General features: G+C 36.3%; 2 protein-coding genes, 4 long non-coding RNA genes and 2 pseudogenes across 16 annotated transcripts; 3 read left to right on the top strand and 5 right to left on the bottom strand.

Annotated features, from left to right (window-relative positions):
• Positions 1 to 6751: 6751 nt before the first annotated feature.
• Positions 6752 to 123025, bottom strand: CNOT2 (CCR4-NOT transcription complex subunit 2). 7 transcript variants are annotated; one of them, XM_072843260.1, is made up of 17 exons: positions 122888 to 122970; positions 78769 to 78841; positions 55105 to 55227; positions 41424 to 41490; positions 30904 to 31051; positions 29987 to 30169; positions 27623 to 27702; positions 24628 to 24753; positions 22758 to 22882; positions 21712 to 21832; positions 21464 to 21620; positions 18863 to 18924; positions 18724 to 18773; positions 16741 to 16841; positions 14773 to 14917; positions 14013 to 14066; positions 6752 to 7920 (listed from the first exon to the last, which is right to left on the bottom strand). In XM_072843260.1, exons 1-16 carry the CDS (start codon positions 122890 to 122892, stop codon positions 14040 to 14042), a joined length of 1593 nt encoding a protein of 530 aa, XP_072699361.1. In that variant the 5' UTR covers positions 122893 to 122970; the 3' UTR covers positions 6752 to 7920; positions 14013 to 14039. The 7 variants fall into 7 exon arrangements, with proteins under 7 accessions (XP_072699361.1, XP_072699358.1, XP_072699360.1 ...); XM_072843257.1 differs by lacking the exon at positions 14013 to 14066 and adding an exon at positions 65314 to 65371 and having other exon boundaries at positions 78769 to 78911; positions 122888 to 122935; XM_072843259.1 differs by lacking the exon at positions 14013 to 14066 and adding an exon at positions 65314 to 65371 and having other exon boundaries at positions 122888 to 122930.
• On the bottom strand, positions 86134 to 87031 carry LOC140642536 (large ribosomal subunit protein eL38 pseudogene; annotated as a pseudogene).
• On the top strand, positions 122891 to 124557 carry LOC140600503 (uncharacterized). The gene is made up of 3 exons (XM_072768771.1): positions 122891 to 122951; positions 123023 to 124014; positions 124172 to 124557. The coding sequence occupies exons 1-2, from the start codon at positions 122891 to 122893 to the stop codon at positions 123787 to 123789; spliced, it is 828 nt and encodes a 275-aa protein (XP_072624872.1). The 3' UTR covers positions 123790 to 124014; positions 124172 to 124557.
• A 1278-nt stretch (positions 124558 to 125835) lies between these two features.
• On the bottom strand, positions 125836 to 135918 carry LOC140642537 (uncharacterized). Its single transcript, XR_012038972.1, has 2 exons — positions 135663 to 135918; positions 125836 to 126474 (listed from the first exon to the last, which is right to left on the bottom strand). It is a non-coding gene; the product is annotated as an uncharacterized lncRNA (long non-coding RNA).
• A 7486-nt stretch (positions 135919 to 143404) lies between these two features.
• On the top strand, positions 143405 to 153672 carry LOC140642146 (uncharacterized). The gene is made up of 5 exons (XR_012038691.1): positions 143405 to 143497; positions 144275 to 144376; positions 145860 to 145969; positions 147881 to 147967; positions 153550 to 153672. It is a non-coding gene; the product is annotated as an uncharacterized lncRNA (long non-coding RNA).
• Positions 153673 to 160718: 7046 nt separating this feature from the next.
• Positions 160719 to 198429, top strand: LOC140642534 (uncharacterized). Of its 5 annotated transcripts, none has more exons than XR_012038970.1 (5): positions 160719 to 160940; positions 173704 to 173809; positions 192501 to 192689; positions 193189 to 193263; positions 197922 to 198429. It is a non-coding gene; the product is annotated as an uncharacterized lncRNA (long non-coding RNA). The 5 variants fall into 5 exon arrangements; XR_012038971.1 differs by lacking the exon at positions 173704 to 173809 and adding an exon at positions 176725 to 176808 and having other exon boundaries at positions 192498 to 192689; positions 197922 to 198428; XR_012038968.1 differs by having other exon boundaries at positions 192498 to 192689; positions 197922 to 198427.
• A 27203-nt stretch (positions 198430 to 225632) lies between these two features.
• LOC140642145 (uncharacterized) lies at positions 225633 to 242492 on the bottom strand. Its single transcript, XR_012038690.1, has 4 exons — positions 242191 to 242492; positions 241719 to 241801; positions 234732 to 234831; positions 225633 to 225840 (listed from the first exon to the last, which is right to left on the bottom strand). It is a non-coding gene; the product is annotated as an uncharacterized lncRNA (long non-coding RNA).
• LOC140600472 (large ribosomal subunit protein uL1 pseudogene) lies at positions 231934 to 232592 on the bottom strand (annotated as a pseudogene).
• Positions 242493 to 249470: the final 6978 nt, after the last annotated feature.

Genomic DNA, 249470 nt, shown 5'->3' with positions numbered 1-249470 from the left:
CCTTGCCATCCTGTCCATGTAAAGGTTTTTAATTTGCCCTGTGGTGTTACGTAGGATAAGGATAATCTGCTTTACAAAAAATTCCACTTCAGGGGCACCTGGCTGGCTCCTTCCGCCGAGCAGACAACTCTTGAGCTCAGTCCTGAATTCAGGCCCCACGTGGGGTAGAGCTTACTTAAAAGAACGAGGACAAAACAAGTGATTCCTCTTCAGCTGTGGAAGAGGACTCTCCTGTACCTTCATATGCTAATCTTCAATTTCTTCAGTATTCCCCTTTTGATAATGGCTTAGAAAGCTAAGGTCATATTCTTACCCCAAAATGTTAAAAAAAAAAAAAAATAATTCAAAGTTGGAAAGGATACCCAGTTTCAATATTTTCTAAAACAAGAGGCTACACCTTTTCCACGCTATCCAACCGACAAACACTTCTAGGATGATGGATCGTTATTCATTAATTAACAATGTCATTGCCAATGCCAGAGAGAAGCCAGAAAAATGATTTTGGCTCAACTAGAATTTGGATTCCAAATAGTGATGTGCAAGTCAACTAATACTCAAATATTAAATCATTTGGAGTGAAATGAAAAAAAAATTATATGGGACTTTAGATTAAAAAAGGAAATCTAGAAATAACTTTTTGAGCATAGTAACATATGGCTTGCATTTTAAAAACAGGTGTATTTTCATTCAACTTGTTTTATATTTGAAAGATATTAACCATTTGAATAAATTAAAACATTTAAAATAAAAAAATATGTCTGACTCTCTTAAGAGAGGAAATATTTAACAGCTCACATTTTAAGGCAGCCCAGTTTTGGGGTGCCTGACTGGCTCCGTCAGTAGAGCATGTAGCCCTTGATCTTGGGGTTGTGAGTTTGAGTCCCACATTGGGTGTAGGGATTACTTAAAAATAAAATTTTTAAAAATGAGACAGCCCAGTTTTCATGCAACTGCTACATATGATAATTAAAACTACATCTTAAAATAAATGTTCAGTATGTAACAGATTTAAAGGTAGCTTCCAAACATTCTGGCTGCCCCAAATCTTTATTTTTATACAAAAGATGAAACTATTTATGGCATTCCCACATGTAATTTCTTCTCATTGAGCTGTATCTTTTTGAAGAATAATCAGTGTTTACTCTTTAAAATATTTTTTTCCCATTATAAATGAGTATCAATAGGCCTGGCCCCAAGAAGAATCAAGCAGAATCAGCCATTTGCTGACATCATAGCACCCTTGAAATTTCGTACATTTCTTCCAAAATGTTTGGAGGAACCTCATGTATCACAACTAAAATTACTTTCAGTATATACTGGAAAATAGATTTGGCTTGGAAGAAAAACATCACTTCTTCAAAGTTTCAAAAATTATGTGGCCAAAATATTACTTAGGCAAATACAAACACAAATAACTGGAATATTACTTTTCAGGACAGGCTGATGAAAATTAGAGCTAATTCAGTGAAAAATTCTGGCTTCCTTACCGGATATTCTCTACTGTTGTTTGAAGGAACTACCACTTCTGGCATAAATAGGGCCGGTTTTATTTCACCTTCTCTAACAAAATGTCCTAACATATTTATAGTGTAGTAGATGCCTTGGAAATGAAAACTTCAATCACATGATGAATGAAAAATTAGTTTTGCTATATAGAAGTAGTCTTAGGGGCACCTCTCTGACTCGGTCTGTAGAGCATGTGATTCTTGGTCTTGGAGTTGTGAGTTCAAGCCCCATGTTGGGGGTAAAGATTATTTATACACAAATTTTTTTTTAAAGGTGGTCTTATTAGCTAAACTCTTTTAGCACATGTCATTTGGCGAGCATAAGATATGAGACTATGCAATTTGGGTCTTCAGCAGCAATAGGAAATTATTACAATGAAGAAGACTGAATTTTATGACCTTTTCAAGTCATTTAAGTGACTGGGGGAAAACTGTACGGCAAACACCTGGAAATGACAAGGTTTTAAACTGGATACTGAATTCTTACAATAAAGAAATAGATGATCAAATTTTTGTCAGGTCCTAGTATTTATACAACAGGATGACTGGACTAAAGAAAAAACTTTCAGTTGATGGACATAGAATTGATAATGCACAAAGCTGCCCTTGGCAGTTTTTATGCGCACAAACTGAAGTGGAAACCTAAGGTCTGGCAAAATGTCCCCAGGAAATAGCAGAGGCTTAAAACTTGCTTTTTTCATACTCAGGAAATGGATTTACTTTCCTTGTATTCTGCTTAAGTACTAACTGTAGTACTGTGGTCTCTGCACCGGGACATTGGACGATACGGGAAAAGGTAAATGAGTGCCCCCTGACACACAGGAGTGCATTATCCCAGTGTTAACTTAGTTGGATTTCACCTGAACTTTAAGATTTTATTCTAGTTAGTACTTGCACAGTAGGCAAAGTATAGGTTAAGTGTAAATTGTAGTTCACTAACTTCAGAAATGACCTGTATTTACTAGAGTACAATGTATTCCTGGCCTCTCTCTAGACAGGTCAGAAAATATGAGGCCTAAAATTGTTATTTTTTAACATGGTCCTCAGGTGATTCTTATGCACATTAAGAATTACCTAACTATAGGATTACCTTGGACTCTGGTGAGCTCCTGCAGCTGTCTCCATCCAAACTGAGATTTTTATACATCAAATTTAATGATGTTACACAAGGAATTCAATTACTCCTTAATCTATTTTTTGTGAGGACTACTGTAGCAGAAAACAGGAGATTGAACACTAATGCAATGTATAATTTCAGGCTAAACATTTACCTTGAAACTTAATAAAAACTGGTCTCTTCCCTCCTTTTAATGTCGCACTAGAATACATAAATCTGAATATACACAATTTACTATTTGTTGTGCTTTACTAAGTTTCATATTCTTACTCCTACTAAAGTAAAAAAACAAAGTTGAATAAAGTTGCCTTCTGTCATTCTTATTTAAACCTCTCCAAAGACACAGAGTAATTATAAGTAAGCCTTATCCATGACTCACAGAAGACCATATTCTAGGCTAGGTCAGCGCTTCTAAGTATTTAGGATTTAAGTACTCTAAGCATTTAATTTTTCAGCCCTGAGAACATCATCCTATTCCTTAACTTCAAACCAAAAAGGGTATCTACATCTTAAAGAGTTGAAGAGGCCTAGAAGGTATCAAATCCAACTTTCTACTCAAAAAGGCAGTCCTTTCAATAGCAATTGATAGTCATCCAGTTTCTGCTGGAACGTTTTTGTTGATGGAACCCTCACTCATGTAACAGCACTGTGGGACTGACTGCACCTTGATATACAGAACCAAAATGTGTCTCATCCAACTTCCACCTGCTGGCTTGATACTTGCCGGCCTTCCTATATTTGAAGACCGTGGTCATGTCTCCCTTTATTGGTCCATTAATCTTCTCTTCTCCGAGGTCTAGATCTCATCAACTATAAGATGTACATTCTTTCCATGCATGACATCTTTCAAACTGGTATGCATTTTCGTAATTCATGGTTTATCAGTTTAATCGAGCTGTTTTCTTCCTCAGTGGTACATGTAGGTTGTACCTAATGGCTGGCAGTTAGGTTTGCTAAAATACTCATTATCCCACTTGAACATTGTCAATTAACAGGAACATTCGAGGTAATCCAGTTCAACTCCTTACCTTATGCACTGTCCGGGTCCGTCTCTCCTTAGTTATGTTCTGAGGTTGAATCTAATGCATTAGAAAGCAACTCCTTTCAAATCTTAATTACCTCAGTTTTAAAACAGCACTGAAATCTTTTTCTGTTTGGTACTAGTTGTTCTTCAGACCCGCAAATGAATCTTTCACAACTCTCGATTTTGATACCCTAGACAGATACCGTATTTCTAGTTTATTCTCTTTTAATGCTAATCTTTCTGACTTCCGGGTTTGGGACGGCAGGGGTGGGGTGGGGTGGGGTGTGTATTTTAAATGTAATGTAAGATGAGGATACTAAAACCTACCTTATAATGCTATGCTAAAGACAGGACACAATGATGCATGTAAAACACTTGGTATAGCTTGGCAGCTAGCAGGCACGCTAAACCCTTTTCTTCTGCCTTCCCCAGTCAGGGCAGCTCTTGAAATACAGGAGACTTCCTACCTTGTTCTGAGCACTATACTTTTAATGTAGCAGAAAATTTTATCAGTATTTTGGGCAATAGTTACAATTTGCATTGATCTACATTATGAGCCACTCTTAAGACATGTTACATTCCACCATCCTTTATTCTTTTAGTAACCAAAGTGGTAAAGCAATGATCTGGACTCGGTGTATCCTATTTGATGCAACTCAACACACAAAATTACTGGGTTAGATTTACATCCCAATTTTGACGTGCCCCGTTTATTCGCTTCATCTCCTAGATCTGTCATGTATTCACGATATGATCCAATTCACTGCCCATGCTAATGGCAAATAAAGAGCTTTCTGATGTGCCGTTAGGACCTAGCTTTTAAAAAGACATTGAGATAAGAGTCTGGCTTTATCCACAGACTGTCTTAATGGAATCAATTAGCAGGTATTCCTAGGTCTTCTTTTTAGCTACACAAACTATGGTTAAGGGAACATTAAATATGGACATCCCTTTTCTGCCCGGGCACATTTAGGTTTTTAATAATCTGCAAAATTGATGCTCGTAAGCAAATTTGAAGTTAAATGTGCCCTTCTTTGCAGGTGCGCTCAGATGCTCTGTATTTTACAAGCACTGGGTGTAACAGAATGGAAGATCTGTTTTTTGAATGACGGATTCAGAGGAAGGATCAACTAGGGAAAGGGTAGAGTGGGAAAAAATTTGACAGTTTTGAAAGTTAATTGAAAATGCTTTAAAAAGAATTTTGAAAATGAAATTACAGCAAAAAAATTGTAAATTATTTCAAAGCCCAATGCTTTAATTTGTACATTTTATTTTCAAATTGAAATGTCAATTTATACCATTCAGTCAACATGTATTTATTAAGCACCTACGGTGTACCAAGTTCAGTGGCAAAAAGGAAAAGACCAGTTAAGTGGTTGGCTTTATATTATACTGTAAGAATTCAAATAAACTTCTCAGTTCTTAAAATTTTTTATATCTAAGGAAAACTTTGTGCAGTGAAAAAAAATCCCTGAAGATGGAGATTTATCATATAAATTATAGTATCACCACAAGAAGCATAGAATATATATTTGAAACTGGGTGAAAGGACTTTCTTTTGTAACTAAATAACTTTTTACTCCCAGAGCCAATTATAGTATAATCACAAAAATTACTTAACAACGTACACATCTATGTCACTAGTTATATAGGGAAAATTTAACAGAATTAAACTTAAGAGAGAAAATGTGAAATATTAGTTCAGGTCAACTTCTGTACATGTATAACCACAAGTTATAAAACCAAAGAATATAACAGTGTGTTATATTAAAGAGTTTAATATAGTACTTTAAAGATTTCAAATAGACTTTTAAAACTTGGATTTGAAGTCAAGAGCATGGTAATTTCGGATATTAACAAGTTATAAAAAACTGGTTTACATGCAAGAGTTTTCTCATTTTGATGATTCAGGGTAAAAAGAACTTAGAAACTGCAAGAGTGTGCACTTAAAACTTTCTAAGTGGCCATTAAACAAACAACTAGAGTCAAGACAACAAACCACCTCATAGGAACGCTCTTGGGTTTTTTTGAGTCATTCACAAAAGTACCAATCATGATCATGGTGACACTTTATACTGTTATGTTTGTATTCATAAAAATAAAGATCTCTTCCCTTTTCTTTTTAACTGTTTGATGGTTTTGTAGGAAAAGTTACACTTTACAAAGTCAATTATTGTGAAAAACTGTAATGCTTTTTTTTTTTTTTTTTTAAAGAAATCAATGTCTAGGATTTGATTCTGGTTTGTGTCAAATATGTGAGAAGGTTTTGTGCACAACAGTTATTAAAACTACAATTATATAAGTGCCATCTTTCTTATAGAGGAGATGCTTTGGTTTAAATCTGAAAGGTTAAAAAAATCCTGATATTTTTATGTCAGTTTCTCCATTATCTCAAAATACATAGAAAAAGGTAAATCTTAAAGTTATTTCATATTCCTGATACACAAACACAGCAATGTCATACATGTTTCATTTTCAAACATGATTTGGTAAATGTCAACAAACTTTCACTCTCCATAGAAAAATAGGTTAAAAATGAAAATTTAGAAAATCAAAACTCACTGCCTTTTTTACTATCTCTAGTGTTTGTAGCTTCAGTCTTTAGACATTTTTAAATACAGTATTTGCCATTAGATGAAAAAGTATCCATCAACTTGTAAATGTGAAATATCCAGGCCAGCAAACCGGAGGTAAAGTCTACCCTCATCCCTGTTTTTGGCTTACCTTAACTTGCGTATTACTTCTTAAAGATAAATCCCAAAGGTTTATCAAGTTTTGTCTCATAAATTTCTCACAAACGTATTTTGACTGGGTTCCATGAGTGTTCAGGAAGTTTTATTTCTAATGCAGCCATAATTATTAAAAATTAATTTCTCTTTTGACTCAGTTAATAACTAAAAATACATCTCCATTTTTAATCTACAAGTAAAATGATGTATGGTTCCATCAAACTACTTGTCAAAAGCTGAAAAAAAAGACTAAGTTTTAAATTGTATAATCACACCATTTCATTTAGATGCTTTGTAAAACTTGAAGGTCTTAGGGGGTCTATTTTTCATGTTGCAGAAATAATTTCACAATTTCAAATCAAAGTCAACACTGCAGTGAGGAGAGCTTTTCTACTTTATTACAAAGAGAAGAAGCCTTTATGTGGTCAGAAAATACAAGATTGATCTTTTTTTTTTCTCTTCCTATGAAACGCTGCTGTTCAAACAGCCAGAGTGAATTGTCTCAGTTCACTTCTTTAAGTCCCATCACATTCACTTGGGTATGGATGTCCTTGGCTGCTGAAAATCTGGCCCTTTAGTGCACAGGGCGACAAAGTCCCCTGACCAGCAGTTCCAGAATGTCCCATTTTCATATATTGCATCCATGCACACCTCCTAAAAATGAGGTACAGCAGGGCAAACATTTTCCAAAATAGATGTCATATATATAATATATACACATTCGTACATACATACCTTTATTCATGTGATGTCCAAAAATTTAAAAAAAATGTACACATTTATTACAAAATCGTAACAAAGACTGGACAGTGTTTTGCTCATTCTGGAAAGATGAAGCTCAGTAATAACACAACCCTGGAAACCATCCAGAGATTGTGGCAATATCTTTCTTCTAAACAGTCAGATATTCTTGCGTTAAGCTTGGCGAAACTGCCTTTCAAAAACAGAAGGGGAAGTAAAATGAAGGAAGCAGACCTTGCTCATCTTTCCAAATGAAATACGAGAAGGATCTTCACATAAAAATGCACAAACATTTGTTATTTTATTACCAATAGTGCTACAATGAACAATGCAAATTTTGCGGTCTAATTCTGTTGAGTCTTTTGTGGGTTTTCTTTTTTACATTTTAGAAACTAAATGGTAAACTTCTGTCAGTGTACTTGCTTGTCTTTACAGACCCAAGTCTGTCTGCTGGCAAAAAAAAGAAAATAAATGAAAAAAATTCAGACCCTGCTTGAACTAGAGAAAAACAAATTACAAATTTAGTTGTTGGGCAGCACATAATTAGTAAGGCAGGACCTCAAATGGTGACCCTTTGCATAAGCCAATTGCCAGATCCTCAAGGAATTAAAACCAGGGTGCCTGAGCCACATCAGTTCTGCAGTTATGTTGAGTATTGTGCTGAGACAGCCATACCCCAAGAAAAGGGAAGTCTTTTTTTTTTTTTTTTTTTTTTTTTTAGAAGGCTTGCTGAGCAGGGTTGTAGTTGAAGGTGGATGGCAGGTGAGGCCGTTCTTCTAATTTGTCGTATTCCAGATGAAACTCCTATAAAACCAAATTTAAGAATTTAGATGATTTCCTCTCCCTCTGATCTCAAATTTTTGTCAAAACATATTTTACTAGATGAACAAAATACCTACATGTAGGAGAATGAACACAAACACAGATGCACCAACTTCTTTCCCTCTAACTAAAATACAGCTTGAAGAAAAGTTATGTGCTGTAGCTTCTAGCTAATAAATGCAAAAATACAGATTTTCTGTGTAAAAGACTACTCATGAACATCTACTTTATAACCATTGAAACTAGGCACTTTTTTGCTCAAAAGTTAAAGTCTGAGCAGCAATTACTATATTGTTAATAAAAAGCACTGTAATAAAAATTACAGGATACTTAAAAGCCAACCTTCAATGACATAAAAAAATAAATTCCTTTTCCCCAAAATAGTTTTTCCAATTTGTAATTATTACACCTACTTTTTAAAAATAAAGCAAACATATAAGACTATGCTAACCTTATTAAATCTGGAGAATACAATGAACTCCCATATCTCCAGACTTCCCAATCTACAACACTGAAAAGATATAACTGCCACTCAAAATAGACAGATGTGCTGTTAAGCACATCTGAACACTATACAACTCATTTTAATTAAACTTTCAAAATACATGAACTTCATAAGAGTTTTAAAACTTAAGAACGGTGAAGTAATTTCTTCATGATGAAACTTAAGATCATGAGAGATGCAGAAGATAATTCTGCATTTTAAAGAAACAAAAAACTGGGACGCCTGGGGTGGCTCAGTGGTTGAGCGTCTGCCTTTGGCTCAGGGCATGACTCCGGGGGTCCCGGGATTGAGTCCCACATCAGGCTCCCTGCATGGAGCCTGCTTCTCCCTCTGCCTGGGTCTCTGCCTCTGTGTCTCTCATGCAGAAATAAATAAAATCTTAAAAAAAAAAAAAAAGGAAACAAAGAACATACCTTTGCAAATCCAAAAAGCAAGAGGTTCTAAAATCACTAATTCTATAATTTGAATTCAATTATAGTACAAACTAAATCAATCCCGTTTAAAAATTTATGAACCTCAATATATACTATGTATTTTAAAAAGCCAACCAGTAGTTAGCACTATGGGCTAACATACTTTGCCATGTCTATCTTGTTTCAAATGGATTCTAAAATGGATAGTCGTCACCCCCCACCCCCCAAAAATTAAAATGGATAGTCCCAGTATTAAAGTAAAATGAAAACTTAAGAAAAAAAAAAAAAAAACTTAGGTCATAATGATTAAATTTTAAGATCTAAAACCAAGTCTTTAAAATTTAAGAATATTACAACTGAAAACCTAGTTAAGAGGTGCCCAAACTAGAGACACAGCTAATTTTATTCTAATCTTTCCGATGACTCTGTAAAATAAGTATCAATATCTTCATTTTGCACCTGAAGAAGTGAGGCTCCTAGGTAACCTGCTCAAATCATTCCGTAAATGGAAGATCAAGGATTAGGATGATCCTGACCTTTGTGGCACCAAAGCCCATGACTTTCTGGTGTTAACACATTATTTTTAATAGTTCTAGTGCAAGATCCAAATAAATTTACTTCATTACATCCCTTATGCAGAAATGTTCAAAAAATTTAGTTCTGACAAATGTTCTTAAATAAGGGACACTATAATGACCTTAATCTAAAAAGGTTTACTTTATAGGACAGAGTTAACTAAGGCACATGGGTTACGTGCTCATCATTAAAACTAACAAACTCTAGAATCACCATCACCCAGCTAATGCACTGTGTAGGCACCACTCTCTCTCTTCCTACCCCTAAGTTTTAAAAACAATTTATTGTCTGGCTTAAGAATATCAAAATGAAAAAAAAAAAAAGTATCAAAATGAGTGAAGAAAATATTGTTATATATTACTCTTTAGAAATTAAAATTGGCAATTTAGAAATCAAATATGTGTAGTTGCAGGGGGGAAATGTCTATTTGTAACTGTAACAAATCATAGGCCCCACTAGGTTACATAAATCCTGTTCAGTTATCCTGTCTGTATTATACATTGGTGAACTACACAGTATTATAGGAATTTAAACTAGAGTAATTTGACCAATGCACATATTTTTCACCCCTAGGAAGGTCAGTTTAAACCTAGGGAGCATAATAAATGTCTTAGTATAATTTAAAAGCTCATATATCACATTCAGAAATTAAGTTAAATTTTGTCTTCCTTTTTTTTTTCATCTTTGTTTTGGTTTTCTATGTGTTTTTATTCTTTTTAAAATATATGAATCTTAACAGTATATACTGGTATCTCTTTGTTCTCTAGCTTTTTGATTATTGGTAACACCTCTTGTACACTTTCGTTATATGTACACACACAACCTCTGTATCATCAGTAGGGACAAAAAGAGGTTTTGTAGACCATTACATACTGCCTAGAATAGTGCCATGCCCCTAGCAAGTGTGTAATTAATGGCTGATGAATTAATAAACACAAGCTTTTATCATTTGTTTTAGGAACAAAATATTACAGTTTAATGATTTAAAAAGGTGAAAAAGAGCTTTAGATACTTCTTTAAAACCACTCTTAAATCTGAGTTTTTCTATTAATCATATTAGGCTACACATTTTCAAAAGGTCACTATACGCAGAACTGAAATACATGTACTGGATTCAGATGATCAAATGAAATTTTTACAAAAACATTAATGTCATCACTGACTGAATGACAGAGAAATATACACTGGAGGAATATTTTCTCAAATTCTCAAAAATGCTGGCTTTCTCTTTAAGATTAATCCTCCAGGGATCCCTGGGTGGCGCAGTGGTTTAGCGCCTGCCTTTGGCCCAGGGCGCGATCCTGGAGACCCGGGATCGAATCCCACGTCAGGCTCCCGGTGCATGGAGCCTGCTTCTCCCTCTGCCTGTGTCTCTGCCTCTCTCTCTCTCTCTCTCTGTGACTATCATAAATAAATAAAAATTAAAAAAAAAAAAAAAAGATTAATCCTCCAAATTTTAGGAAGTTGCCAACTATCTTATACTTACTAGAAATAATTTTTACTGCTTTGAAGAAAAGTACATATTATTGATTAAAGTATAAACACTAATGTGTATCTAATGGGGAAAAAAAATCACATTTCCATCCACCTGTGATATTATAAAAAATTCTGCTGAGTGAAGTAAGTCAGTCGGAGAAGGACAAACATTATATGTTCTCATTCATTTGGGGAATATAAATAATATTGAAAGGGAATATAAGGGAAGGGAGAAAAAATGTGTGGGAAATATCAGAAAGGGAGACAGAACGTAAAGACTGCTAACTCTGGGAAACGAACTAGGGGTGGTAGAAGGGGAGGAGGGCGGGGGGTGGGAGTGAATGGGTGACGGGCACTGGGGGTTATTCTGTATGTTAGTAAATTGAACACCAATAAAAAATAAATTAAAAAAAAATTCTAAGCATTAATAGAAATCCTATTCACTGCTGGATCCACAAGGTAAAGTCAGGCTGAAAGAATTCTTCAATTTTTAAGTCTTTAGTATGAGAAAGTTACTGATCATAGAGTAGCTTCCATCACCTGAAGATTCTGTGGATGAAATTATTTTAAAAATTCTACACTTAATTAAGAATACATGTACAACCTGAATGACCACTATTTTTAAATTAATGAGATACTGAGTAATTCTAGTTAAATTACATAGAGTAGACCACATAGCCTGCTGACAAGACTAAAAGGGAAGAATAAACAATGTCAAAACTTTTATGTACACATTACTGACATAAAAAGCACTTTAAATGAGGGCAGCCTGGGTGGCTCAGTGGTTTAGTGTGGCCTTCGGCCCAGAGCCTGCTTCTCCCTCTGCCTGTGTCTCCGCCTCTCTGTCTCTCATGAATAAATAAAATCTTAAAAAAAAAAAAAAAAAAAAACCACTATAAATGAATAATAGGGTAGATCCTAATTTTTAGGGGTAAAAAATACTTCCAATTTAAATCATTGAATTTCTAACAATTCTTAAATTCTCTGAAAATATTAAGTATTTGCAATACAGAAAAAACTCCTATAAGACACTGTGAAATGGAGACCTAATTACATTCTAGATCAGGTCAATACTTTTCAAAGACAAAATGATAACATCAAGCTATTACTTATAATACTAATTCAGACTGCACACTTCTTACAGTAAGTTGAAGTTACTTAATAATTCATGTTCTTTACCTGTGAGTAGTAAACCACACCCACTTTACAGGTAGAAACTCTGAGGTTAACTTGGGATATGGCCTTTTAAGGGATTATCTGTAGTTTGATAAACTCTGTTAATACATTATAAATTGAACTTAACTCCTAAACAATTTCTGAGAAAACACTGAAAACATCTTTAAAACAAACAAAAAAACCAGAAGCCATTGGGAAAAGTTTATTCTGTGAATACAACTTAAAAGTTTTAAGTTCATGAATCTGTATTTTAATATAACAAAGAAGTGAGCTCCGTATAATACTTAAACCAATAATCTTGTATGCTTTCATTGTTAGGAAATTATTTTGATGAAAAGTGTCAGTACCAGTGGCCAGCAATTACTTCAAGAGAGATTTCTTAAAGAAACAGTTTTATGGTATTTCTCAAATTTTATTTTCCAACTTCAGAGCTAAAAATTATAAAGGTAAAAGGTTAAGAAGACAAAAGTTCAACTGTACAGATCATCAGATAAATCTGGGTAAAATTACTTTATATACGCACACTACATATTTACACACATGTGCGCATACACACATGCTTTTCTTTAAAATGACATTTACTTGACTGGGGAATTCTTTTTGATGGAAAAGTAAAACAGGCCTATTAATGTTTAAGTTGCTTCTGAATATTTAATTTTGTGGGAAAACTTTTTTTCACATAGGAAGATCTGTCATATATATTGAACTAAAAGTTAACTAAAGTGATACATCAATCTACTCCAAACATCCATTCATTTTTGCATATAGAAGTATGGAATAACTTAAAGTGATATTGATCAAAAAGCTTCACAGAGAATGGAGAAAACGTCAGTTATTTACTAACGGACTCTTTTCCCCTCCAAAGATACATTTTTCTTTCCTGTATACTCAAATGACTGAGAAGTTCTCCAAGTATGGCTCTAAAGACGAGCTAAATCATTGGCATCACTTAGGAACTTGTAAGAAATGGAAATCCTCAGGTCCCATCATAGACTTATTAAATCATAAACAATAGAGGTATGACTCAGCAACCTATTTTTTTAATAAAGCTGACAGGTAATTCTGATGGAAGCTAAAGTTTGAGAACCACTGACCTGACCTAACAACAGTTATAATTTTTCCATCTTTGAAGAGTAATTAGCTGTAATAACAACAATAAAAACAGCAACAAACTACCACAACTACTCCCATGTATAAAATACCCGATATGTACAAAGCACTGTGCTCAGTGTGTGTGCACACGTGCAAATGTGTGTGTGGGTGTATAAAATCTCATTTAATCTTCATGACAATCTAGAAGCAAATATGATTTCAATTGAAAAGAGAAGGAAACAGGCATGGAAAAGAAACTTGCATATGGTCAAAACATAAACAGCCAAAACAGGAGTTAAATTCAAATCTATGATACAAGTTATTGCTTTCTACTACACTATACATCTTAACAGGTAACACACAATGTGTCTTGTGCTATTTGTAATGGAAGTAATTATTTCTACTTAAAAGGTGAGATCGTGGATCTACCTTTTGAAATCAAGATATGTGTATTAATTGTTAAAATAACTTGAATACAGTATTGTGGTATATGGACTTGGTTTCAGATGGACAGACATTTACCATTGACACCCAAAAATAGTAATAAAAAAAGATTTAACCTTTTGTATGTGCCTGGTCTGGTGTTTTTAGTTGGGCTCATGTTTTTCTATCTTTTTTCAAGTTTTCCATGAAATCTTGTGATATAAAACATCTTTGCGATAAAGATCTGGTAACCATTTCAGACTGTCTTGTTAAAAATTTTCCCATATTAATTTATTGAAGTTAATTCAAAAGATAAAAAAAAGAAGCCCAAGCCGACAGCTAAAGAATCATCCAATGAACTACGAAGAAATAGTTTTCTTCTATTTAAATTTATTGAGAACAAATAAAACTACCTCTTTAGTTTTTAATCCTAAGGATCCTCAATGGAAAAGGCATTCAGAGAAATCCTGGAGTAATGAAATGACAACACTTGTTACATTCTCTACTAGGTAGACTAAATGTATACATAAAATACTACATACAAATGTGAAATCTGTTACGACACTGATGAAAATTTCGCAGATGGGTCTTTGTTAGGTGTTTTTGTAAGGAAAAGTTGCAAACCAAAACATAAACAGCAACTTTTCCACAGCCCGCCTCCCTCCAATATTCAGCTTAGTAGTCATAGGAACAATCATGGTTACTACTTAGAATTTTCTTTCTTTATATCACTTGCAAATAAAAAGCATTTTTCTTGCAATGAGGCAAGTATTATAAAAAGCCTATTTATTATGTTTATATACCAGTTTTAGAAAAATCTCCTACTTGCTTAAAATAATATAAGAATACATGACGGGGATGGCAAGAGGGTGATCTTTATTTTACAACTGAACTGACATAAAAATATTTCAAATGTTACCAAAGCTTGTGAAAAATTACAGAATTTCTTACCAAGTTCAATCATTTTCCTAACTATGGGTGAATTGAGTTGTTTCCGTATACTCTCCTAGAGTTTAAATCAAGCCAAGGAAGTGAAGACAAAAAACTTATTAGCAGGTATCTGGCACATTATTGGGATGGATGTATTAGTAAATATAAACAGATAAAAGAGGATACTTCTTTTTAAAATCTAGATTTACACATTTACACATTTGCACATGGAAAAAAATATACCTTAGCTACTTTCCTCCAGTTAAGACAGTCAAAGAAGTAATATGTTCCCCTCTCATACGTATTGGTTTTCATTGTCGGCTCCATGCCTGGTGCCCTGGTAATCCATACTCGTTCTTCTTTGTGGTATCTCCAATCACGGTTAAAACTTCAATTTTTAAGAGAAAAAGACAATTAATTTTTCCTGTGGCTCACACCAAACATTTTCTACATTTTAAAAAAATTTTCTCAGAAAATAATTATACATAAAACATAAATATAGGTGCTTTTTACCCTGACTTTTATTGTTATTAAATACAATTCTAGTGAAATACAGGAAAATACTTTCTTAATTTGTCCAGAAATCACACTTGTTACTTAATACATACATCTTCATTTAACTGAAGAGACTTTTTTATGCAAACATAACGAGATATTAAAAGCTCTATAAGCAATGTGATAAAAACCTAGGCAGACCAAATAAAGATACATTGTGTTCCAGAAATTTCACTCCTTTCTCATTCTTAACATTCAATAGAAATTGAGATAATCTATTAAAACAAACAAAAACACCAACTATTTCTATTATTTTATAAGAACAAAATCAGTCTTTTTATCTATTTAAATTCATATAATTTTGTAACTATGTTGAAAATACAATATCCATTTTAAAAATTCTTAATGAATGTATTACTTTTAAGTTTTATTCAAATCTCATTGATCCTAAATTCTCAAAAGCCAAAGGATATCCATTAGAATTCATGCAAGAATCAACGAGGATTTATATCACTTGTAAATTGGGGAAATAACATCCAAAGGAAGTAAATGCACCAGAAAAAACATCTCTGGGAGCACAAACCTCCATGTAAACAAATACCTTCCTACTAACACAGTGAGGTAATTTTTAGGCATAAATAAGATATGAGACAGAACTGCCGGTATGGGATCGATGAATGACTAAATGAATTTATTTACTTATAAATAAATTAAAAAGAACAGGTAACAATTGCTATGTTACAAAAAAATGTAAGGGAAAACATGGGAGAAAACAAATTCTCAATAGAGAAATAAAAAACAGCTTATCATCAACACAGTGAATTTTACATAAAAGCATCTGATCCAAGTCCATCTATAGAAATGTTATTAGGAATATCATAAAATACTTAAATCTATAAAAAGTAGGTCTCTCATTCATAACATCATAAGTTTTCTTTTTGTAAGCTCTATGTCCACCCTGGGGCTTGCACTCATGACTCCAAGATCAAGAGTCACATGCTCTACCGACTAAGCTAGTCAGGTGCCCCATAACATCATAAATTTTTAAGAACAATTTACTTTACTATAAGCATGATTAATAAAATAGTCTATGGCAACAAAATATATTACCAATGGGACAAATGAGCAATGACAAAAATTTATTCTTAGAGCATCAGGTAAAAGCAGAAATGCTCAGGAATAAAACATATCCAATGGACCAACTTCTTAATGCTAATATTTAAGTTGGCCAAAAGGCTTCTGATAAGGGATGTGGACTTCATCAACACTTAAAAATACATAAGATGTATGCAGTGCCTTGCCCATATAATACTCTAAACAGATGTTCAATAAATGATGAAATTCACCATCATTAACATGTAATTCCACAAGAAGATGAGCCACAGTTATGAACCATATCTTATACTTAACATATTTATAAAAATTAGACTCACCAAATTCATGAGTCAATTCTGTCTTCTTACAAATTTAGGATTATTAAATCTGAAGTAATTCTTTTTATGTATACAGTGACCATTAACCATAATAGTATCAACTTTCAATCTAAATTAACTTTATTTTTCTGTTGTAAAAACAAACAACAAACTATTCCTTGATGGAAATATTTCTGCTTTAAGAATGAAAGATAAAAACTATCACCATCATTTAAAAGAAAAGCTTTCAGAATAAACAAGATCCACTGTAATACAAAAGTGTTTAAAAATACTTTGAACATACAGCTCTACTGCAGCTAAAAGTTGTAATACGTCTCCTCCATTCATGTAATAGAGATAGAAGAGCAGGTCTTCTCCATATCGGCCAAGTTTTATTGCAGCCAGCTGGAAAAGAGAAATCAATTATTCTGAAGTGTAAAATAAGTTTGACAATCCCAACACATTGCTACCACTGAAGTACAAGTAAAAAGATAAACAGAAACTCTTTTCTTTGTAGCAGGTAACTGTCATTACATGATTCTGCAGGTAGTTATGCTTTTAAGGAAGGGTTTTATCATTTAAATAACTGAGGTCATTTAACAATTATTTCTGGTACATCTATTTTATGTACTAATAGGATAAAAAGGTATATAAAAACTTCCAACCAAGACCAAATGTTGGTTTACTCGAGGTCTTACTAACACCCAACATGGTAGTAATAGTGGAACCAGTGCTCAGAGATGCAGGACTTATATTCAAGTTCCGGTTCCATTACTTACAAATATGACCATGTCCAAGTTATTTAAGGTCTCTGAACTTCCATATAAAATGCAGAAATGAGACCTGTAAGGTTGCTAAGAACGTAAATGAAATTGATAACATCTGTAGAGGAATGTACCTTACCTGATACATAGAAAACTTGTAAGAAATGTTATTGAATTTATAGCTGACAGGGATTCACAAACCAGTTGGTTATGTATTTTAGCAAATCAGAGACGGTAAGTACAAAAATCATAAAGAGCTAGCTCTTTATTTTGTTTAAATGGATGACTACAAGATGACTGCCTTACGTCCTTCCAAAAAGCAGAATCATTAACTGCCAACCAAACTACAGCACATTGAGTTTAACAGTCTTGAAGTCTTGTATTAGGATAAACCTTCATTTAAAAGCTCACCAAAATGAAAACACTTTTTTCTCTTTGCCTGATTCTGTATCTAAATGTTTATTTAACCATTTTACAATCTCAGAATATACTTTTTCTCTCCAGTCATATGATCCCCTTTTAAGCAGCAGTTCTGAGGGTGACAAATTCTCCTAAATCGGTTTTTCTTAAATTGCCCTAAGTAAGAAAAGGTTCTGGGACCTTCAGGTAATTGGAGCAAAAAAGCCCTACGGGGGAGATGGCAGAAAAATCACACAGTCCACAAAAGAAAAAATTAGTTCTATCTCATACTTCTTGTCTTCCATCTACTCAAGTATTAAAAGACATTGAGAAATAGCTCTTTACTTGCCTGTCCACAAAATCAACAACCATTTGACCACACAACTGGATGGTACAGACACAGAACACCATCACTTTAATATATATTTTATATGTAAAATACATTTCAGATTTATTCATAAACATATAATACATATTGTTACACATATTAATATACATATGTATAACATGTAATTTTAAATAAATTCTATCCTTCCACAAGGCCAAAATCTAGCGATACAATTTCTAACAGAAATGAACACTGAGTTCTTCCCTATAAACAAAAGTATTTAACATTTTCTTTTATAGAGTAAAAAATTTTTTAAATTGCAATTTGATAATAGTTACTTTAGAACTAGAATTTTAGGTAAGAAGCCAAATGTCATAGTTTTTAAATATATAGATCTCTTGAAAACGCTGTAATATTTGTAAAAAAAATTATTTTATTGATAAGGGTATGAAAGAAAATATCAGAAGGAAATTTACCAAATTTTCCAAAACTGTTTATTCCCATCAACCATGGTTATACCATTATTAATAATAACTCTAAGAAATATTTTACCAGTCCTACCATTGTTTTGTTTTTAAACCGTGTTTTTTAAATATAAACCAGGATCTTATCAAAATATTTAAGATAAACAAAAATAGAAATAAAATTGTTTTATACAATTGAATGGACACATGAAAGCCACCCCTGAGACCACTGCTAATTATTCCAAAAAATTTTATGCCATCTGAACTGAAAAACAGTGCCTGAAAAATAGATACATTCATGCTGACTGAGGAGAATAATAAACTACACTCACCTTATCCCTAATGTGAATGTTCGTTAAGTACTCTGATGGAACATGGAAGTCTGGATAATAAAATGAAAAAAGCCTTATTAACTGATTCTCAGTTAAAAACATATTTTTAAAAGGTCTGAACACAAAGAAATTTTCCTACCTATGTCTTGAGGTCGACAAGGTGAAGATGCCCAGGGTGATGCAAATTTGGGGTAGAGATTTCTGAATAAGAGAGAAAACAAAACAAAACAAAACAAAACAAAACAAAAACTCAAGTCTGAGTATAGAGAAAAAAAATTCCTATTTTTATTTCAGGAAATCAGGAAAAACAATGACTTTAGAAGTAAAATGAGCATCTTTTTCTAATTTCTTTTCACGTGTCTACTATGACTTACACAGGAAAAATGAAGCAAGGTTAACTAGGTGTATATATACACATATATTGTATATATCCTGTTATAAACTATATATATAAATGTATATATATTTACATATATATTTAACTTCAATGCAGAATGCTTTAAGTTCATTAATAACATGGCCCTAAGTAAAATTACTTTCCCATTTATATGGCCAGGAAAAAAAAGTCAGTAATTATTAAAAGCAAAAGTTCAAATTCACCAAATATTTACTAAGTGCCTATTATATGCCTGACACTGTTCTAGGTGCTTGGGATGCATCAGTGAACAAAACGAAGGTAACTGACAACATGTACCTTATTTTCTGATTGAAGATGATAGGTAAGAGAGAGGTAGATGAAATAATTTGCATAATAAATAACATTCTATGTTGGTGGAGGGGCAGGGACAGGAGATTAGCTGCATTAAATAAGGTAGTCAGGTTAGGTCTCATTTAGAAGATGAGATCTGAACAAAGATTTGAAAGATATGAGGGAGTTAGCCATACTAATTATCTGGCAAAAGACTATTGTAGGCAGGGGCAACTGTTAAGTAAGGCAGAGACAGGACGGACATGTCTGAAGTATAGCAGGAAGGCCAGAAGCTGGAACACAGTGAACTGAACAAAGGGAGAAGCTGTTGAGGTGGGGGTAGGAGATCATGCCTGTAGAGATGAACAGGCCCATAAAGATTTTAGGTTTTTTATCATAATGAAACCACAAACCCTCACTGAGCATTGAGCAGAGGATCAACCTATTCAAAAAGGACTGTCCTGACTCATAAATAAAGAAGAGACTGTGAGGGACACAGAGAGAACCAGGCACATCTGGTGATTGGCTAATGGAGTAACCCAGACAAGAGAGGACAGCAATTCAAACCAGCGTGGCAACCGTTAAAAGCAGTGAGACGTATGGAGCAATGCATTCACTATGTCAACCTGCTGACAGGTCAAGGAGGATAAGTTTCTACAAGTGACTACTGAATTTAATAACATTAAAACAGAGAAATTTTAGTGAAGTGGTGAGGCAAAATCCAACTGAAATGGATTTAACAGAGAATGGGAGAAGACAAATGGGAGATTCAAAGATGGCTTTTTTGTAGAGTTTTGCTCTTCAAGAAATAAGAATAAAGAAATAAGGGCAGTAACTCACAGAAGAAGTTAGATAAAGAGAAGGCATTCTTAACATAAAGGAAGTAATAGCACCATTTGTGTGTTGATGGAAATGATCCAACAAAAATATAAAAAACTGTTTGAGCCGTGCCCTTGAGTTTTCAAGAGACGTTTTATGTAGAAAGCATGGATCAACTATAAAGACAAGCTAAGGTGGGTGCAGATAGTGGTAGACAGATGTGGTGGCAGGACTAAGTTGACATTCTCTTCTGATTATTTTCATCCTTCTTAGTCAAGTAGAAATAAAAATGCAAGGTCTTAATTCTACACCTGAAACTAATATTACACTGTTATCTAACTGGAATTTAAATAAAAACTTTGGGGGTAGGAGGGAAAAAAAAGCAAGGTCTTCATTTGAGAGTAAGGAGGGGTGGTGGTGGAATTAGATGTTTGAAGAGATTCAGTGTGAGAGTTGCATAGGAGAACAAAAGAATGCCAGTACGAGTGGCGGAATTAAGGGCCACTTTTGAGGTTCCTGGCCATGAATGTAAAGTGAGACCAGGCAGTGAAGCTGGGTTTTTTTTTCTGTAGCCATGCTCAGTAGCCGAGGTAAAAAATGGAAGTCAGAGTATAACTTCGGTTGTAGTTTCTGCCATGCAATCATGACAAAGAGCAAGAGAGGGGCAAAGTAGCCAAGGGTATATATAACTAAGCAATTATGAGTGACCACAGAATTTAACTGGGTACAAAGGAAGTGAGTTCTGAGGGAAAGAGAAGGTTGTTGAGGAATAGTGAAAAGGCAGAAGAATCAAGGGACTGAAGATCCCAAGGAGTCAAATGATTATAGGAGCCAGAACAAGAGAAGGATGGAAAACAGGAAGTGGCAAGGGAGCATAGACAAAATTACAGTGAAACTGAAGTTACTGATTATGGCAAAGTCAAATGATGACTAAATCGGTGAGTAGCTAAGATATGGTGGAGGGTAAGATTTTTGGAGGTAAGAAACTCAAGGAGTTATGATTTCAGGATTTTGGAAGGATCATACATATATGAAACTGCCAAAAAGAAATGATATTGTCAAGTGATAGTGATCCAGAAGCTAACGTGAGAGGGAATGACCGAAAGAGTCAAAATATAACAGCAATAATGAGTGACTGCAGGTGATACAATCTGACCACATGAAATTAAAAACTAGAAATCTGCAAGTAATTATTATATACAAATGTGGAAGAAAAGGGAAAAAGAAACTTACTCAGGAGAGTTCAGATTGAGGCCTAATGTTGTCAAGTCACTTCCTAACGCAAGATGTACCATTCCTGGGTCCGTCTCTGCTGCCCTGATAAACGTTAACAGGCCAATCATTCCAAATTGGTCCGTCACCATCCCTTGAGGAATGTTAGTAACCCGACCTGGATAAAAAGAGCACAGGAATTTTATCTTTAAGGAAAAAGCAAAGAAATGAATTCTATAATATCTTTGACATATTTTATAGAGTCCCACCATCAGGTAACACCTGGATCCCTTTTTTCTGCTGGTTATTATTTTGTGTTGTTGAACTTTTATCTCCAGGAAATTTGGGTCCATCTGTACTTGAAGTTGTCTTGCCAGATGTATTCAAATTCTAATATGAAAAAAATTAAATGTGACATTAAAATTTGTTAAGTGTAAAAAATTTCAAGTTCACATTAGTTACCTTTCTATTCATTCTTTATATTTAAATTGGTAGTAAATTATTACCTGTTTTTCAAGTTCTACATGAAATTTTATGTTTCCACAACTGTCCCATCGTTTATGAATAAATCCTGTATTTAAAATTTTTGAGTATTTAAAGGACAAGAAATATATGGAAAATATTCTTATTTATCTCTGATCTTCAGTCACAGAAAAAAAATCTCAGAACTTTCTGGCTCAAGTTTCACTCTTCAGTACTTTAATTTAGAAGAGAAAATAATATAGCATGTTGCCTATAATATCACCATAAAAACCTCCAGGATAAGTCAGAATATATAAACTTTTTAAATTCATATTTAATTCTTACCCAATAATCTTCTTTATCAATTATTTTAATATATACAAACTCCCATCACACAAAAAAAGCTATTTTCAGTGAAATGTGGAAGAAATAAACACATTTGTTAAGTCAGAAAGAAGAAGCTGAGTTGGCTGAATCAACACAGGAATAAAAATGTGTATAAAGATTCTTCAAGGAGAAAACTTACTCAAGAAAAACACAGCTCCTTAGAAGGCTATAATATCAAACTTCATGGGATCCAGCTGACAGGGACTACAATAAAAGTCTAAATTAACTCTGAGAAGTTCAACAGAAATTTGCAAACCTATATGAAATAGGAAAAAAATAGGCTATCTTCTAAGTTATAAAGGTTTTCCACATTCTTCAGAAGTTAGATTATTACAGATATTCAAGATAAACAATTTTGTAATAGTATTTAGTAAGTCCTTAATATGGTCTATAAAACTGTTAATACAAGAGAAATCTGAAGGGAAAAAAACTACATCACTCACATATGTAATTCTCAGTTACTTACAGATTTACTGTCATCATTACTTGATGTTGGATCTTTATAGCTGGAACCAGGTAATGCTGGAAAATCTTCATTGTGTATTGAGAAGTCCTGGGATTGCTCATTTGCTGGTTTTGTTACCATTCCAACTATGTAATGAAAATAATCCAGAGAATTGCAATTCATATTTATGATATTTTGCTACAAATTATAAAAGCTTAACTTTCCTTATGATAATGTACCAAAAGGATTTTTTTTATATTACACTATAAAAGCACACTTCAAAAAATTAGTATTCAGGACAACAATGAAGAACTAAACTTTTATATACTGATTAATAACTCAATATACAAAATAATACAAGGGAAGTAAGTGGTAATCCTAGAATTCTAAATCTAATGTCATATAGAGATGCTTAAAAACATAATTTGATATTGGTAATAGTTATTAAAATTTTTTTAAAGCTTGATTTAAATATTTGACTAGCTATTATAAACACCAGTTAATTGTCAAATACAAATGAACAAATAAATTTTAAAAGAACATGTCAGTATTCTACTTGAAAGTGACTTACAGAGTGAGCAAATTGCAATCAATTATAAAACAACTCCATATTATTTCAGATTTTCTTGGACTCCATGTAATAGATGTAAAACATGCAAGAACTGGGAAGTAATCCTCCCACTATACTTGGCATTAGTCAGGCCCTTATTGGAGAACAATATCCAGTTTGGGGCTCCACAATTCAAGAACGATATGGAGAAACTAGAGTTGGTCCAAGGAGAGCAACGGGAATGATTAAAGGGATGAAAAAATGGACCTATGAGGAAAGGTTAAAAACATTAGAGTCTGAACTGAGAATCAAGTAGCTAGGTACTCAACTTCCAGGGCAGTTCATTTTTTTGTTATTTTTGGAAGACTAATTTGGAAACCTTAGAATACTAACAATATAAAATTTCCCTTTTTCACATATTATTTGTATTCATATTCTGAAAGGCACAGAAATCCTTCTTGGATGAAAACAGGAAAAACAATACTCTTAGAAAAGTTATGAACTGATCCCTTTAAGTTCATTGTTTCTGCTACTGGTCTCTAGCAGATTCTTCCAAAAGGAAACAACTAAGGATATAAGAATATGGCTGCATTGTTGTTATGTTATTTTCATGTCTAAACCGTTACCACACATATTTCATGCCCCCTCTTTTCACTTAGTCAAATCTCTTATTAGAGACAGTGAGGAAGGGTTTTAATTGTGACCAAGAGTCTATATAAACTATCCATGAACAGCAGCAGTCTTCAACAGAAGGCACTTCCCCCCCATGGGACATTGGTCACTGTGTGGAGACACTTATAGTTGTCACAGTGATGGGGGGGGGGGGATATTATCGGTATCAAGTAGGCAGAAGCCAAGGATATTGCTAAACATTCTATAATGCACAGAACAGTCCTTTATTTACAAGGAATTATCTGACCCAAATGTCAGTAGTGTGGAGGTTGAGAAATTGGCTTAAAAAAAACTTCAATGTGTGGTCAGTCAGTATTAATCACTAAGAATGTAGAAGTGTATTATTTAAAACTCTGATGAATTAAGAAAAGGCAGACCACAAATGATCATGAGGGTGTACTAAGGCAGAAATGCCAGAAGAAAATAACCTCTGAATACCAATGAGGATTTCTTTTGGGGTTTCTGTACAAACTGTTTTTCCCATTTAACTTTGCTATCATGGCATTCTGGGAGGAAAACACACATTGCATATATCAGCTTTGACAAAACTATACTACTCTGATTAGAAAACATATATATGTGTGTGTGTTTGTGTGTGTGTGTGTGTGTGTGTGTGTGTGCGCGCGCAATGGAAAGTTTCCATTAGCCATCGTTAAAAAGCTTAATTACCATAAGGAGCTCTTCCAGCCAAGGGGTTTATTAATGGAGTTGGGTTACCACTTCCTTCCCTTCGGTTTCGGTCTGCTAATGCTGGAAAATCTGAAAGATCCAATCCTGTCACGTTTTCACTTCCATCTAAATAATGAGAAAGAACATTAGTTATTGATTCTACAAATATTTTATTTAAAATAATCTCTATGCCCAATATGGGGCTTGAACTCATGACCCAGAGATTAAGACTATAAATTGATCTCTACTGACTTGAGCCAGCCAGGGACCCAGATTCTACAAACATTAAAGAGATTATTAAAGACCAACCATAATATAATTTGAAATGACAGTACCTTCTTCCTAAATAATGCACAGCACTGTACTAGGTATGTGTAGGTGTACAACGAACACTTGTGGACTAATTTCATGCAAAAGAATTTCATGAATAATGCAGCAAAGTAATATGTAGCTAGCATAATAAAAATCTCAAATCCTAGAGACTTAAGACAGACAAGGAGTAAGGTGGTACATTATTTCTCCTGTGAAGGATGGCACTCTGAAGTTACAGCTTGTTAGCTAACGAGAGAGTGTTGTGGCATAACTGCTCTTTTCATTATATCCAAAAGTAGAGGTAGAATCTGGATGCTTGAAGCTTTAGTTATACACAGGATGGTAACATTTGCCTCCTGCATATGACCAGAAGCATATCTGAAACAGGGCAGTGGAAGCAGAAACTCTAAGAACTTCTAATCTTGTGGCCTGTCTCATACACAAATGTGTGTGTGTGTGTGTGTGTGTGTGTGTGTGTGTGTGTGTGTGTCGGTGGTGGTGGTGGTGGTGGTGGTGGTTAGGGAGTATAAGTAGGGTGGTGTAGATAGGGTTCCCATGTCTGGCAAGTTGGGAAGCATGGGAGTATGATGCAAAGCCCAGTTTATGTTACCTATTACATAGTAGGCGCTCAATAAATATACACTGAATGAATAAAGTTAATTACTGTTCATTTATAAATGAGAAAAATCAGCTCGCTTCCATTTAAAAATTAAAATTTAATCCAACAGTTCTACTTTGCCTATTTTATTTTTTTAAAGATTTTATTTTTTATTAATAGCTACACCCAATGTAGGGCTCAAACCCACAACCCTAAGATCGAAGAGTCACATGCTCTACCAACTGAGCCAGCCAGGTGCCCCTCTACTTTGCCTATTTTAATCATCCCCTGGATTTCTTCTCAATTCTTATTATTCTATTATTCTTACAATCTTATATTCTTAATTTTTGAAGAATTTAATTTTCTATCTTAGTTTTGGCCTGCATTATAGCTTTTCTTTAATCTTTGTTTTATATAATGTGTTAATGTTTTACACCATTTCCAATTTATTTGGCCTTTTAGTTAATTTTTTATTTTTCTCCCAGTTCCATAATTCAAAGAATCTCAGAAACTATCTCAAGATTACTTTGGTGATAGTAAAACAATACACTCTTAACATTCAAAGTCAGATTACAATTTAAAATTATGAAGAGTGAAAGATAAAATTATGTCCACCATTTCTAAACCAACTATAATTTATGAATTTTTAATTTAAAGAAGATACTACTAATAAAAAGACAGCAGAAATTTATACGGCGTCTCAAGTTACGAAAGTAATCTTTCCTGAATTATTTACAGTTATAAATAAACTATAAACTCTGAATATATATCAACTTTTAATACACATCTTCAGGTCCTCTAAGATGGGATTTAAAATTGTCTTATCGGAGAATAGTTTTAACCTAAAAATTAGTTAATAACCTCCCAAATTATATTTTTAGGTAAAGACTTGGAAACAATTTTCCTAAAAATAGTTAAAATTTAGTTAAAACTCAATTTTAAAAATAATTTAAACATTTATGGAAGTGTATGAAAGCATAATTCAGAATATAAGATGGCACTGTCAGACACATTGTTACTTAATGGTCCATTTAACCAAAAAAAAAAAAAAATTAACTTGCCAATTAAAAACTATGATACATAATTTGATTTCAGAGATAATATGAAAAAAGTGCATTTCAGACAATGGGAATATGGTACTTTATAGCATTTTAACATCTTGAACACAAAACTATAATTTTTAAATGCTAAAATTTGGAATTTTAAAGTCTAATTTGATTAATCTATGCTGCTAAACATGTAACACTTAAAAATTACAAGCTCATAGTCACAAATGACATTTCATTACTAAATCCTGTCTCCTGCTTCCACATATGCTCCATTTCACTGATCATTCTTTCCCTTCCATTTTCTTTAAAAAAAAAAAGTTCTCTCTGAACGATCACATTAATTTTTGCTCCCATGACCATACAACATCCTTTATTTTTTTTCTCTGGAAAGGGTCTGGAGGCAAAAGTGGAAGAGGGTGAAACCTGAAGCTGAAAAGAAACAAAGCTTCTTGTTCTCTTCTCTCTGAAGCAGTTGATAAAAGAAATAAGCCAACAGACTATAGGATTCAAAATCAGAATTTTATGTAATTAAAATTTACACATAAAACTGGATTAAAAAAATCCAAGGGTTAAATGCCACAATTAGTATTATTAAAATTATTAAGAAAAACTGTTAAATGCTCCAATATAATCATAAAAGTTTCTTCAATCTGGGTCTCTATAGCCAGAATGCTGTCCCGCTCAGCCTAATTTAGACTGTAGTAACAGGACTGAGGATAGGAAAAGCTCCTGAAGCAAAAGAGATTCTGAGGCATAAACACAGACTAAGTTAATGTTTAGGCCTTCTCCGGGTGTTAAGGAAACAGTCCTAAAGTTGTAACACTATCCTATTACCATGTCCAGTGAAAAAGTGTATTTAAATCTGTCAACTGTTCACTCACTGATTTAAACCCTATTCCTGTCAAATTCTCACTAAATTAAATTCTACCAGTTTAACAGAAAAATCTTATAATATTTTAAGACCAGTATGTTGAATTGCTTTATATTTCAAAGATCTATCATATTTTTATAGGGTACTACCTCCGAATAAGCTTACCTGTTCCATTAAAAATGTTACTTGATAAGGAGTTATTCATTCCAAATGCCTGATTCCTGTTCATTCCAAATCCAGACATACTGGGTACATAGAAAATAATTTTAGATATACAGTAAGAACACTAACTTTCAGGTGAAGAAAAACAAAAGTGTATACTTTTGATCTCCTCATATAACAACAGTATGTTTAAAAACAAATACTAATTTTATTTTTCTGAGTTTAACCTTTATTTAAAAACTCTCCTGAAGTCCTTCCATGAACTGAGAACCAAAATGTCTTAAACAGATGATTTTAAAAAACAAAAAGCAAAGAATTTACCCACAAGCCTTAAGGAAAACAGAGATTAAGGGTACTATTTTAGGTACTTGGAAAACCAACTTACTGGATACACTGGTGGAAGTAACTAATCTTAAAAACATGCAGTTTATGGCATAAATATTATTCCTGAATACCTGTTTTCCTTCCATTACTGATAAAGTATGCCATTAACACTTTCCATAAAAGATCTTATTTCATACAGTCTTCCTCATCTAGAATCTAAACTCCTCATGGACAGGGTCTGCATCATGGTCATTTCTGTATCCTCTGCCTTTAGTGTTCAGGAGGATACACAACAGGCACTCAATAAATGTTTTGTTTACCTGAATTACGTGGTGAATTTAGTGTTCTAAAAAACACGTCATTCTAATATAGTTTATCTTTCAGCTACTTAAAAGAAAAAGCAAATCTCTCCATAATACCCTCAATTCCAAATTAATGCAGCACAACTGGTACTTGGTAAATAATTACAAATGCCTCCCTTTTCTGCACAAGGCTAAACATGAGAGAACAGAAACAAGTTTGAACTTAAAGCAAGGCCAGAAGTAATTAAGAATGTCAAAAGAGCTGTTAATGCAAATTCTACAATGAAAGTATGCATCTTTAACATCAAATAATCTGATAAAAGACAGTGTATCAGTGTTATGAGTAGGGTTAAACTGTTTGAAGATGATGGGTTTTTTTTTTTTTTCTTTTTTTGGTCTAACTGTAAAATTAACCATGGCCAAACAATACTTTCACAAAATATGGAGCTGGTGAAACAATACTCTAGAGAAGAGTAGGAAAGCCATTAAAAATACTTGTTTAATAGCATGTTAGAATTGTTGGTATAAGTACCTTCATATATTGAAAAAACTGAGGGATGAAAACACTCTAACAAATACAATTTATCAATGGTAATAAACAAGAAAAAAATAGTAATAAACAGGGTTTTAGAGACCCATGTTTCATTGACAATTTACAGGCACTGTATTTTTAAAAAAAAAACAATTAAAATGTGAAAAAATATGGAAAGGCAAAAATTTAAATATACATCAATGAACAATACTTTAAGAAAAGATGTGATAAAGCCCAAGAAGTACATGATTAGGAAGAGCTATCAAGTACTATGAATTCTGATAACCTTTTACAAATAATATTTATTTTTAAAATTAAGAGCAGTAAAATTATTAAGAGAAATATGCATAAATCTAAATAAAAGAACTAGAGCTTATAGGATGGAGATCAAACAGGAAATGTGCTAATAATCTATTTTTAATCCAGATTTTACAAGTAGTAGATAAAAGAAAGTGAATTAAATGGGTAAGATGATAGCAAATAGATCAAGATCCTTTTTCCTCATACAATTCCCCATTTAAAAAAAAAATTGGCGAACTTTAAACACTGTTTTTGTAAGATACAAAGCCTTTTAGTCACCACTCTCATTAAATTATATGAGCAGCTTAAAAATCCTAATAAAATGGACAAGTGGTCTTCATATTGTCATTATCACTTGCATAGTGAACAAATGGACAGTGCAAAAAGGAATGAAAAAGCACAAGAGCTCATCTTCTGATTTTAAATCCCAGATGTGATACTATTTTCAAGTATTGTAGATGTGGTCTTAAAAATTCTTTGGTCAGTAAGTCTCCAAAGCACAAAACTGAGTTTCAGTTGAAATGGTACTAAACCAAAGAGTGAAGCAAGGCAGTAATAGTCAAACATATTCCAAGTACTGTTCATTAGTCTGGCCAGCCTCTTTTAACAGAGGAAGGACCTTATCAACAAAAATTTGCCTAGTGGCAACTTAAGAACAATTTTCTGACAACAACAAAAACCGTTTATGTGCTTTCCAAAATCAAACTGGTTTTCAAAAGAACATGTCAAAATTTTAAGTTTGGGGAGGTTAAAGTTATAGAATTTAACAGAAAGAGAATCTTTGGTCATAAAAATATGATGAAACAAACTTATGAGACAGAAGACTCAAGAACAGAACGTTGCATATGAAAAGGCACATTTGAAAATACCCAGAAAGACAATTATACACAGTATCAATAAACATCTTACCTGTTCACAGTAAAAGGCTGTCGAGAAGGCTGCTGCTTTGGCATACATATTATGCTTGGCGAGCTTCTGTTGGGGCTACCTAACCCTGAACTGCTCATGCTATTTGTCCTGCTAGGAATTCCAATGCCCTGACCAACCTGGGAGTGGTTCATCATATTCCTAGGATTCATAGGCAAAATACCCCTGAAAAAGAAGTCCATTATACTAAATAAGCTCTCTACAATCACTCATTAAAATTCTCTGTAAATAATCAATTGGCCTAACCCCAGCACCTCAAATATACTTTCAAATTACACTGCTAATTTTCATTAATTTAATTCTTTTGTCTAGTCATTCTAGCTCTTTGAAAAATCAAACAAACCAACAAGAAATTGAGTACATTACAGCAGAACGAAGATAAGGTGGTATTTAAGATGAGAAAACCAATGGTGTGACCAGGATATAAAATAATCAAATGTGTTTCACACATTTATTTAAAGTAAGTTCATTCCAAATGTATGTCATTCTACCTTCTTCATACTAATATGCATCACCTATGTAATTTTGTTTTATTTTACTCACTAGAGCAATGGATGTGTGTTGAGGGAGCAATAATCATAATCACCTGAGGAATGATTTTAAATTGCACAACCTCTTTTGAGGAAGAGCTGGCTTCTGAAAAAGCTCCCCAGGTGGTGATTAATCCCTGATATCCACCCAGCTGACAACCAGTATGCTAGATGCACGATAAAAACATCTTACACTATTCTTATCAGTTTGCAATGAAATAAAATGAGCATAGGGTATTAACTTTCTTTTCCTCAGTGAAAGGCACTGAACCAGAAAAATGAAATAATTAGTTACCTTTTAAAAACTAATACGTTTGCTTACTCTACAAAGATACATTTTGAGAAATATTCTGGTCCATCAATAAATACCTGCTTGGAGATGGAGGCGTGTGAAGTGACATTGTTGGTACCCCTGTTGTTGGCGTGACGTGGCTCGGTAACTGAGTGCCTTGTGATAAGCTGCGATTTAACTGAGGGGTATTGTTGCTCATCCCCCTCATTGGAAGGCCTAGTGCACCTATTAAAAAAATTCAGAAGAAGGAAATTCATTGCCATCAGGAATGAAATTGTTATCCATCTTCTGGAGTGGCAATTTAAAACATTTTAAAATGACCTAACATAATATAATATGCAAATTTTTAATGGATATATTCAATTCACTTCAAATGGACAAATTTAACAAAAATGTTCTAATCTGAAATTTAGTATTATGAATGGATTTTTGCCTTCATATTTCTAACTTCTGTTCATATTTCTATTCTACGATAAACTATGTCTGCCAATGGTTTTAACAAATCAGATGATTTATGTTTCAATGAAAACACTTTATACAAATATGGCTTTAAGAAATTTGCAATCTTGTGTTTTTATGTTTTAAATCATAACTGAGGTACACATTTAACCCCACTTTGAAGTAGCTTTTTTATATGATCCTTTTAAATGCATTTAGAAATCTCTATTTATACACACATACTTCTAAACATTACAATTTTTACAAACCCAACATAAAGTGTAACTGTTAAAAAAAAAACTCAAGCTGATAAAACTGTAAGAGGCAAGAATTTAAAACATTTAAGTTTTCAAAGTACAATGACCTTCTATTTATCTAGTACTCCTAGGGCCAGATGCAAGAGGATGAATGTGTTCCAAAACAGGTATATTTTACAGACTACTGAAGTTTCACCATTCAGAAACAAGACATTTTAAAAAATTGGGATAAACTTATTTCAAAAATGTATGACATATTTCCTAACTTTTATTAATATGAAATATCCCCCTTCCATCCCTCAGAGTAAGGATGTCCAGTTGTCACCAGTTATCGTATCTGCCTATGGATGCCTCCATTTCCTGACCCACACTTTTTGGTGCTGTTTCTAGTCAGCTGTGAAATGGCCTACCAGACAACTAAAGCTATTCTGAACTGGAAGTTAAATAAAAGTGGTAAGACGGAGAGCTAATGAATACATAGATTACTTTAGTGCTAGGGATTTAAAGTGACTCTTTTCTTCCCTTTTTGTTCTAATTTCAGGAGCAAGAATTTCAAGGACCTGAGTATTTTGAAACTATGACCTCCAAAAACCTGGAGTGTATATATGTTCTGAATGTTTTACTTCAAGTACCTTTGGCATAACAATGTAATAACTAACCTAATGATAACAGTGGATCACAAAGATTCCACTGGAATCTGCCAGCCACAGAACTCAGCTATAGCCTAACTTTGCTTCTCAACTGAATGAAGCCAATAAATCCAACTCAATATAGTTACACTATTCTGTGTACTAGGTGTACTCTTTTCAGTCAGATTCCATGAGGACCAGAGGTTACTTCTACATTTCTTTACGTAACATGGAGGGAACTAAAGGGCCTACATTATATGTTGGTTTAGTTCACCATATTTATGTTTGATCCCTCCAAGTTTTATGACCGTATTATCACTGGCAGCAGATATTTTTTCTGAATCGGGACAAAATAAGGAAAAAGATGATTAAAAATTAGCCGTATAAAATTTCTTCAGAAGAAATCAGTCTTTTACTTCTCTTAAGCCACTAGTTTTCTTGTAAGATGCTCCCACAGTGAACCATCAAAGTGATACTTTTCATATCTTGCATTCAACAAACATTTATTGAGTGCCTACTATGTGCCAAGTACTGCGCTAGCTGCTGGGGATACAGCAGTGAACAAGGTAGAAAAGGCTCCTACCCTCAGGGAGTTTACATCCTTCTCCCCAAATAATGCTGTCCTAAAGTCAGAGACAGCTGCAAATTAACCACAGGAATGTGTTTCACACAATTATTGACCACCAAGAAATACAGAATTTTAGAGCCAAAAGGGACCCTAAAGATCACCTAGTCCAATGTTCGCATTTTACAGATGAGGAATCTGAACCTCAGATGAGTTAACGGACTTCTCCAAGGTGATACAAAGAACCAAGACTAGAATTTAGATCTCTTAACTCCTAGTATTCTTCATAGCAGCCCTATGGGAGAAGCCCAATATAACACTAAGTGAACACCCCATGTGAGTGTTTACCAATTTGTAACACCTCTTATCTATTTTATGTTTTCTCGTGGTTTCTTTTTAAAAATATTTACTTCTCAAATATTTTCTAAACCTCCCTCTCAGTTTTTTCCCTGCATTTTCTTTTTCCCTCTTTCCTCTATACCTATGCAAGTTTTTTTTTTAATTTTACTTTTTCACTCTCTTATACCTTTATCACTATAAATAAACATACACTTAAAAAAATCTAGTACCTTTTGGCTGTTTTCTAATAATATGCCTTACAAAAGACTGAGATTCGTTTACTTCAATCCTTCATATACATAATATTCTATGCTGTATTATGAAAATTTATAACTTCAGAAATATCTTCAAGATTATCTGAACATTAGCAAAAAACTTGGAGATGGAAACAAGAATGTGTATGGTTTATTTAGACAATTAGGAATTGGCACATGAGTTAATTTGTAGGGCTGAGAATGGAGGAAGACAGTATGAAAAAAACTGAAAGATTAGTGTTTACTTTTATTTTTCCTTCAACACTCTTGATTTCACAAAACAGCTAATTCAAACAGTCTGAGTTGCATTTTGTTGAACTAGGTAGATATGAAAAAAAAGAAGAGAGGAATGTATTAATTGCAAATAGGATCATCAGGTTTTGAATACCTTAATAATCAACCTATTTCAAATTCAATTAAAAATTGAATTCTTTTAAAACATAAAGAATATTAAAAAATTAAAAAATAAAGAATATCACTGAATAGAAACATGAAGATTTTATTTTTAGGAAATAAAATACAATAATCATTAAATTTGAGTTACTTGAGTTAAATAATTGTAACTGGATATAATCAAAAAGAGAGAGAACTTTACTCTTTTAGTAATATATTTAGAAACAATCACAGAAAATCTTCAAAATACGATACCAAGAAGATGTGCAGGCCAAAAGAAAAAAATTCACTAAAAATTTTGGCATAAAATAACTACAACAGGTAAAAAGTATTATAAATGAGGAATAAATTTTAAAAAGTTAAGAAGCAGCTTAAAAAGTTATAGCTCTGAATCAAATTTTTCTTCCAATTTGACAAACTAGTTATATGAACATACTCCAAGTAGATTCCTACCTGGCAGGGCACCAAACAGAGAATGAACTGACCAATTTTCAGAAATTCAAAGGAATATGATCTAACAAATGTTTCCATGAATTATTCCCACTGCACAAACTGATTAATAGCACCACACCTCCCTTACATATCTTATGGCAAGATATGCCATCCTTTATTCAATCTTTTGCTAAAAACAAAATAACAATACAAATTATAGAGGAAAAAACTCCAATCACAGCAACCAAATCCTTGAATACTCACACTTAAATGAGTCTTTTGAAATCTTTCTTAAGGAAAAGGTGGAAAATCCCTAATTGATGCAAAAGAGCTTCAAGCGTCCTCCCTTCCAAAGCAACTAGCTTCTCCTAGGAACTAACTCACTGTTCTGCCCACACTGATGAAGAATAACCACCTTCGAACCTCCAACTTGTCCTCACATCTTCTTACCTCCAATCTGCCCTGCACTTAGCTGCTCAATCTTTTGTGTAATATTATTTTGTTAAGTATTTTCCTTCCTTAAAAATCAAAGGATCTGGGCAGCCCTGGTGGCTCAGCAGTTTAGCGCCACCTTCGGCCCAGGGCCTGATCCTGGAGACCCGGGATCGAGTCCCACGTAGGGTTCCCTGCATGGAGCCTGCTTCTCCCTCTGCCTGTGTCTCTGTCTCTGCCTCTCTCTCTCCCTCTCTCTCTCTCTCTCATGAATCAATAAATAAAATAAATCAAAGGATTTTAGAGAGAAGAGTCTCCAGAGATCATCCAACTAAGTTACAGATAAAGAACATTAGGAATTAAGTTACTTACCAAAAATCACAATGAAGAATAAAAATAATATAATTTCTTAACTCTTACACTCATCCTTTTTCAACCAATCACTTTCCACTTCTTACAGTAGTTGCAAACTTGTATCACCTATGGAACGTTAATGTCTACATTCCATGCCCAGAAATTGTCACTTGGTCTGAATCGAGGCAACGCATGGCCAGTGGGATTTGAAAGCTCCCTGGCTGTTTTTAGGAGTACAGTCAAGAGTACAGAACCACTGTCCTATGAAATCCAATCACCATTTAGTCTTTTAAAAATCTGTCAGGATTGTGCTTCTAATCTTTGTTTTTTTTAGCCCCCAACTTTATTGAGATAAAACTGACATGTAACTCTTCTATTCTTAATTAATATTCTACTCACTCCATTATAAACTCTTTTTACATACCACATATTTTACTTACAATCTTCCTTCTTTCCCTGGTCCTCTAAATCTGTCCCTGTTCTTTTATTCATATCCCCCTCTCCACCTAGAATACTTTTCCTTTCCTTCATCCTATAGAAATACAGAAGAGCATCTTTTTTTTCTTTTAAAGTCACGATCCAGGTGTTTACATGCAGTACATGTATAGTGTGCTTTGATGTATATGGGAGGGACTGCTAACTCAGACGTGAAAGCAAAATGGATTTGGAATCAGAAAATGTTTCCTGGAGAACAGTACATGAATTAAATAATGAAAGAGACCTAGTTCAGGTATTTGATGGTGGTGATGAGTTAGGAAGGTAAAAATATTCTAACAGTTTACGATGAGAAAACACCAAGATGTATGAAAATGACGACAAGTGATCTGCCTAGAGGAGGAGTGGGTTTGCTTTGGGGTATTAAGGATGTAGACAAGAAAGAAACACGGATGGATGGAGTTATTGGGCTGGAGTTAATGGGCTTCAACATCCTCAACTATGAAAAGCTGCTATTATGTTAGCACCAGCGGAGAGACAATGTTTGGCTGGATCTTTACAGCAACTGGCACTCTACCTATGGAACATCCATGTGAAGCTCCGAAGTGTACTTTGTACTCCTCTTCAACCTAAGTTTCCATTATAGATTCGTGGCACCCATTCCCCAAGTAATGCAGGTCTCAAACCTTAGAAATCCTGGGTCTCTCTCTTTCACATCCTATATCACCAAATCATATTAGTTCTGTCTCCAAAATATCCTAATCTGACCACTTCTAAACACCTCTACTCCTACTCCAAGTCATCCTATTTTTTTTTTTGCCTGGGCTACTGTAGCCATAGCCTTGTCTTTCATATCATTTGTCCCTCCCCACCCAGTCCATTTACTACAGAGCAAAGTGATCTTTTAAAAATAAAACTGTATCTTAAAATCCTTCCAATTAAACTTAGAATAAGTTGAAATTCTTTACCAAATCTTTACAAGACTCCATGATTTGACATCTGGTACTCCATCAACCTTCTACCTTTGTTCATTATACTAGCCCTCTCACTCATCCTTCAACACTAGGTTCTTTCTTACATTCTCATGAGTAAGCACTTGTGCATTTGCTGTTGTCTGTACCTAAAAAGCTCTCCCTCAGATCCTTCCAAAGATCTCCCTTTCTCAACCTCAGGTTTCCATTCAAATAGAACTTCCTCAGAGATAGCCTGTCTATTCCATGTAAAGTAGTAATCCCATCTACTCATTCTTTAATCTGACTTAATTTTTATGGTACTTACTAGAATTATATGATTTACTTAGTTAGCTGCATGATTATTCTTTCTCCTTGAAAATGTAAGCTCCATGAAAACAAGATCTCTGTTATCTGCCATTCTCTTAGCTCTTGGAATAATACTTCATTCATGGTAGAGGTAGCTAACTAAATACTACCAAAATGCTCTGGTCAGTAGACCCTTGAAATCTGTAGCTTTAACATTTGTTGTTTCTACTATGTGCTAATGGTCCTCTAGGGTCATGACATTCAGTAAGTAATAATGTAGCATTCAGGATTCAAAGAAACTTCTGTTCTCAACTCTTGTTATCATAACTACACTTACTAAGTAATGTAATCCTGGCTCTATTACTTAATCCCTTAAAACCTTGGCCATTAAGATAGGCACACTTCTCTCTCTTGGGGTAGATGTGACGATTCAATGAGTTGATTTATATAAAGTACTTAAAATAGCACCTGACACACAGTAAATACATAATAATTATCAGCTTCTCAGGGCTGGGTAGGGTGAATGTGAAACATGCTTATGCAGAAAGGATTAAAAAAAAAAAAAAAAAGTCCAGATGGTCCTAAAGGTGATGGTGAAGACTATAGTCTAACACAGTAATAGTTTTCACCAGAGAAATCATTGTTTCCTGTGGGAAAACTGTATGCTATAGTTGTTCTTGGCCTTGGAAAGTGCTAAAGATCTTGAGATATATCCCACAGAATTATAAAGACTGTACTTCTTGCATGAAACCAATATAACAGCCTAATAAAAGGTTTCCCTTGCCTTCATAAACTAGACCACTTTCAAATGTACCCTATGCTGATGCTGAGTGCACTGTTCCCACTACTAGAACAACTTTACCCATAGTTTCTTCAAGGCCAATGACAAACATGACTTCATTTCTAAATCCCTTCTTGATCATTCTCCAAGATATGTGCTGATTCCCACCTCTGAAACATCCAGAAAACTCTGTACTTTTTCCTCTGCTCTGCAGTAAAATAACTTGTGTCCTTATCTACTACATTATACCTAAGGACCATATCTTGCACATCATGCATTCAATAAACATTTACTGAGTGCCTATCATGTACAAAATACTGAGGCTACAAAAGCAAATGAGGACATGCAAGAAATAAGCATGGCAAGGTCACAGAAGTATGTACACTGTAAGGTATGGCATAAAAGAGCCTCTTCTAACACACATCTGAGCTATGCAGCATAATGCCATTATGTGGTAGGTACTTAGTAGCTATTAAACTCAATGCCTAAAAAAAAAAAATCAAATAAACAAAACCCCAAAAAACAAAAACAACAAAACAAAACAAAACCTCAATTCCTCTCCTTTTGGAAACTTTTCTTTTCACTGTAGCTTACTGGGCTTTTCTCTCTAAACCCTAAGCTTGTCCATACCACTCAATATGATACCTTTTAATCCATGTATCAGCATTATAGGCTGTTATTTAACATTTTATATATAAATATCTTGACATGTGTTTCTTGAGAGCAAGAACTCCCATAGCATTCAGTATTAATTCAACTGTTAAATGTTCCTATAATTTCTTGAAACTATTAAAATATGTCATTCACCTAACCATAGTGATGCATGTCAGTAGCATCATTTCTGAATCACTCCACCTGTGCTCTGGTTCTCCACAAAACAAGTAGCCTTCACCTCTGTATTCTTAAAACAGGAGGCCAAAGGAATGTTGTTGAAAGCATGAGAAAATGCCACTGCTCTCAAGCCAGGAGTCCAGATCCCAGAAAGACAAGTTTCTTTCCCCAGCTAGATGCCCAGGTCCTCTGAGAATTCAGATACAAGAATGTACCATGGATTCATCCTGATAGCTTGTTAACCTATGTGCCTATAAGACAATAAATAGTAGAAGCACTCAGTAAATAGCAGTTTCCCTTTTCTCCAGTTCTCCAAGGTTCTAAACTGTGTTGGTAAGAAAGAAAAAGTCACTACAACTTTATTGCCACTAATTACAATGTACTGAATATCAAGGAGAGATTAATACCTGGTTCCCTGTTAATTCCAATCTAATAGATAGTTTCAGGGAGTTGAGGGGGTCTTTAAGCCTATAAAGTATACCTAAAATCTTATGCACACTTGCAAAGAAAACAAGTAGAGAACATCAAGCAACCTGAGTACAAGATTCCATTCAATGGCTTCTATAGTTATCATTTGGTACACCGCATTCACATGAATTCTTAGATGCAAAGTTAGATGTATCCTATCATATACTTGGATACATTCAGACTATATAGGAACCTGTGATCATACAAGTCCCCAGTCCAGCATCTTCTAGGTACCTTATGTACTACACAATTACTTCCACCCAAATCTGGCAAAACATAAGTTTCAGCAGCCCTATATCCATTCAAAGATGAAGGTCCTCCCTTGTTTAATCTCAGTGAGATTACCCTCAGTTTTGGAGAGCACTCTTCCTTCTCAACCTCTAACTTCTGTAATCATCAAGAACATAAAACAGATGGTAGACCTCCATTTTAATGGTGCAAATTCCTGCTGAACTTTGCCAATCTGAATACAGAGATAATGGCACTATTCAATCCACTTGGGAAGCAAAAGAACAGCTGTAACAAGCCTACTGCACAATTACAATTTGTTGCCATAAGAATAACATCAACGAATCTATCCCACCTACCACTCCTATCTCTCCATTCTTTACTAAAATTAGCTCCTCAAATTTTATCATTCTGACTAATTTATACTACTAAAACCTGGACCTTCAAATCCCACAGGGCAGTTGGTGTTCTTTTGTCTGACAAGGTGTGTGTTCAGATTACTTATCACCTAACTGAGCGATCTGACCCTAAGGCTTATCCAACAGACTGGGTGGGAATCCAGCCTCTGTCTTTTTTACTAGCTTTAGCTTTTTAGACTGTACCCTAGAAAGGAATAACAGTACCCTGACTTAAGACATTTCCCAGTTCACACAAGGTTCAATTTTTTTGTAGACTAATACCTACAATGCCAATTAAAAGACTGAACCATGCATTGAAAACGCTGATTGACAATTGCTACAGGAATACAGCCATTTAATATACCAAATTCCAACAAGAAATATCTGTCGCATATGATTTCTTCTTAAACGGAATACCTTAAAATACTTTTTCTAATGAAAATAACTTTGCTCATTTATTAATCTTTGTAAATCCCTAATCATGAGCAAAATCATTTTATACAAATTAAGAAGCTAATAAATATCTGATACCAATAAAGTAAGTATATTTCAAACTTAACCCATTCCATATCTTAGCCCAATTACAATTTCATGTTTGCAGGTTAAAAAGTGACATCAGATTTTAGAAGTCCATAGAGCTGATTATATTGTAAAAACAACTGCCATTCTCCTTCGTAAAGTAACCTTACCTTCTCAAATATAATTTTTTCCTATTCTATATCTACTTTCTGCTGTGACAAGTTATGGGCTTTAAAAAGACAACAAAGTTCTTTGCAGTTACTCTACAGAAATAAGGGGTGGCTTAAAATAACTAGATATTTTCATGATAAGGGTTGCCAGAAAGGTGAAAGTAGTAGGTTTTATACTAAAACACAGGATAAATGAAGCAAACTAGTTAATAATATCCTCTCAACAATTAGAATGAACATTTGTAGATAAATAAGCAACACCTCTTTTATGCAATATAAAGCTTTTTAAAAATGTTTTCCACTTAACTAGAGGAAAACTGCTACTATGTACAAGCAATTAATAGTTTTATTTACTAATTCTATACTAACAAAATTGCATGCCACAGCAAAAATGGAAGGAAGAAAAAAGTATATTGAAACTACGTTTAACAAAATTAAGTTCCTTCCCCCAAAATAAATTTGAATAAAGTGGTCTGACAAACTATTCTGATACCTACCAAAACTCTGCTTTTTTATTATACTAATAGGAAAGGATTCTAAATCAAATAACTGATTTTTATTTGAAGCTGGTTAAGATACTCTATTGTCAGATTGTTTCATCCAGTGACTCTATTTCCTGTAATCTCTGATGGGAATTTATATCCCTTTTAACACCCTCCTCCCATTAACAGAGATGAGAGATCAGCAATCTCTGACATTAACAGAGATAATAAATAATAAAATCTTATTAATATTTAACAGTTTGAAAAAGTAACTGAAAAAATAGGAAGATTTTATAACTTAGTTTTATAAAAATTTTATGTGATAATAGCTGTTTATTGAGCGCTTACTATGTGCCAGGCACTGTGCTAAGCGCTATAAAAGCATTACCGTACTTAAAAGAAATAAAATCTTGTATGTAGAAAAAGCATTGAACTGTGAGTCAGAAACATATATTCTATATCCAGACTGAGCTACAGTAAAAGAAATATTTGCTAAACAAAGAGAACATTTCAGATTTTTAACTAATGGTCTTTCATTATAAAAAAGCTGAAAACCAAACAAAACAAGCCACTCAACTGACCAAACAAAAAAAGTTTTTTTTAACTTCCTCTAATTGAAAACATAGAGGATGTCTATTTTTTTTTAATTTGTTTAGCAAATTCTTCTTCAAAAACACTGTACTGCAAAGGAACATACAAAGGATGTAAAAAAATTTTCAATCTACCCTATATCCAAATAATAGTAAGCTCTGAATTAGAAAAGTTCTGAAACAATGAGGTTTTCCTATGTACGTGAAATAAGGAAAACCGAAAATTAAAAATCTTTCCTTTAATCCTAGAATTGACCCAGGAAGGCAGCAATTGGTTGTTCTTTATTTCAAAGTTATTTTTTTTCTTAAATAAAGGATCCCAGAATAAATACAAAACTCTTACTTTGTTGCCCGTATAAACTTGCCCCAAACTGAGACAGCTGACCTGATGTAGATGGTGATGCCAGCATCTAGAAACAAATTAATTATATTAGAGCATAAAGAAAGTACACAAAGCAATGCATTTACACTTTATGAATCTGTACAATATACAATATGTGACAATCAATCCACATTTCTCATTCTTCAAAAAAAACATAAAGCAAACATTTAATAATAAATTCCATGTTTAAGAAAATATCATAATTGGATAAAATAAAAATGTACAAATAAAACTAATTTCTGATTACAAGTATTTTTTTAAGTTACTCTAAATGAAACATAGCAGCATCACTTCACTTTAAAAGAGCAAATAATCTAGGTTAACAAGAACATGAAGACAGTATCTCAAAAAGTCAGCCTCTATAAATTTATAAGTGAAATTATTTGATTCTTAGATATTATATTAAGCTAAATTCTAAACTCAGTTTATTAAAAGTTGAAAATAAAATTACTGAAATAGAGAAGATTTATATTTTATAAGAATACTTCCTAACATTTATACATGCAAATAGTTTAATGCATAAAACGGGTAGAAAAATCTAACAAATATACAATCATAGAATAAATGGAGAGATGACATAATACCAAAAGACAAGTCAAAATTACTTACAAAATTATACAGACATGGTATATAATGTATACTGTTAGTGATGGGACTTTCATGGCACTTTAACAGTGCCTTTCAATTTATTGTATCAGCATCTTTTTTTCCTATTAGAATATAAATTTTTGAAGGCATGTTACATTCATGGAACATGTTACTTATATTCATTTTTTATTTCCTCATAGAAACTGGCACTGAATACAGAAAGTAGATACTTAAACTGAGTAAATAAAAACGTGTACATGCAAGTGTATGTTCAGGTACTATCTTATATTAAGCAACCACCAAAACAATTTAACTAAATAATATTTGGGCAATGTCAACAAAAGGATTATAATCAAGTAGACGAAGAAAATGAATTATGCACCTAGTTATACCTTAGCGCAAAATGTGATAAATGGTCTGAAGTATCACAAGAGGAAAAAAATTCTGAACAAGGGTAACAGGAATATTTTATAGAGCAATAACATATGATGAGAGATCTTCCAGGCTAAGAATATGCAGCAAGTGTTAAGTGTGACAAAAGTTAGTGACACAATTAGAATACAAACAAAATAAAAAACATTCGTGATTTCATTACAGGTATGAGTGAAAGAAGTTTAAGGCGTACACCCCTATGCACATGTGGACATACACAGAATGAGAAATTTAAGAGTGTGCTGGGGCCATTTGTAAATGGCAAATGACTATCAACTATGGCAATAATGAGAAAAAAAAATATTAAGCAAAAGAAGTGACCTGATCAAACTGTGTTAGGGAGATAATTCCAACAGCAAAAATGGATGGAAATGGTAAGATACTAAACCAGAACAGCAGAGGTGGGACTACAAAAGAGAGACCTTATGGAGGTAGAAGCAACTGTATTTCATGACCTGCTGAAATGGTTGAGGTTTAGAGAAAAGGAGGAAGAGTAAAGAATCACCAGACAGGGAACTATCAGAGGCCACTCTGATAGTGAAGAATGGTGCTGACATTGACTACATTAGGACAACCAGAAGGAGAAATATTTAAACAAGAAAGGTTTTATGATATACATTTCATGCTATATTTTCATGTCGAAATTCTGACTTGTTCTAATTATTCAAACATTCACAAGAATTTTTATACAAGAGTAGTTTTAAACTAATGATATAGATCACTCTTCTGAGGCAGGGCTGAGTAATACACTACTCTAAAACTATTAGTATTCAAATAGTAAAAAAAAAAAAAAAAACTTTTAAATATCCCTTCTCAAATCCAGAGGGTACACAATCTAAACAATTAAATTGATAGAATACACATTTTATGCCTGATCAAGTTCTTCTGTTAGGTAAAACCATCATTACTATTACCATGTACCCAGAAATATTTTAAGAACTCAAAGGCTCATTTCCAAATTGCAAAGACAAGGTCAAAGAAAATGTGTAATACATTTGGTGACAGAAGGTAAAAGGCTTATAAACTTAAAATCATGATTTTCTGTTATCACTGTAAGTTACAAACGAAAGTAAAAGAGTAGTTTCCAAAAGCTTCAACTGTATGAGATTGGCAAATATGAATGCATGTCTTAGAGTGATCCACAATGTGAACATTTTAGAATGGACCACTTAAAATTTTACCTTTCCCAGAAATTTATGCTTACTGAATATGTAACTCCAAAGAACATTTTTAGTCCACTTTCTCACAAAGGTTGTACATGCACAAGGAGTTACAGTGTGCCAAGATATCAACCCTCTCAGCACTAGGAAGCTAAGAGAAGGAGGCACAACATGCAGCCATCCAGGGCATGGCTCCCTGGGCCAATTACTGGTGATCAAGAGCAGTATGGTGACCCATTTACCAGTGTGATATATTAAACACTCCATTTTCTCTGAATGTGAGAGTACGTGAAGAAGGTTAGTAAACAATACAGGAATATGAAAGTGATTTATTAAACTTGAGTTTATAGCCTTCAAAGCATCCATGTAAAATAAGCATTAATCAGCTATGCAAACAGATGTTAAAACAACTGCCTCAAAACATGTCAAAAATGCAAATATATAATTTTTTTTCAAATACATAATTTCTTATAAAAGCAGTCCTTAATAGTATGTATTTTTAAACTTTGATAGTATGCTTTATGAAATATGTCAGTGCTAAAAATGTTACTTAACACACAATGAAGGAATGTGAATGGGATATAAATGCTATTTATGAAGGCAAAGAAAATGCACAAGAAATGCACCATGGCACAGCAATAACTCCAATTAACCAGACAACAGAAAACTTACATATTTTTTAAATGCTGAAAGTAATAATATAAAGATAAATTTCTTAAAGAAATATAAAGCTTTAGATCAAGAGCGACATTATGGTAGGGCATACAACATAAGCCCAGCTTTGGAGTCAGGAAAAAAAACAACAAAAAAACAAAAAACTCTAGGTTTGAATCCTGGTTCTGCCACTTACCTATGGGGAGGGCCAGGCCTCTGTTTCTTTCCTGTAAGATGGAAATAACACTACCTACCTCACAGAGTTGAAGTGAAGATTAAATAAGATTAAGATATGGCACACAGTATGTGCTCTCTAAATGGTAGCAGCTGCTGCTTAATAATCTAATTTTCCTCCCAATGCAGGACTCCCTTTAACAGCAGTCTCAGAGGGTCCTTCAGTCTTAGGGGAACTTATTGAATAGTGCTCTACATTTATATTAATTTTTGTCTGAGAAGCTAAAGAAAGAGGTTCATCATCACAAACTCCAGGTAAACTAAGTAGAACTTGTGTTTGTAGATGGGGGAAATGGCAAAAAAGAATTAAATGTTACACAAGTGGTAAAACACTGAAACCAACAAGGTTACCATGTTCCCAGTCCCAAACCATCATTTCAATTAAACTCTTCCTCATTTCTCAGTCTAACAAACTGCAGACAAACAACAAAAATCAGGAAGCAACTAGAAGAAATAGTAATAGGATTCAAGTTATTTCAGTGACCCAACAACAAGCCCATTTATCTTTGGTTTATTATATAGAATGTTAAAAAAAAAATCAGTAAGTTAGAAACTGTATTTTTAAAAATTATTTCCACTGTTGCTAGATACAATTCTGAAATTCATAACCAAAAATAAAAAAAAAGTTTAAAAATTTGTTTCAAAAATATATATATTTGGGGCAGCCCCAGTAGCTTAGCAGTTTAGCGCTGCCATCAGCCCGGGTTGTGATCCTGGAGTCCCGGGATCGAGTCCCACATCAGGCTCCCTGCATGGAACCTGCTTCTCCCTCTGCCTGTGTCTCTGCCTCTCTGTGTGTACCTCTCATGAATAAATAAAATCTTAAAAAATATATATATATATTTGAAAACTTAACCAAATTCAGTTCCTGTCCTCAATCCATAACAACACAAAGGTGTTATTCTATGCTTCCTAATAGTGATCATTTCTCAATTATTCCCTCCAATTAATGTACCTTCAATCACAAAACATATTTTGGAAACATTAAAATCAGTTTAGTCAAGAAAATATTTTCTTGGGCAGCCCGGTGGCTCAGCGGTTTAGTGCCGCCTTCAGCCCAGGGCGTGATCCTGGAGACCCAGGATCGATTCCCACGTCAGGCTCCCTGTATGGAGCCTGCTTCTCTCTCTGCCTGTGTGTGTCTCTGTCTCTCTCTCCTCTCTGTGTATTCTCATGAATAAATAAATAAAATATTTTAAAATATATATATTTTCTTAATAACAAAGGACTTCAAAATGCAAGAAAGTTTGGTTAAATACAAATTCCCTGACCACAAAAGCAATTAAAAATTTGAACTAGTTTAAGTATCCTCTAAAAATCACAAGTTATAACTTTGACTATATCATATCTACCAACGGGAGGTGGGGGTAGAAAGCCACCCACAAAGGAAAACAAGTTCTAAACCTAGGACAGAATCTGAAAAACACTTTAAAATTAAACAGTATGGTTTATTTTTTTTAAAGATTTTATTTATTTATTCATTAAAGACACAGAGAGACAGAGACAGAGAAACAGAGAGAGGCAGAGACACAGGCAGAAGGAGAAGCAGGCTCCATGCAGGGAGCCCAACGTGGGACTTGATCCCGGGTCTCCAGGATCACACCCTGGGCTGAAGGTGGCGCTATACCACTGAGCCACTCGGGCTGCCCAACAGTATAGTTTAAAAAATTAAACCATGGAGTCACAATGAAACCTTAACAGACACAAAGAAAGACTACAAGACAATACTTTAAAAAAATCAAAAGAAGAAAGGAGAAAGAAGGGAGGGAACAGTCAGAAAAACAAAACAGTAAGTCATAGGACCTTGTAACTTATGCTTTAAAATGAGCAGTTTTTAAAAAGTTTAATACATGCTGGAATAGCCAAGTAATTAATTCCTTTCGGGCATTTAACATTCGAACTCAAAATGTATCAATGACCATCTTTATATTATACTGTCTAAATCTTAGGTTAGAGACAAATAGGAAGGCATATTACTGATTCAAGAAATGTTCACATTTTTAAATTTATTTAAATTTTATTTTTTTTTATTTTTAAAAAGATTTTATTTATTTATTCATGAGAGACCCAGAGAGAGAAGTAGAGACACAGGCAGAGGGAGAAGCAGGCTCCATGCAGGGAGCCTGACATGGGACTCGATCCTGGGACTCCAGGATCACGCATGCCCTGGGCCGAAGGCAGACGCTCAACCGCTGAGCCACCCAGGTGTCCCTAAAAGCCTTTTAATATTCATTTCTAAACTGTTTTTGAAAGTCTACATTAATTATAGTTCTCCAGCAATTATTTCAATGCTCCCTCAGACAGTGACTATTCTTCCATTTAAAAAGCACCACCTTACTATTACTAGTATGAGAGAAATAAAGTATCATTTTCTAACTATGAATTTTTATTGTCATTATTGAGATTAAACATTTTGTGATTCTTTTTGTACATATCACGATTTATCTTCTAAGTGTATCATTTTAACTCCCCTTTAGAAGTAGGCTTTTATCTTTAAAATACGGAGTTTGAATATTATGTGAATGTCAATGAATTTCAGAGGTCTTAGAACATTTCCTTCAAATGATTTGACATTTAATTCCAGTTTCTTTAGATACAGTCTGATTTACATTTAACTCTATCAGGTTATCACTGCCATAAGAATTTCCACATTTATACACATCCATATTTTCTATTTTTAAAGCTGATTTTTTTAGTTTTTCAGGTAAATAATCATATCATTTGCAAATAATTTTTTTTTTTCAGTATCAACTCCTTTCCCTCCCTTTAACAGACTCCCTGATAGCCTACTATCTTCTGTGATTATATACAGGTTCAAGAACATAGCAGTAAACTAGATTGGCAAAGTCCTTGCCCTTGTTAAGCCTAAATTCTGGTGGAGTAGAGAGAATAATAAACAATTGATGAATATATAACTTTTAGGTAAAGAGGTGCTATGATTGTGAAAATGCAAGAAAGAATTTAAAAGGATACAGTAGTATAGTATATACAAGGCTACTTAGGAAAAGAGAGAAGCCTTCTGGGGGAAGGTATTTTAGCATATACCTGGATAGAGAGAGAGAGAGAGAGAGAGAGAGAGAGAGAGAGAGGTATGAAGATCTGAAATACAAAACAAACAAACCGTGTCAAGGTCTTCAGGTAGAAAGGAATGTGAATGCAAGGAGCTGGAGACTCCGCCAAGTATGACTCCAAAATGTAGGTAATACTAATCACAACAATGACAACAATAATGGTAATAGAAGGTATCCTTATTTATAACATATTTTCATGAAATACTGGTTATTAATTGGCCTGAAAGAAATCGTAGCAGCCACAATTGTTGTAGGATAACAAAAGTACAGAAACTAGGCAAGAGTTCAGAATGGTTGTTGTCTCTCAAAATAAGGAAGTGGTCTACTCTTAACCAGTTTTAAGAGTTTTTTTAAAAGTAAGGAATAGGAAAAAACAAAAAAAGTAAGGAATAGGTGTCATACTTCATGTTTTTACAGCATATATTAAAACAAGGGGAAAAGATTTCCCACAAGTTTGTGCTTTTAAAATAATTATGCTTAAGAATCATGGAGTAGTGCACAGATATGACTAGAAAAATGTTAGCAATTAAAATACAAATATATTTAAAGACAGCAAAAACTCTAAGCTGAGTAAATTATATAATCCTCAAAGAGCTGTCTATTAATACCTTATATGAATGCTTTTAATTGTCTATAATGTCCCCCCAAAAGAATAATGATAAAAATGAAATCAAATCCACATCTGCCTGATTTAAGCTTATGAAAACACTGAAATAACATCTGTAGAATTTATTAAGCTAGTTTTATACTTCAAAATAGCAAATTCAGCATTTTTTAGGAAAATACATACATATATAGGAATCTCTTGAAATAAAATGCCTTGGAAAATAAGTAGTCCTAAAGAACTACTTAACAATTTAATTAGTACAGTCACATGAAAAACAGCTTCCCAAATACTTCTACAACCATGCATGTGATAGAGTTACATTTTATACTTTATGGATAGGGTAAATCAGGATGTTTTTTAATAAATGGCTTATGATTGACTCAATCACTGGCCAGTTTTTTTTTTTGAAAATTTTTTTTTAATTTTTTTATTTATTTATGATAGTCAGAGAGAGAGAGAGAGAGGCAGAGACACAGGCAAAGGGAGAAGCAAGCTCCATGTACCGGGAGCCCAATGTGGATTTCAATCCCGGGTCTCCAGGATCATGCCCTGGGCCAAAGGCAGGCGCCAAACCGCTGCGCCACCCAGGGATCCCTTACTGGCCAGTTTTTATCATAAATTATAATTTGAAATTATTTTGTTTCCAGAGAAAAAATTTACAAAATTATACCAGCCATTTGTTATGTTTAAAAGCTTTCTTGTCAATAGTTTTTATAATAAAATTGTTATTTGCAGATGATATACATTAACTATTAAAAAAAAACCCAAGACAATCAAATGGAATAATATTACTATTGTTCATATTAGTAGTAAAATTTACTTAATATTTACTTTCTGGTCTTCTAAAAGTTTTGCATACAGTTATTTATTCAATCCTTATACCTACCCATGAGTCATGTACTATTTTTATTTTATAGATGAAAAAGCTGAAACACACAGGGACTTAGTAACTTGCCCAAGGACAACTAGCTAGTAAGTCATGTGAGTGAGATATAAAATCAAATAGCAGAACCTACAGAACCTATGTTCCTGTTCCCAATTCAACAAAAACTAGTAAGTGTTTTCTTAGGTAGTTGGTTATAAAACAAACACAAACTATTCATTACATCAACAAAAAACAATCAGATAAATGTAACAAAAGTGGCAGCCATAAAACTCTACTTATTAAAAAAAGCATAAATAACAAAAGACAGACTTCTGATAATCAGCATAAATGTGCAATAGTCAAAAATATTTTTATAAAGAAGGATGTGAAAGACCTTACCTAAGATGTGAAAATTGTCTATAAAGCTACAGCAATGCAACTATGTTGTAGTTCTGCCATAGAATCAGTGTGAGAAACAGAACAAGAGTTTAGAAACAGGCCCAAGAATACATCAGACATTATATATATATATTAAGAAAAGATTTCAAATAGCCTTAAATGGGGCAGTCTGGGTGGCTCAGCGGTTTAGCGCCACCTTCAGCCCAGGGCGTGATCCTGGAGACCCGGGATCGAGTCCCACGTCGGGCTCCTTGCATGGAGCCTGCTTCTCCCTCTGCCTGCCTGCCTGTCTGTCTCTCATGAATAAATAAATAAAATCTTAAAAAAAAAAAATAGCCTTAAATGAATGGTGCAACTCAAGGGTGAACAAATTCCTCCCTATGTGAGAAATCTAGCACACTACTTGTATTTGTAGGGCACATGAACTAAGAATATTTACTTTAAAAAAAAAGTTTACTTTTTAAATGGTTATATAAATACTTACATAATTATCCTTTATTTAGCCTCTTGGCCCATAAAGCCTAAAATATTTATTACCTGGTCCTTTTTGGAAAAGTTTTCTAACCTGTGATCTAAAATATAACTGTTGTTGGGACAACTGGATATTAGACAACCTCACTAAGAGGGTAGGAGGAGTACAGGGGTAGAGATCCAGGCACTAATATTCACACCTTAGACCAAAATACATTTGGGGGGGGGGGGGGGAGTTTGAGTGAGGCGTGAAGAGAGAGAATCTTAAGCATGCTCCACACTCAACGCACGGCCCCAGGCAGGGCTCAATCTCACCACCCTGAGATCATGACCTAGGCCAAAATCAAGAGTCAGATGCTTAACTAACTGACTCAGCCACCCAAGTGCCTCAACCAAAATACATTTCTAAGGGACCTAAGTTATATCTGAAGAATGAAGCACAAAACGCTAAAAGAAAGTAGTTGGAAAAAGTCTAAAGTATGGTCTCAAAAACGGAAACCACAAAAATAAAAAGACTGATGAGTCAAATTCAATAAGAATGATAAATATTTTTATATTAAAAAAATCACTCATTAAACTGCAAGCAAAAACACTCGAAAAATATTTGTAACAAAGCACAAGAGACTATTTTTTGTTGTTATTGTTGTTGTAGAGTCCCTAGTGTATTATGAAAGGATTCTTCCAGTATTTACACAAGAGACTATTAATTTATGGGAAACGCTGACAAATAAACAAGATTTACCATCTCAATAGAAAAATAGAAAATGGCACCATGTGATCTCAGGACTCTGCATCAGGCTTCCTGCATGGAGCCTGCTTCTTCCTCTGCCTGTGTCTCTACCTCTCTCTCTCTCTCTGTGTCTCTCATGAATAAATAAGTGAAATGAAAGAAAAGAAAGAAGAAAAGAAAAGAAAGAAGAAAAGAAAAGAAAAGAAAAGAAAAGAAAAGAAAGAAAAGAAAAGAAAAAAGAAAAAAGAAAAAAAAAGAAAAGAGAGAGAAAGAGAGAAAGAGAGAAAAGAGAAGAGAGAAAAAAAGAAAGAAAGAAAGAAAGAAAGAAAGAAAGAAAGAAAGAAAGAAAGAAAGAAAGAAAGAAAGAAAGAAAGAAGAAAAGGAGTCAATCCCATTTACAATTGCACCCAAAAGCATAAGATACCTAGGAATAAACCTCACCAAAGAGGTAAAGGATCTATACCCTAAAAACTATAGAACAGTTCTGAAAGAAATTGAGGAAGACACAAAGAGATGGAAAAATATTCCATGCTCATGGATTGGCAGAATTAATATTGTGAAAATGTCAATGTTACCCAGGGCAATATACACGTTTAATGCAATCCCTTTCAAAATACCATGGACTTTCTTCAGAGAGTTAGAACAAATTATTTTAAGATTTGTGTGGAATCAGAAAAGACCCCGAATAGCCAGGGGAATTTTAAAAAAGAATACCATATCTGGAGGCATCACAATGCCAGATTTCAGGTTGTACTACAAAGCTGTGGTCATCAAGACAGTGTGGTACTGGCACAAAAACAGACACATAGATCAATGGAAGAGAATAGAGAACCCAGAAGTGGACCCTGAACTTTATGGTCAACTAATATTCGATAAAGGAGGAAAGACTATCCATTGGAAGAAAGTCTCTTCAGTAAATGGTGCTGGGAAAATTGGACAGCCACATGCAGAAGAATGAAACTAGACCACTCTCTTTCACCATACACAAAAATAAACTCAAAATGGATGAAAGATCTAAATGTGAGACAAGATTCCATCAAAATCCTAGAGGAGAACACAGAACACCCTTTTTGAACTTGGCCACAGTAACTTCTCGCAAAATACATCCACGAAGGCAAAAGAAACAAAAGCAAAAATGAACTATTGGGACTTCATCAAGATAAGAAGCTTTTGCACAGCAAAGGATACAGTCAACAAAACTAAAAGACAACCTACAGAATGGGAGAAGATATTTGCAAATGACATATCAGATAAAGGGCTAGTTTCCAAGATCTATAAAGAACTTCTTAAACTCAACACCAAAGAAACAAACAATCCAATCATGAAATGGGCAAAAGACATGAACAGAAATCTCACAGAGGAAGACATAGACATGGCCAACATGCACAACATGCAATTCACTTGCCATCAGGGAAATACAAATCAAAACCACAATGAGATACCACCTCACACCAGTGAGAATGGGGCAAATTAACAAGGCAGAAAACAACAAATGTTGGAGAGGATGCGGAGAAAAGGGAACCCTCTTACACTGTTGGTGGGAATGGGAACTGGTGCAGCCACTCTGGAAAACTGTGTGGAGGTTCCTCAAAGAGTTAAAAATAGACCTGCCCTATGACCCAGCAATTGCACTGTTGGGGATTTACCCCAAAGATACAGATGCAATGAAACGCCGGGACACCTGCACCCCGATGTTTACAGCAGCAATGGCCACAATAGCCAAACTGTGGAAGGAGCCTCGGTGTCCATCGAAAGATGAGTGGATAAAGAAGATGTGGTTTATGTATACAATGGAATATTACTCAGCTATTAGAAATGAGAAATACCCACCATTTGCTTCAACGTGGATGGAACTGGAGGGTATTATGCTGAGTGAAGTAAGTCAGTCGGAGAAGGACAAACATTATATGTTCTCATTCATGTGGGGAATATAAATAATAGTGAAAGGGAATAGAAGGGAAGGGAGAAGAAATGTGTGGGAAATACAGAAAGGGAGACAGAACGAAAAGACTGCTAACTCTGGGAAACGAACTAGGGGTGGTAGAAGGGGAGGAGGGCGGGGGGTGGGAGTGATTGGGTGACAGGCACTGGGGGTTATTCTGTATGTTGGTAAATTGAACACCAATAAAAAAAATATCAAAAAAAAATAAATAAACATTAAAATTATTAAAAAGAAAGAAAAAGAAAAAGAAAAAGAGAAAGAAAGAAAGAAAAGAAAGATAGAAAGAAAGAAAGAAAGAAAGAAAGAAAGAAAGAAAGAAAGAAAGAAAGAAAAGAAAAGAAAAGAAAAGAAAGAAAGAAAGAGAGGCACAAAAATAGGTAATCCACAAAAGAAGAAAAACAAATGACCAGCAACTGTATGGAAAAGATATGTAACTACATGACTGCATGTGTGTAAATTTAACAATGTCTTAAAGTATTTTTAAGGGGGGGTGGGGTACAAGGAAAAAGAATCTCAAGCAGGTTCCAGGTCCAGCACAGAGCCCCAAGCAGGGCTAGATCTCATGACCCCCAGATCATGATCTGAGCCAGAATCAAGAGTCGGGCACTTAACTCACTGACCACCCAGGAACCCCTGTTTTAGTGTATTTTAAAACAGTAAGTTTCTTTTGTATACTGCAAAGACTTAAAGGTAACAACTGATGAAAGTAAAAACGGGTATATTTTTACTTTCTAGTAAAAAATATGTCGGGCAGCCCGGATGGCTCAGCAGTTTAGCGCCTGCCTTTGGCCCTAGGAGTGATCTTGGAGACCCAAGATCAAGTCCCGCGTCGGGCTCCCTGCATGGAGCCTGCTTCTCCCTCTGCCTGTGTCTCTGCCCCTCTCTCTCTCTCTCTATCATAAATAAATAAAAATAAACCTTAAAAAAGGGGGGGGGGGGTTGTAAAGCAAATCACTGTTATTTTTGTGACAAAGCTAAACAGGAATGGTAACCAACATATGTAAGTGTATTTAATCATTTTGACTAAGAACCTCTGATATACAGTATTTCTACTCTCTAGAAGACAGACATCTTTGTCATTCTCTATACATACTTTATTCCAGATTTCAGTGTGAAGGCTTATCTTCCTAATCAGAATGAGTGCTTTTCATCAATAAGTAATATTCCATTACTATTTTTTCCACAAAACTTAACTTGCACTATAGAATCACAGTAACATACACATAGATAAGTTTTATAGTTTTTGCAAAAACTATATCCCAAATTCTTTAACTACAAGATCAATACACAAACATAGAAACTTAAGTAAAAACAAATTCAATTATAATCTATATCCAAGAGCATATAGATGGGCAATAAGGTAACAGAAATTAATTAGAGGACATTAGTCACCACATATTTGGAAAACTCCTAAGAACACAACTGATACATTGTTGCCAAAATAACAATTTTTCAATTAAAGGGGAGTAATACCACAATGGGGGGGGATCACCAGATTAAACCAATTTGTGAAATTCTAAGACATAGGAAGTGATTTACTAATGATCAACTTTAAAGAAAAATGAGAGCATTTGTTACATATCTTACAATTTTATAAATGCTTTAAATATCAGTAAGAATCTCATCAGGTTAATAACTAGAATAGATTGTTATAAAGAGGGAAATTTGGAGCAGCATAAAGGGTTGAAAGGAAAAAAATAATGGGTGGGTACAAAGTACAAAAATGCAACTGGTTTGACTACTACAATATATAGTGTATAATTTAAAGAGGCATATTAGAATTTGGAAATAACCATTAATTTATTTTAAAATATTTTATCAATTTACTAATTATGACTTAGCTATGTTAAATCCTTTCAATCCAAATGGGATTACTGAACTAGTCGCCTTCCAAAGCACTTAATTAATCCACATCTCTATATCACCTTCCATGTTTTGACCATAGTTCTTCAAAAATTTTTCTGTAGTAGCAACCCTATAGTTGAACAGAGGAGATGCTCTTACTAACTAAAGTTTAGGATTACAGCCTAAAGATTACACAACAAAGGTAAAATTGCACTGAATCTTCCTATTTTATCTTTAAATCTTGCAAATCTGCTTTCTACTCTATAGGCATATTTTAATATAAAAATACCAAGTTACTAAAAAAAATAATAAAAAAATAAAAAATAAATAAATAAAAATACCAAGTTACTTCACAAGTTAAAAAAAAAACAACTGATGATCGAGAAGTGATACGATGTTTACCTCTTGTCTTTGAGTTGTTCTTACAACAGTATTAACCACATCCCAACTTCAGAGTTATAGGACATTTTATCTCCCACTAATATGTAAGGGCATCATTTCTGTATCCCTAGGACCTAGCACTGCGCCTAAAACACAGTCCCTCAAACAAAGATGGTACTCTGCATTTCACATACTGCTTTTCAGGAGCCAGAAAGAAACAGACATACACTGCTGAGTAAACACAATATAACTGATTAACTTACATCTTTTTCTGACCGATGTGGAAACATAGAAGACTGGCTGTAGTACATGTTTTCGTCATGGTAGTCACTGTCGACCCCCTCTACAAACTTCTTTCTTGAAGCACCAAACATGCTGTTTGTCACCTAAACAAAAAGATTGCTTTTATCAAGAGTTATATTTTGGAAGATCCCAAGTTTTAACAAACTCCTATGTGGAAAACAGAAGATAAAAGAAGCAATGCTAAGATAAAGAAACAGATCAACTAAGGGAGGGATAATGGGGCATGTGAAAAAGTCATAAATCTAACTATAAGAATATAGTATTATATTTTTGTTTCCAGGCTCTAAAAAGCAAGAGGAGAAACTTAATAAAGCCTATTTAATATAATAATTCCACTTACTTTAAAAGAAATATCATTTATTCTTGAAATCTGCAACCTCAAATATAATTTTCCCATACAAAGATCTTTAAAAAATTAACTTCAGGTTTAATTATCCAAAATCTTAACACATATCTTCAGTATTAATATTTTGTCATCACTATGTCTAGTTTGTAAATGATCTGTTTTCCAGAGCATATCATCTTCACTCACAATCTAAGTTTATTGAGATGTATAGCACTTGAGTCAGCGAATAATGGCAAACCACAAACTTTATCTCTAGCCACAAGTACCCACTTCACATAACAGTGACGTTTCATTTACCATCCTGGTTTAACTTTACAGTTTCTGTTACATAACCTGCTTATTACTCTTTTGTTTTTTAAGTCTTTACCACATCCAATATTAGTAATTTTGAACTAACACCAATACAAATAATTACTAAATCTATGCTAATTATCTTTTTTTAAAAGGCAGTGTTAGAAAATGGTCACATTTCTTTATTTTTTTAGGTAATTTCTCCACCCAATGTGAGGCTTGAACTCATGACCCCAAAATCAAGAGTCGCATGCTCTACTGAGCCAGGCAGGCACCCTGTGCTAATTTTTTCTCCTTAGGATGACCTCTTTATAAGGTTTCCAAAACTATCAACTGACTAGGTTATTTCTGGTCAATGTGTCTTCCAACAATGGTACTTTGTAGTCTGAAGTAAACTGAAATGTCACGATGGAAGACATTTGTAAAGACTTGACTACATAGTGACTACATCTTTTCACAAAAATTGTGGGGAAAAACTCACATCATATTTGACATCTGTCTTGTACACTCATAGTGAATAAGGGTATTTTCTTCAATTATAAATAAGAAATGAACAACTTCTTTTACTTCACATTTCAAAATCAAACGTGTAGTTACTACTATTTATGGGTAGACTGTGTGAACCGATAAAGTTGCAGTCTTTAATGACCATATTTGACATACAAGTTTGTTGAAAGCACCAAACTATTTAATAATTGCTTTATATCTTATGATCCCCTGTTAAGTTTTTAAGAAACTCAAATATTTAGCCATGCTTCCTTTTGAGGTCTGAGAAAAAGGTATTTAGTTAAATATGAGCAACAGTCTGATGACAATTTAGTGACTGTTTTGGGGTTATTAATTTCCTTAGGTGTGAAATACAGAAAGTTATTTTTAAAGGGTTTATTATTTTGTTAGAATATACTTAAACTTCTTTAGTAGTAGACTCCCTGGTAAATCTCATAGAAGCTCTTCTGTAATTCTGAATGTAATTTCAGGGAGTAGAATCCCACATGCCTATCCATCAACCCCCTAAGTAGTCTTTAACAGGAAAAAGAAGTGTTTTTTAAGGAGTTTTATTACAGAAAAGTAACAGTGGAAAAAGCACTTTAGTCTGCAATTAAGAATCTTTACAGATGAGATTTTAAAAGTTTATTTTGCGAAAGTTAAGGATATATTTAATTCTCTTTAAAGGATCATTACTATTAAGTTCTAATTCTTAGAAAGGATAAACATGTGGAAATGGCATGATACCTAGAAAATTCAGTAAAATATCAGGAGACTACCAGGGTTACCTCTCATCAAATTATACACATATAAATCAACTCAAAGGATACAAAGTAAACTCTCCTTAACAATTTTTGTATGACATTTATCATCAAAACCATTATAGACTCCTAGAATTCCAAAATTGAAATTAACTGTATAGAATAAAAAACTTCATGTTAATATTGTGTAAAAGGTTTTACTGTTTGAAAGTAAACCATATGAAATCCCTCAAAGGAGAGCAGAAATGTTCCCCGTTCATTAGTATAATTTTCCCACACTCACTGTGTGTGTGTAAGAGAGAGAGAGAAGGGAGGCAAGAGAAAGAGAAAATACCAAAAAGCAGAATTTCATTTTTGTTTTGTGTATTTCAACACAGAAATTACATAATCAGTTCAAATATGAATTATTCTTACAGGACTTCAGCAAAAAAAGAAAGGTAAGAGTGTTAATACTTTGCTTGCTCTCCAAACGCAACACCAGTCCAGGAATAAGTACCAAAATGAAATAAAGAATTATCTGATCCTGGGCAGAGAGAGAGAGAGAAAAGGAAAGAACAGAACTACACAGTAAGTTTTTCATAAAAGCTAGTTTACTTAATTTTTAAGAGTCTGTGCTTTATTCCACACAGAATGAGGCACTGGGGTAGTAAAAGTATTTTAGAATAGCCATGAAAGATGAAACTAGGAATTTAACAACCAAGCAAAGAAGTAAGGGAACCAACTACACAAAGACCTATAGGAAGATTATTCAACAGACACAGAGAACAGCAAGATCCTCAGTGGTGTGACTCAAGCAGTAGGAACTTAGAAGTCAGTTACTGGTGGTCCCAAATCTTGCTGTGCCTTGCAGGCCCTGAGGGACTTTGAATTTTATTCCATGTGAGACAGAAGTCTAAAGGGCTTGGGGATAGTCTGAGTAACAATTTGGCACATGTATTTTTTAACAACTGCAGTTATTCTGTAAGGAATGGACAGAAAAGAAGAAGGGAAGCAGGCGGTGAGAAATAATAGTAAATTAGACCACCGAGGTAGTGGTAGAAATGGAGACACATAGTTAGAAAAAGGATATATTCTGAGAGAGACCAGACACTAATGGATGGATGGATGGATGATACTAAAGGCTAAGGTATTTACATTATTTCCTGGAAGAGAGTAAGTAGTAACCAAAGGAATCTAGAAATCAATTTTTATCCATTTCAAAGAGGATATGACAAGAATATATTGAAATTACTGGTAATTTTAGCCATATATATTAAAGTCAATTTGGTAAATGGAAATTTAAAAAATAAAATCATACTACATTTTACATCATATAAACCATTTGTGAGAATCTTTAGTATATACCAATTTGCCAGCATTTTTTCAAGCAAACATATCAAGGGCTTACATCTACTTTGTTAACCGACTACCTTCTCTCTGGACTTTCATATCAGATGCTATAACAAAGGAGAAGCAAAAAGAGAGATTTTACCAAGAAAGAATTTGATATGACATACGTATGTACCAAAAGCAGTTTCTTAAGCCTTTTTTGAACACAGATCTAAAAGATTTAATAAAGACATTTTATCTTTCCTTTGATTCCACAAACTCTAATCAGAAAGATAAATATATAGGTTAGCTCACACTAATCTTACCATCCTAAGCACCCCCGCCCCGAACCTCCTCCCACCACTCACCCTCCTTGCAAAAGAGTAGGTCTCAAAATGAAGTAGTACAGAGAGGGGAATAAAGTGACAGGCAGAGTGGAAGCACCAAGCTGGCCGGATTTTCCCAGTATACTTCTTCATAATTTAATTTAGCTATGAATTCCTAAGGTATGACACCCTCAACATTTAAATACAGTATTTCAAACATAAATTAAAAAATACAGTATTACAAACTCAAATACAGTAAATCAGAATCACAAAAAAAAAAAAAAAGTATTTGTAAAACCGCATACTTAAGATAATCTAAACCAGTAACTTCAAAGACTAGTAAAGTGGCCAAATGTGGAATGGATGACAATTAAAGAACAGAAGAAATAAAAAGCAAGGCCTGGAGCTTTTTAAAAAGTTCAGGGAAACAAAACTAGGACATCTTATAAATGAAAAACTTGAAAATATACATCTGAAAAAACCACATAGGAAAGGGTGAAAAACAGACTCAGATCATACCCAAGGCAGGATGAGATTTAATCTTACACATATTTCCTTCAGCAAGGCCTCTGGAGAGGAACTTACTCTGAAATCATTTATTGTCTATAATGCTGGCAAATGTTGGCCCGGGCATGGAATCCTATTCCCAGGGACAGAAACACATCCATGGCAGAGTGGTCCTTTTCCTGACAGCAAACAAATGTAGGCTGATTTCAAAATCTATCTCCAGGATTAACTCAAGGTTCTAGCAGCAAATTTTAAGGTACCCTAGACATCTCTACCTAAGAAGTACAATAAACTAAATCAGTATTTAAAACTGATTTCCCAAGTTATTTTCTCTTGTTTTGTTCTGTACATCCAAAGTTCTCTTCTTTCTTCAAAGTGGCTTTCACATCTTTTTTTGCCATTCTTCCTATCATCATCTTAGTTTAAGCTCTAGATTAGTTTGGTTTAGCCTCCTGACTAGTCTGCTTTCACATTTCAACGAACATGCTGAAGGGATACTATATGAACTATGCCAAAGACTGTGGTACAGTGAGGCACCTGGCTGGTTCAGTCAGTTAAGTGTCTGCCTTCAGCTCAGGTCGTGGTCCCAGGGTGGAATCCCTCTAACCCCTCGACCTGCACTAGCTTATGCTCTTTCTCTCAAATAAAATCTTAAAAAAAAAAAACAGCTGTGGTAATGAATACAGAAGTAACAGCTCCGAGTCTTTTTTAAAAATTATTTTAAAGATTTTACTTATTTATTCATGAGAGACTCAGAAAGATGCAGAGACATAGACAAAGGGAGAAGCAGGCTCCCTCTGGGGAGCCCAATGTGGGATTTGATCCCAAGACCCCAGGATCACACCCTGAGTGGAAGGCAGTCGCTCAACCACTGGAGTCCTCAGCTCCAAGTACTGAACAAGTTAATAGTCTAGCTGGGAAACATACCTGTGAATAAACAATTACAATATGAAAATCTACACAGGTACTGAGAGCACAAATAAGGGAATATTTGTGTCTGAGGGAAACCGACTATACGATTTTATTATCAAAGAACTTATGTTTGACAAAGACTTAAGAAATTTTAAAAGCTGAAGTGTGGGGGGTGGGAGGTTGAAGCAAACTTTTCCCATAAGAGACAGCATGTACAAGTGCTCAGAAGTGAGAGAAAGCCCAAGAAACAAGACTTTCAATATAGCTAACACAAAAGATGTTTGGAAGGATGGTGATAGGTGGTAAGGAAAAGTAGGCTTGGTCTTCAATGCCAGGTTAAGAGGGCAAGAGTATAGGCAGGAAAACCAGGTACAAAAATCGAGGTGATGAACTAAGCCAGATTTCCCTTGACTAACAGTTTATTACGGCGCTATACTAATAACCACTACACTGACTCACTTTCATGTTCTCATCTCTTGTTAATTTCTCCTACCCAGAGGATACAGACCAAGAATCCTGAGATCCTGACCTTAACATAATTTTGTAGCAGTAATTCTCTCAAGACCCCAAACAAAACTTATGCCTCAGCTTAATTTGTTATTCACAGTTGTTCCTATTCATGTTAATCTCTGACAAAATGCCATCTTTAACTTTTATGATCTTCAACAATTAAAACTCAAGCTGACTAGACTAACTTTAAATATTCACTGAAATTATCCTTATCTTTCCTAGCATAAGCATCTCCAATATTCTCCAAACAGATCTTTATTAGCCCATTCTTATCCCCCTCAAATCTACTCTCCCACATTAACCAAACTGAATTTTTAAAATGAAAATTTAGGGACACCTGTGTGGCTCAGTGGTTGAGCGTCTGCTTTTGACTCAAGGTGTGATCCCAGGGTCCAGGATCGAATCCCACATCAGGCTCCCTGCAGGGAGCCTGCTTCTCCCTCTGCCTAAGCCTCGGCCTCTGTGTCTCTCATGAATGAATCAATGAATAAATGAATGAAATGAAAATTTAATTGTTGTAGCTCTATTGATCAAAATGCCTCAACAGATTCCTAAAACAATAATAAGGCTTATAAGGTCCTCTGTAAACTCTCTGACCTTAACTCTCTCCACAGGTACCCTTCCACAACTAAATTTGCCACACTACACAAGATTTTTTCCACCTCAGGGCCTTTGTATACGCTTATACCTCTATTTAGAATGTTCTTTCTTCCATTTGAAACTTTCACACTAAGTTAGGGCTCCTGATCTACAGTCATTGAAAATACTTTACCATAACTACAATCATACAATAATAAAAAAGAACTTTTATTGATCACTTACTATGTGCCAGGCAATATACTCTAAATGCTTTAAAATGTACTGCCTTATGCAATCCTCAAGTATTTACTTGTGTAGTCCTCATTTTTAGATGAGAAATGGAGAAGCTGGATAACATGCCCAAGGTCATACATCTGATGTGCCCAAGGTTCCATATCTGATAAGTGACAGAAATGGGATATGAATCCAGGCAATCTGCTGGAGTTCCCCTTTTTAACCACTATAATACAATGACTCTCACACATATAACTAATACTTTAAAGTGTGTATTCCCCCAAATTATAAGCTTCATGATGGGAATAGGAGTTAGGGGCAAAAAGAGCAGGGTGCTCATTTTGCAGTGAACATAGTAGCAGAGGATGTTAGAATCAAATATCTGTGCATGTCAAAAAGATCTCTTTAGCTGAAAAATGAGAATAAACTGACTAGAAGAGGTATGTAAAATAAAAGCCACTCACTACCAAACTACCCATTTTAGAGAAAGTTCCATTAATTTTAGAATAAAATTATGCTTACAAGAACATGATTACACCAATTAAAAAGTAATTAAAAAGTAAAAGTGTCCATATTCCAAATGAACTAATATTTTAAGCACTTTCTAAATACAGTGAAAAATAATACAATCCTTCAGGGAATCAGGATTATAAAATCTCTAAATTTCATTATAAACTACTGAAATAGACACTGCAGCACTGAATGTGTAGCATACATCTATTAAATCACTTCAAATAAGAACAAATCCCTAATGGCAACTTCCTGTGGGTTCTCTAATGTAGTCAGAAATTTTACTGTTAACATGCTGATATATGTGTCTCATTATAAAATCAACTATTTCACATTAAAGTATGAAGACTTTTCAATAGCCATTAATTTTTTTTTCATTTCTAGCAACAGAATTTGCTTGAACTTTGTAATATAAAGGAAAAATTTGCCAAATATAAGTCATTCAATGCCTTGGAGGAGAGAGGAAGAGACTGTTCCTTTCTTACAGTTTCCCTAAGGGAGTTTTTATTAATCCACTCTGCTGAATACAGAATTTGACTTCTTCCTTTTGTTTCCCTCCCAATTTCCCATTCACTATCAGTAAACACTTCACAAACATATACACACAAAATTATCTGTTGTCTACAAGGTAAGCAGAAACTGGTAAAAAAAAAAAATCAGTCAATTACCATTAATATTTACCAGCTTTATCAAGATGTAGTGAATCAATATTTGAAACCAATCATGAAAAGCCATAATATCTGAAGATAATCTGGTATTTCTTCACAAACATATACACACAAAATTATCTGTTGTCTACAACATAAGCAGAAACTGGTAAAAAAAAAAAACCAGTCAATTACCATTAATATTTACCAACTTTATCAAGATGTAGTGAATCAACATTTGAAACCAATCATGAAAAGCCATAATATCTGAAGATAATCTGGTATTTTTATTATCTATTACAGAGAAGAGTGACAGACCAAACCTCACTGAGATACTGCCCAAATTTTGTGAAACTAGAACATTCCTAAATCAAATATTATACATGACAACCTAGAAAATAGTGAGAACCCAGGGAATTCTTGTTTTAGGAGTATTTTTCAGTAACAGGATTCTGAGCTACCAATTCTGTTTCACAACTATTATAAATAATCCTTATTTTATTTCATTCCTGAAAAACACTAAAAAAAGAAATGGGCTTAAGTCAAGGACAAAAGGATACATACACTGGAAAAAAAATTAAAATCTAGCTTCTCAAAAAACAAAGAACTCAACATCTGAGTATCTTTAAAAAAAAAAAAAAGAAAAGATCTTTCTCTACTCATGTAAGAAACATACCACTCATGAAGTCCTACTCGTTCTAGAATAATGAATAATTTATGAATCTGCTTAGGATAGATCTAAGAAAAAGTGAAAGTTTAAGTAAATTTTAAAGGTAGAATTTCTAAACTCATCAACTTGAGCCAACAGCATAGAAATACATAAAAACAATTCACTTGAGTTTCAGCAAATGTAGAATGCTCAATAAATGAACAGTAAAAACCTTAATGAATACTGAAAAGACAGTTTACAGGTAGATGCACAGGAAACATAGGACTCTAGCTATAGAAACATGATTCAGCAAAAAACTAGGGGGCTATGTGAACATATCCACAGTCATCATTTTGGACAGCAGGTAAATATTCTGGCACAGAGTCCTTTCCTGGGGTTACAGGGATATTTTGTAAAAGGTCTTATCCAAACAAAACAAAACAAAACAAAACAAAACAAAAAAACAAAACAAAACCTAGGTGGCATATATCCAAGAAAAAAACAGAGGGCAAGCAAAGAGTGAGAAAAGAACACATTATTCTTCCTAATCCAAAAACCATCTACTAAATTCTGGTGTCTGAAGCTGCTTTACTCAGATCATATTCCCCAAAACCATGTACACCATGTCTTAAAATACACCCCTAAAATTTACAAATTCTCTAAAGTGTGTTATTGAAAATCTATAAATGCCCCTATCAGTTTGACAAGTGAAAGGACATACAACAGTAGAAAACCTTTACATTTAAGATACAAAACAAATCCTGTAAGCATAAGGGAAACTTCTTAATGAGAAGAACTATCTTAAACCAATCTTAAAAACCTTAAGAGAGAGGATCAGTCTAATAAAGAAGGGAGGAAGGGAAATCCAAAAGAAACTGGATGTATGATCTGCTTTGCCAAGATACTATGCATTTCTACAAGGCTCCTAGTAAATTTAAAACAAAAACAACAAAACAAAACACACAACTCTAGAATTTAAGGGGAGAAAAGGAGGATAAATTGCTGAGGATTCCAGATTTTGAGGACCTAAAGTGCCAGTCAGCATCTCAGTCCCTTTAAGCATGACATACTTTCTCTGAAGAAAGTTTAGCAATCATAGGCCATATTAAGTCTACTTTTCCTGGATATAATTTTGAATGTCTTGTTACGTGCAAAACAATGTAGAAATCGCTTAATTAAGAATTATACAGGATCAATCTGGGAGAATGAAAGAAACAATATTTGAAGGCTTTCTGAAAAGCAAGAGCCTAAAAGAATAGTATTAGTAGTAAGCAAAGTAGTGCAGACCTAGGGTTACATTGCTACGAAATTATTTCCAATAAGTATACATTAAGGGAAAAAATATGTGATGTTAGATCATGATTTTCAGTACAATACAAAGAGAAAATGCCTGGAGTGTTAGAATTTCTCACACACACACACACACACACACACACAGGTGACCTTATTCATTCAAGAAATCTTTGAACTTTTGTAGCAGACATTCATTGCTCCTACACTCATTTTTGTTAATCTCAAACCCTACGATGGTAGAAATGTTCCACTTTTCCGGTCTAGACTTCAGAGAAAAAGATATTTGAAGTTTCTATTCCTGCAGATAATAAAAATGCAGCTACTTGCCTAAAATCTCAAGAAAGAAACAGCATGTATAAAAAGCTAGTGGAAGGGAACTAAAACTTGCCTCATTCTGAGACCAACTTACACGTAGCAAAATTTTAAGTCTATGAATTTCTACCTCCCCACTTTTTTCTTAACTTCCTTTCTGAAAACAAATTTTCTGGTCCTGCCATACACTGTGGAATATACGAAGTTTCTAAAAAAAAAAAAAAAAAAATCTAATAACCTTTCTTTGTATTATCACATTAATGGTTTATTCAGTTTAAGTTTTTCTCTGTTTCACATCTAACTAACAAAAAAGTAATTTCTTAAGACACTAGACTCTTTTATTTAACAATTTCTGGTAATTTTATGAGAAAAATAATTTACAAAAGCATTTTATTTTTAAACTAATAAAATGATTCACTGATAAATGGCCCAACACCCACCCTCAAAATACTGATGACAGTACCATTTTTCCCCCAGACTTTCCCACCACATACTTACCTGTGCAACTTCTTTCAACATTTGCTACTCTGGGGATTGGAAAGCTCAGAGCTGGAGGCTGAAGTGAAGAAGGAAAGGTTGGAGGGTGAGCCATGACACCAGCCCCACACTAGGAGCTCCCCTGAGATACTACAGCAGGGTTGACACCATAGCTCTGAAGTTCAAACTCCAGCAAACGATAAGAAAGGAGTCCAACCAGAACATGATAAACGATGGGATTCTTCTGCTCTTTGAAAAATAAGGAAATCATGCTATAAAGATCTGAATGTCCAGTTTCAACATTATGACTCCCTGTTCACATCTTCATTATTCCCAACCCCAGAATCATCTCTCAGACTGACTGAAAGTATGAATCAAAAAAAGGACAGCGGGCAAAAGCTTTCTATAAACTTGAACACTTTTTTTCAGAAAATGAAAGGACAGGGCTTACCTGGCAATCATGAAATCATCTAAGATAGTATGTTAAAATACTTTGCCTATCCACTCCTTGTATACCTTGTCTTGTTCTCCTAAGCATTCAACATTAAATCTTAGACTCTCATGTATATTAACACCATCAACCAGCAGAATGACAGAGACTACATGGATGTATTTAAATTCCTAAAAATGGACCAATGAACTTTTTGAAAACCAGGGATAACTTCTGGTGTAAGTATATTCCTTGGGAGGAAATGATTTAGAACATTCCATCCTAAAACAAAATACACATTCTTTTCAAGTGCACATGGAACATTCTCCAGAATAGATCACACCTATTAGGCCACAAAACAAGTCTAATTAAAAAAAAGGAATTTTAAAAAAAGTGTTCCACTCTGATAAAAACAAATAAGGACCCTTCAATTAAAATAACTTGAAACAAACTAAATGATAAAGAGAAAAATGAAAAGATTTTTAAAGAAATCAATCTAAATATAGAACTTAAATGTGATTTATTTACTTTTATAAAAATGTGAATTTTTGTTTTATAATACTAAGTGAATTATTGATTCAGAGAAAGCTAGATTCCATTATGAATACTAAGGCTAATAAAAATAGATGTTTAAATTATTCAAAGATAACATCTATTCAATAACATATTACTGAAAGTGGCAAATATTTTGAAATTGTATTCTAAATATAGAAGAGTATCAGAAAAATTGTTACATGAAGTAGTTAAAAATGAAAAGTATTCCATCACCAAGGGAACACAGGATCTTTAAAATACTTCTAAACACCTCGCCATATAAATTAATGCAATAAACATTCAGTAGGCATCTACTATGTGCTAGATATCACATTTCAACTCTTACTTTATCCATTTGGTGCTCAGAAATAAAGGAACATTACAAATCAAAGGGAATAGAGGTGAAAACACATTTACAACAGCTTCCAAAGTATTATTTAAGTTACCTTTACTTCTAAATCTCCTACCATTTCCACTTCTCTTATCGTGTTCTTGCCACAGTACCCCCCACCCCCCACTCCAATCTCCAAGGCCTTTACATTTCTATTCTCCAGGAAGGCTTTTCCCCTACATATAGATCTATATGGTTTCTTACCCCACTCAATTTCAGGTACTGAGTCGTCTTCGTGAGGACTTCCTTATCTATTGAAAATTACACTACTTTTTCCCCCAACCCCTTAGGCACTCTCTATCTCCTTTCTTATTTTAATATTTTTTTCTCCACATTATCAACATGTAATTTATATTGTATTTTATTACTTTAATGCCTCCCTATGCTCTAAAATGTCCGAAATTTTTGTCCCGTGAGAACAGAAGTTTTTGTCTTTTTGTTCACTTGTCTTCTTAGGATCTGGAATACTGCCCTACAGAGTAGGCTCATAGCATGAATGTGCCCTCATCTTACTCCATGCATGCCATTACATGAGTGTTATTTGACACCAACTGATCAATGCATTGCTTACAGCACAGGGCAAAAATTTTATGACACACAATTATTTTTAAAGCTAATGGAATTATGTTGAAAATTAATGTTCTTTACATTTCTGAAACATATATGAATAAAACTGTTGTATGCCTTTTCCCACTGAAATTGACAACCACTTCCAAAATACCTAATAGACTGCCAGAAACCTTCAGTGGTTTGAGTGCCATACTATGAGAAGCACCAGAAAAGAACTGGGAGATTAAAAAAATTTCCATTTCCTTAATTTGTTTCTCAAGTTAGATTTCCTTTTTTAAAAAGTTGTTTTTAGAGTATTTCAGATTTATGGTTCAATATTATGAGACATGACTCCTTTGTATCAGAAAATCCCACTAGAAGAATTATACTACTTAGAGCCACTGGGTTGCACTGTAATCCATGGGAATATGCACTCTTTGGAGTTAGCCAAACAGTGCACTGCCTGAACAGTCTCATAAAGTGGGCCTGCTACAAATTAAGCACTAATAATTAAATACTCTTCAAAGTACTATGTGTGTGTATATATGTGTGTATGCATGTTACACAGGCACATATATATGTATGTATCCATATAAAAAGGCACATATATATATATGTATCCATATAAAAACTCAATCATAGCAAAACCTGTATAAGATGATTACTTTTACCTCAAATTGAGCACAGAAGGGTGGAATCTACAGACTCTAGACAGATCAAGGATGTTTCCCTATCACAGCTATCATGGAGAACATCCACACCTTGTGACTCCAGTAAGATCAAAGGTTTGTTCTCCAGAAAAAACCGAAGTATATAGGCTCTAAATCTTGGTACTTAGCCAAAGTGCAGGTGAAGGGTGCAGCATGGACCTGAAACCTGAAGGATGAAGACTTACATTTGTAACTGTAAAATCAATCCTCCTCTTTCTTCCCTTAACTTGCTTACAGAATGCTATGAATGAAAATGTAAGAACCACCTCTGTCATGCCTTTGAAACTATGTATCTTCTATGGAAAATTGAAACTGCTCAAGAGAAATGAATGTCACCCACAATCAAATGAGGTACCTCCCCAACAAAAAGACTAATTTAACTACATAGTAATAAGCTCTTTCTACAAACACTGTCCCCATGTTTTACAAATTTGTTATTTGTAAATAATTTTAGACTTACAGATTACTTGCAAAAATAGTATCAAGTTCCCATATGCCCCACTTCCCCCTAGTGGCAACATCTTAAAAGACCATAGTACAAGTACCAAAACTATAAACAACTTCATACAGATTTCACCAGTTTTTCCACTAATATATTTTTTCTATTCCAGGATCCACATTACATTTAGTTTTATGTTTCTTCAATCTTCTCCAACCTTGGACTTAACCAGTTTTTCCTTGCCTTTCACAAACAACACTGATGTCATTAGGAATACTAGTAAAATTATTACCTCAGTGGAGAAAAATGGCTACTGTTTTTACGGGTCTATTAGATTCTAGGAGATCTTGAGGAAGGGAATTCAAGGGAAATCATGCAACTGTTTAGGTTAAAGAGAATCATGAGTTATGATGACTACATGTATGAACTGTAAAATATTTACTGACCTATACTCTTTTATGTGTCTTTCCAAAATGACCTTAAGTGCTGAGAACAGGTCTAACGATATATTTGTGTATTACACACAACATAGTGTCTTACACAATAGAAAATATTCAAGCCTTAACTGAATATTGACACAGAAGCCTTTTCTCTTTATCAGAAATGGTTTCTCATCTATCTTCTCAACCAAAACATAATTTTTAAAAAATGAAATCTTATGATTTGTACTTCTAACCAAGATGTAGTAGTAAGAACAACCTGCCCTCCTGCCTAACCTGAAACTTTAAAAAAGGACAAAATACATTAAGAAATGGTTTTCAGACATAGGGCATAAGGCAGTTCAAGACAATAACCCCTAAAGAGAAGAAAAGAATTGATGTAAGCCCTACAACTGCCCTTGCTAATACACTAGAGGAGTTGCTGGGCTGCACTGCAGGGGGAGGGAGTCCTGGTGGAACTTAAAAATCTCCATGAATTGAGGAAGTATAGCTCAGAGTCTAGGTAGGCCAAGGGAGCTACAGTAAAAAGTCTAGAGCACCAGACAGAAGACAGCTGCAAAGAAAAAGAGTTATAGATATCTGAACAAGGTTCCTCTTGAGTCTTCAGCTAAGTACTGACCAACATATGCACAAAGCAAACTGCCAGAGGCTGGAAAGAGACAATGGAAACTCCAGGACTTACATGGGGCTGTTTCCACAAGTCAGCGTACTAAAATAAAATTCACATGGCACTGTGTAGAGTACTCAGAAGAGTACAGTCTCAGTAGTTTGGAAAAATTAGCCCTAGGCTAAAGGCTACTAGTGTTCCATGGAAAACAAAAATAAAAGAAAAAAAAGGGCTCAAGCAGCTTCTAAGTAACTAAATTTTGTCCCCAAGGAAGCTCAAGAATATTAACCAAAAAAACAAATATACAGGCCTGAAAAGGTAAAATTTCCCAGGACTGGCATCCAAACAAATGCGAATCAAATTCCCTTGGGAAAAATGTCCTTCCACCTAGTCTTCAACAAATTCCCAGAGTTCTAAGAAACATGAAACAATAACTTAACACACACACACCACAAGGAAACAAAGTACCATAAGGAGAACCAGCAAAAACAAAAGACATTAAAATGATCTGTACTAACTTCCAATTGCTCGATTTACCACACATTAAATTCAGGAATGTATAATCAAATAGAAGAGGATATGACAAAACACAGATCTAAAGAAAGGAATGAATAATGATAATATGTGAATAATAATGGGTAAATATGTGGGTAAAGAAGATAACAGACACAAGATTAACAAAGAGGATCTAGTGAAGAGAAACACAGGCAATACACCCATCAATTGGTCAATATGCATTTTGTTCAAGTTCGTAAACAAGTAAGTGATATCGTTCTAACCACACTCTAGCTACAGTGGAATTATGTGAGAAATCAGTAACAGAAAGATAACTAGAAAAATCTCATAGGTTTGAAAAATTAAAACAAATTTAAGATTAACAGACATTAAAATAAATCCTAGAAGTAAAAAAACAATAAAGATTAATGAATAAATATAAAATGAGTATAAAACATAATAAAGTAAAAATAACAGCTAAAAATTCCTAGTAAAACTACAAATTTCCAGCAAGACTGACAAATAAGGAGAAAAGAGTTATGATCACAACCTTAAAAATGAAAAAAGGTGTTATGTTCCAGAGGGGAAAAAAAATTTATTTATCCTGATAAAGTATATCTATCAAAAATACTACATCAGGGCAGCCCCGGTGGCGCAGCGGTTTAGCGCCGCCTGCAGCCCAGGGCGTGATCTGGAGACCCTGGATCGAGTCCCACATCAGGCTCTCTGCATGGAGCCTGCTTCTCCCTCTGCCTGTGTCTCTGCCTCTCTCTCTCTGCATCTCTATGAATAAATAAATAAAACCTTTAAAAAAAAAATACTGCATCAAATATATTTATGGGTGACAACTTAAATTTTAGGACAAGTGACAAGAGAAAGATTTCTATTATTAACACTTCTAGTCAACAATGTATGAGAAGTATTAATTCAGAAAAGAAACTCAAGTTGTAAAAATTATGAAAATATCAAAACTGTAATTTCCAGATATTTATATGAAAATCCCCAAAGAATCTACAGATAAATTATAATAAAGAGTTTAGCAACATTGAGACAATAATCAATTAAAAAAGTTAACAGTATCTCAACACAATAACACCTATAAAGTATAATTTTAAAAATACCATTTATCAAAAAAGCAACAAAACTGTGTACATAAGTCTAATCAAAGATTTGTGGGTTCAGTATTAAAAATACAACAAAACAAAAACAAAAACAAAAAAATACAACAAAACTTTACTGAAAGAAAATACAGAAGACCTGAATAAGAATTCAGGAGAGGAAGAATATCATAAACATATCAATTCTTCCCCAAGTAAAAATGAAGTCAATGAAATCCCGCTTATAAATTCAATGTTTTATAGGAAGACCAAGGTGAAAAGAAAGACAGACATCAAGATTTAGCACAAAGGTACGGTAATTAAAATTCAGTACTGGTGCAGGTGTAGGCAAACACATCAAAGTAACAGAATAGGAATTTAAAAAACAGGTCCATGAATATAAAAATAACGATTTAAAATAGAGTAGTCCTGTTACTTAGTTGAGGAAGGCAGAAAAATATCACTACTACATGATGCAAATTATCTATATGCCAAGGAAAGGGAATTGGACTCCTTACAGTATAAACAAAAATCAATTTCAGATAGATTGAATGTAAATATGAAAGTCAAAAAAATCTTTAAAAAGATAATAGGAGAATATCTTCATTTACTTGATTTCAATAGGGAAATATTTCACAAACCTCCATAAATTCTTTAAAAAAAATAAAACTTTGGCACCAAACATCAGGTCAATATAAACACTGTTGAGAGGACTCAAAACAAGTAAAAACACTCCTAAAAATATTCCTGAAAGACCTTTTGTGAATTTAATTTTCCTAAATTTTAAAAATATGGCTTGGTTCAAAAAACTGTTCTAACTTCATAAAGCTCCCTCTTGTTATCTTCATGTGATGTTTAAAAATACAATGACTTGTTTTCTAAGATTTTCTGGTTTTTGTTTTCTGAGACCTTATTTTATTTATTCATGAGAGATACAGAGAGAAACAGAGACACAGGCAAAGGAAGAAGCAGGTTCCCTGTGGGGAGCCCAATGTGGGACTGAATCCCAGAACCCTGGGATCACAACCCGAGCTGAAGGCAGATGCTCAAACCACTGAGCCACCCAAGCATCCATCCTCTATCATTTTTATTGGAGGTTCTCTTTCCTCATCTATGTTGTTGTCTCTCTCCTGTTCCATTGTGATTCCATTCCAGAAACTTCTCAGGAGGGTCCTGGAAGGGAGCACTGGTAGGCCAGTCTTGAGAGTTCACAGAGCAAGACTGCTGAAGTTACTTTAGAACACAAGTCCTCTACATGGATCTAATATAATATAGTAGGCAAAATCTCTCCCACTTTCAAATTGGACAATCACACTTAATCATTTTCAAGCTGGTTGTTCACTACTTTTGAGATACCTCTATTCTCAGGCCAGACACCTCAATACTTCTTTCTACTTTCTTATGCACTAAAAGTGATATATGTAGGTTCTTTTGGTTAGTTCTCATCTGTTTATATTTGAGGGTTCGTGGTGATATCTCACAACCAAGTTCTGTTACAAATGTTTTCATGGGTTTGGTTTTACTATCTAGTATATACTAGACAATAAGTAAATAGTAGTAAATTATATTTACTACCTATTTTGATGTGGAAATTCAGAAAGATTTAAAAAACTAAGCGCGGGCAGCCCGGGTAGCTCAGTGGTTTAGCGCCGCCTTCAGCCCAGGGTGTGATCCTGGAGACCTGGGATTGAGTCCCACATCCAGCTCCTTTGATGGAGCGTGCTTCTCCCTCTGCCTGTATCTCTGCCTCCCTCTCCGTCTCTCATGAATAAATAAATAAAATCTTAAAAAAAAAAAAAGATTAAAAAAATAAATAAAATAAATAAAATATAAAATAAAATAATATAAAATAAATAAAATAAAAACTAAGCTGCCACCATAGATGCAATCATTCCAGAATCTAAGAAAGGCCTAAGAATTCATTTTTTAAAAAAATTTTGCCAACTTCTATATTTTTTCTGATTCACAGAAATATCTGCACTAATGTTTTAACTTTCTGTTTAATGATTCTGTATTATGATTAAAGCAAACTACTTAAATGAAAATGAAAATACTTTTCTGAAAGGGAACATAGTACTTCATGTGTAAAACCTAAGGCCTACATTCTCAAAAGGAGTACCACAGTAAATACAGGAATGTTGTCAGGTATTTTAAATCTTGGGGAAACCCAGCAGTATCTGTCAGATTCCATGCTAACTACTACTATAAACGGCTCAGAACTAGTAACTGAACAGAGCTGTTGGTTCCCTCTTTTGGACTAGGGACACTGTGAAAAAGTTACCAAGACACCAGGGGTGCCATAAACCATGTATCTTGATGAGACTTGCTTTGTAGAAAGAAATCACGTCATCTGATGATTTCAGAAGATGAAGAAAAGAAGTACCAGAAAATATAATGCAATTAAAGAAAGGCTAACATTATTACTGTCCTGTAATAATGAGCCAACCAATGAGTACCTTGGGAATTCATTTAACTTTATGTTCTTGGTTGGCCAGAGAAGAAAAAAAAAAGAGAGAGAGAGAGAAGCCAAACATAACAAATAAATGTCAAAATCTATTAAGAAAATATTTAGGTCATGGAGTCTAAAGGACTTCTAATGTTGATAATGTGATCATGACATAAGCAGAAGCATCACATTCAAAAATGTAAGAGCAACCTCTTTGTGTAACTGTAAGTGAACTTAACAGTCATTCATTTTGAGGTTTTTTTTCTATCCCCTTGCTTCATCTCTGGCTACAGACAATAGGTTACAGCCATTTGTTTACAAGCGTTTCAAGAGAGAAAAAAGAATAAGCTGTGAGCCAGTTTATTGGTTTCAGACATGTTTTTCAACTAATTCCTTCCTCAGCTACCTCTTTACCTTAACCCAACAACAAACAGCAACAATGATGACACCTGACAACTCTTCAATAGCTAAGTACCCATTTTTTTAAATTTCTTGTTTATTTTACTAAGTGTTCTTTATATTATGTATCTTTAACATACATTAACCTATTACAAATTCTACAATGCTTTGATGTTGGTGCTGTTTTCAAACATACTAGAAGGTAACCAATAATTAATAGTTATAAGCTACTATGTTACACTATGATTCTTAGATAACACGTTGTAAGATGTATTGACAACAGAAAGACATACATTTTCAATGAAATGTAACTCCGAATAAGAAATATAGGCATTTCATTCCTTATCTACATTTTTATTGAAGTACAAAAGATAAAAATGTAATTTGTAAATAGTTTGTATAACTGCCTTGCAAACCGAATAGGAACCTATCTACTGATGATGCATCTGTATGTGTTAAAATAACTAGGCAACTTGTTTTTAAAATGCTTTATATTATGCAGAAATACTTGGGTGAATAATCAGATAGGTATTGAGTTTTTAGCACTATCTGGGAAATTGTTCTGGGGGGCTAGAAGTTTTGTCCCCCCCTCTTTGAAATAATGAAATATACAGTACCACTTTCCCCAAAATTACCACCTAACACATAAAGAAAGATGTACCTGTATGTATTGAAACACACACACATATAACAAAAGTATAAAAATAAAAAGCAAATACAAAATTCAAACTAGTGATTACTTGTGGGAAGGAGGCAGGGGAAGGGTGGCACATGCAAACTTCCCCATTAAGTACAATATGCAAGCTGCAGAAAAATGCATATTTGTTAAAAACGAAGACAACAAATTACATTTCCACCAAGTCATTAGAAAAGATCTGAAAAGATACAAACACTAAACAATTAAGGTAAACTTTCACATTCTGTTTTACATTTCTTATTTTTCAGAGTTTTTGCAATGCACCTCTATAACTTCCGAGATTTAAAAAAAAATTAATAAAAAGGAAATAAAGTATTTAACGACAGGGGGAGGGAGGAAATGGCAATACAATCACTGCCTTCCTTATGTGACATGTTGTATTTCACAAAGTTAATGTAGCATTTTAGATTGTAAAGTATTTATTTCTTCAGGAACATATGGACTGGGACGCAGTAGATCCAATTTATAGATAACACTGAACTTAAACAACATGATAAATGACCTCATGTAATAAAAGTCCCATTTGGAGTAACACGTAAAAATCTTGGAAATATCAGTAGTATGTTACTCAGCACACACTACAATTTCTTCCTTTCACTTATTTCCTTGTTTTATTGAATTTTACTGAAAAAACATGCATTAAACACCTATTATTTAACCAAAACCATGGTAGGTATTGGTAGTACCAAAACAAAAAAACATGGCTCCAATTTTCAAGAAGCTTGTAACATACCGTAGCACTGTCCAACACAATTTTCTGCAATGACAGAAAAGTTCTACATCTGCACTTATATGGTAGCCATTAATAGAATGTAGCTGTTAGGCATGTGAAATGTAGTTAATGCAACTGAGAAACTAAATTTTTCAATTTTAATTCAAATGATATTAAATTTAAGTAGCCACAATGACTAGTGCATACAATATTAATACAGGTCTACAGGAGGACAAGGACAAATAAACAGATAACTACCATGTATTATGGTCAACACTAAACTAGAAGTATTAAGGCTATGAGAGCAAGGAAAAGAAGCACTGAGCTCATCAGAGAATGGCTTCTAGGAGTACTGATACCTAATTCACATAAACAAAGTGAGGCATTACATGAAGAGGGACTACAAAAAATAAAGGCTTTAAAGTGTAAAAGTATATAGTAAGAAATTAAATAAGTTTTATATACCTAATTGGAAAAAAAATTCATACTAGGGAGTCAGAGGAGAGACACTGGATGGATAAAAGTATGTTGGGGTCAGAATGTGGAAATACAGCATAATGTCAGGAGCTTGGTTTTATTATAAAAGATAGGGAAAGCCACTGATGAGTTAAATTAGTAATTAACCCATGGTTAGATTTGCACATACTTACAGCTGAAGTAAATTAGTGTAAAGTAAAGGAAGAAAATACTAGCAAAAAAATACTAGTTATATTTCCCAGGAAAAAGCCTGACAATCCTTCCAAAAGAGAATGAGCAATGAATCATTTAAATAATTAAATTCTTACCTGACCTAATACAGCGGTCTAAACAAATAAACTCCTCTATTCAAACTCCAAAAACTTAACTGGGCTTAAATTTATAGAAAGAAATGAAATAAAGTAAATACCAGCATAAAAATGAATACTTCAACCAACACCCATTTAAAAGTCACTAGTGGAGATCCCTGGGTGGCTCAGCGGTTTAGCGCCTGCCTTTGGCCCAGGGCACGATCCTGGAGTCCCGGGATCGAGTCCTGTGTCTGGGTCCCAGCATGGAGCCTGCTTCTCCCTCTGCCTGTGTCTCTGCCTCTCTCTCTATGTCTATCATGAATAAATAAAAAATAAAATAAAGTAATATGACGATAAAAAAAATAAAAGTCACTAGTGTTTAGCACAAAGGTGAGGGAATGCATATTCTTAAACTAAGTTCCTATGGCTTTAATCAGGTCTTTTAGGAAATGAGAATTAAACTAGCCTAGTACTATATCAGGATGCTTATATATCACTATAAGACATCAAGTGCCCTTCAAAAACAAAAACCCTCAAAAAAATAAATTGAATGCAGGACACCTGGGTATCTCAGTGTTTGAGCGTCTACCTTCAGCTTGGGTTGTGATCCCAGGGTCCTGGGATCCAGTCCCGCCATCAACCTCCCCACTGGGAGCCTGCTTCTCCCTTGGCCTGTGTCTCTGCCTCTCTCTCTGTGCCTCTCATGAATAAATAAATAAAATCTTTAAAAATAAATAAAATAAGATAAAGTAAAATAGAGTGCAAACATCGGTAGAAAGAATCCTACTTCACCCATGAAAAACAACAAAATGCCTCAAAATGGAATTTTTAAAAATCCAAATCCTGTCATCTCAGCATACACAAACTTTTAGTGCAATCCATAAAAATAAACGTAATGTAATATTCCTTTGAATTTCCCATATGCTTTTAGTATATGTATCAACATCAGATGGGAAAATTTATTTTTATACATGTACTTTTTGGGAAAAGCTTCAAAAATAAATTAATTTTACAATGGAAATTTAAACAACTGTTTCCAAGAATAATTTCAACATGCACTAAGTGTCACTAAGTAAAAACAAAAGAGAAAAAGGGAAAAATATTTTCAGCCAGAAAAATGCTAACCAAGAATTTTTTCAGGTAAGTAAAGAACCCAGATTGTTTGTAAATAATGTAACTGGAACAACAGAGTCTTTTTAGAATACAATGAGTAGAAATTAGGGAATCTCTTCATGTGTATATATAATTTCATTTTATTACTTCCTCTTTTTTTTTTCATTTTATTCTTTTCTTAAATTTTGGAATTCTGTATTAAGATGATTCTATGAAGTAAATTAACTATACCGTGTAATCATAAAAAAGTCCTATACTTAAACACTACAAACTTGATTATGAGCACCAAAAAAGCCACATAGTCTAGAATCTCAATATTCTTAAAATAATTTAGCAGAACCTATCAAAAGATACAACAGCCCACGGAGTGTGACCAATTAAAATCCTATGAGTCAAGGTAATTGGAAGTGGTTGTGAGGCAGGAGGAGCTACAGCAAGTAAGAAAATTAGCAAAGGCCATGTTGGGCTAGTCTCTGAGAACTCTGAATAGAAAAGGTAGAGAGAACTGATTTTGCAAAGCCACAGCTGTGGCTTATTAAAATCCTAACACTGGCAAGAAACTTTAGACATGAAGTGAAAGGAAGAATAATTTGACACTATTTTTATTAGGCACAGTGCCCAAACCAGAACTAAATCTTCTAATCAAAGGCTCTTTGCTATTAACACCATCAAGATCCATTCACAACTTTTCCCACTACTTATTTTTCCAATTTGAGGGAAGATAAGATTAACTGGGCTAAAATAAATAATTAGCAGAAAAATGGTTAGTGTCAAAGACTGCCTTCAACAGTCTAGAGGGAAGGAAACTGGTAGGTGAAAGGGTCTGAGAGAAGTTGAGTATGTATCAGTGCAGAAAACCTAAAGCTTATTCCTACTTGAGCTTTGAACCATTCTGTATTCTGAGCCACTGCATAATTTGGTAATAAGTTAATACACCAAATAAAAAAGGGAGATTTTCTTAGAAAAAATCGAATTTAAAAAATGTTTTTTAAATCACTATTTCATATCACTATCTTTAAAATTCACCTTCTTTTAAAACCTAAGATAGAAAGGAATATTATACTTCAATCATCCTTTCAGCATCCTTACATACTACATAGGGAATGGATATTATTAACCAACTAATTGGCAAAACAAGAAATCTAGCATTATAAGGATAGCAAGCTAATGAAAAATTCAATAGAATTTGAGTCTCTGAGCGCCCTGAGATTTGCATTTCTATTTCCTTTATATTTTAATCAATTTTATCTACACTTCTGTGTTGCTCTATTACCCTGAATATAGTCTAAGAGTTCAGGTTTAGTCTTCTAAGGATAATACATGTAAAAGTAATCAGCACTTTGTTTTATGGACTACTAGCTTGGAACCATTGTGTATCAGGTAATCTAAGTTTTGAAATAGACATAAAGCACTAAAAGTTATGTTTTGACATTAGAAGAATATACATTTATCACAAGCATGATTTATTTTGAAAAATGTTCCCAACTATTTCAACTGTCAAAGCCAACACACATATTTTAAACCATAAGCCAAATTTTTCAAACTTAAGTGTATCCAATCTGCTGGTGTCAGTTAAATATAACACATTAAACAGTTCAATGCAGCTATATGAACAATAGAGAAAAAGGAAAAAAAAAAAACTGATCTTACCTGGTAGTTTCTTTTCTCAGATAATGTATGTCCATCAGTCCTCACCATAGAGTCGTGTCCTTTCCTCACAGTACTGGAGGCAATCAAATAGAACTGTCACTCAAGGGTCGTGTCACAGGAAGGACCGCCCACCAGTTCTCCCTCTAGAGTGGAATTATCCAAAAGCCGTCAAAATTACTAACATGTAAATATATGAACAGTAACAAAAAATCCAATATGATACACAGAAAACAAACAAAAAGTACTTTTTTAATATCATAACTGATCCTTTTCTTAACCACCTAGGGAAAGTTTGAGTGGCAGATGCTTTATCTGAGAAACTGTTAAATATAAAAAAGTCTTCCCTCCCACTTCTCTCTCCAATTAAAACTGTCCGCCAGACCTCACACACAAGGAAGACACAGTGAATAAAAAACCTGACAAAAAAGTTCAGCCCTCAACTCACATATTTTTTCTTTTCAATATTCTATTAATCCTAGAAATATCCAATTAATTTAGATCCAGTCATGTAATTTCAAATCATTTTCCTCCAAATGCTCGTTTATACGGCTGTTATTCATTCAGTTTATTCCTATGCCACAAGACTGGAATACATCATATATTGTCAGGATGATTAACAGATGTGAACTTAATTCAATTTTCTACTAAAATTTACTCCAAGGAAGAGTAGCAACACATGCCAACTTTCTGGATGCCTCTGTCCTTCAATCTGACAATTTTACACATACTCTAATAGATTTTTTTTTTTTACATTAAAGCAGAAAAATAATGGAGCTCATTTCTTAACCTGAACACATAAGTAAATCCAAAATGATGAGGCACTGTATATCTCAGGTACGAAAAGCAAAGCAAAACAAAACAAAACACTGAAGCAGAGGTAATAGTCCCTAGAGATGCTAATTCAAAAATATAAATTGAAAATGAAAGAAAAAATTCAAAAGTGCTATCTATAAAGAATTTGTAAATATAATCTTTTCAAGACCAATGTCTTCCATCCAAGTTTTACCCTAAGAAAGTAATAAGTATACCAATTAAATTAATATAATAATAGTTGCTAACCACTAAAAATCATAGAGCAATCATTTAACATCATAGGAAATTTACTTTGGGAGAGGATAATAAAAACCTCTAATTTAAATTCATAATAAGTATGAATCAGTTTTTTTTATTAAAACCAACACACACGCGCGCACACACACACACACACACAGATTACCTCTAAAAAGCAATCTAATAAGGATAGAAAACATTTTCAATGAAAATAAATCATTGAAAATATTACATTTAAGTTTTAAAAAGAATCCACATAATGAAAATCTGTATTTCATCTCTGGTTTTATGTTTGATCACAAAGTGAGTGAGTGCTATACTTTTACTTAATTTTGACCACCTTATGTTGTATGTTTGGCTGAAATACTTTAAGATACCTTGGCTCTAGGCCAAAATGTTAATTGTTCATTACCAATTTATATATACCACTAATATTATGTCTCTCTCAAAAATAATAGAGAAAGGATTTTTAAGCCATAAGTATATTTACTGCCATAAATGTAAGCTTTACCATCTGTCAAGGAAATAGGTTATCCATAAAACAAATTATCAAGTGAACTGATGTCCAAGAATAGGTAAGTGACACACATTCAACTCCAAATGAAATTTTCATGATTGTTACAAAATGATAGTGAAACTAAATTATGCATCCCCTAAAAAAACAATCATCTCACTTTAATGTTAGTGTTTTATAAAATTAGTAATTTAAAACAGCACTTGCCTTAACTATTAATCTACTCACAACAACTCTGAATTTAGTGGATAGTAATGTAAAACTTCAGTTTTTTTCTTACACGGTAAAAATGTTCCCTTATTAAATTAGTTATGTTTAAACTGAAGTGCATACATTACCTTCACATTATGCCAGTTTCATCAAAAGATGTTAGAAATCTAAAATCAGGCAAGGCAATTTTCAATGTAATTTAATGTATCTGAGCACAATCTAACGGTATAGATTATAAAAAACAATTAGGACTTTACATGCTAAAAAAAATAGCTTAATAAAAATAGAGGTTATTATTTAATCTTTAAACTTACCAGCTAAAAGAAAAAGTTTAACTTTGGAATACTATGAATTTTAGTACAATGGGAAAACTTGTTCTTGTTTCTTTTGTTTCTCCTTCTCAGGATAACTTCTAGTATTTCATGGCTCAGGGTTTCAGTCAACAGTCACTATATGCTCTAAGCAATATATGAATCAATATTCTATACTGATCAATAACTCAGACATCATCTCCTTTTGGTAAACAAAGGGAAAAAGGAATAAAGGCATTCAATTTTCTTCTAGGTAATCACAAAGAGCTAACATCTGTCACCATTATCTTGTATTTAATAAAAATATTCAGTAATAGATTGCGTTGATACTCATCGGGAATTAATGCACAACAAATCAAAGAGGATATAGGTATATATGTAAGAGTATGTGAAAAAAGGAACAGATATGGGAAAATATGCCCACTACCTGCCTACATTCATTGAAGCTGTACACATTGGTTTTCCTACAAAGTCCTAAATATTCAAAAGTCAGAAAAGACAAAATATATACAAAACTACAGTGAAATTTTCTATAAGGCAGGATACCTTTCAAGATGGAAAAAGAGAGACTGTATTTATCCTCCTGCCTTAAACAGCTAGAAAATTAGATAAAATATATAAAGCAATGACTTTCAGACAATGGACACATTTCAGAACACATATCATCATAAAAACACCAAATGAAGTAATAAGCCCCACTGTCTGTGGAAGCACGACACCAAAACACAGGGAGGGGAAAGGCAGTAACCAATCAAAGCCTAATGGTTTCGGGGAGTTAAAGGAAAAGAATCCAGAGTTAGGGGAGATAACAAGACAGCTAGAATTTGCAGGGTGAATGAAGAGAAGGAAGCTGTGAGAAAGAGCTTCAAAGATCTGAAGACAGATTGCCTTCAAGGTTTTAGCTGAGTAATTATCTGTATACGTATGTGAAAAAACTACTGAATTAAAAAAAAAAAAACTACTAAATCTAAAAAGCCTCTACAAGAACTCACGTTGCAGTCAACAGGAGTAGGACAGTTTTAACACAAGGAGTATTGAATAGAATTTAGAAGCTAATAAATGCATGAATAATAAAACCAAATAAGCTTTAGACTAAGGATGTTTTGGACTAGCACTAACAAAGTTAAAACCAGCCTCAAAAGATGAAACTACTTCCAACTGCCATAACCGTAACCCAGAACAAACCCCAACAATATTTAAAATAATACAACACACTCCCAGCATTAAGTAATATAAAATTACCAGTCATGCATAGAAGCAGGAAATATATCCCCAAACTAGGTGAAATATAAGTGAAGAGACCAGCAGTGATAACAAGTGATACAATTAGTAGACAAAGAGATTAAACCAGACACTGTAAATACATCCCATACTTCAAGAAGATAAAGAAAACTATGAATACAGTAAGAGAAATACAAGGGCATGGAAAACACAGAAGTTGGCAATGCAAAGGAATTTATGGTGACAGAAAACGTTTACATCTTGCTTGTGGTGGTTATAGGACTCTCTCTACACATTTTCTAAAATACGACCAGAATGAAAAAGACACAACCAAAAAAAGTGAGAGCTTGCAAAACTGGTGAAATCTAAGGTAGACTTGTAGCCTAATTATACTGTGTTAATTTCTGGTTTCAATAATGCACTATAGTTATAGAAGATGACACCATTGGAAGACAGGTGATGGTCGTATGGGATTTCTCTGTACTATTTTTGCACCTTCTTATATGTTAATAATTATTTGAAAGTTAAAAAGATTTTTTAAGAGGCTCAAACTGATCCTCCAGAAATAAAAATTCAGTATCTGTAATTAAACATGCACTGGGTAAGATTAACGGCAGTCTTTTCTAAACTTTAAAGTTTAATGAATTGGGACACCCGGGTGGCTCGGCTGTTGAGCATCTGCCTTCGGCTCAGGGTGCGATTCTGGGGTCCTGGGATTGAGTCCCACATTGGGCTGCCTGCGTGGAGCCTGCTTCTCCCTCTGCCTGTGTTGTGTGTCTGCCTCTCTCTCTCTCTCTCTCTCTCTCTCATGAATAAATAGAATCTTAAAAAAAAATAAAGTTTAATGAATTGAAACCACAGCTAGCAATCAAAAAAAAAAATCTAAAGTTAAACACAGTGAGAAAAAAAGGAACTGTGGGACAATGAAATGTTAGACAATATCAAGTTAGACAGTGAACTATTGGACAATATCAAGCAGCCCAACATTAATGTTAAGTAGTGTCCCAGAAAGAGTGAAAGAGAGGAAAGGATAGAAAACAAAGGCCGCATTTTTCCTACATCTGATGAAAGCTATACTCATAGATTCAAGAACTTCAACAACCTCCAAAAAGAACAAACCCCTCACGTTTTAAAAGTCAAGTTGCTGAGAAACAGTGGAAGAGAAATCGTAAAGCAGAGGGAAAGTACATACACAGAGAGAGAGAGAAAAAAGAAACACAAGGGAGTAACATGAGACTTCTCATTAGCACCAATGCAAAGCAGGGAAGAGTGGGTCAACATTTTTAACTACAGAAAGAAAAAAAAAATCTATCAACTAAGAATTCTAAATCCAGCTAAAATACCCTTCAAAAATGAAGACAAATACAGCCACTTTGGAAGAGTTTGGCAGTTTCTTATAAAGTTAAACATAGACTTACCATGCAACCCAGCAACTGTGACCCTGGGTATTTTCCAAAGTGGACTAAAAACTTATTTTTATGTGAAAATCTGTTCATGAATGTTCTTACCAATGAAGACGTCCTTTCAATAGATGAATGGACAAAATGGTATATCTGTACAATAAAATTCCACTCAACAATAAAAAAGAACAAGCTATTAATTTAATTCATGTAACAAATCTAAATGTATTTGCTAAAGGAAAAAATACAAACCAAAAAGACTATAGTACATGTTTCCATTCATATGACATTCTGGAAAGGCAAAACTACAAGGACAGAAAATAGATCAGTGGTTTGTAGCGGATAAGAAAGGGGTGGGAGAAGTGAATGACTACAAAGGGGGGACACAGGGAAACTTTTAAAGAGATGGAACTATTCCATATAGCACTGAAGTAGTAGATACATGATGCTATGCATGTGTTAAAATTCACAGAACTTGACAACATAAAGAGTGAACTTGAATGTATGCAAATTTTTAAAATAAACTGGGAGGTTAGAAATGCAGACCTGAAAAAAAGACTAATAGTATTATAAATGTATGCTACGGCCACACTAAAGAGGGTATGGGAAATGTGCTGACCTAAGGAACTCTGGAAAATGATGCTTTGACTGCTAACTGTAAGAGAGAAAAAGAACATTCTACATAAATAATGTATTCTCTATTGGTAAAGTGATTCATCACAGAGCTATGGGTTAATAATTCTGAAACTGCTATGCATGAATACTGCAGATAAACATGAAGTAAAATAGACGGGTTGGTGCGAACCACGTTTCTCACTATTAGAATAAACTATGCAGTACTAGAGTCAGAAACATCTCTATCCTATGTTTGTTCTCAATTATAAAATATATTTTAAATACAGTAATTGTTCAGATTGTTACAGAATAGATCTTTTCACCGGTATGTTATAGGTCATATGAAAATAAATTAAAAGTTGATAAAAAGCCAGGTGATTAACAGGTATGTCAAATTTTTAAAACATAAACTTGATAAAAGGGTATTTAAAAGATTTTTTAACAATGTAAAACCTAATTTTTAAAAGACTCCAAATTTTACTGAAAATTTGCAACTACGTTGAATAAGTTTATCTCTAATCTTTTTAGCAGACTGGTAATAGAATTAAATGTCAGGAATGCACAGTAATCTCTGTAACACATCTGTATCACTAATGTCTACTCATATGCAAAAACTCTCAAACTCAAGACACTTTTAGAATAAATTATTAGATACACGAGTATAAATGCTAAAGGATAAACATTTTACATCTCCCTTTTCTGTGCTAGAAACCCTTAAAACAGTTAGTCATGCAATCTCTTAAAATATGACAAGAAGCAACTAACGGGGGAAATAAAAACCAAATCTTAGTATGAGAAAAAAAACAAGTAGGCTATTCATTCTGGGTATTTCCCTAAATCAGAGCCTAATAAAAATAAAGCATGTAATATCCAGAATAAATGATAGCTAAACCGCAATTTTTCTCTCAAAAAAATTTCTCAAAACAAGAAATCACTGATCATGAGTAAAATCCCTAGAATATATTTTATCAGAGAGTGAAAAGATATCAGCTTTATTCTCTGTGTTCTATTAAACTTAGGATATGAAATCATCCTATCCTGTTCTTAAATGGAACAAGAGCCAGAAAATCTGAATTCTAGTATTAGCTTAATCAATTTCTCCTCTCTGGCCTCAAGTACCTAAGGAGTTCAGGAATTGCACCTAAAACAACTCAACTTTTCAACTATCATGTGAATTTGGTCAGGTTAGGATGGTTAAACCAGTTGGACAGGCTTAGTTTGTCTGTTTGTTTGTTTATTTAAGGAGACATTATATTCCAGGTTGGCTATTAATTAAAACAGACTGATAGATGGGACCAATTTCACTGGAGTTCAATAAAAGCTGAAGTAAGTACATTTAGCCATTACCCTGAAAACCTTAGGGTTTTTCAAATTAAAGAACTATGTCAAGAAACTTCTTGTAAATAGGTAATTGTACATATAAAATGTTATGAACTTATTTTCTGAACTAATTTTTGGTTCAATTACATGGATAAATGTTTTTAATGTTCTGAGTTGATGACTTGTGGTACATAAAAGAAACAGGGGCAGATAAAACAGAAATAAGTAAAAAAAGAATTTCAGTTTCAGATCAAACTGAGCCTAGGAAAATCGCCACATTACCTAAAAATAGTTTTTCTGAATGTTTTAGTAATACAGGTTTCATGGGTCTATAATTATCACGTAAAATGAAAAGCTGCCTATATTTACAAAGAAAAACAAATAAAAGTGAATTAACACTACTCCCTTGAAATCAATCTACTTCCTGGTTGTCGTAATTTCATATTTTGTAAATCAATTTGGTATGTCTTCTATTTTCTGTAGTGGTAGCCTTCTAAATATTCTGTGTCGGTTTCTCACATATATGCCAAGGAGGATTCTGGCCACCTGATATGCAGAATTTATTACAAGTAGAAAATCAGTAAATCATCTAAAACACTCAGCATCTCAAGATAAGAATTTTCTACAAGATAAGAATTTTCTACTACCAAGTCCTAAAAGTCCCAAACAAAATAAAATACCATAAAGACAGTCCCATTAAATTTAAATGACTAAAGCTCCATAATTTTTTTTTGAATTTTTAAAATTTTAATACAGTTCAAATCAGCGGGCCAGGTTCATTTCAGCTCCTTCACTGCCAAACCTGGGGGCAGAGACTGCTTGAGTTTCTCTGCCTTCTCTTTGTGATGACCAAAGTATAAAGATATCGGCTACATTGAACTTTAAACTTCACATTATCCTTATTCTTCTTGATCTTGACAGACTGGGGTCCTTTCACCTGGCTATGAGCAAAATGTCCTTGATTTTCTCGATTTTGCGAGGCATGGCTATGGGGGGTACCGGGCAAGGCCAGCACAGCAAGCGGCAAGAAGGGAGAAGAGAAAAGCAGTTCCATAATTTTTGAACCGCAAGCTTGGGAATCAAAACCTCCTAATTTATTTTAGGCTTAAATGAAATTTAAGTCCAAACTTAAGGCAATCAAGGGCCTTCTAATCTTCCTGCGACCTGAAAACTTACACACATTTGCACAAAAGTTGTTTAACCCCTGAGTGATTCAATTTCTTCACAGGAAGGTAAGATCTACCCAATCTAGCTCATGACTATGATCACGTAAGTTTGTAAACCAGCTTTATGATACATAAAACCTCATTGAAGTAACTGTTTGAATTACCTGACCAATCGTATGTGTAAATGGTCAAACTATTAGTACTTACTAATTTTCTGCTGGTGTAGAGCTTAAAAATTTTACAATTAATGTTTTAGAACTTTTCATTATAATTAGCTAAAAATCCACAAAGGTCTTGAGGGTTGAAGTAGCTTTTGCCAAAGCAGTCCCTCTAAAATAAGACCAAGTCATGGGACGCCTGGGTGGCACAGTGCATGAGCATCTATCTGCCTTTGGCTCAGGGCGTGACCCCAGAGTCCCGGGATCCCCTGGAGGAGTCTGCTTCTGCCTCTGCCTGTGTCTCTGCCTCTCTGTGTCTCTCATAAATAAATAAAATATTAAAAGAAAAAAAAAAAAGACCAAGTTATATTAGCCTCACAACCTACTGTGGAACAGACACACTAGTTCTATTAAATTCAACAAAGAAACTTGCCGAAGTTATAATCTATAATTAAAACCCCTTAAAATACATAACGACTCCCTACTCTGCCTCGTAGAATGGCTGTAAGGTCATCAGCAATTAAAAATACCATATGTGAACCAGAAATCTAAAGGCTGCAACTCTACTATACTAAAAATTTTTATAGGTAATATACATTTCTTCTTAATAATTTATACAAGTTGTTGACTAGTGATAACGCGGTATCAAAAACTACCAGCTCATATCCACTGCTTAGACCTCCCTAATTCATAGGAACTGATGAGGCTTACTAAATTATCTCCAGCTTACTAAATTATCCTTACTAAAAAAAAAGGATAACTAAGTAATAAAGGGAAATCATGTGGCTTCTTATAAAAAGTTGCTCCTAAGGGGCGTCTGGGTGGCGCAGTCGGCTGAGCAGCCAGCTCGTGATTTTAGCTTAGTTCATGATCTCAGAGTCCTGGGATACAGCCCCACGCTGGGCTTCCCACTCAGCATGAAGACTCCTTGAGATTCTCTCTCCCTCTGCCCTCCGTCACTGAGCGCATGCACACGCTCTCTCTCTCTCTCTCTCTCTCTCTCTCTCTCAAATAAAACATTTTTTGAAAAAAGTTAAGGGGCACCTGGGTGGCTCAGTGGTTAAGCATCTTCCTTCAGCTCAGGGTGTGACCCTGGGATCCTGGGATTGAATCCCACATCAGGGTCCCCACAGGGAGCCTGCTTCTCCCTCTGCCTGCAACTTTGCCTCTTTCTCTCTGGGTGTCTCATGAATAGTAAATAAAATCTTTAATAAATAAATAAGTTTTAAAAAGTTGCTCTTGACATAAATCTAACAAACCTATTATATATATTTTTAACACTCAAAACATTCTTTTTCCAGTTTTCATAAAAGAAATAAAGCTTAAAAAAGAACAGAAACTAATTATAGCTGCCCATATAAAAAAAAATAATAGTGAACACTAACTACATAAACACTTATTTCCCAAACCCTTCAAAGTTTAGTTTTTATACAAAAGAGGCAAATTGTACACTATCTTTTTGTGTGATGGGCAAGGGAATGGCCAAAGGTGCTCTGCAGAGGCCTGATACATGACTGTCAAGGGCACTAACACAGAGGAAGAAAAGAAAAGTGAGTATATTATTGAGAACAGAAATAGGCTAAAAGATTTATACTGTCTTTTATCACAGGATACAAATAAAATCACCTGGGAATTTTTTTTTTTTAATCCTAATGTCTCCTCCTCCTTTGCCCCTACTTTCATTAATTGAGCAGGAATGTAACCTGGTCATTAGTGCTTTTGAAAGTGCTCCCGATGATTCTAATGTACAGCCAAGGTTACGGTTATCAGGGCTAAGAAGGTACAGAAAAGTGAAATTCAAGTTTTCATCTCAGCATTAAGTACTGAGCAAAAACAAAACACCATAAATTAAAGGTAGTGTAAGAGAATTATTCATTTCCTTTGCATGCCAACGTGCCCTTTCCTTGCCTCTGACAACTAATGGTAGGTCTTAAACATAAATTATTTTTTAAGATTTTATTTATTTATTCATTAGAGACACAGAGAGAGGCAGAGACACAGGCAGAGGGAGAAGCAGGCTCCCTGTGGGGAGCCCGATGTGGGGCTTGATCCCAGGACCCCAGGATCACGTCCTGAGCCAAAGGGAGATGGGAAAGCATTGAGCCATCCAGGTGCCCAAACATTAATCTTTACAATGTTTTATAAAGATGTCTTTGATTGAAATACACTCATTCTTAAGTTCCGGAGTGGCTAATACAAGATAGTAGATGCAAACGTTACAATAAAACTTCTTTGTTAGAAGAAATTTCTAACAGTCAGTACGGGTTTCCCTCACTATCTGAAAGATTGTATTATGCTATTTTGGTTTTACAAAAGACCTACATTAGTATCTGTTTTTTGCTAACTGAAAGAAATCCAAAGAGGATTTTCATTTGTAGGAAAAAGTAATTGTTTCCTTGCTTTATGTTGTTTCACTTAGGTTTAAGAATGCTCTACTTTCAGAAAGCAGGGGAAACCAGTACTTAGGTTTTATCTTTATTTATTTTTTTAGATTTTATTTGAGAGAGTGAGAACACAACTGGGGGGGGGGGGCGCAGAGGGACAAGCAGCACCATCACCAGCCCCACCACCACCCCCTACCACTGAGCAGGGTGCTGGAAGAGGGGCTCCATCCCAGGGCCTTGAGATCATGACCTGAGCCAGTCAGACACTTAACTGAGGCACACAGGCACCCCTTATCTTTAGGATTTAAAAATATGTCCACAATCTTAACATTCCTTCCCAGAAATGTAATATTACCTATCATTTGCCAAGTATTAGCACTGTGCACTAAATACCTTACCTGTGTAATTTCCTTCAATACTTAGAATGCTTACCATAAGGTAAATATTACTATTCCTTTTGTACAGATGAAAAAACAAACTAAGAATAAGGTCAAGCACTAGTAGTAAGTTAACTAGAAGTAACAAGCCCAGAATTTGAGTTCATGTCCAGATGACTTGAATCCATGTCTTAACCACTATGCTTTACTAATTCACATGTTTTTTCATGAACAATTATTTTTTGCATGAAACCATTTCAAGAAATGCTAGCAGTCAAATAATACATCTACTCAAAAATCTCACTCTTCTGCTACAATGAAGAAATCAGCAATGGTGAGAAAAGAAACAAATACTACTCAGCTGGAAATTTAAAGTTCAGCAAGAGCCTGATCAGAAAGTACCCACAATACCATTTCAGACAACTTCAGAAGCTAAGCAGGGGGAAAAAAAAAATCGCGAACAGCTCAACTGTTTTTGTTTAATGTTAAGGCCAGCAGATTATTCTGGTCAATGGAGGTCTTGGTGTCTGTCTCAGCCACAGAAATCAATAAATTCAATATATCTTTATCTTTACACAATTCTTTAGGAAAGAATTCATAAATTCCTTCAGAAATCCACTTTCCACATCTCTATTCGCCACCACCATAGTTCAAGTCACAATTATTTGTCTAACAGGTCTCAGTCTATTTCCTCTAATATAACCATCTACCAACCAATTTGGCCTAAGTATCTCCACATTTTGACATCTAGGAGTCAGATGAGATGGAACAAGCAAGGTAAATGGAAGAGCAGCAGTGAAGGAGATGAAAACCAAAGAGCGTATATAAACATGTTGAAAGTTGACCGAGGAAAGTGGTTCAAGGAAGAGTGTAATGAATCGTTTCAAACTCTGTTGATTAAAAAAATAATGAGTACCGGGGTAGCTCAGTTGGTTAAGCATCTGCCTTCAGCTCAGGTCGTGCGCGATCCCAGGCTTGGGAGCAAGCCTTCTGTTGGGCTCTCTGCTCAGCGGGGAGCCACCTTCTCTCCCTGCTTGTGCGTGCCCACACTCATTCTGTCAAATAAATAAACTTTTTAAATCTTGGGGAAAAAAAAAAAGTAGTTAATCTTTGGATAACAACATGAAAGTCAATGGAAAAATTATTCTGACAAGAATAATTTTGGTGGAATGGTAGAAATAAAAGCACTGACTGAATCAGGTTCATAAAAAGATAGAAAGAAAAAAATTGGTAACAAAATATAGACATCCTTTTGAAGGCAGTTTTGCCATAAAAGTGAGGAGGGAAATGGGAAATAGCTTAAGGAAAACGTGGAGGCCAGAGAATCCTTTCATAAGATAGGAAAACTTACAGTATCAAGAGTAAAGCTGATGACACAAATTAGAGGGAGAGGTATTACTAGAATGAGGAGTAAGTATGAAGGGAATTGTGTAAGAGATATTGGTCTCAGACAGGCAAAAAGACTTATGAGTACCATCAGAGTGAAGATAGTAAATGGGTACAGATTCAGGTATGTGGATAGAGCTTTCCCTGAGTACGAAATTTCTCATCTGATTGCTTGTTTTCCATTTTTTAAAATAAAATAAGAAGTAAGGTCATCAATTCGGAGTGAGGATATAAAAAGAAGTATTAGAAATTTGAGGAGGGAAAAAAAGGTATGAAACAGTGGTCTAAGAAAGTAAGAGAGTGAAGAAATCAGAGGAAACACTGCAGAGCAGAACTGCCAAGCAGCACCATGAGCCCACCGAAGTTGGTATTCATCGCTCCACACTTCTCCAGCCACATGCAACTGCAGGGAGTGCAGGCCAATGGTTGGCAGCGGTTGATTTAACGAAGCTAGTGAGTACAATGAAACATGAGAAAGGAAAGGAGATTAAGGGTATAGGCAAAATAGGAATCATAATGACAGATAAGAAAAGAAGTGAGGATGTTATCTTATCATTTGCCTAAATTCTAGCCATACTGACTTTCTTTTTTGACTCTCAAACACACCAAATCAGTTCTCATCTCAGGGCCTTTACTTCTGTTGCTCCTTTTCTTTCTTTTTTTAAAGATTTTATTTACTTATTCATGACAGGCAGAGAGTAAGAGGCAGACACACAGGCACAAAGAAGCAGGTTAGCCCGATATGGGACTCAATCCCGGGACTCCAGGATCACACCCTGGGCCAAAGGCAACTGCTCAACCGCTGAGCCACCCAGCTGTCCCCTGCTGCTCTTTTTCAATGATCTTCTCAACATTCGTATTTCTGCTTAACTATATCTTTCCTCAGAAAGGTCTTCCCTCTCTGAACATTCACTATCTGAATTTTGTTCTTATGTGTTTACTGTCTATATTTACCCCTTAGAATGTAAGGTCTTTAAACAGAAAAATCTTGTTTATTTTACTTACCATTTAAATACCTAAAATAGTGTCACATAACAGATACACTTTATTGAATGAGATAAAAATATACTAAATTCTTCATTAAATTTAATTTATGAAAACACTACTTTCCTAAAAAGAACTGCAGTAAAATTAGCATCTTGCCTGATAAGAACATCAGTAATCACAGGTTAATTTTAAAGTTGGCTGTTGCAGATTCCACTCAAAAACTACATACTTTTCAAATATAATGCACATTTATTCCCCTTGATATTTTCATACAACACTAGGCCTTTTCTTTGAGTTTAGGATTACTAATTAGGTTATCACATGATCTTTTCCTATAAACCACATCTATAATGCATGTCTTAAGATTTCCAGTTTTAATCTAGTTTAAAGTTGAACATGATCTTAGAGATATTTAAATAATAATCTTTCTGAATTTTTATAAATATTTTCCAGTTTTGTTTTTTTGTTTTGTTTTTTGTTTTTTTAGTAATTGTTTCACCATTTAGTTTGTTAAGGACATCAGTCACAAACACATTTTGCATATGAAAGATTTGATATATAACAGTCTTTGAGAGGAGGACAGCTTTAAAAAAAAAACCCTATAAAACTGAGAGGACATATGTTTCCAGGAGAGAAATTAATATTATCACTTTGAAAGATAATTCAGTATTAAAAGTTGAAAATCCTTGATACTACTAATAATCATACTCCTCTAACTTCCTTCCAAAAATAATTACTGAGTTCTACCACATTCCAGGTAGGAAACAAACGGTAATAGTAAAAAAAGAATTCAATGAGAAACACCTATGAGGGACACAAAACTAGTGAATTTCTGTAATAAAAACTCTATTTGTAAACATCCTGGGGTCAGAAGCCATGTTTCCAAATTATTGTCCATGGAATTATAATGCAATGAATAACAGAAAGTTACAAATGGCAATTAATATTCATGTCTTAATGATAACATTCCTTCACTCTTCACTAAAAAGTGTCCTTAACATGTATTAAACATAATTTAATGTTTACCTAACATAGTAAACAGTAACTTAAATGCCTTGATGGCCTGATTGGGGCAGGAGTACTTAACCTGGGTCTAAAATCCCCATTCTGTTGAGGAAATGCAGAGGGTGCGTGAGCTTGAATAAGAAAAAAATCACATCTTTATTTTATTAACCTCTGATTGAAATTTAGTATTTCCTTAATTAAAAATGTAAGCAATAAGCTGTTACAGTATTAGTTATACCTGTGACTTTGTTACCACTAGAGACCACAGATACTTTTCTATTACTTTAGATGCTTCAAATCTCAAATTATCATTTATGCTCACTACTAGCTTAAAAATTGTACATCGCTGGACTTTGTTGATATGTGCATTACAAAATGCATTTGATGTTAAAAAAAATATTCTAATACATAAATACATTTCTCATAAGCATAAATACCAGGAGCATATTTAATTGAACTCTCTTGTTTCAGAGATAAAGAAATTGTGGCCTGGTGGGACTTAAATGCCTTCTTCAAGGTCACATACACAGCTATTTAGTGACAGAGCCAGAGAAAACATAATCTAGGTTTTCTGGTTCACAAACTAACGCTAAACCAACTTTGATGTGACTGGGTCATAAGAAAGCAAGACAGGGAAAAGACAACTCTGCAAATACATGTCAAAATTATTAGGAAAGAGATGAATTATACAGGAAGAAGAATGGTTTGAAAATGAAAATGATTCACTGAAGGATTAGAGTGCTTTAAGTTATATTCTAGGAGCTCCTGTCTGGCTCAGTCAGAAGAGTATGCAACTCTTGATTTTGGGATTATAAATTCAAACTCCGTATTGGGTGTAGAGATTACTTAAAAATAAAATCTTAAATAAAAAGAAAACCAAATTCCACAGCATGGCATGCCAACGCAAATGTTGAATAAACTGGTCAGAAAACAAATGGGTAAGGCTCTCTTTGCATATTGAAAGCATAGAAATATTCTGAATATCTGAATATCCTAAACATTATTAAAATAGATTGTCTTTCCCATTTTTCCTGAAACAGGACCTTCTCAGTCTGTTTTCCCACTTTATAGAGAGAAATGGGTAGAGTAAAAATTTTACTTCCTTCCAGATGTACAATAAGAATTACAACAATAAGCACAATATTGATATTTACTATCAAATAAAAGTCAGAATCACTGGCAAAGAAAGTAGGAACTATGGCAAATGAGGAAAATCTGTGAACCGCCTAAAGGTAGTTGCTACTGCTCAACTCTAGCTAAATACTAAAATACTGAACTGTCAGCCCAGAATTCCATCTAGAGCTGGAACAAAAGTATCCTTCAAAAATGAAAATGAAATAAATATATGTTCAGATTAAAGAAAACTAGATAATTCATCATAAGCAGACCTGATTTGAAGAAAGGAATTTTATTTGGACAAAGAGAAACAATGCCAAAATTTCATGAACAACAAGAATGGCAAGTATGTGGATATGTAGATAGACCAGGAGCTGGCAAATTTTTTCTGTAAGGGGCTAGCCAGAGCAAATATTTTAGGTTTTGCAGGCCAAATGGTCTCTATTCTGCACTGTAGAGCAAGAAAAACCATAGACAATACATAAACTAACAGGTGTGGCTGTATTCCAATAAAATTTACAGAAGCAGGTGGCAAGCTGAATTTGGCCTGCAGTAACAACTTGCCAATCTCTCCAACGGACTATGTTTTTCTTCTTATATTCTTTAAAATATGCGAGATAATTGAAGGCAAAATTTATATCATCATCTGAAGGGATATTTGAACCATGTGGATATAATGCAACAACTACAACACAAAGGAGGGTGACAAAAGGAAAGAATCTTATCACATGGTGACAAGATTTCCAAGTAGTAAGATATAAACTTTTAAGTACAGTGGGTAGCCTTTGTAGTTGCAATCAAGTTAAGAAGAGGTCATATTAGATTTGGGTGGGCCCAAATCTGATGACTGGTATTTTTACAAGGAAGGAGACACAGAGATGTACACAGAGCAAAAACGCCTAAGTGAAGATGAAGCAAAAATTGGAGTGATACACTTACAAGCCTAAGAATACCTACAGTTGGTGACAATCACCAGAAGCTAGCTACAAGAACAAGCAAGCAAAGGATTCTTCCCTAAACCTACCAACACGTGACCCTGCTGATGCCTCAATTTCAAACTTCTAACCTCCAAAATCAACACACAAATATGAATTACATCTACTGGGGGGAAAAAACTAAATTCACAGTTAAAATACTCCAGAACCAGGTAGTTTGACCAGTGACTTCTACCAAACATTTAAACAATACTAGTTCAAGACAAGATCTTTCAGAAAACAGAACATGAGGGATTACTTCCAAAGTCATTTTTATGAGGCTAACATTATATTGATACCAAAATCAAAGATAATTCAGGAAAAGAAAAGCCTTAAGAAACCTGAACATAGACACAAAAATCCCCAACAAAGTATTAGCAAATTTAACAAAATACCCAAATATTAATAAGCAATGAACAAGGGAAGCTTATTCTGAGAATATACTTGCTCTCCTTTCTTCCCTCCGTTTCCTTGACATGAAATCACATGAAGGAATAACAATATACCGTTGGGTTTGAAAAACATATGCCTACATGATGTGTAAAACACCAACAGCACAAAAAGGGTGAAGAGAAATTAAACCTACACAGAAATAAGATTTCTACATTTCACTGTAATTAAGTTAATGTAAGTGTGGCACAGTAAGATGCATATTGGTAAGCCCCAGTGAAACAACTAAGAAAATACAAAAGAACATAGTGAAACCACCATTAAAGGAATTAAAAGCTTACACTGGGGACGACACCTGACGCAAAAGAAAGTAAAGCAGAAATAAAAAAACCCACAGAAACATACAAGAAAAGAAAGCAAGATGGCAGCCTAGTCACACAACTTCAAAAACAATATTAAATACAAATAATTACACAATCCAACAAAAAGCACTGCCAAATTTCATTGTCAGATTGCAACAAATCAGAACAAAAAAAATCTACATGCTATCTACAGAAGACACACTTTACATTTAAAAATGCAAATAGGGGATCCCTGGGTGGCTCAGCGGTTTGGCGCCTGTCTTTGGCCCGGGGCGCGATCCTGGAGTCCCAAGATCGAGTCCCACGTCAGGCTCCTGGCATGGAGCCTGCTTCTCCCTCCTCCTTTGTCTCTGCCTCCCTCTCTCTATCATAAATAAATAAATAAATCTTTTAAAAAATGCAAATAAATTGAGGTGCACTTGGGTGACTCAATCTAAGCATCTGACTCTTGGGTTTGGCTCAAATCATGATCTCCCTATTGGGAGATCAAGCCCCATGTCAGACTCCCTGATCAGCAGGGAGTCTCCTTCCCCTCTGCTCCCCCCGTGTGTGTGCTCTCTCTCAAATAAATAAACCTTAAAAAAGATTAAACTAAAACATAAAAATGCAAATAAATTGCAAGTAAAAGGATGGGAATGATAAATCATGAAATTTTTCTACAGCTGATGTGAAAGAAATGGCTGCCTATGTTCTTCTAGGACTTTTGTGATTTCAGATCTCATATTAAGGCCTTTAATAAATTTTGAATTTATTTTTGTATATGGTACAAGAAAGTGTTCCAGTTTCTTTCTTTTACACATATCTATCACATATCTATCCAATTGCCCTAACACATTTGTTGAAGAAACTATCTTTTCCCCATTGCATATTCTTGCCTCTTTTGTTGTAGATCAATTGACTATGTAAGTGTGGGTTTAATTCTGGGCTTTTCTAGTCTGTTCCATTGATCTATGTGTCTATTTTGATTACTACACATGTAATGTGTATGTAAGTATGTCTTGAAATCCGGGATTATCATACCTCCAGCTTTGTTCTTCTTTCTCAAGACTGCTTTAGTTATATGGCTCTTTTGTGGTTCCATACAAATTTTAGATTTATTCTAGTTCTATGGAAAATGTTTACATTTTCATAGACTGTATTAAATCTACAGATTGTTTTGAGTAGTACAGACATTTTAACAATATCAATTCTTCCAATCCATGAGCATGAAATATCTTTCCATTTATTTGTGGCATCTTCAATTTTACTTTCATCAACATTTTTCTACTGTTCAGAATACAGGTCATTAAGACCTTTGGTTAAGTTTATTCAGAGACATTTCATTATTTCTGATGCAACTGTAAATGGGATTGTTTTACAATTTCTCTTTTTCCCAGATTTCCATATATTAATTTTGTGTCCTAAAACTTTACTGAAATCATTTATCAGTTTCTAGCAGTCTTCTGGTAGAGTTTTTAAGGTTTTCCATTTACAATATCATGTCATCTAGTTAACTTTTACTTCTTTCTTACTGATTTAGATGCCTTTTATCCCTTTTTCTTGTCTGACTGCTGTGGCTAGGACTTTTAGCACTATGTTGAATAAAAGTGGTGAGAGTGGACATCCTCATCTTTCACTTATTTCTCCTCCAATCTTTAGAATTTCCTTCCTTCTATTTGCTGTGGGCTTTATTCTTTTTCTAGCTCCCTTAAGGTATGAGATTGGGTTGTTAGAGATTTTTCTTGTTTCTTCAGAAAGGCCTGTATTACTATATTCTTCCCTCTTAGTACAGCTTTTGCTGCATCCCAAAGATTTTGGGCCATTTTGTTTTCATTTTCATTTGTCTCCATTTATTTTTTTATTTCCTTTTTGATTTTTTGGCTGACTTATTCATTCTTCAGTAACTTGTTAATTAGTCTCTATGTATTTTCATTCTTTCCAGCTTTTTCTTTTTCTTTTTTTTTTTTTTTCCCCAGCTTTTTCATGTGATTTATTTCTAGTTTCATACCATTCTGGATAGAAAAGATCCATATTATGATTTCAATCTTTTTTAACTCATGGACACTTGTTTTGTGGCCTAACATGATCTATTCTGGAGAATGTTCCCTATGTACTTGAATGTATATTCCACTGTTTCAGATGAAAGGTACTGAATATATGTTAGGTCCATCTGGTCTAAGATATCATTCAAAGCCAGTTTTCTTGTTGACTTTCTGTCTAGATGATCTATCCACTGATGTAAGTAGGGTGTTGAAGTCCCCTACTATTATTGCATTACTATTAATTTCTTCCTTTATGTCTCTTAATGCTTACTTTATGTATTTAAGTACTCCCATGTTGAGTACACAGATATTTATAATTGTTCTATCCTCCTGTTGGACCATCCCTTTTATCATTATGTAGTGTCCTTCTTTGTTTCTTATCATAGCCTTTGCTTTAAAGTCTATTTTGTCTGACATTAGTATTGCCACCCCAGCTTTCCTTCCACTTCCATTCACACAGTAAATGATTTTTCATCCCTTTACATTCAATCTGCCTGTTCCTTCAGGTCTGAACTGGGAGTCCCCTATAAGCAGCATATGGATGGGTCTTGCTTTTTTAATCTACTCAGTCACCCAATGTCTTTTGACTGGAACATTTAGTCCTTTTACATTTAAAGGAATTATTGATAGGTATTCATGGTCATTTCATTTGTTTTACAGTTACTTTGTAGCTCTTCTCTGTTCCTTTCTTCTTCTCTTGCTCTCTTTGTGATTAAAAACATTTTTCTAGATACCTCTCCTCAGGTAAGGAAAATAAAGGCAGAATTATACTACTGGGCCTACACCACAGTAAAAAACTTTCACATAGCAAAGGAAATCATCAACAAAACAAAAAGGCAACCCACCAAATGGGAGAAGATATTTGCAAATAATATATCTGATAAGGGAGTTAATACCTAAAATATGTAAGAAACTGTTCCAACTCAACACTATAAAACCACAAATAATCTAACTAAAAATTGGGCAGAGAACCTGAATAATCCTTTTTTCCAAAGACATACAATGGCCAACAGATACATGAAAAGATGCTCAAAATCACTAGTCAGAGAAATGCAAATCAAAATAACAACTGAGATCACTGTTTATCACCTCACACTTGTCATGATGGTTAAAATAAAAAACACAGTAACAAGTATTGGAGAGGGTGTGAAAAAGGAACTCTAATGCACTGTTGGTAGAAATCCAAGTGCAGCCACAGTGGAAAACAGTACGGACATTTCTCTAAAAGTTAAAAAATGTATTACCGTACGATTCAATAATTCCACTAGTATTTACCCAAAGAAAACAAAAACAGTAATTCAAAAGGATATATGCACCAATATATTTACTACAGCATTATTTACAATAGCCAAGATCTGAAAGTAACCCAAGTGTCCACCAAGAGATGAATGGCTAAAGATGTAAAGTATATACATACAACAGAATATTACTCAGCTATAAAAAAGAACATCTTGCCATTTGCAACAACATGATGGATCTAGAAAGTGCAATGCTAACTGAAATAAGTCCAAGGAAGACAAACACCATATGACTTCACTTGTGGAATTTAAGAAACAAATGAACAAAGAGAAAAAGAGACAACCCCAGACTCTTAAATACAGACAACAAACTGGTGGAAGAATGGATGAAATATATAAAGGGGATTAAGAGTACACTTAATGAGCACCAAATAATCTGTAATATGTAATCTGTAATAATATGTAATATGTAATCTGTAATATGAATATGTATTTGTGTCTTCAACAACTCCTTTTCTATCATTATAGACCAACAAAATTTGCAGGGCTTTAAGGGATTTTAAAAAGACTTCTAGTTCATTCTGTTACCACATTTGAGTCTGCACAAAAGGATTCTCTAAAAATGACTCTTCATTAAGCAATAACAGAAAAAACTTCTCTAGAATTCCCTAATTAAACAATCTAGACAACATGGTTACCATCAACAAATTCTTACTTCTATGTATCTAAAAGACGTATCTTCTTTAGTATTCCGTGAAAGAAAATATTAGTATTACATTTTACACCTCTAAAGTTACTTTAATGGTATTCATCAGGTGTTGCCCAAAATATGATGCAGAGTAAACAATTCCAAAACTCAGAGACATAACAAAAGTATTAGTTTCTTGCTTTGGTATCTGTGGGATGTTAGACTAATAACCTCAGCTAGGCTGGCATCAAGCTGTTAAGATGGACATGGGCTACTTCACTTGTCTCTCATTCTCTTCTAATCAGTGGTTTCCTAATGGTCTTCTGTTGGGGAAAAGCAAGAGTACAAAGAACAAGCCCACCTCCTCCATTGATGCACTTAAAGTCTATGCTCACTCTGTGGGTGAACTGTTTTTTGTTTTTAGTCTAAATAATAAGACTTTTTTTTGGAGTGAGAGAGCACACAAATAGACATGCACACACACACACATGCAGGAGCAGGTTGGTAGGAAGGACAGAGGGAGAAAAACAATCTTAAGCAAACTCCTCATTGAGCATGGAGCCTGACATGGGGCTCACACAAACCCTGATTATGATCTGAGCTGAAATCAAGAGTCAGACACTTAAACAACTGAGCCACCCAGGTGCCCCAAGATTTATTTTAAATGAAAAAATAAAAATAAATCCTATGTTCACCTGCAATCTAATAACATTCCTTTGGCCAAAGCAAATTTCATGTCCAAACCTAACATCAATGGAGCCAAAAAAATAAACTCTACCTCTCACTGTAAGAACCATACTCAAAAGGCAAAAGGTATGGAATGGAAGATAAGTGGAAAAATAATGTGATCAACCTACTCTTTCTCTTTTAAACAAAAGTAGCAATCCATAACCCTCTTGGGAAACTCAGAAGACCCCAAAGAATCTGATACATCTTCTGAATTTGAATGTTAGCTCTTCCAATGACTAGCTGGGAAAATTCTGGGAGAGTATTCATCCTTTTCAGGCCCAGATCCTGAATCTGTACAAGAGTAAGGAACTTCTTATGGCTGTTGGGATAACTAATTCATAGAGTACGTGTATAAAGCTGAGCATAACGTGATGCCCATAGTAAAATGTGCTCAGTAAACAGCTTTCAATACTAGGTCATTCAACATGTGTTAAGAAAAAATCTATTATGAAATAGCAATCACATGAATTCTGGAGTAGCTCTACTAATATCACACAAAATAGACTTAAAACACTTTGAGAGATAAACAGAAACATTTTTCCTATCATAAATGGGTCAATCATCAAGAAAATATAATTATAAACATAGGAGTCTAACAGAAACCCAAATAAATGAAGCAAAAACTGAAAGAACAGAAAGGAAGTAGTCAATTCAACAACAGTGGTTGGGAGACTTTAATATCCCACTTTCAATAATAGATGAAGCAAGATAACAAGCCAATAAGAGACTTGAATACTAATATAAAAACTAGATCTAACAAATACATCTGTAACACATAACAACAGCAAAATATATGTTCTTTTCAAGTACTAATGAAACATTCTCCAGGATAACCATATGCCAGATAGAAAACCTCAAGAGATTTTAAAAGACTGAAATTATGCATGTAAGACATGTCCTCCAACCAAAACGTAGTAACATTAGATATAATGACAAAATGAAATGGGAAATTTATAAACCTGTGGAAATTAAACAATACTTCTAAATAAACAGTGGTTATAGAACCACAAGGAAAGTTAGAAAATCTTTCAGGAAAAATGAAGACAAAAATAAGAGATACCAAATTCATGGAGTGCAGTGAAAGCAATTAAGGGGAAATTTATAGTTGTAAATATACAAAGAACTCTTACAACTCACTAATAAGAAGACAAACTAAAAATAGATATAGGTTCGGGATCTGGTAAGATATTTCTTCAAAGATATACATGTAACCATATACACTCAAAAATGTAAACGTCACTAATCATCAGGATAATGTAAATGAAAACCACAAAAGAGATCATACTCAGTAGGATGGCTATAATAAGAAAGATAAAACAGTAACAGTTGGCCAGGATCTAGAGAAATTGAAACTTTCATACTCTGCTGGTGGAGGTGTAAAATGGTAGGGCTGCCCTGGACAAGAGTGTGCAATTCAAGAGGTTAATACCACCATATGACCAAACAATTCCACTATGTATGTAACCCAAGGGAAAAGGATATATACAGCCACACAGAAACTTGTACAGTAAAGCTCTCAGCAACATATTCAAAATACCAGAGTAGAAACAACCCAAATGTCCATCAACTGATATATGCATAAATAAAATGTGGTATAATCACACATGGAATATTAATATTCTTCAGCAATAAAAGGAATAAAATACAGATAAATGCTTTCGCCTGTACAATCTTTGCAAATGTTATGCCAAGTCAAAGATGCCAGTCAACAAAGAGCATGTATTCCATTTACACAAAATGTTCAAGACAGGCAAATGTATACAGAAAGAAGGTAGATCTATGGTTGCTATAAGGCTGGATGAGGGTAGGGGTTGAAAGGAAATGAAGAGGGCCAACTAAAAAGTGTAAGATTTCTTTCTGGGTTGATAAAAATGTTCTAAAATTGATTGTGGTTAACAGTCTGAATATACTAAGAACCACTGAATTTCACATCTTAAATGGGTGAGTTAACGTATAGTATGTGAATTATAACTCAATAAAACTGTTCTACTAAGGAGTGTCAATCAATACTCTACCATATTAATAGGCAAAAGAACCAAATGATCATACCAACTGACAGAAAAATTATTTGGCAACATTCCTGCATCAAGAAAACTTTCTGTGAACCAAGAACAGAACAGAATTTCCTTAACCTGACAAACTTACATCTATCATTATACTTAATGGTGAAAAACTGAACTCTCATATTTTAAGACTGCAAATCAAGGATGACCCACGCAGTGTGACAATGCAAGAAACAGAAACAAAAAGCATAGATTGGGGATCCCTGGGTGGCGCAGCGGTTTAGTGCCTGCCTTTGGCCCTGGGCGTGATCCTGGAGACCCGGGATCGAATCCCACGTCGGGCTCCCGGTGCATGGAGCCTGCTTCTCCCTCTGCCTGTGTCTCTGCCCCTCTCTCTCTCTCTCTCTCTCTCTCTCTCTGTGTGACTATCACAAATAAATAAAATAAAATAAATTTTTTAAAAAGGCATTGATTGTAAAGACAAATAAGAAATCTTCCTTATTTGAAGATGATATGGATTGCCTGAGTAACATGCAGAACAATGTACAAAAAAAGTTCCTACTATGTGAGAACTGCAAGGTCATAAACAAAATCAACATATGAAAAAAAATTCTACTTCTATATTCTAGTAACAGCTAGTACAGCTCCAAATAATTCCTCTAAAATATGGTATTTAAGTATAAACATGAGATACCCTATTTATAATTCTGTAAAATTTGTGCTGGATCTGTATACTAAAAACAAGAACACTGACAAGTAAAATAAAAAACTAAATAAATGGGGAGATATATACACCATGTCCAAGAATTAGAAAACCCCAACTAAGAGATCAACTCTCCCCAAATTTGTTGATTAATACAATGCCAATCAAAATCCCAATAGGATTTTTTTTTTTTTAATGAGAAACATGCTCATTAATCATTAGGGAAATCCAAATTAAAACTAGTGAGATCAAACTCACTAGAACGTGGCTATATTCACAAAAACACAATAACAATTTTAAGAGAGAAGTGGAAAAATTAGATCCCTCATACCTTGTGGGGGGGAATGTAACAGGGAATTTAATCACTGCTCTAGGTGGATACTAGACAAGATACTAAGTAAAAACTAAGGCAGGCAAAGTACCAGCTCTCATGGAATTTTCATCTAGCTAGGAAATAATTAACACAAAATGATTTCTGATAGTGGTAAATGCTAAGCCAGACAGAGGGTAATACGACACTACAGTGAAGAATGGAAAAAGGTATAGTACCAGATAAAAGTAATGAGGCATGACCTTTCTGAGATTTCAACTGATATGTCAGTGGAAAGATGAACTGATAATTTGTTTTATATTTATATATAAATGGCTCCCATGTTCAACAAGGACTCAAAAATATTTCCCCCTATTTATGATTTTATTAGATAAAACGGCTTTTTTATCTTTATTAAACACATGTAACTACCAACAAGGCATTCTAATCTATAGAAGATGACTGCAGTTACCATTAATTGAAATATTTTTTATGAAAAGCCAAGGACAGTAATTTTAATTAGCCTGTTCAGTCTCAAAGTAAATTAAAATTTTTACTTAGGTTTGCATTTCTGAAATACTAAAAAGTAACAAATGCGCCCCTATCTTCAATGACCCTGTGGGTTCTAAAGCACTCAAGATTAAGAATCACAAGCCTAAATGAAAGTGTTTCCTGTCTATTTGAATGCCTAAAAACTGAATACTAGTGTTTAAGGATCTTAACATTTTTAGACCTTCAAAAGCACAATTTATTATCTAACCCACATTATCACTTACAATCTCATTTTAATATCCCCTTTGAAATTTTTCTACTAAGTTCTATCTTCTTTTTCTTCTACATTATACGTTCTCAGACTGTGTAATCCTGTCTTCTATTTTCATCTAATAATTTTTCCTACTGAACATGCTGTTGCTACAGCATGTTTGGTTTAGCCAGTTATCAGCAGGACAATAAATCAATTAGACTTAACCCATAAAATTAAAAAAAAATATATTAGCAAACAATAAATTTTTGTAGTGGAGAAAACTACCAAAAGATACCTTTCAAAATTTAGTGACCCTACTCTAATTTAAGTTTTTATTTAAGTAATCTAAAAAACATATTCTCTTCTGCTCCAAGGCCAAATAAAAATATTACTGCATTCAACAAATATACATTTATATAGTACTTAAATACCAACCAATAGGGGCACCTGGGTGGCTCAACGGTTGGTTGAGCGTCTGCCTTTGTCTCCGGTTCTGATCCTGGGGTCCTGGGATCAAATCCCACATTGAGCTCCCCACAGGGAGCCTGCTTCTCCCTCTGCCCGTCTCTGCCTATCTCTGTGTGTCTCTCATGAATGAATAAATAAAATCTTAAAAAAAAAAAAAAAAACAAGCAATAGCCTGCAGGACTAAAATAAAGCATGAATTTCAAAAGCCCACAAATACTGAGGCATGTCCTAGATACCTAGAGTAGGCATTAAATCAAAATCTACTAAATGAATGAATGATATGTAGAAAACAACTACTACTACAGAACCTGACTCAAATAAATGTTAGTTTCCTGGCTGTTTTCTCCCCATTAGCATTTTTATATTTGAAATAGTCATCTGCCAATAATGAAGAGTATTACTGCTGTTTATCTTTTATTTCACTAAACCTTTCAATCTATAAAAAACATTTACAAATTATCTTTAATTATAATTTTAATTAGCAGAAACCTGCAAAACTGTTATGACCTAAAAAGTAAACTAATCAAGACCTAAAAGTAATCCATTTCACTAGATGAAACTTCTAATAAGCATAAATGTGTTTCTTCAAACCACTAATGAATCCTAATAAAAAATATAAAACTGCAACTCAATGGGTAGGCACAATTTTCTTAGTAGATAAAGAGTAGACACTGAACACCACTGTGCAATACATCTGCTTTACTTAGAATAATACTTCAACAATGATAATTACCTTCCACTTAGAAAAGAGGAAATTAAGCTTCAGAAAAGCTACATAACTTGCCTGTAACATATGGGTGGCAATACAAGGATTCACACCAAGGTCATTTAGCTTTAAACCTTAAATATTTTTCACTATTAAATCATCCCTTTTCATAACATATACACATATTTAAATATAGCAGCATGTATATTTGCACAATCTAGAAGAGGTTTTAGCATCATGATAGAAATGCAGCAAAAGTATGGAGGGAGGGATATAACTGTGTGAAATATGCATTCATCCAACAAACATGTTTTTGGCACCTTTTAGAATAGCACAACAAAATACTAACCAAAAGAAATAAATGATTGATACATAAAACAACACTGATGAATTAAAAATGTCACAATGAGCAAAAGATGTCAGACACAAAGAATGCATATAATTCCAATTGTTCGAACCTCTAAAAAAAAAAAAAAAAAAAAGAAGAAAAAAAAAAACCCTAATGTATCGTGACAGAAAACAAATTACAAATTGATGGTTGCCTGTGGCCACAAATGAGGACTGCCTAAACAGAAAACTTTGGATTAGATGAGAACATTTTTACTTGGATTGTGGTAATGGTTACACGGGTGTATGAATTTGTCAAAACTCACTGTTATAAGGGACACTTAAATGGGTGCCTTATGTTATATGTAAGTTTCCTTAATAAAGTCGACTTAAAAATAAGAATGGTAATAAAGCACTTAAACGGTACTCATTCCTATAGATGTCAAACTGAACATGGGTCCTGCCCTAAGAAAAACAACTGTAATAGGAGATATATGTATTTTTTAAAACTTCCTAAAATATTTAAGTAGCATATTAAATTGCTCAAAAAAAAACTTAATATAATAAATGTTTGGCAGACATCAGTGGTAATAATAGCAGCACTAGCATTTTTTTTAAAGATTTTACTTATTTATTCATGAGAGACAGAGAGAGAGGCAAAGACACAGGCAAGGGGAGAAGCAGGTTCCCTGCGGGGAGCCCGACGTGGGACTTGATCCCAGGACCCCAGGGTCAACCGCTGAGCCACCCAGTGCCCCAGCATTTTGTTCTTAATTGTCCTGTCTTCTTGCCACAAGACTAATTCAGCTATCTAAAGTTTCCTAAGTTGCAGTTTTTCTGTAAGAAAAATTTAAATCATACGTGAATTTTCAAATATTATACATATATATAATCTACTGATTGCATTACATCTTGCTTCCCAATCAAAGAGCTATAGCTCTATAGATATAAAGCTTTTTCGTAAGTAAACAAAGCATCCACTCATCATAATTCAGAGCCATGGATAAATTTGGAACTTCTGGAATTGTAAGAAAACTGTGCAGTGATTTTCAAACTATGGGCTCCAACAGCTGGACATGAAACCAATACAGTGTATTAAAACTAGCATATTTAAAAACAGGTTTTATACTATAATAGAAAGCATCTGAATATATTTTGCACTAAGGGAATTGTGAGCCTTTTCTCCCCCCAGTCACACAAACATCCACCCTGGGTCCACATTATAAATCCTGGCTTAAGAGGGGAAAAAAGTGAAAACCTCTACGAGTATGCCAGGGCAAGAATGACAATGTAATGAAACAGCCATAAACTCCGAAGCCAAAGACCTAAGTTCATATCTTAGTTCTGCCACTCATTAGCTATTATGACTTTGAAGAAGTTAACTACAAGCTCTCTACAGCACCTCTGTTTATTAACTGTAAATGGAAAGAATTCAACCAGTGGTGTAACAATTGTGCAGAGTATATATGAGAACATTTTACTCAGAGTTAAGGCCAAAGTCCTTTTGATGGCTTACCAAACCTTTCCTGACTTGCCTCTAGCCCCCTACCTTTTCTGCACCTGCCTACCATTCATTCTCCCCTTTTTCCATTGCACTCCAGCTACAAAGACTTCCTTGTAATTTTTCAATCATAAGACAACAAATCCTAAGACATCCGTTCTCAAGGCATTTGCTCTTGGTTGTTGTCCCTTCCTGGAACCTTTTTCTCCTGGATATGCGGAGGACTGCTTCTTCACCAAAGGCTCACTCAATCACCTTCTAGGAAGGACTTCCATGACCAAGTCAGTTTAAATCTGCATCCCATACATATTGCATACTCCCCTGGTCTCTTTTTCTCCATACCCCTACTACCATCTGTCATGCCCATCTTATTTTTTATTTTGCACACTGTATACTCTCTCAGAACAGTGCCCGGCACACAATGGGAGTCAAATATTTGCCAAGAGAATAAATGAGTAACATACAGAAACTATCAGAGTACTTAAATGTTACTTTGCCTAACCCCCACTACCAAACCACTTGTTCTTTTCAAATGCATATAGGATATCAATTGAAGTCCTCCAAACAACATAAACTTAAGAAGACAGTAAAAATACAACTTTATTTTTGCGTTTAGCATAACATCTTAGCTACATTTTTACTGTTATGGCAGATTAAATTGGGCAAAAATCCTCTTAAACTTTTGCATTATGAGTTTATCCAATTTAAACTACTTTTGTAGTCAATTTTGGTATAGAACCTCTATACGTTCACCTCACTTCATATTTGTGTGATATAGGATTTGCTTTTCACCTAGGATATATAAAATGATGCTTGAGAGAGGACCAGAGGCAAGATTAGAACACATTTTTTTACTCTTATTTTTATTCTTAGCGTTGAGAATGAAAGTATGAACAGAAAATATGTTAAACAAATTCTACAATAAAAAGATCCACTCTTTGAAAAAAAATACAAAGTTTTAGAATTCTAAATTTATACCTTCAAATTTTAGGACTATATATATATATACACACACACACACACACACACGTTTATATATATGTATAAATGTTCAATTTATATATAAATATAAATATACATATATATATAACACCATACTGTGTCATTAATAATAAAGTGGAAAAGACAATTCATACAAGGCTGGTGGGAATGTAATTTGGCACAGCCCTGCTGTAGGAAAAAACGGAGACATTAAAAGCTTTGGAAAATAACATTTCAGACATTCAACAATTATTTGTCAGGCTCTGTATAAGGTTTCAAATACACATTAGTGAACAAAGCTGACAGAATCCTTTTTCTTGATCTAGCGGTAGAATGAGACACAAAATTGTTAAAATGTCTATATGATAAATGCTACCGGAAAAGGAGCATACTTATGAAAGGGCAGTGGGGAATGCGGTAGGCTGTGCTGACTGCTATATACAGACTGACTCACTCCTAACAAACTTAGGAAGTATCAATATTACACCTACTTACAGAAGACACTGAAGGCTGAAAATTTGGTTAAAAACATAGCAATTACTTAATAAGCATTGGAGCTACCTCCAATATTTTCAATTACACTTAGCTTTTTTTTTTTAAAGTACATGCCACACTGGGCATTAAGCCCAAAGCAGGGCTTGAACTCATGACCTTCAGATCAAGACCTGAGGTGAGCTCAAAAGTCTGACACTTAACCAACTCAGTCACCCAGGTGCCCCAGAAACATTTTCTAAAGAAATATTCAAATGTGCAAACAAGAATTCAGGTACAGAAATGTTAACAACAGTGCTATTTGTAAAAATTAAAAAATCAAAATAAAATTAGATGTTCAATAATAAGGAATTAAGTCAGTTATACTCTGGCCATTAGGAATGTTTTGGATAAATACTGAATGACACTGGAAAATGCTTATGATCTAAGTGTATTAGTTTTTAAAGATACAGGTTGCCAATCAGTAAGTATGGTCCAATTTCTCTATTACAAAAATGGGAACAGTTGCTGTCTCTGGATGTTCTCCCTTTCTTTTTACACTTTCCAGCATTTTCCACATTACCCTGTGTTGCTTTAGTAATCAAGGAGACATACAAGAGACCATAGTGTTTTACATACACACATGCGCACGCGCACACACACACACACACACTATAACATTTGCCCGGGTTAAGAGTTCCCTACTGTGCAAGACTGCCAAGTAATTTTTATTTTCTTCTTCTCATCTTTATTTTCCAGTTTTCTATAGTAAGTATTTGGTATTATTACTTTTTACCATAGGTTCCTAAGCATGACCTCATATTTGCTTCACCTAAAAATTTAAAGCTAGCAAATACTAGTATTATTTCCTCAGTATACTAACATGTATCTATATTCAAGAATCCAAACTTATAAAATAGGTAAGTTATAAAGAAATCATTTCAGTTACAAAAGTCTTGTTTAAAAAAGTTCAACTTCTCAATACATTGAGTAATTTTAGAAATCAAAAGAATTTAACTTTTTTTGTTCTAAGCCATGTCTTAAAATTTCAGCATACTATTTGCCCAAGGCTGGCATATATAATTAAAAATAAAAGCCCTGGGGACGCCTGGGTGGCTCAGCAGTTGAGCGTCTGCCTTCAGCTCACAGCGAGATCCCAGAGTGCCAGATCCAGGCCCATATCCAGGTCTTTGCATGGAGCCTGCTTCTCCTGTCTCCGCCTCTCTCTCTGCCTCCCATGAATAAGTGAATAAAATCTTTAAAAAATAAAAAAATAGGGATGCCTGGGTGGCTCAGTGGTTGAGCGTCTGCCTTCAGCTCGGGTCGTGGTCCCAGGGAGCCTGTGTCTCTGCCTCTCTCTGTGTGTCTCTCATGAGTAAATAAAGAAATCTTTTTTTTTTTTTAATGAAAAATAAAAATGAAAAATAAATAAAAGCCCTTTAACCATACAACTTAGAATTTAGACTATTCTGAAAAAATGAATTCTCTAGCTACTCCTAGTCAATTCCAATCTTATAAGGGTGACAGTTTCCCTTCAATGAACAACAATCATTTTCCAAATTTCATTAGTCTGTGATTCACTTTCCTTACTCTGCTACTGCAACTACTTAGTACTGCTTTCCTTATATGGTATTTAATGCTTCAAAGGACTCAGTACCCAAGAGATCTTACAGATTTAAGGGAGGAAAAAAACAGTAAAAGTATTCCTACACCTTACATAAACAAAGAACATACAATAGTTTCAAACTACCAGGCTGACACTCTCAATGCTCTAATTGTAAATTACAAATGAATTTCACTTGTAAGGAAAACAGGCATAATGTTAACAAAAATGTTTGACTAACCATAATAAAGAGAAAGCACACAAATAGAGTTACAAACAATAGGAATAACCCAAAGAACATTCGCCACCTTTCATCCTTAATGAAGAGAAAATGAAGATCAAGGTGGACTTCCTACCATATACATTTGTAGAAAGAATCAGGACTTCAGCCTGCAAAAACAGCCAAGTGTTAACTGCCCTACTGTGATGAACACACTCCACTCTCTCCCTCCTCCCAAAAGTCAAATAAGCCAGATACTTTATTATATGAAAATAAAGGGAAAACTACATGGACACAGCAGTACCACAAGGTAAAAATAAAATTCATGAATGAGTCACACAACTTAAAGCTGCTAGTTGCATTACAGCCATTAATAATCAGGAATCATTACCGTAACACTTTCACATTTAACCAAATGTTTTTGCTTTCATTATCTCAATTCTTATCAGAAACATTAAAAGATATAAATCACTAAAAAGCTGAGGCTCTTCAATACCAATTGATTTGCCCAAGCACATAGCTTATAAATTCATGGAACCTAGACTACAAACCCACTTTCTGAATCCAAATGTGGTAATCTTTCCAAAACAATTATTATCTCTAGGTCAAAGATGAGCATATACCCAAAGGTAAATAAATGACCTGACTTTCTCGACTTTCAAAAAATAAATTGTAACTTCTATGTTAATTATTCCCTCTAAATTTCCTCCAGTATTCTGGAATATTTACTCTGCATAAATTTATTGTCTGATGTTTTACATGATTCTAAGAAGATATTTTATTCATTTTAAGGCTATGGAAACTGAAGGAAAAAAAAGGAAACTTGCTATAGATAACTCGACATAACTCATATTGTAAGTGGCAGACACAAGTACGAGTCCTAAACTAAGGTTCTCTCCATCAGATTTACCCATTTATCGGGACGCCAGGGTGGCTCAGTGGTTGGGCGTCTGCTTGATCCCAGAGTAACAGGATTGAGTCCCACACTGGGCTCCCTGCAAGGAGTCTGCTTCTCCCTCTGCCTATGTCCCTGCCTCCCTCTGCATCTCTCATGAATAAATATATAAAACCTTGGAAAAAAAAAAAAAAGATTTACCCATTTATCAAAGGAATTACTAAATGCCTATTTTATGCTATACACCATGGTAAGACCTTCAGATACAGTGATGTTAAGAAGTATTTATGTTACTCAAAATACTACACAAAACACTTAACACAATGTCATCTAAACAAAATTCCTGGTAGAAAAAAACATGTGTAGGCACTTAAGAACAAAATTGCATTCTCCTTGTTTACATTTACAAACTTGACACAAAAAGAGAGCATAAAGCACTCTGAAAAACTGTGGCTAATTCTCCTCCGCTTCAGAATCTGATCTTTAAGTAGCAATCCCACTACAAAAACAAAACAAAACCCCAGGAGGAGCTTTTATTCCTTACATCAAGTCTATTTATTCACATTTTTTCAAATGAGAAAACTAAAGTTCAGGGAGAATAAGTCAGAATGCTAATTAAAAGTGGTACAATGGTCACCCCCTTTCAGACTGGCTAGTAGTACCAGAGACTTCAAGGACATCATGTAGAACTATGGCACAATTTAACTCTCTTCAATAGGAGTTATTATCACTTCCATCTCATTCAGCCAAAAATTAACTAGACAGACAATTAGGTAACTTGGGCAGCTCCAGGACGTAATGGTAAATTCATTAACTTCTGCTATGAAAATCGGTATATAATGCATACTATCAAAGTACTAATTTGCTCAAATTGCTTTCCTAGAGAATCAATTCTATTTAAAAACATTCATTTGAGGGTGGGCTTTGTTGTGTTTTTGTTTTTTTTTTTTGCATTTTGGAATTAACAAATAATGCTAACAACCTTAAAATGAGTAGCTGTTACATGTAGTATTTTGAATAACATACACATACACATATATCTAAGCATTGTAAAATAGGCCTTGTAGTAATAACATTAATACAGATTTCTCCACCATTCAAAAGTAAAGCACTCCTATGAGACCTTTCAGTAAAGAGAATACCAATAATTTGGAAAAATTTTTTAGCATTCCCAGAGCACCCCCCCCCCCCATTTTTCTTAGGCTTTGCTTAGGACACTTCTTGCTAACAAATGCACAAAATAAATTAAGATAAAGCAGTTGCCCACAGACGCAGTTCAAAGCTACGGCAGCTTGATGCTGAGATGCTGAGTATAGCTCTCGGGGAAGGAGCGTGCCAAGGCCCCTCTTACTGCTCAGAACACATGCTGAGAGACTCACAATAAAACACTAAATGGTACTTTCATTTTCCACCTTTTCTCATAAAGCAAAAATCCTCTTCTTTCAGTTAGGGAAAACAGGCACTAATGTAGGTATTTCATAAAAGCAAAGGGACATAATATGAACTACTTTTTTTGAAAAGCAGGGGACACCTGTATAGGTATCATTTACCATAAATGATTCTACCACTAACTCAGATTTTGGGGGTTAATTTATCCAAGTAATGTTAAATCTCATCCCTGCAAATTATGTCAGTAACAATATTTACTGCCCTAAATGTATGTAACGAGACTCATCCTCTTAATGTAAAACTTCTAACTACTGGTATTGACTTCTATGCCTAACAAGTTTTCTGGAAGAAAGAAACTTAAGAGTTTCAGTCCTATCTTTTTTTTTTAAGATTTTATTTATTTATTCATGAGAGACACAGAGAGAAGCAGAGACACAGGCAGAGGGAGAAGCAGGCTCCCTGCAGGGAGCCCCACGTGGGACTCGAGCCGGGAACTCCAGGATCATACCTTGGGCCGCAGGCGGATGTGCTCAACCACTGTGCCACCCAGGCATCCCATCAGTCATATAATTCTTAATAAATAAAAATCCTGCCAGTATGAATAAGAATACTCAATTTTTATAAAGAAGAAAATATATTCCTTCAAGAATTTCACATCATCAAGGTCATAATTTTAATTATAATTTGACTGTGGAATCTAACCCTCCCCCCAAGCACAAATCTGATTATCACTAGCATTGCTAAAAAAGTGGTTAATTACTCATCATGTAAAAAAGTGTCCCATACTAAGGCAAGTTCATTCTTTCAACCAATTTCTCATTAGGTCCTCGAACTCCATTCTATAGCAGATTACTTTGCCATTTTCCAAGTCCTATATATCCCCCACGCTCATTTGCAATGCTGACCGTGCACCCTCCCCACCGAGTGAACACCAAATCACCCTTCAGAACCCAATTCGAGGACCTTCTCCTCCAAAACTCATTAACTCCTTCAAACTAAGGCTGCTCTACTCTAACATGTATCCACAGCATGCAGACAGTAAGTGAACTTCAAGCATGATGCAGTCGCACCCATGACAGTGCACAACAGCGTACGGAGCCGTACGAGGAAATGAGAGTAGACACGAAAATCATTACTAATTAATTTCTAAGAAAAATCTACTATGTACAGCTTTGCAAAGCCGAAAACTCTTAAAGCAATTGGTTATTGTATGCTAATACAAAGAAAATCTAAAATTTGCTCTCCTTTAGAATTTTCCACTAATACAGAAAGACTCCCAATTCCATCTGATCCAGAAAATATTAGCATGGCCTCTTAGTAAAAAAATAATTCCTCCCCCATAACTTTCTATAAGTTATTACAAATTATTGGGTCCACACAATATTTTCAACAGTTGAAAGACAAGAATTGTCTTAATCATCTTTTGCCCTCTAGAATTTACTCCTATTTATGCTGAAAGCACTAAGTAGCTGTTTATAAAATTTGTTATCACCAAATGTGCAAAACTTGACCCCATCTCAGGGTCCTTTGTTCTTTCTAAAGTCTGGGGAATCATTTACCCAGATTTTTGCATGGCTTCCTTTTTTTTCAGCTTCTGCTCAGAAGCTACCTTTAGAGAAAGGCCTTCCTTCATCACCCTACTTAAAATGCTGTCCTTCTGAGGCACCTGGATGGCTCAGGTCCTCTCGAAGTCCTGCATCGGGATCCCTGCTCAGGGGGAGCCTGCTTCTCCCTCTGCTCGTGCTCTTTCTCTCTCAAATAAATATATTTTTAATTTTTTTTTGGAGATTTTACTTATTTATTCACGAGAGACACAGAGAGAGAGGCAGAGACACAGGCAAAGGGAGAAGCAGGCTCCATGCAGGGAGCCCAATGCGGGACTTGATCCCGGAACTCCAGGATCATGCCCTAAGCCACAGCCAGAAGACACTCAACGCCTGAGCCATCCAGGTGTCCCTAAATAAAATCTTTATTATTTTTTTAAATAAAATCTTTAAGTAAATAAAATGCTTTCCTTCTTTCACCTCTAATCAGTTGTTATACCCTTATCCCTCTTTATTCTTCATCACAATTACTATCTGAAATGGTTTACTTGTTTATTTTCTGTCTCCCTCTCTCAGAAGTTAACTCCATTAAGTTAGAGACTTGTTTTGTTCACCGTCTTATATACCCAGCGCTGCAGCAAAGTCTAGAAGAGAATAAACACTCAAATCATTAAAGAATTTATGTGAAAATATTTATAATGCTAACATTGAATCACTTGAGCCTGAAATTTAAACTTACAACAATTTCTACACAGATGTTATGCAAAAACAAATTCTGGGACGCCTGGGTGGCTCAGTGATTGAGCATCTGCCTTTGGCTCAGGCCATAATCCCGGGGTGCCAGTGTCATCGAGTTACCCGCAGGGTCTCTACCTCTCTCTCTGTGTGTGTCTGATGAATAAATAAGTAAATAAAGTCCCTTGGGGGGGGGGGGGCTGATTCTATGAATTCTGTATCTGGAAAGAGATGAAAACGTCTGGACTTCCTAAAACCACAGAATTTTAGGGTGGAAGTGAGAGATCAAGTCCACTGGTTTTCAAACTATGCTCAAGAGCAGGGGGAGGTCAGATTCTCCGAAGCACCGGACTACGACTGTTTTATACATACACATCTTTTTTAGGATCTGATACATACATACAGAATACAAAAATACGTTTTACATCAAATTTAACACTTTGGAACTGCTCTCTGCTGCCAGGTAAATAGTTTTGCCATGGACCTCAAAGGTTGGTTGGACAGGTCTACAAATACAGTCACAATTTCTCATAAGTGGGCATAGATTAGAAAGGTTATAGCTCTACTTTTTTTTTTCTAATCTAAGGCCAGACATGCTTACTCAAATTATAAAAACTATGCTGCTAAAGCACTATTTTGTGCACTAGCAAATCAAGGCGAAGCTTAAGGCATATGTGCTCAGCACATGATGTCCTTGCAAAATAACAATGTGATATAACATTAGTACCTATTCTTATTATAACAATATTATTTAAAGTTCTGGCATTTCTTGATAAATATGTTTGCAATATTTAAAAATGTGAACTGTTGTATTTTGCCAAAGTCAAGCTTGAAACAAAAAATTTCCTGCTACTTCCCTTTCAACTGTCAATATTAATCATCCTGAATCTGCAAGATGACAAGTTAAAAACAAAAACTTTCCACTTAAACCTACTTAATCTGGTAAATCAGGACAGAGTTAGCATTATCATAGCATTAAATTGAGAAATATATCAGATGCTGAGTCCAGTCTAAGAATAAAATGGTCTTTATGATTCCCAATTACTAACTTTAATAATAATCAGAACAGCTTGACTGTTCCATCTCTACATTAATGTTAAAACATAAGCTTATTTAAAAAGTAACCATCAAAATGACAACCATGTAAAATTGAGATAAAAGGAGCACCTGGCTGGCTCAATTGAAAGAGCACACAACTCTTGATCTTGAGAGGTCTGCAAGTTCAAACTCCATGTTGGATGCAAAGATTTTAAATTAACTAAAAATTGAGGTAACATATATGAAAGTACTCTGCAAGCTGCAAACCATTTTCTAAAATATTAAGTAGTGAAATTAAGCCAAAAGGAATCAGGTCCTTTGAATAGCATTAATTATTGACTATTGTTATGATATCTCTCTGAAAAACTCTTTTACAAACAGAAAATACAAAATCTGTATGAAGGATAAGCATAATTTACAATGTAAAAAGGAACACAAAAACACATTCCTGCCAAATATGACACAAAACCAAATGTTCCTCTCCCAAACACACTGTATTACATAATCAATCATTACATTTTGTCAAGATGCTGATACAAAATGGAGTTATGTTTCAACATCCAAATATATAAATGGGGGGAAAAATAGCATATCAATATGTTTAAAAAGCAGCAAGTCTACTCATTGTTACCTAGATTTCCAGGACACATAATTTTTTTCCCATGCTTATTTTATCATTCCTTAGCTGAGTAAAAAATTACTAAGAGTGACTCTCATCTACTTTCATATAAAAAGAGACATTTCAATTCAGTAAAAGCAGAGAAAGGATTGGTGTCCTGAAGACTGGATCATAATCTTTTAAAAAAAAACACCCTGTTTCTTTAGTTTTCAATCATTAAAAAGTCTCTGGTAAATTTAACATAAAAATAAGATTTCTAAAATCTTAAGTTAAATGTTAGCATCTCCACTAAATGCAATTAGTAATGTCATTTACTCTGATTTCTACCTCTCGAAAATGGACACAAAAAAACTGGTGTACAATCTCTTATTCAAACCCTTAAAGGGCCCATGTTTCTCAGAATTGGAATTTTTCAGGTTTTAAAAAGATAAAATAGGGTGTGTGTGTATGTGTGTGTGTGTGTATGTATATATATACACACACACATATATATATATCATTTATAACCTAAAAATTCCCAGAATGGCCTAGGCAGCGCCAAAAATCAAACATATTAATACTTCTGCTGCAGAATGTTGGAAAATTAAATAGACCAATAAAGACTATGGTTAGGTCACCAATTTGTTAGAATTAGCCACCATGCTTACAAAAAAAAAAAAATCGGTTTCAAAGTTTTTTAGGTTTTAGGTTACCAATTAACATACACTACCTAATTAACATACACTACCTAATTTACCTAATTCTCATATGGAGAATGGTATTTGAACTAGAGAACTCCTAGGCACTCAACCATTAGGAATAAAAAGATGAAAAAAAAATAACAATCTAACTTCAAAAGTGCAAATCTACTAGGAGCTCATGGTTAAGCAATGGCAAACATATATTACTGTATAAATAAAAATACAGATCTTCCTCAACTTATGATGAGGGTTACATCCTGATAAGCACACAGTAATTTGAAAACATCGTTATGCTGAAAATCATTTAATATACCCAACCTACTGAAGGTAACAGCTTAGCCTAGCCAAAGGTAAATGTGCTCAGAACACTTAAATTAGTCTACAGATGGACAAAACGCTACAAAGCCTCTTTCACAATAAACTATAGAAAACCTTGTGTAATTTATTATTGTTTTACTGAAAGTGAAAAACAGGACGGTTATATGGGGGGACAGAATGGTTTTAGGAGTACTGGTTGTTTACCCTTGTAATAGCAGGGCTGACTGGGAGCTGTGAGTGGCTGCCTCTGCCCAGTATCACGACAGAGTAGTGTAATAACATAACTGCTAGCCAAGGAAAAAAATAAAAATTTGAAATACAGTGTCTACAGAAGGAGTATCGCTTTTGCACGGTCATAACGTCAAAAAATCGTAAAATTAACCACCGTAAATCTGGGACTGTACAAAATAACTCCTTCAACCAGTAACCTTAGCCATACAAAATACAGCAAAAAATGGACTTAAACACTCCGCCGGAGGCACTTTATTACTAACACCCTTCCCTTTCCTACACTTACTCTACATACACTTCTCTAAGAAGCTGGTTACCTACCTTCCCGTAGGTAATTAAGATGCAAAGCTGTACGAAAAAAATCCAAGGAAGCAAAAGAATACGGGGTGCCCTTCTTCCCATCCCCTTTTCCAGTCTGTTGTTCAGGTCTATGGACTGGGAAACAGCACTCTGAAAGCACTGAGTCAAACGACGATCCGGCACCAGGTCAGTTCACTGCATATTTATTGATAACCTACTGAGTACTACGCACTATAAAAGGTACTAGAAATAAAGTAAACATAAAAAAACAAAGTCTTAGGTACTCTTAGGTAGGAAGGTACTTACAGTCCCCTGAAGGTTATGGTAGGTAGGGACGGATGGTAAATTACAATGCAGCATGACACAAAGAAGTTTGAAAACTAAAAGCAGTACAACAGAAGGATCTGGGGACTCAGGAAAGGTTTCATTTAAAAAGTGACACCACAGAAGAGTTTTGAAGAATAAGAAGTTTGCCAAACAGCAGAGAAGTGGTAGTAAAAGTACACCCACCCACACAAAAACATATGCATGAGCCACGTACACACACACCACACACACAAAAAGGAAAATTTTCACAGCAGCAAATATGTCCAAAACATCTAGCTATATCTAAACAGACTTAGATCCCAAGTAAGCAAATACAAAACATTAACATGTATCCAGAAAAGGGAAATTTTTTCTCCTACATAGCTTATATTTCCATGTTATATAAGCCATGAGTTGTTACCAAAAAACAAACACTACAAACCGTTTCATTACTTCATAATGTGATATGTCAAGTGATATGCCAAGAGATGTGCATCTCCATTTCAGAGAACAAAATGTTAGAAAAACATAATAGGAATTCTTTTTCCAGGTCATCCCTAAAGTATAGACAAAGTAAATAAATGAACAAGCCATATCAGCATGACCTATCAGAGAGAGGAGTTTTAAGAACTTAAATGATGCCAAACAGAAAAACTAAAGCAACAAGAAAAAATTTATATAGTATTTAAATTGAAGATGGAAAGGTCCAATGAACAAAACCAAGGTAAAGATTATAATTTTAAAAACTGAAAACCCTAATATTCATTTTATTTTTTTCAAAGGCAGACTTTCTATAACAGAAGTCAATTCTATAGCTCTTTCAAAATATCTAGTGAAAGTCACAATGAAATGCAACTCCTGTTTAAGTATCACAGTTAGAAATTATCCTTAGTGAGGCAGAATGAGCACCTGGATCATCACCCAGAATGATTCCTATCACAGCACTAGATCCCTTGTATCAGTATTGTATGCAATTATATTCAAAAATTACAGCGCAGGGGGATCCCTGGGTGGCGCAGCGGTTTGGCGCCTGCCTTTGGCCCAGGGCGCGATCCTGGAGACCCAGGATCGAGTCCCACGTCAGGCTCCCGGTGCATGGAGCCTGCTTCTCCCTCTGCCTGTGTCTCTGCCTCTCTCTCTCTCTCTGTGTGACTATCATAAATAAATAAAATTAAAAAAAAAAATTACAGCGCAACTCCGATTAACTCTGTCCATAAAACTACCCTACCTGATGACACCTTGGTTTCTTTTGCTTCTTTGTGTCACAAAATCCACCAGAGGTCTAGGTAACAAATAAATCTTATTTAGTAGTATCTTTTCCTAAGACTGTATCACTATTTGCATAAGTTGTCCTTACTGCCTATTCCAGTAAGTACACAGAAAGTTTGCTTTTAAATATGTAATAACAGAGCAAACTTGTAAGTTAAAAATTTTTTTAATTTTTATTTATTTATGATAGTCACACACAGAGAGAGAGAGAGAGAGAGAGAGAGAGGCAGAGACAGGCAGAGAGAGAAGCAGGCTCCATGCACCGGGAGCCCGACGTGGGATTCGATCCCAAGTCTCCAGGATCGCGCCCTGGGCCAAAGGCAGGCGCCAAACCGCTGCGCCACCCAGGGATCCCAAAATTTTCAACATAACTTGAAAATACTATTTATCAGTGACTTTAATGCAAAAAACAAACCTATTTTCCCTAGTCTATTAACGTCTACTCTACTTTCACATACATAGATGTGAAGCATGCCATTACTTTTCTATAACATCAAGAACTCTTGTGATGCAAATGTCACTAAATAGGGCAAAATTATTGCTTCCCACAGATTGTGAAAAATTCTCTAAAAGCTTTTAAGAAGTACCCTTTAATGCCATTATCTACCAAAGAAAAACTAAAACAACTGTTAGAAGTGCTCTAAGGAAATCTATTCATATAAATCTGAAGCACTTATTTACTTATGAACAAAAATATTTCAGATTATAACTGTTAAGTATCTCCTGAAAAATCAAAAAGTAAATTAAACATCCAAAGTTATTAAGTAAAAATATAGGTAATTAGTTCTCTTGGGGAGGAATATCATTCTGAGTTTTATTTTATCTTCAAGATCAAGTACTTCTCAAACGAGGGGGATATAAATACACTCTAGCATTTTGCCCTAATTTTTCCACCACATAAATTTACTTTAAAACGGAAGTATCATAGAAACTGAATTTTTTTTAAAGGCTGTATTTACTGCTTGGTTGAGCATACAGGCAATTCTCCTTCCCCAAGAGTATCAGATTAGGTTACAGATACCTCTATACAGTGTACCTAGAATAAAAGGGTTCTGCTTAGGACAGTTCATTTTTATTGATGTAACGTTAATTAGGATGCAAAAAAGTGTGAAAACTTCTCAATTCCTGTCTAAATTACAAAGTATGCACAGAAGTCACTGCAATTCACTGCCCTGGGGGGGGGGGGGGCGGGAGACGGAGAGAGAAAAGCACCTTTTTAAAATTAGTTGAGAATCTTACAAAGTCAAGAAAGTGGAGCATTTTTTCCTTTTTTTCCTCTTTTACACATACATTGTTATTTTCCCTTTAGATTCAATATCACAGAAGAACTGCGATCTCAGAACAAACTACAGAGGAGTTCAACATACATACAGCTTACTAAAAGCTCTTGGCCCGTTAAGTAGTATTTCAATGAAAATACCTGAACGCAGGCAGACCTCTAAGCATTTCAATGTAGACATTTTAACCACTGCGGTCCACTGTGATTCTCGACTAACCCTTTAGATCCGGGGTAGGGCAATCTTACAAAACTGCGGAAGGTCACGTGCTCGCTGACGTCTGAGGAAGAAGTGCTGTCCAACAGACGAAGGGCTCCCCCCAACAGTTCAGCTTAGACCCTGAACGCACCTAGATACTCTGACATCTCTATCCAAACCCCCCCCCCATATGCTGTTTCCACTTACGTTATTTCATGAGGGGGACCCCGAAAGTCACTCCGGGCGACTCTGGAGCTCTAAATATCCCGCCTGCCACGCGTGGCAGGGAAGGCGTTCACTTCCGAACCCGAGACGCAGGGGCAGCCTCCCTCCCTCGGGAGCAGCGGACCTTTCTCACTCGGTACTTTCTACCACTCGGCCGAGAACGTTTACGGGGCTCCGAGCCGTGTGTACCTTTCCCAACCATCAGAAACGGCCCCGAAGACCAAATTATAAGGAAGGAATAAGCCAGAGTCTTGGAGCAGAAGTTCCACGAAGATGAAACAGAACGTGTTGCACGCGCCCCCCCCCCTTCCCTCCCGGGGGATGCGGGCGGGCGGGCGGGCGAAGGCCTCTCCCAGGGATTCAAAGGAAGTTGGTGTTTAGGTTCCTCCCGACAGGGTGGTACCCGTATGTAAGACCTCGGGCGGGGGTGGGGGGTGGGGGACGCCGGAGCCACCGGGGCCGCAGCGGATGCACATTCTGAAACCTTCCAAGTGCGCTTTTTTTTATTATTATCAAAAAAAAAAACAAAAACAAAAACACGGCGAGGGAATCCTCATTCCCTAAGAACGAACCGTGCAGACGACGGGCGGGACTGCAGCCTCCACGAACCACCAGTGTGTGTGTGTGGGGGGGGGGGCCTCTCTGAACCCCACTCGGTTTCCTCCGTGAAACTTTTAAGGCAGCCCCGAGACAGCACAAGGTGGGGGGACACGGGGGGGCGGCGGAAGTGGAAACGCGGGGACTAGCAACTTGGCCCAACACAGGCCGCCCCGGGACCATCCCATCGCTGCTGCTGCCGCCGCTCCCTGCAGCCGCCCCCTCGGTACCCCAGGGCCCGGGGGGAGGGGGCTCCTCGAGGCCCGTTAGCCAGCCCCGCGTCCGTCTCATTACACACACACACACGCACACGCACACGCACAAGTTGCAGGTGATGGGAGTGCACGGAGGGAGAGACGGCGGCAGCCTGCTCGGAAGCGGCCCGGGCCCCGCCGCCGCCCGTCCTTCCCCAGGAAGCAGCGCGGCGGCGGACGCTGCTCGGCGCCGGCGGGAGCCCGGAGGAGCGCAGCCCGGGGGAAGCCGCAGCTCCCGCCGGGAGGGCCCCGCGTCCAGGGCCGCCGCTGCAGCCGCCCGAGCACCGCGACGCTTTACGTCCCGTCCACCAGCCTCCCCACACACACCCCCTCCCTCCCCCCTCCCTCCTTCCCTCCCTCCGCCGCCGCCGCCGCCACCCCCCCTCCCCGCCCGCTCCGCTCTCCCTCTCTCGATTGGAGCCCAGACAAAAGCAACGGGAAGCGGCGGGCCGGGACGCTGCCCGCGGACCCCGGGCGCGCCCGGCCCGGCCCCGAGGCACTCCCCAGCCTTGAGGGGGCCCCGAATCCGCCGCCCCCGCCGCGCGCCCCGCTGCCAGACTTCCGAAAATTTGCCAAAAACTCACCGCATGAATTTTCTTGTCCCGCGGATCCAAGATGGCGACGTATCCACCGCGGAGGCTGCTGGGAGCAAGACCTTTACCCTCTGACCCCCGCCGTGACCCCCGCCGTTCCGGCTTCACTCGCGGCGGCGGCGGAAGGTGGGAGCGGCGATGGCCGGCGGGACGAGGGATGCGGGGGGCGGGTGGGCGGCTTCCCGCGCGTTCCGGGAGGGGTGGGGGGAGGCGCCGCGCTGCCTCGGCGCCTCCTGCGCCGCTCCCGAGCCCGTCCCCCCGCGTCCGCCGGCGGGAGGCGCGCAGCTTGTCGGCGGCCGTTACAGCCGGCGGGGCCTGGGCGGCCGGGGTCCGGCTGCGGTGCGCGGGGTCCGGGGCGGGGGCGGGGGGTGGCGTCGGCCCGCCCTCCCCGGGGCGCGGAGCGTGTCGGTGTCGGACACCACGCCCCTCCCACGTCGGCCCTGCTGCCGCTCCCGCACCCGTTCCCACTCCCGCACCCGTCCCACTTCTGCACCCGCTCCGGCTTCCGCACTCGCTCCCGTTCCCGCTCCGGCGCCCGTTCCCACTCCCGCACCCGTTCGTTCCCACTCCCACTCCGCACCCGTTCGTTCCCGCACCCGTTCCCACTCCCGCACCCGCTCCTGCACCCGCTTCCGCTCCCACTCCCGCACCCGCTCCCGTTCCCACTTCTGCACCCGCTTCCGCTCCCGTTCTCGCACCCACTCCCGCACCATTCCCGCTTCCGCACCCGCTCCCGCTTTCGCACCGACTCCCGTTCCCGTACCCGCTCCCGCACCCACTCCCGTTCTCCTCCCCCCCTCGATCCCCGCAGCCTCCCGGGCCTGTGCGCGCACTCGCAGGGCCCGGCCACCGGTCCCCATCCCCGCCTGACAAGTGAGTCCCCCCTGGGCTGAAACCGTTGCTATTTGCTGCTCACCACCCTTCCTTTTTTTCTTTTTTCTTTTTTTTAAACTTGGTGGACGGGAGTTTACTGGGGAGCAGGTTCTAAAAGCACTGAGCTTGCGCTCGCTGCGTCGGGCGGGAGAGCATCTCCCGCTGCTGCTGCACTGTCCGCACGTGACGCCGGAGCGACCCGCTGCGCGGTGCGCTTGCCGAGGCTTCGCTAGAAACTTCAGGAGGTGGGAGTCTCTGGTTTGTTTGGTTTTTTTGTTTGTTTTTTTGTTTTTCAGAAAAGCGATTGTCGCTCGAAATCACATTTCTGTTCTTCGAAATAATTTCTTGACTCCTTTGTGTATCCATAAATGATTTCCCTTTTTTTTTTTTGTCCCTGTCCAGCATTTTTCTTTCTTTTTTTTTCCCCCTCTTTTTAAAGATTTTATTTATTTATTCATGAGAGACACAGAGAGAGAAGCAGTGACACAGGCAGAGGGAGAAGCAGGCTCCATGCCAGGAGCCCGACAGACGTGGGACTCGATCCTGGGACTCCAGGATGACGCCCTGGACCAAAGGCAGGCGCTAAACCGCTGAGCCGCTGAGCCACCCAGGGATCCCCCTTGTCTGGCATTTTTGAACCTAAGTCGTTGCATGTGTTTTGGAATTGTGTAGTTTCATACAGTGAATTTTTTTGCTGTTTTGTTTTCTTATCACGACCATAAGCACTTCTTGTAAAGTCAAAGGCATCTGCAGCGAATAAAATTTCTCCTCCCCTTGTGTGTTTCTTATATACAGTCCCTTTTTACTTCCCCCCAAAAGTACCACCGTGTTCCAATTTAAGACCTATCATGGAAGGGCAGGCAGAGAGCATTCATCAGCCTCCCAACAGAGGGAAAAGCATGCAAAGGAAAGGAAAGGGGACCGTTACGTTTGTGGAATGCAAGGTATTTGGACACATCAGTAAATATGTGAACTGACTTAGACTCCAAAGGGTGCTGAGCTAGCCAGGAGAAAATGTTTTGCCTGATTATCCATTTCATTACACGTCATGCCTCACGTTTTTTTTAACTTCAGGAAAATTCAAGGAGATACAACGCCTCTGCATGTCCTTTCCTCCCTGTCCCCAACAGCTCCTTCCTGACTCTTCGGGGTTCTCTTCCACTCAGTAAGATGGTGTGTTAGAAGCCTGAACATGCCTCTGAGCACATGTAGTCCAGCTTTATCCAGTTGCCACCCTTCTCCCTGCATGTACCAGGCTCTTTCGGTATGTAGCAGGGACTGTCCGTCATCCCCTAGAATTTCTCCATTTTTTTTATTTTTTAAAGATTTTATTTATTTATTCATGAGACACATAGAGGCAGAGACACAGGCAGGGGGAGAAGCAGGCTCCATGCGTGGAGCCCGTGGCGGGACTCGATCCCAGGACCCCGGGGTCACGCCCTGGGCTGAAGGCGGCATTAAACCACTGAGCCACCTGGGCTACCCTCTATTTTTTTTTTTTTTTTTTTAATACTAATAGACACAGACACTTGGCCGTCGGAAATAAAGAGTATTTTCCAGGCTCTCTGTCGCCATGCGGTAGTTCTGGTCAATGAGATGAGCAGGTATGCCCTGTGGCACCCCTTCAAGACCATCCGTAGGGGACAGGCCTTCAGTCCTTTTTTTTTTTTTCCTCTTAATCCCTGCACCCTAGAATACGGATGTAATAGCCTGGAACTCTTACTGTCAATTTGGGGGAAACGTGATCCCGTTAAGCCCCTTACACAGCGTTGTACCAGCCCCATGCTCTTTATGTTCAGATTTTGATGTGAGGGGGGAAAAAGTAAACTTCTGTCTTACTAAAGCCACTGTTTAGGGTCTCTTGTTCTCAACTGAATTAAATCTTAACTGATACTCCATCTCCGGACCCTTGCCCTTGGTGTTTTGTTTCCAGCTGGGATAGACTTTATGTCCGTATGGCTAACTCATTCTCACTCTTCAGTTCTTAAATCATCTTGACAAGGCCTTCCCTGGCCACCATATTTAAAGTAGCTCCTTTCCCCCATTTATTCGGTTTTTCAATAGCCTTTGTAACTTATCATTATCTTTATTATTATCTGGTTCCTTTCATCCTAATAAAAATTTTAAGCTCCACAAGAGCAGGGACTACATTTGCTTTGCTCATTGGTTTATTCTCCACACATAGTAGACATTAGGTAAGTCATGTTGAATGAATGAGACAGTGAATAAATCATTGAATGAGTGAAGTAGATTCTTACCTAAGATTAAGTCAACTTTTTTTTTTTCTTTTTAAATGTCTTGAAAGATTTCCTTCACAGAATGTGTAAAATCCAAGCTAGGAAGCAGCTAGGAAAACTAGTGCTGAACTACTGGAAAATGCTAGCTTCCAACCCTAGATAATGAAGATGTATACCTTTATCTGGGAAATTGATAAGGCTATTACACGAAAAACAGCTTAATTGGTGAGGCACACTGGCAAATCAGAAGAGTATTCCATGTCATATCTGGAGCAGAAATTCCCACTAAGTAGTTGTCTTCATCTCCAATGTAGGTAAGAGGAGCGCCTGGGTAGCCTGGTTGGTTGGGCATCACGTTCATCTCAGGATTGTGAGATCAGGCCCTATGTTGGGATCCACGCTCAGTGGGGAGTCTGCTTGAATTTCTCTCCCTCTGCCCCTATTCCCACTCCACACGCTCTCTTCTCTCTAAAGTAAATAAATTTTAATAAAATGCTAAGTAAGAATCTTAAGCTTTGGTAATATAAAAGTTTAATAGTCTAACTTATGAGTGACATAACATGTTATACATTAATTTGGTTACAGGTGTTATTTTAACAAGTGATTATTTCTTGATAATACCCGCAAGCATTCAGAGAAACGGGGCTTCTTAAATGTCTGAGGATATAAATCTCCACACTTCTGGAGTGCAGTTTAACATATGTATCAGAAGCCTTGAGCATGAGCATTTGATCCTGCAATTCCTCTTATAGAAATGTATCATACGGAAATAAGAATATGTGTAACAATTCGATTGCTAGAGTGAGGATATTGGTTAAATAAATTAAGCTACGTGCATAGTATGGAACAGTATTCAGGCCTTAAAAATGATGTGAAGGAGGAGCACCTGGCTGGGTCAGTCAGGAGGCCAAATGACTGGGTGGTAAGTTTGAGCCCCACATTGGATGTAGAGATAACTTTAATAAATATAACTTTTTAAAAAATGATGTGGACGGAATTTTATTGATATGATCTATTCAGTGTGAAGAGAAAATTTAAAACGTACAGTTGACCCTTCAAATAACTCAGGGGATAGAACACCTAACCTCCTTTCTGTGCATGGTCAGAAGTTCCTATTAAGGAACTATTGACCAGAAGCCTTACTGATAATATAAAGTCAGTTAACATAAATTCTGTATGTTACATGCATTATGTACTGTACTATAATAAAGCAAGCTAGAGAAAAAATACTAAGGAAATCATAAGGAAAATACATTTACAGTATTATATTTGTTGAAAAAAATCTGTATAAGTGGACCCATGTAGTTCAGACTGGTGTTATTCCCAGGGTCAACTGTAATTCCAATTTTGTGAAAATTTGTAAGTCTCCCAAAGAGCTAACATGATATGCACAAAGCGTTAATTCAGCCTTGCTGAACTGTTTTTATTTACAACTATCTTTATCTCATCATTTCTATTTTAATGGTTTTTAAACTTTCATAGGATAAAAATATTGTATAATACTATTTAAAAGGCTACTTCTCTCTTTGTAGAAACAAGTGGATAATTTGGGGCAATAGTACCACATACTCAGTTGCCAAGACTGAAATCTTTTATCCTTTCTTCTTCCCTATGCCCCACAAATAATTACCAATCTTGTGTATTTTACCTTCTAATTAAGACATAGTAATAGCAGCAACAGATGTACCAAACACTTAAGATCCACTACATGCCAGGCACTATTGTAAGCATTTTACCTAGATTGATTCCTGAAATCCTTGCATCTACTCTCTGTGCTAGGAACTGCTAAAATCTGTAGTACAAACTAAATTCTCTGTTAGGTCAGAAATGAGGACTGGTATGTCAGGGATAATTTCACCCAGTGGCTGTTTAAATTCCATGTTGAATGACTGGATAGATGTGGATGAAAGGAAGGGATGTTTTCAGTGAGGGGAGTAATGTGAGCAAAGGCAGTTTGTATTTGCAGCTGCCATACAAAGTACCACAGACTGGGTGGCATAAACAACAAATTCATTTCATCATAGTCTGAGACAAACTTGTTTTCTTCCCAGTGCCTCTGTCCTTGGCTTGGCGACGGCTCTCTTCATGTTTACATAGTATTCTCCCTGTATGTGAGTTTGTTTCCAAATTTCCCCTTTTCATAAGAATACCAGTCATACTGGATTGGGGTATACTCCTATGACTTCATTTAACATTGATTACTTTTAAAAATTCCTATCTCCAAATACAATCACGTTCTGAGGTACTGGGGATTAGTACCTCATAAGTATGGGGGGAACACAATACAATTCAGGCCAGCTGAGAAGCAGAAATGAGCATGGGCCAGCAACTAGGAGCAGACTAAGATAAGCAGAAGGAAGCTAGTAAAATTTGTGTAGAATCAGGTGGCAGGTTTGGGAGTGTTTTAGAATGCAGAATGCAGAAATGTTGATAGATGGCCTTTAATAAGTCACTGCTAATCAGTCCATTCCTAAGGTTTAGTCAGTACCAAAGAAGGAAAAAAAATTAAAAGAGGCGCCTGGGTGTGATGCAGGTCATGATCTCAGGGTCCTAGGATTGTGGGATCAAGCCCCACATTGGGCTCCGTGCTCAGCACAGTCTGCCTAGGTTTCTCTCTCTGCCTCTCCCCACTGTGTGCTCAAGCAGGTTCTCTCCCTCAAATAAATAAATCTTGAAAAAAAAATAGAATCATTTGTAGCATATGTTTTATCATATCTTACCACCTAACATCTTACCACCTAACATCAGCATTCTCATCTTGCAAAGATAATTAAGTTGTTATGAATCAAAAAATATATATATCTATGAATCATCTCTAAATTAATGTGATGTAGGGACGCCTGGGTGGCTCAGTTGTTTAACTGCCTGTCTTTGGCTCAGGGTCCGGGGAGAGAGCCTGTTCACAGGAAACCTGCTTCTTTCTCCCCTTTTGCCTGCTGCTCCCCCCTGCTTGTACATTTTCTTTCTCTCTGTCAAAATCTTTTTTAAAAAGTAATAATCTGACCTAAGTTTTTAACCATTCAAATCTCTTTATACAATAGAAGTTTTGTCCCACACATCATGCAAAAGAATCAACAAAATACTTTTTAATTTGCTTACTCAACTACATCAACTGTTAAATATTTAAATACATGGTTAAGCTGTTGTTTTTTTTTAATAAAAATGCCAATTAACTCTATGTATGAGTTACAAAGTATCTTCCACTTAAAAAAGTAAAATAACTCCCCAGAAAGTTTCAAGATTCAATGAATATACAATAGTAAATCAATTTAAAACACATGTAATCAGCCAATACATTTTTTCTGGCAATGGAAAATTAACTGAAAGCTGTTTAAAAGAGAAAGGGATTAAATGCTGAAATCATAGTAGGAATGAAACTAATATATATATACACACACAATAGATTGATGAAAGAGTTCTATGTGCTTTTTAAATAGTAATGGATTTAGTGATAACCATTCAAATGCTGAATGTTAACCTGTTTTGTAACTGAGTAATTTAAAGTGAAAATACATTCAGTATAAAAGAAAATGAAGGTTATGAAGACAATGAGACAGTAAAGATTATAAAATATATAGATCTCAAGAAAACCTTGGTCCTGGAAGAAGCAATCTAAACCTGCTCCCATACTTCAACTGATTCCATCCTATTCAGTAATTCTTGCTCTCAGGAACTGTTTTATGTTTAACCTAAATTTTTTACACTGCTTTTTTGTTTTTGGATTTTACTCTTATTCCTGGAAACTGCCCACACTGCAAATTGTTCATGGATGAAATACAGAGTTTAACAGATTTTTTTTTCTACAAAATTATGGTATAAACCTGCTTAGTTTTCTATTTGATTGCTAATAAATGTATACCACAGAGTTTGTTAAAGAAACCCATTAATAACTAAATGTGTAGCATGCTGCAAAGTACAAGAAGTAAACAAAAAATGAGCATATAAACCTGCATCTGGACCACCACAGTACTGAGTGCTGACAAAATTATAACACGGGAAAAAATTTTTAGAAAGTTGTGGTTTAGGGGCACCTGGCTAGCTCAGTCGGTGGAGCATGTAACATTTGACCTCCAGATTGTAAATTCAAGCCCCACACTGTATGTAGAGATTACTTAAAAAGTTACATTAAAAAAAATACACAGTTCAGAAAGGGTAAGTGGAAACCTTAACATGTTGTTATTGTTTTGAACCATCCATCACACATTACAGTGCTTGAAAATAGCCACAAGTCTGGCACAAAAAAATTATTCACGTTCATTGTACATCAGTTTTTGAAATCAAAAGTAAGTAACTTGGTTAATAATTGAAAAACTTTTTTTTTTAAGATTTTATTTATTTATTCATGAGAGACACAGAGAGAGAGAAAGAGGCAGAGACACAGGCAGAGGGAGAAGCAGGCTCCATGCAGGGAGCCTCCCAAGTGGGACTCAATCCTAGGTCTCCAGGGTCAGGCCCTGGGCTGAAGGCAGCACTAAACTGCTGCGCGACTGTGGCTGCCCAACATTTTGTTTCATAAAGGAACTGTCGGTTACCCGGTTAAACATGAATAATTAATTCTCAAAAACTGCATTGGAACTTTTCTATGAGTACACATGATGCCTGTTACATGTTAAGATTTATTTATTTTAGAATGAGCAGGAGGGGCAGAGGGAGAGGGAGAGAGAATCTCAAGCAGGCTGTGTGATGAGCATGCCAGGCTTGAGATCACAACCTGAGCCAAAATCCAAGAGTCAGTCACTCAACCCACTGGGCTACCCAGGCACCCCCATAGCAGTTTCATTTAAAATGATTGTTCAGTAAGAGGAACAAATAGTTTACTAGTCAGGTTGCCTTAAGTTGCCAAGGCTTAGAGAAACTCAGCAACAGGTTACATATATTAGTGTTCAGCTCTGATGTCTTTCAAAAATAAAGCCTTTAGCTAGCCTTCCAATCTGTGATGAATGCAATAGAACTAATAAAAACTTATTGGATCAACTATGCATATTTTTAAAAATTTAAAAATAAGAGCATAAGATCTAAAAATCTAAAAAAAAAAAAAGTAGAACATACTGTACTTGAAGCATCCCCCATTCCAAAAAGTCATTGTGAGGGGTACCTGGGTGGCCCAGTGGGTCTGACTCTTGGTTAAGTATCTGACTCTAGGTTTCTGCTCAGGTCATAGTCTCAGGGTCATGAGATAGAGACACCCACATGGGGCTCTGAGCTCAGTACAGAGTCAGCTTGTCTCCCTTCCTCCCTCTCTGCCCCTCCCTCGTGTGCTCATGCTGTCTCTCTCTCTCAAATAAATAAGTAAAATATTCAAAATGAGTCATTGTAATGATAAATGACCAGCATCTCTAATAATGCCATAATTGGGAGGAAGATATGTTCCATTGTATGTATTCTTTTTAAGATATTCTGTACAATTGAGGTTACTGTTTATAAAAACATTTCATATTAGAGAATCAAACTTAAGCATTTTATGAAATCTCATTATGAAGTCTATAGTGACACTATCTGAAATACAAAGTTTTTTTTATCTTCAACCTGTCACCTATACATTTCATGCAATATGTGATGCTTAAAAATACCAAAACAACCATGAAAATAAAGGAATTTGGACAGTCCCTTAGGATTTGTATAATAAGGACTTCTCCTATAATTGTGTTTCCAAAGTTTTGCATTATTTTCATGGCACTTTTTTTGAACTCTTCATAAGTTTTCTGTATCCTGTACAATTTTTACCAGATATAAACATAAAAGGATGCTTCTAATATAACCAGTTCTGAGAATAATAGAATAAATGCTTTCTCATATGAATATATTGTTCTGTTCTCACTTGGTATCCATTTATTATTCATTATTCAAATGTGATCAAATCTCAGTTATGTGCCACACATTGTGTTTTATTATCATGTAATTCTCGAAGAAACTATGTGATATAGGTATAATAGTATAACTTCCTCCATTTTCTTGTATGCCGCATGTGTGTAGCAGATCTTCTCCAATTTATATTTGTGACCATATTTTGCCCTTCAAATATCCTTATCCTTATCTTGAATTACTATTTATTACTCATCACCTTTGGAATGGATCACAGTAATGTTAAAACTGCTTAGTATTCTGACCCAAACAATAAAGACGTTATTACTCTCCAGTGCTTTTATGGATCACTATCATCTGTAAAAATAGGTAGGTAGGCTAAAAAGAAAAACCAAATAAGGTAACCAGTGGGAAGAATGTAAGAGTCTTAGAAACCAGAAAGTAGCTGCAACAAGCCAATCAGGACAAGAAAACCTCAAACAGTAATTAGAGATAAAATAGGAGGTCAATATTAGCCTGGTAATAATTATAGCTACTACTTAATTCGGCATCTACTGAATTGCAAGTACCATAATTACATGATTTCTTTTTTTTTAAATTTTATTTATTTATGATAGTCACAGAGAGAGAGAGAGAGAGAGAGGGGCAGAGACACAGGCAGAGGGAGAAGCAGGCTCCATGCACCGGGAGCCTGACGTGGGATTCGATCCTGGGTCTCCAGGACCGCGCCCTGGGCCAAAGGCAGGCGCCAAACCGCTGCGCCACCCAGGGATCCCAATTACATGGTTTCACTCAGATGCATAACATGATGTAGGTAGTATTCACATTGCACAGGTGAGGAAATGGAGGCTCAAAGAATGGTTGCCTTCAATTACACAGATTATTTTCACCTTCACAGCCTGTTCTCTCTTTTTTAAAAATGCAAGTAGTTTATAATATTGTGTATTTTATATATCTATGTATATGTACATATTTTGTGTGTACATATACATATACACACATTTGGGTGGGGGCAGTGAGGAAAGAGCCCAAATATTTCACAAGATTCTTTAAGTGCTCCTTAGTGAAAAAGTTTTACCAATCACTAAAATTCACTGTTGGGCAGGCACCTGGGTGGCTCAGTCAGTTGAGGCCTCCAGGTCTCCATTGCAGCTCAGGTATTGATCTCAGGGTTGTGAGTTCAAGTCCCACATTGGGCTCCATACTGAGTGTGGAGCTAAATAAATAAATAAATCCATTTCTAAATTAAAGTCGGACTTTAGGAAAAAAACCACCTCGCTGTGAGCTCAGTGCATTTATTATGAGGAAAGAAACTCTAAGACAGCTTGGCTGAATCAATCAAATGAATAAATATGGAGAACCTAGATAGGTAATTAAAATTCTGGTTCAACTAATAATTGTTGACTCCTATTAATGCACCAGCTATACAGATTATATAGCACTGTTTCTCAATCTTAAATAATGTAGGAACACCTTATAAGAATTTTTGTGAAAAAAAGAATTTTTGTGTATTCACAATATGATAAATTATTTTTATTATAAAGTTACTGAAATATGTGCTTTCTGAGCATAGAAAACTCAGTGTAAATCTGTGCTGATAACTCTTTTTTAACTATTAAACTAGAAATAGAAATTAAACTAAAATATTTGAAATTAATAACATTAATTTTAATGTAACAAAAAATACTGTTTTACTGAGCACAAATCATCATTTGAAGTCACTGGAAATTAATACAGCATACATTTATTTTAGAATACCTATAGCACTATGTGATAATTCAGTTTTCCCACCAGTTTTCTCTGTTACAATTTTTAAAATTATATATCTTTAAAGATTTTATTTATTTATTCATGAGAGACATAGAGAGAGAGGCAAAGACTAGGCAGAGGGAGAAGCAGGCCCCATGCAGAGAGCCTGATGTGGGACTCAATCCCAGGTCTCCAGGATCACACCCTGGGCCAAAGGCAGACACTCAACCACTGAGCCAACCAGGCGACCCTCTGTTACAATTTTTTTTTTTAAGATTTTATTTATTTATTTGACAGCACAAGTAGGCAGAGCGGCAGGCAGAGGGAGAGAGAGAAGCAGGCTCCCTGTGGATCAGGGAGCCTGTCACAAGGCTCGATCCCAGATCCTGGGACCATGACCCAAGCAGACGGCAGATGCTTAACTGAACCACCCAGGTGCCCCATTACATTTTTTTTTTTTTTTTTAAGATCTTTGTTCCAGAACCAAGCAGTCTCAATATTTGACCTTTACCTGGCATGTATGCATCATTCATTTGTTTGTTTTTATTCTTTACTATAGCCCAGGGCAATTTAAGTTTTATAGCTTGGCTCTAACTCAGTTCTAAACACAAAAACCTGGCATTCAAATCAGGTGAAACTATGTATTTATATAATGGTCTTTCCTGTGATCCAAAGTACAGTTATATTTTTAAGTTATTTTTGAAATGAGACCTCAAAACTAAAGGTTTTTGATAAGAAATCACAAATATTCAAGAACATATTACTGAATCACCAGGGATTCGACAAGCAAAGGTTAAGAGCTTGGGGTTTTAGAATAGTTCAAAGTTGGAATTTTATCCAAATAAAACACATGCAAGCTGAGGTCCCTTGGGTAAGATGCTTAACCTCTCCAAGCCTCAGTTTTGTTACCTGAAAATTTTACATAGAAATATTACCATGCCTTTCAGGGTTGTTAAAATTTTTATGAGATGACCTTTGTAAATCTTAGTATAATGTAGAAAGAAGAAAACAATCACAAAATATAATGATATTTTTATATTAAATACCACATGTAAGCTAATAATCTTAAATAGAGAAACTAATTATTAAGGCAGCATCTGAAGGGGAAAATGCAAGAAAATGATAATGTGAACAACCATTTAAAAAAATGACAACAGACATAAATATGCTAGCTGGCTGTTACATGTTTTCTGTTGAGAAAAATAGGTAAGAAAATGAAACATATTCTTAAATTATTACATTTCATAGCATCAAGTAGTGATTATATTATACTTTGCTATTCTAAGAATAATTTTTTTGAATAGTGAGGATTTTTATAAAACAGCAAATTTTTCAGTGTCTGTGATGGCATCCCTTCTACAATTACTAACAGGATTTTAAAGGGCCTATGACTTCTTTTTTCTTTAAAGATGTTATTTATTTATGAGAGACACAGAGGGAAAGGCAGAGACACAGCAGAGAGAGAAGCAGGCTCTCTGCGGGGAGCCCGATGTGGGTCTCGATCCCAGGACCCCAGGATCATGACCTGAGCCAAAGGCAGACGCTCAACCACAGAGCCACTCAGGTGCCCCTACCACCCATGACTTTTTAAAGACAGTGTTTACAAGATGATAGTTACTAAATATTTACAGTAATTTTCAAATAACTTTGTATTTTTTTTAGTAACTTTGTATTTTTAATAAGGCCTGTCTGGTGGGGTGCCTGGCTGGCTCAGTTGGTAGAGCATGGGACTCTTGATTTCTGGGTTGTGAGTCTGCCCACATTGGGTGGAGAGATTACTTAAAAATAAAATAAATAAATGAATGAATGAATGAATAAATAAATAAATAAATAAATACTGCTAGAATAGAGGGATACACTATATGAAATACACTTGTATTTCACCAGTGTAAGTAAGATTAGTTCCTATTAGCGTCTAGATTTTAATGGTTGCTCCATTTGCTATACCTTTGACTGGTGATGGTGCTGATCTGGGAAAAATATTACCTCCATACCTTCTCTTTTCCTTTTAATGAAACAGCCTACAATTAGGAAATCACTCTTCATAAGTGGACACAGAACAGTTAAATGGCAAAACCCAGAGAAACAGCCAATCATTCACTTACCAGTTCAGCAGCTACTACTGAGGAGATATTTGACAATGCAGCATTAAAAAGAAATCACGAGACTTCTAAATAGGAGGGAAGACCTTTTCTGGTAGCCTCATCCCGAAAGCCAGTTTTTCCTGCTAAAAGTCAAGGAATCTTTTTTCTTTCTTTTCTTTCTTTCTTTCTTTCTTTCTTTCTTTCTTTCTTTCTTTCTTTCTTTCTTTCTTTCTTTCTTTCTTTTTTTCTTTCTTTCTTTCTTTCTTTTCTTTCTTTTCTTTCTTTCTTCTTTCCTTTTCTCTTTCCTTCTTTCTTTCTTTCCTCCTTCCTCCTCCTTTTCCTCCACTATAGTAAGCAGAGGTAGGAGAAAGCCTCTATTTTGAATGAACAACAGACATACTTACTATATACTTTTTTAAGTTTGAAGAGCTTACATGGATCTGTGTAGTTCCTTGTGGACACAAAAATTAAAGGAAAAAGAAGAAAGGATCCAAACTAGGTTCCTCAGACTAGTTTCATGAGATACTGGTAAGTATTCTGTTGAAAAAAAGATTCCATGTAAATTAAGCATAGAGAATGCTGAGTTAAATCAAGTAAAAGAAGTTTCATCATTGCAGTGTTCACTGGAATTTTTAATATGCTAATACATGTGTCTCAAAGTGCCTTAGTTGATTTTAAGATCTAATGCCCCACAAAACTATGAACTGTCTTACTACATTTAAGAAAATACTTGAACAGGGGTGCCTGAGTGGCTCAGTCCACGGAGCTTCTGCCTTCAGCTTGGGTCATGATCCCCTAGGGTTCCCTTGCACACTGAGGAGCCTGCTTCTCTGCCTCTGCCCACGGCTCTGCCTGCTTGTGCTCTCTCTCTCTCTCATTTTCTGTCAAATATATAAATAAAATCTTAAAAAAGAAAATACTTGAACAGCTTGAGTTTGGGATTCCTGAAGACGGAGACTGAGGATTCTCCACCATCAACTTTGTTATAAGGAACTGACATGGAATGTGAATTGGATATCACAGTTGTTTTGAAAAGGACCAAATAAGAACTATTTCTCTTATCCACTGAAGTCTAAGGTTTACCAACATATTAAGCAAGGACTGGCTGACATTTAATGTCACAATACAATAATTATAGCTGAATATTTTTATAGACACATTTACAGCAATGTTCCACATTATAGATTAAAATAACTTAAAACAACCCACAGTCTTAACTGAGTAGTGTCACCACCACCACTACCACTCCTATCCACTTTTAGTCAAAAAAAAAAAAAAAAAGGGAGCGAGAGAGAGATAAAGGAGGGCTGTTGGAGAAAGCAGTGTTTATGGACAGGCTGTTCCCAATATGTAGTTGGAGTGAAGAGTGCCTGAAGAGAGGCCACTCCTAAAGATTGGATTTCTAAAACAAGGGGAGACAGATCTTTTCTCTGTTGGGACGTTTGCTTAGCCACAGGACCTGCTCATCTCCCAGAGTGCAGGAGGACAAAGAGGATTTGAATGATGATAGACTGAGAGAAGGGCACCAGAACAGCAGGGAGGTAGCCCTGTGCCCATCATTTAGTGTGGCGAGAATAATGAAGTTTCCTATGGGTAGTGCGAATCCCAGGAAAGGTAAGTGGGCTTGAGCCACTCTCATTATGAGGACTGACCGCAGCACGGGGGAACCACTGCAGCAAGAACGAAAGCCGTCCAGTAAGCTGGAACACAGCTTTCCGACACCATCACACAGATGTTATCAAATCCAGTCGATGAAGATTGCATTCTTAGGCAAGTAGGGAAACATTGCCCTTTCCTCTTTCAAGTAAGGAAGACTTTGTCCTTTTCTCTGCCCCTTCTCTTTGCCTTAAACAAGGGCACTAAGTCTGGAACAGGGAGGAAAAACAGGTGTCTGAGAGCCAGATATTCCCCCCCTCCCTCCAAGTCACTAGAGCTTTACCTGTCTTGAGGTTGGGGGGTAGGCGGAAGAGGGGAAGAAGAGGTTTGAACTGAGCTAAAGATTGAAGCTTTCAAGTTAACAAGACTGATTCTGGGGATCCCTGGGTGGCTCAGCAGGTTGCCTTCAGCCTAGGGCGTGATCCTGGAGACCTGGGATCGAGTCCCATGTTGGGCTCCTTGCATGGAGCCTGCTTCTCCCTCTGCCTGTATCTCTGCCTCTGTGTCTCTCATAAATAAATAAAATCTTTAAAAAAGAAAAAAACCAACAAGACTGATTCTTTAATCTTAGGTTGTTATGTTTTAATAAAGTGGCTAAAAAATCATAGAGTATATATGTAAGGTATCATTAAAGGAGCCACCCCTCTGAAGAAAAGGGAAGTTTTACCTGGTATTGCTGGGGATAGTTACTGAAAATACTAAGGACATTTCTTGTTTATTCTCTCAAGAGTTTGCAACATTTTAGTAAGGAAGACAAATACTTAAAAACACTTATGCCTGGGTCACCTGGGTGGCTCTGTCGGTGACGCATCTGCTTTCAGCTCGGGTCGTGATCCTGGGATCAAGCCTGGGCTCCCTGCTCAGTGATGTGTCTGCTTCTCTGTCTGCCCCCACACTGCTACTGTTCTCTCTCTCTCTCCCTCAAATAAAGAAATAAAATCTTTTTTAAAAAAAAAATTATACTTAAGTTGCATAAAAAGTGTGATTTCTGTAATTCTTCTGTGAACTTTATAAACTTCTGAAATTTAAAACATCCCTACAAATATTTTAGAAGTGTATCCACAACTGACAGTTTTGGTGAAGATTCTGGGGTCCAGACAAAGTAAGCAACACCCTTTACAAAATGTATTTTTTAAAGTCCTCCTTTTTACATTCGCCATCCATTACAAAGACAGGCAGCTATGTCATCCAGTCCTACTATTGTCACCCAGCCTAGATTTTAAACTGAAAAGTAGGGTTAAAAAACAAAGGGGTCTAAGCTACCTCTTTAATTTTTACACCTGTCTTCCTTAAGTTTTTAAGTCAAATGGAATTTCACAGAATTTTAGATCAGTGTGTTTACTTCAAATTCAATAAAATTAATATAGTTTCACTCAGAAAAGAGCAAAAAGTAAATCTAAGACTTTTATTTAATATGATTCAAGATGTAATCTTCCAAGTCAGGAGTGAACTTCATTGATATTTGTTGGAATAATATCTAGCATATACCTGTTCAAACCTTTTAACCATCTCACTCAATATGATATGAAAGCATATTTATTTATTGAAGAATTATTCTTTGTTTGTTTATTTGTGAGGGAAGAATACAATACAAATGACTGCTTAGCAACTTCAGATCTGGGGACAAACAATTGGATCATTCTCATATGAAGAACATGAGGGCATACAAATTCCCAGTGCATTCATGCTGACAAATGTTTACTATGTACCAGGCACTGATCCAAACACAGGGAAATAGAGCAGTAAGGAAGGCAGATAAGTTCCCTGTTTTCCTGGAGGAGATAGACAATAAACAAATATTTATCATAAGATTATGTGACGATAAGAATTATGAAGGAAATGAAATGAGATAGGGCTAGAGTGACAGCAGGGTAGTATGCTCTTTTAGATAAGGTGGTCAGTGAAGACTTCCCTAAGGAGGTAACATTTGAGCAAGCGATCCACAGAAAATGAGGTTGTACAAGTTCATTTCATAGACACATGATTTTGGTATCAGCTGTGTTAGCTATGAATTTAATATTCCCTAAAGACTCTCTCTATATATAGACACAGGTAGGTAGGTAGGTAGGTAGGTAGGTAGATAGATAGATAGATAGATACCTGTATATATAAAATCAACAGCCCCATCCAAGAAACACAGTTAACTTGTCTTTACAAAAAGAAGCACTTTGTTATGTATAGTCATATCTTCACAGAAACTGATTTTTTTTTTTATTGCTTCTGGTCTCATTCATGCCATTTTAATTCAACAGATCTTTATTGAGTGATTGCTGTGTTCAGGCTTTACCATAGGCATTTGCCACATGCCAGTAAATAGATAAAGATCCCTGACTATGTGGAGATTACATTCTAGCAGGAAAAGATAGACAATAAATAATAAACATAATAAATTACATACCATGTTAGAAAATGATTCATGCTACGCAAGAAAAAGTAGACCAGAGAAAGGGGGATTATAAATACAAGGAGAAAGAGAAGTTTCATTAGGAAATAGGCTAATCAGGGTGAGTCCCAAAGAGATTAGACCAGAGCACACACCTGAAGAGGTGCGTTAGCGTTAGCCAAACACCTGTCTGAGGGAACAGCTCTCATTGACATATACCTACAAGCACATACATATACATTTGTGCATTTGCTGTCAAGAAAGTTACTTTTTCTCAAGAATCTTTTTTTTTTTTTTTTTTTTTTTTTTTTTTAGAGGGAGGAAGGAGGGTAATGGGAGAGGGACAGAGAAAAAAAAATTTTAAAGGCTTTATTTTTTCTTTCCCCCAGCTCTGAGATACTGACATATAACATCCTGTGAGTTTAAGGCATACAGCGTGTTGCTTTGAAACACTTGTATACTACAAGGTGATTACCATGCTAGTGTTAACTAACACCTTTATCACATCACAAAATTACCATCTCTCTTTTGTGGTGGGAACATTTAAGATCTATCAATTACCAACTTTCAAATATACAATACTGTATTATTAGCTCAGTATTATTATCACCCCAGTATACAATAGATCCCTAGAGCTTATTCATGTTATTTTTATTCAAATTTTTATTTAAATTCAATTAATATATAATGTACTATTAGAGGTAGAGGTCAGTGACTCATCAGTCTTATATAACACCCAGTGCTCATCACATCACATGCCCTTCTTAATGCCCATCACCCAGTTGCCCTCCTCCCCATCCCTCTCCCCTCCAGGAACTTTCGGTTTGTTTCCTATGATTAAGAAGAGTCTCTTATGGTTTATCTCCCTCTCTGATTTCATCTTGTTTTATTTTTTCCTGGAGAGAGAAAATCTTAAGCAGGCTCCATGCTCACCATGGAACCTGATGTGGGGCTTGATTTTAAGACCGAAATCAAGAATCAGATGCTTAACCCACTGAGCCACCCAGGCGTCCCTCAAGATTTATTATTAAAAATAGAGTGAATATGATATATCATCACTATATACCTACTTGAAGGTATAAATCTGTTATCCTTTATGTATTTAAATGATAGCCAAGATAGATAGATAGAGTTTTTATCATCTGAGATGAAGAACTACCATTTTATTTTTTAGTTTTGTTGAAGCATTATCACTTTTTTAAGATTTTTTTTTTTTTTTTTTACTTTTTAAAGATTTTATTAGTTTATTTGAGAGGGAGAGAGGACAAACAGTGGGGAGGAGCAGAGGGAGAGAGAGAGAAAGGGAGAAGGAGATACCCACTGAACAGAAAGCTTGATGTGGGGCTCAATCCCAGGACCTGAAGATCATGACCTGAGCCCAAGGCAGACACTTAACCAACTGAGCCACCCAGGCACCCCAAAGCATTACCATTTTAAAAAGCACTAAAAAATAGCATGATTAGAAATGTATATATTTTTATATACTGGCATGTGTAGGTCACATGGAAAATACACTATATCCTTTCTTTCTTGTTCATAGGTTTTGGTATTAGAAGTTATGTTAGAAATCCAAAATAATTTAATATAAGTTGGAAAACATAATAGATTACTTACTTCATGCTATAAATTGAATGCAGGCTTGACAAGCATCATGATTTGTTAGTATGAGTAGTTAGAAAAATAGACTCCTATGAGTTCATTCAATAAAATTAAAATAATTTAGATTCTTTCATCTTATTTTTGCTTCATTCCATCTGTTTTCCAGATATCACTAACTTTATTATAAATTTGCCTAAAGTCAACCCTCATCAATTTACAGGGATGTCTGTTCGGCAAAGTAAAATCTTTTCATCTTTATGTTCCTAAGACAAGACTTTTTATTTTTTTATTTATAATAGTCACAGAGAGAGAGAGAGAGAGGCAGAAACATAGGCAGAGACAGAAGCAGGCTCCATGCACCGGGAGCCCGACGTGGGATTCGATCCCGGGTCTCCAGGATGGTGCCCTGAGTCAAAGGCAGGCGCCAAACCACTGCGCCATCCGCTGCACCACCCAGGGATCCCAAGACATGACTTTTTAAAGAAATAACTAGTCAATTGCAACTAGCCATAGAGATATAGTATTTCTCTTCCATATTCAAATTGCTTTCTGTTTTCATTTTTTAAGGGAAAAATTACATCTCACCTCATTGGTTTGTATATGTGAATCAGTATTGAGTAAGAGGCAACTTTATGTAACTTTAATTTTTTTAAAGTAGGCTCCACATCCAATGTGAGGTTTGAACTCACAATCCTGAGGTTGTCACATGCTCTACCAACTGAGCCAGCTAGGTGCCCAACTTTTTCTAACTTTAGACACCATATTTTTCGCTGAAAGGTCACAGATGTTACATAAACATTTTATGTACTTCTTTCACTAACATGAAAATAATATGTTTGATTTTTCTGAAAAAATTTTAATTTTGTTTTCATAAAACTCCTTTTGATCCCAGTCTACAGTGTTCTCTTTCCTATTCTGAACTTCTTTTCTTTCTTTCTTTCTTCTTTCTTTCTTTCTTTCTTTCTTTCTTTCTTTCTTTCTTTCTTTCTTTCTTTCTTTCTTTCTTTCTTAAAAATTTTATTTATTTATTCATGAGAGACAGAGAGAGAGAGAGAGAAGCAGAGACATAGGCAGAGGGAGAAGGCTCTACACAGGGAGCCCAATGCGGGACTTGATCCCGGGTCTCCAGGATCACACCCTGGACTGAAAGCGACGCTAAACTGCTGAGCCACCCCGGCTGCCCCTTAACTTATTTTCTTAGCACTTATTTAACACTTACTTAGTAGATGCCGTCTTGTGTCTGTTGTACCTCCCAAAAACAGACTATACATTTTCCAAGGACAAAGATCCAGTGCTTATCTGTCAACATAATGATTTTTCACAAAGTAATTGTTTCACTAGCACTTTTTTGCTTGATTGATACAAGTATAACTTATATAGCTCAATGTTATACTATTGAAATATAGTGATTTTTAATAATATATATATTTAAAAATAATAATAATAATATATATTTGGTTTCCATCCCTATTCCTGGCAGAGTTCCTAAAACCCTTAGTGCTTCCTAAGTGATAAGAAAGATAAAGATTTCTTGTTATTGATAACAATCCCCTGTAAACCACATCTGAGTTTATGTTTATGAAACACCCCTAAAGACGGGGGCTGGTTGCCAGAGGAACCATGAATAGAACTTTGAGCACCACCCCCACCCCCAACCTCCAGGGAGAGGGGAGAGGCTGGGGTTTGACTCAATCACCAATGACCAATGATTTTTTTTTTTATGACCAACGATTTAATCAATTATGTCTACTGTAATGGATCCTCCACAAAAACTCAAAGGGATGGGGTTCAGAGGGCTTTCCAGTTGGTAAAGATATGGAAATACTGGGAGGGTGGTGCATGCCCCTTCTCCCATACCTTATTCTATGCATCTCTTCCATCTGGCTGTTTCTGAGTTGTATATCCTCTTATAATAAACCGGTAATCTATTAAGTAAACTGTTTTCCTAAGTTCTGTGAGCCACTCTAGCAAATTAATTGAACCCAAGTAAGGGATTGTGGGAACCTCCAATTTATAGTGAGCTGTTCAAAGCATAGATAACAATCTGGACTCGGGATTGGCATATAAAGTGGGGGCACTTTTGTGGGGCTGAGCCTTTAAACTGTGGAATCTGATGCTGTCCCCAGGTTGATATTGTCAGAATTAAATTGAATTGTAGGACACCTGCTGCTGTCCACAGAAAATGGCTTAGTGTGGGGGAAAAAACCCCACACATTTGGTGAGTAGAAGTATCAGAAGCAAAGTGTGTGTCGTGTGTGTGTAAGTATATGTGTATATATATGTGTGTGTGTACACTATAGTGTACAAAGTTATACTGTACTCTGAGTTTGAAAAGTACTCATATAGTGTGCCTCCCTTAGCTATGGAAGAAGTCAAACTTTCCACCATTCCTCCTTCCTGCATGGCATTTGAGGTTCTATTACCTGGAAAATTGTGTAGCAAAACTGGTAATCACCAGCTTTTAGATATAAAAAGTTGGTCATGAAGAGTATTAAGTTTAGCTCCAAAATGTTTTTGTTTTATACTGACACCAAGATGTTTTTCCTTTTTCTTTTTTTAAGTAATTTCAAGCCCAACATGGGGCTCAGTCAGATTCATGATCCTGAGATCAAGAATCACATGCTCTATGGACTAAGCCAGCCAGGCATCCTGTTTTTACTTTTATATCAATAGTCTGAAGATTCAAAAGATAAGCAAATGAAAGGACAGCATTCTAATTTTTTTTCTGCTCTAATCTGCATAAATGTTAAATATAGCAGTAGAAACACTCTGGCTATTAAAATATGAGCATTGTGTTTTAAAGGCAGATTGAGAACTCTGCTGTCTGGTAGACTTAATCTTTGAATAACTAAGATAACACATTCCCTGGTTCTACCGAACTACACATGCCCTCAGCTACTGATGCTAAACTAGATCATATGTCAGAATCAGTTATGTCCAAGATGTCCTTAGGAAAACAAATTAATCTTTGACTCCTACCTCTTCATCACTTTAGGTCCTCTTATCACTGATAAGTACTTTCTCTCCTGCAAGAGCACTCCAATTCCATGGGAGATCGGGGATGGGAGAAGATAAACCCCAATCTTGGAGAAATCAGGTACAACAGCAATTTATCAAGGCCTCAGGACCCAGCTACTTTAACTAGAAATAGTATAGGAAGTTGAAGAAGGATTAGCCAATTAACTCGATGCTGAATAATGGGATCCATAGGCCCAGTGCTCCTTCAGTTTTTCCTGACCAAGGATAACGCTGACCTACTAGCTTTGGGCAGAGCTGAAGGTTCACATGAAATTTTAAGTTTAGAACTGTGGGTAGTGGAGAGAGATTGAGCAGTCCGTACTGACTTCTAGTTTCCCAGAATTTTTTGCTGTCATATTTCTCCTCACTCTGCCTTTCTTCTACCTTTTCACATTCCCCATGGAAATTCACTTGTTCTATATATGATCTCCAAGTCAAACAATCCTTACTTTAAAAGGATATCAGGTAGTTAGTTAGTCTGATTAAACAACCAAACACAGAGGCCTGTACTACTGCACAGGTTGTGTGCCCATAAAACTGGTCCTCTGTATAAGTGCAAGATGCATAATGAAAATCCTAGATATCTACTGCAGCAGACACAACTTCTAATCTTGTCTTCGGCAAGAACTCTTAGAATATTTATGCTTATTAAGGTTTTATTTGGAAAGTTATTTGATGATGCAACTAAGAGTTGTCACTAGCATATTTTCTCATAGCCTATTTTCTCATGGTCCAAATTAAAACATATAGCTACATTAAAAATTCAGAAATCAATATTAGTTAAATCATAATTTTTTTTATTTTTCTAAATGACAGATATAAATTTAGGCTTTCTAAGAAGAAAAAAGTAATTTTTCAGATTCAATAAGAGGATGAAATTTTAATAAGTGGTCCTGGGTCTTATTTTCTATAAGTTAATGGTATCAGCTATAAACTATCATAGTTTCAGTAGAGTATTCTTTTGGCCTCATTAATAAAAAGTTAGGCTGTAGCAAAGGAACCCTAGTGTTATGTCAAATAACTGCTTCATTGGCCTGATTATGAATAATCACTAGACAAATAACTAGGGTGAAAAAACCACACTCATTTCACATTTGTCAGACAAGCTTATGACTGTAGAACCTAAAAAGTACAGTAGGTAAATCGCAATGTGCTTAATCAAGTTTTTTAAGTTTACATATTCCTATAATGTGGAAAGTGGAACTTGACCAAGAACCTTTCAACTTAATCTATTACAACACATTTAATAGCCCTTCTCTCCTTAAAAACTTTACAATAGTTAAGAAAACCAAACTAACTTGGTTTTTTTTTAGACTTCTGGTTTGGAGTTTTAGGTTGGCTAATCTGATTCGTAGATGACATTGATAAACATAAATTCTCATTGTGACAGTTCTTTGTAAAAAATAATAAATAAATAAATAAATAAATAAATAATGGCTATGTAACAACAGAACTTAAGTTTCAACTTTCCTAAACTGCTCTCTCGAATTTTACAACTTACTCTTGGCCTTTAGAAACTGGATCACTGAATGAAATGTCTTCTCATATTACCCTCTCTCTAGCAATCTACTACATGCCAGATGGAGATGCCTTAGTTAGCAAAACTCAGGCAGCAAAGCTGCTTCGTGGAATCAATTCTAGAGAGAGTGAGGCAGGCAATGGACAATAATACGTAAGCAAAATTTTGTTATGTTACATGTGGTTAAGTACTAGGAAGAAAGAGAAAGCAGACAAGGAATATAGGGAGTTCAGGGTAGGGGTGTTTATTTGGGGGGAGAGAAGGGTAGCAATAATAAATAGTACTCAAGGAAGTCCTCTCTGAAAAGTTGACTAAATGGAAACCTGGAGAAAGAAAGAATATGAGTCATTGACTATCTGGGGGAAAAGCATTCCAGGCAATAGAAAACTGCAAATGCCAGGTCCTGTGTATTCAAGGTCCAGCAAGAAGACCAGTAATACTGGAAAGGAGTGAGCAACTGGTGGTGCAGTAGGAGATAAACTAAGAGCAGTAATGAGGTGAGAGTAGACAGTGTTGTGGAGAAAGGTACAGGTTTTAATGACATAGTCCTTGTAAGTTATTTTGGTAGTTATGACTTACTCTAACTGAGATAACAAGCCCATTGGAGGATTTGGAGTGCGTGTGTGTGTGTGGAACGTGATTTATTTTGTTAAGATCTGACTGAGAGGGACCAGTTAGCAATGCCATAGCAATGGTCCAGATTAACAGAGATAATGCCTTGAGCCAGAGCAATGGTAGAGATGGCAATGAGAAATAGATTCTGAATGTAGAATAAAGTGGAATAAAGAGCTCCCAAACCTATTTAGTTTATCACTGATTAAACATTATTTTGTATAATCATTTGTGTTATGTGTTTTCATGGTAAAAGATGATCATTTCCCATTTAAACGTTTCCTATCACATAATAGTGTAGTTTGGATCTAGCATCGTTTAGCCATTGTATGGATAGAAAAATTTATCTAATCAGTCTTCTGTTGTTGATCATCTATGCATTTTCTCTATTGTAAATACCATGAAAATGAACATCCTCACTGTTCTATCTTTCAAATATTATTTGCAAATATAATAACCATGTAATTTAGGGATCCCTGACTCTTGAATTTAGGAATTACTCTGCGAAATGTGAACTAGAAAGGAGAAACTAGAAAAGCCAAACTATTTATAAACCAACAACTTAGGTTGATTTCTTTTCAAATAATCTGTACACCCAACATATTTTTATAAACAATCTCTATACCCACTCATGACCTCAAGATTGAGAGTCACATGCAAACCAGGCATGGAAAGAAGATTATCTACATCAGATGTGCATTTGGTAGAGCTTTAAATGTTAAAAAATATTTGAATATGAAATATTTATAAATTCCTGCTTAAGGTTGAATGAACATTCTGTATTTCAGAATTTGTTTTCTATTTCTGATAGACTTAGTTATTAGTAGGAACAGATGACCAATTATAAGAATTGTCACCATTTTAACATTCTACATGAACTGTAGCCAGGCTGGATTTTTGGCACCTGAGCATTCACATCCATCTGTTTACAGGGCACTATGCCCATTCGCAAGATTTATGCCAGTTTCAAAAAGTCATATGTAAATCAAGATAGACAATGTATACTCTTTGAGATATAAATCATCTATTATTTAATCTCTTTAAATTATGTTTTTAGAAAGACCTTTAGCCATTGTTAATTTAAGAGAACTTTCAATTAGGCATAAATAAGCAAAATTTTAACTTTATTAAGTAATAAATAGAATACCAAGTTTTTTCAACCTGAGAAAGTTGAAATTAGAAAAAGGTCCATGACAAGTCCTTTAAAAAAGTTTTGACTATACTATTTGAGGAAAAGAAACTAACATTTACTTGGTACCTGCTGTGTGCAAGGTGCTTTTATATAATTTATTTCTGTAATTTTCATAAGAATCTTATGAAGTAGGTATCATTATCCCTATATTGCAGATAAGAAACCAAAAGAAATGACTTACCTATATGATCACACATAGGAAATAATTAAAATAATTTCAAGCCCAGCTTAATCTGACTCCTAAACTCATGGTCTTTTAGCTACGCAACACTATGTAAGCGGTTGGGATTCAAACATCGAGGTGAATTTACAAATCTGTGATGTGGATTGAAAGGGGTTTTTACAAGGTAAATAAATAAATAAATAAATAAACTAACCAAATGATTGCTTTACTCTTAAAAGTCAACTAAACATATTCCAAAGTAAGTGTGAAGATATACATTAGCTCTCATTATCAAGAAGGCAATACCAAATACGAGTTAATTATTTTTACTGTATGAGAATATCCACTTACATGAAATAAGAGGAAAAAATCTGATAAGCTGTTTGCTTCCTTGTAGATCAGTGATTTTTACACACACACATAGCTATTTATTTTCCCCAAACAAAACTACATAAAATAAATGAGAATGCTTGAAGCAAGGGTGCAAGTGGGAGGTAGAAGCTGTTCCCTGTCCATTTTCCTCTCCCAGTATCGCTGTGACCTCTGAAGGAATGCTTATAAATCCCAGGACTCAGAATGTCATTTAAATCCCCCACGTTGTGGCTGGAACACTTGGTTGATCAGCTTACCTTTTCAGTATTCACCTGATTTATTTTGGCTATCTACCAATCACAGTAAAAATGTGACTTGAAATGGGTAAGAAAGTTCCTAGGGCAAAAACTAAGAACTTTTTATTTTATACTGAATTGTCTTTCCTTATTTCTCCCAATTGAAATCAACTAATTAATTTATCTCAAATGCTTGTGAATCTCAACTGAATGCCCAGGCACTATTTTGATTCCTACTTTCAGGAAGCTTAGATTCTAGTTGGTAGAGGCAGATAATAAAGAAGTGAAAAAAATAAAAATGTGCTATAAAAAAATAAGTGTTTTTAGCAAAGAATGTTTATTGTGTACTGGGCTATTTTATTTTTGTCTTATTAGTAAATGTTACTTGTATTAAGTTAAACTTGTTCCTCAAAAGTTCATGTCCACCCAGAATCTCAGAGTGTGATTTTATTGGAAATAGGGTCTTTGCAGATATGATTCATTAAGATGAAATCCTATTGGACTAGGGTGGGTCCTAATCCAATGATTTCTGTCTTTATGAAAAAGAAAATGGAGACACAGATAAATAGGGGAGAAAACCATAAAAAGGAGCTAGATTAGTGATGATCTGTAAGTCAAAGAACATCAAAAATTGCCAGCAACAACTAGAAGCTCCAAGAGGCAATGAGTGATTCTTCCTTAGAGCCCTGGGAGAGAGCAAGGCCCTTGATTTCAGATTTCTAGACTCCAGAACTGCTAGAGTAAATTTCTATTGTTTTAAGGCACCCAATTTGTGTTGTTATGGCAGCCCTAGGAAACTAAAATACTAACTTTATTATTTTTTTTGACTGTTAAGGATTTTATTTATTTTGGAGAGAGAGAGAAAGTTCGTGTGAGAGAGAGAGAGAACATGAGCAGTGGGGAAGGGCAGAGGGAGAAGCAGACTGTCCGCTGGGCAGGAAGCCAGATGCGGAGCTCCATCCTAGGACTCTGGGATCATGACCTGAACCGAAGGCAGACACCCAACTGACTGAGCCACACAGGCACCCCTAAAACACTACTTTAGATAGAATAATTAGGGAAGACTTCTCTTAGTATATGGTTTTTATTTTTTATTTTATTTATTTATTTTTGAGATCTTATTCTTAAGTAATCTCTATACCCTTCATTAAAGATTTTATTTAACGATTTGTGAGAGACAGAGAGAGGCAGAGACACAGGCAGAGGGAGAAGCAGGCTCCATGAGGAGAGCCTGATGCAGGACTCGATCCCAGGACCCCAAGATCACGACCTGAGCCAAAGGCAAATGCTCAGTCACTAAGTTACCCAGGTGCCCCTGTTTTCCTAGGCTTTTGCTAAGTAATTAATGTTGATGTTGTAATAAACTAATTCTTTCTAAAATATTGGATGTTGGATGAAAATGGGTTTAAGTTACCTTTTTCCCCAGATACCTTATTAGTATTACAACTGACCTAAAACCTCAAAGAGTGGCTATTATGGAAATTCTAAGCACAATCTGAGACACTTTTTGGAGGGGGAATAGAGAGATTTTGTTTTTCCTTAAATCTGAACGCATCATCTTTTGACCAGTGTCCTAGTTACATACCTGTGAAATTTCTTTCCAAGACATAGAAGCTGAATCTGTGACTGCAATTTGAATACTTTAGAAGAAATCTTAGATGGATAAGAAGAAAGATTAATATGATATAGAAAAATGAGCTCTGAAGTGGTCAAAAGTTTTGTGTTCTATTTCTTGTTCTGCCACTTACTAGCTAATTACCTCACTTAAGTCACCTAATCTCCCTGAGTCAGCTTTAGTAGGAGCATTAAACAATCTGCCATGCTTGACAGGATTCAGGTGAAGATCGAACGTGAAATGAGGGACTGTGATTTAGAGTGCTTTGCAAAGCCTCACGCGTGGTGCTTCCCATAGCCATACGAATAAAACTTTTACAATCACATTTCCATAAAACAGCTAATTTAATAGTGGATAGGGTAAAATGGAATATTCTGACCATCTGATGTAATAGGGAAGCTTCAGCGAAGTCGTTTCTGGAAAACTTTAACTTAATAACCAAGGCTGCCAACCGCTTTATTCAAGCTTGTCAGGTCTCACCATGAGTTGAGTCAACAGCAATTTTCTTCCCCCTTTCCTTTGATCTCACTTTTACATTTCACCTCTCCTCAGTTCTAAATTTTGTAGGAACGCAACATGTAAGGTTTTACTTCTAACTCTTGCCTTAGAGTTTTTTTGCACGTCGCATCTGAGTTTGTCTAGGGATTCTTTGGCAACAAGAACCGCCTAAATGCCACATAAGAGTGTGAAGAATTTACTAGAATGAAAAATACGAGAGACTTTTCTCACTGATAACCACTTACCAATCGGTTGATAAGCAGTTAAGAAATGTTTTGAGTGGAGGGTTTGAGGAAGGGAGGGTGGGTGACAGTAGTTAAGTTCAGCTTTACTCTGGAGCACCACCTGCTGGTAAATTAAGTCTAACAGTGTTCCGCAAACAAAAATTAGAAATTATGCTGGGAGATGACAACAATCAACCTGTTTTATATAAAGCATATATTAGTTATTAGAATCATTGTGGAAAATGATTCAATTATTAAAGAGATTTTTTTCAGAGCTTTTTTTGGGAGGAATTTATTTTAAATCCTGAACTCTGATTAGAAAACCAAAAATACGAATCGAGGACCCATTATGTTAGTCAAATATTTACGGGTTTATGTATCACACTGTGCTAGACACTGGGGGTGCAATGGTGCAAGGAACAGATGGAATCTTCTGGCCCTTGTGGAACGTAGAAAAAGTAACAAATAGATGGCTGGAAGTTGATATGAATGAAACAAATAAAAGACAGAAGGAGAGAAGATAGTATAATTGATGGAAACTACGTAGGATGGGACTTTCAGGAAAGGCATTTCTGACAAGACCTTTGTTAGAAAGACTTTTGTCAAAAGACTTGTTTTTTGCTGTACTCCCAGCCCCGGGTACTGTGCCTAATATACATGGTCAGTGCTCCATGAATATTTGTGGAATAAAAGAATGGATGACAGTGAATGATAACCTTAAACAGGGCGATTGAGCGGGCTAACGGACCATCAGCTTTTTTTTGACATGGATCATGCTGGTCTAATGAAACAATGATGTGGTAGGAAAGAGAGTACAGGAAAACCACTGGAAGTAATGTGTAGCAAGACCTTTTTTAATCTTGGAGCTGAGCCAGCTTATAAAATCTAGTCCAAGTTCAAAGAATGATGAGATGATGACTCTGTTTAAACTACTCTCACTTTATTTATTATTTTTTTTAAAGATTTATTTATTCATGAGAGACACATACAAAGAGAGAGAGGCAGAGACACAGGCAGAGGGAGAAGCAGGCTCCACGCAGGGAGCCCGATGTGGGACTCGATCCCGGATCCCGGGATCACGACCTGAACCGAAGGCAGGCGCCCAACCGCTGTGCCACCCAGGCGTCCCTACTCTCACTTTAAACTATGAAACAAACAGCACTAGGGATGCAAATGACTGGATGCGGCTAGCTCCCTATCACCTTTCTTGTACTTCACAAACACCCAAGTTCCATAATTGAGGCAGCCCATGAGGAATCAGTTCTGTACACCTTTGCAACATTAGGCTGGGTGAGGGGTCTTACCTGATGCACCCCATTACCAAATAAAAAATGTATTGTTGCACAGTAGTGATATCTTGATGCGGTTTGTTTCTTGATGCACCATTGGCCCTACACTAGACGTGTAGGCCTACCAAACCTTCGGTGGATGCAAATCTAACTGCAGACCTAAGAGTAAGATACAAGCTTACATGGAGTCATTGTTGGCTTATAACACATTAGCTTATAATACAAATGGATGAGGCAAAAAAAAAGGGAAACAACTTTTTAAAAGACCTAAGATAGCCTTTTATTTTTTGCCTTCGATCGACCCACCTATCATGCACATCTTTTGTCCACACATAAACACATGCAATAACATTCCTATCAATACAATCTATAAGCATTGATAAATCCCTTTCTCCAGTAAGAGAACTCTGAATTTTAGTTGGCCATATTGTTGGTCCAGCTAAAAGACTATACTTCCTAACCTATGGCTCTGCTAGGTAGGAGTGCCTATGTGATGAGTTCTTGGCCGTTGAGTTTTAAGAGGAAGTATCATGAGATATTTCTAGAAAATCTTGATAACTGCTGTTTGGAATACAGTTCTTGTGACTGGTGTTCCAAAATGCGTGTTAGACCAAGAAGACCAGAGCTGCCCCTAAGGCAAAACAACAGAAAACTGAAGGGATGTTGGTGTGGTGTCGAGCTATTATACCAGTGCTAGACCATCTCGTGTTTTCTTCTAAGTGAGAGAGAATAAAACATCTGTCTTGTTTATGACGTTGCTCTTTGGAGCTTCTATTACTCTGCTGAACTGTATCGTAACCAATTTGGTGAGTGACATAGATTTTGCCAAGGGTTTCATGACAAATGGAGGAGGAGGCACCATGTCACACTACAAAGCAAACAGTCTTCTCATTTTATTCAAGTTCTCTCTCTAGTCTCTTTCCAGATCCAAATTCTCTTTTGCCCGCCTCCTCCAGCCCCTGCCATCTGTTAACATTCTTTTCCCTTCCTTGGATCCCACTGTCATGTCTCTGATTCTATAATGACACCAGGGCAGGAATTCTCTTTCCTTTCCTTTCCTCTGTGAATATTTGGAGTACTGTGCAGTCTGCCACAAGATGCAAGTAACGGTAGCAACAACAACAAACAACCCCCAGGATTAAATGCTGACTAGAATCATTTAATTCTCAGGACAACCCTATAAAGTATGATCTTATTTTATAGAGAGGGCAAGGAATCCGCCTGTGGTAGAAAAGGCTATCTCCTCTGAATTCATGCTCCTCCTTCCCTAGAACGGAGTTTTCACTGAGAATTCGCTGTCCATCATGCTACATGTATATTTATAATTGTCATATTTTCCTAATATATTCATCCTGGATCATTATGAAGTATTCCTTTTTTGTCCCTAGTAATACTCCTTTCCCTAAAGTCTATTTTGTCTAATGCTAATACAAAAACTCCTGCTAAACCTATTTGTCTGTATTTAAAGTGCATCTTGTGTAGACAGCATATAGTTGATACTTGCCTTTTTAATGTTCCTGTCTTTCTTTCAGATTTCATTTTTAAGCAATTTCTACACCCAAAGTGGGGCTCAAACTCACAACCCTGATATCAAGAGAGTCACTTGCTTCATCAACTGAGCCAGCCAGGTGCCCCTATGATGTATTGAATATGTGTTTTAATAGAAATAAAATTTACATATTAAACATATTTAGTATTTAATATGTATTAATATACATTTTATACTTATTCACAGGTCTGCTTTTTTGCTATTTCTAATTATTTTCTAATCCCATTGATTTTTTTTTCTTTTTCTGTTCCTTGTTTCCTTCCTTGGTGTTAATTGAATATTTTCTAGTAGCCCATTTTAATTTCTCTATTGACTTCCTAATTACCTTTCTTTTCATTATTTTTTAGTTTCTGTAGGGTTTTTTTTAAATGTATTTTTAACTAATCCCAGTACATAGAGCCATACCGAATTACTTCAGATAAAATATAGAATACTTGCAATAGTATAATTCCACTTACCCCTTGATTTTTGTGCTATTCTTTTCATATATATTACATCTATATTTGTTATAAACCTGTTTGCTTTAAGCGGTCATATGCCTTTAAGATGAGGAAAGAAAAGAAAAATATAAACTGGTTATTTTTTACACTCACCCACATATTTCCTATTTCTACTTTTTGGTATCATTTCACTATACTATGGGTGGCTCACTGGTTGAGCGTCTGCCTTCAGCTCAGGGCATGATCCCGGGGTCCTGGGATCAAATCCCCCATTGGGCTCCCCATGGGAGACTGCTTCTCCCTGTGCCTGTGTCTCTGCTTCTCCCTCTGTGTCTCTCATGAATAAATAAATAAAATATTTTTTTAAAAATCTTGAAATATATATATATATATATATATATATATATACACATATATATATTTCAACCAGTAATTGTACTTACAAGAATTTTTATGGCAATAATTAAAAATGAGAATTAGAATAACTTTTTTTATAATCACGTTTTTCTACTGTTTCTTATAATAAAATTGGAAATAATTTAAGTGTCTAAAAATAAAATCATTACATAAACTATGTTACATACATAAGATGATGGATAAGCACATTTCTTTTTAGGACATTGATTAACTTTGTTTAGTTTTAGGATATTGGTAATTTTGTTTAGTTTTTAGGAAAAAAAGACTGAAAAGATATATATCTAGATATTAATAGTTCTCTTTGGCTAGTGGATTCTTTATTTGCATTACTGCCTTTTGTTTATACTTTTCTGCATTTTCTAAATTTTTAAAATATATGTTCTTTTATAGTCAGAGGAAAAGTGCAATTAGAAAAATTCAAGATTAGAGAGGTCATGTTATGTAAACACTGGACAGGATCTTTGAAACTAGTTAATCATAGTATTGAGAATAAATAATTTCCAAAAATATATTTATCAACTTGAATTCAGGATAACATATGTCTTTAGTTTGACAAGTTTGAAGCATAGAAGGTAAGAAGGCAAATTTGCCAGGAATGAATTTATATATTATTCAATATATTAAAGCCTATTCTATTGGTAGGCTTAGCTTTTCTGGTGAGATTCAAAGATTGCCACAGATCCGTGTCTTAAAGTATCTCCCTCACTGACTTCATGAGTCCTTGAAATTCCTATGAAGCAACTCTTTTTGTTTAAAGTTTTTTTGTTTTCTTCCTCTGGAAAACAGTATGGAGGAGGTTCCCCATAAAGTTAAAAATAGAACTACCCTAAGACCCAGCAGTTGCACTACAAGGTGTTTACCCAAAGGACACAAAAATACAGATCAGAGGTGTAGGTGTACCCTGACATTTGCAGCAGCATTATCAGCAATTGCCAAATATTCACTGACTAATGAATGAATATTTGATATATATATTTTTAATTATATACATATAATGAATATTATTCAGCCATCAAAAATAATGAAATCTTGCCATTTGCAACAACATGGATGGAGCTAGATTGTATTATGCTAAGTGAAATAAGTCAGTCAGAGAATGACAAATACCACATGATCTCATTCTTATGAGGAATGTAAGAAAGAAAACAAATGAACACACAGGAAAAAGGGAAAAACAAGGGACAGAGGAAAATAAATGATAAGAGACTCTTTCACAATTGAGAACAAACTGAGGTTGCTGGAGGGGAGGTAAGTGTGGGGATGGTCTAGGTGAGTGAAGGGCATTAATGAAGACACTTGTGATGAGCGCTGGGTGTTGTATGTAAGTGATCAATCACTGAATTCTATTCCAGAAATCAATATCACACTGTATGTTAACTAAGTAAAATTTAAATTAAAAAAACAAAAGAAAACAAAACTTCTTTTGTTTTCTTCCAATGAAACCTACCTTATTTTACCTAGCAGGGTAGCATCCACTGACACTAACCATGGGTTATTGTATCAGACTCAGGACATTTTGATAAAGAGTATTTTGACAGTTTTGGTAAAGATCTACAGATACTTAGCTGTCAGAGCAGGGCAATTCTAGGCCAAATTCTGTGGTAGGGTGTTCTAGACAGTTCAGTGGTGGGGTGAAGATACTGAGCAATTTGTAGGGTTAGCAGGTAGGTAGAAGGGACAGTAAAGAAGAAAAGGGGAGAGAATACCAAATGGGGATGCAAGAACCATCCAAAATTTATTCATTCAACAGACTTATTTGCATGCAGTAGCTATTAAGTTTATATTATTCCTTCAAGTGGCATTTGTCAGTGACCATTTACTCCCTTGGTTCCTTGCTGCTTGCTCTTTCATTGAGAAAGACATCAAAGTCCTTTGTAAAGTCTATAATTCTTTACCTCGGCAAGATATGTTTATTATTTTGTCCTTCACACCTTCAAATTCCAAAGAATTGCCTCAGTAGTTGAATCAATTAATATCCAATAAATGGACACAGTGAGTGAACCATACCAGGGAAAATATATAAACCAGTTAATCAGGGCTTTCCAAGGATTATACTTCTTATTCTTAGGCTGTCCCACATGGTGACAACTCTTTAAGATGTAATTTAAAACTAGATGAGAGAGAAGATAGGGATCTATAGATGCTTTTACTAGATGGACCTTTCAAAGGCTGGTAAGGCAAGTTGCATTGTCAGCCTCCGTTCAGTCTTGTTGTAGGACCAGTCCAAAGGAAGGAATTCTTAAATACACACACATGGAGTCAGAGATTTAGAATATGTAAGGACATAATAAATTTAAATCTAACCCCTTCATTGTACCAATGGAAAAAATTCGAGTCTTGACATTTGATCGGCTTAACCAAGATTATAAATAGTAATAGCAGTAATAGCATAATGTATAATAGTAATTATAAATAGAGTCAGGATTAGAACTCAGGTCTCTTAGCTGCTAATCTGATGGGTTTCCACAATATCACATTGCCCCAAGTCCAGGTATTAGATACACACCTTCAAAGCCCATAAAAACACCAAACAAAGCAAGGCAAAAAGCCAAAAGAAAGATCCTACAGGTCTGACATCAAACACTGGGGAAAAAATGTGTAAACCACAGGTGAATTAGAATCTCAAGCCATGTTTTCTTTTGTAAAAAGTGGATTCTGTCAACTCTACTAAATAATTTTTTCCTCCTAAAATTGCTAAGCAAAAGAAGGGAATATAGGTTGCTACTTAGTTGGGCCCTGATACATTTTTTTTTATATCAAATGATGAATACTGTTTGAAATATTGCTTCAACTGATTTGGGCAATATTTTTTAGCCATAGACAAAGAGTAAGAATGAGCCTGTTGTGTCAAGATGCCTGGCTGAGTGTCACAGGAGTCAGAATAAGGTCGTATTAATTCTACTGGACATTTTATTCTTTATCTAGACTCTAAGAAAGCAAAGAACATAATAATGAAGTCCATTTGGTGACCTAAATTGGGAGGTACTGTCAATGTGAATGAGGGCTGAGAAGTAAAATAAAGTAAATACAAGTTTAGACATATATGCCAGGGAAGATACAGCAGGACTTCACTTCAGAAGAAACCTAACAGTTTGGAATGGAAATGGGTTCCAGAAATCTTAGGGATAGGAAAATCACTGAAAATGATAGTGAATAAAAGAGAAAGGGGGAATTATAACAGTTTACAAAATGATGTAGGATTACAATTCGATGTCAAGAAAAAAAACATACCCTAAACAAACAGGTGCAACTATGCACTTCCGTACATTTTACATTATATCACATATATCTTCCATTTTGAAACCTATAAATAGAAAGATTTCTGTTATTATATTGGGAATATAAATATTTCTGGTGTGGAATTGTAGGTGGTACCAAAATAACCACGTAAAGAGATGAATTGCATATAAAAGGGACTGTGAGTACATTGTGAAGGTGTTTGTAGTTATCTTCAGGTCCTATTTAAATTAAAGACAAAAGAGGAAGGATTGAAAAAAGAGTAAGAGAAGGAAACTGCCATTTCTGCCTCTGTTGTCTATTATGCTTTTCTCTCTGCTACTTCATCTAGAAAAAAACAAACGGATTTTTTTTTTCTTAATAATCCTTGCTAATGTCTAGGTCTAGAAAAGAGCAGCTAGGCCCCAGCTACAACCCCTGGTCAGGTGGTCAAGGTGAGGCTCCCTTTATAATCCTAGGAGTATTCTTACATCTCAGGGGGCCAGAGCCAGTGCTGGTCAGGTTTTATCATCCTCTCGTATTTTTGGAATTTGAAGGATTAGAATGCTTTCCAAGTGTTTCTATCAGAGCATATAACAGTCTGTTCCCACTATTTAAGTAACGTCCTGATGAAATTCAGCACGTGAGATCGCTATGTAGTGAGATTCTTTCAGGAGTCATATGTCACTGGACCAGAGATAGACTGTCCCTGCATGGCTGGATGGAGTAACTGAGGTGCCCTTTTCAGCAGATACTTTTATAGAAGGCTCCTCTTATCCATGGGGAAAGTGTTCCAAGACCTCCAGTGGATGCCTGAAACCACACCCATAGTACCAAACTCTCTTTGTATACTGTGATTTTTCCTATACATACATACTTACGATTATTTAACTCATAAATTAGGCACAGTAAGAAATTAACAACAATGACTCATAAGAACACAGAACAAAACAGAATTATAAAAATATACTATAACAAATGTTATGTGAATTTGGTTTCTCTCCACCAAAATATCTGATTGCACTGTACTCACCCTTTTTCTCATGATGATGTGAAATGATAAAATATCCACGTGGCAAAATGAAGTGAGGCAAGTGACGTAGGCATTGTGATGTGGCATTAAGCTACTATTGACCTTCTGATATCGATGAGCATATATCTGGATATGTAAGGTTCACCTGCTTTTGGACTGTGGTTGATGGCAAGAAAGTGAAACCTTGGAAAGCAAAACTGCAGATATATGTGGGAACTACCTTACTTCACAGTAAGGAATCCATTAAAGATTGCAAGAAATATTTAAATTAAAAGCTGGCTTATCCCAAAGTATTGAAAGGCCCAAATATACAAATTCTTATTGAGTCATAGGTAAGTAGCAGTTTAATTGTCCTGCAGAAGTATAATAGAAATGATAAGTGATGTATGATAAGTAAAAAGGAATAGAAGTATAAAGGGAAAAAAAAGCATGGTTTTTAGTTAACAACCTAGCCCCCAGTTTTAAGAGGTCAATTCACCTTGTAATGAAGTAGTAGTCATTATTAACCAGCCAGAACTCCTGGGATCTTCTTAAAAGCAACAACTTCAGATTATCTCCCAGGAGAAGATTTTCCATTTCTGTATTCTGAAAGGCTGGCTGTTTAAAAATTTCATAGCCATCTAATGTTCTGCCCTTCTCCAACTGGCACATATCTGTTGTGATAATTTTCTTAAACCAGCAGGCTATTTTGACAGAGGGCACTGTGTCAGCATTAATTTACCTCACTATATCCTTTCATGAACCAATCCAGGGAATCCTAAACCACATCTTTCCTTTGCCTACTCAGTTCTGTGTATCTGAAAAATTTATCTCATAAAGAAATCAGTGAAAGGCCACAACTCTTTAGATTTATAGAACAACAATATTACGTGTGCTGTAAGACAGTAAAAGGAACATTAATGTCTTGAAGGTAACAGTGGTGATTATAAGGAATTTATTAGATGCATCAGATAAAAGTCATTATTGAAAGAATTGTTTTTATATTCAAATACCTTCAAATAAGTGCTTTAAGGTTGAGGAAAGTCTGTTTCTGATCCAACTAACATTTGTGGGATTTATTAATGGGTACCTGCTACGTGGGCCAGGCATTTTTTACTTCATTTTAGTCTTAATAAATGCCAGTATTGTGCTTATGCTAAGGATACAAAGACAAAATGTCATCAGCACCTTAAAGAGCTTCATAGTCTAATAGGGGAGAGAGACTCATAAATAGAGAATTAAATTCAGCAACAATGTGGTAAGTGCTGGAAGAGGCCAGCACAGAGGGCTATGGAAGCACACAGGAGGGCTTAGGCAAAGTCTTTATTTATTTTTTAAAGATTTTATTTATTTATTCATGAGAGACACACACAGAGAGAGGCAGAGACACAGGCAGAGGGAGAAGCAGGCTCCCAAGGGGAGCCTGTTGCAGGACTTGATCCCAGGACCCCGGGGATCACCACCTGAGCCGAAGGCGGACATTCAATCCCTGAGCCACCCTGGTGCCTCTTAGGCAGAGTCTTCTTGAAACAAAGACTTGTTTTAAAGTCTTAAAGAAGGATAGAAGGAAAAAGAAATAGCTGGAGGCAGGGCCAAGGGCTAAGAAACAATGTTTCAGTGGTACTGGAGAACAGAGAAGGATGCGGGGAATGGCAGGAAATGATGGCAGGAGAGTCAGGAGACTCCAGATCATTCAAGGCTTCATGTGACATGTTAAGGAGCTTCCCTAGAAGTCACTTAGTGAAGTATTTTGTTCCTGGTGGGAGAATTCTGTGGGGAAAACAGTTTGGAAAATAACGGATGAAAAAGGCTTCCGTAACACAGAGTCTGTGGGAAGCTTAAATATGCTAATATACTGGTGACTTGGCAGGGACATACTATACAGGTTTCTGACTATGAAACACTTAGGAAAGATCATCTTTTGGGACTAGAGTTCTGAGAAGCATACCTTGGGAAATAATGGACACCCCTTTGGGGGAGCCACTAAGGGCTTTCAAATAGATGGGCGATATGGACAGTTTTGTGTTTTAGAACACACAGGTAGCATTCCAGAACTCTCTGGCAGGAGTCGAGGAGACAATTGTAGAGGGACAAAATTGATGGCAGAGAGGCCAGTTAGGAGACCATTGTTCTAGGGGAGCAAAAATGAAGACCTGCACTTGGCCGTAGAAGGAAGGCAAGCTTCAAAAAATGTTTAGAAGATTGACAGAACTTGATCATTGATCGAATGTTGGGAAAGTGAGGGATAGGAAAGATTCAGTTTCTAACGTGGCTGATCAGGAGGATTGGGTACGAACAATTACGTAATTAGAAGAGGGGGCATAGGTTAAGGAAGATACCATGACTTCAGTTTAGGGCGGAGTTGAGATTGAGAAAATCTATATCATATCTAGGGGAAATTTTAGGAGATGGTTGGAGGTGAATGTGTAATAATTGGATGTTTCTGTTAAATACCCAGATTTGGTAGTCAATAGCATTTAGGTGTAGTTAAAATTATGACAATATTAAAAATTACTCAGGAAGAGCAAGTAGAATTAGGAGAAATATAGAACAAGTAGAGAAACTTGGGGAATTCCAACAAAAGTGTTTACCTACAAAGCAATTTCAAAACCTGAGACAACTCAAACCATAAACACAGGCTGCTATTTAAAAACACCAACAACACGATATTAGATCTATTTTATTTATGTATTTATTTTTAAAGATTTATTTATTCATTTATGATACACAGAGAGAGAGAGAGAGAGGCAGAGACACAGGCAGAGGGAGAAGCAGGCTCCATGCTGGGAGCCCGACGTGGGACTCGATCCCGGGACTCCAGGATCACACCCTGGACCAAAGGCAGGCGCTAAACCGCTGAGCCACCTAGGGATCCCCCATATTAGATCTATTTTAGTGATGATTTTGGATCTGCAGTAAGTTCATGTCTTTCTTTACGTAGACTTCACGTTTACGTTCTCTATCAAATATCTTAATAACAGATTTTTTTTTTTTAAACTTTGAAGTGTTTTCCTTCTTTTCCTTGATCTTTGAAAACAGATTTGGCAGCAAATAGAGATTTGAACCGAGGCCATCATAAAACCTATGATTTTGCAGATTGCTAGTGGTGGCTCCAACGTTTCTTTTTTTTTTTTTTTTAATTTTTTATTTATTTATGATAGTCACAGAGAGAGAGAGAGAGAGGCAGAGACACAGGCAGAGGGAGAAGCAGGCTCCATGCACCGGGAGCCCGATGTGGGATTCGATCCTGGGTCTTCAGGATCGCGCCCTGGGCCAAAGGCAGGCGTTAAACTGCTGCGCCACCCAGGGATCCCGGCTCCAACGTTTCTACACAGGAAGGGCTTGGGCTGGTTGAAAGAAGGTGCTAAAGCAAGGCTTATATAAGAAATGTTTTTTTACTAAGATTGAATGTTTCTCTGGGGAGACTTGGGGGTTGATGAAAATTATGCATGGGGTGGAGGGAACTAAATTTTCCATAGAGCCCTCCACTTGGCTCCATGATGGTATTTCACATAATCAAATATGTAGCAATTAATGTTCCATGTATTTATTTATTTGAGAGAGAGAAAGAGAGATAGAGAATGAGAGCATGAAGCAGGGGTGGGGCAGGGGGAGATAGAGGGAAAGAGAATCTTAAGCAGGCTCCACGCCCAGCACAGCACAGAGCCCGAGAGGCAGGGCTCCATCTTACTACCCTCAGATTATGACCTGAGCAGAAATCAAGAGTCAGATGCTTACGGACTGAGCCACCCAGGTGCTTCTGTAGCAATTAATATTTCCAGCTGTGTGGATCCTTGGGTGGCTTGGGGGTTTAGCACCTGCCTTCAGCCCAGGTCATAACCCCGGAGTCCCAGGATCGAGTCCCACATCAGGCTTCCTGCATGGTGCCTGCTTCTCCCTCTGCCTGTGTCTCTCCCTCTCTCTGTGTCTCTCATGAATAAGTAAATAAAATCTTTAAAACAATTTCCAGCTGATGTTAAAACTAACCCTCTTAGATCTAACATCTCCTACAACTGAATTATTCTAAGACTCATCTTCATTGTGTATCTATTACCTAATGTATAGTGTTGATTAAATTACATATTAACATTCTATTCTTTAGTATATTGACGTCGCTTTTTTTTTTAGCAGTGTGGTAGAATTTTAAAATACAATCACCCATGGCAAAACACAGCTTTGTTTGATATTTACCATTGTTATCTCTCAGTCCTTATATTGTACATACCAAGATTTTTACATAATCTTCTAAATCCTTTGTGGAAAGAGTCAAGAGTATAAATAAAAATGAGTAAATAAGTACCTGCAGCATTATGCCTATTATGATAAATTATATACAAGATAAATTATATATCTCATTCACTCTTATGTTGTAAATGACGTTTTGGCGTTTGTGTTGCAAATTTAAGTTATATGAATGTGTAGGAGTATTAAGGAACACAGAACAAACTTTAAAAAAATTGTGGAATAGTCTGTGTGTATATTAATTAACAGTAATTTAATAGATTATACCTCATTGATTTGAAGAATTAAAGCAATTAGTTTCCTTGGCACCGAGTTTCTTCCCAGGAGTAATTTAGGCATTATAAAATCTGTCATGTAGTTGTAACGTTGGAAAAAACAGAGACAATGTCTGCCGTACATGCCCTCTCTAAATTCAGCTTTACAGTAGGTTGTTTTGCCCGGAATCCTTGCAATGGGTCCAATTAAGTTAAAGCTTAATAAAATCAGTGCCCAGTTTCATGATCAAAACAATGTTTATTGTGATGTTCTGGGAACGGTGAATGCATGGCTACTTCTTTAGCATGAGAGATAATGTTTGGTTAAAAAATAAAACTATGGCAACAATTACTTTTTCCAAAGGCTCATTTCTTTCAAAGAATGACAAAGAAAGGACATTTTATAGCAACAGAATCTGCAAATTTAGAGCAGAAATAATAAATTGCATCTTTTAGGACCTCAAAGCTGGTGCTTAAATTTTTTTTTTTAATTTATGAAGAAGAAAACATTTAATAAATAAGAACAGGAAATACAGGTTTGAAGAAAAGATATTCTATAGCCTATTCCTTGTCATAAGAAATTGGAAGTTAGGTACTGAAGGTGAGGTTTTAGTTAATGAAATAGGTGATTACATTAATTAGTATTTATTAGGAAATTTAGCTCTGAGATATCTTTTTCCCCCTTATACGTGATATGACTTAGGAATTTCCTAGGAAATTCTCATAAGGTCTGCTTTTACAGATGCATAATGGTAATGTTTATGGGAACATAGCTCCTTTGCAGAAAGATGTCAAGTAGCTCTTTGTTGGGAATTTTCTGACTTCAAATTGAAAAAGAACCTCAAAGGTAGGAATCTGTAGTTTAAGGATGACTAAGAAGGAGAAGGCCTCATAGAAAGGCTAAAGAAAATTTCAAAGTCACAAAGTGGTTAGAGGCACCATTTCTACATCCACATCTCCCCTGTCTCATTCCCAGAACATGGACAATCAAAAAACGACCAAGGAAAATATGCTTGAGAGTCAAAGAACAGCAAAATAATGTTAGTAGTGAAAAGAATTAAAGAAAATTCATTCAAGTATGCCTGGGTGGCTCAGGGCGTGATCTCAGGGTCCTGGGATCAAGTCCCAAAACAGGTTCCCTGTGGGGAGCCTGCTTCTCCTTCAGCCTATGTCTCTGCCTCTCTTATGAATAAATAAATAAAATCTTAAAAAAAATTCATTCAGATATATGTGATGATTTTCTTATGGGTCTTCATTCATTAGAGACATAGATTTTATTTATGTCATCTTACAAAAACCAGATCACATGAATGACCAAGAAATCCAGGCACATGTTTGTGAAACAATTTTGATAGATTTTCTGTGTTTAAATATGTGCTTTTTACTTAATCCACTTTTTAGTAATATATAATCAATCCATAAAAATTATAGATTCAGTAATTGGTTGATTTGGTGGTAACATTTATAATCATGCATTCAATTTTAAGAAATGGCTGGTTTGTGTCATAACATGGTTCGCTTTCTATTTTTTTAATATAATTATGTGTACATATGTAATATGTATTACTTATCTATATTTTATATAAATGCTTGCATTAATATTTACTGTTTGTTCTCATTATAAAAAGGACTCTAAACTGTTATGTTTTAAAATGTTAATTGGCCCAATTTTACACATAAACAAAGATTACTTAGTTAATATCTGAATGCCGATGAACATCCTTCCATCCCTTTTATTTTCTCCAGTTCTCTCTGTAGCCATCACTCTCAGCCACTATTCTCACTCTATACTATATCTCCCTGTTCCTGCTAAATCAGGTTGAAATGGCCTTGTCAAGGATATTTTGAATTCAGACATAGTCAATTTAGATTTGGCAAAAGCTATGAACAATATTTTCATTAAAAAAGTCAAACATTTTCTAAAGAATCTAATTTAGAACAACATTCTTGAGAATGGATATTCAGCACATAGGGCACCTACAAGATGATCCATGGATTATGTGATAAAACTATGGGTGCTTCTGCTTATATTTATGCTTCCTTATTCTTTAAAAATTTCAATCTTTGTATATTTTACAATGTACACAATTGGTTCATAATATGTTAGTCTAGTAGAGCATATTTCATTTTTTTTCTTTTTTACTGCTGGGTGAAGATAAATTAAGAAATCAGAAGAGGAAAGATTAAGAACATTTGCTTATTAATCTGATAGACATAGATTTGATTATTACTTCTAACACTTACTAGCTATGTGATCTTAGGCAGGTTGCATAACCTCTCTATACCTCAGTGTCCTTGTCTGTGGAACAGTAATAATCTTGTATTACTTACCTTATAAGTATCATAATCACATAATGCTTACCGTCTAGGAGAATAAATTAAATGATGACTGTAAAGCACTTAATGCATAATATATATGCAAAGATTTTGGGTATTTGTATGATTGGAAAAGGTCACATGGAAACCTATAGAGTAATAGACCCAAACTCAAGGTTTTTCTTTTACCAAGACATGGATTAGAATTTTATTATGGTCTGAGAAGTTTCAATTATCACATATTATTCAGACAGATCTGTTCATAAATATATATGTATATTAAAAACTTTATTTATTTACTTGAGATAGCACATACTGGGGAGAGCAGCAGAGGGAGAGGGAGAAGCAGGCTCTGGGTTGAGCAGGGAGCCTGATGCAGGACTCAGTCCCAAGACCCTGGGATCATGACCTGAGCCACAGGCAGAGGCTCTGCTGGCTGAGCTACGCAGGCGCCCAGGTCTGTTCATATTTTAAGGAACAGACTACAAAATCACTTTTCTGAAACCAATGAACTAGCACATGATGGCCTGAGTTACATACAGCATTAATTTTAGTTCCATTAAAAAAATATTTATTCACTTAAAACAGATAGATAGCCTGTGCTGTTTTGGGCATAGAGCCTGCTTAAAATTCTCTCTATCCCTCTGCCCCTTTCCCCTTGTCTCCCCCTCCCCCCATCTAAAACAAAACAACAAAAAACTTTTAACTTTGAAAGTAAAGGTAGAAAATGTGGTCTGAATACTTATGGCAATTGACTTGACATAGGACTTTCATCTGAGTCAATATATGACTTTAGCAGAAATTTATCTTAAATAAATATGCAGTGAAAAACAAATTCAATGATATATCCATAAAGAGCTCAACATGCTCAACAAAAATGTATGAAGCACCTATTACAGACAAAATATTGTAAAATTCTGGGAGTGAGTTTGAGAGAGATAAAAATAAGATACACAGATGAATAAGACTTGGTCCTTCACCCCAAGATGCTTACAGTCTGGTGAAGGAGATATACTTGTACAAGGTAGACATAGGAAATATTAAAACAAAAACAAAAACAAAAACTTGTGGGATAGTAGAAAGAAGACTACTGGGGTTGGATCTTAGGCTTGGACTCAGAATAAGTTTCTCTTACTTGCTGGTCTAGACTAAGTTGCCACATAAAAGACAGAACACTGAGTTAAATTTGAATTTTAAGTAAACAGTGAATAAGTTTTTTTTGTTGTTTTGTTTTTGTGAATAAGTTTTTAATTGTAAGTATATTCTATTAACATGGGACAAACACTAAAAAATTACTTTTAAAATAATCTGAAATTCAAATTTAACAAGGTATCCTGTATTTTTTTTTTGCTAAATCTGGCAACCTTGTCTTAGGCAACGTGCAGGCTATTTATGGTTTGCTGAGTCCATCCATCCTTTTCTCCTCTATGTCCCTCCTAGAGGCTGGCTCCTTGTGATCTCTATTTCCTGTACTGCCTTACCCAGTTGGCTTTTTATTGAATTAACTCAGACCTGGAAGGAAGGTAGACAGTAAGAGGAGAGAGAGGTTAGGTTTTCTTCTTTGCCTCTTCCATGACTCAGCAAAGCATTGTTGGTGGTGCCAGGGTTCCTCTATAACTACAGGTCATGCCTGACAGTTCCTTCTACGTGACTTCAGCTTTCCCGAGACTCTGGTTACACTTTTTCCTCCCACTCCTCCTTCAGTGTTAGGAATAGCAACAGCTTTCCTCTGCTGCTAAGCTCTGGGTGCTTCAGCGTCCTTTTTGGTTTCCCTAACTTTGACCGTTTCTTTGTGGGTAGTCTATTATTTAGAGGCACTGAGTTAAGTTCTGTTTTCTTCCTGGACCCTAGTTGATAAAGCAAGTCTCTTTAATTTCTTTGAACCTCATCTTTTTTTTTATAAAATGAGGAAAATCAACACCTCCCTCAAACATTTTTTTGTACAGAGATTATATATATGGATATTTTGCTAGGGGGCCCCAAAATTTGGATTTATATTTAGTACACTATATTACTGACTCTTTCCAGCTGTGACTGGCAGAGTAGTGCCTATTGAATCAAATCTTCTATAGATAACAATTATAAACTCTTGACTGAATATTGAAATCAACTCTCTGGGATCCCTGGATGGCGCAGCAGTTTGGCGCCTGCCTTTGGCCCAGGGCGCGATCCTGGAGACCCAGGATCAAATCCCACGTCAGGCTCCCGGTGCATGGAGCCTGCTTCTCCCTCTGCCTGTGTCTCTGCCTCTCTCTCTCTCTCTCTGTATGACTATCATAAATAAATAATAATAAAAAATGTTTAAAAAAAAAAAAAAAGAAATCAACTCTCTGAAGGAATTGGATAATGACCCAAAGCAGGCAGACAATGAAGTAGAGTTAGTAACCGGATGAAGAGAACAGCACTGGGTAAATTTCTCATTTTTTATAACTTTTGGACTGCACCAAATGGGGAAGCAAAAAATCCAATAGTCTTACTGACGGAAGAACCACAGGACAGAGTTTAGGGCAACTAGAGCCATTGGAAATTGAGGGAGGAAATCCAAGAAAGGAGAGTTCTAGAAAGAGGCAGCTCCAAATTACATGTATAGACTCTTCCTAAATTTCTGGCTGAACCCTGAATCATACCTATGTGGGGCAGACTCAAGCCAACTAAAACTAAAGAACAGTACAGAGATTTAAGCTGCTACCTATTGCAGAAGAGTTGGTAGCTTGAATCTCACTATTTTAAGTATTTATTAAAACAATGGACACCTCTCAGAGAAATATAGCAGAATCTAGAGTCTCTACAACGTATCACTCACTAAAATACAATCCGTAATTGCTTGATGAAGAAACAGAAAACATGAAAAATTTTAAAGAAGAAAGAGGCTTTGCCTCTAAGAAAACACAGATGTTGGACGTATCAGACACATATGTTAAAACAGCTGTTATAACTATGCTTTAGGAAATAAAGAAAAATATGCTCACAACATGTGAAAAGATAAGAAATCTCAATAAGGAAATAGAAACTACAAAAAATAAAAATTCTAGAACTGAAAAACACAATGTATGACAAAAATATCCACTGAATGCATATGATAGAAGAAGGGATTAATGAACTTAATAATAAGTCAATAGAAGTTAAACAAATTAAAGAACAGAAAGAAAAGATAAAAAAAATTAAAAGCCTCAAAGGCCTGAGGAACAATATCAAAAGCTCTAACATTGTATAACTGGAATCCCAGAAGGAGAGAAGAGAGAAAATGGGAAGAACAAGATATTTGAAGAAATAATGGCTGAAATTTTCTCAATTTGGTAAAGGAAAGAAATTTATAGCTTCAAGAATCTCAGAAAGCCCCAATCTGCATAAGTCCGGAGAAATGCCACACCCAGTCATATCATAGTGAAACCCAAGGTGTTTAGAAAATCTTGAGAAAAAAGCCTGAGCAAAATGACACATTGTGTAAAGAGGAACAACTCAAATGTTCAAATGAATTCAAACAATTTAAACAGCCTCATCAGTAACAATGAGCTTAGAAAACAGAAGAACAATATCTTTAAGGCGCTTTAAAGAAAGAACAGAAAACCCAGAATTCTATAGTCAGCAAAACATCTGTCAATAATGATGGCAAAATAAGCACATTTTCAGGTAAAGGAAAACCAAGAGAATTCATTGCCAACAAACTGCAAGAAATGCAAAAGCAAGCTCTTCAGGTAGATGGAAAATGATAACAAAGAAATTCAGATCTTTACAAAAGAATCAAAAGCATTTCAAATGGTAGATATATAGGTAAATAAGTATTTCCTAGCAATTTCCTAGCACTAGACATGAAAATAATTTTTCTCAATGTAGTGTCACAGTGTGTATATTAATGTATATAAATATATGTGAAAGAATAATAGATCAAAAAGTTTCAGTGGAGACGCCAAGATACAATAGAGGCCATATTCCAAAGGGTATGGTAATCCAGACGCAAATTTTCAAAGGAAATAGCTCAGAGTTATGTTAGATGATTCACCCATGGTAAAAGTATAAAAGGTTTGGAGTTTTGGAAGGTTGAAAGATTTTTAAGGATAATTAATTTAGAGATAGCAATGCTGTGCTGTAATTATGTAATTATAATTTTTACCATCCAAAGAGAGTGGAGTAGGGGATCTGACACTTAAAGTCCAATGAACGGGACCTCAGTGGGACCATTTGGCTGGCTTGATATGTGTTTCTCATGAAGAGAAAGCACAAGTAGGTTTATTGAATTTATTTTTTATCTGCTAATTCAGTTTTATTGAGATATACATACATATATACATAAAATACACCTTTCTTCTTTAGGTATATAGTCCTCTAAGCTCTGACAAATGTATACAGTCATATAAATAACATGACATCATTACCCCCAAGGGTTCTCTGTTGCTCTTTTGTAGCTAATTTCCGTATTCTCTCAGCTACTTACAAACACCGATTTGATTTTTGTCCCTATAGTTTCATCTTTTTGCAAATGTCATATAAATAGAATCATATAGAATGTAGCTTGTTGTGTCTGCCATCTTTCAATGATCAAATTGCTTTTGAGATTCACTTGTGTTGTTGCATATATCAGTAGTTTTATCGATGAGTTTGTCTTAATCACCCGTTGATGAATTTCCCCAGTTTTTGGCCATTATAAACAAGGCTGTTTTAAGAATTTGAATATAGATCTTGGTGTGAACATGTCTTCATTTCCTTGGGCTAGAAATGGGGTTTCTGGGGCAATATGTCAAGTATATGTTTGACTTTACTAGATTGCTGCCTGACTCTACTTGGGAAATCTGCAAGTTGGGTGCATCAGTAGCTTTAGCCAGTTCTAGAATGACCGAGTGTTATCTGCTCTTCCTGCAGAGGACTAGGTTAAGGAATACACAAGTACTTACCGTAAATAGGTGACTTCTGTATCCGTTATTTATTACTGCTAAAACAGAACCCAGTGCAAACACCAGCCCAAAACATAGGAACTTAAAAACAGAAAGCAGTAAAAAACAAAACAAAAAACAAAGCAGTAATTTATTTGCTACAATTCTGTAATTTGGGCAGGGCTCAGGGCTGGCTTGTCTCTGTGGTGTTGGCTGGAGAATCTCTGGCTCTGTGCTGCTGGAGAATCTAAAATGTCTTCACGTTGGTATCTGGTGCCTCAGCTGGCATGACTGGATTACCTGGTCTCTGGCAGAGCCTCCGTCTCCAGCAGAGTAATTGGACTAATTTACATGATGACTCAGACTTCAGAAGTGTAAAAATGGAAGCTGTAAGATCTCTCAAAGTCTGGGCCTGGAAATCACATAGCATCACTTTTGCCTCATTTTATTAGGATCATCCCAGTTTCAAAAAGGAAGGAAAATAGATCATTTCTTCTCCTCCTCCTCCTCCTCTTCCTCCTTCTTCTTCTTCTTTGAGCCCATTTCTTCATGGAAGGCATAGAAAAGTCACATTGCAAAAGGGAAGTGGGATGAGAGGTGAATGTTAAAGCGAGCTTTAAAAGTGACTCCTCAGCCAGCACGGCATCTGTACTAGATTCTATCCAATATTGCTACTTGGAAGGGTAATAAGGACCTCGGAAGAAGGGAAGTGGAGATGTGCTATGGGATGCTAGGAGCTGGGAGAGAGTAAACTGCCGGAACAAAATCTATTCACCCAGACCAAAGGCACTGAAGTTGGGAGGCCTTTTAACAAGGTTGGAGATTTCCAAAGAGCCAATAAAAATGGACCGTGTGAAAAAAGTCAGTTACACATCTCCAGTCCCAGAGAACACAAAGCCACCTCACAACGGTAATAGTCATATATGACTTTTCTCATTCTTTTCATATCTTTTCCCTGTCCCATACCAACATCAACCCTGTTGGAAACAGAAATCAGAAACCATAGTTAAGACACTAGGGAGGGGATCCCTGGATGGCTCAGCAGTTTAGCGCCTGTCTTCAGCCCCGGGGAGTGATCCTGGAGATCCAGGGTGGAGTCCCACATCGGGCTCCCTGCAGGGAACCTGCTTCTCTCTCTGCCTGTGTCTCTGCCTCGCTCTCTCTCTTTCTCTGTGTCTCTCATGAATAAATAAATAAAATCTTAAAACAAAACAAAGCAAAAAAGACTAGGGAAAGAGGAGCAGAGAAGAAAAAGAGGACTCCTCTCACTCCCAACTTGTGTATGTCCAGGTCCTTGTTGGGAGAAGTGGAAAAATTTTAATGTTAAAACAATGTTGGGATTTTGATTTATTATCTATTGTTGATCACTTATGATAACGTACTCAGATTGTATTTGTGACCTAACATGATTATAGGACTTTACTTAAGGGTGGCCAGAAAATACATGGGGCCTGCCTAAGCTTTAATTGAAGGGTAGGAGAAAAACAACTCACATTGAAAAGCTTAAAAAGAGGAATGGGAAACAAAGTGTTTAAAATACCAGGTATCGGGCTGCCTGGGTGGCTGAGCAGTTTAGCACTGCCTTCGGCCCAGGGCGTGATCCTGAAGACCTGGGATCTAGCCCCACGTCGGGCTCCCTGCATGGAGCCTGCTTCTCCCTCAGCCTGTGTCTCTGCCCCTCTCTCTCTCTCTCTCTCTCTCTCTCTCTCTGTGTCACTCATGAATAAATAAAATCTTTTAAAATATATATATATAAGTAAATAAATAAAATAAAATAAAATAAAATATCAGCTATCTTGTTAGGTCTACAATAGGTGAGTTTTCACGATAGTTGAAGAATTATGTAAAGAGTAAAAAATTCAGTTAACCAGATATCTGGTATCCCATGACATATACTAGAATGTTCCGTCATTTAACCAACTATATAATCACAGGCAAGTCAATCTCTCTGTGTCTTATATTTTTCACGTGTAAATGAGATAAATAATATCTGTCTCGTTGGTTAGATTAAGTGCTTAGAACAGTGTCTGGCAAATACTAGTTGTTCAGCAAATGATAATTATCATCAACATCGTCATCTGCCCTAAATTGTTTTGCTGAATTAAGTTTTTTAGCAAGTCAGTTTTTCATTTTCCTCTTATTAGTGGATACTCATCTTTGGGCTTTAAGAAACAATAATATTTTTATAATGCAATAATATCCTTAAAATGATTGACATAATGACTGGCACAGGGTAAGTGTTCAATAAATGGTAGTTGTTATCATAGTCACTTCAAAGCAAACACTTTCACCTTTCTTTCTTCCCTCCGTGTACTAGCTATATACCATGCTGGAGCTCTGTTTAATCTCTCTGAATCTCAGTTTCTCCATGTGTAAAATAGGGTTTTTACTTACGTTACCTACCTCACAGGGTTGTTATGAGGAATAAGATCATTTTTGTGAGAATGCTTATAAAACACTATACAAAGATGAATTAGCATTGTTGTTTATTGTACAGGTTACTTTTTTATATGGTTTGTAAATCTGTTTCAAATGATTTTGAATAATACTCAATATTTTTCTGTAAGGAAACAGAGCTGAAATCTCCATTTGCATATAAACTGCTTTCTACAAGTGGGTATGTGTTTCCTAGCCCTTACACATAGAAGCTGTGATTGCAGGGGAGGTATAAGATCTCACTAGCCCCCCGCCCCCCCCCCCCCAGTTTTTCTTCTTGGTGCTGAGCTACTCTCCTACCTCACCTGAAATTTCTTGATGAGTGATTCTAGAAGGATCAACAAGAAAGGACTAACATCTAATAACACATTCATATTTTACCTCTCCTTACCTGGAGGTAAAATATGAGGTATGTCTCCTTACCTGGAGAGGTAAGGCGAACTTAGGCATTGAGAGAGGTGACTGTCTTCTAAAACTTCTCAGAATGAATTAATTGAATAACTGGCCCAGAGTTAGCTAAGAGCATCCATCCCACAAATGTGAGATTGTAAGATGGGTACATTTCAGCAGAAGAGCAAAACATGATCACAACCATCTAAGAATAAATAGCTCAACAAGCTTTTATTCTATTTATGTCCTACAGAAGGTGGCTGCTTCCCTAAGATGCCTCCCACCAGATGGTGACTTCTCAGTTCATTTTTAACTACCTGCAAAATCATGGCACTTGGCTCTGACCTCATTTCATTTTAGAATTCACCTTTGTTTCAGCACTACATCACTATAGCTTCTGATTTCCATCTGGGCAAAAAAATTCCTCAAAAGGCGAGAGGTCAAAGTCATGGGCAAACACATATGCACATGAATATATTTACTTTTATAAACAACTTTCTCTTCATAATCCATCTGTAATAACGGGCAACTGATTTCTTGTTTCAGATCAGGTTTCCCCTCTCTACATACATAATTACAGTTATCTCTATTGACTCAAGAATTGAAGGCCGATTTTAAATTATTCTAAAGAAAACCTAATGATGAAGACCTTGTAAGTTCTTTCTATATAATGCATTGTAAAATTGGTCCAATAGATTGGATTATCTATATCAATCCTCATTCCCCAAATTTCCCTTTGTTAGCATTCATGACTAAGAGTTGACAGCACAATTATTTATTAAGCCTCTAAGAAAATCAGGGTAAGGAGTCACTAGGGAGCTAAGCCACCACTCTAATCAATTTCTTTGTTTTGCCTGAATTTATGACCATACGTTGCCCCCTTAAAATGAGCCTGGAGCAGATATCTTTTTCTTTTCTTTCTTTCTTTTCCTTTTAAAGTAAGCTCTCCTCCCAACATGGGGTTTCAACTCATACCTCAGAGACCATGAGTCACGTGCTCTGCTGACTAAGTCAGCCAGGTGCCCCAGGAGCAGAGGTATCTTAGAAGTGGGTGCTGCTTGTAGGAAAAGGTATACAGCCTGTAGAAGGATCAGGATATGCTCATCACTACTTTTGGGAAAATAACTTAAAATAAGCAAAAAAATGGGCTATTTTGTTATTTTCTTGGATGCAATTTAGCAAGTGATGTTTTGGAGAAATGACAGTGATATACTGCTCTGCCATCAAATATAAATTCATCTCAACTGTTTTCATCTTTCTTTCTCACGGTGAATTGATTATTGTACTGAGTACAGTAAATAGGTAACTGGGGAAAGGTGATATGTATATATGAAAAATAATATTAGCTAAAAAGAAATAATGAAAATACGGCATATATTCATAAATAATGATAATCACTCTCAGCATTGTATGGAGAACTTTTTGTGCTATGCACTTTTTAAAATTTCAGATTTTATAGTGCTGAAAATTACAGCTATTACTTCAAAAAAAGTGAAGTTGGAAAGAACATTTGAGAATAATTAGTCCAGCATCGTAATTTTACATATGGGCAAACTAACGCCCATAAGGAATGTGTGACTTTCCCAAGAACACACAGCTAACTTATGGTGGAAGAGCATACCCATGATCTCATATCTTCTGATCCTTAGTTTTGGATTGTTCCCATTCCCATGCACACCATACAGATAATTGCTTTAATAATAAAAATGAATTCACGCACATAGTTAACATTATACTAAAAATGTAGTCCTCCATCTTAGACACACATTACAGTTATTTGGAGAGGAGTGCCTGGGTGGCTCAGTGAGTTGAGTGTTGGACTCTTGATTTCAGCTCAGGTCGTGATCTCAGGGTTGTGAGATTGGGCTCCATGCTCAGCATGCAGTCTGCTTGAGATTCTCTTTCTTTCTCTCCCTCTGCCTCTCTCCCTGCTTATGCTCTCTCTCTCTCTCTCTCAAATGAGTAAATAAATAAAACCTTAAAAAAATGATCTGGAGAGCTGTTGAAACTACCAACACCAGACTGTATCCATATCAATTATATCACAACGTCTGAGGATGGGATCCAGGCATCACTAATTTTCAAGGCTCCTCAGGTGACTGCAATGAGCAGCCAAGTTTGAGGATCACTGTATAAAAATAATTATAATAATTATAGTGAAAAGCAGTTGTCTTTTACCTAGCTCCTTCTAATTCCCTACTTTACTTTCTATAGTATATAGAAGAGTTTGACTAATATATTGAAACTGTACCAGGGACTGACTGAAAATAAATGCAAAGGGTAGATAGGTTTTTATTGATGTTGACCATTTAGTGGATTGGTTGCCCTTTTAAAAATTGATTTTATTAATCCCTTATATATTATGGGCAATAATAATAGCTCTCAGCTAACCCAAGAAAGCAGATTTTATTATCTCAATTTTATAGATGAAGAATCTTGAGGTCCAATAGGGTTAAGTAACTTGCCTAAGGTCAGAATACTAGAATGTGATGTAGCTAGTATTTGAATCTATGCAATCTCATTCCTGAGCCTGTGTTCTTAAATACCACCTATCCTGGCTTTATTTGCCTTTTATATATGTTGCAAATACCTTCTCCATTTTTCATTTGTCATCTTAACTTTGTGGTTGGCATCTTTCACTGTGTAGACATTTAAAATCTTTACGTAGTCACATTTTCAATATTTAAAAAAACATTACTCAGTCTTGTTTCATACTAAGAAAGGCTTAGTATAGAGAGTAATAGAAATATTCTTCTACTGAGCACACTGTCCATGAGGAGCACTAGGTTATGTACAGATTGTTGAATCACTATATTGTACACCTGAAACTAATATAACACTCTATGTTAACTGCACTTAAATTAAAAAAATTCTCTTGCTGTATTTTATTCTGAAGTTTTAGCTTTCATTTTTAACTTTATGATAATTAATCTTGAATCTTATACTGTGGGTGTCTATGGCCTGAGGTAGGGATCTAATTTTATTTTTCCTCCAAATAGCTAGCCAATTGTTCCAAAAATATGTCCCTTCCTTAGTGAGTTGACTTGCCACCTTGATATAGCTGATGTTCAGAAATTAACCACGATGATACACAGTATACCAATTAGTGTTTTATTCTAATTAAGAATTCTTTTAAAAATGTAACCCTGGGGATCCCTGGGTGGCGCAGCGGTTTGGCGCCTGCCTTTGGCCCAGGGCGCGATCCTGGAGACCCAGGATCAAATCCCACGTCGGGCTCCCGGTGCATGGAGCCTGCTTCTCCCTCTGCCTGTGTCTCTGCCTCTCTCTCTCTCACTGTGTGCCTATCATAAAAAAAAAAATAAAAAAAAAAAATTTAAAAATGTAACCCTGGAAGGAATACCAATTAGAAACATTAGAGTGTAAATTAGTTATTTAATGTTGGGTTCTTAATACTCAGCTTCCATAAATGTATCCAAGAACAGAAATTTTGGCTCTGGAGGTCAAGTCTTCTTAGGGAGGAAGATGATGAAAGAAGAAATGTTGATTTTTAATTTAGGGTGTGGATGGAAGAAACTATTGCCTTCTTCACAATTTGGTCTTTTATAGGAAAAATTCTCACATTTTTGATGACAGCAATTGAAGAACACTTGGCACTAATTGAAGTAATGAAGATTATCACCTGACTTTTTAGTAAGCAAATCCTTCCAAATTTTTGTAATATCCCCCAGCTTTGGACCAATGGAAAAACCATCAAACAAAACAACCATAAGGATAAATAGTTCAATGAAGACAATTTCCCTGGAAATGTGAAATTAAGATGGGTTCTGCAGGGAGAAATGCCAAATCTTGTCATTTACTCCAGGACAACAGCATACATGTGTATCCGTGGTTTTTCTGTATAGAGTAGCAGGAAATCTATATGCACTTATTGAATAATTTCCCCCCATTTCACTATATGTGTGCTCTAAACGATTAATGTCCTTACTTGCCTTCACAATGGTTCAGTGTGATCTAACACAGAGTCAACCATCTGTCTGTGTTTTCTTCCATTTGCAACATTTGTTCTTCCTGCTGATTTGACTGCTTCTTTTCTCTGCTGTCTGATTCAGACAGAGCAAGCTGTTCCAGAAATGTACTTGTTAGCCAAAAGTGAGTCCCTTGGACTACAGAAATATAAAATTCACCTCAGCTAACAACATTTAAGAAAACCACTGTTTTGTTTTTTAAGCATATTGTCTGGCAAGCATTCCAAGTTCTTAACGATGACATTTTTTTAACCTGTTGACAAAAATCAAATACATATAAACCTAAAACCATGCTTGGAAGAAATAGTTTTCTTTGGACATGGCCCTGAGGGTCACTAGCGTCCCATTTCAGTAAAGGTTCAACAGTCCTTCTTGAGACATGTTATCTCAGGGCATCCTACTGAAATCACTTACTTTCCTCTTAAGTACATTCTTTAGTTCTCTCAATGTGAGTCTTTTTAGTGGTAAATCCTCTCATGTTGTTTTTTTGTGTTTTTTTTTTTGATAGTATATTTCATTTTTATTTTCAGAAGATCATTTCAATTATATATTTTGCTCTCTTCTGGATCCCATTATCATTAAGATATTAGCTGCCAGTTTAACTTCCTTGTGGGGAATCTATCTTTTCTATCTGGTTGTTTTTAAGATCTTCTTCCTGTCTTTGTTGTTCTGCAGCTTCACTCTATGTGTTTATGAGGGTTTTTTTTTTTTTTAATTTTATACAGCTTGGGATTTATTGGGCTTCCTGAAAGTGACATCTGATGTCGTTCATCAATTTTAGAAAATTCTTAACCATTATTTCTTCATGTGTTGCTTTTCCTTATTTGAATAACCTCTTCCAGAAATTCTAATTAGCCCTTCTCACTCTATAGTTTATGTTTACAAAACTCTCTTTAATGTTTCACACCTGTTTGTATCTCTGAGCTGAAATCTGAATTTTTTTTCAGTTCTATAATCTCATTATTTATTCTAATCGGCTGTATCTAATATGCTTTTTAACCCTTTGGTTGAGCTTTAAATTTTATTCATTACATTTTCACTTTTAGAATTTCAGTGTGGTTGATTTTCAGGTCTTCCTGACTAGTTCCTGTTGTCTTTTCCTCGTTGTTCATGTATTTCAATCCTTTTTATATTTGTACAAACACATCAAGTATAGTTATTTTGTATTTTTGTCTGATAATTACAATATAAGAAGTTTGTCAGGGTCTGGTTATCTGGTATATTATTTGCTTTCACTGCTGGTGGATTGCCTCCTTTTGTGTTTGTGACTTTTAAATTACTATTAAATAATACTTAGAATTCTATCTGTAGAAATTTTAGCCAGCAAAAAAAGCCTACTCCTCCAGGGAGTGTTTGTGTTTTCTTTTCCAGGGGCCTAGAAACACAGCACACCAATTCCACTTAAATTTCAACATTCCATTGGAATACATTTAGGCTCCAAACTCCTGTGAAGGGCCACAATATTGTGGAAAGACTTTTTTTTTTTTTAAACTACCCAGAGCGAATTCTGAAACCAATCATTGTACTATCAGCAGGGTTAGGTTTCTTTCTTAAACAATTTCATTCTTGGGCAGCCTGGGTGGCTCAGTGGTTTAGCACAGCCTTCAGTCCAGGGCGTGATTCTGGAGACCCAGGATCAAGTCCTGCATCAGGCACCTTGCATGGAGCCTGCTTCTCCCTCTGCCTGTCTCTCTCTCTCTCTCTCACTCTCTGTGTCTCTCTTGAATAAATAAATAAAATCTTAAAAACATTTTTTTTCATTCTTGCCCTGGATTGTAGGCCTTGCAAGTTTCCAATTTTATACAGTGTGATCTCTGACCTACTCAAGACTGCTCCTACATACTCTCTGCATAGTAGTTCTAAGCCACCATGACTCATATAGTTGGCTAAGAATTTGATGACTTCAAGGTTCACATATCTTCCTAATCTTGTGTTCCTTGCTTAAGTCTGTCTTCAGTAGATTTCCATTACTTCGTTGCAGATTCACTCAATAATTTTAAATGAATTATCTTTAATTTTAGAGAACAGGTTTAGCTCTTCTGTGGCAGGAAGGTTTTAAGACCTCTAATCCACCGTATTGCCATACCTCTGACATTTTTATTTCTCTTTCACTTTTAAAGGATAATTTCAGTAAATACAGAATTGCTTCTAGGTTGATTTTTTTCTTTCAACACATTAAATATTCCACTCCACCCTCTTCTTGCTTGCAGTTTCTAATAAGAAGCCTGCTAAAATTCCTCTATAAGGTTCCCCACCCTCCCACCCCCATGCTTCTTTCAAGATTTTTTCTTTGCCTTTGATATTCTGAAATTGAAACTGAAATTTAAATATGAAATGCCTAGGTGTAGGATTTTGTTTGTTTGTTTTTATTTTTGTATCACTACTGCTTAAGTGTTCTCTGAGTTTACTGGATCTGTTGTTTAGTATCTGCCGTTAATTTAGGAAAATTATTGGTTATTATTGCTTCAAATATTTCTTTTGCTCTATTTTCTCTTTCTGGTGTTAAAATGATAGATAAGTTAGACCTTTTGCTATTGTCCTCAGTTCTTAGATGTTCTGTTCTGTTTTGTTTATTCTTTTTACTCTTTGCTTTTTTCAGTTTGGAAAGTTTCTATGGCCCTATCTTCAAGTTTATTGATTCTTTTCCTAGCCATGTTGAGTCCACTGAAGGCATTCTTTATTTCTATTACTGTATTTTAAAAATTTTTATCATTTCTTGTGATTCTTTCTGAAAGTTCCCATTTTTCTGCTTTATGTTATACATCTATTCTTGCATGCTGTCCACCTTTTCCATTAGAGTCCCTAACATATACTTTAAGTTTCCTATCTTATAATTCAAACATCTGTGGTATATGTAAGTCTGGTTCTGACAGTTGCTTTGTCTTTTCAGACTGTGCTTTGTCTTGCCTTTTAGCATACCTTGTAATTTTATGTTAAAAGCTAGATATGTTGTATTGGGTAATTGCAACTTAGGCAGACAGGTTTTTAGAGAGAGATCGTATGTTACTCTGGCTAAGAGATGTGCTGTTTAATGTTCAAATTCTCTAGTACTGTTATATTTGGTCTCTCTCTGAGGAGGTATCAGTCTGTGTAGACTTTTTCAACCATGATCTATTATTATTATACTAGAGCATTACTGGTATGGTGGTAAAGTGTGTGGGAGGAGGAGCATTTTATAATCACCTAACTGAGTCTCAGTCTTTTACCGGGCCTATGTCTTGGGGATTGTGGCCCTCACAAGTGTTTTCTATCCCTTCTTCAGTTGAATAGCTTTTACCCCATATTCCCTACTCTCTAACTGCAATGTTTTGTCTATTTCCTTAGTACCTTGTTCTCTGTTGAATAAGGTTTTTGTTTGTTTTTTCCCTCATGTAAGACAGGAAGGTAAAAGGGGTCTGGAGTGAGGAGGAATTCCCTTTCCTCTCCTGGGATAAATTTGCAAAATTGTGCTTTGGCAACAATTTTTTTCCTGGAGAGTAGGATTTCTTTATAGAGAAGATTCTGGGTATGGTTTGCAACAGTTACTTTTCCCACCCTCACTGACCCCTTGCCAAATCCAAGGAGGAATTTTTGTGGGATCCTCACCATGAACACTTGATGGGGTTCCCGGACAGAGAACCCATGAAAGCATAGAAGCCCCTCAAGACTGCAGTTCCTAGGGGTTTTTCACTCTCGTACTTGACAAGTTCATACTTGACCTTTGGCAATTTGTCAGAATTGCTATTTAAGTGTTCCTACCGGTTTATGTCTCCAGTGGTTCCTGCCTCAGGTAGGCAGATTTTTTTTTTTTTAAGATTTATTTCTGTATTTATTTGAGAGGGAGACAAGGAGAGAACACAGCAGGGAGGAGAGGGAGAAGTAGACCTCCCACAGAGTAGGGAGCCCCATGTGGGCCTTTATCTTGGTACCCTGGGATCATGATCTGAGCTGAAGGCAAAAGCTTAACCAACTGAGCCATTCAGGCACCCCTAAGGTAGGCAGATCTTTATTGTGCCTTCTCTCTGGTACCTGCCTTTCCAGATTTCGATTATTGATTTGCAATGAGGCATCAGTTCTCAGGTAGACCTAAAAAAAAGTCATTGATTTTTCAGTTTGTCCAGATATTTCTTGTTGTAAGAATGGCAGTGACAACTTCCAAATTCTTCACATGTCAGAGCTAAAATTTCACTATTGGGGTGCCTGGGTGGCTCAGTTAGTAAACTAACCAACTTTTGATTTTGGCCCAGGTCATGATCTCAGGGTGGTAGGATTAAGTCCCACATTGGGCTCTGAACTCAACAGGAGGTCTGCTTGTCCTTCTCCCTCTGCTCCTTTCCCCCTTCACTCACACATGTGCATGCTCTCCCTGTCTCATAAAGAAATACATACATACATACATACATAAAATCTTAAAAAATAAAGTTTCACTAATGAGGCACCTGCCTGGCTCAGTGGGTAGAGCATGCGACTCTTGATCTCAGGGTAATAAATTCAAGCCCCATATTGGGTGTAGAGCTCGCTAAAAACAAAACAAGTTTCACTATTGAACGTAAATGTGAATTAAAAGTTCACATTTTTATTGTAGTTTGGGTACTCTCCTTTCAAAGAAAAGAAACAAACATTGGCTAACTTACATAAAAAAAAAATTGTGGGGCACTTGGGTGGCTCAGTTAAGTGTCCAACTCTTGATTTCAGCTCAGGTCATGATCTCAGGGTCATGAGATTGAGCCCTAAGCTGGGTTCCATGCTAGGCTGCCTCTATGCTAGGCATCTGCTTAAGATTCTCTTTCCTTATCCCTCTGCCTCTACCTCCTCTCCTACTTGAGTGCTCTCCCACTCAAAACATTTTTTTAAAAGAAAGGTATTCGTCAGACGGATATTGAAAACCAAAACAGTTCTGGGCCATTAATTAGTAAGAACTATGGGGAAAGTCGATGGAGGGAAGATGGTGGGGGATGGGCTAAATGGGTGAAGGGTATTCAGGAAGGCATTTGTGAGGAGTACTGGGTATTATATGTAAATGGTGAATCACTAAATTCTACACCTGGAGCCAATTTTACCATATATGCTAACTAACTTGGATTTAAATAAAATCTTGAAATTTAAAAAAAGAGGAACTATACGGCAAATTTTATCAGCAACACTTTGGTTAGGATACCTCCACTGAGGGGAGTGAATTTTAACTACTATCAGGACCTTAATTAGTATATTCAAGATTCAAATTTCAGGAATTTAGAGAAGGTTGCAGAATTTTCTCAAATCCTTACACAAAAGTAGTGCAAGCAACTAGAGAGCAAAACTAGTTGGAGAGCGTTTTTTGTTGTTGTTGTTGTTGTTTTTGTTTTAAGATTTTATTTATTCATGAGAAACACAGAGAGAGGCAGAGACACAGGCAGAGGGAGAAGCAGGCTCCCTGCGGGGACCCTGACGTGGGACTCTATCGCGGGACCCCAGGATCATGCCCTGGGCCGAAGGCAGGAGCCAAACCATTGAGCCATCCAGGGATCCCCCTGGAGAGCATTTTTAACAGAACTAGATGATCAGATGTCCTCCCAGACCTCCAAACACCAGTATCTCCAGGTATGTGTGTTATCACTGCCTTGGTAGAAGAAACCTAGGGGAAGCAATAGAGCTAAGAACAGTATAATACCTGAACAGCCAATAGGTATTCCAGGCAATTGCAGTGGATTGATTTGAGAGCAGCAGCTGCAACTGGGCAGAGTTTTGCCCAGCCCAGTAGATGATAAGGCATGAGGTAAGGACTGTGGGAACAGCCTATCTCCAATTCTCAAGATTAACGTATCAGAGTTCTCTTGCAATACTGAGCCACACACTGAAAGAGAAACTTCGGAGAGTAACCTAAGTTTTAAGAATAGTGGCAAGAGGGCAAGATTCAGAAAATAATGGGAGGGGGAGAGAGTCAGGTAATTTTAGAAGTAAACCTCCCAGTTTGTTAAACGCTATGTGATAAAACAGAAAGAGCTTTATGTAGAGGCACCCGGGTAGTGCAATTGATTAAACGTCTGACACTTGGTTTCGGCTGGGGTTGTGATCTGGGGGTCCTGGGATCAAGCCCCGCTTTGGGCTCCATGCTCATGCAGTATCTGTTTGGGACTCTCCTTCTACCTTTACCTCTGCTAAATGCCACCGCCTCCCCCCATGCTCACTCTCTGTGTGTCAAATACATAAGTCTTAAAAAAAAAAAAAAGAGCTTTATGTAGTTAGACAAGCTATCTGCAATAACCTTCCTTCTTACAGTTTGAGAAAATTAAATTTATGTAAAATTGAATAGAAAAGAACCATAGTCAAATCCCTTACAAAGTTACTGTTAGACAAAGAAGAATAAGGACAGATAACTTCCTTGTAGACAATAAAATCAAGGAAAACACATACAAAAATCAGATCAGAACTGTAATATTCTATTTCAAAACAAGCTAAAAGACATTAAGAAAATAATAAAAGCATGAAAAAAACAACATAAATCAGAATCAGAAAAACTCAGAAATGAGGTGACAAAAACACACAAATTAAAAACAAAAGAAAATATAATTTTAGAAATAAAAGTAACTTAAAAGAAACATAAACATTAATAAATATACGAAATCTTTCTTTAACAGAAAAAGAAGTAAAAAGGATGCAAATTTTGAAAAGGAAGAAATGAAAAAAGAGAAAGAAAATTAGAAAAAAAAAAAAAACAAATGTTAAAGACAGGAAAAGAAAATCCAATACGTAAACCTTATGTGGTCCAACAATCTATACTGTATAATATATTGTATCATAGAGCATAGACATATAAAATGTGGGGAAAATTGGCACAGCAGAAACATTTTAAACTGTACTTATACTAATTGGTATTAGTATTGTTATTCTGAGACTAATGTGCATGTATGTGGGATAAAACAAATGAAGAAATATGGGATATTATGACCTGTGTTCTTGAGAAATGGGACTCAGTAAGGAAGAACCTCTGGTTTCCATAGTTTCTCTATTTTATTTTATTTTATTTTATTTTATTATTTTATTTTATATTTTATTTTATTTTTTGTCATAAGTGTACTCTTTAATTCCCATCTATTCACCCCCCACGCCCCCCATTCTCCTGCCTCCTGGTAACCATCAGTTTATTCTCTATAATTAAGTCTGTTTCTTGATTTGTCTCTCTCTCACTCTTTCCCCCCTTTTCTTATTTCTTTTGTTTCTTAAATTCTGCATGAGTGAAATCATATGGTATTTGTCTTTCTCTGACTGATTTATTTCTCTTACCATTATACTCTCTAGCTCAAATTGTTGCAAATGACAAGATTTCATTCTTTTTTATAGCTGAATAATATTATATATAACATACATTATAGTAATGCACATATATGTAACATACATATATATCACATCACTATACTAAATATATAGTAATACTATATGTTATATATGTATCTATATCACATCTTTTTTTTTAAGATTTTATTAATTTATTCATGAGAGACAGACAGACAGAGAGAGAGAGAGATGCAGAGATATAGGAAGAGGGAGAAGTAGGCTCCATGCAGAGAGCCTGATGTGGGACTCCATCCTGGGACTCCAGGATCACGCCCTGAGCTGAAGGCAGACGCTTAACCGCTGAGCCACCCAGGTGTCCCTTAGCACATCTTCTTTATCCATTCATCTATTGATGGACACTTGGGCTGCTCCCACAGTTTGGGTATTGTAAATAAAGCTGCAATAAACAGGGGGGTGCATGAATCCCTTTGAATTAGTGTTTTTGTATTTGGGGGTTAAATACCCAGTAGTGCAATTACTGGAGTGTAGAGTCCTTCTATTTTTAGTTTTTTGAGGAAACTCCATCCTGTCTTCCAGAGTGGCTGCACCACTTTGCATTCCCATCAACAGTGCAAGAGGGTTCCTTTTTCTCCAAATCCTCACCAACACCTGTTGTTCTTGCGTTTTTTAATTTTAACCATTCTGACAGTTGTAAAGTGATGTAGCCTCGTAGTTTTGGTTTGCATTTCTCTGATGATGAGTGATGTTGAATACCTTTTCATGTGTTTGTTGGCCATCTGGATGTCTTCATTGGAGAAATGTCTTTTCATGTCTTTTGCCCATTTTTATTTAGATTATTTGTGTTTTGGTTGTTAAGTAGTATAAGTTCTTTAATATTTTGGATACTTTATATATTTTGGATACTAACCCTTTATATGTCATTTGTAAATATCCTTTCCCATTCCATAGGTTGTCCTTTAGCTTTGTTGATTGTTTCCTTTGCATGCATAAATTTTTTATTTTGATGTAGTCCCAATAGTTTGTCTTTACTTTTATTTCGCTTGCCTCAGGAGATGTATCTAGAAAAATGTTGCTATGGGCAATGTCAAAGAAATTACTATCCCTAGTATCTTCTAGGATTTTTATGGCTTTGGGTCTCACATTTAGGTTTTAATCCATCTTGAGTTTGGTTTTGGGAAAAATGAAAGAAAGTGGTCCAGTTTCATTCTTTTGTATGTAGTTGTCCAATATTCCCAATACCATTTGTTGAGAATACTGTCTTTTTCTCATTGTATATTCATTCCTCTTTTGTCAAAGATTAATTGACCTTGTAATTATGGGTTTATTTCTGGATATTCTGTTCTGTTCTGTTCTATTCTATTCTATTGATTTATGTGTCTATTTTAATGCCAGTACTATACTATTTTAATTACTTCTACTTTGTAATATAACTTGAAATCTGGAATTGTGATACCTCTAGTTTTGTTTTTCTTTTTCAAGATTCCTTTGTCTATTCAAGGCCTTATGTGGTTCCATACAAATTTTTGAATTGTTTGTTTTAGTTCTGTGAAAAATACTGTTGGTATTTTGATAGGGATTGCATTAAATCTGTAGATTGCCTTTGTAGTATAGACATTTTAACAATACTTGTTCTTCCAACCTGTGAGCATGACTGTCTTTCCATTTATTTGTATTGTCTTGAATTTCTTTCATCAGTATTTTATAGTTCTCAGAGTGCATGTCTTTTCACCTCTTGGTTAAGTTTATTACTATATATTTTTTCTGGTGCAATTGTAAATGGAATTATTTTCTTAATTTCACTTTCTGCTGCTTCATTATTAATGTATAGATATGTAACAGATTTCTGTACATTCTTTTTTTTATCCTACCATAGTTTCTTTTGAGAAATTATCTGTCAAAAAAAAAAAAAGAAAAGAAAAATTATCTGTCATTTGTATCATTGTTCTATGTTACATGTCTTTTCGTTTCTGAGTGCTTTAAGATTTTCTCTTTAATTCTGTTTGTCAGTAATTTGGCTATGATGTACCTAGTTGGGGATTTCTGTGTATTTATGATACCTGATCCACCTGCTGGCATGATGTACTTCACACTTTCTTGGGAAGTTTTCACCTGTTATGTCCTCTATTTACTCTCTTCTTCCTCTTTTCATGACTCCAATTATATGTATGTTAGATCACTTGATATCTTCTCACAGTTCTACTAAGGGTCTACTTATGTTCTTTATTTTCCCCCCTTTCTACTGTTTAGATGGGGTCATTTCTATTGAAAGTTCACTTAACTGACTCCTTCACTTCACTTAAACTTTTTTCTGTCAGTTTTATCTGAAATTATCTTTTTTTTTTTTTTTTGTCTTCATTTTTGGAGCAGACTGTTAGCATCCCTCTACTTACTCTGCCTTTTACTTAATTCATCATGACTAAATTTTAATAGCTGTTTTAAAATCCTTATCTATTAATTCCAACATTTAGTCCAGTCAGGCTTGGTTTCTAGTGATTATTTTTTCAGTATGTTTATAGGCCATATTTTTCTGTTTCTTTTTATGTTAATACCTTTTTTTATTATGTACTAGACATTATAGGGACACTGAATATTATCTCTGAAAAATGTTAGATTTTTGGCAGAAGTTGAATTGCCTAGATACAAACTCAGAACTCTGTCTTCCTCGGATGGACAGTGGCTGATATGTTCTAAATACCCTCATCCTTTTAACTCTTGCTTTCTACTGGGTGCTTTAGTTCCCTATTTCATAGTGTAGTTCTGGGGTCATCCAAAGACTTGGATGGAATTTTTATGCAGATTTTCAGACTCCCTTATTCTCAGAGCATTCCCTTTACTTCCAGCCATTGTGTTAGCTCTACTCTTTGTCTTATGATTCCTGCCACTAAGACTGCAGCTGGCTACTTGACTTCTAGCTACCCCATGCTCCACAGACTGGGAATTTCCCTCAGGCAAAAGCCACAAAGTACATTTCCCTAATTTCAAGAATTAACATCCCTTTAGTTTTTGTTTCCTCTTCATTGTTTCCCAGAGCCTTCAACTATTTTTAAAAATATTTTATATTATTATTTTATATTATTACTATTTTTAAGGATTTTATTTGTTTATTTATTGATTTTTAAATTAAGGGAAGAACTTTCTTTTTTAAGATTATTTATTTATTTATTTATTCATAGAGACACACACACAAAGAGAGAGAGAGAGAGAGAGAGAGAGGCAGAGACATAGGCAGAGGGAGAAGCAGGCACCATGCAGAGTCTGACGTGGGACTCGATCACAGGACTCCAGAATCATGCCCTGAGCCAAAGGCAGATGCTCAACCATTGAGTCACTCAGGCATCCCTATTTTATTTTTAATAGTATGTCCAGATTTTTAACTTATAATCTCAAGGAGGGTTAGTCTGATATATGCTACTCTGTTATTACTGGAAGCAAAACTCTTTCTAGGAATCTTTTCTACTGTGTGTGTTTGAAAGCAAAGAGTGCTAATAGCAGTGAGTACATCTACCCCAGGTTTTGATTTTAAATACCACTCTCCACATTTATACCAGTTCTGGGGTGTTTCTGCCAAAAATGTACGATGTGAATCTAATTATAAGAAAAGATTGGAGACACAACTTGATGAGAACCCTGGAAGTGACCTGAATTTATCAATCTACATAATTCCAAAAGTGGGACTGAGTGGGATCGTATGAACTGTGTGAATGCTGCAGATTTTCCCAGCTGAGCTTTTTACTATGCTTTCTGCAAGGAGTAACTCAATTGGGGTGACTGGCTGGCTTAATCAGTAGAACATGTGACTCTTGATCTTAGGGCTCTGTGAGTTTGAGCTCACATATCAGTTTCAGCTCATATAAAAAGGTATCAAGTTGGGTGTAGAGATTACAAAGAATAACTCAAAATGAAAACAAAACACTAAACCATAAAATATATATTTCATACACTGAAAATTAAATACGTATCTTCTTTCTGGGAAACAAAATAGTCATTTGGAACATATTCCTTTGTTTCTTTATTTTTCTTGCCTCTCTATGTTGGTTTCTATACAACAGATGAAATAACCACTTCTGGTCTTGAAGAAGTAGCCTTGTTCAGGAGATAAAACTTTTTGTTTCAGCCCTGCTCCAGCTCTTGTTCACCTCTCAAACTTCTGTGCTTGTCCAAGTATCCTATTATATTTTGATTAACTCCTAGTAGCTGAGGATGTTCTACTAACTGTCAGCATATTAAGGAAAAGGGCTCAGCACCTAGATTTAGGCTGACTGGAAGCCAGGCCCTCAGATAGCAGCTTTTATTTTTTTTATTTTATTTTTTTAAAGATTTATTTTTATTTATTTATGATAGACATAGAGAGAGAGAGAGGCAGAGACACAGGCAGAGGGAGAAGTAGGCTCCATGCCGGGAGTCCGATGCGGGACTCGATCCCGGGTCTCCAGGATCACGCCCTGGGCCAAAGGCAGGTGCGAAACCGCTGAGCCACCCAGGGATCCCCAAATAGCAGTTTTTAAAAGCATGTTATTATATATTGTTCCAAGAGGCCACAAGTACAAGCCCCACTGGCCACCAGAGCCAGATGATCTGTAAGTATCCTTTGGGTGGCAATCACAAAACTTAAGGTTTTGGATGAGTGTATGAACTTATTTCTGGGAGATACTGGCAAGCTAGAGGAAGGCAGAGGAAAAGTGCCAAGATGGCATCTACAGCCTACATTCCTTGAGAGCAGCTGTGTAGGCCATTAAATGTGTGCCAAAACTGAAGCTTGTTCCTCATTTCAAAGCCCCAGAACAAGCAAAGTGGCCTCTTCACAGAAAGACTGGGGAGTGTGCCTCTATCTGCTGTCTGTGCCATGCCTTGGAAGTGGTAGCCTGCCAAGAACTGTACATCTATTGCTACAATCCTGTGCAACCCAAGGGTGCAAACCCCTCTGATCACCAAGACCAGGAAATCAAAGGGGGCAAGCTTGGGCATCAGCTGCAAAAAAGAGGCTCCAGAGGCTTTCCCCAAAGAGACTGGCATTATGGAACATAAAGATTGTGCCTGACCAGTGAGGTCTTTGGAAAGACTATAGTAGTTTACTTGATAAAGAGTTCAAATAATGGTCATAAAGATGCTTGCTGAGTTGGGGAGAAGAATGAATGAACACAATGAGAACTTCAGAAAGATGAAAAATAAAAGAAGATACCAAATAGAAGTCATAGAGCTGAAGAATACAGTAACTGAACTAAAAACATACACTGGAGGGGTTCAGCAGCAGACTAGATGAAACAGAAGAAAGGATCAGTCAACTTGAAGACAGGGCAATGGAACTGACCCAATCAGAGCAGCAAAAAATAAAAAGAATGAAAAAAAAAAAATGAAGATAGTTTAAGGGACTTGTGCCACAACATTGAACAAACTAACAATTGCATTTTAGTACTCCCAGAAGGAGAAGAGAGTGAGAAGGGGCAGGAGTCTCATTCAAAGAGATAATGGCTAAAAACTTTTCTAACTTGGGGAAGGAAACAGAAACCCAGATCCAGGAAGCCCAGAGAATTCTAAATAAGATGAACTCAAGGGCACCTGAGTGGCTCAGTCATTTAAACATTCAACTCTTGATTTTGGCTCAGGACATGATCTCAGGGTCATGAGATTGAGCCTCATGTCAGGCTCTATGCTGGATGTGGAGCCTGCCTAAGATTCTCCCTTTCCCTCTTCCCTTCCCTCCTAACCCCCTCCCCCCACCACCTACGCACATGTGTGTACTCTCTCTCTTTCTTAAAAACAAAACAAATAAAAAATACCAAAACAGATGAACTCAAAGAGACCCACATTTAAGACACATTTCAGATCTTCTTCAATTCATGATAGGGTTACATCCCAATAAACCCATTGTGAATTGAAAATACTGTAAGTCAGGGGTACCTGGGTGGCTCAGTCAGTTAAGTGTCTGCCTTCGGCTCAGGTCAAGATCCCAGGTCCTGGGATCGAGCCCTACATTAGGCTCCCTGCTTTTCCCTCTCCTCCCCTCTCATGCTGTCTCTTGCTATCTCTGTCACTATTTCTGTTTCTGTCTCTCATAAATAAATAAATAAATAAATAAATAAATAAAGTCTTTTAATAAAAGGAAAATATTGTAAGTCAAAAATGCATATAATACACCCAACCTACCAAACATCATAGTTTAACTTAGCCTACCTTAAATGTGCTCAGAACACTTGCATTAGTCTACAGTTGGGGAAAATCATCTAAAACAAACCTATTTTCTAATAAAATGTTGAATATCTCATGTAATTTATTTAATACTGTAATGAAAATGAAAAACTGAATGGTTGCTTGGGTATAGAATGGTTATAAGTGTATCAGTTCTTTATCCTTGCAATCGCATGGCTGTCTGGGAGTTACAATTCACTGTCATTGCACAGCATCATGAGAGAGTATTGTATTACATATTTCCCACTAGCCTGAGAAAAGATCAAAATTCAAAATTTAAAGTACAGATTCACAACATTGTAAATACATATTGTGTGTTCAGTAGAAATGTGTATTACTTTCACACCATTGTATGTTGAACCATTGTAAGTCAAGACCATCTATATAATTAAAGTGTCTAAATTTAAAGACAAGGAAAGAATACTAAAGGTAGTAAGAGAAAAACAACTTTCCATGTATAAGGGTACCTCCCTAAGAGTGCCAGCAGATTTTTCAGCATAAACTTTACAGGCCAGAGGTGAGTGACACGATATATTCAAAGTGCTAAAAGAAAAAAAGAAAACCTACAGTCAGTAAAACTCTACTCAGAGAAGTTATCATTCAGAATTAAAGGAGAATAAAGAGTTTTCCAAAAAAAAAAAAAAAAAAGGGTTTTCCAGGTAAACAAAAGCTAAAGGAGTTCACCATTAAATTAGTCTTAGAAGAAATGTTAAAGTGACTTCTTTCAGCTGAAAAGAAAGGGTGCTAATTAGTAACAAGAGCTCATATGAAAGAAGAAATATCACTGGAAAAGTAAACATTTAGTAAAGGTAGTGGATTAGTTACATAAGTAACTAATATAGTATAAAGATAGTATAAAGATTACTAGACAAAAGTAATCAAAATAACTATGATCAAATTAATTAAGAGATACACAACAAGATGTAAAATGTGAAATCATAAACATAAAACATGCATGTATGTATGGAGTGTAAAAATGTTGAGCTCTAGAATAGAGTCAAATTAAGTTATCAACTCAGAATAAACTCTTATTAGTTGTTATAGTAACCTCATAGTAACCACAAGGCAAAAACCTATAGCAAATACACAAAAAGATAAAGAGAAAGGAATACAGGCCTACCACTAAAGAAGGTTATCAATTTACAAAGGAAGAGAGTGAGAGAAAAAAGGAACAGAGAAGAACTACAAAAGCAGCTACAAAAACAATTGACAGAATGGCAATAAGCACATATCTGTTGATCATAACTTTAAATGTAAATGGACTAAATTCTCCAATCAAAAGACATAGAGTGGCTGAGTGGATTAAAAAAATAATACCCGTTTATATGCAGCCTATCAGGACACACTTCAGATATAAGGATGCAAACATACTAAAAGTAAAGGGATGGAAAAAAATATTCCATGCAAATGAAAATCAAAAGAAAGCTGAGTAGCTCCATTTATATTAGACAAGATAGACTTTAAAACAAAGACTGTAATAAGACACAAGGAAGGGCATTAAGTAATGATAGAAGATTGAATCTGGATGGCATCCTTGAGAGACTGCCTCAAGGATGTCTATGATTATCTACATTCATGTATAAAATATTTAGTGACTATACAAATGGTCAATAAGCACTTGAGAAGAAGCTCAGCATCGTTAACTGCTTGAGAAATGCAGATTAACCCTACTTCATGCCTACTAGCATGGCTAACATAAAATAAGTAATAATAAGCATTAGTGAGGATATGGAGGAATTAGAACTTTTATTCATTAGTGGGATTGTAAAATGGTTCAACCACTTTGCAAAAATAGTTTGACAGTTCTTCAATATGTTACAGAGAGTTACCATATGACCCAGAAATTCCACCCCTTGGCATATACCCATGAGAGTATGTATGTCCACATAAAGCCTTACATATTATTGTTCACAGCAGCATTTTTATAATAGCCAAAAAGTGGAAGCAATCCAAATGTTCATCACCTGATGAATGGATAAACAAAATACAATGTATTCATATAATGGAACACTATTCAGCCATAAAAAGGAATGAAGTGCTGATAATGGGCTACAACATGGATGAAGCTTGAAAATACTACGCCAAGTTAAAAAAAAAAAAAAAAAGGTGAGAAATGACTACACATTATATATGATTCTCTTTATATAAATGTCCAGAATAGGCAGATCTATAGATATGTAAAATAGATTAGTAGCTTCTAGAGGTCCTGGGGAGGATTGCTAATAGGTGAAGAAGTTTTTGAGATGATAAAAATGTTATAAAATTATATAGTGGAGATGGTTACACAACTCTGTGAATATAGTAAAAACAAATCGTATACCTTAAAAGGGCGAATTTTATGTTATGTGAATTATTTCTCAATAGTGCTGTTATAAAAGGTATTTTTTGTGCCGGAAACTCTTCTGAGTGCTAGGAATAATGTAGTGAAGACATCAAAAACCCTGCTCTCAAAATACATGTATCTGCTGAGTCTAAGTTTGTGCCCCTAACAGACTGCACATAGGTTGTGGTCCTACCACTTTTTGCAATGGAAAAATTTGGCAGAATAATATCACCCCCCATAGTAATTTTCACTTTACCCTTGTCTGTATCTTTTTCCACCAAGAATATATAAAAAAGAAACTGTAAAGGAAGTAAAAGAGGAGAATGAACTGTCACAGTCTACAAGAATTGCGAGAAGGTAAGAATGAAAAAAGTTACCAGATGTTTCAGAAAGGTCAAGAAACATATCCCTTGGATTTGGCATTTAGGAGGTCTATGGAGATCTCTAGTACAGTTTCAGTGGAATCAGTGAGAAGAGAGGCATTTTGTAATTGTTGCACATAGCACAGTGCCTGATATATAGTAGTTGCTAAAGGTAATATTTGTTCGATTGAGAATAAGTGTGTTGTGAGAAAATAAAGACTGTGCTTACCTAAAGTCCTCATGAGAAGGGAAAACGGATAAGGGGTAGAATTTGAGGGAATATGAGTTAAAGGAGTTTATTTCTAGTACAAGAGAAATTGATTTAGTCTGAGAACACGTTGTTAGTAGAGAACAGAAGTTGGTATGTAGTAAAAGAGAAAAGGTAATAAGTCTGGAATTGGTGAGAGGCTTCCTCTCAGATTAAATTAGGGTTTTGTAGATACAGGTATATGTGCAGAGAAGGGTAAGAGTTTAGGGAAATAATATCCGATGGCTTCAAGTTTATTAATCAGGAAGTGAAATCGTCTGCAAAAAGTAAGGGTGAATAGTAGGGAACCAAAAAGGGGGCTTGAAAAGAGCAGCGAAGATTTGGAAACAGACGAAAAGAATGGAAATATAAATTTGCCAAGCACAAGTAGAAGGATTGCCAGGGCATATTAGAACTCAATTTAAGAATAATTCAGATTATAAGTAATACTTAATATTTTTTCTTTTTCTTTTTCTTTTTTTTAAAAGATTTTATTTATTTATTCATGTGGGACACAGAGAGATAGGCAGAGACACAGGCAGAGGGAGAAGCTGCCTCCCATGGGGAGCCAGCTGCAGGACTCCATCTCAGGACCCCGGGGAATCAAACCCCGAGCCAAAGGCAGATGCTCAACCAGTATTTTTTTCTTTCTTTCTTTCTTTCTTTCTTTCTTTCTTTCTTTCTTTCTTTCTTTCTTTCTTTCTTTCTTTCTTTCTTTCTTTCTTTCTTTCTTTCTTCTTTCTTCCTTCCTTCCTTCCTTCCTTCCTTCCTTCCTTCCTTCCTTCCTTCTTTCTTTCTTTCTTTCTTTCTTTCTTTCTTTCTTTTCTTTTAAGATGTTATTTATTTATTCATGAGAGACAGACAGAGAGAGAGAGGCAGAGATGTAGGCAGAGGGAGACATAGGCTCCATGCAGGGAGCCCGATGTGGGACTCGATCCTGGGACTGCAGGATCAGGCCCTGAGCCAAAGGCAGACGCTCAACCGCTGAGCCACCCAGGTGTCCCGTATTTTTTTTCTTTAATGAAATTGTGAAACATAACTTGTGTTAACTCAGATATCATCTTTGTCCTCTTGTGCCACCTAAGACATGGATGAGCCTGACTTTCCATCATTATCCTCTGGATGGTAGCTGTTCAAAATTAAGATGTATATGTATTCCCTGAAGTCTTGTGATCTCATAATCTTTTCTGGTTTGGAGCTCCTACTTCCATTTACTTAGTCTAGTTTATAGTTCATGCACCTTTCTGCTCATGTTGCCTTTTTCTGTCACGTTAACCCAGTTGTGAATTTTGGTCTTCATCCCAATGGCCACTGAAAACACTCACAGAGGCCGAGATACTCACATAGGCAGAGCTGCCTTTGCTAAAGGTGGTAATATGCAGAGATTCTTATATCACAGTAACAAAAAACAACTCAACTTGATGTCAGCCTCCTGTACTTTTCTTACTCTTCTTACTTTTCTGTCCTCTATTCTAGGGAAGAAACCTCAGTTCCTCCCACTCCTAAATGGAGAGTCATTTAGCTCAGTATCTCTCCTACTGCCAAAGTCAGATTGAGATACATCTTGGCCTATGCAAAGCCAATAAAACGCTCAACTAAACAAATGGGCCTTTTTTAGAAATCTTTTTGCATCGCTTACATAAGTCTCTGGCCAATGTCATTTTTTTATTCTTCTTTTTTCAGAATTCATCATTAAAAATGTTGTTTTCCTTGTAAAAGATAAGGCCACTAGGCAAAATAATTCTTATCTGAACTAAAGAGAAACTTAGATGCTGCCCCTCACTCTTGTACCAAAAAGAATTCCAGTGAGAGGCAGGTCACATAGTTTTTTATACTCCTAAGTTTTAAAAACTCTTCAGTATAACTCTTTTTTTGGGGGAGGGGGAGCATATAGGAAGAGAGAATCTTAAGCAGGCTCTAGCCCCAGTGAGGGGCTCTCTGCAGGACTCCTTGGGGCTCTTTGCCTGGCCATGATATGGGGCACCACCTGGGGCTGGATCTCACAACCCTGAGATGACCTAAGTCAAAATCAAGAATCAGGCACCTAATCAACTGAGCCACCCGGGCGCCCCATTTTTGTATAGCTCTTACTGTGTATAAAACATTCCAAGCGTTCAAAACAGACCATGTTTTTCATTAAGGCACCAAAGTCACATACTTTCTTCAGTATTTTAATTTAAACTGTGATATCATTGATGAGGTCTCCTATCGACCATCATGGTACAATCATCATATATAAAAATTCCTATGTCAGGTTTTTTACCAAGAGAAAAAAAATAAAAATTTACTTTGTTAACAGCTAGACCTCATTTTTCTTAGTTTAGCAGAGCTTTCCTCTGAAATAGCCAACAAGGTCCCATCTCTCTTCCTGAGGGTGGTTTGTTGAGCTCTGTGTGGAGAATCACGAAGACAGGGTTTATGTCATTAGACCCACCAGTAGCTGTTTATGTCAGCCAAGTGCAATGACTGAGCCTAATTGTTCATTAATTGCTCCCTTACAGAGAGAATAAAGAAGAAAAAGGGAATGTTTGAGAACAGTTGAGAAATGTAAAGAAAAATCTTCCTTATTAGACATGCAAGCAGTGAAATGGCCCAATGAGTTCAAGATAATGCTCTATCTTGAGGTTTTTTTTTCTTTCTTGAGGGGTTTTGAAGGGACCAATCAGTGCTAAGGAAGGTGACAAGAATATAATCACATGCTGTCCTCACCAGCGAGATGGTACCTAACATACCAAGAAGAATAAAGAGGAATTTAACAGGAGGATGAGAAGGAGCCTGTTATTTGAGCAAACCAATGTCCTTATTTCTAAGGAAAACACCCTCCCAGGATAAACACAGCAGGCTTTTCAGATTCAGAATGGTTCAGCTGTTACATTAATGCAATTGTAGCTTAATGAGAAGGATTTCATGCTGTGACTACAAAATGTGACTGGAAATCATTACAATAGCATTAATAACAGTAAGATAATAAAATGTCCAGGGCATGGATAGTCTTTAAAAAAGTCATTACTAACAGCAGTAACTCACTGCTGTAATATGGCATTGTAAGGAAGAGGGAACATAGGGAGGTCACCAGTTAGCTGAGCAACAGAAACCTAGATGGAGGAGTTCCTGGGTTTCGTGGAGAAAGGGGAGGAGATTGGCGAGAATACCAGATGAAGAAAACTGGAAAGACTGCTGGCTAGGCAGGCTAGACCCCAGTGGTCACATGTAAAAGAACATCTTAGCTGATACTCTGTGTGTTATTCTGACTCTGGTGTTGTATTTCTTTTTGGACATTAAAAAATTGTAAAATCAATAATCAGATTTTTTTCTAGGAACTTCTGAAGAGTTAGAGAAACCTTCAGAAATAGAAGACTGGAATTGGGAACTTAAAGCAACAACAACAAAATGGACAGAATATTGATTGGGCTGGAGACGTGTGCAAGCCATTATTCACAATTGAACCATGGATAGTAATAACTGTAACCACCATTTATTGAGTACTTGTTCTATACCAAGTACTGTATTATGTACTTTACAAATAGAACCTCTTTTAATTTACATAATAAGCAACATGACTGGTTTCTCATGTTTACGAATGAAGGAAATGGAGGTCAGTTAGATGCATTCTAAAGACTAGAATCTGTGACATAAATGGGGAGCCCCAAGCAGGCATACGTGTAAGGAAAAACTTAGTAAACTCTGAGACCAGGGATGACGAGATGGTGATATCTACTTTGTGCTTTACAGCAGTGATTCATACTCGGGCCAGACTTGGGATATTGGTGGAGAAATAATTATCAGAATCTTGTCCTCACCTTGCTACCTTTTCAAGCACTACTCACCAGTTGCTGATATTACTATGCTAAACAAATGAAAAGAATCTCAAATCTCATGGAGCGTACATTGGAGTGTGGGAGACAGACCATAAATAAGTAAAGATTAAAGTAATTTCAGATAGTGATATTGCTATGGAGAAAATGTGAAGATGAAATTTAATTAGGGTGGTTTGCCTGTGGAGGCAAATTTGAGCTTATTCTCAAATAATGTGAATAGGTCAGCCATCCAAAACTGGCAGGAAAGCATTCCAGATAAACAAAGTAAATATTTGGGAAATGATCTAATTGTTAAATATGGATGTCTTAGACTATTTAAAATTGCCAGTATTTTGTTAAATAAAAAGAGCTTCAGTTTGTCTTAATGTTTCCCCGAGCTCTTTTACCATTTAGATACTCAGTGGTCCCCTCTGCTTCTAAGATCCCACTATATATACGGTTGGTGGCCTCTTGTATGGAGGCCTCTTGTGGCCTTTTCGGCTTCTGTCCCAGCATCTAAAGGAGAAAGGCATTTTTCTAGCTGTAGTAATTGTTTATAAAGACATCTGCACTGATTCCTCCCATCTGTGTACGAATGTTTCTTTACAGCAGTGACTGACTTACTCCTCTCAAGAGATAAAAGTCTTTCTCTGTAACCTTGAATCTGGCTGGCCTTGTGATGTGCTTTGCCAATAGAATGCAGTTGAAGTGATATTGTTGGGCTTGTGAGTCGTAACCTTCAAGATCTTCTGGTCTCATCCTCTTGGTACATGGCCATCCATGTAAAAACATCCCAGCAAGCTTGCTCCTCAAGCATAAGACACCACACGGAGAAAGTGGCCCATCCAAAGCATCACCAACTACCAGACTTTTGAGCAAGGTCAGCTTTGATCACGCGTCTCCAATGGCCTCACCACGCCAGCGACTGACCATCAGCAGAAAGAGTGCGATTAGCAGAAGAACCACCCCACTGAACCCACCTCAAATTTCTGAGCCACAGAATTATGAGCAAATAAAATGGTCGTCATTTTGAGCCATTGAGTTTGTTGTGCAGCAATAGATCATTAGGAAAGTAGCGAGGCTCCAGATTTTTCTTCTGGGCTTCATGTCATCTTGCTCTGACCTGAGTTGTTGGCTGAATGTTCCTTCAAGAGATCTCTTGAAAGGTGCCAGAACACATTGTACTAAGCTTTCAGGCCTTTTTTAAGTTACATCAATTCAAAATAATTCAAATTATTTTAAGTATGTTTACCAGCAGAAAGATGAATTCTACTTTTTTGGTACTCTTCACTTATTATTCTGAACTAACAGACATATGACACTGCTAAACCTGAACAGATGGATTCAGAGTCCTTTCTCACTGTTCCAAACTTTTGTTTTTCTTTCTTTCTTTGAGAGCACATGCTCTCAATTCCCCGTCTAGGAAATTTTTATAAATTGTGCCACTCACCAAGTATAGGTATGTAGTGTCCTGAGCACTAGCATCTTGACTACTAATCGTCTGTTGATTCCTGGTGTGTCAAGTACCTACCATTACTAATCAAGGGAGCAATTTTGATTCGGGATGTTATAAAGATATAATTGAGAACAATGGAGCTCACATTAATGAAGGAATCGAGCATAGTCCTACATACTATGCAGCTCTGGCCTTAATTACTGCTTCCACCCCACTAAGATTTGGACGGATATGAAAACACTGGTTATGACACGTCTTTATGCTTTTCCAGGGTTATGGCTGCATTTATTCCTTTTTGCTCCTGAACAGATGCAGGCTGAATAATTCTTCAATTATAGAAGGATGCCTGCTGCCCACCCCCACCCGCATTTAGGCACCTTCTTTTCTGTCGTTGTTACCATGGTAGTTTTATAAGAATCTATGAAGTTTGATGAGTAGTCAGTTTCTGACATGAGTGTTTACTGAAAACCCTTCCTCTGCTACTCATAATTCCACCGTTCTACAGTTACTTTGTGTATCATCTAATCGATATCCCTTTTCTACTTTCCCATCAGCATCAACTGTGGTGAACATTATCCATTTGCTGACCCACTGGGGTTTGTTTCTCTGGTTTATCTGGAGTATACTAGTCTCTCAAATAATAGACTTATCATGTAAATACCTCAGCCAGTTCCATTTTTAACTCTAGCTTTTCTGCAGGGTGCCATATCCCTTTTAGACCACCCTCTTTCTGTTCCTAAGCATATGTTCCCTTTTATTTTTTTATTTATTTTCTTATTTTCTTTTTTTTTTTTATTTTAAGAGAGAGAGAGAGAGAGAGAGAGAGACAGGCAGAGGGAGAAGCAGGCTCTATGCAGGGAGCCCGACATGGGACTTGAACCCGGGTCTCCAGGATCATACCCTGGGCTGAAGGTGGCATTTAAACCGCCGAGCTACCTGGGCTGCCCACATATGTTCCCTTTTAGACAAGGCACTCAACTTCCTGCTTCTTGTTTGAAAAACAGTTCTCAGTGTAGAGTAGAAACAAATGATATTTCTTGAACTCAACCGGTTGTTGAAATTACGTCCTGGTCATTCACTGCATTACATATCCAGCTCTGCACACTTACCCAATATTCTTCTTAGTGATTAACACTCACATCTTCTCCAGAGTTAATGGTTTTCTATGTTCTTTAATTATAGTAGTATAGTACATGGGACTTTAAACATTTTAAGGTAAAAAAAAATAAATAAACATTTTAAGGTGAAACACAAATAAATTCCATTCATGCTTTTTTCCCAAAGGGGTAGCAGATTTAAAATCAGCAAAATTTTATGGATGTATAAATCTACAAAACTGCATCTCAGAAATCTTTTCCTGTGATTCTATATTATCAGTATCTAAATGTGAAAAGTTAAGAGTAGAATGAGCTGGAACTATTTGTAGGATGCTAGCTCTAAATTTTGAGAGACTCAGATGGGCATGAAGACACTGGTTACCATTTACGAGGTCTTCCCTTAGTAAAACAAAATGTAAAATCCTAAGACGACATTCCAAATTCATAGATGTGATTTGGCCAAGTTAATATTTTTTCTTATATTTTTTGAATGACATAAGTCCTGCATGAGTATATTGTCACTGTGAAAAATTAATATTATGCAAAAATATGTGGAATAAGAACTTAAGCATCTTGCATCTTTATTTGAGTTCCTCCAAAAACCAACTCCGAGAAAACGACTTGAGTTTGGTATAATGTGAAAACTCCTGTTTTCCTCCTCTACTCACTGCTCACTGAATATGTTTGTACTCCAAGTGTGCGTGTGGTTTTCCCATGCTAAGCAAGTCTCCAGTTCTCTGTGGACACAAGATGGGTATCCTACAATTCAATTCAATTCTGACACTACTTGGAGACCGCATCAGATCCCACAAGTTGAGGGCTCGATCTTAAAAGACTGCTGCGACATTTCAGATGTCAATCACAAGTTCAGGTTGTCACCTGGGCTTCTGACTGACTGGGTATAAATCAGAGGTTCCCACAATCCCCTCATCAGATTTGATCATCTACTAGAATCGCTGACAGAACTCAAGAAAACAGCGTATTTACTACATTACCAGTTCATTACGAAGGATACAACTCAGGAGCAAGCAGATGGAAGAGCTGCATGGGGCAAGGTGCTGGGGAAAGGGTGTGGAGCTTCCATGCCCTTACAAGACATACGACCGTCCCAGCATTTCCATGTGTTTACCAACCCAGAAGCTCTCTGAAGCTGGTCCCCTAGGGATTTCATGGAAGCTTCATTATATATGCACGATTGATTAAATCATATGCTATTGGTTATTAATTCAACTTCCAGCCCCTGGCTTCTCCCCAGAGGTTGAAAGGTGAGACCGAAAGTGCTAATCTTCTGGCCATATGGTTGGCTCCTCTGGAAACTAACTACCCCTATCTAGGAGCTTTCCAAAAATCACCTAATTAACATAAACTCAAGTGTGGTTAAAAGGGGCCTGTTATGAATAATAAATGACACCTTTATCTCCCTTAGCTTCTCCTTAGGAAGGTCCAAGGATTTAGGACTTTGTGCTAGGAATAGGTATGAATACCAAATATATATTTCTTATTATAAAGCACCATATCACAATAGGTGTTTTAATTGGGGGGGGGGCAAAGAGTGAAAAAAATGACAAGGCTTGAGCCCTGTGTCCTTGCTATTGATATATTACTATCCTATACATACTTTAGTATGCTCTTGAAAAATCCAAATATAAATTTTTCCTAATAATGTGACTTTTTCTTTATTCCTTGCCCTAATCAAAACCAAATTTCAAATAAATCTTTACACGATAATCTGAGTTTTTTTTTTTTTTTTTAAGATTTTACTTATTTATTCATGAGAGACACACAGAAAAAGAGAGGCAGAGACATAGGCAGAGAGAGAAGCAGGCTCCATGTGGGGAACCCGACATGGCATTCAATCCTGGGACCCCAGGATCAGGCCCTGGGGCAAAGGCAGGAGCACAACTGCTAAACCACCCAGGCATCCTGGTAATCTGAGTTTCTGAATGTAAGTAGTAATGAGGCATTGTCATCAAGAGGTTTGAAACCAGACAGATCTGGATTTGAGTCCTGACTCTACCAATTATTAGATGTGTGACTGTATGAAAATTATTCAACCCCTTTGAGGTTTAGTTTTCTCCTTATAAAACACTACTAATAACATCTACCTAATGGAGTTGTCAAGATTAAGGAAGGAGCTCTTAATGGTTAGTGCAAATTATTATTTCTATTGCCACAGTTCTTATTTTCCTAGGCATTATTTGATACCCTATTGTTTATGTTCAATATTTTAATTTGAGTGGATTCATTAAAATATAAAATCTTAGGAAAACAGTGAACTCTGATATTGATTCTATAACACTATCTACTACTTCCTTCTAAAATTCTAATCAGGGCAGCCCGGTGGCTTGGCAGTTTAGCGCTGCCTTCGGCCCAGGGTGTGATCCTGGGGACCTGGGATCGAGTCCTACGTCGGGCTCCCTGCATGGGGACTGCTTCTGCCTCTGCCTGTGTCTCTGCCTCTCTCTCTCTGTGTCTTTCATGAATAGATAAAATAAAAATCTTAAATAAAATAAATAAATAAAATTCTAATCAGAATCTCAATGGTTCCAAGCCTTTTTATTAAGGCTTTTTACCCTTAACTATAGAAAAGATATGACTATTGATATCAGTTGGAGTTTACACATTAAGAAGTCAGGTTATTTTTATTTTTTTCAATGGCATGGGTCACAAGAGAATATTCCTTTCAAAATACAGAGTTGAAAAATAAAAGATAAATAATAAGTCAGGCTGTGTGAGGCATAAGTTGGAAATATATTGATTTATGCTGTAAGACATACATGAATTTATAGCATCAAAATAAATGACTCAAAGTATTATTTTGCTATAATTTCAGGCCATACTCCATTACTTGCAGTTTCTTGGCCATACCATGAAGTTTTATATCTCTGTATCTTAGCACATCCTGTTTTCATCTTACTAGAACTCCCTTTACCACTTTTGTCTATCTAGTGGACTCTTCCCAGGATCTAATACAGTGCATGTGTGCTTTCCTCATGCAGATCATACTGGTAAAGATCACTTTCGTCAGATCCAGATAAATTACTATGCTTTTTAGTAAAGCCCTGTCTCTTCTAGGAACTTATTACTTACCTCTGTTCTTATACTTGCTGTGTTATATTATTATATTATTACTTTGGTCTGTCTCTGTCCCTTACATTACTGTGAGCCTGGACCACCCATCGCATATTTGGCATCTAAAAGTGAGTTATAAATGTGTGTTCAATTAACGGACACATACATTGCACTGTCATGGACTTTGACTTATCTAACCCCTAAACATCTGAACTATTCAGCTATCCATTTATTTCATACATTTATCTATCCCAGCCACTCATTCCATCCATCTATCCCCTCCATCCCATCTATCCATCAGTTTTAGCCATCTGTTATCCACTCCATTAGCCTATCCATCCACTCCATCTGTCCCATTCATCCATCCATATATCCAGAAAACACTTAATATGTGATTTTTAACACTGTGATTGGCACTAGGGATAAAAAATGAGAGATATATACCTTCTGGTTTTAAGGGATTCATAAAGGGGGAAACGGAACAAGCTAAAAAATAAATCACTTTTCTATTTTTTGTAGTGGTTAAAGTAAGAAGTTAAAGTAATAATGGCATTATTCTTTGTTAACTGCAAATTTTTATTTTCCAAAAATACAATAAATACTTGTTTACAAGTGAAGTGGGATTTACTTTTTTCCTTGAATTGAGCAATTTTATGGCATAAGAGATAATATTAATGTTCTGGAAAAAATATAGATCTGCTTTTTCCATAGTGCAGTAGACTTTTAAAGCAATAGTAGATAATGTGGTGTCTTCTGGTACAATGCTTTTTTAAAAAAAGATTTTATTTATTTATTCATGAGAGAGAGAGAGGCAGAGACACAGGCAGAGGGAGAAGCAGGCTCCATGCAGGGAGCCCTATTTGGGACTCAATCCCGGGACTCCAGGATCATGCCCCAGGCCAAAGGCAGGAGCTAAACTGCTGAGCCACCCAGGTGTCTCTGATACAATGGTTTTTATGATTTTTTAATCTCAATTATTACATAAAGATTCACTTTGTGTAAATGATAAGGCAAAATGCATGAGCATATATTATTTACTTATTAATTTTTAAAATTTTAAATTCAATTAATTAACATATAATGTATCATTTGTTTCAGAGGATGAGTTCAGTGATTCATCAGTCATATAATCCCCAGTGCTTGTATGCACATATTTTAATGTTTATGGTTTTTAAAATATTTTTTCAGCCAGAAATAGATGACTGTGGAGGCCGAGAAAAATTAAGGCCATCCCACCTAAAGTTTAGCATTAGCACAAGTACAGCCATCTTAGGCCCCTGTGAATAAGAACTGAACTTTCTGGGAAAAACTGCAGAATGTCCTCAATGCCCTTGGCAGGTAATCCCATATCAGAAAGACAACAGAGCTCAGAATTGCCCTCGGCAGAGAATCCCATATCAGAAAGACAACAGAGCCCACACCCGTGGTAGAAAGTCCCATATTAGAATGAGAACAGAGCTCAATGCCCTTGAAAGCCCCATATCAAAATGTAAACAGAACTTGTGAAATTCCTCCACCCCTTTTGAAAATCCCCTAGACCAGCCTATAAAAAAACCAGCTGTAACCCACTCCGAAATCCAAGTCCCTGCTCCGCTGTGTCGGGTATACTTGGACCCAAGCTCGAGCTTGCTAATAAACGCTCGTGCACTTGCATTGGTGTCGGCTCCTTGGTGGTTTCTCAGATTTGCAATCTTGGGCACAACAATGACTATTTCATTTTAGGAAATAAAATTAAGAAATAAAATTTTATTCTTTTTTATTTTTTAAAAATTTTTAATAAGAAATAAAGTTTCAATCTTAGATCAAAACAAGATTTTTAAATATATCGCACAGGTGTAATCGAAAGAACAGAGAAGAAAGGCCAGTCTCCTTTCATATGTGGGTAAAAGGATGAGGCCTTAGCTTTCTTACCACATTGGCCATATGAAGCCAGCAAGTGGAAGGAAGCCCAGGAGAGCATACTGAGCATTAACATTGACCTTTCACATGGTGTCCCTACCTACAGTAAAATTCAGCTCTATCCTCAAAAAAGGTTCTGATTGATAAGATGAATAACTCCTCATCCCAGGGTCAGTGTAAGACCGGAAGTACTCAAGTGTGTTCTCAAGACTCACAGTGCTCCCATCTCAACCTTGAGCAGAATTCTATCTTCCCTATGTCCTGAGGTGAGAACATAAGGAGAGGATAAATGTGTGCAATTTGCAAAATGTTATTTTATTTGGATAAAATTATTGCTATGATTTAGGGAATTTGGAGGCTAAACAAAGAAAGTGAAATAAGATTTTTCAAGCTTATTACACTATATTTTTATAGTTTAAATCAGATTATATTGTTCAACATTAAAAGTAAACATATTTATATTCTGTTTAACCTCTGCTGGGTTTAGACAGATGTTCTCATTGAGTGTCTTTTGCTAATAAGTAAATTGCATCTAGTACTACAATTAGCTTTTTGTTTCCTCTAATATGATGTGCATGTACTTTAATGAAATTTATAAAAAATTACGTGTTTCAAGACTAAAAATGGCAAAAGATTTAATCATTGTTGTATCATTAAATAAATCTCAATGGAAGAGAGAACAATTTAAGTCTAAGCAAATATGCCTCTAGTTTTACTGAGTTAGGGACAAATGGGGATAGGCAGAGCTAGGTAGGGAACCACGGAGGCAGGCTCACAAAAATCCCCAGAAGGCTGAGGTGTAAGGAAACCAGAGAGAAGGGAACAAGCCAGAGCACCCTGCCCTGAGGTGTGGGCGGGGAGGATGTCTTGTTATAACAACTACCTGTAACCAAACAAAAAAAATCATCAGACTCTAAAAAGGAAGTAAGCCACTAAAGATGTTATCACTAGTCCTTACTCAATGGTGATGTCAATGGACTGTTAAAAGGATTTAGGTTCCCTGATTAGGGTCTCAGTAAAAGACCAACCCTACAAGCTCTCAGCCACTACCCTGTCGGGACCCATCTCACTCCTGAGAACCTTCTCTGTATCTTTACTTAATTAACTTCTATCCCTTTACCCCCTTGTCCTGTGTCTGCAAGATTCATTCATCGACTCTGTGAGATAAGAACCAAGCCCTCTTCTATGATTACTACCAAAATTTATCTAAAACCAATATGCAATATCTTATTTTAGTTTTTTAAAATTATATTTTGAAAGACTTTATATTTCCCCTGTTTTTTTTTTTTTTGCCACCTATTTTTATCAACTGGAATAGATTTGATAAATGAGTTTATTTCTGCCATTTTTGGGTACGTAAAAATTCAAGCTTGCTATAAATATGTATTTGTAAAAAAAAAAAAAAAACCCAAAAAACTCAAAAGCTGAAAAGATACTGTAACATGTTTTATCTGAAAGCTTATTTTAGGAAAAGAAGATAGATAAATGAGAAAGTTTGCTACTATGAAAATAAATATCATTGTTTTTGTAATTGCTCTATGTTTACTCTACAATTAACAGATTAAATTAAAGTTTGGTAACTGTCCAACTATTTTTATGTTTTTAGCAAAGTAGAAAATAATGGTGTACTGCTCTTTCTTTGGCTTTCCATTGCTAACTCTCATCTAGAAGGTTGCATAGCATGGCATGTTAATTAACTCCCAGATCTATAATATAAACTATCCTCATAAAATATGATCTATATACTAATCTTTTGACAATAAGTCAATGTCCTAATATTCTTTAGGCAATGCAGAAATTAAATAATTAATAAAAGATATCCATATTTCACATATTTCACAGTTAAAACCACAGAATTTCTATCAAAGTACTTTGAAAGATAGAGAGTGCTATGCAAATGTAAAATAGTAATTAAAAAAAAATTTAAGTCTTGCTTTTCTGGTGTCTCTCCAAGTTAGGAGGGCTTTTTTTTTTTTTAATTTACATTTTTTTTTAAATTGGAGTTCAATTTGCCAACATATAGCATAACACCCAGTGCTCATCCCGCCAAGTGCCCCCCTCAGTGCCGGTCACCCCGTCACCCCCACCCCCCGCCCTCCTCCCCTTCCACCACCCCCAGTTCGTTTCCCAGAGTTAGGAGTCTCTCATGTTCTGTCTCCCTTTCTGATACTTCCCACTCATTTTGTCTCCTTTCCCCTTTATTCCCTTTCACTATTATTTATATTCCCCAAATGAATGAGACCTTTCACTATTATTTATATTCCCCAAATGAATGAGACCATATGATGTTTATCCTTCTCCGATTGACTTACTTCACTCAGCATAACACCCTCCAGGTCCATCCATGTCAGAAGCAAATGGTGGGTATTCGCCGTTTCTAATGGCTGAGGAATATTCCATTGTATACAGAGACCACATCTTTATCCATCATCTTTCGATGGACACCGAGGCTCCTTCCACAGTGTGGCTATTGTGGACATTGCTGCTATAAACATCGGGGGGCAGGTGTCCCCACGTTTCACTGTATCTGTATCTTTGGGGTAAATCCCCAGCAGTGTAATCGCTGGGTCGTAGGGCAGGTCTATTTTTAACTCTTTGAGGAACCTCCACACGGTTTTCCAGAGGGGCTGCACCAGTTCACATTCCCACCAGCAGTTTAATAAATGGTGCTGGGAAAATTGGACATCCACATGCAGAAGAATGAAACTAGACCACTCTCTTACACCAGACACAAAGATAAACTCAAAATGGATGAAAGATCTAAATGTGAGACAAGATTCCATCAAAATCCTAGAGGAGAACACAGGCAACACCCTTTTTGAACTCGGCCACAGTAACTTCTTGCAAGATACATCCACGAAGGCAAAAGAAACAAAAGCAAAAATGAACTATTGGGACTTCATCAAGATAAGAAGCTTTTGCACAGCAAAGGATACAGTCAACAAAACTCAAAGACAACCTACAGAATGGGAGAAGATATTTGCAAATGACATATCAGATAAAGGGCTAGTTTCCAAGATCTATAAAGAACTTCTTAAACTCAACACCAAAGAAACAAACAATCCAATCAGGAAATGGGCAAAAGACACCAACAGAAATCTCACAGAGGAAGACATAGACTGGCCAGCAGGGCTTCTTTAAATCTTCCCTGGGATCCTAGTCCACCTATTGGCCAGTCCTATCAGGCAGAGAATAAGAGATAAGGAACTGATAAGCGTGCTGTTAGGCACTTTAAAGAGTTCATTTAATCTTAAAGTGAGAAATCTTGTTGTTAGATAAGCCGGATGTCTGTTTCTTTTTTGGCCAGAGAGGAGATGGGTCATGACTGTTGTTTTGTTTGTGTCTGCTTTTGTCCTGATGTTATTATTTCTGTTAGTTTTCTTCCTGCTACTTCAATGAGCTTGAAACCTTTAAACAAAACAATAAGCTATCATCTAATGATTGAACTGGACGGGATCTTTAAGGATACTCAGGCCCAATCCGTTCTTCATTGTAGAGATCAAGAATCTAAGGATAAAAGGAGCATTGCAAGGACCAAATACCACAAGCAATAGTTAACTTTTTCCTGTTCGTTCATAAACTACTTCTCTATTTAGCATCTGTGTTAGGACAGAAGTATGCGCGAGGTGCAATGATAAGTGTGAGGAGGGATACTTACCAAAGATGTGTGTGTGTGTATGTGTGAGACAGAGACAGAGACAGAGACAGACGGAGAGAGACCTCAACACCCCTGTGAACAACCAGTGAGGGACATGGGTAGGGAAAGTTTTCTGCAGTGACTGACACCTTAGGATCAGTGAGGAGTAATCTAGGCAAAGATCAAGAGAGGAGGACATTAAACTCAGAGGAAATAGCATATAGAACGATATGAAAGTTCAGAGAGTATAGGTGTGTGACACTGAACGAGGAATTGGACTGGCCCAAGAGCATCTCTGAAGTTCTTATTAGAAAATACCAATATTTTGAAGACTCGAGGTAAATTCTCAAGAGTTCTGAAAGTGTTTATTTTAATGTTCTTGTATTTTGTTTAATTATTCAACCTTCCCCTCACATTTTTCTTTTTTGCCATGGCAACCAGTAAGCTTAATACTTAATATTGTATTTAATTGCGGTAGCCTCTCGGAGACTTGTTTTCCTTATATAATTATGCTTATCTGTTTTTTTCTTTATTCCCTTTTCAGTTACTTGCTTTTAATTGTTTTTTTTCTCTTTTTGATTTGTCTCTAAAAAATTATTTGTGCCTATTTATTGATGGCCTGGAAAAGTCCCTGATATGGAAGAGAAGGGAGCATCAGAACAAACCTGTCTACTTCCCTAGCCTGGCCAGCGCTGTCCCTGTATTGACCAATGGTTTCTTTCATGAATGTAGAGATAACTTTTTGGTGGTAATACATAGGATTCAATGGCACAGCCATTTAATTAAAATGTCAAAGCTTAGAGGCAAATAGCAAAAATGAAGATTGGTGGCTCAAGTACAGAATAATCTTTTATAACAATCAAAGAATTTCCGTTATTTCTTCCAGTGATTCACAGTTTAAATAGACTTTTTATATTCCACATAAAATACACGGTTAAAGTTGCCAGGAAGGTATTTTTTTGAATTTTAGGTTTTTTTGGATTGATTCTAAAACTGGGATAATGTGCCATTCTTATATTCTTAAATTATTTTTTTCAGCTCTTTAGTCAGCAAACATTTTTTTTCCCTTTACTTTTCTCTTTTGTCCCATGTAAGCCATATTCAATTCTCTTTGAAAGGAGGCAAGGCATAAACAGAAAAGCATTTATTAAGTACCCATCTTACACCATACATTTTACTAGGTATTCAGATTATAAAGATGAATAAATGTTCACGGCCAAGTAAGGGAGGCAAATATTTTTTAGAATTGTTATGACATATTATGGACTGAATGTTTGTATCTTACAACCAAATCATATGTTGAAGTCTAATTGCCAATGCGATGGTGTTGGGAGGTGGGCGAGGTGATCAGGTCATGAAGGGGGAGCCCTGGTGAATGTGCTTAGTACCCTTATAAAAGAGACCCCGGGAAACTCTCCACCTCTTCCACCATGAGAAACACAGAAGACTGCTGTCTATGAACCAGGAAATGGGCTCTCCCAAGACACCAAATCTGTTAGTGCTTTGATTTTTGTACTTAACCAGCCTCCAGGAGTGTGAGAAATAAATTGCTATTATCTATAAGCCATCAAGTTTATGGTATTGTGCTAAAGTAGCCCAAACTGACCGAGGTAGACACGGTGTGCCTACAAAGGCAGAAGTCTCCTCTGAAGTTGTCGCAGAGAAGGAGACATTTATGTTGGCTCTGGGTCAGCCACAGGGAGTTTGCTAGGTGGGGCTCTGGGCTGTGGAGTGAGGGTTGTGGCGAGGAAGCATTTTCATCTGCAAACAAATGCTTAGAGAAGAGCAACCTGGTCAAATAGGCTGGACTATTGGCTATGGCAGGGTCCTTTGTGGTTGCAGAATCCAGAGCAAATGATGGACAGAAATGTCGGGGGGTGGGGGTCAAGACCTCTTTAGGCAGGATAGTGCCTTTTCTTTTTCCTTGTATCTTCTATAGAGCTTTATATAAAGGAGGATTAATAAAACCTACAAATAACAGCCTTCTTCACAAAATAAGTCTACACACACACACACACAAACTCTTAGCTTCCTCCAGTTGGGTATCTAGATGCTGGAGATCTTTATCCCTGAGGTTCCTTTCATAGGATGTGCAAGAGAGATGGAAGGTTAGAGAAAATTGAGATGGGCTTGAAAGGGCAGGCTGACAGCTATAGTTCCTATTCTTTGATCTCTGCCTCTGGTCTCTGATGTTACAACAATTATCACACAGCAGCTTGATAATGGGGACTAGTATAATTGGGGGACCTTGCAATTGTCCGATGGCAAACATTCAGGACAGCACGAAGGGGACTTTCAGGCATGGGCCCTCATTAGGCGAGGGTATTTTCATTTAGCATTGCATTATTTTCTGTTTATTATCCGATATAATGAAGACAGTGGGAGTATATAGGCTGGCATCCCACCGGGGCCCACATGCGCTGGCTGTTAGTGAGCACACCGACGGCTGAGGCCTGCAGGCTCCTACCAGTTGTTTTCCTGACTGATTGTCAGGCACGCAGCTGGACTGACTGTGTAGCCCGGCACTGCAATCTGTCTTACAGTAGGTACTCTATACATCTGGATTTAACCCATATGGGTCAAAAATATTGCCAAGGTAAAGCTTTGTCTAAAAACATAAGTTTTATAGGTTATCCATTCAGCTATGACTTCTCGCTTCTGTCCTTGTTACTCTGTTGCCTAAGCCAGAAGTCAAAGTCCTCACAACCACCACCACGTCCATCCCAGATGACCCCTGCTGCGATGCCAACAGCGACCATTCTCTACGAGGGATAGATGTGTTTTTTAAGGGTTTCATGTGAAGATTTCAAATCCAGTTTTTCCATTTCTTCCATTAACAGACACACAACTGGACTGACCAGCTGATGTAGTCACAGAAAATTTGCTACCCAAGGAATAACAAAGTCACTATTTTTTTTAATGACTTTTTGTTGTTTGTTTATTCATGAGAGACACAGAGAGAGAGAGAGAGAGAGAGAGGCAGAGACACAGGCAGAGGGAGAAGCAGGCTCTATGCACAAAGCCTGATGCAGGACTCTATCCCAGGACTCTGGGATCACGCCCTGAGTGAAGGCCTCAACCAGTGAGCCACCCAGGCGTCCCAACAAAGTCACTCTTAAGGAAGCTGCTGATCCCTTACCATGAGTGTCTTAAAGGAAAAAAAATAATTAAAGGAAAATATCACTATGAACATATCCTTGAAAAGATAAAACGACTCTTCCGTATTACCATTGAAGAATTCCTTTGTAGACAGAAGTCTCCAAGGCTGCCCATAAACTGAATAGAATCTAAATTTTTAATATGATATTCTATTTACTTACCAACTTCCTCTCTACTATTCTTCCCCAAGAGATCTCTGCTCATATGTTTTTCTTGCCATTTTTTATAAATATGCTGTGATCTTCCTTCAGGACCTTTGCTTTCAAACTTCCCTCCCTCTCTCCTTAGCAAGCTTCTATTCACTTTTTCCTCCTCTTACTGCTATTTTTGTGCTCGCTCGACAACTTATGTATATTACGTTATTTAATTCTCATGAATACCCAGGTATGTGCCCATGAATTTTGTTCCCCAGGTTCACCGTAAAGGCAATAAGAAGAAAGAAAAACTGGGGGAAAAAACAGCATCTAACAGTAAAATATCGATTAAATAAATGATATGGTACATCTATGTAATGGGATACAATGCATCCACGAAAATAATCTTATAGAATCATTTAGTGTCGAGGAGATATTGACAATATACTATAATTTCAGAAAGCAGATTACAAAGTAGTATATAGAAGTAATCCTGTTTTTAAAATATGTAAACACATGAAGGAATGAAAAGATATATGCTTAAAAAGAATATTAAACTAATCTAATATTGCCTTTTAGATGGCACAATTAGTAATTATTTTAAAAATCATCTATTTAGATGTCTATTTCATCTAGGTGGATTATAGACTCCTGTATGTTAAAGAGGTAATGGATATATTAATTTATAAATATATTGGGGTGCCTGGGGGGCTCAGTGGTTGGGCAGCTGCCTTCAGCACAGGTCGTGATCCCAGGATCGAGTCCCAGTTGGGCTCCTTGTGTGGAGTTTGCTTCTCCCTCTGCCTGTGTCTCTGCTCCTCTCTCTCATGAATAAATAAATAAATCTTTGTAAAAATTCATAAATAAATTTTATATTAATTATTATAGTATATCTTTGTATGTAAGGAATCTACCACGATGGCCTAAATATTTGATGGATGACCAGTAGTGTGGTGTTTCTCCCTGCCTGTTTGTTGATTAAAACTCTTTACATGTGCAGATAACTCCTTTCCTCACTGTATCAGTGAACTATACGTTGTTTTACATGTAAGGCAAAGTTATTATTTATCACTTTTCAGTGATACTAATGTAGTTGACCTACATTAGTAACTTCTGGGAACTGTTGTATTAGGGCTGCTTTAGGCTTTGGTGAAGCACAGAGGTGGTTCCGGTAGAGAAAAGCTAGTGTTTTTCATGAATCAACTTGCTCCATAACAAACCACCTAAAATTTAGGGGCTTAAAATAACTACTGTTTCTCATGGTTTTAAGGGTTAGCTAGGATTTCCGGCCTGGGCAGACTCTAGCTAGGGTCAGTTGGTAGTTTGATGGGGCTGAAAGATAGAGAATGCTTTCACTACATGTCTGGTGGTGGGCTAGGTGTCAGCTGAGGCACCAGGACCGACTTGGCCACAAGCCTCTCATTATCCTGCACCAGTCTAGGCTTTTTCACACAGTTGTGGTTACTGTGGGTTCCTACGAGCAGCAAAAGAGCAGCCCTAATGCATAAGCACGTTCAAGACCCTGCTTGCTTCTTGCTTCTTGACAAAGCAAGAGATGTGGCCAAGCCTCATTTCAAGGAATGGAGAAGTAGACTCCACCCCTTAGTGGAAGGAGCTATAAAGTTGCATTGGAAAATGCTGTGTAGGGCAGCCCCGGTGGCCCAGCAGTTTAGCACCCCTTTCAGCCCAGGGTATGATCCTGGAAACCTGGGATCGAGTCCCATGACAGACAGGCTCCTTGCATGGAGCCTCCTTCTCCCTCTGCCTGTGTCTCTACCTCTCTGTCTCTCTCTCTGTCTCTCCCTCTGTCATGAATAAATAAACAAAATCTTAAAAAAAAAAAAGGGAAAATGCTATGTATATAAGGGTGGGAAGACTTTGTTGCCAGTTTTGCAATCTACTGCAATTTATAGTAGTTTCATTATTGGAATGATGGAGGATATCCTAGGTAAATTAAATACATATTTCAGATTTTAATAAGCACTATAGCTTTTGATTTTTAAAAAATAAAACATAGAATGTATACCCCTAGTTTACTTTAGGTACTCAAGACATGTGGTTATTTTTATGTACGGAAGGAAATTTCGTCCCCAGAGCATGAAACAATACTGTGAGTAGTCAGTGACTGAAATGTAAACTCCAAAGTAGGAAATGGTAAGTGATAAAGTTGAAAATGTAAACTAAAGCAAGGTGACAGAGGACTTTGATGACAAAGTTAAGGAGCTTGGATTTTATCCTGTAAACAGTACATAACCTGGGAAGCTATTAAGCAGAGAAATGGCAGTGAGATCGACTTTTGAAAAGCTTAATCTGAAGTGGTAGGAAAGGTCGATTTTACGGGGAGTAATCAAAAGGCTGCTGGAATTTCTAGGCAAAAGAAGAAAGGAGTCTCATCTTGGGGAATAGTATACAGTTGAAAAAATTGTTAGGAAATGTAAAATTACAAGATTTCTTTCTTTCTTTCTTTCTTTCTTTCTTTCTTTCTTTCTTTCTTTCTTTCTTTCTTTCTTTCTTCTTTCTTCTTTCTTCTTTCTTTCTTTCTTTCTTTCTTTCTTTCTTTCTTTCTTTCTTTCTTTTTTTCTTTCTTTCTTTTCTTTTTCTTTTTTTCTTTTTTTTTGATTGATTGGCTGTGGGGATAAATGTAAGGGAGATGTAAAGGAATAACTCTTGGTTTTTTACTTTGCATTTCTGGGGGCATGTTATGGAAACATGGAAATGAACAGAAGGGTAGAAGAGGAGATGAGTTTAATTGTGGAGAGTTGAGTTTTATTTTAAAGCATTTTTAAAGTTTTATTTACTTAAGAAATCTCTATGCCCAACATGGGGTTCAAACTCATGACCCTGAGATCGAGAGTCGTATGCTCTTTTGACTGAGCCAGCCAGGCACCCCTAGTTTTAAACTTTTGTGGGGCATTCAAGAGAACTTTAATAGGCAATGTGAGTCTATAGCTCAAGAGAATGTCTAGACTAGAATTATAGATTAAGGCAGGGAAGTGCTGGTATACGTTTAACAAGGAGCTCTGGGGTGAGTAGGAGTCTTGATTTCTAGCATTTCTGAAGTTTCTGTGATGTAATACTCCCACTGTAGCCAATTTCAGGCAATCAATGTGCTATCACTGAGCATGGGGTTGGAAAGAAATTAATATAATCCCCTGTTGTGAGCTGTTGGGGGTGGGCCCCAGCACACCACTGGTCATCAACATATTTTGGGTTTAACTATTTTATCTAAAATAAATCTGATTCTGAAAAATCCCAACAAAAAAGGCATTGTCATTCTTTTTTCAATGAACACATGGCTGCTAATGTTAAAGCTGGATTCAAATGCTGCTCAGTCTAGCTCCAAACACCAGGCTTCATAGTTAGCGCATACATTTTTGTTAGTAATTCATCTACTTTTCTTAATTGTCTCTTTTTTTCTGCTTAGGAAGCCGCACAAACTCTGTAGTTACACTTTATGTTGAAAAGTTATTGCGGAGGAAGTACATGCTATATTGAAAATAAGGATCAATGTTTCTGAACAGAATGTCAGTTTCTGGCTCCAGCCCTGATCGCTTCTATCAAACATATATATCAGAAATGTTCACACATTACTCTGTGTCTACCTATATTCTTAGGTGGGGGTCTCCCTTGAAGCAAACCCCGAGAGTGATTCTTTTCCAACTGCTTTATTGAGAAAGTTCTTTCTAGGAGAGGAGCGACAGAAGGGTTTATGTGTGGTAGTCCAACTATGGTAGTGCTTTTCTTCTTCCAGAAACTATATGTTGAATATGGGTTTTGAAAGAGAGAAAAAGAAAAGAAAGAGCTTGTTTTCAATTACTTTAGGATTATATAACAATGAGAAACTCTGAGTCTGCACAATTTCTACCCTGAACATTAGTATTGCTACAAACTTTTGGCACTGCAAAAATTTTAGAAAGTAAGCCTTATTCTTGGTAAATTGAAAGATATTAATCAATTTTTCTTCCTCTTATTTCAAAGAGCTACTTGAGGGATAAGGACATCATTGGTAGGGGTTTTCTTTTCCTTGGACTGAATTTTTCTATACCCTTTTCACAGTCTTAAATTGAGAAAAATTGGCTGACCTGACTAAGGTCCATGTAGAAAGGAACTAATCTTTAGCTGCTTAGTAAACCCTGCGGATTAAGAGGTTTAGCTAAAAGACTGTAGAACGGAAATGCAAAGTTGTATTTGCTTTATAGTTGGGTCAAGACTAGACAAAAATGTGAAAAAGGACAACAGTATTCTTTGGTGTTTCTGACCGCTTCTTTCACACCCCTTTACGTATCCTCTTTCTTTCTTTTTTTTAAATTAAATTAAATTTATTTATTTGAGAGAGAGACAGCACAAGCAGGGGGAGGAGGGTGAGGGAGAAGCAGACTCCTCGCTGAGCATGGGGCTCGATCCCAGGACCCTGAGATCATGACCTGAGCTGAAAGCAGATGCTTAACCGACTGAGCCACCCAGGTCCCCCTTGCGTAATAGTATTCCAGTTTCTTTTTGTGGAATTACCTTCCTGCTAGTAAGTGAAAACTTGATGAGACCACAAGTCAAGGTGCCTGCTGATTTGTAGGCAGACAACACAAGAGTTAATCTAACTCTTTCTGCCTGGTTCTTTGATTCTTTAGTGGAATAATTCAGGGATATGGGGAAAACAATGGTTGGCTCCTCTTGTTTTATGAAGGCTGTCTGTCAAAACACTTGAACAGTTCCTATTCCTGAGACCACTACAGCGTCTTTGTTTTTGTCCTTTCTGATCTTGGGACTTCAGGCTTTTGCTTCCCTTCCGTGAGAACTTCACTGTCTTCCAACACATCCTTTCTTAGGCTAGCCAGGGAGGCTTCCATCGCTTACAACCAAAGACCCACTTCTGACTCAAGGTGTGAGGAGACATGATGGGTCACTGTGAAATACTTAGTCTCGCTGGTTTTATTTTTTCATGTATGAAAAACTGCATGGTTTCCAATTTCTCCTCTAAAAAGAAATAAATATGTAAGGCTAGCTCTCCTTTGAAGATTTTAATAGTTCTGAGCATATGCCCATTCCTAGGTGAATAGGTTGGGGGCTTATGCACTGTCCCGTTAACTATGACTTCCAGTTTGGTCTCTTAGTGTGCCTTCAGCCTCTAGGCCCTGGGGTCCATTTAAGGTCATTTAAGTTGAGGCTGCATCTGTGGTATCTGAATTATCTGGCCAAGCATCCTGAACTCACTGGATAGTTGCCAAGCATATGCTAAATCAGGGTCTGTCAGAATGGCCTCATTTTGAAAGACTATTTAAATGCAAAAGAAATTACATCTGAGAGAAAGGAAAACAGGGGTAAAGAGCCCAAGGAACTGGCACAGCTGGGTATCATTAGCAATAATCAAACCTTAGTATGAAAAGCAACAGGAAGTGAGGTGGGGCAGTGTGTGTAAGTGTTGGCATGAGTATGTACATGCTTATGTGTATGTTTGCAGGTCTGCATGTATCTTTGTAAGAGAGTAAGTGTGTAATATTTTTTAAAAAAAATTTCTTTCCTCTGCCTGCTTTTCTCCCTCACTCCTAACTTGAATCTCTACTGTGTCCCAGTGGGAATGCTTGATATATTGAAATCATCTTAGAATTTCACAGTCTTTGAGGCAGTGACTTTGATGCTACAGACCCAGAGGAGGGTTAAATAATTACTTTATTAACAGGAAAAAATTGCAAACACTAAACAGCTGCTGGAGAATCTAAGATGTTTGAAGAACAGATCCGTGAAAGATCCATATCCTATTTTCTCCAGTTGTTACATATTTTATTGTGATTAGTCTTCTGATTATTAAATAATACCTTTATTTAGAAAATAATAACTTGAAAAGTAAATGAAGTATGTATAAAGGAGCAAATAAATATTACCTATATGCCACCCAAAGGTATCCATTATTAGTATTTTGGTATGTATCTTTTCACTAGCAGAAGATAGTCTTTCATGAAAATATGGCAAATTGGGGATTTACTGAGCCTAGTTTGGAGATTTTTCTAATTCTGAACATGAGTTTGGTCACCAGTTTGCTAAATAGAAATAAGACAAGAGTTCCTTTGGCAGCTCTTAATTTTTTACAAATAGGCTTTAAAATAATTGTCCTGAAGATTTTCTTTTTGAAGCTTAACAGAATTTTACTTTCACCAGACCCACTTCCTTTAACTCCCTTCTGCTCACCTTGAAGCGTAAGCCAAAAGCCCTCACAAGCGTGCAAATCCATAGTACATTAAAATTAGGAAAAGATAGTCCATAATTGAACACATGTGGTAGGTACCACACCTAAGGCTTTTTATGTGCCATCTCATTTAATTCTCACAAAGCCTTATGATAAAGATACTACTTGATATGCTTATTTTACTGATGAGGAAACTAAATATCAGAGACATTAAGTGACTTCCTTAAGATGGCCATAAGTAAGTTACTGGTGAAGCCAACATTTCAGCTCAGGTCTATCCGATCTCAAAGCCACTATGATACTGCAGCAGATGAGACCAAAGAAAAGGCATGCCTAGACAAAATTGTGAAGACATAAATCTGTGTTCAGTGCTCTCAATCCCACTTAAGCCTCCTCCCAGCCGTAGGAGGCCTTTTTTGCAAATAGTGTTTGATGAGAAGAAAAGTATCCATTAAAGGCTTAAGTGGGATAGTTTGAACATTATGATGTTCATAGGGAATACTGACATCTCGAACATTAAAGCTGGCATGGAGAGCTATGCCAAGTATAGTATGATCTGATTAATTCCTTCAATTTACAGATAAACTGAGGCCTAGAGAGGTGCGGTTACAATTTCTTGCCATAGTAGACTATGGCTAAAAACTGGGTCTCTTGATTCTCTTAGCTTAGAGCTTTCTGGTCACACCAAGGCCTGTTTGTTTCATAATATATTTGAATCTGTTGAAACAAAATGATTTTATTTATTTATTTTTTAATTCAAGTTAGTTAACATGTAGTGCAATATTAGTTTCAGGAGTAGAATTTAGTGATCAATCACTTAAATGTAACACCCAGTACTCATCACAACAAGTGCCCCCTTTAATACCTATCACCCATCTAGCCCATCCCCTCCTCACCTCTCCAGCAATCCTGTTTGTTCTCTTAACGGTAGAGTCTCTTATGGTTTGCCTCTCTCTCTGTTTTTAGCTTATTTTATTTTTCCTTCCCTTTCCTTATGTTTATCTCTTTTGTATCTTAAATTCCACATATGAGTGAGATCATATGGTATTTGTCTTTCTCTGACTGACTTATTTCACTTAGCATAATACCCTCTAGCTCCATCCACATAACTGCAAGTGGCAAGATTTCACTCTTTTTGATGGCTGAGTAATATTCCATTATCTATATATATCTATATAGCACATCCTCTTTATCCATCCATCAGTCAGTGGAATTTTGGGTTCTTTCCATAGTTTGGCTATTATTGGTAGCGCTGCTATAAACATTGTGGTGCATGTGCCCCTTTGAATCAGTATTTTTGTATTCTTTGGATAAATACCTAGTAATGCAATTGCCTGATCATCAAGCAATTCTATTTTTAACTTTTTGAGGAATTTTCATACTGCTTTCCAGAGTAACTGCACCAGAAAACAAAATGATTTTAAATGGACTTTAGAAGGTATTGCTTTTCCATCTGCCAGATGAAATTCTCTAGGTTCAATTTTTTTAGGCCAAGACCACATAGTGACTCATGTTTACTTTCAAGGTTTTATATCTTTCTGATATTTTATCAACAGAAGCACATGAGATTCAACTAATTCATATCACTAAGTTTTAAAATTCCCATGTGAAACTTCTTCAGCACCATCTGTCCTATGTGTCATTTTAATTTATACGGAACAATTTCAGGCAGAAGTTATGCCTGAAATGGTTTCATATTACAATGTATATTCTTTTTTTTTTTTTTCCTATTTGGCTCTTCATTTTAATTGTTTAAGTGGAAAAATATGTTAAAAAACAAGAGTAGCCAAATGAAACTACAGTATAAGACATAGTCCCTTTATGCAGTTTCATCAAACAGTGTAGAAAATAAGAGGATAAACTGATGCATATAGATTTATATCTGTTTGAATTCCTATGACTTGATGTCAAATATACTTATGTTAGAAGAGTTGATTCTGAAGTTTTCCATCATGAATTCAGAGCTTTTCTTCAACCCAGAACTCAAGGCCTTATTAGATCCACTTTACCTTCAGTTTTGAAGGTATTTGTCTTTCCCATTGGCTTCGACCTTAAGCTTCATCTTGGACCTGAGTTTGACTGTTTGAAACATTTAAGATGCAGAAATAACAAGAATCTTTCTCATTAGGATAGAAATGATGAGAATACAATGTCCATTTAGTTTTATTCTGATAGAGTGAGCTGGAATTCCCAGAAGATTGCATAAGAATAGATAATGAGGGCAGGCATTATCAGATTAGTAGACTTATGAAGTAATTCTGTAGATGTCATTTGACTATGTTTTGGAAAACAAAGCTCTTTCAGCACCAAACCCAGACATTTACTATAGCACGCAGTTCATATAAGCATATATATTTTTTCTGTATTGATGTGTTTTTTTGTTTTGTTTTGTTTTTAGTTTGCTAAAGGCTTGGGTATATTAAATGAAATGCAGAGAAGAAAGGTATCTAAATGTTGGGTGACAAACGAGAGTGATAGATACCTATAATTTATACACCTAGGAATCTAATCTATCATCCTTGAGAAGAAATGCATAATATATGATTAAGGAGTGAGCTACCTTGATAAATTTCTTGCATTTGGGGATCCCTGGGTGGCTCAGCAGTTCAGCACCTGCCTTTAGCCCAGGGCATGATCCTGGAGACCTGGGATCAAGTCCGACATTGGGCTCCCTACAGGGACCCTGCTTCTCCCTCTGCCTGTGTCTCTGCCTCTCTCTCTCTCTCTCTCTCTCTCTCGGTCTCTCATGAATAAATAAAATCTTTAAAAAAAAATTCTTGCATTTAAGAATGCTTGTAAGTTAAACAATTTCATTTATATTTAGATATATATGGACTTTTGTACATCTTTTAAAATTAAAGTATATTTGACATGTAACATGTAAATGTAATGTGCTCTACACATTAATTTGATACATAATCATAATATGATTGCCATTGTAGCAATAATTAGTATCTCTATTACATTACACAATTATTATTTCTTTTTAATGGTTATAATAATTGATTTGCTAAATCTCTTAGCAAGTTTGATGATGATAAGACAATATTAGTGTCCATATTCACTTTACTGTGCATTAGCTCTCCGGGGCTTATTTATTACTCATTGCAGGTTTGTACCCTTAAATAACATGTGTCCTGTCCCCCAACCCTTCCTGGTAATCACCATTTTAATCACTGTTTTTGAGTTTGCCTTTTTAGATTCCACACATAGTGTATATTGTACAGTATTTGTCTTTTTCTCTCTGATTTATCTCACTTAGTATAATGTCCTCAAGGTTCATCCATCCAAATATCAGGATTATATATATTATATATTAAATATATACAATATAAATATGATATATTTATATTATATTTATATATTATATATTATATTATGTTCATATTATATAAATATATAAAATATAAATATTTTAATACAAATATTAAATATATACTTATATATAATATAATTTATAAATATATGAAATACGTATATTCTGTTATATATAAAATATTTTGTGTATACATATATTTATATGTGTGTGTGTGTGTGTGTATACACACACACACACAATTGATCCATAGATGGCCACTTAAGTTGCTTTTATATCTTGACTATTATAATAATGTTGCAATAAACATGGGAGTGCATATATATCTTTGATATCCTTTGGATATATACCCAGAAATGGAATTGCTGGATCAAAAGGTAGGTCTATTTTTAATTTTTTGAGATATTCTATATTGTTTTCTATAGTGATTGAACCAATTTGTGTTCCCACCAGCAGTGTACAAGTATTCTCTTTTCACCACATCTTCACCAACACTTATTTCTTATCTTCTTGGTAGCCACTCTAACAGGTGTGAGATGATACCTTATTGTGCTTTTGATTTGCATTTGGATGTCTTTGAAAAAATATCTGTTGAGTTCCTCTGCCTATTTTAAGGTCAGATTGTTTTGTTATTGTTGTTACTGAGTCGAATAAGTTTGTACATCTTAATATTCACTAGTTATACAGTATTCAGAAATATTCTATGTTCTTATACATTTGGCACATGACATAAAGAAAATTGGCAGTATTTACGCATCCAGAAATCCTTTTCTCTATTCCCTGATAGTGGCAAAGGCTAAGGGGAAAAAGAGTTTCCACATTTTTTTTTTGACAAATCCTTTCTATGATGTTAAGTGATGAAGTCCTATGTGGGGCTTAGATTCCTTTACTGTCAAATATTTACTAAATATCTGTTATATGCCAGGCACTGGGCATACAAAGTGGTGAATGAGATATCTATTACCTCTGCTTGTTGAAGCTTCCAGTCCCATGGACAAGACAGAAAAGATAAACAACCATGGATTGTAAAAATGCTTTAAAAGAAACAAACCAAGAACTTTGATAGGGAATATGTGGGGTAAAGGTGATGGGCAAGGAAGGTCTCTATGAAGAGATGACATTGAAATAGAATACATGGGGGCACCTGGGTGCCTCAGTCGGTTAAGCGTCCAACTCTTGGTTTCACCTCAGGTCATGACCTCAATGTCGTGGGATCAAGCAATGCATCAGGCTCTGCACTCAGCATGGAGTCTGCTTCACATTTTGTCTCCTGCTCTCTCTCTCTCTCAAATAAATAGATAAATAAAACCTTTAAAAATAAATAGAATAGAATAGATAATGTAGTAGGGGTAGTGGTCAGGTGGTGGTTTTGGTTACTACCATTTATCGAGCTACAGGCCTGGGCTAAATTTTTTAATATATTATTTGACAACTGCAAGATATGATGCCCACATTATAGGTGAACATACCAAGGCCTTAGTTACCAAGGTCACAAAGCCAGTCAGAAAAGGAGGGGAAATAGGGAGAGGGGGACATAATTCTGGGTCTGACTCTAAAGTTCATCACCTTTGAAGCTATAAATCCAATTCTAGAACTATCATAAAGGAATAACCAGAAATTAAATTAAAAGTTTAAGTAAAAGGATGATTCAATTCTATTTTTCAAATTTCTACTAATCTTTTATTTGGAGAATGAGGAATGATTTCAGGTTGAGTTATAATTGCATTAAATAACAGTCTTTATTTTCCATTTTTAAATGACATACATGTAAGAGGCTATAAAACAGGTAACCATAAAAATTGTAGAAAAGTGATCAGATTTTATCAGGTTATATTTGGAGAAAAGCAAAGAAATAGAGTGGGAAGGGAACATATAAAGTGAAAAAGCAAGAAATAACCACAGAGGAGATAGGTTTTGAGTAATGAGAGAAAGTCTTCCAAGTTAGAGGTTAGCCTGAAAGATAGGATTTTCTCCCTGCTACCTAAAGCTAGCGAGATCTCCAGAGTCACCCCAAAAACAATCACAGAAGGTGCTGCTGGATATTTTTCAGGAAGCTTGAGCAATGAATATTCACACATAACGGGCACATCTCTGACATTTCCTTAATTCCATGGATTTATGCAAAAAATTAAGTAGAATCAGAAAACTTAGAGCAATAGAAAATATATTTGATGAAATCTATGTAGATGGATTTGAAAGTTATTGTACTTTTTACAGATTAAAAATTTGTTTAAGATCTTATTTATTTGAGTGTGAGTAAGAGAGAGAGCGTGATCATGGGCAGGCGGAGAGGCAGAGGGAAAGGGAGAAGCAGGCTCCCTGCTGGGCAGGGGTAATTATGACTTGAGCCGAAAGCAGATGCTTAACCCATGAAGCCACCCAGGTGCCCTGAAAGATATTGTACTTTTAATGACTGACTATTAAATAAAGCAGGCAGAGAAAATAAAACTCTTGGCTGATTAGAATATTTATCTGATGCTTGGGCCTACCTAGATTATGGTCCTGAAGAACCTAAGTATGGAAAAAACATGCCAGAAACATTACCCTGAACTTCAAAACTTGGAAATAAGACACACGCATACCCCCCGCCCCTACACACACACACACCATGGGCAGCATATTTTTCAATATAAACAGAGGCAAAGGCCACTCAAGGGTTGTGTGGGGAATGTACTTAGTTCATAGCAATGTTTACTATTGATTAAAGGCCCAGGCTTAGTAAATTCTTTATCAGGTTGAGATGGTGGTGGAGACTGGTTGGTGGAACAGGTAAGGCCAGAGATTTATGGCTTATTGGTCATTATTGGTTTATATCTACACCAACAATCTTACCATTTCTTTGATAAATTTCCTATAAATACCCATGCTTCTTAAATGCATTTTGAATTGTTCTAACATCTCACTGGTTCTCTCATTACTTAATGAGTTAAATAAAATCTTTTATATGTGCCAATTTTATATTTGCTTTATAGTCACAATTTTCCTTTTTTTTTAAAAAAGTTTTCTTTATTTATTCATGAAAGACATAGAGGGAGAGGCAGAGACATAAGCAGAGGGAGAAGCAGGCTCGTCAAGAGGAGCCTGATGTGGGGCTCGATCCTGGGACCCGGGAGCAAGCCCTGGGCCAAAGGCAGACCCTCAACCACTGAGCCACCCAAGTGTTCCTTTTTAAAATTATATTTAACATAGAGGATAAAGAATCTGCCCACATTAGTAGTTTTGTTGTGTTTTATTGATGCCCAGTGAAGTGGGATTTGTAATGTGTTATGAATATTTATTCCTATTATGCAATTTATAATTCACTGTGTATATTTATGCCTGTTAATTAAACCTCCATAGAGGTTTCGTTCTTCTAACTTAGTGCTTTTGCAAACAAACCCTCAAAAATTTTAATTAGGTACAATATTCAAATTTGGTGGACCCAGTTAATGTTTGTAGCCAGGACCCTGATGCCCAGGGTAGACAGAGGAAGGAAAGGCCACTTAGCTGAGCGGGCCAGCACTTCATACCTGTTTACATTCCTTTGTTATTTGCCACTCAATAAAGTGAGTGGTTACCCAGTTGCTTGACAACAATCACATATGCTGAGGTTCTATGCCTACAGTGTTTCACTGATTTAAAAGAATGTAGATTCCCATTTCACAAGTAGTGCTTATTAATGGATTTCTCCATTTCTTAGACTGGAAGTTAATGATAGATGGTTGAGATGGCCTTGAATTATGAGGAAATTCTTTGATATGAATAAAGTGTACTGATGATAAAGCACTCACTGATCACATCTCATTTATCTGCATTCCATTAAACCTATTTTATTTTATTATTTTATTTTATTTTATTTTATTTTATTTTATTTTATTTATTTATTTTTTTTCTTACTCGAGAGAGAGAAAGAGACTGCACAAGCACAGGGAGCAGCAGAGGAAGAGGGAGAAACAAGCTTCCCACTGAGCAGGGAGCCTGATGTGGGGCTTGATCCTAGGACCCTGGGATTATGACCTGAGCCGAAGGTTAACTAATGTACTAAGGATAAAACATCTTTTAAAAATTTTCCGCTCAAAGTATCCTGGTGTAACAGTTGAAAATGATAACCTGAGCTTTACTAGGGACTGTATCAACACTATCAGTATTTTTCACTTCTGTAAAACAACAACAAAAAGGAAGAAGCTGAAATGTAAATGCTCTAATTTGGCCCCATCATCATCACGTCAGATGCCTTCCAATACTGGCAGCTCTTCTGTATGAAACCCATTAGTCATCTTTCTGCAATTGCAAGGGGAAAGTAGGAGGGACCAGGGAATTGCCATATGATTGAAAAAGAAACTAGAGGCTTATTTTTTTAAAAGATTTTATTTGAGAGAGAGAGCGAGGAAGAGAGGGGAAAGACAGAGGCAGACTCAGCTGAGCAGAGAGCCCCATGTGGGGCTCATCCTGGGGCCTGGATCACGACCAGAGCTGAAGGCAGATACTCCACCAACTGCCTGAGCCATCAAGGCACCTCTGGAGGCTTCTTTGTATTTCTTTATATTTCTTTTATATTTACTTGCTGCAGACAAGTCAAGCCCTTTTTAGGTTCCTGGAAGCTAAATATCAAAACAAAACAAAGTGAAAAAACCCTCAAGACTTCTCTTTGTATCCTGAAACGTTAACCTTTTCTAAAATGATTGTCTTGCTTTGACACTAAATTGATGAAGTGATGTGTAGTACGTGGGTTAATGTCTCCCTCCTAAATTTCCTTATCTTGAGGCAGTGATTCTTGAAACGGGCAATTGGGAAGATTTCTTTTAGGTGAGCACTTTTGAGTCTTTAGCTTGGGCCTTTGTCTAGTGATATCCAGGAATTTATAACCTCTGACTAATTTGTGAGCTTCCTCTTAAAATAATAACACACAACACCAGTGTTTACAGTTTACAAATTACTCCCAGTAACGGTTTGTCCCTTCATTACTAACAGCTTGTAGTCCATAAGTAAATGCTCAGAATCTCTTTGTTGTGAATTAATACATTTTAGTAGAAATGTTTAAACATTCCTATTCCTATAATTCCAAGTATTATAATAATAATAGATGAGAAAAGCAGTTGGCCTTCACTCATTTTCTTTCTGGACATGAGTTAATTATACCCATGAGAATGGAAAGTAAATCATTTCTTAAGTGATTTGCAAAAGGTGGACTATGAAAAGAACATTGGGCTTGAATATAGAAGAACTTTTTTTTTTTTTTAAGATTTTATGTATTTATTCATGAGAAACACACAGAGAGAGGCAGCGACACAGGCAGAGGGAGAAGAAGGCTCCATGCAGGGGGCCTGACGTGGGACTTGATCCAGGGTCTCCAGGATCATGCCCTGGGCTGAAGGCAGTGCTAAACCACTGAGCTGCCGGGCTGCCCTAGAACTTTCTAGTCTGCCTCTTCAACTCAACCGGATAGCTGATATCCCTTACCTGCAATGTGGGAATCGTAGCTCATAGAGTTATGATATTTATGAGCGCACTTCATCATCTGCAAAGTGCTTTGGCAAGGTGAGATTTTCTCATTCTTTAACTTATACAACTCTACATACTATATTAAACTCTGTTAATTCTTTTTTCCCAGGACTAAAATGGAAAACTGGAAAGGTTGATGGACTTATGTTCACATAACCAAGCCGAAAACCCAGGGCGGTTATGACAGGGTTAAGATCCATTTATCAGAATTGAATGAAACAGAAAGGTTAACCTTCCTAATCATTTTGATCACCTGAGTAATGATGACTAGCCAATTAGATTGGGCACTGAATTCCATAACAGATGTGATCAGCCCTACTAGAGGCAATTTAATGGAAACAACAACCATATGACTGGAAGTAAAAAAAACCTGGATTTAGACTCCTGCCAAGGACAAGAAATATGATCAAAAGTTAATCACTCAGCCTTTCTGAGCCTCAGTTTTGACTTTTGTGAAATTATGGTTGGCGGTCAATGACTTTCATGTTTCTTGTTTGGCATTAGTGCTGATTTCTGTTCCAGCCATGCCTTCCAATGATGGAGTTGAGGTAAGTTATTTTCTTTTTGTTACATTTTTATGTCTTCTCAAATTTATCTGGAACAGCAGTTTAAATTGTTCTTTATTTTGTGCCTACTGATCATTGCATTTTAAGTCAGTCAAATCACCAGGGTTGGCTTTTATGATTTGATGTTTGAAAGGATATTTCCAAAGGAAATTTAAAGAGACCGATAATTAAATTTACCTGTTCACAATTCAGAGGATAAATTTGCCAGGTTCTTTTAATAGCAAAGATGATTTTCTCAACATAGTCCAAATTAATAATAAGCCAGAATGATTATATTCTAAGATTATGTGTCTCTAAATCATAAAATGAGACTACCGATTTAATTAAATCAGATTGAATAAGGTTTTTCTTCAATAGCACATCATCACTCAAGCTTAGAAATATTTTTAAGGTAAGCAAAGCAATATTGCAAGCTCACTTTTAAAGAGAGAAATTTGACTTAGGAGAACTAAACCAGTATGGATGGTAAACTGTCTTCCAAGGACACTGGAGAAAGTGTCTCCCTTGAGATATGTAAATGTGAATCAACCTAATGAGGCAATTCATGAGTCAACCTTAATTAAAGTGAATCTGTATCCCCCTATGATGTCACATGCCTTGTCACCATTTATTCATTTACCTATAAGCCAAAGAAGTGGTAAGTCAGATAAATGCCTCAGAGCTACAAGGTTTTCTTGAGATGAGATCAAGCAGGATAGGGGTCGAGCTCTGGGTCTCTGCAGCTGGCAACCCCTTGTAGCTATGTTAGTGTCTGCTACATTGGGCATGTAGGTACTGGTATAAGTCAGGGTTGTTTCCAGGGAAGAGGAGGAAAGGACCTATTGCTTAGGCAGCAAACACTATCTTCCACACGTATTGCTCGGCATACTCATAAATGATTAATTTCCTCAAGGAGAGTATCTGTTCAATCATGATTCCCAACTTTTACTCCCTTTCTTTGAAGCTACAGGGACACTGGAAAACAAAATAGAAATCTGTGCAAAATAGGAAAAAAAAAAATCTAACAACTTCTTTCACTTGACTATTATTGAGGTAACTGCCATGGAATCATAAACTCTGAAAAAGTTTATAAAGCCCCATTTTAGTTTCTCAACTTTTCTGAAATTGTAGCATCCGAAAATAAAGATATAATTTTGGGCTGGTTGGCATGCATAAAACTCATCTACTGCTTCACTTGTTTTTGTCTGGTAGATGTGTTTTTTAGCCCAACTTCCATTCCAGATCAACCCAAGCTCTCCATTCCCTCAGTAAAATCTTCCCTTTAAAGACCACAGTGCTGAGACTCCTGGGTGACTCAGCAATTGAGCATCTGCCTTCGGCTCAGGGCATGATCCTGAGGTCCTGGGATTGAGTCCCATGTGGGGCTCCCCTCAGGGAGCCTGCTTCTCCCTCTGCCTGTGTCTCTGCCCCTCTTTGTGTGTCTCTCATGAATAAATAAAAAATTAAAAAAGAAAAAAAGACCACAGTGCTGAAGATCCAAGTCTAGGGAGGCTATTCTTTAGTGTACTCTACATGTCTTCTCTCCCAGTTGAGTAGTACACTTGCTAAGACTCAGTTGTGCTTTCCCAAGCTGTTTATGATATTTGCACATGTTACTGTAATAAAGTACTTTGAATATTATATAACAAAATAAATAGGAATGCAAAAATAAAGTTGTTTTGTGAAAATGAAGTTGACAAACATTAACTTGAAATGGATCATTGACCTAAATTATGTAAGAACTAAAACTATGAAACGTCTGCAAGAAAACATAGGAGACAATCTTTGAGATGTTGGGTTAGGCTCCAATGTCTTAGGACACAAAAAACACAAACTATGAAAGACAAAGATCAATAAATTGGATTCCATCAAAATGAAAAACTCTTGATCTTTGAAAGAAAATGAAAAGGCAAGTCATGAACTGGGAGGAAACACTTGTAACACATACACCTGATAAAACACAAACCCACAATATTAAAGAAGTCTCACAATTCAATAATAAGATAAACAACCCAATTAAAAAAATGAAAGGGTTGAACAGGTAAGGAAATGAATGGATGGTGGATGTTACGAGCCAGGTTTCTCCCTGTTGGCGAGGGAAGTTACAGGATGAGCAAGAAGGGACGGCTTGGATGAACCCTGTGGGACTGGATTACAGGTGGAGACACCTTATGATTAGCTTACTATGTACACAAATGGATGGATACAGCAACAATTATAGATCTGTAGTCACACGTGACTTCGTACACATCTGTCTGCTACGAGGGCATAAGGGATTCCAAGGAGAGCTGGGGCTCATCCAAATAGGAAAGTGGTCTATTCAGTCGGGCCTCCAGAACTCAACAGGCTGCTTCTTTCTGCCTCTCATGCTCTTTGTTGTCACATGGTGTCTTCAATATCTCACCTAATGCTGCTACATTTTCCAGTTTTTCTTGCAACTGGCTTTTCCAAAAATGGTGCTTTTATTTTTAAAAAATAACAGGCATGTTTGGGTCCACTTATGATTGCTATTTTTGTCATTGACTTATTATATATCTATCTCTATGCTAGATCGCAGTGTCCTGATTATGACCGCATTATAAAATGGTAGTGTGAATCGTGAATCGTGAATCATTGGTATTTGCAAAATTGTTTTGACTCTTCCAAGCTCTTTGCATTTCTATAAATGCTTAAGAATCCACATATTAGCTTCTACCAAAGACCTATTCAAGATATTTTGAATAGAATTGTATTGAACGTACATATATATTTAGGAAGATGTAACATCTTAATAGTATTAAGATTAAAAACATTAATAGTAATGTTTTTCTGGTCCATTTTATTTCTCTATTTAGATTTCTCTCTTTTTTTAAAAGACATTTATTCAGTGTCATGATCAGACTATTACATTTAGCAATCAACAGCATGGGTGCAAAAAAAAAAAATCTACATTAAAATCCTTTGTTGGAATGCTTTACACTTTCCACAGAACAGAAACTAAAATAACCTGTTATACAATTAGTCACAAATACAGTCCTCAAGTTTTTTGTCCCTACCCATGAGTATTGTCTAAAACATGTCTTCTTGGTAGCAGCCAGGCTCTGCCACCACTGCGCTTGGCTGAGTTCACAAATCTGTTATAACCTGTAGCTTCCCTGTCACTTCTCTGGCTCTCCTCTCCTGCTAAGCTGTTTCCTGGCAGTAGTTAAAACCTTTTACCTCTGCCATAGCTGCTGCTGCTGCTGGTGGAACCACCACAGGCACCTTGGTTTTGTGGTTTAGCCAAGTATTGGCCTCTGCCACCATAGGGGTCAGAGCTTCTGCCTCCAGAATTGCCTTCTTTCATTGGTCCAAAATTTGAGGATTGACTGTTGTCATTGCCAAAATCTTATAGCTTTAGCTTATAGCTCCAAAGTTGCTCCCATCATTACCAAATCCGTTCTAGCCATCCCCACCTCTACCGTATCCACCACCACTTCAACTGCCACCAAAAGCCACCTCGCCCCCTGAACTTCCCTCCACCACCAAAGTTGTCATTCCCATCAAAACCACTTCCATGACCACCATCAAAGTTTCCAGAACCACTTAGACCTCTTTGGCTAGATGAAATATTACTCATCCCTTGCTTAGATAGGGCTTCCTTACTTCACAGCTGTGGCCATTCACACTAGGGATTTTGAATGACAAGCTTGTCTACGGAGAGCTTGTCTGCGGAGTTATGGTCATCAAATGTTACAAAAGCAAAACCTATCTTTTTGCCACTGCCTTGGTTGGTCATGATCTCAATGACCTCAATTTTCCCACACTCTTCAAAATAATCTCTTGGATGATGTTGTTGTCTTCTTTCATGCCACCCACAAAAATCTTTTTCACAGTTAAGTGGGCACCAGGTCTTTGAGAATCTTGTCTTGAGGCAGCCCTCTTTGGTTCCACAGCTCTTCCATCCCCCTTGTGTGGCCTTGCATTCATGGCTGCATTCCACCACCACCACCCCCCCCCCCACAAAGTGGCATATGTGACAAACCCAAAGCCTTTGGAGCGCTTGGTGTTTGTATACCTCATTACCACATAATCTGTAAGCAATCCCCATTGTTCAAAATGGCTCTTCAGTCTTTCATTGGTTGTTTCAAAGCTCAAACCTCTGATGAAGAGCTTCCGCAGCTGCTCAGGCTCTTTGGGAGACAGTGACTTAGATACAACGGTGGTGGTAGGGGAGACGTTAAGGATGCTTGCTCAGTGGCTTCCATGGACAGAGAGGAGTAATCCAACAAATGTTATCTCTAGATTTCTCTTTAATTTTTCTTGCTAGTGTGTTGTACTTTTCAGTGTACAAAACTTATACATATTTTGTTAAATTTATTAAGTATTTCATGTTTTCATGCTATTTGAAATGTTAGCTTTTAATTTTATTTTTTCTATATTGACCTAGTATCCAATGGCCATGCTAAACTCATACTTACTTTAATAGTTTTTTTGTAGATTATTTTTGATTTTCTATATAAACAACTATGTTTGAAGTCAAAAAGATTTTTAAATTTCCAATCTATATGCTGTTTATTTCTTTTTCTTGCTGTATTTTGCACTGGCTGTATTGAATATAGGTGGTGAGAGTGAATATCTTCACTTTGTTCCTTTTTTTGGTACCACTATGGTTTATTAAACTGTGCCTTAGTTCAAGTGCTGGGGCTTGCCCATGGTGCCCTTGATATATAAAGCCCAGACATTATGCCAATTCTTCTTGAGTAATGACACCAGGAAACTGACAGCTAAGTGGATGTTGTACACAAACTCATCATTTGTCATCTTCACGTGGCCATGGCCACAGGCAGACACAGCACCTTCTTCACCTGGAATTTGATGGTAGACTTCACTTCATCCACTTTGGCCACCATGTTCTCACTGTGGGTCAGCAAGGAAGGAAAATTTCCAGCCTCATTCAGGCCTATGCCTAGGATTTGCAGGATCTATTTGATCAGAGATTCTGAAGCCAAAGAGTCATCATCCTTCTAGGCCAGCTCTTGACTAATGTTTTTTTTATTCCTGTTGAGTTTCTTCAGTGTCTCAATATCCATGTGGGGAGTATCCACAATCTTGGCCTCATCACAGTGCTGCTGGTCCCCCAAAACACATACGGAGAACTTGGGGCAAGGAGTGGCCTTAAGCCTGATGGTGCCCGAGCAGTATTTGTCCTTCTGAGGGTCACAGTTCTTCAAGCTGATCTGCAGCAACCACATCTCCAAAAACTTCCAGGGCTGGCGCCGGGCCCCTACCAGAACTTCCTGCACTGACTCCTACAGGGTTTCATGGGTGACGACTTTGAGGCTCATGGTTCCTTGCACTGCAGTAACCACAAAAGAGCCCTCTCTTTGTTCTAATGACAGGGAAAAAATGTTCAGTCTTTCATTAGTAAGTATGATATTAGTTTAAGTTTTCCATAGATATATCCAATGATTTTTTTAATCACAACAGCTCTTGAATTTTTTCAGATGCTTATTCAGCATCTATTATGGTGATCATATGCTTTTTATACTTTAGTTTGGCAAATTACAGACTTTTGAATATTAAACCAACCTTGCATTCCTAGAACAAATCTCATTGTCCTGATGTATTTACATTTTTGTTTGTTGCTTGCCATAGGATTTAATTTTATATTTAATTTCAAATTTTCATACTTCTTTATCCTTATAATGTCTGATTTTGGTATCAGAATAATGTGACCTCAAAAAAAGAGTAGCAAAGTATTCCTTTTGCTGTTTAATTTCTATGTTTGTGTGAGATTACCATTTTTTCCCCTTAGATGCATGATAGAATTTACCAGTGAAGTTCTGCTTCTTCTGATCTCACTTTTCATCCTGTTATCCCAGCTAACCTCTTTAAGATTTTATTTATTTTATTCATGAGAGACAGAGATAGAGAGAGAAAGAGAGAGCGAGAGAGAGAGAGAGAGAGAGAGAGGCAGAGACACAGACAGAGGGAGAAGCAAGCTCCATGCAGGGAGCCCGATGTGAGACTCACTCCATCCAGGGTCTCCAGGATCAGGCCCTGGGCTGAAGGCGGCACTAAACCGCTGGGCCACCCAGGCTGCCCAATCTCTTTTTTTTTTTTTTAATTTTTTATTTATTTATGATAGTCACACAGAGAGAGAGAGAGGCAGAGACACAGGCAGAGGGAGAAGCAGGCTCCGTGCACCGGAAGCCCGACGTGGGATTCGATCCCGGGTCTCCAGGATCGCGCCCTGGGCCAAAGGCAGGCGCCAAACCGCTGCGCCACCCAGGGATCCTTAACTCTTTCTGACCTGAATTCTTCTGGACATTAGCTTAACCAAAAGGTATTTGTTGATAATAGATACGGCCTAAGACTGATAAGTTAAAAACTAGTCATAACTTGAAAAGAAAAATGGAAATTTATTTCAGTTACATTATTCTCATCTTCTATCCTCCTTCATATGTTTAATAATTATGTTATTTTTAGTTCTTCTACTGTACATCTTTATAGCTGTAATCGACATTCATAGATCTCTATTTTTTGTTCTATTGACTTTCAACAATCTCTTAACTCCCCATTATGTTAACATGATGGTATGAACACATCTATTTTTTTCATTTTTCATTCTTTCTGTAACCTACACTCTGTCAATGAAACTGCAAATTTTCACTGTCAGAGATGTTGAAATTTGCCTTTTGTCTTACAAACACAACCAAGTCTTCAATATTTTATTGTAAGTTAACTCTAAAAGGTGAAGAGCTATATATAATCTTCATATTATTGTATTATTATGGTAGTAAATTTTATTTAGTGCCAGGCCAATTTATTGTGCCAAAATTCTATTTCCTTCATTGCAAATTCAGAGTAATAACCTCTGGCCTTTTGAGTGAAAATGTGTACTCTGTTACACTTTTGTTAACTCCCTTTGATCTTTATTAAGCAGTTGCTGCACTTTAATTTGTTTCATAGTTAGACCTTCCATGTATTTTTATTTAGTTCTGTTTATCCTAGGGTTTCTTATTTATTTATTTTTAAGTTTTATTTCCCTAAGTAATCTCTATACCCAACATGGAGCTTGAATTCACTACCCCGAGATTAAGAGTTACGGCTCTTCTGACTGAGCCAGCCAAATGCCCCCATCCTAAGGTTTCTATTTACCTTTCTTTTTCCATTTGCCTTATTTGCCTCTGTCATGTGTTAGTTTCCTATTCCTGCTATAAGAGATTACCACAAACTCGGTGTCTTATAATACCACACATTTATTATCTTATATTTCAGTAGGTCAGAAGTCTAAAGTGGGTTGGTGAAGCTATACTAGAAGCTGTCAGGGAGAATTTGTTTTCTTGCCTTTCCAATTTTTAAAAACTATCCACATTCCTTGGCTCATGACCCTGCATTACTCCAGCCTCTGTTTCTGCTGTCATATCTCTTTGTCTTACTCAACCCTCTTATAAGTACCCTTGTGATAATATTGGGCCTACCTGTATAATACAGGATAATCTCTTCATTTCAGGATCCTTAATTTAATCACTCCTGCAAAATATTGCCATGGACAGGTTCTGGAAACTCAGATGTGGACATCTGTGGGGAGCCATTGTTATATATACAATATTTTTCCAACTCTTAATCATATCTTTTTCACTCTATCAATAAGTAAGTAAACATTAGATCTTTAGGAGGATCCTTGGGAATCAGGTTTTATCCACAATTATTTCCTAATTTGTTTATTCCTCCATGCTTTTCCTGGCTCTAACATTAGTCTAGAACAGAGAGTATATATTTTTCAATACTGTACCTCTGTAACTCTCCAGATTACTAGACTATCATTTATCTTAGATACTAGGCAGAAAAAACCCTTTGAGCAAAGATGTGTGTGCTTCTGTTTGTGGTTCTGCTGAAAGTTGAACTAGAACTTTCTTAGAGGAAGCTACGTAAGGCCTCAAAGTAAAGTCAGCACATTCTTATTCCAGTTTGTCCTTCCAAGATTCTGAGTGTTGTTGCCTTATTAAGTACAATGGCTGAACCCCAAGAATCAATGGACAATTAACTAGCTGTGTGCTACCACATAACAAGAACTCACACTCAACTTTTTAGTTAAATGAAAAATCTACTCAAAGTGTACTATATACTATCATAACTCCATAATGGATATGGTGTTGAATTTAATAATCCCACAGTGGTTTAATGAGACTCAATACTGGAGCTTTATAGGAACATTCTATTGAAAATTAGAATTAGGGACATTCTATTGAAAATTTTAGGATTGTTGTACTGATAGAGAACTCAAATTTAGCCATCTTGGTATCACAAGGGGAGAATCTGCCTGAGAGCAAAACCAACAAAGAGAAAACAGAGCCATGAGTTGGAAAACCAGATGGATGAAGAGATTACATCCCAAGAAGAGTTTTTAGCCCCTTGATCTGGTTATGTCTAAAGCCAAATGTATATGTTAGTTATGTGAGGCAATAAATTCCTTTTTTTTTTTTAAGCTTGTTAGTCTTAGTTTTCTTCACAATGTAAGAATGCTATTAAGATAAAAAATTCAAGGGGCCCTGCATATATATCAATACTATACCTATTTGAAAATTTCCCTGAGATAAGTTAAACCTCTCATCAAAATATCTTATACCCTCTTTTCTCAAAAGGAGCAATTGAAAACATCGACTATTGCTCCCTAATTATAATTTCTTCTAGATATTTATTTACTCATATCTCAGAATGTAAGTTTGCAGTGGGAATTGGGTGACCATGACTTTCTAATGGAGAAAATAAAGTCCCTTAAACTCTTTAAAATTCCCATTCATTTACAGCACATTGATTTTTATCGCACACACACACACACACACACTACAGAAAGAAACTATAATGTTCCACAAATAGTTTTAATACTAAGGTCAAAACCATGTCCTTTTACTGGTCAATCCTCTTTCCTGTACATAATTACTTCTCAGGACGAAAACAAAAGCAAAAACAAACAAACAAAAAAAAAAAAAAAAAAGAAAAGAAAAAAATCCTCATTCTGAACGTCTGTATATTTACCAAATAATCCTTCTACAGGATTTACTTTGGATTTAATTCTCAAAGATACACTCTACAGTCTTTAGCTGAAACAAAAATTAAAAAAATTTTAATAAAGCAAAAAACCATACACACAACTAACACCACCACCAAAAATCTAACACACAAATAGACTTTACCCAGGTTCTATTCTGAATTCTAAGGAGATGACTCTTCCTTATATTTTAAATTTTAAGAACCATCTCATCTTCCAATGTCCACTTTAAAAAATATTTATGGTACTCTTTCTGACTGTTATATGCTTACAAATTTTGGAATTGTCTAATGTTTTTTGCAAAAGAGTGACTTCTTGCAGCTCTCAGTAACTGTGCTGTGTCTCCCTCCCTCAAATCCCAGGATAATCCCCTCTGAATGTCTGACAGACTTTATAGAATTATTATGACATTCAGAGTGCTCTCAGGGCTCTGAGCCACAGAAAGTATTTTTCAACATTATAATTTGTGATCTTTTTACTGCCATGTCCTCTAAAATACTCAGGAAGACAAAGTCAGCATGGATTGTTCTTGGGTACTTTTTGTTTTGTTCTGGGAAGACAGCTTTTGGATCTGGAAAGTGAATAATGCTATCCTCACATTTCCCATCTTGTACCATCTAAGATGAGGAACACCAAAGAAATTGGTGGCCTTAGACATACATGGCTTGGCTGGCCCTTTGTAACTCTCATAGCAATATGTACCCAATCCGCATTATTTGGGGCATATTAGAGTAACCATGACAAAAGCTTTGATAAAGCTGGCTCTCAGCTCTGAGCCTGGCCCTGAATTTGCTTCATAACCCTGTAGCCTTGTGGGTCCCTGAAGTGACCTGATTACCGGGAGAGGTAGGAGAGCAGGCAAAGGATGTCTAGACAGCTATTAGAGAGTAGCCCTCTGAAGGCAGACCCATGTAGAGTCTCATCAGTAGCAATTTAGTCAGGAATTGCTTTATCCTGGAGCTGTTGCCTCAGAGCATAGCGCTGCAGAAATAGGATTTTGATGTGGGAGAGGTGATAGGAAGATCATTTTGAGGCGCTGGACATTGCCTAGGTCCATAGGGCACACTCTGAAGGGCATGCTGGCTGCTTGGGAATCTGGACTATAAGGGAGGAGAAGAAAGAAGGACACCAAATTCAGATCAGCCGTCAGTCCCATAGTTGTGCCAAACAGTGGCTCTGTGTCAGGGCTAAACCCTTTAGTAAAGAGTTAGGGAGAAACACTCTGAGTTTATTTCCCTCCTCACTTTAATGCTTGTTTGGAATGTGTTTTTGTGTGTGGTCACATCTGAGTTTGTCTGACTTCTACATGCACAGAAGCAGTTTCATGCTGAGAATTGTTACAAAGTAGATCAGTGAATTAAAAATAACCCAAAATGTCTGCATTTTAGTTAAAAATGTTTATACTGCTCTGATGAAGAAACCCAGCGTTTTTTTCATTATTTAAATGGAACATATGTCTACAAGGCATTCCAAGGACCAGTCTTTTTTGTAGCTACAGATAAGAATTTCTTTAACTGCTAGCTCTTTACCAGACTTCTATTAGCAGAGCACAAAGTAATTATAGTTGTCTGATTGGTTGGTATTATTTGGAAAAAGTAATTGTCCAAAAGGAGAGAATATGCAGACGGAATGATTTAATAATTTATATATCAAATTTGCCCTTTGGATGGTTGTCATTAACATTTAAATTAACTTATAAATTATATTCTGAACAGTGTGTAAACTCTGGAACAATTAGATAAAATAAAACCTCTCCACACACTAGAATTTCCTGTAATTCAGAATGGAGAAAGAATGCAAAATTCTGAGAACACATGAGCCTGCTTCACTATGCCATAGAATTTTGAATCTTTTCCAGTAAAAAGCTTTCTTTAATATTTGGGTATAGATCTCTTTCCAAACAGGTCAGCAGAAGGCAGAAAATGCAAGCTTTGGAAGATCTTCTTACATGTCCAAGCGTGCCAAGTCCTGCTTGGCCACTGAATATTCATACTCTACTTGTAGCTTCAAAACCAGGGTACAGATTCTGCAAAAAAACCCCACCTGAGAATAGACTTTTCAAATCTACTAGAATAAAGCCCAGGAACCACTGCAGTAGTTTATACTATCTGGCCTCAAATGCTTTCAAAGCCCAGGAAGCAGATCATGTCTAAAAGGCCCAGGATAGGATATTTTAAAGATATTATAATATTTCTAAAAATATTTATAAATGGTCATGCACACTAGGTGGTAATTGATCCAGAAGCCAGTGAAAGCATCTTTGTTTATTTTTTTAAAAATAAAATCCTTTTTCCAGATTACTGAGCTCCCTCTCTGCATTTATTTATATTTGGGGGGCCCAAAACATAGAAAATATAATAAACATATATGATAAATATTCACCACCAAAATGAACAAATATTAAATTTTATTCCCTTCAGTTTATTATTTTTTAAAACTTTTATTTACTTATTTGAGAGAGAAAGAGAACACAAGCAGGGAGCAGAGGAGTAGCAGACTCCCCACTGGGCAGGGAGCCCGATGCAGGGCTCCATCCCAGGACCCCGGGATCATGACCTGAGCCGGAGGCAGACGATGCTCAACCGCTGAGCCACCCAGGTGCCCCTATTTTTTCTTTTTTTAAGTAAAGCATTAAAATCTCTACATTTTCTCTGCCAGCTCCATTATCTTCCCTTTCCAAAGGTCAGCATCATCTGGTATACATATCCCAGTTATATTTTTGTTCTTGTATTATATTTTTTATGTTCTTTAACAGCATTATATAATATTTTTCATAAGTGTCTTGCCCAATTAAAAAGTTTTAATATATTTTCTAATATTTATTGTTAGTATTTAGGTATGGTATTTTTTATTATCTATCAATCTTAGATTGGATAGTCTTCTGAATTCTCTTAATTTTACAAGTTATCTGAGGGTTTTTTGAATTTTGTAGGAAGATAATCATATATTCTACACATAAACATTTGGCTTTTTCCTTTCCAATTCGTATACCTCTTTTATCTTGTATTAATTCTTTGGTTAGGAACTTAAGTTCAATATTGAATAGTAGGATGATTATGGGCATCCTTGTCTTATTTCTTATTCTACTTGAAGTGCTTCTAAAATTTCACCGTTTAGACTGATGTTTGTTGTTAGTTTTTGATAGAGTCACTTGATTAGGTAGGAGAAGTTGCTTTCTATGTATATTTTTTAGGGTTTTTTTTTTCCTGCTTTATTGAGAGGAGCATATGGCATTTAATTTGAAGATTTTTATAATGTTGAATATTCTTGCCTCCCTTGTCTCAATCTATTTGGTCACTATCTATCTATGTATTGAATTCCATCTGGCAATTTGGGGACTTTTTAGTTAATTATATCATTTATATAACAAATATTCATGGATGCTTCCCATCTGCCAGGCACTTAGGCTATAGAAGTACAGTAGTGAACTAAGAAATTTTAAAAAATCCTTGCCCTCATAGATTACACTTAAGAAAGCAGTCAACAACCAAGATTGATAAGTAAAATATACAGTGTATTAGGTAGTGCTTGCTATTAAACAAAAGAATAAAAAGAGAAGAGGGATGTGAAATCTCTGTGAAGGGTTGGACTTTAAACTGAACATCCAAGACAGTCTTCACAAAAATGTAAATCTGAGGAAAGGCCTGTAAGAAGGGAATGGACCTAACGATGCAGCTAACTGGGTAAGGAACATTCCAAGCAGAAGAAACCAAGGTTAATCCTAAAGTAGGGACATTTCTGACATATTTAAAGGATAATTTGGTATTTTTTTTCATAGAAAATTGCCTATTTCATTGAAATTTTCAAACTCATTGATGTACAATTACTTATGATGTTTAATTATTTTTTTAAATGATTGCATTTACAATTCCTAATATTGCTTTAGGTCACTTTTTGTTTTGATTAGTCTACCTAGAAGTTTGTCTATTTTGTTATTATTCTCAATATTATTATTATCAAATACACCCTGTATATTGGAACCAACAATGTATACATTGCATCTCAGATGAGCAAAAAAACCACTTTATATTTCTTTACCTCAGATGACATCCTCTTTCTTATATTCAAAGAGGGCTTTAGTAAACTTCTGGGTATCTTCCATGTCAAAGAGGAGCTCATGAAATTTCAGTAGTGCTAACCCAATCTCTCTCTCTCTGCCTAACCGCACCATGCTGCCATTTTGACTCTACTGAGCAGCTGAGTGCTATTGGCATGAAGGCATACCGTAAGGTAGCCTCTTTAGTGATCTCACAAGGGCACAGGTTGCCCTCTTTTTGCCGTTGTTCTCAACCTGTTTACTGACCACCTACGTAAGCTTAGGGTTGCACAGGAGTTGCAATTAAAAGCTTTTAAGAATCATGAGTACAAAGGAGAACAGAGAGGCCTAGTCAGGGAGAAAACTGACTCACCCTGAAGTAACTTCCTTGCTTGGATCAGGCCAAGGCGCCATGAGTTACAGACATTTTAAGAGTAGAGTTAGTAAGACCAAGGACAATGTCTGAGACAAATGGGATGACACATTTTAGCTAGGGTATATTAATAATATTTTTTATTTTTTCCTATGCTATGATATCTTGGGGACTTAATGAAGAGAGATTATCCCTCTCAAGGTTAGATAGCTCCCAGCTATCCCAGCTAACCCAGGTATCAGACAAGTAGGGGCAGTTCCTATGTTTCAGAACCCACAAAAATTATTCAAATTAGCCACCCTAGGCTTGTCTAGTTTGTTTATCCTTCCTGGCCCATTGCTTCCCACAAAAACAATAAAAGCTCTCATCCATGTTTTCCTCTTGCTCCCTCTGATTCTTGACTGACCCTAGTGCTACCCAGTTTGGCCCTGTACGGTATGTCATGCCATGCCTCTTATTTCTAGGGAATCTGTAAATATAAACTTTTTCCTTAATGACAATCATTTCCATGTTTGCATGTCTTACCATATCTGATTAAAACAAATCCTGGCACATTTTAAAACATAGAGGGCCACATATAGAACATACGGCTGTGGACTCAATACCATTAAGGTGTTAAAAGTCCTTTGCAACCAGATGCCATCTTAAGAAGGAAGAAATTGGGGAGGAGGGAGAAGTGTTAGCGTCCTTGAATGGGGATTTAAGCAGTTCACAATTCTAATCTCCTACATAATGAACTCATTGCTGCTCTTGGTGGAAACTTTTTTTGTCAAGCTTTACCTTTCCGAGCACAGTGGCAAATAATTATGGATGACACTACTATAGCTGCTTAGCCCCAACATTTGGCACCATTAAAAGGCTTCTGAGTTTAGTTCTTTAAGTTAGGAATTTCTCCTTGAATGTCCAGTGCTTTAGGCTGTCTGAAAGAATCACAGAGGTAGCCTCACATTTTGCTAATATTTAGCATTTATTTATCAGAACAATGTAGCATAGTGTCATCAAATTACCTGAGTTTGAATCTGGGCTCCATCACATGGGCTATGTGACCCTATACAAGTAGTTTAACCTCTCGTCACCACAGTTTTCTCACCTATAAAATGAAAATAATTATAATAGTACCTATTTCATGGGATGGTTATGAGTAGTAAATGAAATAATCCATAGAACTTACAAATGTAATATCTGACACTGAACACTCAGCAAATGTCGATTATGATGACAACTAAAATGATTCTTAGAATGTCTTTGTGCAGCTACTATGGTAAGTGGTCCCTTGCTTCCTCTATCTTCCCAGCACCCCATGGTGGTATTATTACCTAGGAATAGTGGAGCTAGGCTTGACTTCTTTGACTCTACACCCTTACTCTCATGACTAGAGGTTTCAGAGAGGGTAAATCAAAGTAAGAGTTCAGGAATTTTGGCACCATCCTACTACTATATCAGCTATCCAAGAGTGAAAAAGAAGAGAACTTAGGGCACCTTGGGACATTTCTCACGTTGTCACCAATGATGCTGGTATTTAGATCACTCAGTCCAAGCTGTAGTCTACAAGACATCTCCACTTGTCCCTGAAAACATTCAAGAATATGATGTTTTTTTTCTTTCCCACAAAAGGCAAACATTACTGAAACATTTCATTTTCTGTTTGAAGAAAGATGTTCTTTGGCATCAAACATCTAACATGAGGATATTTTCTGGAGCACCAAACAATCATTGATAGCTAACAATGCTGATTTTGCTTAAACAAAAGCCATTATGAAGCCACCAAATTGTCATTTAGCCAAGAACCATGAGACCCGATCAGTGATGGGAACATCAGTATCAAAAGGAAAGATATTTTTCAGCTAGCACTGAGCCTGAATGTTAATTTCTTTTGGAAAAAAAGAAAAAAGACAAGGTTGGAGGACAGTGCGAAAGAGAAAGAGAAAAGGAAGTTCTGGTTGTTATTTAAAGAACATACACCAGTGAAACCAACTACTCCAAGTGTTACCATGTCATCAATTTCAAATGAGAAACAACACTGGTTAGGAGTATAAAATAGTATTGATAAAAATTTTGTGAATAGAGTTTGAATTCTAAGCAATCGCACTAACAAAATAGTAGTGTGTAGGGACGCCTCCGTGGCTCAGCAGTTGAGCATCTGCCTGTGGCTCGGGGTATGGTCTTGGGGTCCTGGAATCGAGTCCCGCATCAGGTTCCCTGCATGGAGCCTGCTTCTCCCTCTGCCTGTGTCTCTGACTCTCTCTCTGTGTCTCTCGTGAATAAATAAATAAAACCTTAAAAAAAAAAATTGTAGTGTGTAAATCCCGGTCCATCAGGGAGTGGGAAATTCCAAAGAGGGTCACCAAGCAAAGAAGAGAGAAAAATAAAGAAGATCTAGACAGGAGAGGGCAGGGATTCTCCCTCTGGTCCTCCCAGCTTAGGATTTGCCTGTCCCTTAACAAGGAAGGATTAGAGCAAATACCAGAAACACCCAAAGTATTATCTGTAGTGTTGTGCTATGAATGATTACTTAGACTGAGAGTGGAGTAACAATATGCAATTACAGCATTTGTCCTTTTATCATCAACATAAAATCCTGAGCAAAAGACCTCCTTCGGGCATTGTTAATGGAACAGGGGAGGATTCAGCTGATAATGGCACTGCAGGCCTGTGACCCTTGCAACCTTCCTTTTTTAAAAAGTTTCTATTTTTTAAAGTAATCTCTACACCCAACATGGGGCCTCAACCAGTGACCTCAAGATCAAGAGTCGCATGCCCCTCAGACTGAGTCAGCCAGGCAACCGTGTCCCTTGTAACCTTTCTTAAGAGAGGGAAAGACACACACACATGCATGCACACACACAGAGGAAGAGAGGGGTAGAGAGAGAGAGAGAGAGAGAGAGAGAGAGAGATGGGAAGGTGAGTTAGGGGTAAACAGGGCTATGCAGGGATAGGAAGGGGGCCACGGAAGCAGGCTCACAAAAATCCCCAAAATGTGGAGATGAAAGTAAACCAGAGATAAAAGAAACCAGACCATCCTGTCCCAGGTGCCAGAGGTGGGGTCTTGTTATAGCAGCTACTTATAACAACAAAAAATCATCCTACTCTAAAAAGGAAGTAAGCCATTAAAGATGTTATCACTAGTCCTTACAATATAAGAGAGAAGGAGAGAAGGGAAGGAGAGAGAATTAAGACCTAACGCCCGCCCTAAGTCACCATTTTGTGTAATGAATGAACATCTCTTCTTTGCAACTAGAATGTTACTATTTGTTATAAGCCATCACCCTTGGAATAAATGAAAAGGTAATATTCAACTCATTTTTACTTTTTATTTTTTTAAAAGATATTATTTACTTATTCATGAGAGACACAGAGAAAGAGAGAGGCGGAGACCCAGGCAGAGAGAGAAGCAGGCTCCCTATGGGGAGCCCGATGTGGGACTCGATCCCAGGACCTGGGGGTCACCACCTGAGCTGAAGGCAGATCCTCAACCCCTGAGCCCTCCAGGTGCCCCCATTCAATGGCTTTAGAAGACGCTTTGAAGTATTGATTTGGAGCCTAAGAGGCATGAGTTCTGATTCTGGTTCTGCCATTTCCAGGCTGCCTGGTTTAGGGAAAGTTGCATATCTGCACCTGGGATAGGGACATCCCCATGACACAGTAATAACAGGTACCTGGCAGGGTTGCTGTGATGATGTGAGACGATGCCAGCACCCTGTGAACGCGCAACACATGTCATCCCTAGCCACTGGATGTGTCCCACCGCATAGATTTCCTCTTGAGGAGATGGAGAACAACACAGAACCATTAGCCCTGCCTCCTGCGGGGCCATCTGGCATTGAGTTTTTAGCTGCACATCCGGGGGACAAGCTGCACATCACTCGTGCCATAAAATAAAGGAAGTAATAATTCTCCTCTGACCAGTCAAGGGGTCAACTGAAGGGACCTGGAATTTTACACCCTGAAGGATAACACAGAAAGCCGTGCCCGAGGTCCCCCAGTTGCTGGTTTCAGGATGTTGGCTGAGGGGAAGAGGCTGATTTGTATGCCTGAGGCTTTGCATTATCCATTAGCATCGTGGTCTCTGAGTTCTTGTCATAACCTGCGAAGTATTTTATGAAAGAATTAACCCCAATTAGCTTTTGGTGAAATAAGATAATACACTACGGAAGCCTTGCTCATTTTCTGCGTGCATTTTACTGCTACGTAAGACAAGGAGAGTGAGAAAATGGTAGAGGAAAAAATGTCAGGAAAGGCAGAGGGATGTGCAGAGAGGAAGCAGATAGTGATCTTATTCTTCTTTGCTAAATATGTATTTTCTAGACCACTTTTTTAGCTACCGAAAAAACTAGCAGGGCCGAGTGTTATTTATTTATTTATTTTTAAATGAAAGACCACATACTGCTTTTCTTTCTCATTTTAAAGTAAGACATGTTTATTATAGAAAGTAACAAAAGCATATTTTAGAAGAATGCATTTTAAATTTCCCATAATGTTGTTAACCAGATGTACCCGTTTGTAACATTTTGGTGCATTTAATTCTAATGTGTTGTCTATGTCTGTAGGTCGAAACCATATAGAACAGATAGTTTTGTATCTTCCTTTATTATTTTTTTATTATTACTAGATGTATTTCTGTGCATCTTTGAAAATTCTTTTAAAGATAAAATCCGATCAATTCATTATACCACAGAAAAATAAACTGTAAATGAATCAGAGATCTAAATGTTGAAACATTGATCTATATGATGCTAGAAGGAATCATGAATTTTTTTAGTCTAGGTGGAGGGAAAAATATCTTAAGTACGACTTAGAATTCGGATGCAGTTTAAAAAAATGATAAATTTGATTATGTAAAAATGAAAACTATTTTCATGGCCAAAAAAAAAATCATCATAAGCAAAGTCAAAGGACAAATAACAAATTGAGAGGAAATATTTACAGCATGTATCACAGGTAAAGTACTAATTTCCCTACTATATCAAAAACATAAAGATTGAAGAGCAAAAGACCAAAATTCCTACAGAAAAAAAAAATGAACATGAGATATTAACAAGTTATACGTATATGTGTGCATATGTGTATCATGTCAATTGATAAAGAGATGTTCAATTTTATTTATAATAAGAGAAATTCAGATTGAAAGGGAACTGAAATACTCTACTCAAATGTCAGATTGGCAAAAAGTTCAAAGTTTAGCTTGGTGGAGAAGAAAAGGGTACTTTGTGCGATATTGGTAGGAATGCAAAATGGTGCCATCTCTGTGGGGAGGTGTGGTATAATAATGAATGTGTCTCGTGCTTGTCCCGATCCCTGAGCCCCTAAAGCCTGGGGAACTTCCTGAGTGGTAGGAATATCTTCTGTTATTCATAATAAACCTGTTTAGATTAGACCTGAGTTCAAGCTAATAAGGTGACTTCTAGGCCGGCGGTGGGGGTGCAGACCCTTAACAGCCTCGGATGAGGCCAGTGACCAGAAGACCAAGTGATGAGAAGGTTGAAATGTCAGCTTCAATCCTGACTTCGGGGCAGGGGAGGAAGGCACAGCTGGAGACCAAGCTCTATGACAACTCTTCCACAAGGAGGGTTTCTTTGGTTTTGTTTTTAAGGATTTTCTTTGTTTGACAGAGAGAGAATGAGAGAGAGAGAGCGAGAGAGAGAGAGAGAGAGAGAGAGCGAGAGCGCATGTGCCCAAGCTGAGCTGGGGGAGAACTGGGGTGGGGGGAGCAGGTTCTCCCCTCAGGACCCCAGGATCATGAGCTGAGTGGAAGGCAGATGCCTCACTGACTCAGCCCCAGGTGCCCCTTGGACAAGGAGGTTTGATGAGTTTGGGACTGGTTGACAGTTGAGGTGCTGGGAGGGTGGTGCCCTGGAGGGAGTTTGGAAGCTCTGCACCATCGCCCCCCCCCGCCCCCCCATTAGCCTGTCCTCTGCATCTCTTCTATTTGGCTATTCCTGAATTGTATCCTTTGTCATAAATAATCAATGTAAATAAAGTGTTTCCTGAGTTTATGAGCCATTCCTACTGATGAAGTTTCGGACAATGGGTGAGGTTTGGTGGGGTGAGTCCGGAGCTGATGACCAAGAAGGAATTCTTGAGACGTCTTTGGTGCAAGATGGTGGTTTTTCTGAAAGCACAGGGGCAGGACCCGTGGGCAGGAAGAGCGGGGGCCTGGGAGGGTGGCTGAGTACACACCTGCAGACTTGGGGGAGGGAAGGGAAGGGAGGTTTCAGCGGGTTTTCACATGTGGAGGAGGACCTAGGAGACACTGAGGCCATCATCAAGTTAAAGGTTGTTTTCCCTGCAGCAAGACCTTGGGAACCTGCTGGGGAATGCCACACAGATCCCACCCGGGGCGGGGGTTGGGGAGTAGGAGGGGGTCGTGTGTGGGGTGGCAGCTTGTGCTTTGTCCTCAGCGAGCCCTCTGCTCCCCATCACTATCACCTGTTTTATTGCACTGTTACATTCAAGAAATTCCCTTTCTGAATGGATGTGGAAAGTTGGACACTACCTGGGACAGGAGAATGGTGAATAATAATCTGGGCACATTAAAAATCACCCGTATGACTGTGCATTTTTCTCATGTGTTAAGGCCCCGAGTAGCGTAACCTGGAGACGGGCGTTGGGGAGAGATGAAGGGTCTTTCCACTTTCCTTCAAGCCAATTTGAGAAGATCATTTGAAAATGGATTCTCAACCGAGTTCCATCTACTTGTGGTTCATATGTATACTAGATTTTGGCAAAAGGTTGATTGCCAGTCTTCCATTTTAGTATTATTGTGTCTGTCACATATCTTCCCATATCATTTCTAATTATTTTAATGGGGAATTGGTAACAGTTGCATCAGAAGCCATTTAAAAATGTTAACTCTTAGATTTTTTTATAGTAACGTTTTATGGAATCCCATGAGGGATCTGTCTGTCATTCTTCGTTTTTAGTAACTTCTTCTCTGGATAAACTGTTGACTTCTCTTGATTTTGAGCTGAAGAACTTAATTTTTTTAGACAAGTAAAAGTTTAATAAGCACAAAATGTAGAATCTCTAAGCTAAACATTTCAGAGAAGGCTCTAGTCCTCATTGTTTTCTTGTTAGGTTGCTAGGGCTGCTGTAACCAAGCATGACAAATTGAGTGGCTTCAACAACAGAAATGTATGGTCTCAGTTCTGGAAGCTAAGAGTCCAAAATCAAGGTGTGGTCAGGATTGATTCCTCCCAAGAGCTGTAGGGAGACCCTCCTCTATGCTTCTCACCTGGCTTCTGGTGGGTTCCTGACAGTCTTTGGCACCTGTTGGCTTGTAGAAGCGTTACCCCAATCTCTGCATTAATCTTCACAGAGTGTTCTCTGTGTGTGCATGTCTGTGTCCAGATTTTCCCTTCATAGAAGGGGACCCATCCTATTAAATTAGGGGCCCCCCAACTCCTGTACGAATTCACCTTAACTAATTGCATTTGCAACAACTCTATTTCCAAATAAGATTACATTCTGGGTTTCAGGACATCAACAAGTGAACTGAAGTGACGGGGGGGTGGGGGGCAGGGGGGGCTGTAATTTAACTCCTATCATTTACTATATAATAAGATCTCCAAGAATTCTAATCCCCTCCATATACTTATGACCAGCTTTCTTTTTATTATTATTTATTTTTTAATTTAAATTCAATTGATATATAAAGTGTTATTGGTTTCAGAGGTAGAGCTCAGTGATTCCTCAGTCTTATATAACACCTGGTGTCATCACATCACGTGCCCTCCTTAATCCTCGTCACCCAGTTACCCCATGCCCTCCATCCGCCTCCCTTCCAACGACCCTCAGTTTGTTTCCTGTGATTAAGAGTCTCTTATGGTTTGTCTCCCTCTCTGATTTTGTCTTGTTTTATTTTGCCCTCCCTTCCCCCATGCTCGTTTTGTTTCCTAAATTCCACAGCTGAGGGCGATCCTATGGTATTTTTCTTTTTCTTTTTCTTTTTTTTTTTTTTTTTTAGATCTTATTTGTTTATTCATGAGAGACAGAGAGAGAGAGACAGAGACACAGGCAGAGGGAGAAGCAGGCTCCATGCAGGGAGCCCGACGTGGGACTCAATCCTGGATCTCCAGGATCAGGCCCAGGCTGAAGCAGCGCTAAACTGCTGAGCCACCCGGGCTGCCCTATTTGTCTTTTTCTGATTGATTTATTTCACTTAGCATGATACCCTCTAGTTCCAAACATGGCATGCAAATGGGAAGATTTCATTTTTTTGATGACTGAGTAGTATTCCATCGTATATATGCCACATCTTCTTTATCCATTCATCTGTATGACCAACTTTCTAAAGTAAAGGCAGTGGGAAAGGACAAACAAAAGGCAGAGGTGAGAAAGTGAAATAACTTTCAATGAACTCTTGTAATGTGCCAGTTAATATTAGACCTTTGAGCAAATTACATCTTATTGTCAAATGTCAATTGTATCAGGGAGGCAGGCACAAATGACCAAAGCTGAAACTCAAAATAATGAAGTCACTTTCCAAGGATCAGTTAGAAACTGGATTCAGACTTGGATATGTTTGACTACAAAGCCCACACGCTTTGCTTTACTCCTTCCTTGTCTCTCTCTCTCTCTCTCTCTCTCTTTTTTAAGATTTTATTTATTTATTCATGAGAGACACAGAGAGAGGCAGAGACACAGGCAGAGGGATAAGCAGGCTCCCTGCGGGGAGCCCAATGTGGGACTCGATCCCAGGACCCTGGGGTCATGCCCTGAGCCAAAGGTAGATGCTCAACCGCTGAGCCACCCAGGCGTCC

Source organism: Canis lupus, chromosome 11 (assembly GCF_048164855.1).
Source record: "Canis lupus baileyi chromosome 11, mCanLup2.hap1, whole genome shotgun sequence".
Lineage (NCBI taxonomy): Eukaryota > Metazoa > Chordata > Mammalia > Carnivora > Canidae > Canis > Canis lupus.
Note: the sequence above shows the minus strand (reverse complement) of the source record. Positions and strands in the feature narration are given on the sequence as shown.

What these genes read in the sequence shown, in the direction of transcription:
- LOC140600503 (XM_072768771.1), top strand. Translation starts at nt 122,891, where the DNA reads ATGAATTTTCTTGTCCCGCGGATCCAAGATGGCGACGTATCCACCGCG. An exon ending in CACCGCGGAGGCTGCTGGGA is followed by an intron (nt 122,952 to 123,022) that starts GCAAGACCTTTA and finishes CGGCGGCGGAAG; the next exon opens with GTGGGAGCGGCGATGGCCGG.
- CNOT2 (XM_072843255.1), bottom strand. An exon ending in CTGAGAAAAGAAACTACCAG is followed by an intron (nt 55,228 to 78,768) that starts GTAAGATCAGTT and finishes CTTTTTGTTTAG; the next exon opens with GTGACAAACAGCATGTTTGG. An exon ending in CACATCGGTCAGAAAAAGAT is followed by an intron (nt 41,491 to 55,104) that starts GTAAGTTAATCA and finishes ATTTGTTTCTAG; the next exon opens with ATGCTGGCATCACCATCTAC.